Source organism: Anthonomus grandis, chromosome 3 (assembly GCF_022605725.1).
Source record: "Anthonomus grandis grandis chromosome 3, icAntGran1.3, whole genome shotgun sequence".
Taxonomy (NCBI): domain Eukaryota; kingdom Metazoa; phylum Arthropoda; class Insecta; order Coleoptera; family Curculionidae; genus Anthonomus; species Anthonomus grandis.
This window is the reverse complement of record NC_065548.1, coordinates 26071283-26328452: the sequence shown is the minus strand read 5'-3', so window position 1 is coordinate 26328452 and position 257170 is coordinate 26071283. Positions and strand designations below refer to the sequence as shown.

Genomic DNA, 257170 nt, shown 5'->3' with positions numbered 1-257170 from the left:
GAGGTTGGTCGGGGCAGGGGATCAGTCTCGCCGTAGTGTTTCGCCGGGGAGGTGGTACGGAGCGTTGTAGGGGGCTCGGGTGGAGTGAGAGATCCGGATCAGGGAGTTGCGGTGCTCCAGAGCAGTGGTTAGGTACTTGTCCTTCAACTTTGTCAGGTGATCTGCCAAGAGTTGAGCTTGGAGATCTCAGGCAGCAGGATGGTAGTGTTGGGCACGTATCATGGTGCGCCTGATATAATCCGGAAAGCCCTGTTTTCCACTGCTTGGAGCCTCTGCATGTGGCGAGGTTGGATGTCTGCCCAAGTGGGGGAGGCGTAGGAGATAATAGGGCGGATGTACGTTTGGTAGATCCGGATCTTGGTCTTGCGTGATAGTTTGACTCTTGGGGTGGAGCAGGGAGTATAGGGGCGATAGCTGGCCTTTGGCCTTGCCCGCTTGAGCCTTGGCGTGTTTTTCCCAGGTCAGCTTGCGTTAGAAGATAACACCTAAATAACGGGCCTGGACGGACCAGCCGAGATTAGTGGTTCGCCATTTCAGATGGCCAGCAGGTGCTTTTTTCCTGTTTGAAAAGATCACCAGCTGGGTCTTCCAGGGGTTGACCTCCAGTCTCCAGCGATCCATCCAGGAGTAGAGGGAGTTTAGGTGTCTCTGAATCCTGATTTTAATATATTGCTTGTTGGGAGAGGTGGTGAGTATTGCGGTATCGCGTACTGGAGTACTTGCGGTACCGCGTATTGGAGTATAGTATTGTGTGGAGACGGGGGAAGGTCGCGCATAAATACGTTGAATAGGAGAGGGGACAGAGGGGAATCTTGGGGAACACCTGCTCATATTGTGTGGGGAATGGAAGCAAAACCGTCGGCACAAACACGAAAGGATCGATTGGTCAAGTTTTACAAGGCAGTCGGGAAAACGGGCATCGACTAGTTTATGCAATAAACCTTCGTGCCACATTTTGTCGAAGGCCTTGCTTATGTCTAGAAAAACAGCTCCGGTGTGCAATCCACGGTTTGCTCCTGAGAGAATGTGGAAAGCAAGCCGGGTCGTTTGATGAGTGGTGGAGTGTTTAGTTCTAAAACTGAATTGACCATCAGGGATTATTTCGTGTCTGCTGCAGAACGTGGTGAGCTGATTGAGGATAGCTCTTTCGGCGATTTCTCCCATTGCTGAGAGAAGACTTACTGGCCTGTAACTCGAGGGGTTTGTTGCCGATTCTCCCTTTTTTGGGAGAAGGATGATATCAGCGGATTTTCATTGGGTGGGGAAATATGAGAATTGAAATATACCATTGACGATTTTGGTAATATCGTTAACCTGAGTATCGACGAGATGTTTTAGGGCTGGATTGTTGATACGATCTGCGCCGGGTGCTTTTTTGTTTTTAGTGGCTTTGATTATTCCACTGATTTCGGCTTGGGTTACCTGGGAAACCGGGGCTGCGGTGGGAGCTTGATGGGCTGTTTGGACAGCATTTGTGATGCTGAGAGCCATTGCAGGGTTTTTAGGGGGGTTAGGAGAAAATTGCCCTTCAAGTGAATTAGCAACCTTTTGTTGCGGGTTGGAGATTTTGGTGTTGTTGTGGTTAATGAACGTGAGGGGTTTTTTTTCCCCTTTAACCAGATTTTTGGCGAGGCGGAAAAGCTTCGAAGGATATTCAATATTTTTTTCAATATCATCGAGTTTTTGCTCCCACCTCTCGGAGTTAAAGTCTTGACTCCTTTGACGAGAAGTGATTGCACTCGTTGATTCGCACGGTAAAACTGTTGGTTTACGAACGGGTCGCCAGATCTTATAGCGAGTTTTCTTAGACGGTTGAGCCATCTAATTTCCTCTCTGATATCGTCTGGGATATGAGTTTTATTGAAATTCCTTGGGAGCTCTCCCTTAGCTGATGATAAAGCTTCAGAGATATTTTACGTCAACTTGTCTATGGCGTTTTCGAGGGAGAGGAGTCGTTGATAGGGGGGACTGGTGGACAAGATTGGAGGTGATTCCTATAAGAAGCCCAGTTTGTGAAGAATCTGGGGCTAGTAGGGGCGGGGTTGTTTGCGAGATGACCTAATTCCATGTAGATGGGAAGGTGATCGGACGAGAGTGCATGCAATACACGGACTTGTGTGGGCATGGGAATATTTTTGAAGAAGAACATGTCGAGTACTTCTGGGGCACCATTTGTCGAGACGTGAGTGGGTTCTTGGGGGGCCATACATTGAATGAAATGGCTTCCGCCATTTCCAGTATGAGGAGACCCTTTCGATTTTGGCGCCTGCATCCCCAGTCGAGGTGCTTGGCGTTCAAGTCGCCTCCTACCAAGATGGGGGTGTCAGGGGAGAAGAGGTTTGCCATTTGAACCCGGGTTACTTCCCTGGTAGGGCTATCTAGTTAGTCATGAAAAAATACATTTTCTTAAAACTATATTTTCTTGCATTTTTTCGATATAATTAGGGTAATGTTGTATAAGAGTACGCACTTAGCGAAAACTCTAAAATATTTTCTTATTTTTAGGCGAAGTGTAAATTTTTAAAATTTTATAATATAAAGTAATTACAGTCAAACATGTTTTAAATGTGTTATGCTCTACATTGTAAGACAAAAAGGAAATATTCAAATTTTTTGAAGTCTTCAGATGCGTGCTCTTATGCACAAACATTTATAAGAGTACGCATACTAATGTGTACGTACTGTAATGAGTACGCACTATATCTTTCTCTAAAATATGGTTGCACGTCATGTTATATTTGATTGTTTACTAATAAAATGAAAAGATTTCATATAGAAAAGGTAACTTAATTGAAAGTAATACAAAATTTAAAAATATTCTTTAAAGAAATAATAAAAAACGTAGTATCTGCTTAAAGTCGTCAGTCTGAACCATTAAAATAAAGTCTCCCTTTACATATGCGGTGCAAGATTCATGCCAATAACTTTACACCAAGAACACATAATCCAGTCATCATCTTCAAAAGATTCTGGGTACAATTCTTCACATCCTGGGCAACGTTCTTCCTTTTCGACACCTTTATTACTTTTCTTTTTTACCTTTTTTGTTTTCTGAGATTTTGAGCCAGTAACAATTAGTTTTCTCTCTGCTGCTTCATTTTCTTTTCTTCTTTTCCTTTCCTAATTCCAGCAAGTTCTTGAAGTTCATTCTTGAATGGAGTACTAGAGAGTATTTCGGATTTCTGTGATCTTGGTCTAGAGCGATTTGGTTTTTCTTTTATTTGCAAGGTAAAATTTCTTAAGCTGGGATAGACCGATCTAAAGCCTCTTCCTCAAAAGTAGACGAATTCTTTGATGTAAGTACCCCGTCTTCACAGACTATATCAAGGCTGGCAATATCCAACGGTGGACGTGTTGCATGTATCGGAATACTCGTGGCAGGTTCGGGATCATCTATTTCCACCACAACTTCATCATTGAGCTGGCCATTATCTGTATAATTGGATGCGTCTGTCAAGAAGTGAAGGACAAAGTCAACGGAAGCTCTGAATGAGTTTTCTGATTTTCCAATATTGGCTACGCTGGTGTAAGCTTGGTTAAATAGTCCGGAAACTTGCATCTGCGTTATTATCTTTCCACTTACTACTAACTAGGGTTACTAACTATCCACTTATCACACTCTCTACTGTAAGCACATTTTAATGGGCCAAAGAAACCAACATCCAGTGGTTGCATCCTGTGGCATGCATGAGGTGGTAGGTAGAGTAAATCAATATAGTTATTCCTGCAGAAGTTTTTTGCATCTAGATCACGGTGAGAGGAATGGTTGTCGAGGATCAACAGTACTTGATTTTCGGCACTAGATTTGCTGTAGCTCTTGAAATGCCGCAACCACTGACAAAATAATTCTTGGTTTATAAACCCAGAGTCTGATACCATTTTGCAGGTACCAGTAGGTGCATTTAAAAAGAGCTCATCTTTCATCCTTTTTTGGGAAATATAGCCGGAGAAATATATGTCCCCGTAACGCTAAAACAACATACCGCTGTAACGAGCTGTCCCCGATCTGCACTAGCTACTTTTCCGACCAGTTTTTTGCCAAACAAGGGATATCATCCAGATCAGGTATTTAATGCCGATGAGACAGGTTTATTTTGGAAGAGGATGCCTGCTCGATCATTTGTGTCTCAAACTGAAAGATCCGCACCAGGATTTAAAGTTGCTAAGGATAGGCTTACTCTTCTGTTTTGCTCTAATGCTTCAGGTAACCACATGATAAAGCCACTGCTCGTATACAAATCTCTTAACCCACATGCTCTAAAAAAATAAAAACAAAAAAGATCTGCCGGTGTTTTGGAGAGCGAATCAAAAAGGTTGGGTTACTGCATTATTATTTACAGATTGGTTTCTGAACTGCTTCGTACCCAGTGTTAGGCAATATTTAACCTCAAAGTCGTTGCCATTCAAAGCTTTACTTCTTGTTGATAATGCTCCCGGCCATCCTGAATCCTTAAAGTTTACTGATCCAAACATAGAAGTTCGTTTCCTGCCTCCTAACACTACATCATTGATACAACCATTGGATCAGGGAATAATAGCAGCGTTTAAAAGATATTATGTTAAGCGAACTTTCAGTTATGTATTGAATAGCATGGAACAAAATCCTGGTCTCACCGTCACTGAAAGTTGGAAAGCTTTTAATATCGCCCATTGCATAATATTTATCAAAGAAGCAGTGGATGAGTTACGTTCATCAACATTGAATGCCTGTTGGAGAAAGCTGTGGCCAGAGGTTGTGGCAGACACATCAACAATTCCTGACAAAGCAACCGAAATTGAAGAGATTGTAAGAATCTTGCACCAAATTGATGGCGATGGTTTCGACGAGTTGCAATCAAGTGATGTTGAAGAAGTTATAGTTTCTAACGACAGTGAACTATCGGAATCAGAACTGCTTGAAATCCTGGAAAATACATCAGATATCGAAGACAATACAGATGATGACCCCGACGACTACTACAATTACTACTACATCCCTAACGTTAAGTAGTTTACAAAAAATTTTATCAACCGCACAACAGTTGCAAGATTTAGTTTATGATGAAGACCCTTCACTAGAAAGATGCCTAAAGTTTTCAAATAGTTTGAATGGGCATCCGTATAGGGAGATCCAAAAAGAACTCAAAAAAATGAAGCAGCCGACAATTTTACATTATTTTCGAAAATAAGTTGTATACGTTTATAACAAAATCATTATGTATCTACTTTTAATATAGATATGTACGTACGTATGTACAACAAAGTAAATTTGGTGTCTTAATTACGTATTTCCACACTAATATTTTATTGTTTTCTGTTTTTAGAAAATCCCTCGCTAACCGCGGTTTTGCCAACCGCGGCACCCTATCTGGAACGGAAATCCCCGCGGTTGACGAGGGATTATGTACGTATAAGCTGCATGTTCCCAAATTGGAGATAATGAATTAATTTAATTTACTAAGCCCGGAAAGTTGAAATGAAAGTTGGCACCTTTTGTCCAAATTAATCAGAAGCAAAATAGACGATCCCGATTTGTTGGGTATGATAGCTCTTAATGTACCTGTGTGCCAGACAAGTTCATTGCTATTTACTGTGAAGCGTGCCCGGACCAACTATTACCTAAATTCTCCTGTAATATCCATGTGTCACCTCTACAATAATTTGGAAAATAAGTAGAAAATCTGTCTCCTAAATAAAATAAGAAAAGTTTAAAATGTTGATTTTTGAAACAATTTAATAGAAAATTAACTAAAAAGCAAAAAAAGATTATCAAAAAGCAATTCAGAACTAAGAATACGAATGTTTGTGATATTTTAGTAGTAGTTCTTAAGGTTACAATTTTTCTTTTTATATACCTAGGTCTTTACCATAAGACCCAAAATAACAATTGTTAGTATAATTTTTTGGACAAAAATATGCTCCACATCAGTTCATTGGAGATATTCTAGAATAATGCTAATATAACACTAATAGATTTACTTTCACAAGTTTTCCTTTGATACCCTAGAACAGTGTTGACAGCTGTCAATTAAAAAGTATATGGTTTATATTAAATAAAACTCTTGATGAATATATAACATAAGACTCTTCATAAATGAAAAAGAAAAACAATATAATTTGTCCTCTCAAACCCTTTATTTCAATATGTTAAAAATTACCTTAGGTCTAGAACATAAAAAACATAACAATAAAGTGTTTACTTAAGAGGAATAAACCTAGAGCTGTGGGTGGCACCAATACCGGGTCTACCATGCTTAACAGGTTTGTATGTCAAGGAAAATTCACCCAAATAATGGCCAATCATTTCAGGTTTAATTTCAACTTGGGTGAAAGCTTTTCCATTGTAAACTCCTACAATGGATCCTACCATTTCTGGTACAATGATCATGTTACGGAGGTGGGTTTTTACAATTTCTGGTTTTTCTAGTGGAGGAGCCTCTTTTTTGGCTTTCCTTAACTTTTTAACAAGAGCCAGTGGTTTACGCTTCAGTCCTCTGCTGAAACGCCTTCTTGCCCGGCAGTGCATCAGCTCCATCAGTGGCTCACTGTAATAGATGGATTTAATTTATTAAATATATATCCATAAGTATAATAAATTTTAAAACAATATGGGGTATGATCTTGCTCTACCTTCAAAAACAAATAAAAGGGCTGCTTAATTTACCCAAATGCTGAGAAAGGATATTTAACATTTAAACTCTGTAAGACACAATTTTTCATAAAAACCATGTCACTCCTAACATTCCAGGTCAAAGCAATTGATTTTACCAACTTCGTTATATATCTTAAAATATATGCACCTTTTCTAAATTAGAAGAATTTTTACTGAAACTATCTTAATAACCTGAATATGTACATTACAGTAACCCAACACATGAACATAAATTTAAGTGGGGGTCTCAAAAGTGAACAGAGAAAGTCTCATGGATGAGATGGACATTAAGAATTTGATAAAACCTCAACATCTGATAGGACTTAAGGCAATCATTGATATAAGGAGGGTAAAATGAAGTGGAATCAAGAACTACACCTAGATTCAGAAGAATCAGACAGATTCCCAAGTGCAAATCTTTATAGTATAAGTTTGATCTGTGGAGTTTTTGTTACATTGAAAGTTCTATATAAAATAAACCCTTTGACATAATTAAAAAGTAATAAATTTAATTTACTTGAAATTTTTGCTTAAAAAGCTTTGATAAAAGAATAATTATGAAGAAGCTTGGTTGAAGCAGTAGTCCATTTTTTTGAGACTGTTTTAAATTAAATAGTAATAAATTAAACTAAACTTTAAAGTCACAGGTCTCAAATATATTGAATTGCAAAGTCAAGAGATGAGATATGTTTCACCTAAATTAGATATCATCAGATCTTCTGTAAGGAAGAAACAGAAATAATAAGCCTTGGAGCACTTATTAATTTAAATTAAATCTAATTTACACCAATATTTACAAGTCCACAAGTTACAAATACAGGATAAAAATCAAAAGATAACAAAATAGGACGAAGACTAGTTATCACATATTAAAAATATAAACAAAACAAAATGAGGTTAGGTCTAAAACCAAAAAATCAAAAAAAATATGAAAATTGAAAAGTTTTGTCAAACATAGTTATTGAACCATGTACTGTCTGTTATAAGTAGGTAAGCCTTGCATTATATTTGCTTGGTTATATATAATACATAATATATTATATATAACTGAAATTATAGAGCTTATATTATATCAAGGTTATCAAATTATCTATCATGATTTTAGGTAAGTTCATTTTATTCAAAATGTCATCTAATCTAATTAAGACCTTTTTCACATAAAAATGATAAAGGAATTCATTCCTTTGATCAAAAATATAATACAAGGTTGTACAAAAAGTCATGAGCCTTTGTAAGTAATAAAAGACATGTTAAGTGGCTCCCTCTCGAAGTAAGAGCTAATTTAAGGTGAAATTCAAAATTCTCATGTGAAACAACCCCAATTTTTGTTCAGAAATTGCCATTATGGAGGAAATTATGCAAAAAAAGCAAAAATAAAAATAAATATTTGATACCCTGTACATTAAAAATCAAGGAGTTTAGACCACACATGTATAGGAACTTTTTACCTTAAAAATCACCCTGTGAAATATTACACTTATTGAATATACAGTGCTTTTCTTTGAAGTCTCCCCCTCATTTATTTTTTGAACGGGTCAAAAATTTTTTTTGAAACTTGGCATAAGTAAATTGGTCTATAGATACTATTTTTCACTGTAAACTAGGTAGTTGTAAATTCCAAGATGGCGGCTGGGCGACATCTTGAGAAAAAATTTTAAATAGAAAGGGGGGTCGTGTGGTTTAAAGATTAACTTTTTGGTTTCTAAAGACTTACTGAACCGCCCTCGTATGTCACATTTCACGTTAAAGGTTATTGAACATTATTTAGACATTCCAAAAACCAAATAGCTATTAAAAAAACTCGAAAAAAAATTTTAAGATATTTTTCCTTAACCGGTAAATTACTGTGACATACGTGGGCGGTTCAGTAAGTCTTTAGAAACCAAAAAGTTATCTTTAAATCCAAAATTCAAAAATTATAAATTATTTGTATATTATTATTAAAAACGTTAATAAAATCGCAACAGTGTATTTTTTTGGCTGTTACTTTTAGACAGGTCAAAACGGAGTCCACCGAGTCCATGTAATAAATATTAAAAGTACTCAATAAAACCTTTTAAATGAGGTAACACAAGATTTCTATTTAATGCATTTATTCAAGATGGCGCTTATGTGTTATTTTGACATTTAGAACTGTCGTTTTTATGTCAAAATAAAATAGTGACGCATTTATTTTCGTACACTGATTTTTACCTATTCAAAAATCATAAAAATGTAAAACGTTAAAATAAAAAAAAATACTTTTTTATTAGGCCGCCATTTTGAAACGAGTTAAGATATGGGTCTAATATTTCAGGGTTATAAAGTACTCATTGAGACCTTTAAAATGAGGTACCACACGACCCCCCTTTCTATTTAAAATTTTTTCTCAAGATGTCACCCAGCCGCCATCTTGGAATTTACAACTACCTAGTTTACAGTGAAAAATAGTATCTATAGACCAATTTACTTATGCCAAGTTTCAAAATTTTTTTTTGACTCGTTCAAAAAATAAATGGGGGGGGGACTTCAAAGAAAAGCACTGTATTTATTCAATAAGTGTAATATTTTATGTATATATTCCTCAACTGGCATGTTAAATTCCTCTCAACTTTCAAAGAATCTTGAGTTAGTTCTTGTTTCCAAGCCATGATTTGTCTATTTAGTTTATGAAATCTTTTAAATAAATAAATATTAGCAAGATTTAACCATAAACTCTTATTCTTGCAATGTTACTAAATTGTAATAAATCTAGTTTCAAAAAATGATTTGATTTATAATTGTTATGTAGCGATTAACAAATTGGGTAGAAATTGAGAATCAAAGTGCTTTTTATAGTTGCAATGGTACAGTTATAGCCAGAATATGTTGTTTTTTTTGTAAGACTCTTGTATATTGTAAGACCAATGAATCTGAAGCAACCTGAATCCTCTGTCTGTGAGATATGTATGAAATTTCAACATAAAGGTAATGTAAAATACCAGGCACCAATATCATTTGGTCTCACTCAATCTCCAAAATTCCACCATAGACACATATTCCAAACAATAGATCTACCATGTACAAAAAATCTTATAATTTTCCTCAAGACTTTCAGAAAATTCAGATCAAGGAGCACCAATGGTGGTGTCCTAAACCACAATGGTCTCTAAAACTGCATTTTAAGGAAGCCAAATTTGGATTGTGTAAAAACTCTTGAGAGATTTCTATGAAACTTGTTGCTTGTACTGTAAGAAAGAGCTTTAAAAGTGCACAGGAGAACTGCACTGTAGGATTTTATTCAAAAAATACTTGTCAACAAACATTCACGACCAAAATAGTTCTACTGAAATTACTGTCTTTTTAAAATATGTTATAGAAGATACCTTATACTAGAGAATACACACTGTAAAAGTGAACTCCTTAGAAGTATATATCGTTGGCTTGCTGCAAAAACTCATTAAGTCAAAAATGATAGTTTCTGGAAAAATCAATTGTTTACTAATGCCGATGGTTTAGGTGGTTTTGGGAAAAAATCATTTTGTAGTTTTTAGTTTCCGGCAATAAAATATGGTTTTGTGTGTTATTTCAAAACTAACAGTAAAATAATAATGAAAAAGTAGTATTTTGTTAATAAATAATTGGAAAGAAAAATATAAAATGTGACTTAGTGAGTTTTCATTTTATGTGAAATATTGTCAAATTACTGACTTAATGAGTTAATTTTTATAAATAAACTGGATGTTGAAAAACTAGTAAACTTTTTTTGGTAATATACCTTTTTTATTAAAAAAAAATACAAAACCTAATAATAAATTTTGTTAAACATAATGTAACTAAGAACTAAAACGTCTCCCCATCTGAGTCAGAATATACCGGTTCAGGAATCACATCCTTCAATGTTGTGCTTATTGGCAGCGATTTATACCAACCATGGTACTCATTAGGTATCACTCCTTTTTCGCATAACTTTAAAAGGTCTTCTTTTTTTTTAACGGATATTGGCAGCATAGTTTTGTACGGCTTGCTTATTTTCAAGGTACTATAGTCAATTTTTTGAGTGGCTCTCGATTTCCTTTCAATATTAATGCTTTTTTTATTAATTCACCAAAATAATCATAGCGGTATTCAAGAATACCAGGCTGTATTTTCTGAAATCTGAAGCACTTTACTTTCAACCAGTTTACTTTATCATTATTACAATCAGTTGTCTTATTTCTAAATAAAGTCTTGGATAAATCCAGTAAATTAAGAAATTCATTAAACTTAAACTCTTTGATGATGAATGGATCTCCAAATTTATTTCGGTTATGTTTGGATCTAGCTCGTTTAAAAATACTTATCCAGTCATGGACTACATAAACTGGTTGATATTTTTTCTCTTTTTCAATGGCACTGTGCATGGAATCAACCTCCATGTAGCTGTGGCCACTTTCTAAGAATTTATGCTCTATGATATCAACCTCAGTTGTTTGAACAATATAAAGAAATAGAGCAGCAATATTCTGGTTTCGGTTTTGTCCACCGCATGTATCCGAATATAAGGTTACATGTTTTACTTCCGGCTTTAAGCCTATAAACCAATTATTATACAGTGATGTTCTAATTTCACAGCTACCTCGCTTTCCATGAAGTTCAGTCCATGCAAAGCAGTATGCTCTGTGTGGTTCTGGAGCTTCATAAATAGTTAAGTTATACATATTAATTTTTCGGCTGTAATACATCGGTGAAACATCGGAAGATGGAATCTGTAACACAGATTGTAAATCAAACGTAACGAACTTATTTGTGCGGTTTGAGTACATTTTCTAAACAAATAATCACTGAGAAAAGTCAAATTATATTCACACTATGGTACACTTTACCCGCCACAACAAAAATAATAAATTAAACTAAGAATTTGTAGGTTAGAAAACAGAATTTTATTTTGACGTTTAAAACTCACTAAGTCCCAGTGATGGCACCACATTTATTATATAAAACTCATTAAGTCACTTAGTGAGTTTTTGCATGAACTCAAAACTGGCTTAATGACTTAGTGTGATTTTTATGGACTTCTTTTTTGGTACTTAGTGAGTTTTTAAGAGTTTAATATTTGGTACAGTCATAGAACAACATTAGACTTGTGATTATTATCAAAATCTCAAAATCTGAAAATATTGACTTAGTGAGTTTTTGCTGCAAGCCGAGGATATATTTCAAGGTAATGTTATAAAAATTTTTGGAAGTAAATCAAACTAAGAAATTTCACTTTAGAGATGATAAGAGCCATTAAAGACCCACCTTGTAAGCCATGTGTCCTAAAGGAATTACAAAGCTCTATTTCTTATAAAGGAATAAATAAACAGTACTTACGGTGGCATGTCCAGAAGCTGATCCAAGTCAACTCCTCTAAAGGTGAACTTCTTGAAAGTCCTCTTCTTCTTGACTTGTTCTTCAGCCTAAAAAGAATGAACATAGAAACTCTTAAACTCATGAAAGTTTTCGAAAATGTAAACATATCGAAGAAACACCATTTAAACAACAAATTTTCAAAAAAATACCAAAATAAGGATAAAACTATATCACTCACCTTATCCGCCATAGTTTATAGTTTAAGGATTTAACTTTTTCAAAAGAAAAACACAGAAGATGATGTGAATATTCGACGATTTTTAGATCCGACTGCGGATCAAAATCTATCAGCCATTAAATTTGACATGTAAAAGGTATTCTCGCTCCACTCGTCGGTTCATTTGAACTACGGATTTTCGTCGATTAGGATCGTAGGCTTAAAAGCGCATCAGAAATTTGGCAATGCTGGCGTAGGGTACAGTAGATTTGCAAGAGATAGAGCTGATCTTGGCCTAAAAAGAACATATATTTATACGGGCGGGACATAGGAAATCCTATGTAATTTTTGATAAGGTCCAATATTAGCTAATTATTTTAAATAAAAAATGTATTGGAATAATTTAATGAGCACCAAAATATGCAACCAACAAGATAACTTTAATTATTTTAGGTTGGTCCGTTTAGGAGTAACAGCCCAAAATCTTTACGAAAGTTTGTCTTTTTTTATTGTCTTGTATTCACAGATATGACCAAAGGGAGAGAAAGTATACTCAAAATCAGTCTCACAAATCAAGCCTCTATTTAAAAGGTTACGCGTTTCACCGCATTAGGGCATCATCAGATCTAAGTAAAATTATCAAAATTAAATATTAAGGAACAAAACGCTAATTAGCAGAAAAGACATACCGTAAAATGGGGAAACATTGGCCCATTTTTTATTTTTTTTCTATGATTTGGCTGATAATAAAATACTTGTTAAACTCTATGGTAGGTAATTTTTATTTATGCATCATAATGGATGTTCCCATAGATTTTGTACTTCACTCTGCATGTATAATAAATTGTTTATCAAAAAAAATTTTTTTTTTCAAGTGGACCAAAGTTGAAACCTTGAAATGGGGAAACTTTGTCCCGTGCATGTTAATTAGGTCTTGGGTTAATGATACACTAAAACGTAGGGGGTTAAATTGATTTTAGGTAAATAAAAGCTTAAGAAAAAATACTGGCGGTTTTTCAAACAGATAATAAAGAAAAAAAATGCAAAATTTACAACAAAAAATTTATTTTAATGAAATTTATTGCAAATAATCAACACATTTGTTATAATAAGGGACAAAATATCAAAAACACTTTATCCTAATGCTTTGCAAAAATATCCTACATCTATACTAAAAATTACACTTATTTGTCAACAAAATTGTCAATTTCTGAAACTTTGTACTGATTTCTCTTAGATACCATTTTTGGCTCGTTAATTTTCATAATGACGTCTTCCCAACTGTACAAACATTCGTCCTTTTTTCTGGCCACCTCCAAAATTTAGTTCCTTTTTCCATACAATCTACTCTAGGTCATTCTTCTGAAATCTTAATAATTTTTCCAGGATATTGGTTGGCATTAAACGTTACCAACACAAAATCGCCTATGTTTAAATTAGCACTACTTGGTCTCTCAATATCAGAATATTGAACAACCTCATTATTCTCGTCTTCAATCAAATCAGAAAATGAATCGCTTAGATTATCAGGTTCTAAATCATTTTCATTTAAAGAGCTCTGAGAAGATCTTGAAGACAAATTTCGTCTTGGCTTGGCGTATTTTTGTTTTGAAGATTTAGGCTTGGTATCTGGGCTTATTAGGTCACTCGAACTTATGCTTTTCCCAGCAGAAACCTGCAATTTTTTTCTTCTCTGCTTGGTCCTATTTTCAGTTTCCAAATATTCTGCACGTTTTGCCTCTATCTGTTCCAAAAAAGCTGAACCCATCATGTCTTTATTCATTTCAGTCAAGTTTTTTGGTAGGCGATCAAGTAACATTTGCTTATTTGAAGGATAAATCCCACATTTTTTAAAACCAGGAATTAGATTCTGGCTTTTGTCTATTTCTAGATTTTGAATTAGTTCTTTAAGGGTAGAAACAAATCCTTGGGAATACTTGAAAATCTGGAACCAGATTTTGACTCTTTCCACTTGGTTAAAATATTTCGCCAAGCTCTTTTTAGTGGGGCAAAAAATGCCACATCCAATGGTTGGGTGAGGTGAGTTGTGTTTGGCGGCAAACATACGAATCTTATATTATTCTGCTCACATAGTTGAATAACCTTTTCGCTAATATGCGACGAGAGGTTGTCACCTAGTAAAAGAACAGGTCCATATTCGTTTCTCACTTCCGAAGAAAATGATATTCAAACCAATCTTCAAATGTAGGTCCGTCAAACCACCCACTCTTGGAGCGGTTGTAGGGACTTCTTGGGGAGCCATTTTCTATTCAAGTAGTCCAGAGATGCTTGGCCTTGTATACAACATAAGGAGCAATGCATTTTCCTTCTGCATTGCCACAAAACATAACAGAAGTGGCATTTTTGCTAAAATTGCCTATTTTATCAACATACTTAGCCCCTCTTTTACAAAAAAATACTTTTTTGTTCCCTGTGTTGTCACTAAGATTGGTCTCATCGTAATTCCATATTCGAGAGGGTGGAATGTTTTCTAAAGCAACTGCCAAGTTTTCCATATAGTCATTCAATGCCGCTTTAGAAACTTCTCCTCGAACTCTCTTTTTATTGGAACTAATTCTAGCCCAACGAATTAGTTCCTATAAAAAGAGAGTTTTTATGATGCAGCAAGTAAGGTTTTGTCCACTCATATCCAGGCAGGCAGATTATCTTTGAACAATGAAATACGGAATCCTTTTTGTCTAAGTAAGCTTTAACTGCCATCCGAAAGTCCATTGGAACTACAGGAAAATCGAAATCTGCTAACTTGATAAGATGTTGTTCAAAAGCAGCTTCTTCCGCATCTGAAAAGACTCGAGATCGGTCAATAGTTTTGGAGTGTTTGCCCTTTTATTTATTTTTGATTGTAGATCTAGGAAACCCATAAGTTGCGGCAGCAATTCGTTGAGACATTCGACCTGATCTTATTTCTTGTAAGCATTCTTCCAGTTTTTCAGACGTATAATTTGCATAGGATCGTGACCCAAGGCGTTTTTTTGGGTGTCGAGGCATTACTAACCTTCCTGAAAAAAAATATGAATGTAAAATATTTGTTGCTAGTTGTTGAGGTAACATTGGCCCGCAGGTCTCTAAATATGTAATAATTTAATGTTACCTCTAAATATGGGCCAAAGTTACCCTAAATCATATTATCCAGGACAACAACAAAAGGAGAGTTAATAATATAACTAAAAAATATGTTACGCTCTATTTTATAGTCAACTATATCGCCAATATACTTACCGAGATACTAGAACTTTCCTAACAATTGGTGCCGATCAAAGTTTTAATGCGTAAGTTATTCAATAAAAATCGACCTATCGGCTTCACCATTGATCTTCATAAGATCACCTTTCGACTTCGACTGAAAAACACGCGGTCGCCGTCGCGAGGCTGTTAATGAAAGTACAAAAACGCCCTCTATCGACTGGAGTTTACACAATAGAGTTGTTATTTATTTTTTTGGCACTATTTTTAAAATAATCTTTTTTCTTAATGTGGGCCAAAGTTGTCCGCAAAGGGTTAATGATTCCCCATTTGACGGTACCTAATCTAAATACAAATTTTGTATTTTACCCTTATCTAATTTTCTCACCTGTAAATACGGGGTCTACCTATGACATTAAAAGCTATCTTGTTGGTTGCAGATTTTAGTGTTCTTTAAATTACTCTAATACAATTTTCCTCTAAAGTCATTAAGAGAATGAATATTTGAGCCTTTTAAAAATTACACGGGATTTCCGGTGTCCCATCTGGCTATGCAACACCCTGTATATAATATAACATACATTTATAATAATATTTATATTACTTAACACACAATTAAATTTTTATGAAAATGTAAATACGTTAATTATTTTCATAGTTTGTGTACTGTTTTGCTAAGTTGATTAATAATCAACTTAGCAACTTAGCAAAACCCTACATAAACTTAACTATTGTTAAGTTTATGTAGGGTTCTACTTACGTCAGTTTATTATTTTCATCCATGGTGTCTAGTTTTTAGTACTTCATCTTTTATGACGGTCGCATTTGGGCCCCAATTTAGGTTATATTTACTTGCTTGCTTTGACTATCAGTATTCCCATAAAATTATTGGTCTCCTTCAGCAAAAACAATATAGAAAATTCGAAACATTTCTGAATTGTTCTTTGTCATGGTCTCTCAAAAGGGACCGCGTTTTCTGACATTTTAATAAGTTTTATTTTTCATCTAGGAAACAATTAAATGACAGGCAACGCGAGTTAGGTTAAAGTTTTGACGTTGTCAACAAAAAGTGTGTTCCTGACATAAAAGAGTATTTCTGGAATAAGCGTGTTCCAGAAAGTCTTCATTTTTTTTTTTTTTTTTTTATGGTAAACACAAGCACAAGAGGAAAGTCCTATGTCACTCTTGGAGTGGTGCTTGCGCGAAGATATTTGTGGGCATTTATCTTGAATCGCTGCAGGTTGTATGCGTCGGGAAATATGTGAGGTGGAAGCCCGTTCCACAAAGAAGATGTTCTCCAGATGAATGAGTCCCGATACAGCGACGTCCTTGGGGTAGGCAGGTGGACTCGATGTTGATGAGCCGCAACTGCTAGACGCGTCCTTCTTGCCGGAACTGCCCTGGGTGGAATCAGGCCTGCCAGCTCAGAGGAGCACTTACCGTGATAATAACGGTAGAATAAACAGAGATCAGCCACCTTTCTCCTGTGCTCCAGACTATCCAGACTCTTTGTCAGTTCTGGTTTGTCGATAAGACGAATAGCTCTCTTCTGTAAAGAATCTAGCAGCTTTAAACTATGCTTGGATGCAGAGCTCCAGACATGCGAGCAATACTCGAGGGAAGGGCGTATTTAAGCCTTATAAAGAGTCAGTAGCTGTTCTGGTGTATACAGTTTTTTCGTTTTGAAAAGCACTCCGAGTTTCTTGGAAGCTGCCCTGGCGATCTCGGCAACGTGGTCATGCCAGGACACACTGTTGGTGACTCCGACTCCTAGAAGATGTAAAGATGATTTCACTGGCAATGTTTTCCCTGCCATAACCAGCTCCGGGCCACCAAGGTTAGTCTTCATCGTAAGTACTGCAGCCTGCGTTTTTTTAGCGTTAAAATTGACCAGATTGTTACCGCTCACTCTAAGATTGCTCTAATATCGTTGTTGGTTAAAGCTACTTGTTGCTGCCTAAGATTCTGAGAACTTGCGGCTGTCGTTGGTTTGGCGGACTTAAATGTGGAAATAAGTGTGCTATCGTCCGCAAAGCTGTAGATTGGATTGACAGTGGTTCCTAGCAAATCGTTGATATATATCAAGAAAAGGGTGGTGGATAGAATGCATCCTTGAGGGACTTCAGCGTTAATGTTAAATTTGTCGGAGAGGTGTCCATCGACGGCTACTTGGATTGTTCGTTGTTCAAGAAAACTTTTGATCCAATTCAATAATGAGTTTTGTATGCCGATTGAGGAGAGCTTGGTTAGTAGTCCCTCATGCCACACTCTATCAAATGCCTTGGAAATGTTAAGATTACATTATAAGACGGTAATTGGAGGGCATCGTCTTCTTATCCTTTTTGGGTACAGCTTGCACTCGAGCAGTTTTCCAGCTTGTTGGAAATGAGCCCTGCTTATACGATGCCGTGAACAGTCTACATAAGGGAGGAGTCAATTCGTCTGCACAACGTTTTAGTACTAGGGCTGGAATTCCATCGGGTCCAGAAGCTTTGTGGGTGTCTACGCTTTTAAGAATTTTATTTATAATTCGTTGGGGAAACTAAACGTTTTGCCTTGCAAGTGCAGAGTAGAATTGGACTCGAAGAGTTTACCCAGTAAGTTGACTTTTTCCCTTGCTTTTACCGCGATAGAACCATCATCTGCTGTTAGGGGTGACAAGGCCGACTTAGCAAATCCTTGACTAACGACTTTCGATACCGACCAGAAAGATCTTGTTCCATTTGGGCAGTCTAGCAATTTGTTTTTGATTCTGTTGTTGTGACTCTCTTTGCATTCATCAATAATTCGCTTGCAGCTATTTCTGGAGGTTAAAAAGTTCCTCCGATTTTCGGTGAAAGGATGTTGACGCCATTTGCGATATGCTGCGTTTTTAGTGTTTACTGCCTTTTTGCAATTCAGGTTGAACCATTGCTTGTTGTTTGATCCGCATTTAGTAGAAAAAGGGATATAAGCTTCCATTCCTGCCAATATCGTTTCTGTAATTTGGTTTGCATATTCTGAGATGTTATTGGTTCTAAAGCAGACTTCTTTCCAAGATAATGAGCGATAAATTTCCCGAAGATGGTTCCACTCTGCTGATTTATAGTGCCATACCTTCCGCGGCATCGGAGGATCCGTTTTAACATCCAACTGGCAAGAGACTGTTATCAATTTATGGTCCGATGTTCCTAGGGGGGCCTGTACTGATACAGTGTAGGAGTCAAGGTCTGAAGCCAAGACCAGATCTAGGAGACTCGCGAACTCGCCGTCTTAATGGGGGATTCTGGTAAGTTCCTCCACAAGCTGCGTAAGCCCGCATATGGTGTCAAATAGCTTAGCTTCTCGTCCTTCATCGTCGTTTTTGTTGCAGAAGCGCAGCCAGTTGATATTGTGAACGTTAAAATCACCCATGACGATGATTTCTGCGCTTCTTACCTTACAATTGGTGTCAGAAGTAAAGGATATTTTAAAGCCCATTCAAGATGGAGCGAGAAATTAATGGAGCTTAGAACTTTGACAAGCAGAGAGCAGAACAAAAGGAAAGAAGGAAAGAGTCTCACAAAAAAAAACACAAGGAAACCATAAACAAAAAGAACGAGATAAAAAACAAACGGAACAAGAAGAAGACCGTAAACCAAAGGAAGAGCAACAAGAGCGGGACAAGAAATAGGAAGATTTACTAAAGACAATTAAATCAGACCAGAAGAAAGAAATTGAAGATCGAGACAGAAAACAAGAACATTTTGAAATTATGCATATTTGACAAACACCAGTTAAGAAGCTTTCTGATGGATCTTTCTACATATTACAGAAGACTCGCTAAATCTCGACATAAGCTTACGGCGAACAAGATGATATTTAGCTCGTCAGTTACTTTTTGTTTTAGGTAGTAAATAAAAGTCTTTTATACATTTAAAATGTATTTGAGAAAATAAAATGTAAAAATGTAATGAGTTTTTAAGTTGCTGACCTGTTGACAAATCCTTAATGTGACACTAAATGTCACAGTAGTTCAAAATATTTCCTGTCAATGTCATTGTCCACCACAAGAAACATCAAAAATAGCATGCCAACCCAACCGAACACAACCCATTTGTGATTTTACAGTTCTTAAGAAATATTGGGCATAATAGATATTTATATTTTGGCAAATAAATATAATATTGTCAGCTGTCAACCGCTATAACTTTCCTCCTAGCAGGGTTACTGGCGGTTAAGTCGATGACGCCATTTGACGTCTCTCGCATATATTTCGCTCTATATTTGTGTTCTGTGGTCTCTCGGTAAATACCAAATGTCGCTTGTATGAATCTGAATGAATGAATGAATTGAGTCCCTGGTATTATAAATATTTTTCAAAAGTTAACTCTCACTTTAACCATCGAGTTACCCTTAGCAATAAAATGTCCTAATGCGTTTTATAAACGTCTCATTTCTTCTTCTTCGTCTTTGAGACGTTATTAGAGCCATGTGCTACTGTCAAAAGATGAATTTTTCTAGAAAGAAAGCCTCTACTAGCTAAAGAAATTTGAAAAATGGCGGCATTTTATATGACATATCAGATGCTTGACGGTCCGATAGTCTTGAGGAGATAATTTCGTTTTTTTACCGCCATCTATATGTCGAGGAATAGAAGCTTTTCCAGTTTTTGGTTATAATCAAAATAATTGACAGAAAATATGTCAAAAAACAGAATTTTTTTATAAAGTTAACCTTAACTGATATCCCATCCACTCGATAAAGTTAACTTCTACATTTTCAAGTTAACTGTGACATGTGACGTTATTTTACAAGTTAACTTTACGTTATCTGTCAAAATAGTTTTATAATTCCGGCTCTTAGTAATAAAATGTCAGTTTTATAAACGCCCCTTTTCTTCTTCTTCGTCTTTGACGCGTTATTAGGGCAATGTGCTACTGGCAAAAGATACATTTTTCGTGTTTTTGTTTTGGCTTGACTTGGCCGTATATATACCATTAGAAATAAAACCTCTACAAGCTAAAGAACTATAAGAAATAGCGGCATTTTTTACGGCATAGCAGATGCTTGACAGTCCGGTGGTCTCGAGGAGATAATTTCTATCCGCCATGTATATATGGCGGTAAAATGTCAAGGAATAGAAGCTATTTCAGTGTTAGATTATATTCAAAGATATTCACAGAATATACGTCACAAACCAAATTTTTCTTATAAAGTTAACTTTTACTGATACCCCATCCACCCGATAAGGTTAACTTCTACATTTTGAAGTTAATTGTGACATGTGACGTTATTCCACAACTTAACTTTAAGTTATTTGTCAATAAGTATAGTATTATAATACCGGCCCTAAGCGATAGCCTTGATCGTGACGTCATTTGACATTTTTTACAGTAACCGTTGGTTCTTACAAGACTAACGCTTGGACAGGCTGATAACCGTCATAACCTAAAAATAAATTACAAAATAACCTATGCCCTCACTTCCGCATCATCCTTCACCCAGTCAACACGTGGTCGTTCTAGTCCTTTCCTATCCTTCGGATTCCTTTCCTAAACCCTTTCCTACCCCTTGCCGTTGGATATAACGTGCCTTTAAGAAGTAAATTTAGTGATGAAAGTATCAAGCCCACTTCCGCGTCATCCTGCATCGTAGGGGCGGCGTCACCGTGCATCGTAAGGGAGGCGTCACCGTGCATTTCAGTATTAAAAATTGTGAAAATATCGATTCGGGGAACAGGGTACATACCCGACAGTTTTCCCGAATCTCCAAATCGTGCTGGCAGATTGCCTCGTAGCAGAAGCCATTAAAACCACAAACCAAACCAAACCAATAACCTATGCCCTGATCCACATCCTTCACCCAGTCAACACGTGGTTGTTCTCGTCCTTTCCTATCCTACAAATGTTTGCTAGTTTAACTGGTTTAATGTAGGAATTGAATACTCGGGTTTTAAATACGATCCCAGGCTTAGCTAACCCAAATCTTCCCCATAGATTCCCTTATATTCCCTTAGATGTCATTGATCCAATATCAGCTGCTGAACTCGAAACAGCAGTTTTTGAAGGAGAAGCTTGCAAGCTTGTCTGGTATGTGATGTAAAGCAGTTTGAACATCTATGCAGGCATTAAATACCTAATATGTTTGAGTTTGAAATTGGTCCTTTTAAGGACCCTAATTTAAATATAAAAAGAGCTTCATTAATAATTGTCCTAAGAAAATCACCTAAACTTTCTTTGATTCTGTGATACATTGATTTGGTGCGTAAAAAAACTTTGATTCGCTATAACTTTAAAATGAACAAAGATATTGTGACGACAGGCCACCTATTTGAGAGACCACCCTGTACGAGCTAGACATCCGAAGCGCGCGTGGGCTGGGAAAAAACGACTCAGCATAGTGTGTTATTGTAATTGCATAGCTAATAAAATGTACTAATAATTAGTTGTCACGTAATAATAATAATAATAATAATAATAATAATAATAAGACGTTTATTAGCCACCAATACAAAAAAAAGCATAATTACAGAAGGTAATATGATTATATACATGGAATTGAATATTAGAATATTAAACAAAGAGAGCATATTAAAAACAATAGGTTATATAAAGAATTTAGTTAACACAAGTAAGGCAACTAAAAAGCCATGCATTCAGACTTCCAGAAAAGAAGGAAACAACTTCCTGGATTCTGTTAAGGCTTATAATAGAAGAAGTGAGAGAAAAAAAAAAACAATTCTTATAGACAAACAGAATTATAACATCTAGGCAACTCAATATAATATACCATCTGTTCATTAAAGCCGAACACAGTAGTATTAATTAAGCTACAACCCCCAAAGAAAGTACTGGTGTCACAACTGATGGAGGCGCCGCGTAATCCTATCGTACAGAGTAACTTCCGCGAAAACTGATCTACATATACAGTTAAAGTACTAGTTCGCGTGGTTGATCACTTGTAACGTAACGTCGATCGTAGAAAGTGTAGAGTACGTGTTAATGGTTAGAAAGTGTAGTGCGAGTGTAGTGAATGTTCTTGAGAAGTCATGCTAGAGCCAATAGACGCCGCTCATCACTTCTACCAGTTAGAAGTAATCAAATAGTTAACATGCCTAATAACCAAGATAATGACGAAGTAGGAGAAAATCCCAGAGGTCAAGACCGAAACGCAAGGGAAGTTTATACTTCCGTAAATCCAAAAGTATTCGCAGAAAAGAGGGTGAGAACGTGGCATCATTTATAAAAATTTTTAATAGAGCCGCAAGAGCAAACCGTTGGTCTGAGGAGACTAAACTTCTCCAACTACCATGCTATTTGGAAGGTGCAGCTCTAGAATGCTTTGAAACGATAGAGGAAGATATAGAGACGTACGACGAAGCAATAGAGTCTTTAAGAGCCAACTTTACAAAAACAAAAGACCAAGAGCAGGTGAATGTTCAGCTATTAACTAGAAAGCAGCAGGATCTCGATGAACTGTGGTCCTATTATCATGAGATGTTGAAATTGTGCCATTATGTAGATCCAGATATGGAAGAACAAGAGCAAGTTGGTTTCATCATAAGAGGTCTGCAACCGAAAATTCTACAGAAAGTAAATTTAATGGACAACCCGACAGTAGAGGCTCTTCGAAGGAACTTGCAGAAAGTAGAAACTACCGAGTTTTTGGCGGGAGAGTCGTACCCTGATGGAGCCATGCCAAGAACTAGCAGAGGACCTTACCCTGAAACAGCCAGAGGAAACCATCACCAAATGAATGATCTGGTGCAGAGAATCCAGCAACTGGAAAGACAATCAGGTAGGCAACAGTCAAATTTTAATAATCCACGTTATTTTAATCATAATTCGAGAAATAACGGATTTAACAATCCTAGCATTAAAAGAGAGGTACGAACGCCAGAAGGAAAAATAAGGTGTTATAGCTGTGGGAAAATTGGCCACTATGCAAAAAACTGCTATGCAAAAAACGGCAATACCCGTCGATAAGCGACGGTCAATCTACAAAACAAATTCAATCAAATTTAATGCTGAATTGTTATTTCTGTAAATTAGATAACCATAAGAAAAATAATTGTAGGTTTAAGAAAAGGCAGTTAAAATCATGTACTTATACTGTATCTGACATAACGACATTTATAGAGCCAGTAATTATTAACGGACGTATAGGTCAAAATAATGTAAAATTTATTATAGATACTGGGTCAGGAATAAGTTTAATTGATTACTCTTGGGTTAGATACTGTAAAATAGAAAAGGTAGGAAGCGTGATAATTAAATCAGCTAGTGGACATTTATTGTGGGTTTTAGGTAGGATTAAGTTGAATTTTGCTTTAAATGGTGTAGAGTTGTCATTTGACTTCATCGTTGTTAAAAATTTTGGAGAAAAAATTATTTTAGAAAATGATTTTAATGACAAATTTAGAGCTGATATTAATTTTCTTCTAAAATCCATAAAACTGCAAGTAGGAAAAGACTCGCGTATTATTAGATTCGGTAAATTAGATTACGAAACTCCATCGCAAGATAGTGTTGTACGCAGTCTCTGTTTTGTTAAAATACCTCCTAAAAGTTCAGTAAAAGTTTCAGTGCATGTCAATAGACCGTTAGCACAGCATAAAGAAACCAGCAGTCGCACTCCGCTCGAAAATGTAAGCGAACTAATAGCATCCTTAGCCATGCCGCAGCCATGTTCTCCGGATGCCGAGCTCACTGTTTATCGAACTGTGTTCATAGGTGTATCGCCTAGTTCAGCGCCGTACTTAGTGACTGTTTTGATAGCGTTTTTACAAAGCGTAGCGTTTTTTATAAAAACTTTTGTGATTTTGATTAAAATTACTCAAAGAATGGTCTCTTAAATTTATGGTACATACCTAATTAACTTCCTGCACGTATTCTTCTATATCGTCGTTGTTAGATGTAGAAATGCGATGTTTATTTTTGTTTAACTATTTTGTTAATATATGAACTTTATTAATATTAAAAAATAAATATTTGTACTATGTAGGTATTTTTATTTTACAAGATAATAATATCTAAAAAAATGTTTAAGTCCGGCTCTAGCCATGGCAAAAGCCGCGTGGACCGTAGCGAGTGTCAGCGGCATCCCTACTATAAGCAAATATGCCGCGCCTGCCTTAGTACACATGCACCGAACTCGCTTATTCAAACCAATGTATTTTTATTGAAGTGCGACTGCTGGTTTCTTTATGCTGTGCCGTTAGCAAGAAACTATTTTTTTTCACCGTCCACTAACTATTTTTTTAATCGAGCTTGTAAAATTATCAATTTTGACGAAAAGAAGACGATAATTTGCATAACAAACACCTCTAATGTAACTGTAGACATTTATAAAAATACCGTGTTGGGCGAATTAAATAAGGAATTCTCGCGCGTAGGTGCGAATGATTTTAGTGAGTATCATAAGGATACACTTTTCGAGAGTTACCCTGTATTTTTACAGAAAGATAATGTAGTATGTGATGTTAATTTATGTAACATAAAGAATTCTGTTGTTCCATCAGAAAATGAAACTCGATATTTTAATATCGTGTCACGATGATTGTTTGAGCGGTGCACATTTAGGTTTTGCGAAAACATTTGGTAAAATAAAAAGTCGCTATTTTTGGCCTGGAATGTATGAGGAGGTTGAAAAGTATGTAAAATCATGTCTTCAATGTCAACATCGTAAAAGTCCTCCTAAAGCGGCTCAAGGGTTAATGCAACCTATAAAAGTAGGATTACCATTCTCTAAAATAGGTATTGACATCTTGGGACCGTTTCCAAAAAGTAATTTGGGCAATACGGTTATTATAACTGCAATTTGTTACGCAACAAAATGGGCTATAGCAAAACCAATGCAAAATGGTACAGCAAAATTGGTAGCAAATTTTATGTTAGACAACATCATCTGTCAGCATGGATGCCCGGATCAAATTATAACAGATCGAGGAAAATGTTTTACATCCCAATTAGTAACCGAACTGCTACGAGGAATAGGCAGTTATCCCTCTACAACCACGGCCTACCACCCACGTACCAATGGGTTATGCGAACACTACAATGGTACGTTAGCGAACATGCTTGCAATGTATGTGAGTACGAACCAAAAAGACTAAGACACATATGTAAATTTGGTAGCTTTTGCGTATAACACCGCTCCTCAGGAAACAACGAAATGCTCGCCATTTCTTTTAGTTTATGGAAGAGAAGCGAGGTTGCCAATTGACGTTGCATTAGGAGTCGAAAATAGTAGGGACGAGGATGTTCAAGAGTTATTACGAAGAATTCAGAGTACGAGGGAGAAAACCCTTAGGCGAATAGCAACAGAACAACAAAGACAAAAAGAAAGATTTGATAAAGGCAAAAGACAAGTTGTTTATCAAAATGGGGATATGGTTATAGTATATACCCCTATAAGAAAAAAGGGCAAATCTGAAAAATTATTACATCGGTGGTTTGGACCCTACGAAGTGATAAACAAAATTAGTGACGTCAATTATCAGATTGAAATTAAAAAGAATAATAAAAATGTACAAGATACCATACACGTGGAGCGCATGAAGAAATATGTAGATCGATCATAATTAGGTGTAAATATAGTACAGGTCGTTTACGTTAAAAGTAAGCATAAAATTTTATTTTAGTTATGTTGAAATCATAATTATGGCGTGTTATAAGTAGGTTTTATTTATGCTGATTGGTAGCATTGATTGGAATAACAATAAGGTAATTATTAGTGAGTTTTGTAATTTGTATTTAAAATAATACAAATAAATTTATCAAAGCTGCTTAGTAAGACGACTGGAGGAATTTTAAACGTTGTATTTAGTCGTGTAACTTAAGTTTGGCAGTATAGCGAAAACCAAAACGTAATAAAATGGTTTTTTATAGTAAAGTTTTTGTAATATTAGTAATTTGCAACTTTGGTGCAACGGAAATAAGTTTGGTATTGGGAGTTTATTGGTCAGAACTTTCGGACGTGATGGTTTATCAATCTTCGGTGCCTTTAGTTTACGTAACTGAAATGTCGATGCAGCCGAGTTATTACATACAATCTATAAATAAGACAGAACACTGCAAGAACTCTAGTTCACCGCTTTGCCAAAATGGAAATTTTCTGGAACACCTGGATCAAATACTAACGAGGCATCTGCGATTAATTTATGACAGTATTGGACATAGTACAAATGCTGAAACAAAGACGAGTAGACGCACCTCTCGATCTATTGAGTTTTTGGGAGAAGCTTTAAACTGGTGCTGTGGAGTTTTGACGGAAAGATCGATGGAACCGTTATTTGCAGATGAGAAAACCATGGAGAAAACTATAGATAAACTAGGTATAGCAGTAAATCTTAATAATAAAAATTTAGTAAAAGTCATAAATTCAATAAAAAATTTTAGCGCGCAGGTTAACTCAGTTTTTTGGAATACAAAAAAGTTTTCTAAAGAAATAGTTTCGAAACTAAGTCAGTTTGAAAGTAATTTTAATTTGAAGGCAAAAAATGATAGTGAAGAGTTTAATTTGTTGTTTCAGTATGTAACTAAAATTTATTTTCAAAGTCTAAGGTTTTTAGAAGCTTTTAATAAGTACGAGGTGATAAATCAATGTAGGGACAATAAAATTCCAAATGAAATAATAAACATGGAGACTCTTAAAAAGGATCTTATTCAGTTAGAAAACGTATTGTTATCTAGTGACCATGAGCTTGTCATTAAACCTCAAGATGTATCAAAATACTTTCGACTTAACATAGCATCGTGCATCGCGACAGAAAAATCCGTAGTTATAACCTTAAAAATCCCTATAAAACAGCGTGGGTATTCTTGGAAATTATATCGCGTCGTACCTATTCCGTTTGCTTGGCAGAATGAAGTATGCATTTTCTCAGAACACGATACGTTGGTTGCTAAGTATGAAACTGAAATTAGAGTACTAGTGGGCGCTGCGCTAAAAAAATCTAAAGTTGATAACAAACTATGTATGTTACCACGAGCTAGCGTTTCAACAATAATAAATGCAGCATGTTATGCTAAAATGGCGGAAGACATACAAATATCTGACTTAATAAAGTATTGTAAGCCATCGTGTCTAAAAAATAATCAAACATTAGTCACTCAAATCGAACCAGAAAAATTTATCGTTACGTATCCACCTAAAGATTTATTACTTGAATGCGAAAATGATACACAGCAAGTTAAGATAGATCACGAAACTCCGTTAGGGGCATTAGAAATAGAAGTTCCTTGTTTTTGCTCATTAAATACTAATAAAAAACAATTGATACATAAATCGTATCCGTGTGATGCTAGAACAGTCGATAGTTTCAAGTATAGGCATGTTTTACCAGCTATTTGGTCGAAGTTTAAAACTTTTAAAATGAAACCTGTAACAACACATACCAATTTAGTTTTTGAAAATTTTTCTGAATGTTTAAACGATAATTGGAAGCAATCTTTACCAACTTTTGAAAATCCAAATATAAGCAAAATAATGCCAGATATGCTGGAAGCTAAGTATATAGGTAATGATAAAATGTATAGTTTTAGGTATCATTATACTGGGAATTTGCTTACGATTATAAATGTTATAACAACCGCTTTGTTTTTTGTAGTAATTATAAGAAATCCATATTTATTAGGTTTAGGGTATACTCCAGTAGCAACGGCAATGAGTATGCGCGAAGTAAGTGTAATTTTAAATGATGTAAACGCTGCCGTTCAAATTTTATTGGTAATTGTTTTTATTTTTTGGGCTTGCTTTAAATATGTGAAAGATAGACGTTTAAGAGAAACGAAAGGTAACACGGAGGAAATTGATACGATTAATGAAATGACCGGGATTTCATTAAGCGCTTCTCAGTCGTCCGTGGCTACCCAGACGTTAGGGAAAAGTCAAACTAGGTTTAAGTTATGAAATAAGTTTATTGTTTCTTTATTTTATTTTGTGTGTTTTAAAGAAGTATACTGCTGTTTTTTTTTCTTTTTGTTATAGATGCTGATCGTTGCAGTCCAGAACACAAACGCTGACGAGAGGTCGATGCTCATCAAACGTCGAGGTCGACGTTTTTCTTTCAAGAAGGGGGTGTGTGACGACAGGCCACCTATTTGAGAGACCACCCTGTACGAGCTAGACATCCGAAGCGCGCGTGGGCTGGGAAACAACGACTCAGCATAGTGTGTTATTGTAATTGCATAGCTAATAAAATGTACTAATAATTAGTTGTCACGTAGACACCAGAATTATAACATCTAGGCAACTCAATATACCATCTGTTCATTAAAGCCCAACACAGTAGTATTAATTAAGCTACAACCCCCAAAGAAAGTACTGGTGTCACAATATCATCGTCCGGTTTTCACAATCTTTTAACAAATTTCAAATATACTTTTCAAATATGATCTCAGAAATATACCGAAATAAAAAAAACTGGAATTGTTCCAAATTGCTCTCTAGCTCTTTGATCAGGAACTTTAGAGTAGTAGTAATGAGATCGCATATTTAAAACACCTAAATTGGTCTTGCAAACAAATTTTGAGTTTGAAATTGGAAAAAAATCCATTGCCGCCAGATGTACAAGTTCTAAGATACAGCGCTTAGCTCACTTATTTGCCCACTCCGTACAAATAGAAAACTTCTTGTCTTGTCTTGTCTTGTTGACTTGATGGCTCTGCTGCAAGGCAATTGCCAGCCCGATTTGTGTGAGATCCTACTTTATCTGGCTCTGGACCATGTGGGAGTCTCAGGATACTTTGCTGCACTGTCACTCTTTGATAAGGAAATACAACTTATGATTGGGTCTCTAGGCGTATTCTGTTTCTATCTAAGGCTGTAAAACAGGAGGAATATTAGTGATACAACAGAGGGAATATATTACCACACCAATGCACTAAAACAAGCAATTAAGGCAGGATTATAGGACAATTCAAGGTTATTGGAAAGTTGAGCTTTAGATTTTAATCTGGTTAATGTTTATGAATCGCATGATTATCTCTATCGTTTCATCGTCCGGAGCAGATAAGATGTCAGTCATAGATAATGGTGATACTCCTTTCTTTAATACAAAGATCTTATATAGGTCAAAATTAATAACGCGATTAATTGGGCACTCAAAGAAAATATGGTCCAAGTCGTCCCATAAGGTGGGAGTTAGTCAAGCAATGTCCTGTACGCATTCTAATAATTGTTGTGATATGTCTTCTGTCTTTATAGTTCAAGTAAGCAAACCATTTTTTGTTGGTAAATGTGGGTTGTACCCTAGCATATCTGCGATGATGGTTTAACACTAAAATTTTCCACTTGTCCCTAAATGTATTTATTATTTCCTGCTTTAAAATGTTGAATATATCCTGAATATCATAGAGCATTCTTCTAGGGATGTTTAAATCAGTTCCCACTTTGGCCAGAATATCTGCCTCATCATTGCCTGGTATATCTGAATGACCTGGGATCCAAGACAGTCTAATATCATAGCCATTGTTGTTAGTCATGGCAATTAATCTTTTAGTTTTAAGAACCCAATATTCAGAATTTGCTGTAAAAAAAGAGCCACTGAGCTTTGTAATTGCACCTTTTGAGTCTGAAAATATTATTGCTCTCTTGATTTGTTGCTTGATAGCGGTTTCTACAGCATCATGAATAGCAATTATTTCGGCCTTATAAATATTAAGGTTATCCGGCAAACGTGACGAGAATCTATAGTTCAAGGATGGGATAGATATGCCAAATCCCACCCTGTTGCCCTTTTTTGAAGCATCAGAATAAATAAATGTATAGCGGATTTTTAAGTTGTTGGTTTCGTCTATAAATTTATTTCCTGTCATGATATCTCCCTTTTTTAAGTTACATTTTATAATTTTTAGAGACCCACTTAGAATGTTTAAGGGGATTTCGTAACATGGAAATTTTTCTCCTCTATAGAGTAAGGTTATGTATGGTCTGTAGCTTTGAAATGCAGTCACTAGATATGGAGTTTTATTGTTATTCCAAAACTCAGGTCTATGTATTATTTTAGATCTAATATTATTTATGATTTGAATAATAGGGTGATTTGTAATTAATAAAAATTTCGAAATTAGTTTGAAAGCCAGTAGTTTTCTCCTGTATTCTAGGTCTATCATAGATGCTTCCGCTAACAATGCCACTCTAGGCGTAGAGCGCATACATCCCATACATATGCGTAAGCCCTCGTAAAACACCACGTCCAATCCATTCAGAGCCGTTCCTGCACATGGTTTAAAAAATATCGAACCGAAATCTAGATGAGATTGTACCAAAGCAAAAAAGGCAGTCAAGAGGGTGTTTGGGTCTGCACCCCACCATACTCTACACAATGCTCTTAGGACGTTCAGTGACTTTTTTGCTTTATTTTTAATTTTTAAGATGTGAGGTGGCCACTTTAGATTATTACTGTCAAGTCATCGGCATATCCTATTACAAATGCATCCCCCAGGTTTAAGTCAAAAATGTTTTTTATATAAATATTAAATAGGATGGTACTCAAAGGGGAGCCTTGTGGAAGACCCATAGTTGTCAGCACTGGACCCAAGAATGACCCATTATTGCTCCTACAATACAGAAGTCGGTGTGTAAAAAGTTTGTAGATTACATTACACAAATGACTGGGCACTTCCATGTTTTGTAGAGTATTATACATTTTATAGATGTTTACATTATCATATGCTGCTTTTATGTCTAAAAAGACTGCTATAACTGATTCAGAGGAAAGAAATGCATCATTAATATAAGATGTGATAAATGCAATATTGTCATATATGCCCTTTCCCTTACGGAAACCTGTCTGTCTATTTGAAAATTTCAGATCATGTTCCAGTTGCCAATCCAGACGATTCTTGAGCATAATTTCTAAAACTTTAGCACCACATGATGACAATACAATTGGTCTATAATTGTCAGGGTCCATTGGGTTTTTATTTGGTTTCAAAATACTAACAACATTGAATTTTTTCCAGGATATCAGTATTTCCCCTCCCATTAGGATTTTATTGTAGATATTTAAGAGAATTTGTTTAGCTTTAAAGGGCAGACATTTAAACATTTGATAGGATACATCATCCATACCTGGTGCAGATTATTTCTTTTTATTTAAGGCCAGGTTTAACTCATCTAAGGAAAAAAGCAAGAAATTGTCATCTCCATTGGCCGGAACCAGATTGAAACTGGGGTCTATATTTATAACTGACATATTGTCTAAAATGGATTGCTTAAAATTATCTGAAATTACGTGATTAAATCTACTTATTTTAGAGTTGTTATTAAATTTTTTAATTTTGTTCCAAACATATGTGATACTCGAATTCCTATTTAAAGTGCCACAAAAAAGTTTGAATTTTTCTTTTTTTTTATGTTTTAGTTTTTTCCTAGTTATTGCAATTGTCTTTTTAGCCATAATATAGTTTTCTGTAGATGCGGCATTATTAAAATTTGTTATGGCATTTTTTCTTTCCCTAACCCAAGATGTACATTCATCATCCCACCATGGATTACCCCTCTTCATAGGTGTTCCAACCAATTTTATTGGAATTACTTGTTCAGAAACCTCAAAAATTATAGACATCAATTGGTCATACTCCAGATTATAATTAAGATCTGAGAGCTGTATTAAGAGTTTATCATGATAGGCTTCCCAATTTGCCCTTTTGAAGTTTCTGATATTATAAGGACTAGCAATATTATTATGTAAGTTAACATCACCGTTATCGTTAAGAATAACGCATACGGGAAAATGATCACTGTTACCACAGTCTTTAATAACATTCCATGTCGCTTGTGTAGCTAATTTTCCGCTTACCAAAGTTAAATCTACTGCACTTGGTGTTGCAAGGGCTAGTTGGAACAAAGTTGGTGAGCCATCATTAAAAATCACAAGTCCATTATCTTGAATAAAATCACTGATAATTCTACCACCTTTATTAGGTGTGGCTTTATCCCATAAGGGATGATGGGAGTTAAAATCCCCCATGATTATTATATTTTTAGCATTATAAGAAATCAATTTACTTAAAACTTCAATAGATATATTGTTATGTGAATTACAATAGAAGTTGACCACTTGTAAATTACCTATCTCTACTATTATGTATTGTGTGTTGTCTGATGAAAAAGTTTCGATTTCCTTAAAAATAAGATTTTTTTTAATACAGGTGACCACTCCCCCATAACCGTCATGTCTGTCCTGCCTGATTGTAACATATGTATTTAGATTGAAGGTGTCGTTAGTTTTTAGCCATGATTCATTTATTAAAACAATATCGGGACTTTCTTTATGCACAAGGCTATTTAAATTGTCCCTATTGGAATTTAAACTTCTCAGATTCCAGCAGATAATTTTTAGTTTATTTCTATTTAACATAAGGGTGTGAAGCAAGGTAGACTTTTAGGTTGAATCGGATTGAAAACTGGGACCAATATCCATGTCAAGGTTTTGGTTGTACAATATACTTTAGATTAATCTTTTATAATGTTTTGAGGTGTTTAAGACTGCATTAATAATATGCCTGACATCATCAGGGTAAGGAGGTTCTTGTAAATTATAAGTGTGAACTGCACTAGTACTAGGCAATGATGTATTTAAATTATTTTCTGAAATTTGTGGAAAAATGGGTGCTCTAGTTTCTTTTTGAGGTCTTGAATTGGGAAACATTAAATGTTCATTATGTGCTTTTTTGTCATAACCCTTATGGATTATGCGTTTTTTCCTATTGTTTTCAGTGACAACTTGTTGAAAAGATCTTTTTATAGGTGCTGTTTTTGCATGTTGTGTGCGTCTCTGTGATGGTTGGATTGTATTTTCTGAAGGGTCTTGTCTGGTTATATTTTGTAAGCTTGGGAATTCTGTAGGACGATATACAAATTCATCTCTTGAGATGTAGTTTTTTTTAATGATTTCGCTAGCATCATAAAAGGTAATATTTTCGAAAGCCATTAGTTCCTTAATATTTTTCTGTCTGGTGTACTCTGGACAGCTTTTGTCTGTTGACTTGTGTGGGTTTTTCCAATAGAAGCATTTAATTTCACAACAGGAGTGCTCCTCTTCATTATTTTTTTCCTCTGCACATGTAAAACACCTCTCTTTGCCTTTGCAATTTGTACAAGTATGTCCATAGCACAAACATCTAAAACACTGTGTTACTGGAGATATATATATGGATACTGGTCTTTCGAGCCTATATAAATTTATAGATTTAGGAAGACAAACACCCTTAAAAGTAAAGAGGACTGACCTAGTAGGTTCATATATGGTTTCTTTATCTTTAACAATTCTATGATTCAATCTCCTGACTTCAAGAATTTCAACTGCACTATTCGTTTTGCAGCACTCTAAGAGTTCTCCTTCCCCTATTTCTAAATCTATCTGCCTGACTAACCCTTTGCATGTCACAAAATTAAAAGGAATGAAAATTTTATACCCTTTATTGAGTAAAGTTTTATTTTTTACAAAGTTATTTGCTGCTTGATAATTAATGAATTCTACGGAAATTCTATTTAGGCCTTTGTTTTTAATTTTTTTTACATCATTAAGGTTCAGGTTAAAGATATCTCTAGCAGTAGCGGCTCGTCAGGGGACGCGGGTGAAGCGCCGCTTCACCACAAATTTTAAAAAATTTAAGAGTTTTAAAATCGACATCTTTACGTTTACAATTTAGTTTGTTTTATATTTTATAACAAATTAATTCTTTATTTTATCTGATTTATCAAAATAAGTGTAATCCTATAAAGAATATATTTGTAAAAGTATTCAGAAACCCGAGCGCGCTAAACATATTCTCATAAGAGCAGCGGCGACCGCCACCGCATGTGTCAATGCAGCACAATTAGCAGAAACAATAATCCGCTGCAACACCTCTCCCCGCGCTTACGGCGGTTGCTATGGCAACGGACGGACAAACACGCGGGGTAATTTACAGAACGGCGCGGCGTATGCATGTCGCTGCCAGCAAGGTTCTTATTCTATTGACTTAGTTCATGTTTATCGGAAGTAAATTCCATCGCGTTCGGGAATTTTTTTTATAAAATGTTGTCGTTATATGACCCAATTTGCATAATAAAATTTTGTTTTTGCTGCTTATGGTATATTCTGGGTTTTGCGCTTCACCTCTTTCTAAAGTCACCAGCCGCCACTGATCTCTAGCAATTTTTATGTTATAAAACTTGCCTATACTGAAGCCCACTTTTTCAGTGGATTCCAGATAAACTAAAAATGGACCATTATCACTTTGAGAATAAAGAATTGGTTCTTTTTCAAGTTTGGTATTTGTAGAATCTTGAAGAATACCAGCATTACCTACAACACATTCCTCTGAACTTTTTACCTTAGGCAGGGGGGGCCGCCCCCCTCCCTGTATCGCTCATATTACTTTAACTGAAAGCAAGAATTTAAGACAAGCATGCACAAAATGAAAAAATTCTAGCCAAAAAGCAGATGATGTAAGCCAAAACAATGAAAAGCCAATACAACGTATAATAAGCTCAACTTACCGTTAAACAACGTACACACAAACAATAAGAGATTAGAGGGAAAGAGTTAAAAACACTGCCTCCAAAATCAATGTAGCCTCTAACGCGAACGAAGCCCGAATGATAGAAAACTTCAACGTCAAATTAAAAAAGCCTATTTGGTCTATTCGCTGGTTCAATTGAACTACGGCTTTATGTCGATTAGGATCGAAAAGTTAAAAGTGCATTGGTAATTTTCCAAGAGTCCCAAGAGATGGCACTAAACACATTTTTTAAATTTAGTATAAATTTTTATTGCTTTCTTGTTTTAGGAAGTAAATAGAAGACTTTTATATGTTTAAAAGGAGTTTTTAAGTTGCTGACCTGTAGATAGATCCTTCATGTGACGTGTGTAAGTCAAATATTTCCTGTCAATGTCCATCACTAGAAACTAAAAACATAACCTAAAAATAAATCACAAAATAACCTCTAAGTCCCTAAACAACAATTTTTATTTTTTGCTATCCGATTTTTGAATAAGAATGTTTGCTAATAAATTATTCACATTCAAATGTGTAACACCTTCAATAACAGTAAGCAGAAATGTTGGTAAATGCAAATTTAACTGGTTTAATGAAGGAATTCAATACCCTGGTTTCAAATACTATCCCAGGTATGGTCAGCCCAAATCTCCCCAATAGATTTCCTTATATTCATTTTTTCAGAAACCCGAACTTTCAAGATCCACCTTATGAACCTTCAAAGCTGTTCAGAGTCAAAAGAATCAGACCTTTGAAGGGACTTCCACACTGGGAGAAGAAAATCCTTACCGAATTCAAATTGGATGGCAATGTATGGAAGTTTAACATCAAACAGCCAGTGTCTCATAGATTTTGACCTTAATTTTTTTAGGATTATGCAATAATAAAGAACATCCCAGAAAACAACCAAAGGTTATGGAAAGTTAAACATGCAGTTCAAATTGTCCCAATAACCTTTCCAGATGGGTTTCCTAAAGAAACAGACAGAACTGTTCTAACTGAATATGGAGAGCTAAAGATAATAAAGAGTATCGACTCTGTTGAGAAAAGGTTACAGCTTGCTGATGAGTTCCAGAAATTACCTGAAAGGATGGATGGAGACACATTGAGGAGGAATTTAAGAAAAAAGTGGCTTACTGGGTTTGAAAATATTGCTTAGTTTATGTATATGAGTATTTGATAAAGAATAATAAAAAAAGAAATGATTTTTTTGAAGTTTTTACTCAGATTTATATAACATTAATATTCAAAATGTAAAAGGAAACTAGTGCGAAGTATAAGATTAAAAAGCTATGGCAACTTTTTTTTTAGAAATTAACAATACAACCATTCCCATTCTATAGAAACTTTAATATCATTTTTATAAAAAAATTCAATTACTGTTTAACTTTTGGGAGAAATCCTTATACATTTCTGCCTGAAAATTTAAACTTTAGAAAATAGAGCCAAGAGCAGACTGAGTTTTCCAGGATTCAGGACAGAGATTCCAAGGTGTTGTGTTTGATTTTGTTTGCCCTTTTTTTACTTTAATAGTATTAGTAGTTACCAAATTACTTACTGTGTACCATTTTAAGGCCTCACTTGACGATAAAGCTTATTTAGACTTACATTATAAACCAATGAGCACAATTTTTAATTTTGTTAAGAATGACAAATATTTGAAATTTTCTATTATGCCAATTTTGGGCCAAAACATAGTTTTTTTCTAATAACTATGCATTCAATGAAACTGAATTAAATATACTATTTTATATTTAATTTTGGAACTTATCAGAAAAAATCCAAATTGAAAATTTAAAGGCACACAGGGAACACATAATAACTTATTTACTTGTCAAGATAAACAAATGAAAATTGGTATATTGATAGAATAGTTATCTAGTATATATAATCATAGTATATATTAGAAGTATTCTATAAACAGTATAAGAGCATCTTTTGACATATTCTGTTATTTTTCGTCACTTCCTGTTTTACAGAAAGTGACACTAACTTTCTTATTTTAAATGGGACATTTGGTATATTATTACATATTTTGATAGAAACTAAAATTTTTTCAAAAAACTGCGGCAAACTTATTTGAATGACAAATAATAATTGCACTTGACAAGATGTCATGTATTATATCAATTGAAAAATGATTGAAGAACGCGTCAAAAAAGCCTTCTATGCGATTTCTATTAATTAAATGCTTTTATTCATGACTCAATTTTGTTTCTTCTTATGGGCTTATTTATCAACCTATTTAAAAAATAATCATATTAAATTATTGGGAAAAAAAAACATATTTCAAAAGTGGTTGTTCCCAATAACGTGCTATTTAAAAAAATAAAGTAAATGCCAAAATTACTGGTTTGAATATTTTAAATGGGCGTGTAAAAGATTTAAGTCAAAATGCAATAAAAACAATTTTTCCGTGATAACTTGATTAAAAATTAAAACTTTTACCACATTCATGGCACCCTATTTTAAAATTTAAAAAAATGATTTTTTCTATTAGTATAAAACAAAAAATAGCAAATGTAGTATTATTATTCTCAGAATATTATTTTCTATCGAAATACGTAATAATATACCAAGTGTCTCATTTAAAATAAGAATGTTGCTGTCACTTCCGGTTAAACAGGAAGTAACGGAAAACAACTGAATATGTCAAAATATGCTCTTATAACTATTCCATAAATATACCAAATTTCATTAGTTTATCTTGAAAAGTAAAAAAGTTATTAGGTCTTCTTTTTTTCCAGTGTCGCCGGGTATACAGTTTGTTCTGGTAGTCATCTTCTCATATTCAGCTAACCTCATTTTGATATGTCAGATGGCAACTCCTATCATGTAACATTGTCGTAAGCAGCATAAAATTATCTATGTAACGGTACTAATCAAAATAAATTGGCTGATGCACTAGTGAATAGGAAGTAAAAAATTTTGGTAATAATGGATATTTTATCGACCTCAGTCTTTGATATGTCAAATATTGAAAGATTAAATACTGAAATTTCTCACGATCCTTCTTCATTTTGGAAACACATCAATAGATTGCGTAGGTCTGATTCATATCCCAATAGCATGCATATGGAAGCCGAGGTTGCTGGTAATGGTCAAGATATTGTAAATTTATTTGCTAGGTATTTTGAAACTACATACAGGCAACCTATCAGCAAGGCTCCTGACTATAAATTTGATTACATTCTGGATTTAAATCGCATCTCTTTTTCTTTATTGGACATATTTGATGCAATCTTACACCTTCCTAACAAAAATTCTTTTGGCCCTGATGGTATCTCATTTACACAGTTTTTCTTAAAAACTGTGTGTGCACTCTGAGTAAGCCTCTGCATTACCTTTTCAATTTTTGCTTGACATCAGGCAAACTTCCTGATTATTGGAAGGTAAACTTTTTAACACCAATTCATAAAAATGGCGATAGAACTTATATTTGTAACTATAGCGGTGTGTGTATTCAGTCTGTAATGCCTAAGCTGTTTGACAGGTGGTTTTCTGTGCTATTTTCATGGCACTGTAGGCGATTGCTTAGTGATCATCAGCATGGTTTTTGTCGGGGTAGATCTTCGGTAACTAATCTGTTGACTTACCAATATGATTTGATTGGTGCTTTTGAGAGATCTGTACAGGTCGGCAGTTTGCATACAGACTTCTCGAAGGCCTTTGATAGGGTTGGTTATGAACATCAGGTTGGGAAGATTGGGGCTATGGGCCTTGGTAGGACCTTGGTCGAATTTTGTCTCAGTTTTTGGAGTTGTCGCACACAGTTAAGGATAAGTAATTACATTTCTAATGGTATTGAAGTATCTTCAGGCGTGCCTCAAGGTTCGCATATTGGAACGGACTTTTTTAACTTGTTCATAAGAGATTTGAGTGATGTAATTATTCATTCAAAGCATCTTACTTTTGCTGATGATTTTAAACTGTATAAAGCCATTGAGTCATGTCTTGATGCTGAGCTACTTCAATTGGATTTAAATAGTGTTGCTGAGTGGTGTAATAGCAATAGTCTGGAACTGAATGTAAAGAAGTGTATATGTATTTCGTTTGGTCGTTCTAATAAAATTATTAATTATCAATACACAATCAACAATAACGAACTCAAGTCAGTTGATACAGTTAAAGATTTAGGCGTTCTTTTCGATACCAAGCTAACTTTTTTGCCGCACAATTTGGATATTATTAACAGGAGTATGTCAGTCTCAGAGGAGCAGTCCTGGTTTTATCACTAGAAATAGTGTACATGTTTCAAATTACTTTATTACTCTTTGGTACGTTCCTTGCTTGAGTATGCGTCTGTAATTTGGTCCCCTTATTATGATTCTCATATTGAACACCTTGAGGCTGTACAAAGAAGATTCTTAAGATTCCTTGCTTATAGAGCTGAAGTTAATATTTTTCGTAATTATTACATTGACTATAATGCTTTCAGTGTCCAATTTAATATCCTTAATCTTAAAGTCAGACGGCATTGTTCTGATGCTTTAACGTTTTATAAGATCTTAAATGGTTTATATCATTGTCCTACCCTGCAATTCCTTTATCTGTTAAAGAAGGATGAACTCTGCTATGTTTCGTTTACTTTTTCATTCGGCCAACTATGGGTTTTTTCTCCACTGACTAGGACTTTGCATTTCTTTAATGAAAATAGTTTAAATCCATTTTCCAGCGGCTTACGGTCATTCAAGTCAAAAATAAATAATCTTAGACTTTAACTTTAATCTTAACTTTTAGTTCCTTGGATATTGTTAAGTTTTTAGCCTTGATGATTATTTTTTCAGAGGTTTTATCTTGGTATATTTTTTTTTAAATTCTAGTATTATATTTATATCGTTATATTATCTAGTATTTTGTTTTTGTAAACTGGCTCTGCCGTATATTAAAATAAATAAATAAATTACTACCCTATTATGGCGCGTTTATTCAGTTGATATAAATCCTAATTTTATTAATTGCTCAAAATGTAACTGCGCACAATAATAAACCCTATTTTGAAATTCCTCAAGATATTGTTTTTTAGGTGGGGTTTTATAAACTTTGCTTTATAGCTCTCAAAGGAAATGTCCAATGAAGTCAACTCTGGTGACAATGCCAGCTATATAGTCTAGCAAGACGAAAGAAAATATTCTATGAAGAAAGAGAAGAAATATTCTATGTATTCCTTTCTATGTTTATCCTTTGGATACTTTAGTTTTAATACTTGGATTTTTTCTGATAAGTTTCGAAATGATTATTATACTACAATAGGTTCTTATCTACATAATCATGAAAAAATCAAATAATTGCTAACTATTGAGTTAAGCATATCCATAATACAAAAATAAAGTAAGCTTCAGTAATCCGGACAGTCGCAAATCCGGATACTTCTATTATTCGACCAGTTTGTCAATTTTGCCTTTAAATCCGGGCGCAAATATTAACGTGTAAAAAATGGAATTTCCTTGTTTGAACAAGTAGCAAAGAACGTCGTCTCATATTATTTTCTACAGTTCGGCAAGAATAGACGTGTACTATGGCTCCAATAAAACGATCGCATAAGACCCTTACCCTAGCAGAGAAATCTAAAATTTTAGATTGCCTCGACGCAGGAAGAAGTACACGTCAAATTGATGAAAATTTTGCCATTCCAAAATCTACAGTTTTTGATATAAAAAAAATAAGGATAGAATAAGAAGTTTTATATCCAAATCATTTAAAGCAACAGGTAATAAATATCAACATCGCCCATGTACCTATTTCTTTCGAAATTTTACGAAGTAAAACTAAACAGATTTATGAGCAAATAACAAACAAAAACGACTTTGGAAAGTTCTGGATGGCTAAATAAATTTAGTTTGAGACATAGAATTCGTTTCTTGAGGGTCTGTGGGGAAAAACTTTCTAGCGATGTTGCCGCTGTATTACCTTTTCAAGAAAAATTGAGGTCGATTGTTGCAGAGATGGAATTAAACAGTGAACAAGTTTACAATGTGGATGAGTCCGCACTTTTTTGGAGGACCTTATCTGATCCAGGTAGAAAAATAGCAAAAGATTATTAAACGTTTATGCCGTGCTGCAATGCTGTAGGAATCCACAAATTATCATTGCTAGTGTTGGGAAAAGCAATGAATCCAAGAGCATTTCAAATAAAAAGTTACCAGTTGTATACCAGGCATCTATCAAAGGATGGATGTCGAGATTTCTCTAGATGGAATGGTTTAAAACATCTTTTATATCAGAGGTAAAAACTTTTTTAACCAGGACTAAAAAGCCGCATAAAGCCTTGCTATTAGTAGATAATGCACCTTCACATCCCGCCTTTGAAGAAATTAACACAAATCCTAATTTTCGAGTCCTTTTTTTGCCACCAAATTGTACTGGTATTTTTCAACTGGTGGATGGATCAGAATTTAATTCAGAATATAACTCTCATATAGAAAACGCATTCTTAATCATATTATTATGCATAAGGGTGAAGAGATACTATCGCTCTTAAAGCAGTTTAATTTAAAAGATGGTAGAAAGAACCATAGGTTCAAAAAATATTCAGAGAAGTTGGTTATCACTGTGGCTTGAGGTGATAGGGGAAGAAGAATCCGATGATGAGAACTTACCGCTTTCGGAACTTAAGAAAAAACTTGCTCCAATAAGTCTGGAAGATTGGAAAAAATAACAAATTCTTTAAGAGTCATTGATCCAGGAAATAATTTAAACAGCGAAGACATTACTAAATCGGCTGGGGAGGGGAACAAGATGCTATAGTAAACAACATCGAAAATCAAAACGAATCTTCTGAATCAGATGAGGATGTTATTACATAGAAAGTTAAACATACTGATGCGGTCAGCGCTTTCAATAGCGATCAGGTGGAGCGAGGAGGACAATCTGGCTATTGAAGATGTATTGGTGCTGAAAAGGCTTAAGAAAAAGTAACTGATATAGCCCCATCCAAAAAATTTCAAACTAAAATAGTTTCTGAAAAGTAACACTACTGCTTAATTATAAATTTATACATAAAAAGGTATGTACCTACCTGATATGTAATAATAAGCACATGATGTATTATACAGGGTGTTTCAGAACTATGGGATCAAACTTCTGGCGGTTATTTAGTGCAACAGAAGAATCCATTTGAGTATAGGAACCCATGTCCGGAAATGCGTCACTACGCCACTACGGCCCTAAGACGCGTTAAAATTTATAAAAAACATTAATTACCTAAATAGGATCTGCTGCATTTATGTTTACCTTTTGTACATGATACCATAACAACAATTGTTTAAAATCAACGCTTATTAATGTCAATTCTCAATGTCATGTTTAAAAATTTTATAGCTTACAATTTTTAAACATTTATTGCTAATGGAAAACTTTACCAATCAAGAATTGGCGGATATGCATTTGACATACGGAGCAACAAACTGTAATGCAACAGCAGTATCGCGGTTGTATCATGAACGTTATCATGAACGACAGCAGCCTGGATACAAAAAGTTTATTGCGGTACATCGGCGGCTCGCTGAGACAGGCATGTTTAAGACCAAGATGCATGATACTGGTGTTGCTCGAACTCGAAGAGGTGCTTCAGCGAGTTGCCGATGAACCATCAAATAGCACACGTGACGTCGCTAAGAATATGAATACGAGTAACGCTTTTGTCTGGCGGGTACTACACGAGCAACAACTCCATCCTTACCACTTCCAAAAAGTTCAATGTATGACTGCAGCCACTTATCATCCTAGAGTTCAATTTTCTCGATGGCTTCTGGATCACATCATTGCACAACCAAATTTTTTACGATATGTTTTGCGGACCGATGAAGCCTCTTTCACAAGAGACGGTATTTTTAATAGTAGGAATAGCCATGTTTGGGACGAAGAAGATCCTTATGCAATTTTTCCAAGAAAACATCAGAATCGTTGGTCTGTCAACGTATGGGCAGGCATTGTTGATGATTATTTAATTGAGCCATACCTTCTACCGGAACGGTTAACAGAACCTATTTATCTGCGTTTCTTGGAGGAAGTTCTCCCAGAACTCCTTGAAAATGTTCCACTAAACGTTAGACAGCAAATGTGGTTTCAGCATGATGAAGCGCCGGCTCACTTTGCTGTACAAGTACGTGAGTATTTGGCTCAGCGTTGGGCACCGTTGGATTGCCAGAGGTGGAACAGTTTCTTGGCCTCCTAGGTCACCCGATTTAACGTCGCTCGATTTTTTCTTGTGGGGACATGTAAAGTCTTTAGTCTACGAAACTCCAGTAGAATCAGAGCTAGACTTAATTGGACGAATAACAGCAGCATTTGAAATCATTCAAAACGAGGATCAAATTTTTAGTGTAGTTTGCCGAAATCATGTGCGGCGTTTAAATCGGTGTATTGAGGTTAAAGGAAGACATTTTGAACAATTGTTGTGATGATATCATATACAAAAGGTAAAAATAAAAGTCAACGATTTGCTCGACGTAACCACTGTTTCGTAATGGCACGCAATAGAGAAATCGGTTTTTGTCTAACTGTTGCCGCAGCCTGCTCACTACGTGCTATTAGTTCTTCTTGTGTGTCGATAGGCGTCTTGAAAACTAAACTTTTCATATACCCCCACAAAAAAAAGTCACCACATGGATTTAGGTCTGGCGACCTTGGTGGCCATGCAACTGGTCCATTTCGGCCAATCCACCGATTTGGGTAACTTCTATCCAAAAATTCGCTCACTTCTCGTCTAAAATGGGCAGGTGCTCCATCCTGCAAGAACCACATAGCTTGCCTGATATTCAGTGTCTTCACGTCTTCTAACAGAACAGGCAGATTATTTTGCAAAAAGTCCAAATAAACATCGCCCGTCAAACGGTCTGGTAAGATAAATGGTCCAACAAGTATCCCATTCACAATTCCTGCCCGCACATTAGCAGAAAAGCGGTGTTGAAAATTGGTTCTGCGAATTGCATGGGGATTATCAACAGACCAAACATGCGTATTTCGAAAATTGTTAATTCCGTTGCGGGTGAATGTTGCCTCGTCCATGGCTAAAATTTTGTTCGAAAAATGTTGATCATTTTCATGTTGTTGTATGAACCATTCACAAAACTGAATTCTGCGGGGGAAGTCTTCAGGCAGTAGCGCTTGGACACGTTGAACGTGAAAGGGATTAAATTGATTCTCGCGCAATGTTGTTCATACTTTTGTTTGACTTAATCCGACCTGCCCTGCAACAACTCGAGTACTTGTTGTTGGATCTTCTTCGATGAGATTTTAAATTTGTTCTTCCCTATGAACATTTTCAGGTCTCCTTCCTATTCCTGCATGCCCTCCACGATGTTCCCGTAAATCGCCAGTATCCCTAGCCCGTTGAATAAGATTTATGAAACTTCTGGGTGTAGGATGATTCCGCAAAGAAAAGCGGTCTGCGTATAATACCGAAGCAGCAGCAGCACTTTGAAGACACTCCATAAATAAGCAACATATCCACAAGTTCATTGTTTTCATAACGATGTGCCATTTTTAGGATTTGCAAATTTAAAATTAACAACAATAAACCAAAAGTGTCTAAGACTAACTGATCGGTACAATGCGTGATCGATAATACAAAAATCCGAGCAAAAACTAAACATAAACAGACGATGAAAAACAAACCCATATTGACTTTTTTTATTCTGAATGTCCCTTGTTTTTGAGTGTATCGAAAAAAGTTATTTGAAAAAAAATGTATATTTTACCGAGTTCTATACCCAGTTAAAAAAAAGTATCAACTTAAAAATCATCCTGTATATGTTTAAAATTGTTTGTGTACTTACTATTAGTTTTTTATATCTTATAAGTGTTATAAATTATATTTTTTCATTTTTATAAATTTTTTCTGTATAAGCATTTGCATTACTTATCCTATAAAAGAGAATCTATTTTTTTTTAATTTTTATTATTTTGTAAAATTAAATAAGGCAAGATATCCTACAGTAATAATGATGTAAGAGATGTACTGTAAATAAGTTATATTAGTGATAGTTTTACTTTATGCTCACATATTCATATTATGTAGAGAAATGGGAAAGCTGGCAGTGGATGGAAAACGTATTTATTTGTTAACCAACATTTCAATCTTTTATTATTGATTTTCTTCAAGTTTCTAAATGTAAAGTGTTTGTTAAAATGATGAAAACCTACAGATTGAACATAAAAAGAAACATCAATGTTAAAATACACGAATTAGAATAACGTTAACACCAAAGTCTCTATTACTGTTAAAATTTGATATTTTCTTGTGTGTTTCTTATTAATTTTTATTCGTTATAAATTTAATTGTGCATACCTGGTTTGGCTGGTATAGATATTTCTTTAAAAAAACTACCACAAAATAAAACATATATTTGAAGAATAACAGACTTAATAATTTTTCATTGATAATTAATCACCTAGTCGAAGAATAATTCATCAGGCATCAGAGATTCATGTCCATCCAGAAATCTTACACTGCTTAAACACTCCACAGATTCTTTATTCAGGTGTACAAATACAAACTTGTTCATTACTACATTCAAATTTATTTCATTTTACATTTTAAAAAGAGTGCAATAATTATGTATATAAATATAATATGTATGTACAAATAAGCTTTGGTTTCTTAATTAAGTACATTATGTATATGAAAATAGAGACCTGTGAATATCTATATACTGCTTAGTAATACTAAGATATGTTAAGTGTTCTTAAACTAAAATCAGTTAATTACCTAAAAAAAGTAGTGCTTTATCGCTAAAATAGGTATAAAGTCATATCTTATCACAATACTCGTTAAAGGCTTAAAATCATGCAAAGGAAGAAAAATGTTATAAAATATTGGCCTTTAACATCTGATTTTTGGACGGGCTGTTCATAAATGCACTTTTATTGCAAAAACCTTTATTAAAACTAGACTTAAGTACAATTCCTATAAACTACAGGAGAAAAAGAACAATTAAAATATCAGTCAGTAGGATAATTAATAAAATTTTTTTTAGGAAACCATATGGAAATCCTTTAGTATAATTAGTATTACATGGATAACATTGCGTTGTAAAATTTATTATGAATTTTTTATTTTATTTTTATGATAAGGAGTTTAATAAGTAAGCACGGCCCAACTATTTTATTATTACAAAGGATAAAATGTTAAGTGTATAAAAAGTGGAAAATTGCATTTACCATATTCCAAACAGTCAAAACACTTTTCAACTATAATATTAAGAACAAAATAAAACTTCCTAAAACCTACATTTACAATTCACGCTTTACACAATATGAAAATTCCAACTCTCCCGACAAAAGGGATAAAAAACTCCCATCAAAATTGCATTATAAGAGATTCGAGAAGAACACAAGAAACAAAATTCACATGTACAATATATATATCAAAAATGTCACAGTAATCTCTACAAAAGAAGTTAAATCAGCCTTTCTTCAGGAGGTGGTTTCAAAACGTGGTCCAGTTCCACTCTAGGGTTGCAGAATTCCTGAGCAGATGGGCTGTACGTGCCCCTAGTAGCCCTTTTACTCCTGGCCACATTTACTAAAATAATCATTCCAATAAGGAATGCCAGTATTATAATTAAAACTACTGGTATAACGATGTAGAGGATATTAAGGCCGCCTTCTGCCCTGCTTACTGCAGCCTAAAAGAGGATTAAGCATATTTTTAGTGGTCTTCTAATTCCATATAGTATTAAAATAGTTATTTATGCAACAAATGTGTTATATGAAAATTTTTTTACTTAGAATTTTCATTAATAAAAAAATCTTCAAAACAATAATAAACTAGGTAAAAGAATGCAGAAAATTTGCTTATACATCAAACCTGATTCTTATTAGAAAGTTTAATGATATCATCATTATTATTAAAATAGATTTTTAGTGACTTATCTTTTGTATGAATTTTTCAGCTTTACGTTTTATAAACATTTACAACGTAAATTACATTTAGGTAAAATCACTATTGACACTCGTTTACGTACTCTTCACTTGAAGAAAAATTTGGTTCAAGGAAAATGTTTTGATTGATGACGTGCATTGTGCAAGTTTATTTGATATGAATAATAACTATTTTAACATGTACTAAATGAATTAATCAAATTATATTAATAATATAGATCAAATAATTATTTTAATGTAAAAAATATTAATATCATCAAAACAAATCTTATTTATGATCTTACTAATAGGGTGGTTGTCCGCGGACTAGATCCATTCATTATAGAAAAAATAGAAATAGGAAAATATTTAAAATTTGGTAACATGGAAGGGTCATTGAAGGACACGCAGTACCGGAAATTCCAATACTATCAATATGATTTCGTTGTGTATCCCCCAATGACCTTGCTACGTTGCCGAATTATTTCTCTATTAAAATAATTAAAAGAAAATGAAATTTCTTCGAGGGCTAAGGGGACTGTAGTTTAAAAAAAAAGTATTGTAAATACGTTGAGTTTTTACTAATTTTTTAAAATTAATATGAAATTAAAGTGGGTTTGATGTCACTGATGATTTTTCCGAATAATAAAATTTACTTTACCAGGGGTTTACGGGTAAGATGCTTAACAAGTGTATGATAATACGCGAAAGCTGTAAAAACTTTTTTTTTGTAAAATTTGATTATTGAACCCTAGAATGTTTTGTTATCTGTAATGTTCCCCTAAAAGAAAATTTTAAATCCGCCACTGCTTTAATGTCATGTAACCCGTGTGTAAATATGAAATATGTAACTACTACTACTACTATGATAAAGTAACTACTTAACCAATGCATTAAAAGGCAAATAAGCTAAATTTATACCTGTACGAAAATAGTTACCTTTAAAATTGTACAATTCGTCCCCGTCCAACCCTCTTGGCAAAGGCACTTATAGCCGGTTTTGTCAGCAGTACAATGAGATTCACAAGTTCCATGCAAACAAGTCTCTTCATAGATGCAGGGGTCTTCAAGTGCACAATGTTGTCCGCATTTTCCCGTATTGCCACAGGTACACCTAAAAGTGGGTTTTATATTATATAACCCCTACGAATCATCAAAATAATAAGTTTATTTACATACAAATATTTTGTAATACAATTTTAAATATAGCAAAGTCAATGCAAGCGAATAAATAAAAAACTACACACTAAATTAAAACAGGAAGAATATAAGAAGGTATAGAATGCATTAAAAACATAAGGATACATAAAAAATGCAGTAATATGAAAGTATGCATAGGTAGGCATTTATTAGAGGGCTAAACCTTTGCTCAGAATCTAGAGGGTGTTTTAACAAATATAATTCCAAAGCTATATTACATAAGAAATATGAGGACTGTTATAAAAATGAATTCTGAAGGTAAGTTAGACTAATAGTGTTATTAACTTACTATTTTCGACAATAATATAATATAATATAATATAAAATAACATTGTTTAATAAATAAAGTTTTACGTAATAAAACAATTAATTTATTTATATAAAATAAATGAAAACTCTTAAGAAATACTGGAAAGACCTACAAAACAAAGAAGAAAAAATACCTGCGAAAGTATTTTATCCAAATTTTGATTACAAATGTTAAAGAAAATGTGCCAGCATCTTTATCCTGGAAGATTCTAGTAAACAGAATATATTTCGATGTAATAATGATAAATAAATGTCGAGAACTACGAGAAAGCGTCCTAGGAATAATTCAGGAATAGAAGAAAATTCCTTCCACTTTTAAATACTCGATACATAAATTGCAATAAAACTATGCAAAAAGTTCTTTGTCGGTTCTCTGCATATAAGCTCAAGACGGCTTCCGTTTAATTAAAAAAGAGGTTTTTGCGGTCACGGATTTATAGAATACACGTGAAATAATAAACTTCCAACAAATAAAATTGACGATTCTGATGATGTTGCTGCGCACATAATTATTTCCATAATATTAGAGCCACTACAATAGAAAGGATAACCAAAAATGGCGATGCCTTGATACAAATTTAAACATAAAGAAAATGTACGATCCGAAAGTAAGAAGTGTTCTTCAGTCCGATCAACGGAACGCCTCTGACGATATGTAAGTCTGCACATTTAGCCTACAAAAAGCATTTCTATTTCCAAACTTTCCACATCTGTTGTCTAATGTAAAAGAGATTTGTACGTTCATAATTTTGGAATACACTATTTTAATAGCGAAACAGATTTTGTGCCTGTTTAGGGCGAAGGATTGTAGAGATACTCAAGAAGTAGCTTTGTGTATTTGCAAGCATCTTAAAGAAAACGCTTCTAATCATAGTAACATAATTTTTTCTCAGATTGTTTCACTGGTCAAAATTGCAATATTATGTCCGTATCTTATACTTCTTAAACTTTTCCAGGACCCTGCAATGGCTATGTAGACGATTGACCTAAAATGTTTAGTTTCAGGACAGGCAGCAGAGTTTCTTATTATAGAATCATCGAGCAGATTCAGAAAATTGGTTTGACTTTATAAAGACCGTAAACAGAAAGGATCCTCGTTTCAACATAGTCCAGATGCAACGAAAAGAATTTTTGAGTACATCGGCATTAGAGGATGTTATTACAAATCGAAAAAAAGGACACCGATAACTTCTCTTTTAGTTGGTTAAAGATTCGTTGGCTTCGTTTTTAGAGGGGGCACGAGTTTGAAAAAAAAATCAAATGACTTTGAATTATAGACTTCAAAAACTTTCCTTGAATCGCATCGACTAGAACTGTCTTTATATTACACGAGGATGCTGCCTAAGAAAATAATTGCTTAATATTTTGCCTTCTATTCCACCGCTACACCACGGTTATTTTAAAAACTTGCCTTAAGTTTCTTCCACAAAAAGCGCAAAACAAACAGTCGAACTAGCTGAAGACGAAATTACTTCTGATGATGATACTATTTATAATAATAATTCATAATTATAATTTCTAGTTTTTCACTTTAAACACTTCATTTAATGATGATACTATTTCTAATAATAATTTTTAGTCACAATGTCTAGTTTTTTACTTTAAATACTTCATTTAATGATTTTTAGATTTATAACTATTCCCTGAAAAAGTGAACCAAGTCTAGGTAAAAAAATATATCGTTTTGGTCTAAAAAATATTCTTATCAACTAAAAATTAAGATACACAATTAAGCTAATAAAGAGGAGTAGATTTAGTAATAGCACTTACAAAAAATGTTACTGCTGTTTTCTCAAAATCACATTTTATGGATTTGGTCCACTTCAGCTTTGAGACCCTCATATCTCAAATAAAAGTGAATTGAAACTCTAAATAGATAATCTATAATAAAATAAAACTTCGTTTAAAGCTAAAAGGCATAGCACTTTTTTTTTTCTTAACCCCGTAGATTCTGTGGAAAGGTATAGGCTTTATACAATAAAATGCCCATCCTGTACAACAATGTAGTTAAGTAATAAATGAAGCCATAAAGAATAGTGTAAAACTTCCTAATTATTAATTGCTGTAATAATAACAATAAAACAAATGAGTCATTTTACTCAAAAAGATAATTTAACAAAATTAAAAATTGAGACTATTTTAGAAAAAGATTTATTTTGCAATTTCAAAAAATATCCCATACATAAGACAGATTTAAACGAAAAATATCACAAAAATAAAACGTATAAAAAAGAAAAAAACAGAAAAAAGACGTAAGTTATTGCGGACTAATTAAAAAATATAAATATACAAGTTTCATACATGTAAGTAATTTACCTGTAAGTTCCCGGTAAATTCTCACAAATCCCACTACCACAAGGCGGTGGATCATCTTTGCACTCATCGATGTCCATTTCGCAAAGAAGGCCCTTATAGCCGGTGTTGCTGCAGTTGCAATCGTATCTCGCGATGCCATCGATGCATATTCCTTGATTTTGACAGGGGCTACCGCCATTTACTGATTTGCATTCGTCTATGTTAATTTCGCAATGTTTGCCCTCATAGCCTGGATTACAATCACAGAAGGGGACCTGAAATAGTTGGATTTTATCATTCCTTAACTTCCCAAAAATTATATCAACTATTTTTAAACAACTATACAAGATTTCCCAAGGAAATTAGATCAACTCTTAAAGAAATAAATCTTATAGAAGTTTAAGATTTCATTTTACCAATACAAGATCCAGACAAAATTTTTAAAAGTAGAGTCTGAAAGACATGTCGTCAGTTTTAAATTATAAATGTAGAAAATGTCATCTTCATTCAAATTATTACAACAATTAATCCTATTATATCCAGATACAAATTCATTGCATTAAATATACCAATAGATACAATTCAGTAATAAAAAATTTGTATCAAAGCATTGGAAAAACAATATAAATTACATGAAAATACTCTATTATAGTTATTTACCAGAACTTATTGGAAAATCAAAATTATACTAATACCGGGATTTATGTCTACCCATTCTAATTAAACTATCTCAATAGAGCAGGTCGAACAAAACAAAATAAATTAGGTCCTTACTTTCTTCATTTATATAGTTATAACTAGTATAACTAACCGATTCCAATATTTTAAATATTGTAAAATTAATAAAATATCAAAAACAATATACTGGAAACCAACCTAGGTACTTTGAGCCACTCTAAGTCTAGTAACATCCAAATTAATCATAATGGTTCCCTTGACTGCTTCTATTTTATTTTTATTTCCAAAAGTTATTAATTATGTTAAGGGTGGATTTATTTTGAATGCACAATATGTGGAGAGCTGACTTACTTTGAGTTAATCGAAACCACAATTGCTCGTCTAAAGTTTTATATTTTCAAGCAAACTAAAAACAAATATGCGAATTGTTTGTCTGGACCTTGCCAAATCTAAATAATTTTAAAATGTCGGATGTCAAAATGGACCACTGTGTAACCCCAGGGTTCATTTAAATTGCATCAGATTAGTTATGGTATTATATGCAGGGTGTCCTATAAATAACAGTAAATATTTTAACAGCAGATTCCTTTTGAAAAAAAATTATTTTAAGTAAAATTTTCCTAGTCCGACTTTCAATGACAACCAAGAATTTCTGTCATAAATTTTTATTAAAAACGAAGAATAGATAGCAAATCTTAAAATTAACCCTTTTTTAAATTCTGTCATTGAGGGCGCCACCAGCCACATTTTTTTTTTTTTTTCAATTCAATAACGTTTTTAGACTTGGCATAATTTAATTTTTTATTTAAAATATGTATTGTGCAAACAATTTTGCTTAAATAAATAGGTATACATAAATAAATTAGGTATAATTTACCATTTTTACCATTAATTGCTCTGCTGTGGTTATTTTATTTTTGAAAACAATTAATTTTATCTATTCCCATGTGCAAATATCCAATGGTTTTAAGTCTGGACTTCGTGCGGGCCAAGGTCTTTGATTTGTAGGCAATAAGTAACAATAAATAATAACAACTAACAATAACAATGCAATAAAAGGTAATAGATTAATAGGTATTAGATAATTGTATGATTTTGATTTTTCATAACCACTCATCAAAGTAACTAACAAGAACATAAATCCTGATAGTGGCAATGAGATTTATAATAATTCAATCTTGTCAGGCACAGCATACTTAACAAATATTTTAACCTGAAAAAATTAAATTTTATTTCGAGCGCATTGAAAACATTGTCCAAATTTTGTTAAAGATAAAGAATAAGTGCTAAATTTATGGCCAAAATTCAAAAAATTACATTAAGTTTATCACCCCGTATCTTGGTTGTTTTTGACTTGTTTGAATTGTTTCGGACTAAAAAAATTTAACTTAACCTCATTTTTTTTTTCAAAAGACATCTGCTGTTAAAATCTTTACCAGTGTTTATGGGATTCCCTGTATAGATATTGTATTTATAGATGATACACATTTTTTAATTTAATCATAAAAAACTGTCAAAATAATAAAGTAGTTACGAGAAGTTTTCTTAATTCTAAAATCATTTTATGAATATGTGCGATTAAAGCATCGCTAGTCTCGTCCTCATGGCGTTGGCGCATCTTCAGTCAGTTGTGTTAATGGCATCGATAATGTTAGGACAAAAATTAGAATTTTACCTTAATAAAATATTTTTCAAGAATTAAACGATAACGTGATCATGAAATTCAAATTGTAAAGGATAATTCCTTAAGGGTATTATTCACCTACAAATTCCTGTTTTCTGGATAACTTTGTTATTTTATAATATTTTTTAATGTGGTTTTCACTAATAAAATGTGCAAATTCTTTTCAAGAGTTGATAGGTGCTAGTTTTTTTAATTTCTCAAATTTTGATTTTTTATTTAAAAACAAAAAAAGATAAATAAAAAAAGGCTTCCATACGTCTCTAGATACGTCGATTTTAGAAACATTATATCGAAAAACCATTTCATAAAAATTAATAATAAACCTTTGAGAATGAAAATACAAAATTCAGGCATTTTTTTACAATTTCTTGAACCGCTGATAAGTTTAGTATCATTTGGCAACAACGCACGGCCGAGCTAGCATGAATCAAATCAAGAAACGCGCGCGACTCTTGTTCGGCCCGATTTGCGCCCGATCTCGACGGTATTGGCTACTGGTCAACATGAATTCAATATTATGTAAAATTGAAATGTTGAATTTTGATTTTTATATTGAGAGTAATTGATCAGGAGTTCACTTAGAAATATTTTATTGCGAAGGTGTACCAATTTTGTGCGCGTCGTTCTTTATACTATTGAGTTTTTTACGTTTATTTTTAAAAAATGGGAAAAAGAAGAGACGGAGTTTATTATTCTAAACGAAAAAAAGAAAAAAAGGATCGGTTTAGGCCTAGAATGGCTATAAATATGGAGTAAGAATGCCACATTGGTTTTACTATTTATATATAAATAAAAATTAAATGATTTATTTTGAAAAGAAAAAAATGATAAAAAAGTTAAAGATTTTTTATTTTAAATGTCTACTGCCTGAAATCATAGATCCTAGGCATAAAAGAGGTATGGAGATTCGAAACCCATCTAGAACTTAAGCTATAAATGACATTTTTTGCATTACATTTGTTTGGTTTTCACCACTTAATTTTCATTTTTGTATACTTAGTCCATAAACACAAAACAATACTAGTAATCTAATGTAACGAGTGAGACATGTTATTTTGTTTATTTTCTCTTTACACATCAATTTTCAAAAGTTATAGCATGTTGAATTTTAAAGTGAGACACACATTCTTTAAAAATTAATTGAACTTCGGGGTTTAATACACTTCGTTTTGTCCTTTTTATTAGATTTTTATTATTGCGTTACTACTCTTGGCACACACACTGTTTAATTAATCTTTATTAATTCTAATTTTAGATAAATGTTGTGTTGTCTGTGTTTTTTTATCTCATATAGTTTATTTTTGTTATACGTAATTTATTTTATGATTTATTATCTTTATTTTGCATTTTTTTTAGTTAATTGGATTTTGGGGTTTAATATACTTCGTTTTGTCCTTTTTATTAGATTTTTGTTATTGTGTTACTACGCTTGGCACACACACTGTTTGATTAATCTTTATTAATTCCAATTTTAGATAAATGTGGTATTGTCTGTCTTTTTTTCTCATATTGTGACACCAGTACTTTCTTTGGGGGTTGTAGCTTTTATTAATACTACTGTGTTGGGCTTTAATAAACAGATGGTATATTGAGTTGCCTAGATGTTATAATTCTGGTGTCTACGTGACAACTAATTATTAGTACATTTTATTAGCAATGTAATTACAATAACACACTATGCTGAGTCGTTGTTTCCCAGCCCACGCGCGCTTCGGATGTCTAGCTCGTACAGGGTGGTCTCTCAAATAGGTGGCCTGTCGTCACAATATAGTTGATTTTGTTATAATTAATTTATTTTATGATTTATTATCTTTATTTTACAATTTTTATTTAGATTTTTATTAGGCTGTACATTATAAATTAATTTGTAATATTAATGTAGTATTGTTGTAATTAAAGTACATTACTATTATTTTTTTTTTGCATTTTGATTGCTAACTATGTTAGGCATATTTAAAAGTGAGACAAAATTATAAAAAAATGTATATTTCATTCCTTCACTCCCTAAATTTGTGATACTAATACCCTCCTATATAAACGCATTTTTTATAAATAAATTAAATCCGTCAATTTGAATAGTGAATAAACTATAAAGTTGCCATAAGAACATGAGGATATTTTGATTCAGCTAATACAAAAATGTTATAAGTATTTTAAATGCGGGTTTATTTTAAATGGACGAGCTGTAGAGAGCTGACTTACTTTGAGTTAATCTAAATCGTGATTTCACAGGTATTCACCCAAAGCTCTATTTTTACAAGCAAACTGAAAATAAATATGCGTATTGTCTGTCTGGACCTTGCAAAAGATAAATGATTTTAAAATCTCATATGTGAATACAACAGACCAAAAATCGATCCCTGTGGAACTCCAGACTTCATTTCAATTGCATCAGATAAATTATTATCAAGAAAAGGTATTTTAAAATCGATCAAATATTTAATGATTATAACATAAATACAAGTCTACAACTTCAATTACAAATCCAAACAAAATTTGGTTAGGAAATTAGCAAATCGTGCTGCAAGGTAACAAATGCGTTTGATAAATGAACTCTGTTTTCCAAATTTCTTAGAATACCACCTTTCACTTTACAATGTAAAAAAAGAATCAGCAGACGATGGTTGAATTTAAAGATTCCAAAAAAAAAATTTAAAAACTAAATATTTTAATGCTTTTTATCATAGAAGTAATTTTTTATTTTGCTGACATGAGGTCTTCGACCATCTCCTTTGTGATATAATTTTCGCTATTATATTGCTTAATTCTACCTACCTTTGTCGAATTACAAAATCCATATTTACACTTTTCCACGGCACAAAACGGTGTGTCACACAAAGGTCCTTGCATTCCTTCCGTACAGTAACATGTAAAATTGTTTCCAGTCTCTATATCTAAATTAAAATTCAAAATTAAATTCTTGACAGTGAAAAACTAAAACAAGAAATTATAAATTTGCATGTATAGAAATCGGTCTATAAAATTTTGACTTTAACTATATATTTTTTTAAAATTATTTATGAGTTCAAAAAAAAAGGAATATGCTGTTTAAAAGACAATGTAAGATACTTTAATGTGTAAATATACCAACAAAGCTTATCGTTTATATGCGTAGCAACTTTTAAACAAATAAAACGTACTTATGTGATGATTGTAACGAAAATAACAAATTTGTCAAATATTAAAATTATTGCCTTTAGAACAAAAATTACTTATTTTTCATAATCTCAATATTGTTGAAATGTATTAGTTTAATGCATACAGCACAATAACTCGCCCAAGTTATTGCTTTCATTGAAAATTGACTTCAGCGAGCTGTTGTTTGACAAATGGATAACACATGCGCAGTTGTTCGAAAAGTGTGCCAAAATTATGATGAGGAACGTTATGATGAGATCCTTTCATAGGCGATTTTAAACAGGCAGAAGACGATTTACAACCGCTCGTGATAACCGCTTTATGGCGTCAAAAACATTAAAAAAATCGTCACGTGCTGTTTAAATGCAACGACACCTTCATAAGATGCGACGAGCGGTTATTACAGTGTACAGTAAGACGAAGCCTACAGGAAAATACCCTGAACCCTAAAACACCCTTAAACTTTCTCCAGCTAGCCGGCAAACAGGCCTGCGTTTTGCACGGGATCATCTGAATTGGACGTTGGAACAAATATAGGCATATTCTGATCTTGGATGATACCAGAATATGCCTATACAGTGCATTTTTTTTATCTCGGGTCATAGGGTTTCACGTGTAATATTTTCAACCCCATGTTAGAACCTGTTCTATTTAATCGATAGGATTGAAACTTGGAACAAGTGAAGTTTAAGTTAACAGACTTTAAAAAATCCCATTATTTTGCAAAAAAAATTGCGAGAAACTTATTTAAAATACGTTTTTCTGATGAAAAAGTTTTTTTTCTGCACCTCGTAACCTTCATTACCTTTACACTTCAAAGCAGGTAGACAAATATCTGACAGTGACACAAAATAATTTTTAAATTGCTCCATTGAAATTGTTCAAAAACTCTTTAAAATGTCGATTTACACTAGGGAGGAACGTATTGAGATGGTTTCAAACTACATAAGAGGAATGTCGGCGCAAGAAGTGGTAGATAATTTTACCGTGTCTTAGATCCTAACCGTCCCGTCCCGTCTAGATCAACTGTACAACGGTTTCATGAAAAATTTATTACGATTGGATGCATCGCCAGTTCTCACTTAAAACAAAAAAGAATCGAAACTGTAGTAGACGAAGAATTTAAAATGGAGGTATGCTTGGCCGTTGAAGAAAATCCAACAAATAGTCTTACTCAGTTTGCTGAAGTTACCGGAAAAAGTAGGATTAGTTGCTATAAGGCAATCAGAAAAGAAAAATACAAATCTTTTAAAGTTAGAAATGTTCAAGAACTCTTGCCTAATGATTATTTTCTTAGAATGCAGTTTTGTGAACAGTGGATGGAACGAATTAACAACGACCCCACAATTACAAACAAAATACTATTTTCAGACGAAAGTACTTTCTGTACAAATGGTACAGTCAACAAACAAAATACTCGAATATGGGCGCGAGAAAATCCTCACGTCATCCAGGAAACGCATACCCAAACAAGACAGAAACTTAACGTGTGGGCAGGAATTATTGGAGATCGAATAATTGGACCATTTTTCATAGAGGGTAGCCTGAATACTGCAAAATATTTAGAATTACTTCAGGTGCAGGTCATTCCCGCATTACGAAACGCTGTTCAAAATGGCAGGATAATTTTTCAATATGATGGAGCCCCCGCTCATAGTGCAGCGACTGTTACCGAATTTTTGAATGCCACGTTCCCAGGACGCTGGATTGGACGTTTTGGGCCATCTAACTGGCCGGCGCGAAGCCCCGATCTTTCGCCTTTAGATAACTTTTATTGGGGCTATCTATCATCGAAAGTGTTTGATATTGTTAGAGGCAGACCCAACAATATCGAAGAACTTCGTAATAGAATTATCGAGGGTTCGCGTACCATTACTCCCCGGCAGCTCCAAAATGTTAAAAGACATTTGTACAACTATCTGGGCTTTTGTTTGGCTCAATTTGGAGGTCACTTTGAACAATTTATTTGAAGGTTTTATTTGTTTATTGTTGATTTTTGAAAATATATTTTTGAGATTTTGAGAAAATTATTTTGTGTCACTGTCAGATATTTGTCTACCTGCTTTGAAGTGTAAAGGTAATGAAGGTTACGAGGTGCAGAAAAAGCAAACTTTTTCATCAGAAAAACGTATTTTAAATAGGTTTCTTGCAAAATAATGGGATTTTTTAAAGTCTGTTTACTTAAACTTCACTTGTTCCATAGTGACCTAAGAAGGACCGAAGATTAAGAGAATAATTTCCAGATTGTTGTATTAAACAGCCAAGTGCTTATGGAGGTGGTTCCTGCATGATCTGGGGTGCAATTTCTATAGAAGCATGAACCGACCCTGAGTTTCATTCATAGGGGCGACCGTGTTCACGGAAAAAGAGGTTTAACGGCTGCTAGATATATCGAAGAGATTTTAGCAATTTCTGCAGTACATTTGGTCGACTACATTAGAGACGAATTTATCTTAATGCATGACAATGCAAAGCTACATACCACAACAATCGTTCAAGATTACATTACAGAAATCGGTTTTCGGGTCATGGACTGGCGAACATACAGTCCTGACCGAAATCTGATCGACCATTTATGGGATACGCTAAATCGAAGAATTCGAGCTAGACTTCATACCCAAACTCGATCCCAGAGCTTATTGTTGTAGTAGTAGAAGTCGCTGAAGTTGTTATTAGGGCAAGAGCAGGTCATACCCATTATTGAAAAATTAATTGTTATATAGGGGCGTCAGCGAGTATATTATGTCCGTGCTCTCCGACTTAGAAATCGTGCTTTCGGGCAAATAAAAATTCATATCTTTGGCTGTATGCGTAGAGAAACGACGATTTGGCTTGAATTTGGTTTGTCACCTCTTAATATATTGAGGATGATGGATCCGTAAAAATTTTTTTTTCCGGTACCCACAAAGGAACCGATATCGAGTTAAAGTCAAAAATTCGTAAAAAAACTGGTGAAATTCCTTTCTCCGGCGAGAACTGCAATTTAAAGCCGTTAAACGACTTGAAATTTTTAGGACATAAGGTTGGTTATTGGGGGCTTAAGAACTCTCTAAAAATACTTTTTGGGCCAGATCCGTATACCGGGTAAGTAAATATAAGCGAATAAAAAAAGTGTAAAAAAAATCAAACTGCTTCAGAAATATAATTTAAAAAAGTGTTTTGGCGAAAATGCTTAATTTTATCGGGGAAATAGTTTAACCGTAATAAAAATTATTTTTTAATTTTAATATTTTCGAATTTAAACCGTATACTTATTTTGGAAAACAGGTTTTTATGAAAAAAAATCGTCATTCAAATTTTTTGAACCATACAAGGCGAGTAATAATTAACTTTTCCTATGAAGGTCTGACCCAAAAATCATATTTTCTTTAATAACTTTCTAGTGAAGCCACCTGGACAAATTATATTTTCAGTCATAAATTATGAAATACTATATTAAACCTATTGTTTATGTGAAATCAGAACTTTTCCAACATTAATAGATTTTCAGATATTTGCATTTTCACGTTTTATTCATTTGCGGCGTCCCTGTAGATTATTAGAAAATGAAACATCATGAAGTTCCCAATTTCTGCTTCACAACACATACTACAATTTCAGCATTTCAGCATAGCGCAAGTACGGAAAAAATGCGATTTTATCAAACAATGTCAATTTTCTCCGTTTTTTTTTTCTTTAAACGTCACCACAAGGGTGAAATAATCCAATATGGCCGCCAACAGCAGGTATCTCGGCATGTTTTTGGAAGGGTGTCACAGTTTCGTTAAATTTTCAATGAAAATTATCTGGAAGCTGTCAATTAAAGGTACCGTCAAATCAGAAAAAATCTAGGCTTTCCGAATATCTGCATATCAATTGTGGAAAGTATGTATTGCGGCCAGGAAAATTCGGCAAAGTTTTGACGTCTTCGGACAAATGCCGTATTTTCCACATATTTCAAGGTCAAACCGGGTGGCCGGTTTTACAATTATAGATTTTAGAGTCACGTGACCACCATAACTTTTTTGGTATTGGTTCGATTTTGTTGCAATTTGGTATTTGGGCTTTATTTAAGATACAAATAATAAGTTTTGACTGTATTTGACATATAACACACTATATTGATATACAACGCGACTATATAACACATGGTTCTTTGAAGCATGATACCCCAAGAACTGGTCCTCTCTTTCTTTCGCATATAAACGTTAGTCTCGGGCTAACCAGACTTAAGTACACCTGATAATTTGTAGTTTTTTTAAAGAATTCCTTTAAGGCTTTTCACCAACAAGACCCAAAGGTTCCAAACTCGTCCCCACGGACCAAAAGTATAAGAGCGAAGCGACTATACTTGTTTATTAAGTTTAAAATTGTCAATAACCCTATTTATGTTAATAATAAAAAAAGGTTAATTTGCTTTATGCATAAATTTCACTATAAACATAGGAAGTCGTAAGTATACTCTCATTAAAGCATATTAAATCGTCTGATGAATATCTTGTTTAAAAAGATATCGTTAAAGTTAAAAAGTTTACAGAGACGCGATTTCTACGCAAGTGTATTTACAATCACATAAATTATTATTTATAGTGTTGTTAAACTGAATCTTACTAAGATTAGTAAGATGGGTAAGATCGAAAAATACTAAGGACTTTAACAATTTTTTTTAGGTAGAATGACACAATTGCATCTGCTGTTTGTCCAGAAACAAGTTATCCAGTTGTGTATCCAGGTAAATGATACTTTTAAAAATTTACTGATTTAGCCAAGAAATAAAACATCGTAAATCAATTAAATAAGGCATTCGAACAACTTCAGAAACTTCAGCTCTCATCTCAGTTAAATTTCACTAAAATTCAAAACATTGGGTGATATTTTACTTACTTGTTCCCGTTTTACAAGTGGCGCCCTCCCGGCAAGGCCTATTTTCACAAGTAATCAACAAGGGAGCCTCGCATTGTCTTCCAACGAAGTCATCTGGACAATCGCACTGGAATTTCCCAATAAGATCTTTGCAAATACCTCCGTGTTTGCATGGATTACTTTGGCACTCATCTATGTCGATTTCACAACTAAAAATTATGAACAGAAATACATAAATCACATAAATAAAACAGAAGAAAAACCAGTTACTTACTGGTCTCCTTCATATCCCAAAGCGCAACTGCATTGGTATTTGGCAATCAAGTCTATACAAGTGGCTCCGTTTTGACATTGGTTATATTCACACTCGTTTATGTCTATTGAACAATCGTCTGCCGTAAAACCTGCAAATAAAAGTCTAAAATGTTGCGACTCTTAGTCGCTTTAAAATGTGTTTCTTATACCTTCGTTACAGTCGCACTTATACGTTTCAGTACTGTTAATACATATTCCTTGGCCGTTACAGTCTAAATCGTAGCACAAAGTACAACCTAAATTCACTGTCTCAGAGTTCTCTAGTTCAAAAATTTCTTCGCTGTAAACTTCTTTAGGGTACATCGTCTTTGTTGAAAAAAATGGTAACAGTAGACCACCTTAAAAAAACCAAATATGTTTAAAACAATGTAAGTTTGCCGGGGTTATGATTTTATATTTTTACCAATTCTCATTTCGCTCAGACATCCCTTAAACCGATCGGTTTTCTTATTTTGATCTATTTTGTATAAAAAGATATCGTCCATAAAACTTTCACCACTTTCCACAGAATTGGTAATAAGCAGGGGATCCACTGTGGTAGCATCTGTGTTGCCAACATAGTTTGTAATGTTTAAATCAGAATTTTCTATGGCTAAAACAGTTAATAAAGCTTTTTATAATAAACCAATTGTTTTACATATACATGTATATACCTTCTAGAAAATTGAATGTAAAGTTATCACTACCAGCAATATATATTTCCCCTTGCTTAAACAATTCAGACAAAGATACTACGTCAAACTGAGGCACCTCAATGTTAGGAGACAAATCCAGTACGTTCTCCTTAAAGCCGCCTATAAAAATGAATTAATACCAACAAAATCGAAAATAATTTAAGAAAAATATACCTTTAAATATTTGTTCTTTAAAGGAGAATATTAGCGTAAGCCACTGGCCGTCGAATCGGTCCTTTTTAAACCTATGAGTGATTATTCCCGAACCCAAATTCCACTGAATGACCACCTCGTTGTGGTAAATGAATACGGTAAAATAATCGGCGTTGTTTTTGGCGAATAGTAAAGTACCCCAAGACCTGAAATAGGAAAAATTACATTATTGTAGGAATCTTAAAATATTGAAAGGCTGGAATCAGCATTGCTGTGGAACTATGGGCAGTTTGTTTGTTTGCAACATCTCTGATGCAATGATTCCAAATGCTTATGTAGAAATGGCAAAAAAACACACTATATAATATCATAAAAATTTGCTACCTATTTTGATAGGCGCAAAATAATACTATTCAAAATAATACTAATATTAATAAAATTTGAAGATTTTTTTCCATAAAATATAAGATACTCTATAAAGAAGTCAACATTCAAAGTTAAATGAATGTAGGTAACGTCCTTATATTAGAGAAAAAAAACAACATCGCAACGCCGCTCGAACGCATTGTTGATTCCACCGACACAAGTAATCTTTACCAGTGACATTGTCAAAAAATATTTACATGATGAATATTTATTATTAATAGATTATGCTTTAAATTATAAACAATATTACCGTTTATGAACTCTTTATGCATTTTTTAACGTACTTAATTACAGTAAAGGTAGGTACTTATCTAATAAAAAGCATTTTTATGAAAATTATATATTTTATAATTATTTTAGATTTCTTAATAAGTTTTTATTATTCTACGTTTATGACGACGGTTGGCTCTTGATATGATGTTATAACAATATCGGTATTTAGGTGTGAAAAGATCGGCTTAAATCGCCTTTTTTCCCATGGTGCGGCACAAACGGCACACATTTTTTCCTTTTTCAACCAAAAACTAAGAAAGAAAAAACACAGAACTTCACAAATGCCGAATGTAAACATAAAGCCGTTTGTCAAGATGACATTTCGGAAGATGACATCAGCTTTTGCCTGCGGGGTTGTCATTTTAAATTTTTGGGTTGGTATAAATTGGTATTTCTAAAACGCGGTTTTAGAAATACCAATGTTAAATAGTTTTTTTTGCTTTGAATATGTTATTTTTGCGCTTAGAATAACATATATCTATTTCTACTTTTTATTCTTATTCCAAAATCTAACATCAAAAAGTTAAATTAACATTATATGTGTTGAAATATAGCTGAAAATTTGCTCTTCTGAAAATGCGTGTAAACTTGACAACAGAGAATAGATAAACATGTTTCTAAACAAAATACCCCCCTTGCCCCTGTGCACATGTTGAACTCACACAAAGTTGTTGTTTACTATTTCTAGCCTTTCAATGTTCTAAGGTAAGAATTTTTTACAAATACATACATAATAATACAGGGTGGCCCATCGAAAATAGTCCAGCAAAGTTTGGGGCCCTTTTTAAAAAATTTAAAAAAATGCTTGGGCCCGTCGATGTTTGATTTTAAGGAGACAATTTTTTTTATACTTTCAACCCCTTAACATCAACCCCCCGGCGGGGGTTGCAACCACCCTCAAAATCTTAAATAGGAGTGGGTGTCAAGTGATATAGCTTATTTTAAAGGTGTTTTTATTCTAGTTACAACTGCCAATTTTTAAATTGCTAACTTGAGTTTTCGCAGTATTACAGCTTGTCAAAGTTTTTGAAACAATACCATTGTTTAATACTTTTAGAGCTAGTTTTTAAAGGTTCTTGATTTACAAAACAAAAACGCTCGTACTCGTCCATGTTTGGTTTTAGAAAAACGATGTTTTCTTTAAATTTTTAACCCCACAACTTCAACTCCTTAGCGGGGGCGACATTCACCCCTATTTTTTAAACAGGAAGTGGTGTATTAAGATACATCTTTTGAAAGGGCATTCAATTTTCTTTACAATACCACTTTGTTTTTTAAATTTGAGCTGCAAGTTCCAGAGAAATCTAATTTAATTTTATTGATTACTACCTACGCATTATCTTATTAAATGTTGAATATGTCCGCCGTTCACCTCCATATAATAGTACAGCAACTGTTCAAAGTATTCCCGGACATTGCATCGAGTGTTGTTTGTTGGCATTCATGAATGATGCGGTTCCGTAAATCTTCTAACAATTCAGTTTGGGTGATTTTCGATTTCAGGTGTCCCCACAAAAAAGAGAAGATAAATCGGGTGATCTCGCTGGCCATTCAATAGCACCCCTTCTCCCAATCCATCTACCAGGAAACGTTTCATTCAGAAACTGCCGTACTGGTAATGCATAATGGGGAGGAGCCCCGTCTTGCTCAAATATCGCATTTTCTTCAAGGTAGCGTTGGATGATTTTCATAATTTCAATCAATGCTGGGTTAACTGCCTTTTCCAAAAGATCTACGTACGTATCTGCATTTAAATTTGCCGGTAGGAAAAATGGTCCAATTATGTTATGTTATTATGCAATTATGGTCCAATATCACCAAAAAAACCAACCCAAAAATTTAATTTTTGAGGGTGTTGAGTATGAACCTCATGGTAGATCCTTGGATTCGTGTCGAACCAGTACCGACAATTATGACGATTGACTGTGCCATTGAGAAAAAAATTAACATTCGTCTGAGAAGCAAACATTTAAAAGATAGTTAGGAAAGGATAGTTTAGAAGATCTGTAAACAGCGGTTATTAAAATCTTCATTTAATTCTTGAAGAAGTTGAATTTTATATAAGTGCCCTTTATTATGTTTTAGAATTCTCTGTATAGTGGTCCGCGAGACTCCCGTTACATGAGAAAGTTTTCTGGTACTTAATGTAGGGTTCATACTAACTTCACCGAGAACACCGACTTCTACAGCGTCATTTTTACTGGATTTTCAATATTCCATTTTTTATTTGCCACCGAACCAGTTTCCCGAAATTTTACCACTAACTCTAGGATGTAACCATGATGTACGTGTTATCTGCATGTCTCTCATTATACAAAGTTGCCATTAGTCTTGCACATTGATTGTTTATAAAATATAATTCAATAATTTTCACTCTCTCCACAATAAAATAAAAAATTTTTATCAAATCTTAAAAACTTGTTTACTGAAGATAAAGTCGGATTGTTAAATGATTTTTGATAGTTTAAAAACAATTTTTTACTCACATACCTAAAATATCCAGTAAAATGTTTAGAATTCCATTTCTTTTCAAAATTGAATCGCCTTCTCATTTAAAAAATAAGGGTGAATGTAGCCCCCACTAAGGGATTGAAGTTGTGGAGTTAAAAATTTTAACAAAAAATCGTTTTTCTAAAATCAAAAATTGACGGATGCGAGCGTTTTTGTTTTATAAATCAAGAACCTCTAAAAACTAGCGCTAAAAATATTAATAAACAATGGTATTGTTTCAAAATCTTTGACAAGCTGTCATACTGCGAAAACTCAAGTCAGCAATTTCAAACTTGGCAGTTGTAACTAGAATAAAAAGACCTTTAAAATAAGCTATATCACTTGACTCCCACTCCTATTTAAGATTTTGAGGGTGTTTGCAGCCTCGCCAAGGGATTGATGTTAAGGGGTTGAAAGTATTAAAAAAATTGTCCCCTTAACAAGATCGACGGGTCCGAGCATTTTTATTTTTTTTTAAAAAGTGCCCAAACGTTGCTGGACTGTTTGAGATGGGCCACCATGTATGTTTTTATTTATTAATAACTAAAACCATTACAATTCGGGAAAAAGATATCCTTAGCTATATTCGGATTACTCCTTATTAAATGTACTATAAAATAGCCCGATACTTAGAACTAAACATACAAATTTATTTAAAACTGTAGGTGAACTCTCAATAATATTATACTATAATAAAATTGACAAAGCTATTAATGATTAATTTCAAAAAAATGGTTAAAAACAGATTTAAACAGAGCAACTTATTAAAGAAAAAATTAATATATTTAATTTTCATAACACCAATTTAGTTGCGAAACGAGATATCCTGGATAAATATCAATAAACAACATTTTCCAGTTTTTTCTTCAGTAGATGGTCTATATCCCATTGGAGCAACTTTTCGGTAAGCAATTTTGATGTCGTCAACGCTTTACTGATTTTACTTTGATTGTAGTTGAATGTTTCATTTTTTAAAACATCTAGGATTGGCCGATAATAAGCAGGTTTTTTTATGATGAAAACAAACCTTAATTCTAACTTTAGAAATTTTTCCGGCAACACAGCTTTTTTAATTTTTCGGTTTTGTCAGGGGCTAGTCTATAAAAGAGTTCAATCTCGTCGGCATTAAATGAATTCTTACGGTGATCAGGCGGTATAAACCAGTTATTGACAACATTCATATCAACTGATGCAAATTCAATAATTTTCACTTCAGTAATAAATACATTTTTAATAGATAATAATACAATTCTCTACTTAAAAGGTCTTATCTAACTTCTAGAATACGCGAAGGTTTTTACGGATCCATCTAACTTGCTTTTTTCTGAAAAATTGACGCCACTTAATTGAATATTTTTTTTAGAAAAACCACTGTAAAACGAAGTTTTTTTTTGTGTCAATTCTCAGCCTTTTCCACATACTAAGTTTACTAACTATATGAAGACCACAGAGAATCACACAAGTTATATTATGATTAATAATAGCGGATTTAGTGAGCAATCAGCAATACCCTACAGTGTCTCTGCGTTAAAGTGTAACCATCCCCTATAAAAGCTTCATTTTTTAAGAATTCTCATTTTCGTTTTTCTACATAGCTCCTTGGAACATGTTGGTAATAGAAAACTGAATTATTTTTTAACCTTGACAGACTCTGTATGTTAGAATAATGAAAATTTGTATAGGTGGTGACACATACACACATTGGCATAGATCAGGTGCTAAAAAAAATCTATATTGACTCGGATTAAGGTTAGATCAAACGTAAGGTAGCTTCCTTACTGATGCTGTATTTTTCCTCCATAAGTACTAGAGCAGATTATATACCGGGTGGTGCGTCGCCGAGCGGAACATAGGAAAACCCATGTAAATTTTAAGGGGGTCAATTATTGGCTTCCCTGTACATTTTAAAGAAAAAATGTAAGATAACTTTTTGAAGAGACCAACCTGGCAAACCCTTGTGCAAAGTTTCGAAAAATTTTAATAAGCGAATCTTGAATTATTCAATTAAATGTAATTGCAAAATTAGCAAATTTTTGGTTCAGGTAAGCCAAACGGGCACCAGTAAAATGAATATTCTCACTGACGTGAGGAAAAGTGTCAATAAATCAGTGACAGTCGATATTTGAAAACAAGTATGAATTATTCAATTGCCATAATTAAGTGGCATTATGCGGGAAACAGTTTTAGAGCAGTATCTGAAATGTTTTTTTCAGTTTATTTCCCCACCAAGCCCATTCCGTCCATTTCAACTATTAAACGTATTGTCAAAGCTGCAGGAAGGAGATAAAGAGCGAAGAATGGCATTTTGTTTTAAAATGATGGAAAGAGCAAATAATGATAAGAATTTTTTAAGAAATATTTGTTTTACCGATGAATGTACATTTACCCTCAACAATGAACCAAATGTTCAGAATTTCCGGTATTGGAGCCAAGAAAATCATCGCTTTGTTCATGCTCGGACACAATATCCCCAAAAAACAAATCTATTCGTGGGAATTATCGGACACCATATCATTGGACCCTTTTTTATGGACTATAACAGCTGAAACCTATTTGGAATTATTTCAAAATCAAATTGGATCCGCCTTGGAAGAACTTGTTTAGGAAAATCAAATGATCTGGTACCAAATGGATGGTTGCCCAGCCCATAATGCCCCTATGGTTAGAGAATACTTAGAAAATGCTTTTAACGGCAATATTATTGGTCCACGGTACCGGATACTTTGGCCAGCCAGGTCGCCTAATCTTTCACCGAATGACTTCTTTTTGGTGTCATTTATAAAAGTGTAAAATTTGAGAATCTAAACCAGTTACAAAACGCTATTTCGTTAGAATGTAATAAAATTTCCCAATATCAACTTAGTAACGTTAGAAATGAATTTTATGATCGGTTAGGATATTGTTTAGCTGTTAATGGGGGGTTGTTTGAACATTTAATTAATTGATGTTTTTATGTAATTGTCTATTATTTTAAAAAAGTTATTGTATTTTATTTTATTTTTCCACACTTTTTTCGGATCTATTTTCGATCTTCTGAGTTACAACTATTTACAACTATTTATTGCAATGTCTTTGGACTCGAATTTACTAACAATAGGTTTAATGGTTGAAAAGGACCAGATAGGCTTGATGGGAAAATAAATTGAAAATATTTCAGATACTGCTATTGGTTTAATTAAATTCTAAGTATGATAAAATTATTTTTTTAAAAATCGATAATAATAATTGTTATTGGTTTAACTTCACCGTTATATTGAATAAAAGTTTAGATAAAAAAGTAATGTTAACGTGTCTTACTTTGAATGTATGGTTGTGAGATTGATAAAACGAAAAAAAAAATTCTTGTATTCAGCTGTATGTCAGATTTGTCAAAGCCTTATAACAAATTGTTTGCTGATGGCTGTTGTCTGGTTTTACCTGAACCGAAAATTTGGTAATTTTGCAATTACATTTAATTAAATAATTCAAGATTCGCTTGTTAAAATTTTTTTAAACTTTGCACGAGGGTTTGCCAGATTGGTCTCTTCACAAAGTTATCTTAAATTTTTTCCGTAAAATGTACAGGGAAGCCAATAATTGACCCCCTTAAAATTTACATGGGATTTCCTATGTTCCGCTCGGCGACGCACCACCCGGTATATTATATAAATTGATCGCCCCTGTTCGTGATCCTTTATAATATATTTTTTGATATTTTTCTTTAATTTTCTGGTTGCCTTTCCCGGAAGAAGCAGCAACATGTACCGACAAAGATATTCTTTTGTCATTTGACTTTCTTTTTTTAAATTAATAATCCAAACTGTACCAGCAATATCAAAATTACTAAATTCCGTCAACAAATAAAAATATATATAAATTAATTTTTCTTTGCTATGAAAGTGAAAATTAGAGGATTGCATTTCCTAAATGTAAGTTTGAGCCACCGTTTACAGAAGCCTAACAAAAAAAATTAAAATTCCTCAACAAAAGAAAGGAGGTATTAGTTTTTACAGGAGTGTATATGTCGCAAGTTTATTGTAAAAATAATCTTATTATAATATTATATAGATAGATATTCATTTCGATCAGTTTCCACGTTTTGCGACTAGTTGGCAAGTTCACTTGCCGTACATAAATCCAATTCTACTAAGCAGTTTAGGACAAGAACTTAAGATGTAATGTGTTAGAATGTAAAATGATGAAAGTAGTAAGTTTTAGACCAGTGGAATGTTCCTCTTAAAAGCAATTTTCCTTAGGAACTTGTGTTGAACTTGCTCAATTCATTGAATATAGTTATTATACTGATACCACCATGACCATAATATACATGATCTATATTCAAGGTGAAGAAGAACTAAGGTGAGGTAAAGAAGCCTAGTGAAATTCAAAGCATTTTTCAAAATCTTCCGCGAATCATCTTATGAAATGCAGTGTTTGTATTGACTTGTTTGACTTTGGAATCCAACATAATGCTTGGGTGGTGCTTCATACTAGGCACGATCCTAAAAGGACTGTCATTATTAGAATAGCGTTAATTTATACCTTTTGCACCACGACTGACATAATAATAATAATATTAATAATAATAATAATAATAATAATAATAATAATAATAATAATAATAATAATAATGTCTTTTATTTGCCACTATTTACATGATACTATTTAACATCTTAAACTATATATATTTACAAAAATGGCAAAAAGGAGGTTAAAAAACAATTTTAAAAAGATACAGGTTTAACCCCACGTGTAAAGTAAATTACAAAACTCAAAAAGAAAAAAACAAAATAATAAGTATAAATTATCTATCATATTTACAAAATAATACCATATTATCTATATTACTCGTAACACAATCCTATACTATTCCACACACACGCCATACACATATATGTATATTGACATTACTAGTGTAATAATAACTACTATAACAACACAATAACGCTCAGTGCTAAATGAATGCGATAAAAATTTAACAGGGAAACATTCTATTCTTGTAAAAATTTCTTATAAAAAAACTTAAATCCGCCTAAAGATAATTTTTTGAATCTTTCAGGAATTTGGTTATATACGATATATATATTAAATGAAAAAGATCGTTCGTAAAAAGACGTTGTGTGTAGCGGCGGAGAGATTAATCCTCTATGCCTTAAATTTAAGGAATGAACATCCGTTCGGAATCGAATTTTGTTTGTCAAATACGAGGGACAATTAGAATGAATTACCGAATGAAATAAACTTGCATCATGTAACTTCCTTCGACATTCCATAGAGAGCCATTTGGTTTCATGCAGTTTGTAGCTTACCGGTTCGCGGCGACGAATACCGTATATAAATAGTAAACATGATTTTTGAACCTACAACGGGTTCTGTCTTTATCTGTTTGATCCAAGCATGGCCCATACACTACGTCAGCAAAATTAAAATGACTCAGCATTAGTGCATCACATAAGTTTATTTTTTGTGATATTGAAAGTAAATGCCTAGATGGAAACAACCTTTTTAAATTTGCATAGCCTAATTGAATACATTTACTTACATGCTGTTTGTATCGAAGGTTGGTGTCAATATAAAGCCCCAAATTACGAGAACAATCAGAATGCGGAAGTTGTTCCGCCGAAGCCATTAAAATTAGATCTTCTTTAAGTGCTCTCCGATCCTTACCAAAAATTAAAAAGTTTGATTTTGATGCATTTATTACTAAATTGTTTTTAATAGAAATACTCGATTAATCAATCGTTCCAGATCGTTATTAATTTTGCTGGTAGCACTTTGTTTTTGCTTAGGAAAAAATGAAAAATATAGTTGTGTATCATCTGCATACAAATGAGCTTTGCAATGTTTTAGGCAACTAGTAAGGTTACAAGTATAAATGCAAAACAAAATTGGCCCCAGGATAGAGCTTTGTGGTACCCCACACACCAGTGTACCTTCGGATGATACACCTTTGCTGGTTTCAACAAACTGTTTCCGGTTTGTTAAATAATTTTTAATGAGAGAACGTGCATTATAGTCAAACCCCACATAGCTCAAAATCGCATAAAGCAGTTTGTGATTGATTCGATCAAATGCCCTGCTATAGTCTAACAGCACTAGTGCAGTAGATTTTTCACGATCAGTGGCTTCAATTATATTATCTGGAATTTTCAAAAGTGCTGTTGTACAGCCAAACCCCGATCTAAACCCTGATGGATATTCTGGTAAGATTTTGTGGGAATCAAGATACTCCCTTATCTGAGCATTCATTATCTTCTCCATAACCTTGGATAAAACTGGCAATATACTTATGGGCCTAAGATCATTGTAATCATTAATGTTTTGTTTTTTTAAAAGTGGATAAATCTTTGACACCTTCCAAACATCAGGAAAACAATTTTCCAAAATACAAGAATTGACAATATGAACTATATACGGCAAAATCGTATCCACACACAATAGCAACATATCAAGATTTATTTGATCCGCCCCGGTAGCAATCGACTTTATTTCAAACAAATACTTTCGCACAACATCGGTGGATACGACACGAAAATTAAATTTAGTTGTTGGCATCTCAAGTTTTTGATTGTTTCTGTAAAACTCTAAAAGTTCTACATCTATTGGGTTATTTTGTACTGATGTTTGAATAAAATGATTATTTATATTGTTAGGAATATTTAAATGTTCAGGTATTTGACTGGCTATATTATTAGAATAAATGTTAAGTTTTTTAAGCTTTTGCCAAAACAGTTTTTTGTTATTAAAACTAGAGGACACCGCATGACCAAGATACTGTCTCTTCTCTTAAAGAATTGCAACATTAGTTTGATTTTTAATTTGTTTGTAGGAATTCCAGTTTGCATCAGTTTTTGTCTTTTGGTATTTTTTATATGTCTTTATGTCTGTCATATGTCTTTTAAGGTTATAATTTTTTTAATAGTAAAAGTTAACCATGGTGGTTTTTGTTTTTTAAACTTAAATTGAACCACAGGCGCCAAAACATCAAATATATTAATTAAAAAATTATTAAGAACCGCAACCTTTTCATTAACAGTTTATAAATAAATTATATTATGAAAGGGCGTAAGATTTAAAAACTCATTCAATAATTCTTTATTAATGTTCTTAAGATTTCTAGACTGAAAACATACAGTTTTTTTGTTTTCTTTAGTTTTAATATTGCAATATGTCAGAAAATGATCAGAAATGCCAACATCTTTAACACCAGATTCAAAACTCGACTCTCCATCTGGGATCAAAATTAAATCTAAAAGTGCCGATGTCGTGTCCGTAACTCTGGTAGGTTCCATTATAACCTGACGCAAATTTAAAGACTCAACATATTCAAAGAAACTAGAAATGTTCTGATCACCCAAATTCAACAGATTTAAATTAATATCACCCCAACAGATTATATCAACTGGTTGAAAATCAGCCAACCTCTTTTCAAAATTCTCCAAAAACTCCCCCACTCAGCCCTTCGGAGGTCTATAAATAACACCAACCATATTAGTCGTATTCACATATTTCAACTCGATCCATAATTCCTCGCATGTTTCATGTGATGTGATATCGAACTTCAAACTTTGTAAGTTGTTCTTAACATAAAGAGCTAATCCCCCACCCCTGCTTGATCGATCATTCCTAAAGATTTGATAGCCAGGTACATTTATTATTAAGTTTGAGATATTTGGTTTTAACCATGTTTTAGATATTCCGACAACATCATATTCACCCTGAATAATAGCATCCTTAAATTCGCTAAAATGAGGCAAAAGCAACCTTGCATTCAAGAAGCACATTCGAAGATTCTCCATATCTCAAAAACTATACAAGAGTATATACTACAAGCATCATAAATGAATCAAACACACATATGTATATGCATATATAGCCACTAAAATAAACTATTAAGCTAACAGCCAAAATATAAATATACACTCAAAAAAAAAAAATAAAAAAAAAATAAAAGAAGACAAAAATATATGTATATAAATATCACGCACCATGTTACTCATCAATGCCTGCAGCTCGGTTTTTTGCCTCTCAGTGAATACCATATTTTTATGTTTTTAAGATATGTAAACAATAGATTTCAGTACTTCAAATTAGTTTGTTAAAAAAAAAAATGTGGTCTTATAATACACTAACTTTATATCAGTAAAACTTTTAATTTAAGCCAGAACCACAATAAACACGTCTAATCTGTTTGGACGCACATCTCGAACTCTCTAATAATAAAGCTGCATTCTGTCTAGAGAAAAAACCGGAGGCAAACCATCACAGGACCTTTGTTAGTATCGAGTCATAAAACCATTGTTAAATTTGAAATAATTGTTCTTATAAAACTAAAGCATCATGTGCTCTTTGAGATCATATTATATAAACTATATACTTGACAAGAATTCTTTACTGATCACCTCCCTAACATGCAACAAAATATTTTCGAAAATTATTAAGAATACACTTTAGCCACAGATTACATTAAAAAAAGGGAAGTGGCTATGTTGCTCGCAGAATAGTACGGAATAATCAAACAAGATATATTCAGAGCAAATTGTTTATGATTAGCATATAGAAGCGCTTTTGAATGTGATTTTGTACATTTTTAATATAATAAAAATGCAGTTACTTAAAGAGAGAGGGATAACATGTACTCACTTATCAGTTACACAGAGAAGTTTTATGTAGTGGGAAAAACATGGTCATGAATTAAAATTTTAATTGACAAATTTCTTTGTTAATTAAATTATTAATTAAACAAATTAAATTTCTCAAAATAAAACAAAATAACATTAAAAAAAATCAATAAAAGGGATGACCGAATTGGGATTAACTGGAAGGGTAATAACAAAAGGAAAAAAGGGATGGTAAACGTATCGAAAGTAAGGACTATTGATAAAGTGTTGTGGGGTCAATAAGGGTTCAATAAAATATAAGCTCTACCTGTTTTATCCCAGCTGGATAAGAAGATCCCGATGACCAACAAAACAGGAAATTACTAAACGCACTATACCTATAAACCTGAAAGAAAATCTCACAAGAAAGAACAGTCACAGAAATTTATAAATGCAGTCAATTATATTGACCTACAACAATAATATGTAAGTATTATGGTGTAATTAATAATGTACTTAAAAGAATTAAATTAACAATAAAATAAATATTAACCCTTTACAAGCACCTTAAAAATCATGGGCTTGTCTATATGTAGCGGATCATAAAGCAAGATGCCAAATAAAAATCTTAAAACTTACAAGTGGAATTGGCATATTCTCACGAACACAAAACTGGACACTAAACAAAGAACTTTAAAAAAGTTGGGATATACCTACACCACTTATAATCCTGCACTAATGCAGTATGGTATTTAGTATCCACTAACTAAAATACCCAAAAAGGCGAGTTTGCAACTTTTCATTGAAGTAAAACCGGCAAAAGTACTAATAACTCAACCATCTGCAAAGGTTTGCTTTTCAAAAGCTCCTAGAGGTCAAAGATTTTCGCGCCAGAAATGGTTCTAGTGGGAATATTGAAAAATGAGCTGGGATCTTCTTGGCTAGGATATGACTTCCGACATGAGTGAAATCAAAATATATAATTTGAGTTTCATCATCAGAGTTGAAAATCATTGATATCAAAAATAGAATTAATACTGAAATGATAGCTGTTTATTATATTAACTTCAGTACTAGAATAACTTTTTAATTTAACAAATTCATTTGTTAATTAAAATTTTAATTTATGAGAATATTTTTCCCACAACATGGAACTTCTACGCATAACTGACAAGTAAGTACATTTTATCCCTCTATCTTTAAGTTTAACAACATTTTCCTTATATTAAGTATAAAACAATCACATTCAACTCATTTTCAGTTAGCACTGATGGCTCCTACGCTAAAAGCGCTCTGCTATGTTAATAATAAACAATTTACTCTGAATATATCTTGTATGGTTATTCCGTACAGATTCTATTCATAGATTTAATTTTATTTAAAAAAAGCCCTATTAGTACTTTCTTGTGGTATTGATTTCAAGTTTCTCATTTCATAAAGGTAGGTTTTGAGCAGCTATCCAGCAAAACACAATTGTCGAAATTCTTTAGCAAAAATAAAAAGTTTTTCCACTTTAACATAGACACACTGTAAATGCAAGGTTTAATTAAATTTAACCATCATGAAAATGGTTGGAACCACTTTTAACGATTAGCGGCCGGAACAAAAAAATGTGTTTCTATACTTAAGTAAATAAAAGGCCCACTCACCTGGTCCTATAAGTCAAATAGATCTCATCAACATTAAAATCTCTACTGGAATTGGGCAATATCATCAAGGAATATTGCAGGGGTTCTTCCGTGCCATCAAACGTGGCATTGGCAATACATTCATAGCCGTCTTCCAAATTTCTACAAATGGCTCCATCTGGACAACCTTCAAGTTCACAAAACTCCAATTCGTTGCAAGTTTTTCCTTTGAAACCTGTGGAAGAGCGTAGGTAATGACCCAACTGAAGAACATAAATGATAGATAAATCTTACCTCTAGGACACAAACACCTATAGTCATTCCACGTAACTTCGCAGTGGCCATTGTGACTACAAGGGTTATCTTTGCATAAATTATCAGAGACTACTCCTTTTAGGACTTGACTTTTATCAAAAGAAACGTTTCCGAATGGCATTGGAACTATTAAATCCGGAGCAGAGAGTGGGAAAAATTCAACGATCATCACGCTTGAACCGTTACTTATCTGGAAATGATAAAAAATAGGTTTATAAGATCAAGTTTCCTTTTTTTTTGAGGTGTGCTTTTACTTGAACATCTTGGATAATTCCTTTAAAATGTACGCTACTTAAAGTGGAAGTAATAGCAGCAGGAGCGGTAGGAGAAGCCAAATCAGCTTTTACACTGACAGTTTCTGCGGCTTGACGTACAGGTCTTAGTTGAGGCTGACCTCCGAGAAATAACACTTGAGCATTTAGGATTCCTGTAGCTGAAATTGTTTTTCTGAAAAAAAAAATATTACTTAAGTTTATGACTTTAGTAACATTATTTACTTGAATATTAAAGAAATAAACTCTAAGTCACATGTCTCAAATTTATTAAAATAAGTCAAAGGATTACACGTGTTTCGCTTATACTAGGCATGATCAGGTCCACTGTGAAAAGCTTTATAACTTTTTAACTTACCAACTAAACCTAATTTACATTAAAATTACAAGCTAGTAACTTCCTACCTTGTGCATTCACTAATAAAAAGAAGCAGAGAATAACACTACATGATACAAGTCAAGGGTAGAAATTAAGTTAAAATTGGCAAAATCAGACGGAGACTATAAATATATGAAAAATATAAACAAACAAATGAGGTTAGGTTTAAAGCCAAATATCAAAAAATTAAATCCAAAAATCTCATCCATTATTCTCTAAGAGACCAACATACAAAATTGACGAAAAACAAAGAAAAACACAAAGTCACGGTCTCACAACATGTAATTAAAGGGGCTACACGTGTTTCGCTCTAGTTAGAGCATCATCATCATCATTTTAGGCCTGATGTGACTTTGTGTTTTTCTTTGTTTTTCGTCAATCAAAAAATTAAGAACAGGAATCGAACCGAGTATCTCAGTGTTATAAGAACATAGCGTTAATCTTTACGGTAAACCGAGCTGGTGTAATGTAGTTATTTTATTTAAAGAGTATCCGGAAAGGTCAAATTGTTAAAAATCAAGTGGGGTTTAAAATTAAAAATGTCGTTCACGCAGTTAAGCACTGGACTTTTCTTGGCTTTTGTTATTTCTAATTTCTCCAGAAGGTCCAACTTCCTACCCTCACGCAAAACTTTCATACTCTCATTCATGTATAGTAGCAGAATGTCCCACATATATGATTAGCAACAGTTGATTTTGTTTCCGTGAGTTCCTATGTTTGTTATACAGGCTTAAGTGTTCCAATACCCTGTTGTGAATTTGACGACCAGATTGAACCACATAAACTGCATCACAAGCCCCGTAGCTCAACGAATAAACTCCTGATTTAGTTAAATGATCTCTCCTGTCCTTAGTGTTAACTAAATGATTTTAAAGAGTGTTGAAGTTTTAGATGAAATGGAAAAATTAGGGTTTTTTAAAAATTTGGCCACTTGTAGGGAAGCGTTACCAAAATAACTTAGACAATGGAATGTTTATTTGTATATCTGGTTTATTATGTACTATGTTGTAAGACAATTTATATTTATATTAAAATTTTAAAAATAATTTATTTATTAAGTTAATTGGGAAGCCATTAGTATCTGCAATATGTTTTATTGTTCCTAGTTCTTTCTGAAATGCAGTTTTTGAAAGTGGGTTTTTGAAAAGTCTATTATAATAACTACTGAAAGCAGCGAATTTATGTGAATAAAGGAAAATTGATGAGAATTGTATTATGTCAATTGTGCAAGAAGCTTTCCTGTAAATTCGAAAGAAATTTATCCATTTTCCCTTATTAGTAATAAGTCCAAAAAAGGCAGTTTCCTCTGATTTTCTTTTCTAACTTGAACTCTATTTGTGAGTGTAGTTTATTTATGTAAGTCATAAAATTATTCAACTTATCGTCCCCTCCGTCCCACACGATTACGAATGTCGTCCACGTATCTTTTATAGAAAATTATATTGTTGGTAAAGTGGTTAGTCATAATTTTACTTTCCAAGCTGTGCATGAAAACTTCGCTAAGGAAAGGAGAGAGACTACAATCCATAGCAAACCCAGCGATCTGTCTGAAAAAACTTCCGTTAAATTTGAAAAAGTTTTGTTCCAGTACTAGATTCATCAGGATTATCAGATTATCTATCACGATTTTAGGTAAGTTTGTTTTATTCAAAAGGTTACTTTGAATAAAAAAAAGATACTCGGAAAAAGGTTTTTGACATCTACAGAAATTAAGATTGCTCCCTTTGGAATTGGAGTACCCTTTAAACTATTAGTGAGATCAACTGAATTTTTAGTTGAATAAATATTGCTGAACTGAGTAGTCTCTCTTAAAACCCTGTTAAGCCAAGCCGATAATGGATAACATGGCGAATCAATAAAAAAGACTAGAGGACGGATCGGATAACCGAATTTATATATTTTAGGCAGTCCATAGAGCAGCGGAGACCTGGGGTTCATAGTATATTATTATAGGTATGAAGAAACTCTAAGGTAATGATAGTCGGGTCAAGGGTTCGTTTCAACTTAGTAAAAAACGAATTAGTTTGAATCGAACAGTTGGAACTCGTCGCAATTTAAAAACTCCAAGACCTTTTCTATGTAAGTTGGTCTTTTCATAAGAACCAAACAGGAGCCTTTGTCAGCCTTAGTATCAATTAAATCATTTGATTTTATCTTTTAACGACTTAAGATGGAACCTGCTGTGATTACTGTGGTTTGTGTTAAAACTGGAAAAAATTAGGAAGGAAATCTAGTTAGTTCTCAAGATATTCTTATTAGAAATATCAGTACTTTGTATGATGGTTTTCGGCCTCCACTGCTAGAATTTCCTTACATTTTCTGTCAAATCTATGTGAAAAATTGAACTTTAAATTAGTTTTTAAAATGTTCTCCTCATCCGGAGTGAAATTGATATCTGGCAGATTTAGGAAACGATTATTAAAGGAAAAGTGACACTTACTCATTGCAAGTTGATTTGACTGATTATTAAAGTTACGTGGTATTTGATGTTTTAGGTTTACAATTTTCTTATTTAGTTTTAAAAATCTTTCTCGACCAAAATACTCGATCTCATCTCTAAACCTAGAATCTAAACATACAAATTCTATATATGAAATGAGTAAAGTTAATGCAAAAAATAGATATTTTAATTTAGCATTGACGGAATTCAATTTTGTGTAGTGGCATTTAATTTCTTCCTTGATCCAAAGTATACTGCCACTCTTAAGGGCAGTCTCGGATGATCTGTTCTGTGTTCTGCAGCGGATGTTAACAAACTTTGGTGTTAGTTTAAACAAGAGGCACTGTTGAAGGAACCAAATTTTTAACAGCAGATTCTTCTGTGTAAAAAAGTTTCTTCTGTATTATTTACTTGCATTGTTTATTACACTTTGTATACACTATGATTAGGTGATTTTGTTAGGGAGTTTTTAACATTTTTAGGCTTTTTAAACATAAATATATGTAAAATCTGAATTTGGATAAAACTAAAGTTATTTGGATAGATTACGTATTAATCCGAGAGACAGATATCAGAGCTGTGTGATGATTGAAAAAAAGTAGGATGAAATATTATTAACTTTTATACCAATGAACCAAGGAGTTGCCCAGAGATCCATACTGTTCTCAATGTATATAGCAGGTTTGTTTACCCCAATATCTTGCAATGAATTACAAATCTCAACGCACATTGATATAGGTTCTACAAAAGGCTTAAAATACTACAACTAAAATATTTATAGTAAAAAATATTTACTTCGTGATAACCTGGTTCTGTTTCTTCGAATTAGGTTATTTATAGAGACTTGTTAAATTTTCGTTCTAGAAAGTCTATTCAAGGATTTATTGGGTGCTTGTAACAATTTTAATTTTTTGTTGTTAAAATTATGCCAAGGTTCTTTCATCTGTAGCATGTTATTAATCGTACAGGTTAACGGTTTCCTTTATATTCGGGGGACACCCGCTCCTTTTTTGCAGCGCATTTCCATTGTACTTTGATTTTTGTATAGCAAATAAATTGAAAATAATGATGAAAGGATTTAAAATAACTATCTAAATTAATAAACTGATTTTTTTTTTCAATAAAAACTTACCTAAAGTATTCAGTTCCATTCAGTCTAACCTGGACCAAAGTTACATTCCTAATAACTTCTATAAGATGAATATAGCCATTGTCAAGTTTAACACCTGACACCGGATAAGCTTCTCCCGAACCATTAAATTGGATTCTCACAAAAAGTTCGCCTTAAAAACCAAAACCAAGATGTTGAGCAAGCAGAAACAAATTAATGATTTGAAAATCAACTTTCCGAGAAAATATTTACCATTTTCTAACTGGGCAGCAATATAAGTTTCATCGTTTACGCTTAAGTTGGACACGGCAGAGCCGAGATAAAAAATTTGCCCTTTGCTTTGTCTGGTCCTTATGAACATTGATATGTCCACAATAGTGCGGATTGCACGTCGAGCAGAATCAAAAACGTTAACCTAGCAAGAACTTTTTTTAGTAAATATAATTATTTATATATTTTTTTAGTCACATTTTAAATATTAAAATTTCAAGTATTAACTTAATTAGGTAAACCAGTATTTTAGAATATGTTGACCTATTATGTATTAAAATTCTATAGAATCGCCATGACTTATCCTAAAACGTAAAATATTATTTCCTTATTACAAAAACTGAATGTTATCATTAGCAGTTTTATATAATACAATTAGTCCTATTTGCATAAACAATGTAAAACGATTAATTTATTTAAGATAATGGCGATTTTCTCAGAATTCTGCACTTAGCACAAATAGTAAAGCCTAAAATAAAGCATAACAAGACAAAAAAGAGAAAAAGAGAAAGATCGAATACATAACTAAAAAAGTTGGCATTAGAAAAATTTAAAGCTAACCTTATGATTGGCTCAGATTTTGTTATTTGTGCTTCGACATGACAAGAAAAGGCCATAGAGTAAGTTTATTATGAATTTATCTGTAGATAGTAACTGAGAAATCATTCGTTCTTAAAGCAATTGTTAATTACCCATTTTAACCTACCTAATCGGAAATAAAAAATGTAAAGTTCCAGAATGTATTTTAAAATCGTTCTCGTTCGACTTTTTTCTTTATTTGGCTTTGCCAAAGTGTATCAGAATCTTTAGGTCCAACACATACATTTTTTGCTAATATTTTGTTGATTAAAAAAATTACTTAAATTTAAAAATATATTAAACTAATTGTCATTCATCATATGTTCAACATAATATTCACTTGTTTTCACTTTTTGTTTAATAGATATATTCATATATTTCATTCAAAGATTTATATATCCTAGAGATAAATATTTTCTCATTATAAAATTGAGATAAAAAAATAGTAAACAAAAAAAAATCCACAGAATTCGAAATCTTCATCCATCACTCTCGAAGAGACTTAGATGTGTAACAAGGGGAACAATTAAACTCTTAAAATTATGTCAAAGTCTGTCTTAAGTCATAAATGCAGCGTCTATTTCTTGGATTACGCTTTTCTCCTTACGACAGATTTAAATTCAATATTAAAAATATGCAGCTATGATTAAGCATCAACTTACAGGAAAAATATAACTAATTTAAATACAACGATACATTAAGAACCACATATGGTAGTAGTAGTAGTAGTAAGTGTGGGGAAGCTAGAGCTCGGCAAGTAGGCCTGAACAGTCCCTTTTCGCCAACCCCAGAATTACCCATCCCTACGCCTCCACTCCCAATGCGCGGTCTTCACTGAGTCCTTTTAATAAAGGCTTGCACGTTGTCCCAGTCCAGAAATTTTGAGATCTTCTCGTTGGAGTGTCGTTGCTCCGAAAATTTTCCTTCTCAGGCGACTTCACCTATCACAGATACCTAGTATGTGGTATGAAGTTTCCACCCCTTTCGTACCGCAATTCGGACAGAGTGGGCTTTCTATTAAACCAAGAAGGTGTAGATGCCTGTTTAGACTGTTGTGCCCGGTCAGGATTTCCACCAAGTCTTTGATACTTTGTCGGGTCTTTAATAGCAGTCGCCTTGCTTTAGAGCCATCATGGTATAATTTCCTTGGCCTGTCTACAACCTTCTGTCCTTCTCCAATTCTTCCTTGTTTTTTCCCAGGCCCAATTATTAAGTGCCTGGGAGATTTGTTTATTGCTAAAATCGAGACAAGGCTCGGGGCCTACGAAGGGGTTAACGACACCCTGTCTTGCCAGTTCGTCGGCCCGCTCATTGCCCTCGACACCTTGGTGTCCTGGGACCCACCTCAGTCTCACTTACAAATGCAAATCCCCCCGTTTCCTTCCAATGCCTCTCGTTTGTTTGCTACTTCGAGTATAGCAAACACCTCCGCTTGGAAAACTGTGGTGTGATTCTCTAGCGGGAAGGATTCCCGTGTGTTCGTTTCCATCCTGTACACTCCAGCTCCGGCTGAATTGGTGTTTTTCATCCATGATCCATCTGTGTACCAGGCCTGGAAACCACTTGGCTCTCTAATTTGGTTCGCCGACCATTCTTCCCTTGTCGGGATTTCGACTTAAAATCCCTTCTTTAACCTTAGTTTGCCACTTTCTGTAGTGCATCTGGATGTCAGAACTGGTATATTCTTACACATCCTGAGAGCAATCGTCATATGGCCTTGTCCTTAGTGAACATTACGCCACCCTCCGCTATCCTTCATCCTCTTATACGCCGCCATGTGCCTCTCAATCCAGACTGGGAGGTCCGGTAGCCCAAGAAGATTTTTTAGTGGTGCCGCGGGTGTTGTTCTCATAGCTCCAGTAATTCCCAAGCAGACCAGTCTTTGCAGTCTGGTCAGCTTTTGAACCTTGGTGACCTTCAATACGGCTGTCCACCATACTACGGATCCGTACGAGATCCTCGGTCGTATGACTGCGGTATAAAGCCACTGGAGAACGTGTCTTGTACTATTGTACCTATTGTTCGCCGTAACTGCCATATTAGGGCCGTTGCCTTATTTACTGCCTGCTCTACGTGAGTTTTAAACGTCAGCTTGCTGTCTAAAATGACTCCCAAGTATTTGATCTGCTGCCTCAAAGTTAGGCGAGTCTGATACATAATTGGAGGTTTAAAGCCTGTCAAATTCCGCTTCTTAGTAAAGAGAATGAGCTGACAGCCCTGTCTCCCGACATCACTGTTCCACTATCCTGCACGCGACTTGCATTCGCTCACAGACTGTTTTCACGAATTTACCCGTGACCATCACTAGTCCGTCGTCCACATATGCCTTTGCATAGAATCTTTCAAGTTCTAGCTTCCTGAGGAGACTGTCCATCACCAGGCACCAAAGGTGTAGCGAAAGGCAACTACCTGCTTTTCAAAAGCTGCACTGATCTTCCAGCGCCGTTTTGACCCACCTGACAAGATGAGCCAGAGTGCCCCTGGTCAGGAGGGCTTGGCAGATAGTATCTGTTTTTGCCTTATCAAATGCTCCTTCCACGTCAAAGAAAAGAGCAAGTGCTATTTCCTTGTTCTCTATGGCTTTTTTAGCTTTGCTCACTACAGAGTGAAGTGCCGTTTCCGTCGACTTCCCTTTCATGTAGGCATGCTGATTTCTATATAGTGGCGATTCTATTAGAATCTCCTCTGTTATATACCTGTCTATAAGCCTTTCTATAAGCCACTTATGGTAATATAAAGGTAAAAAAGAAAATCTACAATATCGTGTATCGTTAATGACTAAAATCTGAACCTTAAAACACTGAATATCACTTTAACTCAATACATATTTCTCTATGAAAAATAAAAAAAAATACAAACATGGAAAACTTATAAATATTTTTTTTTAATTGAATGGGGTTTAATATTTAGCTTAGGTCTGATGATGCCCTAAGGCGAAACGAGAAACCCAAGAATAGACGCATTTCTAACACTTTGACTTAAAAGTTAAATTTTTCTCTTTGCTACAAAATCTGCAGTAGTACAGGTATTTTTTTTTACGTGTTTCGCCTCATAAAGATATTATTAGAAACGGGTTGTGAGTAAATTGGCCGTTTATATTAAAAAAAACATAACAGCCTGTCCATTAAGCACTCCGTTTTTCATTGTAGTGCCATTTTAAGAAAAAAACAATTATTTTGACTACCATATATCAATTTTTAAATGAGTTTGCCGTCTGCAAGTCCATAAAAGGGGCAACAATAAAATTGTATTTATTATTTGTATTTTTTTCACCCAGCTGTTCTTTTCTTTATCTTTTTTGTGGCTTGATTTATATTCACGAACATTTGGTTTCATCTTTAGAACTATATGTTATTTTATTATGTTATTTCCTTTATCTTAATATTTATTCCATAATTTCTTTCATAACTACCTCCAAAATATTACAGGCTTTCAACATACAGACAATACAGACATTTTTACATTTATTATTCTACTACTGGTCCCTGACAGTTTGTTAATTAACGAATTAAATTATTGTATTATTTAGAAATTTTAAAATGTGTTAAATCATAATTTAATAAAAAGTCACTTACCGTTACCAGCGAATTAGTAATATCCTCATATCCAAAAGTAGCGGCCGTATAATTATACTGGCATGTATGCCCCAGAAAAGGTCTCGTGCAAGAACAACTAAAATCCCTCCATTTATCGGTGCAATGACCACCAGAATGACAAGGGTTCGGGTTACATTGGGGCTCCCTTAAACAACCGATTTCCGTGTTTTGAAATGTGAGTTGGCTGGTGTTCTTGTTTTGGGGAATCACCCATTCCGAGTTTATCTGGATATCTTCGGCACAACCTAAATAATAACAGTGGTTTTTTGGTATAATGCTTTTTCCGCAAAGTAAGCACTTTAAAAGGTTTATAAAGTTTACCTTTTTAATGCAGTCGTAAAGTAAATCTTTAAGACATATGTTAGTGTTCGATATATTAAATTCATGGCAGCGCCACTGTAGCATTTATATTATTATAAGATAAACATATTTAGTATATAACCAAGTGATATTTCGAAAGCGTCAGCGCAATTGGGGGATTGCAGAATTGGGGACGAGGCGACACAATCACCACGATTGCCTTGATAAATGCTATTAATAAGACTTAATATAATTTTTCTGTCAATACAGATTAATAGTGTGTTTTCGTATTATATCTTGCCTTTCACTGAACCTAATTCTAACATCAAAAGTGGGTATTTTCCAGAAACGTGTCCTTTGCTTTTTGCGCCACCTGTGTCGTCTGGAGATGTTATTTCGCCAGTGTTTATACCTCAAAGGGATGACCCTCAACGATGGGTAAACAATGTGTCGGAATTGGCTACTGATTTGGGTGGAACCAATGGTACCTCAATGGCAAGAATTGCAAATTGTTATAAAGGAGAGGCAGTTCTCACAAGAACAAAAAGTAACTTTAATTTGTTTCAGAGTGAAATATGCAACTGTATAAACTCAATTAAATCAAACTGGACGTGCAACTGCTAGTTCTTCTATAGCTCACCTATCGCCTACTCATGTTAAGCCGTTTCTAAAGATGCAATTTGCTTTTTTTACATTTTTTAAATATCCCTGGCATTATATTGACATATGACGATGCTTTTTCCGAAATTAGAATTTAAAAATCCCAACTTAATTAATACCATTATTGTTAGAATAGATGATAAATTAAAATTACTTTTAGATGACTTTTCTGATAAAATATTGGGAATTACTGGGAAATTTATAATAAGACTAACTTCAAATAAAGGGATATTAGATAAAGATTTATCAAGAATATACCAAGAACTTTAAGGTGTGGTAGGGCGCATTAAAATAAATATTTTTTGTCTAGTAAACAAATGTTGGCAAATTAGCCGTTTGGGCTTTAAGGCAAAAAACTGTTTTTGATACTATTTGCATATTATCTGAATCGCTATTTAAAGTGTAGAAAATATTTCTTTATCATCAACATTTCAAATATTCCCAGCGGAGGATCGTCAGAAACTTTATATTTTGGGATTAGTTGACATTTGCCAATTTGCATTAATTTAAAATTTGCAATAAAATGGCAAATAATTTCCCATTTGAAGAACTTGCCGATATGCATCTGGCTTACGGTACAGCTCTGTGGAATGATAGAGAAGCAGCTCGCTTTTATGAAGAGAGATATCCAAATCGTAGGCAACCGCATCATATAACCTTTTCTTCTACCCATCGTCCTCTTAGAAAGGCTGGAACACTAAGATATCCTGGTGGAACTGGTCGCCCAAGAGCAGCTCGTACAGTTCAGTTTGAAGAAGTATTATACCGTGTGAACTACTTGCTAACCCATCACCTGTAGATTCGTGTAATTGCACATCAGATAGGATCATCTAAGAATTTGGTACATCGAGTCCTCCAGGAATAGCTTTTGTACCCTTTTCATTTACAACGCCTACAAACTTTAAATCCTGAGCATTAGCCACACTTGTTCGATTTTTGTCAATGGTTTTTGAATCGTAATGAGCCAGATTTTCAAAAAATATTGTTTTCAGATAAGGCACGTTTCACGCGCGATATTTACTAAATACTAAAAACAGCCATATTCGGCAATATGAAAATCCGCACTCTATGGCCCCTAGAAGACATCGACAATTTTCTGTAAACATCTGGGCTGGTATTTTTGGAAAGGAAATCATTTTTTACTTATTGCCTATCCGTTTAAATGCAGATATTTACCTCCATTTTCTACAAAATACTTTGCCTTGATTATTGCGAAACATTCCTATAAACCTTACAAATAATATAGGGTTTCGACATAACAGGGCACCTACACATTTTGGTGTAAACGTGCGCTGGTATTTAGATGGATTGAAAGAGGAGGTCCCGTTGTCTGGCCCGCGCGTTCTCCTGGTCTCAACCGCCTAGATTTTTTCTTTGGGCTTATATGAAAGGTTTTATCTACGAAACACCCGTTTCTAATGAGGAAGATCTGCTAGCAAGGATCATGGTCAGATGTATCCATCTAGAAGCTATTCCCGGAATGTTCCCAAAGAATTCGCGACTCAATGACTCAACGGTGCGATCTTTGCGATTTTGAGTAACTATTGTAAACAATAATTCATTTGTTAATAAACAAAATAATAACTTTCGAGACCGAGAGTTGTGTGTTTTTTCGCCTATTTAAAAACAAAATAATAGTACTAAAAACAGTTGTTATGCTCTAGAGCCCAAACGGCTCATTTGCGGCCATTTATTTACTGGACAAAAAAATGTTTGTTTTGATGTCCCCTACCACCTCTTGAAGTTTGTCGGAATATTTTTGACATAAATATACAGAGATAAAATAAGAGATACCGGCTGTCATTCTTCATGATTTTAGGGATCTAAATCGAATAACGGTAAAAGACCGTTTCCCTCTCCCTCGAATAGATGACCAAATTGATCGATAAATATTATAGCATGGTTGCTGAGTTCCACTAAATTAAGGTTCACGCAGATTTCATTAAAAAGTTAGCATTTATTACGTCATACGGTCAATATGAGTATTTGCGCATGCCATTTGACTTGGCAAATGCTTCCTCTATTTTTCAACGAGCCAATAATATAGCATTGCAATTCTAAATTCGAGAGGTATATTTCGTCTAGTATATTTGCATGATATTTTAATTCTAAACTATTGAGGAGGGTCTTTATAAAACAATGAAACTCTAAAGTATCAGGGTCTTTCAATAAATTAAAAAAAAATTAATTTTTACAGTAGAGTATTTGAGTCTTTCACTTAGTAATGACTCTTTAAAATCAGAGGCTTTAACCCATTCGGAACGTACGCCAAAATCAATAGTTACTTCCTTCGGCCGGGCGCGGGAACGAATCGGATTTTTGTTAGAAATTTGGAGTTTTATGTGCAAGGAAATGATGTCTTTGCTCTTATAAATGCTTTCATATTTCACATAATTAAAATTTTCACATAAGTTTATTTTCCTTTTATTTGAAAATGTTATTTCTGTCTTTTTTTTCAACTCTATTTATTACAAGAATAAATAAATTAGGATTTTTTACATTTATCAATTTTTGTTTTATTAATAAATAAAACTTATTCTTTTGAAGAAAATTATATATTTTCTTAATTTATATCTAAAAAGAACAAACACCATATGAAAGTACGGCAAAGGGTGTCTGGCTGATATGCAAATAATGATATGAATATTAGCAAAGTGCGTCAAGTTTTGGGCCTTGCTGGCTATTTTCCTTCGTACCACAGTTTTCAGTCAAAACAACAGTAATTATTAATCTTTTATGGAAAGATCAGGCTTAGCGATGAACAGATAAATGCACACAATTCTTTCAATACATTATAAATATACTTTTGAATAAACCAGATTTGGCAATCTTTAATCCGAATCTTCCAATTGCACCACACACTGACGCCAGCAGTCGTGGTTCTGGATCAATTTTTTTTTTAAATCATGACGGCGTTAAGCATGTTATAGCTTACTTTAGTAAGCCTACGCTCGCGGTTGCATTTGTCTTAAAACAATGTAGACATTACTTCATAGATATAAGAATTAAACTTGTGATATGTTGATTTGGTTTCCATCCATTAAAAAGTTCACAGTACAAACGTGATTTGATTCCTCGAATGAGTCGTTTGTAGGTATACCTACAGAATGTCGACTTGGTAACCAAACACAGGTCTGGAAATCAAATGACCTGTGTTGACTATTTAAGTGGTAATTTTCTTGTCATTTCTTTCTCATGTCTTTTGTACACATTGTGTTTTGAAATACAAAATTTTGTACCAAAAAACCCTCGTTGTGTCTTAATTACAGAATATCATGATGGTCAGAGACATATCGGTATAGACAACAGTATCTCAAGGATAAATTCTCACTTCCCAAGAATGCTCAACATAAGAATATCAACATATGATGTACACTCTATAGAAAAAGTACCGATATGTCAGGCATGTATATTCTGCTTGGATCGTTGTGTTATAAAAATATCATATTATTTCCAACAAAAATGCCATCTCTTCCATAGTGGAAGAATTTATAATGCCCTTTTTTATTCATGAAAATTTCCAATCATAAAAAAGGATTTACACACTTGCTGAATACATAATTGCATTTTTTAGCTAAAAATACTTACCAACTAAAAATGGTTGAGCTCTAGTCAACTTTCTTAGGTTCGATGGAATCCCTCCAATATAAGTAACGGGGAAACTAAAATATTAAGATTGAAATGTCAATTTATGGCTATTTTTCCTGTTTTACCTAGTAGATGACCCATTGTAATTTTCATTGAATGTAATAGGATAAATAGTCTGTTCCTCGTTGGCACTCAGTACCAAATGCGTGGCATTAATAGCTACGAAAACTTTCTGCCAATTACTGTCATTTAAATTAGAGCCAATAAAAACTCCCTCCCATTTATTCAGCAAACTAGATTGCAGATTTAGTCGGCCACGTGCTAGTTCTAGTATGTAGTAAGTAAGACCTTTCCCTAAAGCTAGAAGTCCATCGCCTAGAGTAGTCTTAAATCGAAATTGTATGTCGTAACCTTCCTCTCTACTAGTATTAATTGTAACCAAGGAGTTTCCTAGATTAGAAATATATATATTAAACTCTTAGTAGCTATAAATTGTTATCCAATGGAAGACAGCCGTGACGAAAATAAAGCATATATTCTGTGGAATAATTTTAAAACTAAGTAATGTAAATATTTGTAATATTGATATACGCCCTAAAATAAATATAATTACATTGAAATGCATGCTAGATGGTGCTACTTACCGGGGGTTTTGGCCTTTTAATTAGCCATAAGTTCTTTTGGAGAAGCTGTTTGCGATTTTTTAATACGTTTCATAGTAAATTTAGTCCAAAGATTTTTAAGCAAGTACGGTAGATACGTTTGTTAAAAAGAGACCAAATTGTAATTTTATATTAAAATTAAAATACTTTAATAATTTGATCAAAACTAAAATGTTTTGAAATAATATAAAATTAAGAAATATTATAATATCCGATCATGTAAAAATCAAACCAACAAAGTGTCCAAAAAAATACCCAATAAACTTGTAAGTGGTGGAATCTAGGCAAATTAGGCAAATATTAAAAATTGGTAGTCTACGACGTTTCACATTATTTACTTCCATTTTTTTTAAGTATTGCAAAAAAATCATAAAAAAGGAAAACTGTAAATAAATGTTTTATTTTGGTGACAACTGTCCACCCATTAAAATATGCCAAAGATGAATAAAGAGGCATCCCTGTGTAAGATTGGTAATTTTGGCCTATTAACAGCTACTTTACATCCAAGTTTAACTTACCAGCAAATGACATTGTAGTTTTATTTTGACATGTTAATCCGTGAAAACCATTAGAACAAGAACAATTGAACCTGTGTTCAACCTCGTTTACAAGATACGGTTTACAGACACCGCCGTTTTCACATGGTTCATCAACACAACCTAAAAACAAAAAAAATATTATTTAAACTAGTAATACTACAGCTGAAATATTAATAGTACATCTATTGGAACTAAAATAAATTGCCGAATATAATAAAAGATAATCATAAAGTTCTAATAAAGTCTCTTACTTTTCCTGTTTTATTTTTCATTAATTTAGCAAAGGTAAAAGATTTACTGGAAGGGAAAAATTGATGACCGATCTTGAAAGATAAAAAAATGCCTTTATATATTTTAGATAACCTAAAGTAAAAAGAAATTTATTAAAATATAATTTTCTATCATAGTGGAAATAGACCAGCTTTTATTTATATTTTACTTGTCAATATATAAAGTAGTAGCTCAGATCAAATATTTAGAAATTGTAATTGATGAACCTTAGTGGGATCAACAGGTACTTTATGTAAATAAAAAACCTAAGATTTTTAATCCATAAATTTCTATCTTACGTAACATTTTAAATGCTATATTAATTTTGTTTTAATAATTGTATAAGTTCTCATTGCATTGTATATTTATTAACTAACCAAAAGTTCACATTGCAAGAATTGCCCAACCCTCAGATCCACTGTCAAGTTCGATAATCCCGTATATGATTTCATGTACCAATATTGCTAACGTAATTGCGAATTTTTGCTATTACTATGTATATTATAAACCGTGTGTATTAGCCAAATGGAATAAATTTTATAATAAATAACTGGGAGCATTCTCGAAAACTTTGAACAAACACTCAAATACGTCAATAGGTATTTTAGCTTATTGACATTTTTTTAACAAAAAAAAAATATACAGGGTATGTCATGTAGCAGTGATCAATATCAACATTCTTATTTTAAATGCGACACCCTGTATAATACTCAATTTGTGGATTTTTTAGAATATTCTGGACATGTTTCATGTAGAATGTCTTATATCAATTTTCAACTGTTTTGGAGATATTATGTGTTTTCATAACAAAGTTTATATGTGTTTTCATAACAAAGTTCATAACAACATACTCAATATCTATTTGCCATTTCAGTTTTACTGTTTACTGGAAAACTAAACATTAACCATTTCAACATACCTTCTTACTGATATGAGATTAAAAAATTATAAATTTGTGTTCTTTAATTTAATTTAAGATGCTTGGTCTTGAAAATTATTGTCTGTCAGCAATAGTTATCAGTGTCATAGTCGTTTGAATTTTGTTAACTGCTTATCAGAAACTGGTTCATTTAACAGTACAGATGATTGGTTAGGGAGATAACACACAAACACAAGGGCTCGCTTATTCCATGCAAAATTTCCCAATTTTCATCCTACATATATCCCAAAAGACGACTAGTAAAATAGAAAAGCCGTTTCGCGAGCTTGGACATCTGAGGCATATTAAAAAAGCAGTTGCAAATGCAATAAGTGACGATACCAAATTGGATATTTTGCTTAAGTTGGAGGAAATTCCACTGCTTCGGGTCAAAAAGCAGCGCCAAGGTTCGATATCAGCCATTCATCGATTATTCGGACATTAAAAGATAGTAAAATGCATCCCTATAAATTGACAACAACTCAGGAACTCATGAAAGACGATTTTGATAGAACGGATTAACAAATGATGGCAAAGTTGGATCACGGTAAGATCGAAACAGAGCATGTGGTCATACTATCGACAAAATTGGTCTAAAGAAAATCTTCACTGGATGAAAGAAAAATATACCCAACACACTGACAAGGTTAATGTTTGGGCAAGAATTGTTGGAGATCATATCGTAGGTTCCTTGTTCATCGATAGCAATTTGAATGGTAATAATTATTTAACACTGCTTTAACCATTTGTCAACTTTTATAAACTTATATCGTGATCCAGCAAACGCATAAATTGCAACTAATATTATATGGTTTCAGCAAGATGGAGCCCATTATCAAATCAAGATCGTAGTACCTCAATCGAATATTTTCAAATCGGTGGATAGGAAGATGAGGACCGATTGAATGTCCAGCGCGATCCCCTGATCTGACATCATTAGACTTCTTTTTATGAGGATACGTTGAAAATATTATCTATAAAACTAAACCCCTTGACATCTAATGTCCTACATTGACATTAATGTTTTTTTTTCGTTTAATCAAGAGATAAATAGTATTACCTTTTTAGTTTTTGAGGATGTTGTAACCAATTTATGTAACTAAATAATTTTCTTTTTTCTTTATGTTAATTTTTGCTATAAATCGGAAAACAATTAATATCTCTCAAATAGTTGAAAATTAGTATAGGAAATTATACATGAAATATGTCTAGAATATTCTGGAGAACCCAAGAATTAAGCAATATACAGGGTGTTGCATTTAAAATAAAAAAGTTGACTATTAACCACTGTTAGATGACACTCTGTATAATTTTTTTTGTTGAAAAAAAGAATCGACGTAATTCTGAGCGTTTTTTCGAAAATGTCGCTATTTATTTATGATGGATATTATCCCATTTGGCTAATACACACTGTATATCTATGTTTCCTCGGTATACTAATATTACTAATATTATATGGTTTCAGCAAGATGGAGCCCATTATCAAATCAAGATCGTAGTACCTCAATCGAATATTTTCAAATCGGTGGATAGGAAGATGAGGACCGATTGAATGTCCAGCGCGATCCCCTGATCTGACATCATTAGACTTCTTTTTATGAGGATACGTTGAAAATATTATCTATAAAACTAAACCCCTTGACATCTAATGTCCTACATTGACATTAATGTTTTTTTTTTCGTTTAATCAAGAGATAAATAGTATTACCTTATTAGTTTTTGAGGATGTTGTAACCAATTTATGTAACTAAATAATTTTCTTTTTTCTTTATGTTAATTTTTGCTATAAATCGGAAAACAATTAATATCTCTCAAATAGTTGAAAATTAGTATAGGAAATTATACATGAAATATGTCTAGAATATTCTGGAGAACCCAAAAATTAAGCAATATACAGGGTGTTGCATTTAAAATAAAAAAGTTGACTATTGACCACTGTTACATGACACTCTGTATAATTTTTTTTGTTGAAAAAAAGAATCGACGTAAAAATACCAATCGACGTAATTCTGAGCGTTTTTTCGAAAATGTCGCTATTTATTTATAATGGATATTATCCCATTTGGCTAATACACACTGTATTTCTATGTTTCCTCGGTATAGCTGCAGATAGAATTAAAAAACCAACAATACATATAACTGCTAATTTGTTATTATTATTTTTTATCATAAACACATACAGGTTATCTTACAAACTTAAGCAGGGAAAATACTTTAGTTCCATATTACTTAAACGCTACATTATTGTGCTTTTATGTTCTGAGGAAAATCAATAGCATATAAAATAACAGGAAGTTAAATAAATACGATAGAGATCAGGATATACTGAGATACCCTAAAACTTTTCATATTATCAGGATGTATCCTTTGTTGCCTCAGAAAATCGAGTATTAAGAGGTATCATCTTATTACGATAATATTTATTTCATATTTATATAACTTTTTTTAAATTTAATATAATATAAAGATACACGCTTGTGAAATAAGTATATAATACCAACATCATCTATTTATTTATTTCTCTAGTTGATAAAATATAAATTTAATTTGTCTTTAAATAAAAAGAAATTAATTCTTACCTGTAAGTAAAACTGAGCAATTTTTTCCACCATAATCAGGTTCGCAGACACAAAAGTAATTGGCCACCCTATCAATGCAACTGCCTCTCTGACACGGATCATATCTTTCACATTCGTCTATATCCTATACAAATATTATTTATAAGCAAAATTAATCTATATTTTTTTTATATATATATTAAAAAGAAATTATACCTGTTCGCAGTGGATGCCTTCATATCCCATCTCGCACTCACAAACGTAACCTCCGATCTTATCCACGCAAGAACCGAACTGACAGGGGTTCGATTCGCATTCGTTTATGTTTGTTTCGCAGTTTTCTCCTGTTACGCCTGGTACGCAAAGACATTCGTACCTAAAAAAAAGCAATAATTGTTCGATATTAATTGCGATTCTGTTCGTTTTGGTATATATTTTTCTTTTTAGTTATGCTTAATTTAAATGAATGCTTAATGTAGTATATTCCAAGAAAATTAAAATATGGTAAAAAATATCACTTTAATAGTACTTATAATTACTTACTTTAAAATACGATTTACATTTTGTTAAAAAGGGAAAAAGCTTTACAAACCATATCTAATTTTTTTTTTATTTTGAGCCATATCTTTATATAATAAAATTGCTACATAAAATACAAATAATGTGAAACGTCGAAGACTATACATTTTTTTATTTGCCTAGATTGATCCCTTACAAGTTTATTGGGTACTTTTTTGGACACCATCAAAGTATAATTTTAACATGAATTGACATTATTATATTTTTTCATTTAATATTAGTTTAAAGCAATTAACGTTATACCTCTGTAGAATTGAACGAGCGACATTTTAGTTAATAAATTAGTATTTAAATTTTAGTATAAAATTCAATTTCTCTTTTAAAACCAACCATAATATTTATATTTTTCTTTGTATTACTAGTTATATTTTACATTTTACTCTTTGGGCTAAAATTACCATAAAATGAAATTTGGAGACTGTTAATAAAAGTTATGCTAATTCTTCGCTGAACCAAAGCATTAGCTTCATTTTTAGTAACTACTTAATAGTCAATTCTAATGAATTTATAAATTCATTAAGTTATTGTCAATAAGTTTTTCATGCAGAAATATTAGCTAAACACCGCATAAGAAAATTGGACCATATTTTAATTAACCTCTTGGTCTTTAATACTATATTTCATAATCTTATATCCTTTTTGGCATATAATTTGTAGTATTTTATTAACTTTTTTCTGAACCTTATCAATTTTGGAAGTATTTTATTATATTTTAAAATTTAAAAAAACAAAAATACATTTTTTTTTGTCTTTTTTCAGTGTCTTGAACTTGCTATATTTACATTCATAACTTTACCAAATATTTCGCAAATAACTGATCATTTTGGAAAATTGAAATCACGATCGTTTTAGAAGCATTTTATTATATTTTAAAACTTGAAAAAGACAAAACAATTTTTTCAATATTTTGTACTTGATAATTTTGATTGAAATATGAAATTTATATCCTTTTTTATAATCTGGAGTAGTATTATTAATAAAATTTGTCAAGCCTACTAAAGAAAAATTGATTAAATTACTTTAGATTACTTACCCTTCTGCCCTATCGAAAGAAAATGGTCTTTGGAATGCGTCTGGTAGTTCAATGCCCATATTTGCCACAAATTCGGAACTATAAAGAGTCATATTTGATTTTTCTAGGCAAACACCCTCGTTTTTGCAAGGGTTATTTTCGCACTCGTTTATGTCCACTTCACAGTTTTTACCCTCGTAACCCTAAAATAAAATTTAATATTATAAAAAATATTAATTATAAAACAAGTCTATAGTATAGGGTGCTCCACTGGAAATTACTTATTTTGGTTTTCCAGAGACATTTTTAGCACTTAATCTAACCTCTCCCACTTTAAAGTGGGCTCCAAATCCCACATATTAAAAAAAGTCGAGGTCAGTTGGGATTTAGTTGGTCTATTGAACTATAACACGTAAAAAACAGTTATGACCTCTTAAAATGGTAAAAAGCCGTAATGATGCCACCCCATACAAGTCATAGTTAATTATGTATCATGCCAAGAAACAAATTTGCTTTTAAATGTCGAAATTATTCTTAAACTAGTTAGAAAAAAAATAGAAATAAACTTTACAAGCCTGAATCTATAAAATAAGGCTATTTAGGTTAAAATTACAAGAAATAAAGGGAAAAAACAGAAAAAGGTGCATTTAAAAAAATCCTTTATATCTTACAATAATGATATTATCAAGGTAGGGGTGAGAAATTACCATGAATTTGAAAATAAAATAAAAAATAATATAGCTCTACTGTGTTGAAGGAGGCCGAAGCAACTTTTTTTTCTTACGGGCGCCATATTGAATTTTTGCATTTTCAAATTCTCCCTTAGAAATGCTCTTCAACTTAAATTAATTTCAAATCCAATTTTCCCTAATTAAAATTACGATTTCATGATAGTAGGCTTTGATCGTGTGTAATTAATGTTTTATTATCTATCGTTGAAAAGAAGCGGAACCCGAAGAAATGCATTTAAATAAATATCCAGAAAGATGACAACCTGGTAGAGCTATGTTTAGGAATCTGAAAGACAACCTTGTAGCTTATGGGAGCTCTGCTAAGGTAAAGAAAAACAAACTTCCAAACGAAAATAAAGAATATTCCGAAATATAAAGCGTAGTTGAGATACTTCGTACGTATTCACGTCTAATTGACAACAGCGGTGACTTCTTTTATTTTTTATTAAAAATTAAATTCCGAGAAATAATTGAACCTCTTACAACCGTATGTAGCGAAACCACTGGAGGTTCCAGTAGTTAACTAGCAAAACTTATATTATCAATCAAATCAAAGATGTCATGCCACATAATAAACATATTATCACAGAATTTTAAAATAAGGAATTTCCCAACAGGCAACCTGGGACCAATAAGATGGCCTGCCGATTCCTGACATAACACCGCTTGATTTTTTTCCATGGGATTTCCTCAGAAAATCCTGTGAGTGACGCAAAAGCAGTAGTGACACGATGTATATCTCAGAACATTGAAAGGCTAGAATTAGCATTGCCGCGGAACTATGGGCAGTTTATTTGCTTGCAACATCCCTAATGCAATGATGCCAAATGCTTAAGTAGAAACAGCAAAAACACTTAAATAACATCATAAAAATTTGTCACTAATTTTGTCAGGCACAAAACAATACAAAGAAGTCAATATCCAAAATTAAATGAGTGCAGATATCGTATATCAGAGAAAAAGCCAACAACATCGCAACGCGGCTCGATCGAATTGTCAAATCTACCGACACAAGAAATCTTAACCAGCTTTAGATTTTTTGTCCATTAAATTAAGACAACATTTTTTATGAATGAGCTATTTTTTAACAAAAAAAAACGAAAATTTATATTATAATGGACCATGATTTTCCTATGCTTCTATTTACTTATGGACACAAACATTAAAAGTATACTAGAGTATTATAGCGGACTAATGACTTTTATATTGATCTATAATATTTTTACTTTATTCCTATATTAAATAAAGAATATATAACTATTAAAAATAACATTTAAGTTAAATAAAGAATATATAACTATTAACAACAACAAAAACAACAACACTTTTAAAGTTGTTTACCAAATTGCTTCCTTTAATTTAGGAAAGTTGACGTTTATAAATAAATGTCAAATTATTGACATTTGACACACAACTTATTCAGGAGAATCAAACCAATCACTATAGCGTTGCCGGATTGTAAAGCTATTTTCTTAGCTTTCATTCCTTATATATTATTTTATTACATAAAGGTGTCAGGCCAGTTAGTTTACTTTTTTTAAAGTTTTATTTCCATGTCGATTTTTTTATACAAGGACTTTATAGTAACTTGTGTCACCATCTTACATTTTGTTGCATGAGCCGCAGGCGAATGCGACAAATTAATTGACATAATGGGATGGGATGGGTTGAGTTGATATGGGATGGGTTGGGTTTGTTGAGTTGGGTTAATTACATACCAGCCCTTACACTCTTAAATTTTATATATCAAATGAGGGATCCTTACCCCTTAAGTTTAAAAAAAAAATAAAAAAAATAAATAAATAAATAGATATTCCATGCTAAAATACATTAAACAATAGAAAATTCACTTACAGCTTGTAAGTTTTCCAAGTGAAAACCGAAATTTATTCGTTCCATTAACTTTGTTAATAACTGCCGAATTTTACCTAAACTTTATGGATTTTTGTCCAGTATGGCAACACTGTCGCATATCCTCTTATAATAAAATTTACATATAGAATAGCTTTTGCATAGCAATGTTTTAAAAATGACGTAATTTAGTAAGAAGTTTTTTTGATTTTTTTAAGGCAAAATATGGTTCATCGAAAAATTATTTTGTTTTAAAATGTTCAGACCGTACTCCTTTTAAGCAAATTTTTTTTTGCAAAATCGTTGGGTCATTATTTACCATTATTCACCGCATTTTTATGCAAATTAAATATTTTACAATTATTATAGATTTCTTAATAAGTTTTTATTTCTTTGATCCCCTATTTTATGTTTATTATAACGGTTCTCTTTTGATTTAATGTTATGACAGTATCGGTATTTACGGTAAGATAGGCTTGAATCACCTTTTTACCATGGAGCAGCAGAAACGGCACAAGTTTTTAGCGTCCTAACAGTTCACAAAAACACTCAGATGAGAACTTTTTCAACCAAAAACTAAAGAAAAAATACAGAAGTTCACAAATGTCGAATGTAAACACAAAACATTCTGACAAAATGACATTTCGCAAGATGACATCAGCATCAGTTTTGCGGTATTGCCATTCCAAATTTTTTAGAAGGGGTTTTAGGAATACGAATGTTAATAATAGCTGAAAATTTCCTGTTTTGAAAATATGTATAAACTTGACAACAGAGAATCGGTGAACATGTTTGTAAATAAAACACCATCCTGAGCACATGTTGAACTCAAACAAAGTTGTTGTTTACTAATTCTAGTCTTTCATGTTCTAAGATGTATGTTGTGCGTGCCAGAAAACGGTGACTTTTTTGTACATCTACTTTAACCCTATAATGTTCATTGTTCAGTTACAGTGTTCGTTGTATGATTAATAATTATTTAAAGTAATATTTAACTAAAATATCAAAGCCTTCTACCATGAAATCTTAAGTTTGTTAAGTTAATTTTAATTATGTATTTATCTTGACCGCACATAAACATGTTATACATAGCTGATGATGGTACAACCAGATACAATGGTTATCAAAGACAATTTAAAAAACAAAAATTCAATATGACGCCCAGAAGAAAAATAGAAGTTCTTACCGCCACCCTGAAAATTTCGTGGAATATCCGTTGCTATTCCGCTAGAAGTAGAGTTCAAAGAAACAGATGACAAATTATTTCTAGCACTTGATTGCGCAACTTTCTCCTCATTTGGTCCACCATGTGTCTAAGGTTTTCCAATCTCATCATATTAAACTGGACACCCTGTATAATAAAACTGAGTCTTCTCAACATCTATTTGAAAATATCACCACCCTTAATTTGCGATTCATCGACATCAATTCGAGAAATCATTTACATATGGCCTGGGTAATACCCTCTGATATCCAACCTGCTTTATTTTAACTTTTTCTTAATAAATTAAAAATTATGTCTCAGCCTTGCCTTAATCTTATATTAATAGAAAAGTAAATAAATAATGTCTTCATTAAGAATAAAAACATTACTTATTTCAACCAATCCATATTTCATACATATTCTTTAAATATTTGGAATATCCTTCTCAGTTGCACTCTTGCCTTTTCAATGCATCTACTGTATTTAATCTTAAAATCTTAATCAGTCTACTATAAAATTTAGCAGTAATCTTCCTTTTCTTGATATTTTAATAAAAGATTTTTAACAAAATTTTGATTTTAGAATTTGCAGTAAACCAATTTATATTAAAAGATATCTTAATTTTAATTCATCTAATAATGGTAAAGGGAAGAGTGGTAAAAAGTTTATATGATCGTGCAAATAATTTTTGTAATAAACAAAATTAAACTGAAAAAGATTTAATAAAAATATCTTAACTTTTATTAAATTACTTTAAAAAGTATGACAATTCCCGTATAAAATTAAATCAACTACTTTTTGCCACAAATCTTATTTTACCATTTATTCTTGGGGTTTCTGATAAAATTAAAAATTACTAAAAAAATTAAAATAAGATTTACTTAATCGCAAGATATATTACGATATCTAATAACAAAAAAAAACTTTTAATGAAAACTAATTAAATAACAATGTAATATGTTAATTTAATTTATTTACCTTGATAACGGTAGTAGATTTAACGACCGAAACGTTGATTGAAATCAGGTTTTCTTATTCAATAAATAGGTTTTTTGTTCTTTTGATATTTTAATAAAAAAATAAGGTTAGGTAGGATATTGAAAAGAAGAAACCATTTTAAACATCGATAGATAAAACCTCAGCTCCTGCCAGTATAAAAAAATCTGTTATACCTCAAGTAAATTATTATATTAAAGAATTATTGGACTTTAAATTAAATATAACGAAAGTGTATGAGATTTTCTAAAATAATGATATAATACCCAACAAAATAGGTAACTAATTATAAATGTTATTATTATTAACAACCTGTATTCTGTCTTTTTGAATTCTAAGAATTTCGTATAATAAGCAAGGTAGGATAAAAACTTTATTAACCCTTACTGAATAAGCTAACTAGATTATTTTTAAAATTTTTAACTATTGTAAAAAGGCGAATGACTGAAACTACTTACACGATGACATTTACACTCATAATCTTTGACGCTATCCAGGCACTCTGCGCCGTTCAGACACGGGTTACCCTTGCAATCGTCAATATTAATCTCACAATGTTCGCCTTCATAGCCAGTATCCGTACAGTTGCAAGTGTATTCGTTCAGTCCGTCGATACATTGAGCATCATTATGACATGGGTTTGACTAAAAAAATTTAACCAATTTTACAACAATTTATCACAAGTTTTTGCGAATCCTACCTCACAATCATCAATATTTGTACTGCAAGTTTTCCCGGTCAATCCAGGGGGACAAATGCAAGAAAAGTCGTTAATTTGATCTTTACAAGTGGCACCTCCCTCGCAAGGGTTTGAAGCACATTCGTCTATTTCCTGACTGCAGTTCCTACCTTCGTAGCTGTAAAAAGTGTGTTTATATAAGAATATTTATTTTTGTATATTTGTCAAAATAAGGAGAGAAAAATTTAAAACTTAAAAATGTAAGAAAAGTTTTAGAAAGTGCTAATTAAATATATAACCTGCTATTAAAATCAAATAATTTTTTTCTTAAAATTTTAGGACCATAATCAAAAGATATTTACGTAAATCAAAAAATAATAATTATAGTTGTCACTTTTTAAAGACGATAACATAATAAATACTATAACTAATAATATAACCATAATATTAAAAACACATCATATAAACATACTTCTTCTCTAGGAAAAATTACATCGTTCTGTTTAAAACAGTTTTTTTGTAGTTTCACCTATTTAAACTGCTAAAAAGTCGTCTATGCTTTGTTAAAGTCGCTAAACTAAACCTTAGGCGAGATATTTGGATTTATCTGGTTTCAGTTTGATTAATAGGTGAAAGTGAAAAAATTAAAAATATTCGCAGATCTAAACAGCGTAATTCGCAATTTTAACAAATCATTTTTACTATGAAATATTCATTTTAATTTAAAAAAGTTAAATTAAAATGAAAATGTTACAACGGAATGTTAATATAAATAGAAAAGCATTTTATTATATGAAATTTAGGTAATCGTTTCATCCAATGATTCCGCCATTAATGTTAAATAAATAAAAGTGACAATTAAGATTAATTGTTTTAATAGTCCATAATCCAAATACACTTTTCACAGTATAATAAAGTCTGCTTAAGAAGCTTTCGCTTAAAGATAAAAATTATCGGACCTAGAAATGGAAAAAACAAACACTTATTACTAAACCCAAAAAGATAAAATGTTCCCAAGTAATTTTAGGAGTTAGGTAATGCAATTAGTTTTTGTTTTGGTACTGTTATATCTAATGGTACTTGAATTTAAGCGAAAAATAGAACATTTTTAACTATTGTTAGAAACTGTTATTTAGAATAGTTTAAACTGTTGCAATTACAAATATTTTAATTATTTTTCAATGTCCATTCAGGAATTTGGTAATTTCGAGCACATGTTCGAATGAACTTCTTATTTTGAAGGACCGATTGGTTCAAGTTGGAGTATATATACAAGTTAATTAATTGAAATTAAAAAGGGCAAATAATACTCACCCTGGTTGACATATACAACTATAATTATTAACCATATCGATGCATGTAGCGTGATTTTGGCAAGGTCTTGGTAGGCATTCGTCTATATCAACTTCACACCTAAAATGTTTAAGTTATTAGTCATAGAAATGCAAATGTATATGTTTGCAAGTTATATATAAACCAATTAATAAGCAAAATATATAAAATAAAAATAAAAATATAAAAAATTACTTTAAGATATACATATCTAATCAAAGTAATCCAAAACATAAAGAAATACAATATTTTAATATTTGCTCGAAGTAGTCGAAACAAACCAAAAGTGGAAAAATCAATATTGGGTCGTAAATTCATCTAATTTAAGAAGGATTGCGTGTTTCGAGAACTAAAATTAAGAAAACTAGTCTAAATTAATAAAGAAAAAAATATAAACTGATAATAGACTAATTTGTAAGTACTATTTCAATCCTGAAATAAATGTGTAGTTAATTTTTTCTTTCCATGCATTACTATAAAAATGAGAAAAATCTCAAGACAGGCAAGATAAAAACATTTGTAGATAATATTTACCTGCATATTATAGTTTTATGAAGATTTTATTTGTTTTTGAGATATTGGATTTTTTTGAAAAGGAATATATTTATAAACCTCTTACTTGGACTGGTTTAACGCTTGGCCAATGTTTGGAGAAAATATTCTTTTGAATATTTTATTTGTTATTTAACGATGACAATGATGATTTTATATTTAAATAATTTTTTTTTATTTCAGACTACAAACAACATTGGACGGACACCTACTGCTTAAAAAAACAAATTATTCGGAATATTATTATTTATATCTGCTAAGGATATTTCAATTAGTGTTTTAGATTTCACAGTTTAAAGTGTGTGGCGTATATCAATAATTTTTTTGTGAATAAATAAATAAAACTGACTTATTTTGATATAGAATGGGTAGTTTTTCTTCCTACCTCAAGCCAGTAAATCCAGGCTCACAATAACACTTAAAACTGCCTATTGTATTAACACACAACCCTGTGGTGCAAATGTTGGTATTGGGGATGTTGCATTCGTCAATATCCATATCACAGAGGTGACCTTAAAACACAAATGTCAAACGTTACAAGGGCATAAAAATCTCATGGTTTCAAAAAACTTACCGGTGAACCCTGGTTTACATTTGCACGTCCATTCGTTGCTATTTCTGTCAGTAACGCAAGTGCCATTGGTGCAAGGGTCTTTCGAACAAGGATCCAAGTCCACGCTGCAATCGTCTCCATCAAATCCCAGGGGACAGCGACATTCGTAGTCGTTAATTAAATCAACGCAAACCTAGAAAAAAAAATGAAATTTTAAACAAATGATCATTTAGAGGCACATTTTGTTGCTTAATCTAAACCACTTTAAAATGAAAAACATTTTTATTTTTCTAATAAAATAAAACTAGTATAAAAGTATCTATTGTTGGAATATGTATCTTTATCAGAAATAAAAAAAAAACTATTTGTAAGTAGAAGTCCATTCTTGAAGTGGAGTGACTATAATATAGCGGGTTGCGAAGGGCGGAAAGACTTTTCTCCACAAATGAAAATGCCAATCTTTTGTAAAGAGTTATGCATTTCGAGTTCACTCATCATCATCAGAATCGTATCGGAATAAATAAAGTCGATGATGAATGACGACCTGAAGACGAAACACGTAACTTTAAATTATATAACACTATCTTACTAAAAAAGCAAACCTAAAGTATCATAATTAAATAGCGCTTTCTTAAGGCTAAATTATGATTTAATTAAAGATATGTTTAAAATGTATTTTTATCGGACATTCTAAAGGCGCATATATTCTTTTAGGACTTTTAAAAAATGATTTATTTTGTTTAAAATTAACTCTTGGAATAAATTCATCAAGAAAAAAGAAATGCTCTAGTTAAAGGAGATGTATGTCTGGTCTATTTGTGAATAATCCTAGAAGAACCTTTAAAAATAAAAATTTTCATTTAATTTGGTAATAATAGTTCTGTTTGAAAATAAATTCGAATTATTAATATTAGGTATATAATGTTAATAAAATATAAATTAAATTAGGTCAAATTTAGATTAGGTCATGGTTAAATATATGACGTTGATAACTACAATTATATTTCATTTAATATCACATAATTTAAATAATATCTTATTTGAATGTAAAATGTTTCCGTTTTTATAAGAACCGAACAGATGGTTTGACTGTTTGTTATTAAGAGAGGCTAGACTAATAAATTGTTAAAATATTTGTTAATCTAAACCTCCTCATAATTATAGTCTCCCATTGTCAAACAGAATCAAGAGAGTTGTTTTTTGTCGTTGTACCTTGTAACGTGTATTAAAAAAAAACTACTAAAAGTTTGGTCAGAAGTTTTGAACTTATATTTGGATTGAGAATAGTTTACACAAATTTGTATTTATTTCTTGAATTATGTGTATTAATTGAGAATTATTTAAATAGCTAATTTGATAATTCTGTTTTATTTCCACTTTTTTTTTGGTTAAAATATTGGCAGACTTTGCTGGAGTACGTGGAACTACTATGTCATCGAAAATAATGGAAATGTCTACAAAACAAAACATTAATATAATGCTCTTTAGAGACTTATAATCTACCTCTTGCCGGATGGAGAAAAATCAGAAAATCATGCTGAAATGTATTTTTATATCTAGTTTTTGGCCAATATGGAGCATCACGGTGAATTAAAATGTACTAGTTACAGAAACCTTAAAGAAGTTAAATATTTGTATGATTTTTAGGAATGAGGACTTTATGGGTTTCTGTGAGGCTTTGATTGGCAAGAGACGTTGACCCACTTAACTATTAAAGAGGCATCGTCGGTGTGAGATTATGTATCAGGGACTATCATTGTTTACACCCGTAAAATCTCACAGGAGCTCTAATTTTCCAAAATACTGATAATAGAGCTAAAAAAAGTAGCTCACAGATCTTTTGTGCAATCTAGATCTCAGGAAGATTATGATCAATCCTCTAACCTGCGTGCTATTTACAAGGTTCTGACTAATCGGGATTATTGGTTACGTAAGTTACGTTTGAATAAAATAGAACAAAATGTTTTTGAGAACCCTCGTAGTTTCTGCGTAAAACTTCTTTTGATCTCACTGAATGCATCTTTTATGGTGGTAGAATGGCTGATAATGGCCAAGCATTGGTTTATTTGCTGATAGCACAGTCGTGCTGTATGAGAATGGATGCAAAAATTAGATAGAGGATGAACTTTTGACAGTAAAAAAGCAAAAAGTCTAATCTATCATTTCTTCCACAGCAAAGAGGTGATAAATTGCATTTTAAGGGCTGTAAAATTAAGGGGCGCATATTAGAAACCAGTTTTTTCTCGGGTAAGAATTTTTCAACTTTGTCTTCAATAGGAAAATTGTAGAAAGCAAAGAGACGCTTTGATTAATTATGAAATCATCATGAAAAAATTATAGCCTAGACTTCTTGCTTCAATTTGTTGCGTAGAAGCAATATCGTACAGTCGATAGTTTCTCCAAAAAAGGTTTTCAAAATTTTCACCCCCCATAAGGATGATTTACGTACAGAGTTGAGGGTTGCTTTTACTATCAAATTGAAGGTAAAATTTTTCTCCACCTTCTGTACATCTAACACTTTTTTCTTTGATGTATAGTTTTCGAGTTATTTCAAAATGAAAATTTTCTGGATTTTTTGATAATTTTTTGCCTAGTCGATATATATATCAATGTACGCGTCTTTTTGAGAGCTATAACTTTGCTATTTAAACAAAATTCGTGAGATTTTTTACAAGAAAGTTATTAATTTAAAACCAATTTTTCAAAACTTCAACCCTTTTTTACAACCTCTAAATCAACTCGGATGAATTTGGCTCTGTGGAAGAAAAGGTAGCTCTGATTTTTCTGAACAATTTATCTCACGGAGTCAAAGTTGTAAGTGCAAAGGGGTAGCGCCAATCCAAGACCATTCCCAATCATCCCCTAAAAAACCCTCGGAATTTTTGTAATCTCTCTCAACCCATACAACTTATTGTCAACATTTCATCCTCTAACTAATTTTTGCATCCATTCGACCATTTCTAATGACAGCACGACTGTACTATGAGTTTTTTAGCTCCGTTTATGTGCACGATAATAAGGCACATATACCTGATTACGAAATTACCAAAAAATGTGATATTGCAATATGATATATTGAGTTTTTTGGGGTTTTTAAAAAAAATCTTAAATATTTTTAAAGAAACTTGTCAGCTATTGAAAATAAAATAGTTACATTTCACAGCACAACACCATAAAACACTAGATGCTTTGGAAAACTCGCATAAACATTTAGCAGCATATCTTCGAACGCAAATATCCGAGGGTATAAATACTTGGAGTACATATACATCTTTTGAACTTTTATTTGGAAAGTCTTGTATAACTCCGAGTAACATAAGGCTTGGAACGATGCAAGAGACAAAAAGTAAATGTTATTTTAAATATTGAAGGTAAATATGTAGAAGTCCATAAAAATAGAATTAAGAAATATAGTGAGTAAGTATTAATTTTATTGAAATATATGTATACTACGATACTAGTATAATATTAGTGCTGATGAAAAAACAATGCTAACACATAGTTTTTTAATTTTTTTTTGCGGAAAATGTGTGATGTACGAAATAGGTTAATAAATTATAAAATTGCTGCCATTGCTTTCTTGTTGGCAAGGTATTCAATAATTAGTTTTAAGTGAGTTAATAAAGGATGTTGTAGAACCACATATACTTGTTTGATCTAAGTACGTTGCTCTTTCGAACCTTCAGCCCTTAACATCACATAATAAATTCAATAAATACAAATATGACACTCTTCCGTTAGCTCTTAGTTCTAGCCTAGCTGGAATTCCACAACATGCGATAGGTAAACCTATATATTAGACTCGGCCTACTAATCGACTATTTTTTTTTTAAATATATTGAAAATATTATTCAAGGTGATAAAAAAAATATATGGAGGTTTGAGCCCTTAATATTACTTAAGAGGTCTATCATCTTAAATTTCGATTTTTTATTTGTGCTTTTATTTGTGCTTTAATTTTTGCGTCAAAGCTGCCAAGTAATCAATTTAAAAAAAACTATCTGCACATATATTTATAAGAAATTAAATTCCCCACAAAAAGTCTTTCTGAAGAATCAACCTTTAAACATTGATATATTTTTTAGATTTACCTTTTTATTTTAGAATTTTGTAACTAAGAACAAATATAGATCCTTATAGAAAGGGAATTTAATACCCTAAAAGAAATTTTTTAACGTTTTCACAGAAAATTACTCTTCCAAAAGTTATTCAGAATTTAAGATAAATATTTACTATTACTAATCTGGGAATCTTGTTTGACACCCAACTCATTTTTCGGGATTATTATAATGAGATAATATCAAATGCAATGACAACTCTGGGTTTTACTCTGGTAGGTTAACATGATTTTCCATTTTCATCTTTAACAATTCCATACTGCTCTTTGGTAAGATCTCAATTAGAGTACGCATCTGTGGTTTTATCTCCATTCTATGCTGTACCCATTATAATTTCGTAAACTTTTGCAATTTTAAATTTGGTAATCAACATCCCTATCTGAATATGTTACAGTCTTTATCTCATAGAATAAAAGTTAATGATGCCGTTTTGTATATAAGATTATTAATTATTTAATCGACTGCCCAGCTTTGTTGGAGCAGGTGGCTCTTAATGTGCTAATTCGTCTATTGAGAAGAAATGACACAGTTGAAGTTGGGTACCACGGAACAAATTATGCTATGCACCATTCTTTGAATTGACATTTATCTCTTGATGTATTTGGATATTCAGCAAATTTAAAAGCAATTTTATGCGTGTGTTGGAACAGGATGTAGGTTAGATTATTATATTTTTACAATTACTTTCTCTCGAACACAATCGTTTTTCTTTCAAGTGACTGCATCTGTTTATTCAATTTTTTTCAAATTTTTATTCAATTATTTATCAATAATCAAATTTAAAAAAATATTTAAAAACTTGCATAATACAAAACATCTGCCTCTGAAAAATGTGTTGATCCCTGTTTCGTTTTTTACTTCAAGGAATTTAAGAAACTCAACAATTTAATGGGTTCAACATACATACATACAATTCACGAAATAATTCAAGGAAAACCAAATCAAATATTATTATAAATGCTAAAACCTCGAAGTAAACTCTTGCTGTCCTGAAATAAAACTGGCAGTTACATAACGATAGGTTAAAAACAAATTGATATAACGATACAAATTTATCAATAACTTTACCAACTAGTTTAAATGTTAAAATTTATGAGCCTATTTGTAAACAGAATGCTTCCCAGCTGACCTCGCTGGCCTAAAACATATTGTATCCACAACCAAAATAGTATAGAAAAAAAAAGTTTAAATGTAATGTTAACGTACCTTTCCTGCAGAACAAGTGACACCCTTGCAATCGTTTTTATTTACTGCACATTCGGGACCTTCAAAGCCTGGTAAACATCTACACGTAAAGTCGTGATTGTTTGTCGAAATACACGTTCCATTATTCTAAATTAATGTTAAGAAGAAACTGGATTAAAATGGAAATTATAACATAAATTGGATTTTAATAATAAAAGCAAGTTTTTAGATAAATCTGATATTGCAGATTTCATAAGTAAAATATGGATAGAGCTCTAAATATAATTTATGTAATGTAATAATTTTAGCTGCAGTGCGGGCAAATTAATTAATATTAAAGAAAGAAATTTGAATTAGTCTTAAAAATAAGGGTCCATTGTATGTAATATGATGAAGTTAAAAACATAGGATTGTAAAAGTCACCTGACAAGGTTGTAAGTCGCAAACATTATAAGGCTTGTCACAGTGAGCGCCCATCCAGTCTTCAGTGCAATTACAATAAAAGGAGTTAACCCTATCTATGCACGTTCCTCCATTTCTACAAGGGCCTGATTGACAATCGTCAATATTCGTTTGACAGAACGTCCCTGAAATGTTTATCGCTATCAATATTGTTATTAAATAAGTGTTTGAAAGCAAGCTTTAAATAAACATAGGGCACAACCAAAAAAACTATTTCTTCAATACAAAGGCATCTAGCGTTCTATCTACCTTGGAACCCAGTGGTGCATTGACAGAAGAACCCAGTACCATTCTCGACGCAGACCCCGTAATTTTTACAGGGATTGCTAAAACAAGGACTGATTTTAATGTCGCACTTGGTACCGGTCCAGCCTGAGGCGCAGGTGCAGTAATAGCCACCCAGCTGTGAATAAGGTGAATGTTAATTGTGTTAAATGTTAGTTACTACCAAAGCTAAATTTGTTAATGATTAATTCTAAGCAGGCAATCATGCAACCAAGCTAATAGCTCACCAAATTTTGCTGTTGAGTTCAAACAAAACAGGTTTAGAAGAATTTAAGATAAGAGAATTACAAAAAGATATGATTGAGGGGATACTACTTATAACAAAACAATTTTTTAGAGAGATTTAAAAATGTTTTCTTTTTTCTTTGGTGTTCAAGAGCAAGACTCTGCCAATAAGAATCACTCAAAGTTTTGTTACCTTCTAATCGTTTTCTTAGCGACTTCGACATGTTTCCTAAATAGCGAATTGCAAATTACTGACTCTTAAAACATAAATTGATGACGACTAATTTCGACTTAAGAAGAGTACTGACTTCATCATGCTAAAAATATTTAGATTATAAGTAGTTAACCGTATTAGAAAATATTTTATATTAACATAGGCTTAGTAGTTCTTTTCAGGAATAAATTATTATTCTCTTTTGCTGGGAGCCTATGGACACGAATATAATATTAATTTAAATCAACATGAAAACATGAATCAACATGAAAAACACACAAAATTAGGAGAATAAACAAAATATAGATTAGATTTTTTAGTCGCAATCCATAAATTCTGATGATGGGATAACAATACTACCACTAAAACGGAGAGAACATCGGCCGCTATTAAAGTGAGCCGATCTTGATTACAGAGCGGGACTAGAAAACAGAAATTTAATAGAAATTGGAAAGAATCGCTATCCCCACCTAGACAGCATACATCCTCCAATGGATGTCCAGTATTGGTCCAAACTACGTCGAAATGTCCGTGAATTAATAATGAACATTATAACTCGGTCAAGTGGAGTTGTATAATTAGTTTACTTGAGATCAGTAAATAGATTTTCTTGAGTCAGTCATTGGACTCTTATTTTTATAGATACAGAAAATGTCCATCTCGGGTCGAAAAATCTTTTTTAAATATACAGAACGTACGATGGATTTAGGAATTTCTTAATCCATTGGCTTAAAAAAAAGAGCAGCCATTAAAGAAATAAAAATGACAAGCCATTGAAATTAGTTTTAACAATGCCTTACATGTCTGTCTATGGTCGAAAGGCGAAGAACGCTCGAGTTGCTTGTGAAGTGACGCTTACGGCTTCACAGTTGCGCTTAGTGTATTTATAGCTATTTTATATTATAGATGCCGTATATGAATTAATCTCGAACTGTGCCAGTATAACTAAGTATAACCATTGTACTAATAAGTTTGAATATGCATATTCTCTTCAAATATCCGAAGAAAATTGTGGAATAGGATCTTTTTATCAGACTCTCTAGGTAAGTACGACAAAATTGTTTGCACATGTATTTATTTCTGTCTACTTTTGAATTGTCAAAATTTCTTTTATGCCTAAAGATGCCTATAGTAGCAATGCATCCAATAATTTTTTAAAGTCGTACTTGGAAAGCGTTCGTGGACTCTCTACATAATATGCCTAAAGCAAAACACATATACATATGTACATATATTCACAATCGATATTGTAAATGCTTGGAGATGATATAATTCCCTTTGCATTTTTTTGTAAATTTAAATTCCTTATATAATAATATATTAACAATATCGTTTATACATTATAATATTTGGCGACGGAAATGCAAGTCAAACCAGAGTATTGAGGTAAGGACTGTTAGAAACTGATAATACAGTTTACCAAAGTGTTTTACATCAGTGGCAGTTCTCATATCTAAAGATATTATAGGGATTATTCAGTGAATACTTAGAAGATCCAATAAATGTCAATAAAGCACTAAGTATGAGTTGGAATATTGCTGATAAGTTTTTGATCAAAAAGGTACTTATATTCTGATATTTTTTTAGGTATCGGAGCTTAAAACTTTAAAGTTGTGGATAAGAAGGGCTGCTGATAGAAATATAATTACAAATTAATTTTTTTTTAAGACTCACTTATTAAATAACTTATTAGTTCTATCAATTCTAACAATTGAAAACCAGATTACTTTCATAGTATTATCTATAACTTTCTAATATCAAGGCGAGGAGAAAGAAATTAACTTAGTATTTGTGGTTTTCATGTTAATCTTTTTAAATAAACATATATTCATACCTTATTTTTTCTTTGGCGGATTTAATTCAACACACTCTGTAACAACATCATTTCATCCCTGATGCCTGTTAATACACCCTAATACATTGTAACAAATGATAAAAGCATTTTATTTTTTATTGATAAGTTGCGTTACCTCAATTTTTACATAAACAATGCAATTTTAAAAATTTAAAGCTTTTAACAACTATTAATTTGTCTTTGAATAATTAAACCTCAATCATCCTCCCAACGGTCCCCCCAAGTCTTGAGCGAGGTTGACAAAATTGTCTCCAACAAAAAAGTTTTAGAAAAAAAAATCATATATGATTATTTAGTAAGAAATCTTCATTATTTGGGTTTTAAGTTTAATTTAGTAAACATTTTCTTAAAAACAGTAAACATTTGGTAAGAAAATGAGCTAGAAAGCTAACAAGCTACCTAAAGCCTTAACCCAAAATTGCAATTCTCCATCAAATTCATCCTCGCGGATTCAAAAATTTCGAAGTTGCAATAGGCATTTTTGAAAACTTGACAAAATTGCCTTCAAACCAGAAAGACTTTAAGATACTAGACTAGCTCTTATAGGAAATTATTGAGAAAAACATTTATTTCTCTATTTAATACCCTTATTATATTTATATTCTGAATGCGTACATCCCAAGAAAATTCTAATTATTTTCAAGTTGGTTATTATGCAATCCAGAAAAAGTGATAAGAATAATTTTTTTTTCATAATTAACGTCAAAATAGTTATTTATGTAATAAGTGTGTAAAATGATACTTTTTTTATGAATGGGAACTTGCCGATAATTCCGATGAATAAAAAAAGGGGATTTTACACACGTGTAACATACAAAATTTTTTCTACTACAGAAGAAAACATTAAAAAAATATCAAATTAATTTACCGACTTAAACGACTGTACGGTAAAAAAAAACGCCAAAACATTTGTTCACAAACTATAAATTAAATGTCAAATAAACGTCAAATTTCTTTTTACACTAGTGCGCAAAAATGAAACTTTACACACCCTAGGAAGTGTGAAGTGAGCATTTTATGCAATGTACTAGAAGAAAATCATTTTTGATAAAAAATTCAATGTCATTATTAAACTATGTAAGTATTTTATTTTAATATTTACTTTTAGTATGTTCTCTTATAATTTATAATCTTAGAATTTATTTTTATCTAGATTGATAGAAAGTTTAAGATTTTTTTATTCTTTAAAGCCATTAATTACTTGTAAATACTAAAATTATATTGTTAAGCTAGAGAAGTATTCGGTGGAAAAAAGTACGTTGGTGCAGTGGTAAAACCTGTTTTGTTTGGTTTTAATAGGGTGTAAAAAATACGCTTTTGTTCTCCATGTGTCAATCAAAGTAAGTGTCTAAATCAAGTAATAATTATGACTTAGGATGGCTCCTTTATTATCCGGTGCTTATATATTAACTCGCAGAGGTATCTAAGGTGTAGCCAAAAAACTGTTCTTTCTATACTCTAATGCAATTTTTTTTCTGCTGTAATTCTACTGTAACACTTACATAGTCAAAACAAGACAAAACATGCAAACAAGGAAAATGTTGGCATGCGACCCTCTTTTCGCACTTTTTTCCTGTCCAATTGTGATCGCAAGCACAATACGATCCCAGCGACAGATCGATGCAAGTGCCGTTATTTTTGCATATTCCCGGTTTGCATATGGAAGCTTTTTCACATAAAAAGCCTATACACAGCGAGAAGGCATGCAATAAATACATTTAATTTACATGCAAAGTAAATAAGTAGAGTCAATAAATACAACAATGTTAAAGTTTCAGAAATTACTTTCTCTGGAAATTATTAGATTAAATAATTCTTTTCATATTTAAAGTATTATTTGTTATATGCTATAATTTAAAAAAAACCATAAGCATACCTGTGTAACCGGGCTGACATGAACAATTAATGTTCCCATTGACACCCATATTACAAGTTCCTCCATTTTTACACGGATGTTTATCGCAAACTGAAATGGGTGGCCGACAGTTCGGATACTCTCCTGGGGTTTCTGGTTTGCATACACATAACGGGCCGTTAACAGAATCTGAATTATAATTATTACCATAAAAGTACTATAATTAAAAAAAAAACTTTAATTTACCCTGCACACATTCCGCATTTCTGCCACAATTTATCATATCGCAATGCCTTTGTAGTCTGTGTTCGATTGCACAATTTTCACCAAAATAACCGGGTAGGCACTTACATTTATAACCTGATGGTTGGCTGACACAAATTCCGTTGTTGTAGCAAGGATGGGATGCGCATTCGTCTACACTCTACCAATAAATAGACATTAGCATATATATATTTTTTTTAATAGGGTCCGAATAAATTACCAATTGGCAGACTTTTCCGCTATATCCAAACGGACAATGGCATAAAAAGGAACCGTAAGTATCGAAGCAAATACCACCATTTAGACAGGGGTTGTTTAGACACTCGTTGATGTTAACTTCGCATATGCGGCCTATGTAGCCAGTTCTTGAGCAATCGCAGCTAAAGTTGTTCAGTTCGTCTGTACAGACTCCTCCTAAACGATAAAATAATCTTTGTTTTAATTTTTAATCTATAGTTTCATAGTTATAATATATGGGTTTAGAATTAAAAGATAAAAAGGTTTTTTTTTCAGGATTATTTAATTTACAATACATAGTAGAATTAAATTTCAACAACAGTACATTTATAAGATCAGGAAACCAGCTAAGAAAACATATATATACACCAGGAATAAGACAAGGAGAGCCGAACTACAATCCTCTTTATTATGGTGAATAGATAACAAATAGTAGGAAGCTCAAACGAGTTTAATAATTTTTATAGTGACCGTGAGAGTAAATAATAGTGACCTGGGAGAAAATCTTGCAAAAAAAATAAACGAATTGCAGGCTATGAAATTGATATTCCGCGTTTGGAAATTTGAATGATTTTAGATCATATGTCCATATAAGATCTTGATAAAACTATTCAGCAACTTCGAAACAAATAAATCGCCTGGGTGCTTAGAACATTGAAAGGCTAGAATTAGTAAACAACAACTTTGTTTGAGTTCAACATGTCCACAGGGGCAAGGGGGGTGTTTTGTTTACAAACATAATCATTTCTGTCGTCAAGTTTACACGCACTTTCAAAAGAGAAGATTTTCAGCTATAATGTTAATTTAACTTATTGATGTTATATTTTGCATTAAAAATAAAAAGTAGAAATAGATATATGTTATTCTAAGCGCAAAAATAACATTTTCAAAGAAAAAAAGAATTAATACCATTCTCATTCCTAAAACCGCTTCTAAAAAATTTCAAATGGCAACACCGCAGGCAAAAGTTAATGTCATCTTGACAAACGGCTTTGTATGTACATTCGGCATTTGTGAGGTTGTTTTTTCTTTAGTTTTTTGTTGAAAAAAGATGCATTTGAGTGTTTTTCTGAACTGTTACGATAGTAAAAACTTGTGCTATTTGTGCCGCACCATGGGAAAAAGGCGATTTAAGCCGATCTTTTCACAAGTAAATACCGATATTGTCATAACATCATATCAAGAGCCAACCGTCGTCATAAACGTAGAATAATAAAAACTTATTAAGAAATCTATAATAATGATAAAATATTTAATTTTCATAAAAATGCGTTTTATTGGATAAGTACCTTTACTCCTTTACTCTAATGAAGTACGTTAGAAAAACGCATAAAGAGTTCATAAACGGTAATATTGATTATAATTTAAAGCAAAATCTATTAATAATAAAATCATGTAAATATCTTTTGACAACGTCTCTGGTAAAGATTAGTTGTATCCATGGAATCAACAATGCGATCGAGCGGCGTTGCGATGTTGTTGCCTTTTTCTCTAATATAGGGACGTTATCTACATTCATTTAACTTTAAATGTTGACTTCTTTATAGAATATTTTATCATATTTTATAAAAAGAAAATGCTTCATTTTTACTAAAGAGGAATAGTGTTATTTTGCGCCTGTCAAGACAAGTGACAAATTTTTATGATATTATAAAGTGTGTTTTTTGCCATTTCTACATAAGCATTTGACATCATTGCATCAGAGATATTGCAAGCAAGCAAATTGCCCATAGTTCCACGGCAATGCAAATTCTAGCCTTTCAATGTTCTAAGCCTGGGTGGGATAAGAAGCGAATATTTAAAGCAAATATCAAAAGAAATTTATCCCGTCCTTACCATAATAATTAACAAATCGTTTGATACAAGTTGTTTTTGCCAGATTGCCTCAAGGATGTAATTATTAAACCATTATATAAGTATGATAACAAAGAAAATATATTCGAATTATAAACCAGTCTTTCTTTTATCAATTTTATGAGAAATTGTAGAACAACTTATAAAAAAAAAATTGTCAGTTTTTTTTACGCCATATATAATTCTTTCTAATTTTCAATTGGGCTTAGAGAAGGTGGAACCACACGCGATGCAATTAGGCTTATCATATATCTGATGGACAATGGACATATTCAATTTATGAATAGTTATTTATCGAAAAAAAAGCAACGTGTTAACATTGAGGCTAATTTCAAAGCATGAAAAAACTATCAAGATGTACCACAGGGTACCCTTTTTACTATTTAGGTATATGAATCATATGCTTAAGCTTAAATTGAAAAGAACACTTCTTATTATCGCCGATGACAGCAATTTTTTGTAAAGCAAGATCTGCGAGTGATTTCAATATCATAAGTTAACGCTTAATATAGAAAAAACAAAGTAGATGCAATTTGCAACCTATAAGTATTTTCTTCTAAAACTTGAAAATTTAAAAATGGCAAATCATAAAGTTCCAGAAACGACATTTAAAATATCTTGAAATTAAAATTTACAATTAAAAAAGATTTTAGCAACCTACATATTATGAAATAAGTTCAGAAAATCAAGAGACTTCTTCCAAAATTCATTTACCTTAAAACTTAGTAAATTTCCTTAAATAACTGACAATTTTGTATTTGTTCTTAGTTCAGAGTTATTTATCATATCATAAGTATATGATATGATGTGGCACTCTTCCCCAACCTTACTAGGTCTGAAAATCTTTTAAAATAATTGGAGACTATGCAAAAATGGCCCTTAAACATTATTTTTAAGATAAATAAGATAAGACGTATCCAACAAATTAACTTTTTTTCTCAAACCAAAACCTTCAAATACTAAAATGAAATACTAAAAAAGATAAAAAATTGAAAAATTAGTTTTAAAATTGGCCAAAATATCCACCCAAGACAAAATACTAAACTAATAAAATGCTTTTCGAAATACTTTTGATTGTATAATAATACAATCTTCTGCCTTCAAAGTACGATACAAATCAGCTTCCTTTCAAAACTAAAATTAAAAACTGTATATTTTTCAATGGCAAAGACGCTTTTAATAATTTAATTAATTTAAAATAACTGCAATGATTATTGCTTTTTCTTTAATAAAAGTATGTTTTTGGATAGTGCTTACTAATATGGACTTAATTCTATACTAGATATAACTTTTATTTCTGATTTTGTCATTTCACATCATCACATCATCACAAAATAGTTTTACCACTAACCAAAATAGGCTAGATTAAACCTTTAAGAGTTTTAATCTTTTAAGATTCGTGTTTCGCATAAGATGCCAGGGAAAGTTATTAATGACTACAAATAACCATTTATTTCAGACTTCTAGCAAAACTAATAATTATGGTTTAAAGAAATTCATATTCAGATAAGGAGGATTAGCTGTGTGGCTGGTCAAGCTTCAATGAAAGTTCAGTATATTTCAATCAATGATTTTTATTAAAAAGAAGCGAAACGCTTTCGGCTACAAGGCTATCTTCACTGCCACAAGAATTTTACTTACGTTGTCTTCATTTTTAAATAACTACAAACCTGCGTTTTTTATTTGCCCTTTAATCGCTCAGTGATGAATTTTAAGTTTTAAAAAATACAGATTTGTATTTTTGTGTAATATTTAATAAGGAAGATACTTTCTTTAAAGAAAGTCTTTCTCCACAAAATAAAATGCCCAAAAAAGAAAGAAAAGATTTAAAATTAAATTTAAGTATGAGATTGAGGTTCAGAGGACTCAAAGAATTAAAAAAACAAGTTACTTTCGAATGTACTTTGGTCGTTGATACAAACATATTCAGGCCTTAATTTTATTGCCTTATAATAATTTCCAAAAGATCCAACCCCATTTCCTTCCCACAAACATGCAGCAGTCACAAGGTGCTTTGGCAAGGAGTTTAAGGTCCCGAAACGAACATTTAATTTTCGACTACAGTTTCTCTGAATCATTTTAGCCACCTATCATAAAATGTGATTTTCTAGTATAAAATGTGATACTATGGTATTCCTCGTCTTTAGTGTCTTTACAAAACAGTTTCTTATTTAAGAATTTTTTGAATGTTTTAAATATATTTTATTGATTAGTATTGTCAGGACATCCCTTATTTTTAGCTATCTGATGAATTGTGTCAATTGAGTGCTTTCTGAAAGCTGTTTGAAGAAATAGGAATGTGAAAAAGTCTGTGAAACATAAAAAATAAATTAAATGCGGCATATTTTTGGTTAATAGAATGGCTGGAAGAAAAGTAAAGTACACTTCTGTTGCCGTAGGTTTTCTATAAATCTCTAAATCAAGTGAATTGGTCCTTGACCTTTTAATCAATAACGGATAATGAACCTTTTTTTCATATGTAAACTTAATAGAGTGAAACGAGTTGACATTTTTTACAAAATATCTACAGTAAGTAAGATAGTAAAAATATCATCAACATATCTGTATCAACACTTGATAATCTTTTTAAAAGAAAGACATTCTGAGATCTTCAAGTAAATAAAGTGAAGGGGTTTTAAAAATAGTTCATGTTACCCACCAAAGAGTAAAATCAAAAGCAAACTCGGATACCAATTAAACACTTTTATTTCTGTCCACAAAGTAGAATTTTCATATGACATACAGGCTTGTATGAAGGATTTTTTTTCATCAAGAAGTGATAACAAATTTCAAAAAAATTAAGAAAAATCCTATAGACGACTAAATGATGTAAAGATCTAACGACAAATTTCATTTTCATTTGATTACCTTGAATACCAGCTAAGTGTATAAAACATTATTAGCCTTTAAATATTGTAAATAATGAAAATAAACATGTTTGAAGCCCTTTTGTTTCCGATTTATCGTTCTAATACCACTAGATAGTCATGCTTATAATCCAACTCACCATTTAGACAGGGCTTACTGGCACAATCATCTATGTCCAACTCACAGATATTACCAGTAAAACCAGGTTTACAAGTGCACTGTTCGGTATCAGTTTCTACGTCAATATCACAAATACCACCATTCAGACAAGGGTTACTCTAAAATTTAAAAAAAAAACAGATATATTATACATAAGTAATAAAATTCCAGATAATTTTACTTTGCATCTTGAAAGTGTCCTCGTCTCACTCTCACATTGTCTGCCGGCAAAACCCGGTGGGCACACGCAACTATACTCTCCTGATTGCTCATGGTCTGGTATACAAGTGCCGCCATTTTTACATACCCTCCTGTCGCATGGATTACCGAGTTCTACTGACACCTCACAATTTTTACCTGGGAAGCAATCGTTTTAACGTGATGGAATAAAATATATGAATATCTTACCAGTATATCTGGGTAAGCAAGCACAAGTATAGGTATTATGTGTATAGTCGTTTATACAAGTCCCGTGCCTCATACAGGGTTCGTTAAGGCAGAAATCGATGCCTGTCATTTTCTCAGTTGGTATGCCTTGATTTAAATAATTGTTATGTAAAGAAAATAGTGGCAAAATATAAACTTACAGCTGTCTAAAGGAATAGGACACTTTTCAAAAAGGACGTTGTGATTGTAGGTTACTGAAGAAGAATCGAACACGATGCTGGGGCCCTCTAGAAGGCAGCCATTGAAGTTTTTTCCAATTAGCAGCACTGCGGATATGTGGTCATCGTTCAGTTTACTACTTGAAATCAGGGCGTTATTATAGGTGGAATTCGCGACTACCTAAAAAATAATTTAAGTTAATACATATCTACCTAGAAAGGTACATTTTTAAATAAACAGAGTCCTGAAGTCCTAGTGGAAATGAAACTTTCGTGTAAACATTAAATAAAAATGGTTGTAGCACTTCAACAAACCACATTATTTAAACCTTTACGTGTTTCGTCAACACCTCCTTAAGAACTTCGGTCGTTCTAGCCCATCCTCAAGCCTTAAAGAAGTCATTCATATATTTCCTGTGTCTGTGATAAATTTAGAAATGTTATATAACTTTATAAAAATAATAGTAGAAAATGAAGAGATTTGTTACATAGTTTTTTGTGTAATAAGTGATAATATTGCAGTAAACAGTAAAGCTATGACTCATTGTTGACCCCTTAATCAGTTAAGCATAGTTTTCCCACATCCTTATGTCCCATAAGGCATCTTTTTTACCACTGTTTATTTACTTAATTCAAAACCTAAACAAATATTTTCTTATCCCGACTTTGAGACCGGTGAAACAAAATACGCTTGCTTTTCGGTAATTAAAAAACGTCATGAACTGGAAAAAGATAAACTATTAAAAATCTATAGAAAGACAAAATGTTATACTAGCTCGTAAGACCTTTATTATTATTATTGATCTTTAATTATACTTAAACCCTTTGGTATTGAAACACTAAAAAAGGTTTTGTTAACAATTTGCCCTTCTCACAAGTCACTGCTGAATTTATTAATATTATATGGACTTGATCAAAAATTCTTAAGGGCAAGCATTACTAGGTAAATACCAAGAACCTTTTACCAAAGAGGTATTAACATACTTTAATAATGATCCCAAGTTTTATTTCTTACATAAAATGCAAAATTGGTTGAATACTTGGAACTTATCTAGATTTTCTTATACACTGAGTCGACAAACTCACACTGCTTTAAGTCACACTATTTATGGGTTTCGTGAGGTGTAACCGAATACTGCTTAACCGAATTGAGCATGCATTATGTGTTGGCAGGAAAATTTCTTATATTACCATATATCAGTACGCCGGTTCTATGAATCAGAGAAAAGGCTAAAGATTCAATCAATTCTGTCTCTAAGGTCTCGACATTATGGGAAAATTAATATAAATAAATTCGTTAAATTTTATGAACATGAATCACAGTCTGTAAAAACCTCTTTAAGTTTAGAACAAATTGATAATGTATTGAACAAAATATTAATAGAAGAGTTTGATACTAAAGCTATTACATCAGAATCGCCAGTAATAACATATTTGACAGGATATTGTTGCTATGTACTTTTTAAAAAAATTTAACTTTAGATGAGCCTTGTAGTGTAGAAGATTCTTATAATTTAATAGAACCCTTAAATCGTGGTTCTTTAATCGTGGAATGTGAGTAATCTACGTACTAACCTAATTGTTATTGTTATGTATCTAAATGAATGTCGTCTTTTTTATTCCTCATGACAAGATTACCTAAGAATTAAAGTTTGTTCTTGGTTTCGCTTGCACAGCTAAACTGAATAGATACAAAATAATTTTTCAGATGATATACAAAAAAAGCTATTTAGATTACATTTACTATTGTCAAAAAAACATAAACTACATATCGAAATCAAATTCTTAGCAAATATCGTAAAGTATTTTTTGTATTTAATTCAAAATGATTCATAAAAAGTTCTGCCAGAAAAGCGTGAACGCAATTAATTGCCCATATATGTTCATAGAAGAAATTACTATATTGGAAAACGGTTGTCACATGCAAAGTTTTGATAATTTTATTAGTTAATTTATGTTTTTGAATTTACAATCATTACTTTCCAATAATTCCCTAAGTTTAAAAAAAAAATAAAGTCGTTTATTTGCCTCTGTTTACATCATTCTATTTAACAGAATTATTTAACATCTTTATTTATATTTAACTAAATAATTTTAATAATGCCAAAAATGGCAATTTTTCGCCGAAAAAAAGATTTTTGGTAAAGTAAAAATTAATTTTTACTAGGGTCGTAAAAATACACCAACGTCAATCCAGGCGTATAAAAAACTAAACTGTTTGAAGCATACAATAATATGTATAGACAAGATTTTGCTTACCTGAACTTCTCTGTCGACGTTCAAAGTCAAATTGCCAACGCTGTACTGCAAAAATACAGTATGCCACTTGTTGTTTAGGTAATGTCCAAATATAACCTCCTCATATAAAACTCCATCGACTTTTGCTTTAAAAAATACCCCCTTCTTGTTTACCAGAAGTTCTAAAGATTCATCGTTTTGCTGTTGGGATAACAAACTACCACCTATATAAGTAAAAAAAAAATTAATTGGATTTTACTAAAAAACAATAGACGTCTTACCAAAACATGTTCTAAAACTAATCCCTGTAGGTTGTCTGATGGAGAGGGTGTTTTGTAATCTGAGGTAAGAGGATCCATTGAAGTATGCTTCTGGTTGGTTGCTGGGTGCAGCTATATCACTTAGGGAGTAGCAGTCGAATGTGAGAAAAGCTGTAGAAAATAAAAGGAAATTTATTAAAATAGTACTTATTCAAAGAATAATATTAATGATAGTTATGAATTAAATATGTCTTATATTACAAGTGGAAGAAATCGATACATCAATAATACACTCCCCCGACCAAATATCAATTCTATTTGGTCTGTTGGTCCCATTATTTACTTTCAAAAAAAGCCACTTTTTGTTGATGTATTTCTTATTAAGTTCATGTTTTATTTTATTTTTAATATAATATTACATTAAATCTAAAAAATTTACAGTCTCATTTACAAAGCTGAAACAATAATATCAAAAGAACATAAAAGTATAATTTTTCGCGATATTTAGTTTATCAGAGATGCCAATAATTGGCCTATTTTAACTTTAAAATGCAAAATATTTTTCTACACTAACTTATAATTATATCCAGAATAGACTATCGAAAACAATATCAAGTGGATATTGTAGAGAATACTTGATATCTTTTTGTGAAGATACCTGAAAATGTATGCCACCCAGCCACCGCATTACTAATGAATGCCATCAAATAACATCCCATAAGATAAAAAGTAAGTACTACTCCCTCCGATTTGAAAAAACTTATCAATTTGATTTGAATTTTTCACTCTCCTCTCACCAAGAACATCAATAATATAAATATTAACCACAATATTTTCCAGCAATCTAAATTCCTTTAACGCTAAGATAATAGAAAATCAGTAATCTAATTTAATAGTATGTAATGATTTATTTTCATTTCAATATTGCGTTCGTAATACCTATATTTATGTTTTAAGTTTATTTTGTTGTATTTCCTTTTTATTTATGCCTTCTCAGGAATGCTAAATGCGAAGCTAGATACAAAAGGTAAAAGTACTATTTTAAATTTGCAGCTTTAATTAGGTTTGATATAGATATCTGGGTTTATCAGACTAAAATTATACAGTATAGTATAAGGTCGGTTTTCTTTTTAGATCACGAACTAGTTTTGTAACTGTTTTAATAGGTCAAGCTATAAATCAGGCAGTAACTCGATCATTCATAATTTAAAAAAAATAAATGAAGCTTCACTCTATATTAATTTTCAATCCATTCCTTGGAATATTATATTTTTTATAGATAACATCATAAGCTTGAATTTCTTAATCAGAATATATAAGCTTTACTAGATATACATGCACCCTGTCTGTTTACGAAACCTCATAACTCCTCGTTTGTTGAAAATGTTCAGGGATTGGTCACTTTAACTGAGAAAACAAAAAATTAATTTAGAAATTCTAAAAATGAACAGCTCCGCCAGAAATATGTGTAATTAAAAAATTTTAACAATAAAATTCATCTTACGGAAAAAAGAGCATATATACTGCAACAAGAAGTAAATAAATAAATAAACATGCCTTTATTCAAAGAATTACATATTCTTAGTACTTCTACATCTATTGACATTCTATACCTCTCTGACAATATAAAATGCAAACTAAAACTTAGTGCAAAGAACATGTGGAAGGCCTTTAAAAAGGAAACTATTACTACAAATATAAGAAAAGAAAGCGGAATTTCTTATAATCTTTCTGATGTCAATTAATCAGAGCTTTATCTCATCAGTTAATATCTCTATTGATACTCAAAAACTAAAATCACAATATTATAATAGAATTAAATAAAACGACATTTACTTGATTTCCGTAGATTTACTTAATTTCCAACCTGTTACCGAGATGGACACTACAAAATATTTACTTTCAATAAAAACTCAAACAATTAAAGTCGATAGTATAACCATTAATTTTATTTTAATGAGTTTAAAGCCATGCCATTCTGTAGATCTGAGACCTATTAGTATTTTGAGATAATTATGCAACTGTATTACTGAATGTTACAGAGCAAGTGTTCCAATCATTGCTTGATATCGGGCAATCTACAGTTATGCTCGATTACTCAAAAGGTTTCGACACGTTCAAGATCCGGATGTGTGTATGTTCTGTATGTTACTTATGAAACAAAAAACAAACTGTAATATTTAACAATATCATATCAGAATATGTAAATCTAAGTGAGGGTCTTCCACAAGGATCCCTTTGGGGACAGTTTGGTTTACTATATGTACCTCCCTTCTCACCTTCCTTGGTGGTCGAGATTGTCGAGAGGAGACAAGTTCAAGATAAATTAAGGCTCTCCATTGAAGGTGAACCTGTTTCTTTCCAGAATGGAGCAAAAAACCTCGGTGTTTGGCTAGATAGTTGACTAACGTTCCAAAAGCATGTTAACAAAGCATTCTTTATAGTAATATTAATATACACTTGCGTGCATAGAAATCGGGACACTGTAAACTTTTGACTTTAAATATATTCTTTTTAAAAATTATACATCAGTTCAAAAAAAAGAAATATGCTGTTTGAAAGACAATTTAATATCCTTTAATATGAGTATAAATTTATGAAAACTTATTTAAACATCCTATCTCAACATAGTGAAATTAATGCATTAAGAAAATTAGGCTTTTTTATTATTAACATAAACAGGGTTATTGACAATTTAAAACTTAACACTTAATTTTTTAATAATGGGTATGACCTCCTCTTGCTCTAATAACATCTCTCATACGATTAGGCATAGATCTAATCAAGTTTGCTATTGTTTCTTGTGGGATGTTTAGCCACTCTTCTTCTACTGCAACAATAAGCTCAGGGATCGAGTTTGGGGTACGAAGTCTAGCTCGAATTCTTCGTTTTAGCTCATCCCATAAATGTTCGATCGGATTTAGGTCAGGACTGTATGCTGGCCACTCCATAACCCGAAAACCGACTTCTGCAATGTAATCTTGGACGATTCTTGCGGTGTGCGGCCTTTCGTTGTCATGTATAAAGGTAAATTCATCTCCAATGTAGTCGACGTAAGGTACCACATGAATTGCTAAAATCTCCTCGATATACCTAGCAGCCGTTAAACCTCTTCTTCCGCGAACACGGTCGCCCCTACGAATGAACTGAAGGTCGGTTCGTGCTTCTATAAAAATTGCACCCCAGATCATGCAGGAACCACCTCCATAAGCACTTCGCTCTTCAAAGCAGCAATCTGCAAATCGCTCTCTTGGTCTTCGGTACACTTTCCTTCTTCGGTCGCTACCATGGAGGCATATTCTGGACTCATCTGAGAACAGAACAGATCCCCATTGTTCCAACGTCCAATTCAGATGATCCCTTGCAACACGCAGGCGTGCTTGCCGATGAGCTGGAGTAAGTTTTGGACCAATCGCAGGTGTTTTAGGGGTCAGGTTATTTTCCTGCAGTCTTCGTCTCACTGTCCACTGACTAATAGGCACTCCTCGCACCTCACGGAGCTGTCGTTGCACTTGAACGGCATTAAGGTGACGATTTCTTAATATTGTTGACACAATAAAGTGGTCATCACGAGCGGTTGTAAATCGCTTCCTACCTGTTCCAGGTCGCCTATGAAAGGATCCAGTCTCCTCATAACGTTGGCACACTCTTCGAACCGCTGCACGAGTCATATCCAATTGTCTAGCAACAGCTCGCTGACTAAGTCCATTTTCGATTAAAGCAATAACTTGGGCGGCTTTTTGTGGTGTAGTATGCATTAAATTAACACACTTGAACACTATTGAGGTGATGAAAAGCGAATAATATGCAAATTTTAGTTGCAAACGCAATAATTTTATTATTTGACAAATTTGTTATATTCGTTACAATCACCACATAAACACGGTTCATTTGTTTACCGGTTGCTACGCATATACACAATAAGCCTTCTTGATAAATTTCTACTCACATTAAAGGATATTAAATTGTCTTTCAAACAGCATATTTCTTTTTTTGATCTGATGGATAATTTTGAAAAAAAATATATTTAAAGTCAAGAGTTTACAGTGGGCCGATTTCTATGGACGCAAGTTTATATGTCTAAATCTTTATTAAACCTAAATCATAAAAATACACCATGTATCTCTTTTGTTCTTTCAACCTTTAACTATGCGAATGGTGTTTACGGTCCTTGCCTTACAGGAGCTTTAGCGCCACATATCCAGAGAATACAAAATTGTTCTCTTAGGTTTATTTATGAAATAAGAAGATGCAAACCATAAGCCATAAGCTTAATGAGGCTGAATATGTGAGTAAGTTCATTGTGGCATTTAGAGCTGATGTGCGTACACTTAATATTATGTTTGAGGGAAGTCTGACTCCATTACTGTATGAGACTGCACTTTTTGAGAAGTTGATTATCTTACCAGAAAAAATTGTCACAAACCAGTAACTGTGTTTAGTAACAATTTTAAAAACATCTTTCTCAATAATTTAAACAACGTTAAACATTTTTTACATAATTTTTCTCCCTTTTCTACAATATAAATATGTACTCATGAATGGATTTTATTCTAATATTAATATATATAAATAAATAAAATAACTTGGTCTTCGTTTGTCATTTTTTTTTTAATTCGTGGTTGTCATTCCTCCAAGTTTATTTTTAAGTCTTTCTTCCCCGCTAACAAAACATATCTTTTTGCCAATTCCAGTAATACCGTTGATTGAGAATATGGGAAGATGCGCACCTTTACGGGCAAAATCGTACCCCTAAAAGCGGCCGGCGGATAGATGGCGCAACAAGAAGCGCGCCCCGGTCTCGTTTAAAAATCTCGTGTATCATTTCATTGTCTGGAGAGCGGACGAACAGGCTTAGGAGTTTTCGCACACACCTAGATTATTAAATTTGAATTTCCTTTATTACTTTTTAATACTTTTAATTGAGCAGATTTATTTTGCTTGTTTTAAAATAAAACTTGTTAATAGGTCGTCACTTAAAATGAATATTTGCGTTTATCGTGGATGCAGTAACGTGAAGAAAAGGACAAACAATATTATAAGTTTTTTTAAGTTCCCTTTAAAAAAGCCAGAAATACTCGCTAAGTGGATAAATAATTGTGGAAACCAGGAAATATATGTTATGGATGAGGTTTTACTAAAAAATAGACTTATTTGTGAAAAACATTTTAATAAAGACTACATTTATATAAGTGGCGGACGAACGATGCTGCATAAGGCGGCTGTTCCCAAATTTTGGAAAGGTAAGTAATCTTTAATAAGAGGATATTTTAACATTCAGTTATTTTCTGTGTGACACTTTATGGTAGTATGTATTTCAATAGAAAATATCCATTTGCTACTTTTTTGTATTATAATCATAGATTTTTTTTTTTAAATTTTAAATAGGGTGCCATGAATGAGATAAAGTCTTAATTTTTAATTAAGTAATCACGCAAAAATAGTTTTCACTGTATTTTATTACTTAGATCTGGTGTGAGTTACTTATTTTATTGAGTATTACGTCACTTATAGCAAAAATCAATTTAGAACATACTATCTCACACGCTCAAAAATTGAAAAGAAGAAGAAAATAGACTTATTCACGTATTTAAAAGAAATATGAACGTAAATCTTTAATGATATCTTTCATTATACTTAATTTAAGTTCAATAAGTTTTAAATACAATAATTTACTTAAGGTATAATAATTTTTTTTTATACAGATCGTGTTTTCGTTCGTTACTTATAGGAAACCGCATAGAGGCGAAATTTTGCAACGTCGCGCGTGTACGAGTGCCTGCGACAGAGCACCGCCCCGGCCGGCCCGAGGACGGGATTAGTAAAGATCTGACTTTCGTGATATTACGCGATATTCAAAATATTACGAGAAAATCCAGGCATTTTTAAAATATTGATTCTAATGCGGGTTTTACAGACATGACAATGTGTAAAACCCGCATAGAATTGTAATCTTAAAATGTTTAATATGCTGTGTTTTGCATAATGAAAATTAAAGCGTTATTCTAATTAAAAATAAAATATCACGTTAGTAAATAGGGCGTTTAAATTGCCATCAATAAAAAATGGCCCTATAACATTGACGCCCAAAATACCTGCCCAAACACTCAATTTCTGAGGATACTGTGTACGAAACTGAAAACTTCTGTGCTCATTTTCCTGAGACCAATAACGAACAATGGAAGGATTGTGTTTGCCATGTAATGGAAAAGAAGATTCATCAGAAAACAAAATATTTTTTTAAAAATATTCGTTTTCATTTGCCTCTTCCATCATGGTTTCACAAAATTCCATTCTTCGCCACTGGTCTTCAGAAAATATTTGAAGACCTGAGTTTTTGAATACTTGAAACATTTGTACCCATATTTTTTCCAGATAAGAGCAACAGTTTTATTGCTCATTCCCAGTTCCTATCCAACACTTCTAGTGGACCGTGTCGAATTAAGTTCTAGGGTACTGCAAACCATTTCTTCCCGCCGTTCTATATCCTGGAGCTGGACCACTTCAACAGGTGGTTCTTGACGTTTTGTGTGGCATTTTTTACAATCTTGAAGACAAAAAGGTGTCTCAAAATTTGTAACCACATTTAAAACCGTTTTTGCACAAGGAATCGGTCTATTCTCAAATTTCACTGAAAACAAATCTCTACATTGTACTGCCGAATTGCCTCCATAAAACCATTTAATTAGTTGAACTCTTTTGGAAGGGGTATAAACAGCCATAGTGAAAAAAAACACGAAAATAACACAAAAATTATTAACGCAACGTGCAGTAACACAGCAAAGTGAGGTCTGCTGACTCCCGGTTCAAAAAATAAAAACGAAAAATTCCGCCGCCTGCAAGCGGTGTTGTCATTATTTTGGGTAATACGTAGCTCACGATAACACGATCTGTATACCTAGGAGCTGAGGTTTAATCTATTAATCTCTGAGCTCGTTTTTTCTTTTCAATATCCTACCTAACTTTGTTATGAATATTAAAATTAAAAACGATAAAAACAACGAGAAGACCTACTTTTTAAATAAAAATACCTAATTTGAACCAACGTTTCGGTAGTTATATCTACTACCGTTATCAAGGTAAATAAAGTTAAATTAAAGGTATGAACAAAATATACCTATCTTAATTTCTCGTTAATACTTCCTTTACAACTCCTCCCTTTAAATACTTTTAATAATTACTTTAAATACTTTTTTAAATAATTTCACGGTTGATTAATAGCTTGACAAACTGTTTTGAAAGATAACAAAAAATTCAAAGGTTACTTCTTTTAAAATTAAAGGGGAGTGATCTTAATGTAATTTAATGCTAGAAAATATATGAATATCATATATTTTAAATTATTAATTAATTTTGAGAATGCCCTGTTCTACCTCTCTTTTTAACAAAGGAATCCATGTATTATTAAAATCAACCGAACAAGTAGCTAAGCATTTATCTTCATGTAACATTATAAATGCACTTTCCTTTAGTTCACGTAATTTTGAAATTGATTCCTTTGCTAAAATTGAGGAAGCATTCCAGTTTATTCTATGGTTATTGTCGAATGCATGTTGTGTAATTTTGGATTTTTGAAAATAATTATTTTTTAATCGAATAATTTAAATAAAACCGTTTTAAAGTTTGGCAAAGTGTTCTAATGTAATGTTTTTGGATATTTCGCAAAAATTTATTAATTTTATAGTCTTTAAGTAATAAGTAGTCGGAATTCACCAAGAAAATTTTGATAAATGATGACTCAGACTCCTGCTTACATCTATTTTTTATCAACACCAGCACAACAACAAAACAAATAAATTGCTATATATTATTTGTGTCATAGATCACTATCCAATTATGGTCAATATATTGCAACATAATACTCAAAATTCTCAAAATGTCTCCAGCCTTAAGTAGATCACTCATCACTTGACTACCTAAATGACACCACTGTGTTTGTTGTATGTTAAAAAAAAAATAAAAACATAGTTGGCGGCATCATCCCATGTCTTAAAAAAATATCCAACAAGGCCGCGTAACCGGAGATTCCAGCGTCGTTGAAAACCTCACTCAAAGAAGCCAAAAGCAAAGTCCACGCAGCTAAAATAAATCGTTCCTAGATTTGACGCTTCGTGGTAGCACCACACGGTGCACGAAACTGAACGGCAATCCGATAGTCGACCGGGTACACTTTTTAACACAGGATTGCGTATCTACCCAAATATTTAATCATCGGTAATACGTAGTAGTTACCTCTGTTAATTTACGATGTTTTAATTTTATTATAATTAGGCTAGTTATAAGGGTTTAGTGGAAGAACACTTAAGTAAAAACTAATGTGGAATTTGCCCTTTTCTTCTCTGTATTCTTTTGCAGATACTGTAATTATAGCTTTTTGAAGAAATAAAGCGTATTAATATTTTTGTCCAAAACTATCGATACCAACTGAAATAATAAAATTTATTATTTAGATTTTTCGGTGTTTTGCCCTCAAGGCCTCAAAACGAATAAAATAAAAATTAGTCGGTTAATTTAATACATCCTTTTGTGATAACTATACGAGTATTTATATATTAAGCTTTTGTTATTAAGGCAAGTTATAATTTTTGATTCTTAAATAGATATGGCCGTAAATAGATAAACAAATATTTTTTAATAAAATGTTGATGAGTACTATAAAATTAAATATTCGATTAAGAATAATAAAAAATATATTAAGAAGTACACCATTTTATTTAATTACATTTATTTCAACAAATCCAACAATTATAAAAATATAACAATATAATATTAACTTTTCTAAACATTATCAGATAAAGTTTTATCCCTTGGGAATGCTCAATATATACCTAGATATAAAAAGAAAAAATGCAATTTTGAACAGGTTTACAATTTCGATTTTAAGTGTTTCGCCCTCAAAGCCTCAATCTTAGGAGCGGCGGTTCTCTGTAATTCAGTCAGTCTCATCGCCAAACCCATATTTCCAGAAACTTTTACTTTTCCTTGAAAGTACGCCCTCTGCGGCTGGATTTTACCGGTTAGCAAATCAAGTATATCGGCCTCTTTAACTATAAATGTTACTTGAGGTTTATCTTTACCGTTAAATTCGATTTTGCCTTTGCCTTGTGTAGCATTAATTACCCAGAAGCCTTCTTCACCATTATCTTTTTGAACCTAGAAAACAAAGTTTAAGTTTTATTAGTTTTTCTCATAGTTTATTGGGTTTTTTTGGCAAACCTTTAAACCATAAATTCCTCTGTGCTTCTCAATGAGTCCATCCTCATCTTCCAACATTGCTTGTTGTAAAATTTTCAAGTAAGGAGTGGCGATAAAGTCATCTTCGTTTGTGGAACCGGCCAATTTTGATCCGACCACCCTTCTATTGTTATACTCAGGGAATCCCATTTGATATAGGGCTACTACCACAGCACCACCCAGCCCTATGTTGTGTTGGAGGGCCAATTTAGCATTTGGTACCTTCAAAAAAATATTGAAAATGTTTGAGAATCAATGTAAAAGAAGAACATTTTTTATTCACATATTTTTAAGCCTTATTAGTTTAGGAAAAAAAGGAACAAACATGAATAGAGTTCTTAATCCCTTTCAAAATCCATGGCTAATATATTTGAAACAAAAGAAAACGACTGGTCCGAATATAAAAAGGTATTTTTTCAGACTCAAAAGTGGCCAATATATGAAAACTTGATTCAAAACTTAAAATCATTGAAAACTTCACTTGAAATACTGAAGTATTTTATGGAGATAATTGTTTATATCAGGTGTTTCAAGAGTCGTGGCGACAAAAACCTACGTGAAGTTACTCTCCAAAAATTAAAAAAAGTTTCGTTTAAAATTAAAAAAAAAAAAAAAAAAATTTAATTAATAAACATTAAATTTCTTTGGTTTTTTAGCTATTGCCAGTTTCAATGCAACTTTTACGGTTTATTTATATAAATAATAAATAATTACTGGAGCAATTTGATTTGATCCAGAATGTCTAGGGGTGAACCTATTAAGCAAGTCGGCGTATTTTGCAGAAAAAAAAAATACCCTGTCCAACATTTTTGTCTCTTGAGTTTTTTTTTTAATATTTTATTTCGTATAAGAAAAATAGATCGCGTCTGGTCTCTAAAGTCCATAGAGAAAACTACAAGTTCTTAGAAACCAAAAATTTATAGCAATACTATAAATATTTATTAAAAGAGAGCATTTAGAAAAAAATAAATACCAGTAACAAAATTATAAAGAAAGATTTCCTTCAGGATATGATTTAAATTAATTGATTTTAATAAATTGAATTTCGCAAGTTAAATCCTGAGTGAACTGTTTCTGGGGGTCACTGAATCAATATCTTCGGGTTAGAATCAAATAGCTCATCATTCATTTTCTCTAATTTTACATTTTTATATATGTATTTCCTTTATAAAAAGTCAATCGTTTTCAAACTAAACATTTTCTTTAACATATTACATTGTTTGACTATCGTATCCGTGGCTACGAAAGGAATTCGGGACAAACATTTTCAAAAGCACAATTGGAAAAAACAATTCAGCTAGGTGGCAAGTTAACAAGAAATGGCATATTTTTTTATTTTTTCCGTCTTTTTCGAGAAATTCAAGATCAATATAGATAAATTATAGCTCGGCGAATTTAAATACTGTCTGATAAAAAAACAATTGCATAAAAAACAAAAAAGACTTGCGCCATAAAAGCTCAGTTTTCTAAACGGAGTTCCCTATTTATCCGAATAGCAATATTTTGGGATTCTATGGTCAATTTACAAACTTTTTAATAAGGGTACTATAGACTGAAAAGAGACACTTCAACTGTTTTAAAATTATCGACGCTTTCGGCTTATATTATTTAATTAAATATATAGTAGTCACGATAATACGGACCCGCGATGTCACGATAATCCGGATTGCATTGATCATCCTGTCATGTACCTGGTAGTCCGATTTTTTGCACATTCAGTAATCTGAATGTATTCGACAAGATCTTACTTGTTATTGTGCCACGACCAAATGATTGTTTCTGTCGATTAGTCGCCGCTTTTGGACTATGTCGTGTGCAATATAGAAATGTCGCCTTTAAAACGTAGTCACAAAACTTACTATCCAAGAGAAGTCGATTATTATTGACATTAAGAAAATATAAATAAAATTAAAGGGTAACTAAGCAGTTTTTTTTGCGCTAGTAATGAAATTCTTATAGTAATTATTATTCAGATGATTCTTTCTTTTTTAGATTCATTGTTCAATGTGTTACTGGGCCAGGAAAAAGGCAAACTTTAAGAAAAGCAAAGTACTCAAGGATGAAAAAAAAAACTACATTCGCTGTTTATAACTCTTCGAAATCGACATGTTCGAATTTTAAGCAGAAAAAGCTCAAGAATTCTATTTATTGCTATTATATTTATGCTAGATTTTACGGAAATGAAAACTGTCATGCAAGTAGAGGCTAGATTGTCAATTTTCAAAAGAAACATCGGATGAATAATTTTTTTTTTTAGCTTGTGGGGAAGAGTTACCAAATGATTCAGCAGCTGTTATACCATTTATATCTAAATTGGATTACACTATAAAACTACTAGGCTTACAGCCACCAATTTATAGTGCTGATGAATCCATATTGTTTTTAAAAATGCTTTCAGATAGCATCCTGGTGGGTTCCAAAGAAAAAATGCTCCGGGAAGACCAGTAAGGAAAAGATTATTTTTATGGCATCTTGTAATTCTGATATCAGTCACAAACTTAAACTTCTGGTGATTGAAAAACCTAAAAACCCCACAGCATGTAGAAATACAGAGCTCTCCGGGGATTACAAAGCTACAGCAAAAGTTTGGATGACTTCAGCAGTGTTTAAACAGTGATGTGTTGCACCCCCCAAGTAATAATTTTTTTCAGAGAAAGCAAGATTCCTGAAAAGGCGCTACTTCTTATTGATAATGCTTTTAGTCATTGTAGTGAAAAAGAATTAGTAAGCAATAAACGATGCATTATTGCAATGTTTTTACCACCAAATGAAATAGCCTTAATTCAACCAATGGATTGCAATGCCATACCCTGAACCAAGGTTTTCTATTGAAAAAGACTGTTAAGTGTCTTGAACATGAAATTTGCTGTATGACTTCTCCATAATGCTTGGTAAAAAATTCCAAGTTCCTTAAAAAAATTCTGGGATAAGATTTTGCTAACTCAAGTGACGTAGCGGATGAAGATGATCCTGATGATTTAATCCCTTCAAAAGCAGAAGTAGAGATATAGAAGTTGGTGAAGCTGTATTGGATTGATTGTGATGCTCAATTGCTGCAGGCAGACAATTTAATTGAGACAAATGATGAAATAAGACGAAAATGACCTCGTGTTACAAAATCCTAAATCGGGATGCTATTAAACATTTAATTTTTGTTTTTATGGGCCAGAGATACTAATCTTTCTTCAGCTGACATCATGACTCTGCGAAGATTAAAGGAATCCGCATATGTAGGCAAAAGTCAACAGGCTAAAATCAGTCCAAAAAATGATCAAGAACGTGACATTGCAGAAAAAGATGATCTACTAATGTGTTTTTTTTTTGTAACCCTTTGTAAATCTTTTTAGTAAGTTTCAATTTAATAATATAATAACAAATATATTTGGATTTCCTTTATCGTTTGTAAGACTTTTAATATGTCATTTAATTTGTAGATCAAGATATAGAAAAGGAGCTTATTAAAAATTTTAATACATACCAAAATAAATTTCTGTAAAAGTTATCTTGATAAAATCTTGATTTGTTATTTAAAAATACCCCACTACACTTATGAGACATATTGGTTATTTCAGCAAAAATTTATTTCATTTCACATCAAATCTGAAAAAAGCAACATGTTCAAAATAAACATGTTATCTAAAAATGTATTCTTAAGGTTATTTGCAAAAAAATAACCTCAATGTAAAATTATATTTTTTCTTTAATATTAAAGACCTGTGTATTTTTATCAATCAGTTAGTTGTTGTTTAAATATTCCAATTTTAAACAATACAAGACACTGATACATTTTTTGACCTTTATTAAAAATGTACATAGCCATTTCATTTTTCAGACTTTACTAAATGTTCCTGTAGATATAGTTAGTTATTTCACGTTGTTAATTTTTTTTCTCGACAATGAAGTAAATTATCAAAAGAAGAAGTAAACACGTCAAATTTCAGTCATCAATTAAGTCAGTCACAAAAAAACTAAATGGTTTTATTTATTTTTTTCGAAAATCCTGGATGAAATCTAATTTGTCCAGTAGATGTCAATCGAAAATTGTTTAAATAAATCATAAAAGTGTCAATAAAATCGGCAAGGATTGTAAAGTTATTAAGAAAAATTACTGATTTTTCAATTAACCCTTTTCTTATATTTTGGTGAGGAACTTCCCCTAGGCTTTTGTCACCATAGCTCTGCAACACCCTGCATAAAACCGTTTATTTTATTTTTTATTCGTTTTAATTTTCTGTAATTTTGCTATATTTGAATACAAAGGTTTTAATTTTAAAGTCGCAGGAACTTTTATTATGTAGCATAATTTTTAATTTACCTTTTTTTTAAATACTTCACAAGAGTTTAATGCATCACTAACTTAATATATAATATTTTCTAAAGAGATTTATGTGAAGTTAAAAATAACCAATAAATGTACTTATGACATTTAGCAAAAACAAATTTATACCTGCCGTGGACCTGCTTCACCTCTTAACTGCCAAACAAGTTCAGCACACTGTGCTAAGCCTGTCGCTCCCAATGGGTGACCCTTTGATATCAGACCACCGGAAGGATTTATCTAAAATAATATCTCTAATATTAAAAATTTGATCATTCAATATTCAATAATTCAATCAATAAACAAAAAAAGTACTTACCACATATTTGCCCCCATAAGTATTATCTCCCCTGTCAATAAGCGATCCGGCACCCCCTGGGGGGCAAAGTCCAAGAGCTTCATAGGTTATAAGTTCATTAGCCGAGAAACAGTCGTGCAATTCGACAACTTGGACATCAGTGGGACGTTTGCCAGTTTTCCTAAACATTCTCTCTGAAGCAATCTTTACCATGTCATATCCCACAATTTTTATGCAGCTTTTGTCCCTATAAAACAGTTCAATAAGTAACATTAAATAAATCTAGAGTTTGTAATAAGGGCATGTTTTTAAATTGAAATATATCTTACTTAAAGGTAGATTCCAAATCAGTGCACATTTCCATACCAAGGATTTCTACAGCTCTAGCTTCAAGTCCATGCTTTCTAACAAAATCTTCTGATGCTATTATTGCAGCTGCAGCCCCATCACTTGTAGGACAACACTATGATAATATATTCTCTTAATATCCAATTAAATTTTTTTAATAGATTGCAACTTACCTGCAATTTGGTCAAAGGGCCATATACAGTAGGTGATTTCATAATTTGCTCCAAAGAATACTCATCTCTAAACTGTGAGTTAGGGTTATTAACTGAATGTTTGTGGTTCTTCCAGCCAATTTTAGCAAAATGCTCGGGTTTTGTTCCATATTTTTTCATATGTTCAATTGCAGCATTTCCGAACATTTGAGCTGTTATAGGCGAAGCATCTGAAAAAATAAAACAGAAATTAAGCTGTTTTTTACTTTTGCCTGCTATACTTACCCATTTCTACAAGTTCAGACATAACCTCAATGTGTTTCTCCATGGGGTTCGCCCTGTCCATAAAAGTAGCGCCTAAGCTACCTCTTTGCATTTTTTCCCAACCCACTGCCAGGGCACATTGAGCTTTACCACATTCTACCAATTCTTTTGCCAACATTAACGCTGTGGATCCTGTAGAACAGTTGTTGTTGACATTGAAGATTGGTATACCTGTCATGCCCACTTCATAGATGACCTAGAATTGAATAATGAATTTAGTATTTCATGAACAGTTACTATTATAAAGTAAGTTTTTAAATATTTTTTTAAACTTTTACAATCTTAATCAACACAACTCTGTTTATAACAAAATGCAAAGGCAACTAGACCTTGTACTCTCAAATATGAACATTTTAGACATTTAAAACATTGCAATTTTAGAGGAGGATTCATACCATCCCCCCATTAGTATGACTCTGCCTATATCACAACAAAAGAGAATAAGTCTTCCTCACAGTGAGCATATCTATGATTATTCAAGGGGTGATTTCTATAAGTTGTATAATTTATTGAAGGATGTTGACTGGTCAGATCTTGAAGTAACTAAAGATGTAAACATATGTATTGATCTATTTTACAAAAAGGTATATGAATGCTTGGATCAAGCAATACTGAAAAAAACAGTAAAGAGCGACATTTGCAAAAGTAGTAGCCATCCAATTTATTTTTCTACAGAATTAAAAAGAAACATAAAGTTAAAAAGTAAACTCCACTGATAAATAAAAAAAGGGGATACTAGTTTGAAGGTTAAAAAGCAGTTTAAAACCCTGAGGGCCACAATCAAATATCAAACTACACAAGAAATGCAATTGTATCATGAAACAGTTTAAAACGATGTTTTTATTGACCCAAATACCTTCTGGGACCTTATAAGATCTAAACGTTTAAAACCTAATATTCCGACAGAGGTTTCATTTCAGGGTCATTCTGTTAGTGGTGCTCTAGACATTGCTAACACATTTGCTGCATATTTTGAGTCAGTTTTCCGGCAGTCTGAGGAGCTTAAATTTGAAGAATGTTCCGGCAGTTTTATGTTTTCCTTTATATCTGACGACGACATTAAAGCAAGTATCAAAAAATTAAAGCCAAAAAAGGCCACTGGTAACAATCACATACCTTCCTATATTTATAAGGGATGTTCTGATATTTTGTGTGCTCCACTAAAAACAATTTTTAATCTGTGTCTAATGACAAATACATTTCCTGAAATGTTGAAGTATGCAACAGTAACTCCAATATTTAAATCGGGAGATGCATGTTTGGTTAACAATTATCGACCAATTAGTGTTCTCAATTCTCTTGCAAAAATTTTTGAAAACATTCTATACCAAGATATCTTGAACACCTTTATAAATACATTTTCTCTACAGCAGCACGGTTTCTTGCCGGAGTCTCGACTATCACCAATCTTGAACTTCTGCAACAGCTAAGGCTATTGACAATAAGGAGCAGTTAGATGTGATCATGACAGACTGTGAAAAAGCTTTTGATAAGGTTGATCATGGTCTGCTGATCACTAAACTGGGTAAATTCGGTTTCTCTCTGTTCGCATGTAAATTTATAGCTTCCTATCTAAAGAAAAGAATTCAACGGGTTAAGATGGGTAGAGAATTATCTGTGCAGTACATGGCAGTGTCTGGAGTGCCACAGGGCAGTAACCTTGGTCCATTACTGTTTGTGATTTTTATTAATGACTTGCCAGATTCTGTAGAATGTTCTGAGCGTGTCATGTTTGCAGATTACTTTAAGTTATTTAAACATATATCATCTATTAAAGATTGTGATGAGTTGCAGAGTGATTTAGACTCAGTGTCTGAGTGGTTTAAGGTCAATAGAATGTCATTAAATATTGATAAATGTCATGTCTTAACTTTTACAAGAAAACTGGAATGTACCAAGTTTAATTACATGATTGATAATTTGTCACTAAGCAGGAAAAGTGAATGTAGGGACCTTGGTGTGTACAAGCAGTCAAACTTTAAATTTAACCAGCACTATGAAGCTATTATCAATAAAGCATATAAAAATCTTGGATTTGTAATTAGAAACACTAAAAACTTTAAACAAATAAAATCAATCATAATGTTATACAATACATTGGTTAGACCCCATTTAGAATATGCCTCTGTTATTTGGTCACCACAGTCATTGGTGCATATTGATATGATTGAAAAAATGCAAAAGAGGTTTTTAAGGTATCTATACTTAAGAACTCATAATACCTGTCCCTATATGATTTCTTATGAAAGTATGCTGACTGAATTTAGTATGGTTAGATTAAGTATTAGACGAAGTTTAAATGATGTACTATTTATATATAATATTGTCACCAATTTAAAGTATAAGAAATGTTCCTTAATTAACAACATAACTTTTGTGGTTCCTAAAGTAAACTTAAGAATAAGAAATAAAAAGCTGTTCCAATGTTTAACTCCAAGTAGTTTACCTATAAATTGAATGATGTACGAAAGTAATGAATATATACAAAAATGTGATATAGATTTCTTTAATAGTTCTGTAGGACAAATTAGATCTGTGATTTTAGGTAGCTCAAAGTATAAGTAGTACACATATTTCTTTTAGAACCTGCTATATGTGTTTGTATGTTTTTTATATTTTTTTATATTGTTAATTTGTTTAGTTAGTATATTTTAGTTGAGTTGTAGTCTTTCTTTCTCTCGCTTTTACTGGCTTAGTAAGTACTCTTAACATGTAATTACATTTCCAATGTGTTTGTGAGAGTGTAATAAAAAAAAAATTATTAGTAAATGTAATTTTTACAAATTATTGAGTGCTATATTGCAGCAGAATTTTGATGTACAATCCTTAGGAATTAGTTAAACCAGCTTTGGAATTAGTAATATTTTCAAGGAATCAATCTAATTCTTGAATTAACTGTATAATTCTTTTAAATATTTTAAATTAGAAATATTTAAAATCTCTGAAAAAATGTTCATACAATTTAGACAATGTTTTCATTCACTGTCAAAAATGTACATAGCTTAAAACACTCATATAGATTTCATAAAAACTTTTTGATAAACTCACAGTGAGAATGTCTAAAGCTCATCTTTTTTTCAACATATCTCAAATAAGAAGTTTAAGATAATTTTCAATAAGAACTGTTAGGCAAAGATTAAATGAGGCTAACCTTCGAGGATCTATTGCCAAGAGGAAACCATTGGTGTCAAAAAGAAATATTTAGGAAAGGTTAAAATTTGCGCCTGACCACCAATATAAACACAAATTTTTGGATAAACGTACTTTGGAGACAAAACCAAAAATTAATTTGTTTGGGACTGATAGAAAATGATATGTAAGACATGCTCTGCTGTCTTGATCCAGGTTACACTGTAAAAACTGATAAACACGGCAGAGGGTCTTTGATGGTTTGGGGAGCAATGTCATGGCAGGAAGTTGGCCCTATTTATGAAATAGACAGAATAATGGACCAGTTTTTATACAAGGATCCTAGAAAATATAATGGAATCATATGCTGATGAATTTATTCCAGTTAGCTATAAGTCTATGCATGCATGATAATGACCCAAAACATTTATCCAGGCTGGTAAAAAACTGGCTTAAAGATAACATGTGGATGTTTTGAAGTGACCACCCCAAAGTCCCAACCTGAATCCTATTGAGAACCTCTAGGACCGAGTAGTAATATGGGACCTTTAAGGTCAAACCCTCAAATACAAAAGAATTATGAGTGATTGAATGTGAAGTTTGATCCTGTACCCCAAATAGCTATTGCTAAGCCTTAGTGGAACCTATGCCAGGGATGGATGGCATAGATTCCATCCATGGCTAGAAAGCAGAAAGGAAGCAGTGATTAAAAAAAAAGGTAATAAGAATATTGGTTGTAATGTTTATAAATTTTCTATATATCAGTGTTTTTAAGTAGTTTGTAATTACCATTTGATTGATTGATTGATGAATTGAATTATATGTGATTTATAAATTAACTTTGTAATAAATGTATTTTTACTCTTTTAGCATTATATTTTATTTATGTTCATTAAAGGCATTTGATATAAATGGTTAACCTTTAGAAAGAAATATGATATTTTGCCCAAACTAAATTTCTGAAGCAATAGTATAAGTATAAAATTATGAGGCTTCTAAATTAACTGTAATGATCATAAGTAATTCTGAGTGAAAGTTGAGTATATTGAAAATATTGATTTATAAGCATATTAGAAAGTTTAAAAATCAAAAATATTTTATTTTTTGTTAGTGTTTGAGTAAACAGTTCAATTAGCTTCTCTCAGTAAAAAAATATATTTCTTTAAAAATAACTCTCTAATAAAATCATGAAAATAATGATCTGAGCCTGTCTATTGAAAACAGGTATTTTCCAATAATTAGCTTACACTGTCATACTGATTCCATGCTGCTTATACATCTCATACTCTGTCAACTCATTGGATGGTTAAACCTTTATTTCAAACTATCTCTTTTTCATAGAAGTTTTTTTTTTAATTAGAGTGATGTTATTGCATTTAGGGCACTGTAGGGTGTCCACAAAATGAGTGTAGAATGCTTAACCACAAATTTCCTAGCCAAAAATAGAAGGAGTTAGGCCAATTTGTAAGTGTGTAAATACCACTATTGATTTTTATCAAATTTGGGGTAGAGGATAAATACATAAATTGACATATTTGGATGTAAGAACCATCTTGGATTAATGCCCCAAAATTTAAAAAAGATGGGTTGTTCATAAATAAATAGTTGTAATTTGGTTATATACAATTACATACAAAATTACAAATGAATGGCCAAATGAATGATATAGACAACTTGGCCTAATTCGTTCTATCTTTGGGAAAGAACTTTTGCAGTTAAGTTGTTCATTTTATGGACACCCTGTATGACAAAAAATTTGATGATTTGTCTAACACCAATTTTTTTGAGATTGAAAAGTGGTCCCAAAAATCTTTTTTTTGCATTTCTCTCTAATTTAAATGACTTTCCATCTTATGTACCAATACTTCTATACCAATAGTGCTTACTTACCCTCTGACCACTTGTAGAGTCACCATAAACAAAACCAGCAGTAGCTAATTCAACCTGCTCCATTCCCACATTAGCATCTCGAAGAGCACCCAAAATTGCCTCTTTACCCCAATCAGGATAATCTCCAGGTTTGGTGCCTGGTTTATCAAATTTGGTCATAGAGACACCAATTACAAATACACGAACCATGGTTTCTTACTACTGTTATTGAGACCTAAAATTTTAAAATCTTGTTGGTTATGCATCTGGGAGAACATTCTAGTCAGAATTTATTTTTATAATAAGATATATTACTTCAAGGTCTTGTTGATTGCAAAAATATCAGGATAGCATTGAAATGTTTCGAGAAAAAATTTATTATGACCTAGGGCTTGCATATCGTCTGCCCTGTGCTGACAACAATGTGAATTATGAGTGTGCTTAGGAAAACTTAGGTCTTACAGAAGAATAGGATGGTGTGTGCATACAACAGCAATAATTATTTATGTAGTATTATAAATATGGCTATACTAAATACAAACATAAATTAGAAGAAATATTCTTCTCATATTATAATTGAACTGCTGATCAACAGCTTTGGGGTTATTTGAGACCATACATATTGTCAAAATTAAAGTATTATCATTATGTACTAGGTAAAAAACAATTTTAAAGAAAGATAATTTAAGAGAAAGTTATATACATGAAAGCCAGCTAGGGCTGAAGTGCTAAACTCTAAATCCACCTACCTGTTTAAAATTATCCACTAAACACAAAAGAACACTGTAGTAATGCACTTAACAAACCAATTCTGCAAAAAAAAATGGACTTTGCTTATCTTAAATGGCCCGATAAACGAGTTTCAGTATTGTCGCCCTCCTCGAACTCTGTACTTTCTGATTATTTTTATTATTAATTTGTGACGTTGACGTTTGTGTTTGCGCGCGAGGCTGTCGTTGGTTAACGAGGTCGTATGATTGCAACGTTGCGCGCTTGAGCTCGAATTCCTTTTTTTTTTGTAGGAAAAAGAGCATTGACATTTGACGTTTTTTGTTAATTATTAATACATAAATACCTAAAAATTATATAAAATGCTGGAAATGTAAAATGAACGAATAAACAAAGTGTAAAGTAAAAATAATTTTACATATACAGGGAGCGTCAGAATAGGTTACGAAAAAATATGTAGTTTTTTCAAATAAAACACCCTGTATTTAATGGCGTTATGCTTTTGAGGACAACAAGATCTTTACACTGATACCTCATTTTGGGTCCGGTAAAGTTATAGGGACGTCTAAAAACCGATTTTTTTGAAAATTTTTACATAGAATGTTCGAGTTTGACCATTTTATTGATAAAAGAGTGAGGATGAAGTGAAAAAATGCAAAATTTTAAAAATTATAAAGGATTTTCTACTAACGTACAATTCACAATTACACCTGGGTTAACTACACTCTATTTGCGACTAGCCATCACGTTGATTATACACTACCGAACAAAAGTGGAGAAACAAAGTGTCTTATGTATTTATTTTTATATTAGTGTATTTGATCATTAATTTTTTATTTTTTTTTAAATATAATTTTGTTTCTAGTCTTCATTACCTCCATAAAAAATTAAAAAAAAAAAACAAGTGACAACTAATATATTTTATTCTTGTTTTTACAGGGGACAAAAGTGGAGAAACACTATTTTTATTTATTTTTTATACACAATGTATTAGTTAGTTGTACATACAAAGACTAATAATGTGTAGCAAAACCCTTATTTTTATAACTTCAGCACACCGACTTCGCATAGTTCATTAGGCTGTCAATATAATCTGCTGAAATGGAATTCCACTCCTCTTGAAGAGCTGTGAACAAATCATCCTGGTTTCTAAATTTATCTTTATTTTTTGTCTGATTTTCCTATCTAAATGGTCCCATAGGTTTTCTATCGGGTTTAGATCCGGACTTTGTGCGGGCCATTTCATAAGGGGCACATTGTTGTCTTCAAACCATTTCTTTACTACTTTTGCGGTATGCTTCGGATCGTTATCCTGCTGAAACGACCATCGAAGCGGCATATTTGCTTCTGCGTATGGAAGTATATGATCGTGAAGAATTCTTAAAAATTGAAATCTGTCCATTTTTCCTTCAACTTTTCTTAATGGTCCTACTCCTGATCCGGAAAAGCAACCCCAAACCATGATATTGCCTCCTCCATGTTTCACAGTTGCCTTGCTGGTGTACTTTGGATTAAGTCTAGTATTGGCAGGACGACGAACCTATTTCATTCCATCAGATCCGAATAGGCAGAACTTACTTTCATCAGAAAATAGAACCGTTTTCCATTTTTGGGTTGTCCAATCAAGATGTTCCTGTGCAAGTTGGAGTCTAGCCAATCTATTCTTTTTAGAAATGAATGGTTTTTTGGCTGGACAACGGTTATAAAGTCCAAATTCAGTCAAACGACGACGAATAGTACGCACAGATACCGAAACCCCAGGTATTTCATTATAAATTTCTGTGGCGGGCATAAAGAGATGTTCTGTTGCCAACATTTTTATTTTTCTCTCAATAATTTTATTCGTTTTCCTTGGCCGTCCATACCTTGGACGGGTAGTCACACTATTATATTTTTTAAAAGCAGCAATAGTTTTCGAAACTACGGATCTATTACGATTAATTTGCAGTTTAACACTCAACGTTAAGATCAAACTAATGATAAATAATCACTTTAAATACCAAATAAGATTTGTTTGGAATGTTTATTCACTCTTGTCCGCATAAAATAGCATAAATAATTTTTTGATCAACTGATAAGGTAAATACAAACAAGAAGGATGTGTTTTAATGCTGCAATAATAGAGCTAAATATTTTCTACTAAAAATGTAAAATAATATCTTGTATGATAAGATGTTATTGTTAAATTTGTAAATGTTTCTTCACTTTTGGCCGGTAGTGTATATGCTATTAATTCAAATTTAAAGCCTTAAGTTTTAACCAATTCTGTAACAAGGATTCACATAATTTCTTTAAGTCATAAACACAAATTTTCACACGCAAATCAGGAATATCAATATGTAAATACGGATTAATTCATAAATAAAAAAGACTGTCAAATGTCACTTACGTCAACAAATATTATTTTATTATTTATTGGGAGTGGCTACTGTACTAGTACGATTATCGTAATTTTCTGTCGTGTCTCTTATATTAGTTACATAGTATTTATTTATTTATATTAATTATCTATATATCATTATACAGTGTGTGTCAGCCAAATGGAATAAATTGGCTAATAAATAGATGGGAGCATGTTGGAAAAAACGCTCGAACACGTCGATTGGTTTTTATAGTTGCGCATTTTTTTCATAAAAACTTTTTATACAGGGGTATCAGATAACGGTGGTCAATACCAACTTGCTTAGTTTTAAAACAATAAACTACTTTTTAGCACCTGATAAATGTGTATTGTTCACAAAATAAGGTAAAATCCAACTATATTATGCTTTTATTATCTAAAATTGAGTCCACAGCCAACCCATCCAACTAGAAAGATTCCCAGACAAAACCAAAAAATACTACTGGGGACATACTGGAGCCACTCCCATTTTTGTCAATAAAGTTGTTTTATTTTTCGTGTGTGTAAATCACAAAATATGTAATTAGGGGTACAAAGCGATAAAAAAATCCTATACATTTACAATTTTTGCCCCCAAAAACTTCCAAAATTGCCCCAATATATATATTTTTTAATTATAGTAAAATCAACAGCTAAAAGACCGTGTGCAAGCCAGCAACAATTACGTATTTAACGTATGTAGAAAAATCTTCATAATTTCGAAAGTTTTGTATTTTTTCTAATCATCCTCAGACATTCAACATTCTATGTAAAAATTTAAAAATAAAATCGGTTTTTAGACGTCCCTTTAACTTTACCGGACCCCTCATTTTTTAAATTTCATTCATGATATTTTTTTAGTGTTTTAAGGGGTTTATTAAAATTTTTATAGCAACTGTTGTGTTCAATCTAGATAAACGAAATTTTTAATGTAGTTAATTTACGGTATCAGCTTTATCTTTCAGTAAAAGTCTGAAGTTTCTTTTATACAGAGTCTCTTATACAGAGTGTCTAATATAAATTTACCAATTTACTCAACTAAAATATGCAATAACTCGATTTTTTTTAATGGAATACACTGTATTTTTTGAATGAAATTCTCTTTCATGAAGATTGCTTATTTATTATCTACATTTCTTACAAAGTATGTCCTACACCTTACTCGCTTTTATTGAGATATTTTACATTGTTTAAGAAATAATGCCAATAAAATCGTCTGTATTAAATATGTATGTATTTATACTAACAATTATGTATTACAACTAACTAATAAAACTAAATAGTAATGAAATAAACTCTAATGCACAGGTCTCAAATTTATTAAATTAAAGTCAGGATTACACGTGTTGCGCCCATACTAGGCATCATCAGATCCACTTGTGTATTCACTAATAAAAAGAACGAAAAAAGAAGCAGAGAACAACACTACATGATACAAGTCAAGGGTTAAAATTGGTAAAATCGGACGGAGACTACTTAATACATATTAAAATTACATAAACAAGTTAGTAGTAAATAGTAGTAGTTAGTAGAAAATATATATTAACTTAGTACAATATATTTTCTAGCAGCGTCTCTTAGACTGTCAACACTGTTGTACGGCCAAATGACATCTTGTATGATATTCTATTTGAAATAAAAAAAATAACATATTTTTATTTCATTCAAAGATATATAGAACATTCCATTTAAAAATGTTTTTTTTCGATGATTAAATATAGCATAATTCAAAATCCCTTTTGATAGAGCGGGAGCTGACAGCAAATTATGCACCAAAGTAACGGATTGTTGTGTAATACCTTCAAAAATAAATAAAATTAAGGTTAAAAACTGCACCTAGGTCTTTATAGGATCGTACATGGACAATATAGTAAAATGGGTTAAGATTTTTCTCCATGATTTTAAAAATTAATACTTCAAAATATGCTTTCTATTTCTAGACATTAAAGATCAAAATAAATTACCGAGTGCAGCTCAATACAGAGCAGAACTCATCTTATTTCTATATAGACTTTTTGACATCTCAAATCTGAAAGTAGATCAGTTTCAATGAAATAAAGCCTATGAAATTTTCAAACGCAAGTGGAAAAATGGTAACTCTTGTAAATTTTACTTTTAACATATTTATTTATTGTATTTTTCATTGATAATTTCTTGAGAGTTATTTAATTTACAATATTTACAATGGAACAATACTAGTGAATTGAGTGCCGCAATTCATTGGCGATTTTATTAAGTTTTTATTCCCTTTATGCATTTACTATCACACCACACAAAATTTTGCAAAATTTGCACTTTATACCACGAAGTTCCTGAATAAATTAAGTTTAAGTTTATATGTGTTGGAATTTGGAGAATTTTTTATATTTTATTACATGTTTTAACAAGTGCATATAATTTTGATTGTATAAATTATGATTTTTTTTCTATAATCTCTTTTTATAATATTATAATTAATACATTTTGGGAATATTTTATCTTTGTTTTCTGCTGCTATAATTTTTACTTGTGGCCTCTTTCATTGCTAACTTGCTAATAGTTATTTAAGGGGTAATTAAAGTTTAGAAAGGGTATTAAAGTTTTATTTACTATTGTACATTTACTATATCCTTTTGTAATACCGTGCTTACATTTTACTTTAAACATTTTTACTTATTGGCTCTTTCATTGCTAATTTGTTGATACTTATTTAATTTATAATATTTACATTCCTGATAAATTGAGTATGTGATACTTGGTTGTTTTATTAAATTTTTATTGACCTTTATACATTTACCATGACTTTTGTAACACCCTGAATAAACTCTACTTTACAAAGTTTGTTCTTCATACAATCAAGTATCTTAATTAAATTAACTTTATACATTATGAAATTTGGGCGATTTTTTTATTTAATGCTTTAAGAAGTGTGTATAACTGTTAATTTTTATTGTATAACTTGTTAATTTTTTGCTATAATCTCTTTTTATAATATAGTAAAATATTTTATAAATATTTCTTGTTTAATTTATGAAACCCCAGACCTATGTATTTCAGAAATTATAGTACGCAAATAGAAAAAGTGATAAATGGAGAAATTTATTTAATATTGGGAGATAAAAGAGTCCCAAATGAACTCTTTTTCCCGCCTTCTATATTTCCGAAAGACCATTTGAATTGATTTTGACACATTTGAAAAGCACAATATAGTAGAGCGAAATTCAAATTTGGCGCCATAATCAAATTTTAAATTACCCGCCATTATGCCGTTACAAAATCATTTTCACTTTCAGTTAGTACTACTCCACGACATTCAATCGACGTTCATTTTTCGACTATTGACTCTTATGCAAGTTTCCTATCTAAGAAGTATTCAATATCAGACCCTAAATCGACCATCTAAATAAAACTAAATATGATAATAGATACAGGGTGGGGACTGGAATAAGTCCGCTACAGCTCTTGAGAAAAACGCAAAAATACACCTAATAATACTTTTTGTGACCTTTAAAAATGTATTAAAATGTTTTTAACCCGTCCAAAAGGTTGAAACCGAACCCTACTTACTTTTGTTTTTACATTGGACGATGCCACTTGTGGCAATTTGTTGAAAAGCTAATGAAAAGCTATGTGATAGATATTTGCAAAGATTACATGATACGATTTTACCTACGTAACTCTCCATTATTAGTAAGTGGCTTCATCTGAAAATAACACCTAATCTAAAAGTATTTGACCATTATCAATCAAATTAATCATGGTTTCGAAAAAATTTAATCTACGATCAGGATCGTCCTCTAGCAGCTGCTGGACTGGTTTCTTTTTAAGGGCACTTTTTCCCGCTGACTTTAACATGTTTAAAACTATTTTGTGACATACATCCTAATCCCGAGCTATTTGTCTTGCCGGTGCGATAACTGATAGATGATTCTTTATAACTCTGTAGAGGATCCAGTTTGGTATCCTCGTTTAACGATGGTTGTTTTTACCTAGGGATACTTCTTACATGTCCATGAGTTCGGCATTGGTCCTTCATTTTAGTACTTGTACTTTTCATTTACAATGGGGACAAATCAGGATGAGTTTCTCGAAATTGAATTTTGACTTCACATCCGGTTTCCAAATCCAAGAAAACAAGCAACAACCAAAAACAAGAGAAAATACGTACGACTCAAAAAATAGTTTACTAAAAAAGGCAATTCTCGGTTGGAATGCTATGCGTTCACGCCACAAAAATATGAGTTGATTGAACCGGCTTGCAAAGTTGCTGGATTTATTATATAAAAGCATAATTTCATTTAAATAAAAAGTTTATTAATAATTAAAATTCGATTTATAAACTTTCTGTTAAGTACGGCATTTTGCCGTAAAAAAATACTCACGTATAAATACTGGGTACTTACTTTACCAAAGAACGCTTTTCTAATAATATCTACCAATTCTTTAAGTCGATTTAAGTCACAAAAACCTTGCTATTTTTATCTGTGCGTTTTTTTTATTGAACAAAAATTTGAATTATTTCATTCACTTGAAGATAATCATGTACATGTACATAATTATTTTTTTTAAGAGCGCTAGCGAATTTATTTCAATTAAAGTCACCACCTGTATAATAATAAGCATCACATTAAAAAGCAAGTAATGTGATGCTTATTATTATTTTATTATTTACTATTAGTTAACTATCGATTAACAGATCTTGCATACTAAAAAAAACAATTCTTTGGTATTACCATTCTATATGATACCTTTTGCACCGTTTCATATCTAAATTACTGCTTGTATCGTTTGGCATTTGTGTATTTTTGGCGTAGCTTATCCAATTACCAAAAAAAATATAATTTTTGTATTCTTGATAATAAAATAAATACATTTATTTAGCATAATAGCTATACACAAGTTACTATTAAGTAAGAAATTAATAAATGGCAATTTTGATATTCAAAAGAAAATATTTAACAAAAAAAACAAAAACAAAAGAATAATATGTATACCATAAAAAGCAGAAGACTAACATAAATAAATAAAAACAAAAATTATGGCTAAAACTGTATAGAAAACTTAAGTCTAAATAAATAATAAATCTTGTATATAACACGTAAGTATAAAGGATAGTCTAAATTGTAAAGAAGTTATCAAAGAATATATTAAGCAAAATAAAAGATAAATTAAAAAACAGAGACAACTACAAGGGGCCATTTTAATATGTGCACCCAAATTGCTCTGAAAGCAAGTGACATACAGAAAAATGTTAAAGACCAAAGTTGTTCAGGATAGAGAGGGACATGTACCTGTGGAGATCATTGTGACTTTGCGGTCGTTTTTCAAGTTGAATGACAGGTCAGAGTAATTTTTTTAAATGGGAACCCGTTTTTTTTGTAGCGGGTTCGAGAAAAGAGCGGGAAATTTTACGTGTATTGTACGACAATCACGCTTTGTAAATTGGACCAAAAGGATCGGTTAAGTGTCCCTCGAACTCACCTGATATTACTACTCCAGATTGTTATTTGTGAGGTTATTTGAAGAATGTGGTTTTTCAGCGACGACAAATAGAGGCATTTTCGAGCATCGTTTTTTCCAAATTAATGAAATCACTCGAGCCTAAAAATAACCTTGATAATTGACCTTAAGGTCGACATGGTTAAAAATATTATTTTTAAAATGTTTAATTAAAACAGAAACATAAATAAACAGCTTTTTCACATTTGACCTTGAGTGGACCTTTCCAAGGTTACGATGACAAAGTCTGAAGTATCATTCATTTTAATCGTGAAATTTCCCGTTCTTTTCGAATCCGCTACAAAAAAATAGGAGTTCCCATTTAAAGATATTACTCTGACATTAAATTAATCTTGAAAAACGACCTCAAGGTCAAAATGATCTCCACAAATCCATTTCTCCCTCTGTCCTGAACAACTTTGGTCTCAACATTTTTCTGTATCTCGCTTACTTTCGAAGCAACTCACTAGGATCAATTTTCTCAAAAGTTCCCTGACCTGGTTTAAATTATCACAGGTAATTTATTACATTTTATAATGAATTCAATTACATCTTTATATAAAATAAAGTTGAGTATTTGAATAGTGATGCATTTACATAATATTTTATGATAGTGTGCATAGTGTATCATAGTATACTCCAAATGATCTAGCATATTTAACAATGTAGCTCTAACGGCAGTATAGGGATGCCGCGAGATACGAGACACGAGATGTCTCGTCTCGTCTCGTCTCGTCTCGAAGCCATTTTATCTCGTCTCGAAAGTATTTTGTCTCGAATTTCGAGACGAGACGAGACGAGATAAAAATGTTCGAGACAAGGCGAGACGAGACGAGACGAGACGTCTCGATATATGTAAAATGCTTCTAGTAATAATTGGTAAAATTGTCATTAAAATCACGGAATAGGTTTTAATTATTTTTTTTATTTCCCCATTATTATACTAATGGGCTTACGATTTGTGTAACAAATGTTGGTGGTGTGTAGATTGGAAAAAATATCCTTAGAATTTAGGGGTATGTTTATTTAAATCTCTTGGACCAGTCACGTCTGTTTTTATTTTAGCTGCGCATTTTTTTTTCAACCTAACGTTTTTATACAAGGTGTGTCATAAAACGGTGGGCTTTCTTATTTTAAACAAACACCATATTTTATTATATTTTTTGAATTTACCAAAAATTTAAGAATATTACCTGCATTCACCGGACGGAACAGTTGCGTCACTGTTACAAAACTATATCGAAACCCTCCGAAAAATGGTAAAGTCCAGTGCAACGATATATTAGAATGGTCACCCGTCAAAACACCAGCATTCCACCTGCCAAACAATGTCATCCAGCTTCTATTTACATTGTTTGAGAAGTAAAATGCTGGTGTTTTGACGGGTGACTATTCTAATATATCGTTGCACTGGACTTTAACTGCATTCATAACGTATCGATTTGTCCCTAGAGTTTTGGTTTTGCCACATTTTGCAATTTGCTTTATAATTATTATTTAAAGAGGCTCCTATTTAATAATATATTCACATACATGATATGTTTTTTATCTTTCGTCTCGAAGAAACAAAATCGAATGATACTTTGTCATCTGTTAAAAAAGTCTATGAAAAATGTCGACGTCTACAGGTAATATGTTCAATACGATTATTGGCATTTTTGTTCTAAAGTAAGTATTCCTATATAACCTTCTAAGCCATGCTTCAAAGACTGTGTATACCCTTTATAATAAATTACTTACTTAATTATGGAATAAAGTAAATATAATAAATTATAAATTTTAGAATAAAAAAATATAGAGCCAAACAAATACACAAATTTATGTTTAATATTTTAATAGGTACATTATAGTTATTACATTGCACTCTTCATAAAGAAATAATATAAATTCTGAAACTTAAATATTAAAAATACGAGAACAAATTAAGTTTACGTTAAATAAATATATTTTATAAACAGCAACAACAAATAAATACATTTAAAAAACAATATAATATGACAAGTAAGATGTAAGTATAAACTTGAATGGGGTGCTCATATAAATATTTTATTATTAAATCTTAAAAAAATCTTTCCCAACATGCCTACCTACCCAATTAATTTAAAAATCGAATATGATTTTTTTTAACTTTCATACTTAACTACCTATAATATGTTTATTGTTTATAGGGGTCTATTAAATTTTTAAGTTTTATCCTGGACTTTTACATAGGTATCAGAACTTTTCGAGACAAAACGAGACCAGACGAGACGAGACGAGACAAGGTCTTGTCTCGACGAGACATAAGCTTGTCTCGTCTCGTCTCGAAAAATATTTGTCTCGAACTTTCGAGACGAGACGAGACAATTCTTAATCTCGTCTCGTCTCGTCTCGTGGCAACCCTACGGCAGTATAACTATTACATTGCAAAATCAGTCTCAAACTGGTTCATCTTGTATTGTAACAGATTAAATATTAAATTTGGATCATACTGTTAGCGGAGTAGTGGAATCATGTCATAAAGAAGCAATTTTATGTGCATTGTTTCCCACTCTAGAATAAATCCAACTTTTTTCTGCATGGGCATCTAAAGTAGTACCCACATCAGAATAAATATTAGACCTTTTTAGTTTCTTTTCATATCATCATGTAATTTCTAAATTACTGACTATATATTCTAAAAATTGTGTTTTTCTCACATGGTTTACCTAATTATGTAGAAAAAAACATTATTTTATTACCAATCTTTATGATACATCATCAGACAGAGACGGCGATCTAAGAAAAAAATTTTTTTTTTACATAACATTTTCTACCTCTACCATATGATGTCAACCAAACATAATGGCTAAAACGCAGATTGGTCAGGTCGAAAAATACCTTGGTATGCCATTTTACTGACACCTGTCAAGGAAATCATTGCAATATTCATAGACAGGTACCATCAGAAATACGGTTATTTTCACACGCAAAACCAACCATAGATCTATTAACTAGTAATGAATTATAACTATTATTGTAATAAATAACTTTACTAATTAAACATATAATAGCAAATATTTTACACTTTTAACAAGGCTAAAACGCCAATCCTAATCTATTTTGCGACAACTCTTAATCTATAAAGTTAAGCGGTAAATCTTAGAAAGTTAAGGTCAGATGTGGCTTTAACTAGTGACACAGTCTCGGAGCCTCTTATTAGAAATTAATATTAATTAAACTTAATAGTATATATATAGAACCTATCGCCGTTTTTATGAGGACAGCTCGTCCACCAGATTTGAGACCGTTAAGTTTTAATTACATAATCCGCGTACTAAACTAGTTTGGTGGAAATTCTTTGTTTAACGTTTTTAAGAAACGGTAAAATGAATGTTTAACAATTTACTAAATTAGATGAAACATACTTTTTTTTAATGAAGAAGCCCTAAAGTAGTTTTTTTGACCTGGGACAACGTTTGGGGTTAACATTCCCACGATGATATGTAACAAACAAACAATTCGCGTACATCCTTTATAACTCAACCGAATCACTTACTTCCTTGGAAGACCAACAGACTTTCTTTCTTGCCTTTGTGTTTCAGACCGTATCGTGTACGGGTATCATACATATTATGATTCATTCTTTGGGTCGGATAGTTTAAGTAAGCCTATAGCGGTTTTGGTTATTTGTTAGAGCAAGAAATCTGAATAAATACTCAATATAAGAAAATTTACAACTTGTGTCTTAACATACAATAGGTTCTGAGAAGAATAGAGACGGACGTAGAGATCTTATACGAAGTGAAAAAGAGAAAATCTCGGCCTTATGATAAAAATATAATAAAATCTGGCTGCGTTTCATGTTCCACGTGTCTGATATTCTTAAGAAAGCGTATTTTGCTCAAAAATTTGAGGCATTGTCTACAGCTACACCAAAATGTTAAAAGACTATTGTGCGAGACCTTAATGCTTTCACAGTATAATTATTATGATATACAGTTTATGGTTGGTGTTTGGATTGTAATGATAAACAGATTACAAAGAATCCAAAACTCTTGTATAAGTCTTATCTTAGGAATTCGTAGGGTGAAATAAGCTCTCAGCGCTAAGATGGCTTAATATGCAGAATAACATTCCATTTAAATTTGAGGAAAAGCTATGATTATATACCTACACATCGAACTGAAATATTGAAACGGTTTTTTTCACATAATGTTGCTTCTCAAATTAATTCTTGAGGTCCAAGTCTTCTAATGTTATGGAGTGATAGTTTTCGTAAAAGAATGACGCCATTTTTTTTTTAATAGAATATCTACTGCAACTAGAATTCGCCACTGCCTGCACATATGGCAAAGAGATTCTTGTTGTATACAGTAAGTATATGTATAGTTTTATTTTATAAAAATATCTATTTTGTGGTGTTTAATAAAAGACGATTTATTATTATTATTAATTCTAATAAGCCAGCAGTGAAATTAAGATATTTTTTTTGTAAAGAATATTATTATCCATTTTAATAGAATATTTAATTAAGGTGTAGTTATATTTTATGTATCTACTTCTTTTGCTCTTTGTGTGTGGACCTTGCATGTTTTGTTTTAAAATAATTTTTAATAATATATTATGTGTATACATTATGTTTTAAATATTATTCGAAAACATAATCTCAATTATCCTTTAATAGAAATATTTTTTTTGAAGGTGTTGCAGACCATAATCTGAACTGCAAAAAATCAGAATTTGTCGGCCTTATTTGCATGTATCGTTTTCTATTTTACTTTTATTAATTTTATGTATCATATATTTGCAAATAAAAAGCATTTATTACTATTATTATTATATTATAAGAAATCCGAAATCTACAAATTAAAATCCAAACAAAATTTGTGAGCAAAAAACTAATAGGAGAAGAATATTTTGGTTAAAAACTTGAGAGACTATATATACATGGTGATTTATGGTTCATGGTACCTTAGACGTTTACAGAGAACGGAAAATAGATTTTTTTTTGAAAATTTGGCATCACCGGTTTTAGCTAGTGATCTGACGATTAAAAATATTTTTAACGATGCAGCGTTGCCGCTAATACCAAAAAATAGTAACTTTGTTATTTTAAATGGAATACCCTGTATATTATTTTACTTTCTGATCCGCTATCGCTTTATGATTGTGTTTGTATAAGGTGTTCCTATATCTATTTTTAGTGCTTTTCGAGAAATTAATTATTTTTTGACCAAAACATAGCTCCAACTAAATTTTTATTACTACGGCACTGCAACGCGCAGAAAATTTAAATTATGAGCGTAATTTACGGAAGTATTGTACATTAGTCTTCACTATAAATATTTGTTCTACATTATACAGGGTTGGTCAAAATTAAAAACATCAGAAAGCATTTCAGACTTGCTGAAGCATCAGCAACTCTGAAATAAAAGCAAGTTTCTGTAAAAATAGGAATATTTTGACATATTTGCCTTACGCGGCCATGAAAGGTCATGCTTAAGGCAAAATGGTAAGGTAATGCTATGCTATTGACGTTTGACAGTTGACGTTTGACACATTTGGTTGATCAATAATAGGGTATGTACCGTTATCAACTGTCATGAAAGGTCATGCTTAAGGCAAAATGGTAAGGTAATGCTATGCTATTGACGTTTGACAGTTGACGTTTGACACATTTGGTTGATCAATAATAGGGTATGTACCGTTATCAACTGTCAGTACTGAATTTACTGGACGTCGTTCCGATATTTGTTTCAGTTTACTGATTCAGTACTGAATCACGTCATAAATGCGTCAGTGACGTCATTAATCTTTACTGGATTGACTGGGGATAAAAGCTACTGTGGGTACAGTAAAATAGTGGGGGAATGTCAAAACTGTCAGATGTGTTGTTGATGTTGATTTCTTGAATCTTCTTGTTTACGTTGTGGGAATTATTTTCCAAGTTCAAAACATAATTTGTTGAAAATTTACTACTTAAAAAGCTGTCATACAACGCACTAACCTATTTGGGCTCTTTCGTATTCTTCCGGTGTAACTTCAATGTGGTATTCAAAATTATTTTCTGCGTCTATTATTCTTACCATCTTGCTTTTTTCAGTCATATTTATTTTATTAAAAAATGTGGTCTGGTTTTAATCAATCAAAACACCGTACCGGAAAACAAAACCAAAACAGGTAATTTGGTTTTATAGGTTATGTTGTAGTTGTGAAAACAGTGCTGAAAACTGTTTCTTTTTGGGAGCAAAACAGCACGCTGTATAAAATCGGAACGACAAATTACAGTAAAATCAGCACAGTACAATCCTGTACTGACAGTTGAAAACGGTACATACCCATAGTAATACACGTGGGTGTTTCTTTAAAATAGAATTAATTAAAATGGAAAAAGATTTTAATTTTTAAAATGAAGTTTTGATGAATCTATTTATTATTCATGGACAAGGTGACAAAATTGTAGCAAGAACATGCCGAAAGTTCAACGAAATGTACCCTAATTTACAAAAATTTGTGTGAATACAAAATAACTTTATACAATTTGTTTCATAACTTAAGAATGATTTAGTTATCCTAAGATTATAAGTAATTTACAATAAATTTTCAAAATCATTGCCCATGACTTCTAAGCACTTCAAAAGCCTGTGTTGTACAACATATGTTGTTGCTGCTTGTATTTCAGAAGGATCTTGTTGACCAATGCAATTGATAAGTCGTTGACCTAGTTCCTGTTTACTGTTTACCGGTGTCTTGTATACTATTTGCTTCAAATTACCCCAAAGGTAAAAATCATGTGGTGTAAGATCAGGCGATCTTGCATGCCAATCCCCTGGTCCCAAAAGCCTAAACCAGCGGTCATCGAATTTCTCAAATAACTCACGTGTCACCTCCTCAGTGCAATGAGCGGGTGCCCCATCCAATTGGAAACAGCAAATGCGATAATCTTCAACCGTTAAATTTTCCAGAAAATCTTCTACCACTGAGCGCAAAATCTGAAGGTATTTATGAGAGTTTAATGACCCTTCGTAAATGAAAAAAGCTATTTGATTATCTTTTAGTAAACAAAAAACATTAAAACTAATTTTTTCTTGAAATCCCATTTCCCTAACCGCATGTGGATTTTGATTAGCCCAAAAATGTTAATTTCTTCTATTAAAAATACCTTCTCTAGAAAACTTTGCTTCATCTGTCCATATTATTTTTTTTAGAAAGTTTGGATCCTCTTGAGTGCGTGTTAGAAGTGTCTCACAATATCGAACACGACATTGGTAATCATCCAGTTTCGGCTGATGTACTTTTCAAAATTTAAAGGGATGCATTTTGTTGTCGTCTAGAATTTTTTGCACAGAATAATAAGTTAGGCCTAAATCATCTCCTGCACATCGGATGGAAGCTTGTGGATATGCGTGAAAGTACATTAGACGGTACAGGCTAGGGTAAACTTGTATCATTTTTAAGTTGTGAACCAAATTGTATAAAGTTATTTTGTATTCGCACAAATTTTCTTTTAACCGTTTTTTGTAAATTAGGGTACATTTCGTTGAACTTTCTGCATGTTCTTGCTACAGTTTTGTCACATTGCCCATGAATAATAAATAGATTCATCAAAACATCATTTGAATTACTATTTCTTTCCATTTTAATGAATTTTTAGGTCACTATTTAAAAAAAACACCCAAGCATATTTACGATTAATCAACTAAATGTAACTGTCAAACATCAATAGCAGAGCATTGTTGCGTCATGATATTTCATGGCCATACCTAAGGCAAATATGTCAACATATTTTTCTTAGATATAGGAACATGATACCTCGTTAGAAGAAAGAGATTTCAAATTCCTTTTTAAATGTTATAATATACAGTGTGTTCCATTTAAAAAATGCACATATCACAATTTTGGTATCTAGCGGTAAAATCACTAATTTTGAGCAACCCTGTATAACGCAGAACAAATTTTTATAGTGAAAACTAATATACAATATTTCCCTAAATTACGTTTATAATTTCAATTTTCTGCTCGTTTCAGTGCCGTAGTAATAAAAATTTATTCAGAGCTATGTTTTGGTCAAAAAATAAAGAAAATAATTAATTTCTCGAAAACCACTAAAGATAGGTATAGGAACAACTTATATAAAAACAATCATAAAGTGATAGCGGATCGGAAAATAAAATAATATACAGGGTATTCCAATTAAAATAACAAAGTTGCTAGTATTTTTTGGTATAATAGGCAACGCTGTATTGAAACAATAATGAATTTTAAAACTAAAAGCCTAGGGTCATTTCTAATTTGCGTATTATAATTAATATTTATAATTATTTAATTTGATAAAAATTGAATATCAAAGCCAAGGATCAAAATTTTGGAAAAAAATTTAACAATATTATTTGAATTGCTTGTGAAGAGCCTGTTTCAATTTTTTAATAAAAAAATACTTTTTTAGTTTATATTTTGCCTAATGATGTAGCTATAAGATGAGAAATTAATTGAATCATAATAATTATATTTTACCTTTAATTTTCATCCTGAACTCCTCAACTTTGTCTAACTTATTATAAAGCTAATAAAATGATGATTGTTTTTTAATGCTGCAAACCACATCAGAAAAACATAATTTCCAGAAGATAAAACGATATTCAATTTCCAGACGAGATTTAAAAAAAAAAGTTTTTGTTGGTTTCGAAGACAAAATAATAAGCAAAAAAAGCTGAGATGTCACGCCCAAATTTAATAAATAAATGAATAAAAGGCAAACCTAAAATTAATAGGATTTGGCAAGTAATGGTTTATATCAATGCTTCTATGGACAATTGAAATTTTCTCGGCAATTATTCAAAACTTTAATTGGCATTTTTTACTATTTACAGACAATAGGTATTATTTCAATTACAATGTAAAATAAAAGGAAAATTCGCTACCGGGTTTAAATATTATTTTACAAACCTGTTTCTATAATGTTAATTCAAATGCGTGAAATGCGCATGATGTAATATATGTTTTTTGAAGCACGCGAATTGAATTTCTAATCAATGTTTAATAAATTTTGAATTATATTAAAATGATATTCGACGTTTATGTGCAATATCTTTTTTTAAATATTTCTCAAATAACACCCAACTTATAAAAAAAAAACTTTTCAAATAATTATAATCAGGCATCAATTTCAATGTGAATAATAATAAATATAATGTGATTAAAATTTAGAACACAATATTAAATAGAGCGCCTTTATTCTCGGTTTAGCAACCTCTTATTAAGACCTTCAAAATGAGATATAATAAAGCACCAAAAGCTTATGCTCGTAATGCAAGAAGACAAAAGAGGATTGAAGTTATACATACAATGGTTCAATATACATAAAAAAATCATCCTCCTCCGGGGCCATTAAAATTTAACATGAAGACAACCTTAAAAACCTGTGATCAATCCAACTTACATAAACATAAATATATGTGAATTGCAATGAGCCTTTTAACTAAAAATAGCTAGGTCCATATTACTTAATGTACAAAATACTCAAGGTTGTGGTACTAAAACGAAGGAGCTTAATACTGTCCTCTGATAATAGTTCTTATGATGTTAGTTTTATCACAGCATTATGGTTAAATAATAGTATATTGGATCATGAGATTATTGCAATTTGCGTTAAAGGCACTCCATCTTTAGACGTTATAGGATCACTACTTGTTCAAAGAAGGACGGTGGTAATGTCTATGTAGCAGTAAAAAACAAATGTAACCCATTACCACTAGATGACTTCAATAGTGATGTCGAAGATGTTCTGACTGTTGGAAAAATTTATTGATGCTGCATTTATCTTCCCAACAATGAAGATGGTATTTGTACCTGCTGTTTACCATCATTATGTTTAAATCTGGATAAAGTGAAGAACCATCCAGTACTAATTTGTAGGGACTTTATTATTTGTAGGGACGCAAAATTGAATAATTTAGGAATTTTAAACAAGCAAGCTACGAAAACATTAATAATGAATTATTTTTATTTTACTGGCCTTCTATTCTTAACTGCATTAATGTAAATGATAACGTTAATTTATTTCACAATATAATAAATACAGTTATACAAAATAGGGTATACCTCCCAAAAGTGTAAATAACAGCTTTAACGTAAAAAAAATAAGATACATAAAAAATCAAAAATACAAATAACTACAATACTTTTAAAGAATTACGATCACAACCAAAAAGGTGCATTTATAATGACTACCATTTATATTATTTAAACAACAACGAAAATAAAATTTGTTTCAAATAAAAAGTCACGTGAGTATTCCAAGAGAAATGAAATTCGAGCAGGTAGCAGCAGAAGGCGGTGCTGAAATTTAGAATTTATTTTAGTATTTTTTTTAAGGGGTATTTGTCCCAAAAAGATCAGCAAAAAAGAAACCTAATAAAAACATTGCTTAAATGTGAATAAGTCGCCTTCAAAAATAACAGTTGATAATAACTGAGCAAATAACTACCTTTGCAAAAAAATGGTTTAGCTCCCTATGTTTACCTCTTACTTTATTACTCAAGCAGTCTCTGTCATCTAGCTGTAAACTACCTTTCTAGATATCTGGAACGTGTCTGCTATTACTCTAATATATAAAAATACGATGTTAAAAATTATAGGCCGATTAGTAACCTTTGCATCTTTTCTAAACTTTTCGAAAAGCTTGTCTATCCGTACCTTTTTAATGTTGTGATAGGTTATATAATCTTAGAAGAGTATGGTTTTTTACAAAAGAGGAATTTAGAATTGATTATTCTCAATTATTTGCAAATTTTATATACAAATTTCATCAAGGCCTTTGACAAGATTTGTCATAATATTATGATACAGAGGCTCCTTCGAAAATAAGTGGGCTTGAGTTTGTTCCACTTTTGGGTTTTTGTTCTGAGAGGTTCTCCCCAATCGCATCTTGACCGCTTTTGTTAATTATTTACATCAATAATATAAAGTTATGTTTTACATTTTGCCTATTCCTTTGCAACGCTGACGATCTTAAAATTTTTTGTACAAATAAAATCTATTCTGGATTGTGAAATCCTACAAAAAAGCATCAATAAGCTGATACTTATGTTTAGACTTGATGATAATACTTTATTATTGGTGGTTAGTAAGCTTCAATTTTCTGCTATCAGTATTATGGAACCCTGGATACAAAAATTACATCCCAACAGAAAATCCAAAACAAATTTTTTAGGTTTTTATGTTATAAAACTCGTTTTCAAATTGTGGACCACAACTAAACTTTAACCCTTTTAACATCTCATTTTAACATTTGAAAAAAGATGTTCTATGTCTGATTATTTATTTTAGCATTATTTAAGAACATCATCAAGTTGTCAAACTCTCCAAATATTCTTTGTAAAATTACGCTTAATGTACCTGCACATAGACTTCCTATAAATATTCAGTTAGATATTACTTAGAGATTGTTATTGCTTATTGGTTAATTTATAGAAAGGTTATATTATTATCGTAATATGAGGATACAATTTTTGGACTTTATCTGTTTGTTTCCTAAAGACTTACTATATCATGAATAAATTAATAAAAAATTAAAATACTTAATATATAAAAAATCTCTGCCATTAATTTTTGAAAATAGCATCCACACTATATATTTCGATCTACTAAAAAAACTGAAAATTTTTGATTTCCTGAAAACTTGATTTTATTACATCTCTATCCAAAATCCTATTTCGAATCATACGTGTCTTTATTTTTGTATCCAGCAACATATCCAGAGTCATCGGCTATATCCTCCCTACCCTCAATACCCTTACCCTTGCCACTGGCATCAAATCTTTCCTTATGAGCACCAGTATACTTGGATGTATCAGTTAACCTATCTACTGCACCAGTATGTACAGCAGTAGTAGCTTTATTCATACCAGGAGGTCCACAGTCCATAAGTTTCTGCTTGATCTGGTCCGGTTCAATTTTCTTTTGGCCCGCTAAATCTTCAATGAAAGCGATGAAGTTTTGGAAAGTGATGGTTTTTGATTTAAATTTATTGAAAGCGATTCCCGTATCGGTGGTAGTTAGTTTTTTGTCAAACACTTGGGCTTGTTTAAACCATTTATCGATCTGGGTGAGGGTGATCGTTTTTCCGTCCGCTTTTGTGTCGCCGAATTTCGCGAAATTTATGAACTGTTGATCGAGCTTAATTGAGGTAGCCATTTTTTAACGGTAAAAATTTTAGAGTTTGTGATGAAATGGGGGTAAAGAATGAAACGAGAAAATTTCGAAGTGATTAAAAGGAATGAATGAAAAAGAACTGACAGGCGATGACAAAGTCAAATCTTGATGGGTTATGACGATGTGAACTGAATATTTATTCCTACCTAAAGACTTTAATAGAAGACATAATACGACTCCCAAAAGCACTACAAATTGCCAAAGAGATGCATGGAATGCATGGAAGTCGCTAGCCGATACAGCAAGTAACATTATTAATAACCAAATATGTTAGTTAACAAGAGGTTCAGAAACTGCTTTAATTCAATTAAAATTTATCCTGGTGCGCACATTGAATCAGATCATATACCTGTAGTAGGAGTCATAAGAGTGCAACTGAAGAAAATGATTCCTCAATATGCCATGAAGGCTTACAACAATTTCTAATAAAACAAAAAGTAGGCAAATACATTAACGTAAAGGTATAAAAATAAAAAGAGGTGAATGACCACCTGCAGGCGGAGATAACGAATTCACCAAAATAATAGATTCAACAAAAAAAGAATGTTTAAAACCAGAAAAGGAAACCAAAAAGAAATCTTGGATAAGCAGTGATATTTTAAAACTAATGAAACAGAGAAGAACACATAAAAGTAATGAAGAGTACAACAAAATCCAGACACAAATGAAGAAAAAGAAACACCAGAGAGATGCGCTGAAATAGAAATACTATAAACCAGAGACGACAGCTTTGACCTACACAAGAAAATAAAAGAGGAAACCTTCTAAAGGTTATGAAGGTCAGAGACACAAATGCAAAAATTATCATTGACAAACATGATGTGGAAAACAGGTGGAAGCCATACTTAGAAAAGCTTTTCGACTATCAAAGACTGGAGGTCACGTAGTCACTGTCGGAAAAAGCTACAGGCCCAGCTATACTAATCCACGAGGTAGAAATAGCAATAAAACAAATTAAAAACAAAAAAGCAATGGGACCAGACAACATAAAGCCTGAATATCTGAAGTTATTGGATGATGAAGGCATAGCCTGCAAATCTTCAACCGAATCTATCAATTTGGAAATATCCACGACAAAGGGCTTCAATCAGAAGTTAAAGCATTTCCCAAAAACCTGGGTCAAACAAGTGTAAGGAATCTCGGATTATCAATCTGATCATCTACAGAAGAAATTACAACAAATTCAAAGAACTAATAGACGAAAACCAATTTGTTTTTTTAAATGCAGTCAGAACCAGAGAGGCACTCTTTGAAGTTAAGTCCTAATCCAGAGATTCAGAAACGCAACTGTGATGAATACGATTATGAAAAGGCATTTGATTGCGTTCAACATCATAAAATAATCAATATCCTTGAAGAGGCTATATATATTCTGAATAGGCAACTTATATTCCGAAAAAAATTTTAACGAACACTGTAACGGAATATAAGAAGGTATGCTTTTAAACGGAGTCAGACTAAATAATAATATTTGATACGCCGACGATATCAGGGTGATAGCACTTACAATGGGACTATGCACAAGAAACAAAATGTCGCATAGGAAAAGCAAGGACGGTATTTCACAAAATGAGTGTAATCTTTAAAAGTCACAAAATATCTCTAGAAACGAAAGTAAGGCACTTAAGATGCTAGGTCTTTTCTGTTTTATTGTATGGTAAGGTTATAAAAAATGCAAAACAAAATTATTACACCACCAAAATTAATAATGCAACATGTAAATCGAACGTGGTTTGGAATACAGTAAACGATTTGAGAGGGAAACACAGCACAAGGTTAATGATTGCCAGGCTTCTGTGGATTCTGACAGCTTTAATACTTTCTATTGTACAATAGCAGAAAAACTGGGAAAAAATATATGTTCAGATATTGACCCTATGGATTATCTAGCTCATGAAGCTGTGCCTAAATCATTTTGCCTGCACCACACTGATGTAATACATTAATTTCATTTAATTAAACGTATATTGCAAATCATTAAAATAAGAAATCAGCAGGTATTGATGGTATTCCAACAAAAATTATTAATCTTCTTAACTCTACACTTGAAGACCTTGCTGACCTCATAAATACCTCCTTTGACAAGGGAATTTTTCTTAACAGCTCGAGTACAGCTGTGGTGAAACCTCTATTTAAAGGTGGAAATTAATTGAATAAATTATTGAACAAAAACCAGTCTGGTTTTCAGAGCCAGAAGAATACTACAGATGCTGTGTTTAATTTACTAGAGGAGCTTTATTTAGATCTAAATAGAGGTGAGATGGCTGTATGCGGTGGTCTGTGACTTTTCCTGACATTAGATTGGCTGCTGCAAAAGATGTCTTGCTATGAGTTCAGAGATTGTGCTTTGACTTGGCTTGAGTCGTGTCTGACAAATAGGAGACAGGTGGTTAGTATGGATGGTGCTGTGTCATCATCTCAAACCATACAGTGTGGAGTTCCCCAAGGATTGGTGCTTGGCCCACTACTCTTTCTTATCTACATTAATAGTCTTGCTTCCATCGGCATTAATGGATCTTTCACAATATTTGCTGATGACACCATAATATTTTGGCTGAGAATAGGTAACCCAGATCTAGAACAGGCAATAAGTATTCATTAACAGATGTTCAAACAGTAAAAAAATGGTGTGATGCCAGCAAGGTTACTTTGCTGGCAAGGTTACTAGATGTGCATATTTGTATGTTGAGAAGGAGATTGGCCTCCACCTACTATCGACTGATCCACTGTGAACTCGACAAAAGGACAGAATTTTTTTTTTTATTTTGCCTTAATGGAGTTTCGACTACGCTTCGGAATTCAATTTTGGGGTTACGCAAGCCTTCAGCTCCTACAATCCCTTTTTGTACTACAGAAGCGTGAGCGAAGTGGTGAGACATCTGTGTGGCGCAGGCTTTAGGCATCATTGTCGCCCTCTGTTGGGAAGAGACAGGTTCAATAGTGAGAATTTGGGTGTTGCATTCCAAAATCATCTCTTACAAAATACTCTATAATATATAAGAGTAAAAAAATATATAATTGCTTGCTTCTTTAATGCAAAAGTATACATAGGCAATTTACACGTAGTTAAAAAATTGTTATTGACTAAAGCATACTACCGCTTAGATTAATTTTATACCGATAATAATGTTTTGTAGTTAAAACTCGCACTAATTTACGTATTATTTTTAATTTCTGTTAAGTTTAGGGTTAATTTCTGTTAAGTAATGTATGTTGATGAGTAATTTAATATCCACAATGTTGCAAGTTATTAAAAATAATTTACATTTTAGATGTTTGTAACCTACCTCCTTGTAACAATGTATTTGTTTTCTTTATTTACGTATACAGGGTGTCCGGAAATTACTCGTCAGGATTTCTGTGAGCGATTCTACATGAAAAAATAGTGCAACAAACTATTAATTTGACGCTAGTCGTCAATGACAAAAGGATTAAGCTGTCCTTCACCTAAGGAAAATGAAAAAGTGCTCTTGTTGCATCATCGTAGAATTACCGGTCGGAGAAAACCGACTTTAAACACTAACCGTACCTTTAATAATTAAAAATTCCTATTTTCAAAATTAACACAGCAAGCCTTGAAAACATACATTGATAAAGTACTTTTATAAACGTTTTATACTACGGTATACTTTAAAAATTTCGCTACAATTCACCCATTTCGAGATATTTACATTTCAAGTTCTGAATCCTTTAAGAAAATAACATTCATAAACTAATTAAATTGCGCTATTACACTTCGAATAAATGATAAAATACAAAAAACAAATTTAAAATTAAAATTATGAATATTTTACAGTAAATATTCGACGACATGACCTCCATTCATCTAAATACATTTTAAAATTCTTTTACTGTAAAATCGACGAATTTTAAAAAATACGGCTCATATTTAATTATAATTCTTCTAAATAATCAGTCGTTCGGACGTCAAGCTTCGGATATGCAAAATCCCGTCGGGTAAAAGTCGCTTCATCCGTAAACATAATTTCATTAATAAATAAGGGATCTTGATTTTGTCGAGTCTAGATGTAGCGGGTGAAACCTAGTCTTGCTGGATGATCTGCATCCAAAACCTTTTGTATAGTTGAGAATATGGATAAAGATGTTCGCAATGAAAAATTCTCAATACTGATGACCTACTATTTCCAGTTCTTACAGTCATACGCCTTACGCTTATCTCAGGATCTTCATCAACCTAGATTAACAGTTTTTCGTCCAGATCCACCAGCATCCCGCTTTGGCCTGAACGACCCGCTTTCTCAACTCTCTGGTAAATGTTTTTTAAAAGTTTAAAAACTGGCTGCCTCCTATTTGGATACAATTGCGCATAACTTCGACAAACTTTTGAACCGCTGTTTTTTTTTTTAATTTTCTTGATCATATACGGAAACCATATTTCGCATTTCCGAATTAGATAAAAAATAATGCTTCAGCATATTAAAATAAAGTTGGCTGTGTCTGCCCAATCCTTGCAATGCTACTAGCTTACTTAAGCTTTCTTATTATGAGTTTATTGATATTTTAACCAGGTACCCATGCCCAGCGAAGGACCAGTAATTCATCCCTGTAAAAAAAAGAGCAAAATCTTTCTGGAGGTATTTAGTTAATAAATGCAGAGGTGTTACTGCATTTATTAACAAAATAGTTCTTGAAGAATTACACAATCTGAATTACGAAACTTGAAGTAATAATCAAATAATCCCAAAAAGGTGGAAAACAGGAGAACAAATTTACTTAGTTGGGCAATGTTAAAAATGCAATTAATTGCGAGCAAGAAGGGTGGCGCGGACCGAACGTGTTACTGGTGGGATGTGTCGCTCCACTCTTTTCTTCCAAATATTATTTTACCGAATTCGGCCGTAAACGATTATTCAGTTCCTAGAATATATCAGTTGGCCGTTATTTTATACTTAATATTGAAAGTTAAAGAAAAGTTGTTTAAATCCCAACAAAAGTAATAAATACACAATGAACACTGGTACTAACAATAACGCAATAAGTAACAATAAATAACAATAACTAATAGAACAATAAAAATGTAATAAAAGGTAAAAGATAACGTTACTACTAGTAAAGATAACGTTAGTAAATGTGTGAGTTCAAATTTTTATAACCACTCATCAAAGTAACTGAAATGAACATAAACCCTGATCGTGATAGTAACATTTATAATAATTCATCTGGTGAGGCATAGCCTATTTAACAAATATTTTAACCTGAAGTAGGAAAATAAAATTTGATTTTGAGCGCATCAACAACTTTAAATGTAAATATCTCGAAGTGAATCGTAGCGAAATTTTGGAAATCCTAGTTTATAGCCAAAATTCAAAAAAATTACATTAAGCTTATCACATTGGTTCTTGACTTTCGAACTAGGAAAATTCAACTTAACTTATTTTTTTTTAAAGGAAGCTGCTGTTAAATTATTTACCATTATTTATGAGATACCTTATATAATTTTCCAAAAAAACTATTTTTAAATATTCATGGTATTTAGAATGAAAGTAGGTATAAATGAAAACTCCAAACTATTTTCAGAATTTTCTTTTTGGGAAGGGATCATCTAGCCATCATATGATCTACTATCATTTTTTTTTAAATTAAAAAAACTATTTCCTACTTATTTACCTAATTCTTAGGAGACATCAAAAATGAGTCTGACAAGTGTGGAAACAAGAAAAACATGTTAAAATCCCTTAGAGACATACACCGCGAAAACCTGAGAAACATGAAAATTAGGGATGCCGCGAGACACGAGACACGAGATGTCTCGTCTCGTCTCGTCTCGTCTCGAAGCCATTTTATCTCGTCTCGAAAGTATTTTGTCTCGAATTTCGAGACGAGACGAGACGAGATAAAAATGTTCGAGACAAGGCGAGACGAGACGAGACGAGACGTCTCGATATATGTAAAATGCTTCTAGTAATAATTGGTAAAATTGCCATTAAAATCACGGAATAGGTTTTAATTATTTTTTTATTTCCCCATTATTATACTAATGGGCTTACGATTTGTGTAACAAATGTTGGTGGTGTGTAGATTGGAAAAAATATCCTTAGAATTTAGGGGTATGTTTATTTAAATCTCTTGGACCAGTCACGTCTGTTTTTATTTTAGCTGCGCATTTTTTTTTCAACTTAACGTTTTTATACAAGGTGTGTCATAAAACGGTGGGCTTTCTTATTTTAAACAAACACCATATTTTATTATATTTTTTGAATTTACCAAAAATTTAAGAATATTACCTGCATTCACCGGATGGAACAGTTGCGTCACTGTTACAAAACTGAAGAACTATCGAAACCCTCCGAAAAATGGTAAAGTCCAGTGCAACGATATATTAGAATGGTCACCCGTCAAAACACCAGCATTCCACCTGCCAAACAATGTCATCCAGCTTCTATTTACATTGTTTGAGAAGTAAAATGCTGGTGTTTTGACGGGTGACTATTCCAATATATCGTTGCACTGGACTTTAACTGCATTCATAACGTGTCGATTTGTCCCTAGAGTTTTGGTTTTGCCACATTTTGCAATTTGCTTTATAATTATTATTTAAAGAGGCTCCTATTTAATAATATATTCACATACATGTTATGTTTTTTAATACCTATCTTTCGTCTCGAACAAACAAAATCGAATGATACTTTGCCATCTGTTCAAAAAGTCTATGAAAAATGTCGACGTCTATAGGTAATATGTTCAATACGATTATTGGCATGTTTGTCCTAAAATAAGTATTTCTATATAACCTTCTAAGCCATGCTTTAAAGACTGTGTATACCCTTTATAATAAATTACTTACTTAATTATGGAATAAAGTAAATATAATAAATTATAAATTTTAGAATAAAAAAATATAGAGCCAAACAAATACACAAATTTATGTTTAATATTTTAATAGGTACATTATAATTATTACATTGCACTCTTCATAAAGAAATAATATAAATTCTGAAACTTAAATATTAAAAATACGAGAACAAATTAAGTTTACGTTAAATAAATATATTTTATAAACAGCAACAACAAATAAATACATTTAAAAAACAATATAATATGACAAGTAAGATATAAGTATAAACTTGAATGGGGTGCTCATATAAATATTTGATTATTAAATCTTAAAAAAATCTTTTCCAACATGCCTACCTACCCAATTAATTTAAAAATCGAATATGATTTTTTTTAACTTTCATACTTAACTACCTATAATATGTTTATTGTTTATGGGGGTCTATTAAATTTTTAAGTTTTATCCTGGACTTTTACATAGGTATCAGAACTTTTCGAGACAAAACGAGACGAGACGAGACGAGACGAGATAAGGTCTTGTCTCGACGAGACATAAGCTTGTCTCGTCTCGAAAAATATTTGTCTCGAACTTTCGAGACGAGACGAGACAATTCTTAATCTCGTCTCGTCTCGTCTCGTGGCAACCCTAATGAAAATGATATCAACATTTCAAGCCCTCAAACGCACAGTAATAGTAATATAAAATCCTCATCCAATTTTTTCCAAGAGACCACACAAAATATAAACAAACAAACAAAAAACAAAGTCATGGTCTCATAAGCAAATTTTATTGGCTACACGTGTTTCGCCCTGTATAAGCAGGGCATCATCAGGCCTAAAAACAATTAAAAGGGGTGTTTAATATACAATCATTTGCAAAATAAAATAAAAGTAACTTAGGACCTACACTGTAAAACTTACAACAAAAATAAACAAAATAGTGAGGTTAGAAACACAATATATAAGCAAATAAAAAATAAAAAGCTTCTTCTTGTTGGGTTGGGTTTGAACTTTAGACCTCTTGCTTGCTAAGCGAGGCCTTAACTAATGGACATTTAAAATGGTACCTTATAGCTTAAACAGATAACATGTATATACAATTTAAAATTACAGGAAGAAAAATTATCTACGAAATGTTATTAAAAATTAAATTTGGTTCAAATGTTGTATATAAATTTGGTTAAATCGGGGATGTACGCTTTGAAGTGTAACGACTGTAACGCAGTGTATATTGGACAATCAGACTGAAAAATATCCACTAGAATTAAAGAACATACGGCTTTTGTGGATAAATACAGAAACACGGTGTTGATGTTCATGTTACAAAAACTAAATCAGCGTTCGCTAACCATCTGCTAGCTACATCCCACAGTTTCACTGCACTTGACGGAGCTGACATACTCCATGAATGCTCTAAAGGGAAGAAGTTAGACCTGTTAGAAAAACTCGAAATAACTAGTGCGAAGAAAAATCCTGTTTTTGTGTGTTAATGACGTCTTTCCATTTGAACCAAATTTAATTTTTCTTCTGTAATTTTAAATTGTATATACATGTTATCTGTTTAAGCTATAAGTTACCATTTTAAATGTAGATGTCTATCTGGTCCATTAGTTAAGGCCTCGCTTAGCAAGCGAGAGGTCTACGGTTCAAAAATCAACAAAACCAAGAGCTTTTTATTTTCTTATATATTGTGTTTCTAACCTCAGAAAACGGTTACATCGATGATGACATAAGATATTTTTATAGGTCCTAAGGTAGTTTTATTTTATTTTGCAAATAGTTGTATATTAAACACCCCTTTTAATTGTTTTTAGGCCTGATTATCCCTGCTTATACAAGGCGAAACACGTGTAGCTAATAAATTTGCTTAGGAGACCGTTACTTTGTTTTTTGTTTGTCTGTTTATAGTAATAGTAACGTAAATTCCTCTAAGACATAAAAAATACTCAGGATACATTTATGAGAAATATTAAAAATGACTGAAAAAAACTCAAAAAAATTGTGATAGCCTTTAAAATCTCTGAAAAGCTTAATGAATTACATCAAAATCTAGAAAGGCACAACAATATGCCTCCAATAGCCCAAAAGATATTAAAAAAAATACTTCAATAATCCCTGGAAGGTTTTTGTCGTCAAATTGCTGGACAATACAAGAAATTACATAAAAAACAAAAAAACATAAGTCCAATGCCTGAAACACTTAAAAAATTACCACAAATGCCTGTCAAATAAAAAAAAATATTTGCGAATTCTAGAAAATGACCCAAAATAAGACATCAAAAATTATATCAAAACACTGGAAGAAATGCCGACTTGACATGAAACTCGTTTCATAAGACATGAGAATTAATCCCTAAAGCCTGGAAAAGAGACAAAATTATTCCGGATCCTTGGAAGATAAAAAAACAAAAAATTCCCGAAAGAAATTGAAAAATAACTACAAACAATAAGGACAAGACATTAAAACTTTGTTCCAATGCTTGGAAGATATAAAAAATATTGAAAATCCCTCAAATAAATAAGTGTAAATAATAAATCATATATTATAATAAAAATTGAAATACCATGCCCAATGTCTTTTTTGAATATATAAAACAAAAATATTTTTTTGCGATGGCATCCCATATTTCGGTTATCTTATATTGGGCTACTTTTATGAAAAACCTTTTTTACCGAACATTAGAGTATTCTCGATATTAGTGGGCCAACCGGTACAATATTTACTGTTATGAAATATGGCCACAAATAATAAAATTTCGATTTATTATGCTTTTAATCAGATTTCTAGTTTTATAGTGATTCTAAGAGACCCAGTTACGAAACCCGTTTTATGATATTCTAATACTCAAATATTTGTTAGCCTTTTAAATCATCTTAAACATATAACCCGTTTCAAACAATGATACTTAAAACCGTACGCCCAGTTAAGTAAAAGAAGCGGTATATTAAATTTCGTAACAATATTGTGTACAATGGCTTGCAAATTACGCAATGAAAACTACTATAGTTGGTATTATGAATGTTTTACATTGGAACTACCTACACATGAATGAATAAAACCTTCGGAATTACTATTGCAATAGGAATTCTTCATGAAAAACAGTGAATAACTATTTAATTGTTTTGCTTGACCTCTGATATCGAATTGAAAATATTATACAGCCAGTCAGTTGATGTGTAATAAATGTTTGATAATAACAGTAACTTTATCTTGTTTTAAGAATGATAGTTGCAATTGGTTAAACTTTAAGACGTCACACTCTGCATAACATTGTCATCACATCCCCTGTCCTTTCTCTACCATCTCAAATTACAAAATAATAAATTCTAAGAATTTAAGTCAATGGCATATAATAAACACATTAACAAGATCTGGAATCAGACAGGTACGGTACCCACTTAAAAAAATTAATTTCTTAGAAAATTATTAGACAAACCCAGTGGCATATGGTCCATGGTCAATGCACTCAACCAGTGGTGTTCAATTGGTTATGCTAATAACGATAATTGGGCCACTAACTACCAGATAACTAGAAAAGTTCTGTTTATTTTTAATTTCTTGTTTAATTTTTAGGGAGAAATAATAATTTTGTTAAGTTGTTTTAAGATCTATTTATATAAAAATTATAATTAAACTCTATAAAGTATTTCACTAGTTGAGGGCATATCAGTATCCCATTGTTCACTATAAAGTAACAAATGAAGCATCAATTTTCCAAGACACATGTTCACTATCAAACAAATTATTTGGCACAGGTGAGTCAGCATACAATGCTGATTTAGCTGCTGCAAACCCAACTGAAACACACCTAGCTTCATGTAAGTTTTTAAGGTGAGCTGCTACAAAACCACTAGCAAAACAATCGCCTGCCCCACTGACATTGATTATATCACTAAGTATTTTTTGTGGATAATGTCTAACTGATACACTTGTCAAATTGTTACATAGAAGACTATCTGTTGCTTCACCTTTCCTTGCTATTAGTACTCCCTGAGGACCTAAAGTGACAATTACATTATCAATATAAGGTACAAGTACTTTTGCTAATGCCGCAGCCTCCTCAAGTTCATTGTCAAAGTGTTTGTTAACTTGTAATTTAAAATGCCTGGCCACTACTTGTAATTCTTTTAAATTTGGAGTTATAAACTTAATGCTGTTCCAACAGTCTGTAGTAAAAGGTTTTTCTGCAATAGCAACGTCAGTGGGCTCATAAAATACTGGAATATTATACTTCTTGGCTAGATGTAATGCTGCTGCCATAGCTTCCTCTGAAAGGTTACCATCAATAATCACCAATGGAGAGTTTTTGATTAAATCTTCATGATTTTTTAATACATTTGCAGATATTTTGCCATGGATATTCATGTCTCCCACTAAAAATGTACAATCACCCTTTTTATCAATTACAACTATACACTGAGCTGTATGCTCTCCAGATATTTTTAAAATATGCCTTTTATATTGAAGTGGCAGTTGCTTTGTTAGAAATTTCCCTTGATAGTCATCTCCTATAGCAGATATAAAGGTCGAGTCACATCCTAATTTGGACAAAGCCTCACACATATTCCTTGCAACACCTCCTGCTTTATATTCAAATCTTGCCATATGCATCCCTCCATTCAGTTTAATTGAATCCTCATCTAATTGAGCAATACAATCTACATTAGATCCTCCAATAATAACAGGTTGATTCATAGATGTAACTTCAATTTGGCGGGAACTAAATCGAGCTAAATCCATTGCAATTTGGGCAGCAACTTTGGCATTATTTTTAATTAAAGCTATATTGGTCTCTAGGGAATTTCCACCAGTTACTGTAGCAATTTCAGATAATAAAAAGGGAGTAGTGTCTTTACCACTTATACCTTTATCTTGTGCTTTCCCCAGTGCCTCAAGAATTGCCTTATTTATGATTTCTGGATTAAGAGCATACTTTTCAGGCACAGGCACAGCAAATAACATGCCAGATTGTAAACCCATATCTCTATGAGCCTTAATCATTTCAGCTGCTTCACAGCTATCTTTAACACAATATGGAGCTTTGCAACCACTAGATCTGGCATAAAATGCTGGAAAATCGTTGCTAGAGCCTAGTGTAGCAACAAAAACTCCTTGGGTCTCCAAGTATTCCAAAGTTTTTGATATATCGAGTATTGATTTTACACCACTTGATATAACTGATACATTTGAGCGTCCCAGTTCTGTTAAATCTGCTGAAATGTCGAAAGTTTCACTAGCGCCTCTGTGAACGCCTCCAATACCGCCTGTGGCAAAAATTGGGATACCTGCTTGTTGGCAGGCTATTATTGTCCCAGAAACAGTAGTTCCACCATTTAATTTTTTGCTTAAAACATAAGGAAAATCTCGCCTAGAGGTTTTCACTGGCGCACTATTGCTTATATCACCAAGAGATCCAATATCGTCCTTTGAAAGTCCAACTTTTACTACTCCATTTAATATGGCAATTGTTGCAGGTACTGCCCCCTCAGCTCTGACCATTTCTTCCACTTCTAATGCACACTGTACATTTTTTGGAAATGGCATTCCATGTGTAATTATTGTTGATTCCAACGCGACCACCGGTTTACCCTCATTGATGCACGTCCGGATTTCATCGCTAATTTTAAAGATGCCATTATTTATTGAATAACTTCGCGTAATATTATAATACTTTGCCGCAAATATCAATGGTTTTCGATACATTTTAATAAGATTCACGATTTTCACTGAGAATTAAGAAAGTCAGGCATTAACTGCGGTCGATTTAATAACACGCGGGTCAAAAAACCGGTTATCAATGGGAAATCCACTTACTTTACTTTAATTTATCTTTAATATTAATTATATATTTTATTTAACGATAAATAGACTACAAAAATTGAAGCTTATTGCCGTCTCTCTCAGAAGAAACTGTAATCAGTACTGAAGTCAACAAAATTTTAATGGGTTTGACCCTGATCAATATGCCTGATTCAGTGAATTTTTATCAGGTATTAGGTGGACAATATAATCTGGTCTAAGTGCATTATAATATGGCTGCTAACATTATTTTAATGAATACTGGTAAAAACTACCCAGTTTAAGTTACCTGATACAGCTGTACCTATTAACAAAGGGTTGTTTGAAATTCTTTCCAATTTACAGGGTGTCTCACACAGACATCACAGGCTATAACTTTTTTACTTTTAAATAAATTAATAAAGTAAAAAATTATTAGCGACAAAGCGTATTTCTCAATCTGTAAACAAATAATTTAACTTGGTCTTCAGTATAATATATTAAGGTACAGGAATATGTCGATATGTTTCTTATTTACAGGAGTGTAGAAAAAATTGTCGTAAAGCAGAAATGAGAATGTTTTCCTACACCCTCATATAAGTAGTTTTTAAGAGTGGAGGCAGAAATACGCACTGGTTCATTTCCAAATTTAAAATATTCCCATCATCAAATGGCAGCAAGAAATGAGGAAAATATTATATTTGTGTTGACAAATATTGCAGTAAATTCACAGCTTCCATTTGCACTATCGAAAGAGAATGTAATTGTAATTTTGATTTTAAATTAAAAAAAAAAATTTAAATTGAATTTACTTTATAAACTTATAAAGTAAATTAAACATAGAAATTAATTTTAAAATCCACCTAATAGAAGGACTTTGCCTTACAGATTACCAACGAAGGTTAGAGTTTATTGCATCCCTTCAGGTTTTAATTCATGACAATCCCGAAGTTTTGTCACAAATCTGTTGGACTGATGGAAATAGATTCTTTAATAATGAAATAGTTAATAGACATAATTCACATTATTGGTCTGAAAACAATCACCAATGGATAATGGAAAATTGTTTTCAAGCAATAATTGGCATAAACGTGTGGTATATTTAATGGACAATTTATTGGACTGTACTTTTATGAAGGTACATAAACTACAGAGCAGTATTTATTTTGTTAATTTATTTTTATTAATTATTTTTTTTATTAATTATTATTTTATTTTTTTTAATTAATTGCAGATTTTTTAAATGAGTTTAATGAGCAACAGAAAAATTTAATATTTTCTGCATGCTTGTTGATTGTTGCAGAAATTCTCCTTGCTGGATTCTGTAAGCAATATGTTTTTTTTTTTTATAAAAGGTAAAAACACAAAATCTACAGATACTATTTACATTATATAAATCTACAGTTTTTACCTTTTATTAAAGTGTGTGACCAGCATCTTTGGGATAATGGATGAATTTTTTGAGTTAAATATGTTGTTTGGCAGAAAGGGACATGGAAAAGTGAAAGATTTTGGGTTGAGTAAGGTGGAACATGGATTGAGAAAAAAGCAAGGCAGTCGGAACATCTTGTTATTCCATTTAGAACCTTAAAAGCAAAACATACATCATAGTACTCCCTTCTACTTGACAAGGGATTTAGTGATAGATATGACATAGTCTGATCAGTAGAAAGAAGTGTACCTGATCTGGAAAGGATAAATCTCATGAACTTGACAAATTTGTGCTGAACATTTTCAGTCCTATTGATATTTAGACCATATTACATTAGCAAACTCAAGATTAGATCAGACCAGAGATATATACAAAGATTTAAATGCAGGAATAACAGTGTAATCCCTACATGATCTCCTTACAAAGCCCAATATTCTATTTCAAAATCAAAATCAAATGGTTTATTGTGTCACTACAAAAAAATGTTTACACTCGTCAAAAGCTTTTGATTTAAAGTCATTTGATTTAGAAATAAAATAATATTATCAAAGTGGTGAGAAAAACAAGGCTTAGGGTTCAAATAGACACCAAGTTTTTTTTTTTTTTTTTATTTGCTATGTTATGTAGGTAAAACTCTGATAGATTAATGTCTCCCTTTGTGCACTGTATTATTGGCGTTTGACAGTCTATACCTTTTGACGATGCTAAGCTAATGGATGTATTTGAGCAAATAAAGAAGTATTATTATTATTATTATTATTACTAAATTGACATGCTTTAGAGTTGCATTATTAAATAAGTATCCTACAGGATACAGACTCTTTTTTCTACTGAATCACATGAAGCAAAATTTATTATTGTTAAGAGACATTTCATACAATTGGCACCAGTAAAAGATTATATTAACGTCATTTTGCGGGATTTCAATAGCTAGAGGAGAGCAGATTTGTCTATACAGTTTTAAATCGTCAGCAAATAGGAGACATTTTGACTGATTTACGAGAAGAAGAAACGATTAAGATCGTTTATTTAGACAATAGATTTCCGTATAGGTGTATTGGTAATAGGGGTCCTATTAAGTGGCCAGCCCCTCTTCAGATATGACCTCAATTGATTTGGTTTTCTGGGATTATTTAAAGGATAATGTATATCAACGACCATCCAATAATCTTGAAGAGCTTATAAACTGAATTTGTGACACCTGTCGAACAATTACTGCTACCATGATTACTGTAGCTTGCATAAGAGAAACCTTTCTACTATAGGAAATTTGTGTGGAAGCTGATGAAGCTCAATTTGAGCATTTAATTAAATAATAGGTATAAATTTTATAAAAACAGATTAGTATGATGTCAAAATATTGTATAATAAATAAATTGAATTTAAAAAGAAACTTGCTATTTTAATTTTTGCAACAGAAACATTTTAATTTTAAAATTTAAAAATTCTTTACATTGATGTTAACAGATTTAGTTAGTAATTTTACAACTATTTCAAACCTTAGAAGGAATAATGGTGGTTTTTAGGGCATGAATTTGTCAGGGGTAGTTTTTTAAAGTCAGTTTAAACAGTGGTCCTATAACTATTAAACATACACTTGCTTAAAAATCAAAAAGTTACAGCCTGTGACATTGATTGTGGGACACCCTGTACACAAAGCAGAACTGAAAAATCAATAAATCAGAGGTTCCTTCAGATCATATTATTTATTTAAATAAAGATATATGAGTAAAATGCATGTATATATAAAATTAGTTTTAACCCATTTTCTACTACTTATGACTTTGTTTTAGCTAGATTACACCTAATTAGGAAAATCATTACCAGCTTGAGGAAACATTTTTCCATAACGATTTTGGTTTTTCTGTTTCAATAAGGACTATGTTTTCTTATCGGCACAATAAATAAAACAAAAAATACTTCTTCATAAAAATAATGGTAAGTAGAGTAGCATTAAAAAAATCAGTTACAAGTTACAAAAAAAATATTTTGAATTTGGTGCACTTGTACGTGGAACATACTACTTTTTTTTTCTTTATAATAGTACACCTTAGATATTTTTATCTTTAAATTGAGAGTAAAATATACTTGAATTAAGTTATAAAAAAAATTTAAATTCGAAGAAAACAACAAGAATAGGACACTTCAATAATTGCTTAAATGCTTGATAAAATTTATTTTTAAATGCTTAAAACTTTGGATTTAGAATTGAAGAATTTAATTAAAAAGGGAGTAAAAAGGTAAAAAAAACAGTAAGAGACATTGCAAAAAACTAAGAAAGGATGTTAAAAAAAAGTAAATTGTTTGAGGATTCAGTCAAAAATCATATATAAATAATAATACCAAATCTTTACATGATTCTACCTAGACCAATCAGAACCCTCACAATTTCCCTGTCCAACAAAAGCTTTTATATTTCCTTCATATTTACATACAATAAAGTTCTATGTATGAATGATAAAGTTATATAGATCTCATAGCAGATTATGCTTCAATGATTACACCCATATTTACATAACTGTTCTTATTATAATGAACAGTTTGTTAACAAATGAGGAGCTTTTTTTAAATGTAACAAAAGTAACAAATCCTACATCTTATAAGTTATTTAGTATTGAAGTAACTCTTAAGCCTTCTAATATTCTAGTGGAAAACTCTTTGTTTAGATTGCTGACTAAATTAGATATCATAGAAATAAAATTTAAAAAACATTAATTGTAGTTACAAGCAATTGGAGTTTTATTAAAACATATATTTGCTAAGAAAACTTAGATGAAGAAATATACAAAATTGCAATTTAAGAGCTCCTGAAAAAATTTGAATGTTGTTTTCACAAGTGCCTGTTCATCATAGTTTTAAAAAACAACACTAAAAAGCATTCTTGGAGAAGAAAGTTGAGTAGCCAATAAGTTAAATGTAATTATTTATGAAGCAATTGGAAAAATATTAAGTCTAATTTATTTCAGGAGGAGTTGAAGAACAATGTTGTTAAACTCTTGCCTTTTCTGCTGTAAGTTTTAATTTCACAATAAATATTTTTTAAATCTGTAGTATAAAGTATAAAAATGAAGAAACTTAATAAGGACATCACTGATTAAACATATTGCGAAAACCCTTTTAAAGATAATATATAATTTTATAGTTCTTAAAAATATTCATCGCTATAGGCTCTATGGTTGTCTCTTTTGTAGCTTATATAACAAATTAACAAGGTACTGAATATTTGAGCCCTAAAAACAAATCTCATATGTCACCAAAATCATCTATCTATACATTGCAATTTAGGTGCATTTTTAAATTTTATTTCTAGTGGCCTGTCCAAATGAAATGTGGGACTTTTATTTTGTACAATAAATCAATAGTGCCATTTTATTCCATAAAATTATTATTTTTTTCTTCTGTGAACTGTCATATTAACTTCAAAGGTACTTATAATAGTATAAAGGATACAGTGGTGGATCTAAAATGACATCAAGTCAAGTCAATATCAAAATAATTAAATCTTTATGTATAAATATATCTAAACACTTTATCTTACATGGTATTTGAAGCAGGGTTTATGGGTTATAAAAGACGTTACTTACTAAACTTTTTGTCTGGTTGATGTAAAAATATATAAGTTTTTGACAATTTTTGTTTTTGGTAGGATTTCTGTTTTGGAAGAACGGAGTTGGTTCTTTAATCTTTATGTAAGGTTTATAAATGCATAATAACTACTTGAAACTGGGATATTTATTTACACTACAAATGCAGAATTTATGTTGCATTTAAGATCCAAAAAATAACTCAAAGTCATGTCTACATTACAATCTAGGCGTTTTTAAATTCATTCCCTGCAGCTCCGCCTTGAAATGTGAAATGTATATTTCATATAACATAGCAAAAGTGCCATTTTGCCCTATAAGATGGATTTTTTTGTATAAATTTCCCTAGTGTATATAACAAGGCAATATTGCATTACATAAACATTTATTTACAGTCTTTCATTACTTTATGGTAAAAAATTATACCACTTTATCCCTACATAGTCTATAAATTTCATAAAAGTAGAATTTTTAGTTTTTTTTTTAATGTATTTTAAGATGATTTTAGATTTAGTAGGATAATTGTGTTTTATGGGTCCAGTAAAATTCCTTTAATGTATGCATTCTATGGCTTATAGTAAATCAAAATGTGGTAGAAATGTTTTTGATTTTTTGAATATGGGTTTTGAATATAAACAACTCAAGATCATGTAGATTGCAATATAAGCATTTTCAATTCATACAGTACAGCGAAAGGTCTATTTATGTTATATATTGAATAAGTTAAAATAACAATAATTAAATTTTTATTTAAAAATAAGGATATTTTCATTATTTGTATTATTATATAATATTGATAAAAAAAATATATTTTAAGAATTTTATTTTTCTCAATTGCAATGTGTCTCAAAGTGACACATATTCGATGTTACAACCTTTTGATAAAATTTTTGTTTTGTGAAGAACCTTAGTTGATTCTCTTTATTACAGTTTTAAATTTTTAACAATTACTGGATTATTTGTCTACATTCTGACTGCAGATTTTAAGTGTTATACACTATAACACATAATATGTAAGTTTTAAATGGATTATCTGTTAAGGGGTTTTTTTATAAGTTTATTCATTAGTCAGTAAATTTTGTTTACTGACATAGCACCTTGGTAATCACAGTGGAATTGGAATCCCAATGATGATATTATTTGTTTCTTATAATAAGATTTGTTTTGTATATCTATATGAAGAGATATAGACATACAGAACTCTATAAAGATAATACGTCTAGATACTTAATCCAATTTAGTGATTCAATAAAAAATTAAATCAATAATAAACTGTTTTTAATTGAGTAGTTATGGGAACAATAACCAATAAATAAACACTTACCCAATAGGAAGCCAAGAATTTGCAAAGGGGCCTTTTCCATTGTAGTAAAAGGATATCTGGGCGGTCGAAAACCGTAAAAACACTACAATCGCATCATAAATAAAATGTCTTTCGGAAAAATTACTACCGGAAAACCGCGAAAACGAGGAAATTCGGGAAATTCGATTCTATCGCGCACGACCACCTGCCAAAATGTGCCTCACCTGTAAAAAAATGTAAACTAAAAACTGACAGGACAACAAATAAATGACTATTTGACAACAGTGTATATGCTTACCTGGCAACTGTCAGTATCACAGAAAATCAGGAGGACCTGCAAAAAGCATAACGTACCACAGTGTTGCCAACTATCTGACGGAGTTGTTGGATAGTTTTATATTGAGTATTATAAAGCAGCTTTTAATGAAGTTTTCTAGAATAGAGCTATAGTTTGGTGAGGCATTGAATACTCATTTGCTAGAAAATGTTCCTACTATCAAAAACAGATACGAAAATCTGATCTGTATAAAACAAATAATATATAATGGTTAGACTACACTTGTATGCAAATTTTCGGAGCGGTACTACTAACATTTAATTATTAACCCAGTATATCAGTTTTTGTCATAAGAGCTATTTGAGATTAAAATGTTATAACATTACTAAAATTTTATAATAAACAATCCTAAATTAAAAATTGTCTAGATATGGGTTGGCTTGGTTAACGAGATGAATTTATTTTGCTTTACGTCAACCGAACTGCGACGCATAGATAGATAAGACCTCGGCCGAACCAAGAAGACTGCAAGGAGGAGACGTATCTTGCATATGCTGGGTGGGCCTAATCCTATATAGAAGTGTGCTACCCCCACAATGCTAGTCTCGGCTGGGGTTTGAGCATTTGGGATTAGTTCCAATATAACAAACATGATCAGCCACTGTTAATATTAATAATAATAATAAATGTATTATTATTATTATTAATATTTATATGTATAATAATAATATATTTATAAGTATATTAAGCCATCTAAGCACTAAAAGCCTATATGTCACGTAATCTTCCCTATAAATACCAAAGATAAAATGTATACAAGAATTCCGGATTTTTTGTAATCTGTTTTTATCATTGTAATCCAAGCACCAACCATAAACTGTATCATAATAATTACACTGTGAAAGCACTAAGATTTCGCACAATAGTTTTTAAACATCTTGGTGTAGACAGTGCCTGTATAGATATATTAATTTAAGAGCAAAATACGCTTTCTTTAAAATATCAGACACGTAGGACCTGAAACGCAGCTCAGTATCAATCGACAGATTCAAACTTTTGCATTTATCCACAATTTTGCTAACCGCTATTTTAATATTAATATTATATTTTATATTTCTCACATTATTTTTATTTCCGACGTGAAAACATGACACTTGAGTTACATGGATTCAACGGTAAAAGATATTCAGAAGAAATGTTATGCAAAGCCAGCAAATCATTATTTATTTTTGTTACTGCAATTATAAACTACTCAAGTAAGAAAAAAATACAACTGGGTGTGATCTGCATATAGATGATATGAGCAATTCTTTAATTTAATATGAAATCTTCATGTGTACATTATGAAAAATAATGGATCCGGCACCCCAATTTTGGATTATTAAAGGATCAGAAACTCTAGTATCTATTTTAATGCACTCTGTTCGATTAGTTAGGTAGGAGCTAATTAAATCAATGGCATCATAAGAAAACCCGACAAACTAAAAAATTGACTTTAAAATTTTATGACACACAAAATTAAATACAAAATCACATGCTCTCCATAATTCCCGGGTGATGCAGCAGAACAACCTCCTCCACAGATGGTGCGAAACCTGATTGTATTCTGCAAAAAGATTGGTGAGTTTCTTTTGAACTATAACTAAAACTAGAAACTAATAATATAGGCCATGAGTTAATCTTTATCCCTAAAAATAAAAAAAGAGGTACTAGATCTAATTATTAGTTCAAAGTATATCGGCCGCAAGGTCAGGAATTGGATGGTGACATCGGAGCCACCATGCTTAGATCAAGACATATAAAGTTTGACATTGCTACTGGTAACAAACTTAAAAATGAATAAACTATAACTTTAAACTAATAATACATGCCATGAGTCAACCTTTATCCTTAAAAACAAAAAGAAGAGGTACTAGATCTAATTATTAGTTCAAACTATATCGGCCGCAAGGCCACGACCTGGATGGTGTCATCGGAACCATGTCAATAGAAAAATTTATTATCCTGTGACAAAACTATAAAGTCCAATGTCCACCAATACGCCTACCGAGCATCAGTCTTGCTCTGAACTCGATGAAATAAGAGAAAGTGGCAGTGGCGGCCTTCTTAGACAGAAAAAGAAATATGGGCAAAGTCAAACCACTAATCTAAGGCCAATCCTAAGAGGTAAAGCCATCCAATTTACGACGGAAATAGCGTGAAATATCTTGTGGTAACCTTAGATAGAGGATAATTTACTGAAACTCGCATCTTGACAAAACAGTTAAGGAAGCAAAACTGTTTCCATGGAACGGTCGCAGGATATGCGGCAAGACCTAGAAAATAAACTCAAAATAGATGCAGTGATTATACACACAGGTCAGCAGACCTACGACCTCCGACGGCTCTGTGGTGTGGTGGAGCAAAGCAACAAAACAACTGCCCAAAATAAAACTTAACAGCCTTTAAAGGCAGGCCTGTTTGCTCATTACGGGGACGATCAGAACCACATCGATAGCCGCCATGGAAGTAATACTTGGACTGACCCCTCTGTCCATATACCAGTAGAGGGAAGCCATCAAAACCACTTACAGACTGTACCATGTCATTAATAGTATCTCGGCAAACAAAGTCTGGATGGAATTAACTGAACTAGTTGAGAAGGTGTGTAATCATAGCACACTTTGTTGCTGCTCCGCTGCTGGATCACGAAATTGTGTTATGTCTCTGCTGCTGGGAACAGCAAGGGTAATTTGTGGACTGTATTTTCATAGGTGAATTAAACAAACAAGTCCATCGTGAACCACTTCTTTATTTAAGAAATGCACTTAATATGTAAAGAAGGTGGAGGGCTTGTGTGACGGCGTTAGCAGGTGACAACAACGTACGACGTTCACCTTGACTATCCGCCATGAGCGTCTGACTTCGACTCCCGTCTCAAACGTACCGTATTCGTTTCGGTATCCACAGGGATCATTGCGCGGCATTGCCACGTACCGTTAGCATAATAAATATGAATTTGAGGAGTTAAATTAAAGTAAACCTTAACACACTTGGAGTGCCATCAGACCTAATGCCAAGAAAAATATTAAACCCAAGTTCATATTCGATCAACATACTAGACTGAGCGGACTGGAATCAGAAACGAATGAAGATAAAGAAAACACATCCAAGCATAATCAGACGGCTTCAAAACCAATTTTGGAGTAGGAGTTAGAATATACTGCACTAACTCAAGGACAGAAATATCGATCTGTCTTGGAAAACACTTATTAATCTTTCAAGCAGAATAATATGTCATTAAAATCTTTGCAAGAATGCTTAAACAAATGCAACTTGAAGTCATAACCATCAAATTCTACGCGCGGTTTGCGCAGATGGTTCTAAAATCACAAGAATCTTCTACCTGCACATTAAGAGCAATATGGAGCTGCAAAAACGAGCTGCTTTGCAAAAGAATCAAAATGAGCCTTACCTGGATACGGGAACATGCACATTAGAGGAAATGAGGCAGCTGACAATCTTGCCGAAAATGAAGCAGAATCTATATTATAATTAATTTCAGATACTTTCTACTCAACATTCTCTGTGGAACGAAAATGATTATTTAAAGAAATTTATAATATTTTTTATATGATTTTCTCATCAATATTTTATATCTATATATTTATCAAACAGTCTTGATTTTGAAATTCTTTCAAAAAATGAATGTAAAACGTTAATAAAATCCTGAAATAAAGCCGAACCTACAAAATAAATCATTTCATGTAACTTATTTTGTTTTTTTATTAATTTTGGCATGTATGACAGACTTACTTCTTTTATTTATTTATTTAATTATCTATTTAGTTGTTGTTTTGCAGCCTTTATAGTTTTAATTACTAATACTATTTCTATTTATAGGGAATTGATGTACCTCCTTGTCTACTATGCAGTACTCTGGAGCTTCGGTTATATTTCTTGACGACACTCAGGAATAAGAGCATTAATTTTCCATTTTCAAAAGACAATACTTAATTCTTTTTCCTGGTATTTTATATAAAAATATAAAAAAACATATCTTGTGCATTTTGTCCCCGGCCTCACTTTACTTTTTTTAACGTAATAAAAAATCTTTGGAATAAACAACGCATTGCCAAATTTTATATTTACAATTATTTCCAGCTGCCTAAATATTATTATGTGTAACATACATTTATTACCTTTACTGGTGACGAACATCAAATAATTTATCATAATAAGTTCACTGCATTAAAATTCTACATTAAAAAACTCAGCTATAAGTTACACTACCGAAGAAAAACTACTAATGGTTAAATGGTTTTAGCAAGGCAACAGTTACCGAGAAATTTCAGACTTGTTTGCAGCTTTTTCTCTAAATAGGCTGATACCAGAAAAAACAACAGATAATAAAACTGTTACAAAATTTGAGCAAAAGGACACTTTAGTATATAATTGCAAATATGAGGCAAACAATGAACAAAACAATCATCAAAGGCAAGAAAATGTTAAAGATTTGCAGGTTTTTTTACATTTGGAAGAAAATGAAATGAAGAAATATTGGAGATATCATAGGCATTGATCATACAACTGCGCTTCGGGTTTTAAAATCCCATACATTTTTCTCGTACAAATATGGAAGGCATCAGTTTAGAGATGAGGACTAATTACGGCGGCAGGAGTTCTGTTTAGATGTGATGGAAAGGGCAAACATGGATAGGAATTTTATAAGAAATATTTGTGAAGCAAATATTTACAGATGAATGTACTTTTGCTTTAAATAATGAATCTATCATATACAATTATCGGTATTGGGATAAAGAAAATCAGCATAGATATGTAACAACACGAACCCAGAATCCACAGAAAGTTAATGTTTGGACGGAGATTTTCGGACACCACATTTCAAATCAAATCAAATCAGACTTCTTTATTTGCCCAATATATACATATACAAATTATACACAATCAATTTTACAACTATATACTATATAACCCGAGGACAAAAAGGCCTACAGTGCGACCATAGTGGCCGATAACACAAAATACACAAATCATGTGAATTTGTGCGCGATAACTCTGTATCACCTAAACTATACATAAATAAGAAAAAGTCAATAAGATTTTCAATGAAACAGCAAATGGCAGAAAAAAAAGGGCGAAAGGCGTGCGCGAGACAAAACAAGAGAAGCTTTAAAGACCGTTCTTTCTCAATGGAATTTTAAATGCAAATTATTATTTATAACTAATTGAGGAATAAATTTTGCCGAGTTTAAATGATCTTGCCAGGAAAAATCAAGAGGTTTGGTATCAAATAGATGGTTAACCGGCGCATACTACGTTTGCTGTTCGGGAATATGTAAATAATGATTTCAATGGGAATGTTACTGGCCTGCGATACGTAATAAATTGGGCACCAAGGTCTTCTGATCTCTCTTCCAATGATTTTTTTCTGTGGGACCATTTAAAAGATAAAATTTACAAGGAGAAAAATTATCCAAATTTCGAAGTGTTTAAAAAGCGAATTCGATGGAATGTAACAAAATTTTTTGTAATAAAAATTTAATTAAAACCACAATTTTATTAAGACAAGTTTACTTGGCAGTTAACCCTTACCCAACTTTCTCACCTTAAGCGATACCTATGAGTACGGGGCGACAAAAAGGACAACATTTTCACCAAGAGTTTTGCCAATAACTTCTAAACGGGCAAACCCACAAAATTAAAAGTAATCTTGTTGGTTACAGATTTTTAGTGCTCTTTAAATTACTCTAATAAATTTTTTCTCTAAAATAATTAGGCTAATATTTGACCCTATTAAAAATTATATGAGATTATATGTTCTGCCTGGCGGTGCAACACCCTGTATATGAACCATCATCAAAAGGTGCAACACCCTGTATAACAAACATTATCAAAAGGTAGATTCAGTCAATCCAAATGAGATATCCTTCTTATCAACAGCGCCCATGGCCATGTGGCAACTTTCTGAAACTAGTTTTCGTGCATTTTTGGGTACACACGTTTAGCGTACACATCAGTCTTCTTACCTGTAATCTCCTTACAAAAAATATACTAATTTATAGGTTAAAAACATTTATAGGTTAATGTTTGGGCCTGTTCAATTAGGTTGTTCTTTTTTGTGACGATGCTAATATTGTAAAGTTATTTGATTGATATGATTTGATTTGATCATATTTGCGCCCCCTGTTAATGTTATTTTGTTCGAGCGCACAAATTTACTTTAAGCATTGCCGCCTAAAAACATTGGCGCCAATCGGAAAAGGATGTGACGTTCTGACAGCTGTCAGTTGACGAAACAAATGACTAATCGCAAATCAAGAACCGTCATGGCGCCTTCTGTCATTCCTGTCGCCTTTCGTCACAAATTTTTCAAAAAGTCGACGTGAAAACCTTGTGAAATTGAATTTCACAGCCGAAAACCGCATCGCAAACTTTAATACTGTTTGCCATCAGTTATTTATGAAGATTACCCAGACATTTGCCAGGAAAAGCAAGTGGAAATAATGAGTGTTGACGCGTATGGCCCGAGCTCCCAGACGCTCACGTTTTTGGATACTGAGGAAGCTGATCTAATAGGGGCGGACACCCAGGGCTCGGAATGTGATTTTACCGATTTTACTATACCCTCGCAGACCCAGGCATCGCAGCATGATCATGCGGGGCCCAAAGTACAGGGCCTGCAGGTTAGTTATTTTGTATAGGTTAATCATATTCAAGGTCATAAACTTCACATTTTAAGGGGCAAGGTTTTTATAAGGGATTGAATCATGAAGCAATAAGAAATAAAATAGTTCTGGAATGTAGGCTGCTTTCGAGCCACACTATTTTAAGTAATTTCCTACCATGCTATCTGCTATTATACCATACATATCAGGTCCTCTAAAGAACTCAAAAATCCTGACAAAAATTCAACATTTTAAAAATATTTTGCATTCTTCTGTCTATAATGGTGTTGCATGAATCCAATAATTGCAGGTACATAAATTCCAAAGAGAACTTGGGTTAGCTTTTTACATGTGCAACTTTTAACCCTGCCTTCTATTGCATAAATTAGTCCATTATATAAAGGGCATGTTAGCTTAGTTAATCCTAATTATAGCCCCATTTCACCGATGATGCAATTTTTCAGTTTTTGCAAAGTTTTCCGTCAATAGTTGAAGTTATAAGTTATATAAAAAAAACAGAACTTCTGAAAACTTAACAATCAAAGAAAAAAGAAATTTGGCAGTAAAAATAATAATGGATGAAAAGAGACTGTACTATGGAGATAAAATATATGGAAATAAGAGAAATCCAAAACAGAGTAGAAAGAATTTATACCAAAAAATAAGCAAGTGATGAATTTACAGGAAGTAGACATTAATGGTGAAGTTATTGATATGGACAATAATTTACCTAACAAATTGAATCACTATTTTATAGACAGTGAATAAAATTGTATTAGATGTAGACAGAACAAATATTGCAGCAGACATAGTAAACCAGAATCATAATTTAGACTGTAGATTTTCTCATTTTAATGTAGTTAATTATACAGAACTGATGAAATAATTATCAACCTACTTAAAAATACTTTTACAACCAGTTAAACAACTAGTGCTTAATTTAATAAATTGTTCTATTGAAACTGGTGAGATCCCTGAACTACTAAAGTTATCAACAGTTATTCCGATACCATAAGTAAATAAATCTTGTTTAGTTAATGACCTATGACTGATAAATATTCTATGTGGGTTAGACAAAATATTGGAAAAAGTGATGGGGTAAAGTTAAAGGGACGTCTAAAAACCAATTTTTTTTTTTTAAATTTTTACATAGAATGTTGAGTGTGGTCAAAATATTGATAAAAAAGTGAGGATGATTGGAAAAAATACAAAGTTTGGGAAATTATGAAGGTTTTTCTACATACGTTAAATACCTAACTATTGCCGACTTGCACAAGGTTTTTTAGCTCTTGATTTTGCTATAATTGAAAAATATATATATTGGGGGCAATTTTGGAACTTTTTGGGTGCTAAAATTGTAAATTTATAGGATTCTTTGTCACTTTGTACCCCTGTAATTACATATTTTGTAATTTACACACACGAAATATAAAACAATAACCTTATTGATGAAAATGGGAGTGGCTTCACTGCGTCCCCAGTAGTATTTTTTGGTTTTGCCTGGAACACTTTTTAATTGGATGGGTTGGCTGTGGACTCAATTTTAGATAATAAAGGCATAATATACCTAGTTAGATTTTACATTACATGAACAAAATACATTTATCAGGTGTTAAAAAATAGGTATTATTTATTTAAATTATTTGATATTTTATGTAATTTTATATATAAAAATAAACATTTTGAAAAAAAACATAATTTAAGATATTTAATTATTAATAAGACAATAATAACGATGAGGTTTAATGTACATTAACTTATAGTCAAAACAATAAATATCTTTAAATTCATTATAGGCATTAGGAATAGGAATAAGGTATAGGAATTCCCATTTTCTAACTATTATCCCATTTCCTAACTAGGGCTCAAACAACTACCCAACCCACTATTTAGAGCTAGCCCAAGGTTCTAATCTCTTTTTGCAATGCCAACTCCACATGTGTGCCAACCACACAGTCCCTGCCTTGTATGCGCACACAGGGCGCATTTGCATATTTGATATTCCTGATTTCCTGATTTGAAATTTGTGTTTATCACCTAAGGAAGTGATGTAAATCCTTCTAAGTTGCAGAATTTTGTTACTTAAGGCTTTAAATTTAAATTAATAGCATATATAAATGTAATTATAATTAATAGCAAAAACAAAAATGGATCTTGCTTATCAGGAGTATATATCCAGGACTGAGTCAGCTATTTGGAGTGATCCAAAGCAATTCTGGAGGTTCATTCACCTTAAATGAAACAACTCTCGCATTCCAGGTTCTATGAGCTATAAAGATACCACTGTTGTGGGTCCTAAAAGTATTGTAAATGCTTTTTCTGATTTTTTCAGGAGTGTTTATGTTGAGTCCTCTATTGCTCAGCCCAAAGAATCTGATACATATGGTTCAGACAACATTTTGGTCCAATCTTTTGTTGAGGCAGATGTAAGAAAAGCTTTACAGAAGTTAAAAAACAAAGAAACTGCGGGTCCTGACCAAATACCTTCATTTCTTTTGTGTGACTGTGCATCGGCCCTGGATGTACCACTCTTACAAATCGTCAACTTATCACTCAAGACCAATACATTTCCGGAAGAGTGGAAAAAGGCTAAAATATGTCCAGTGTTTAAGAGTGGTGACCATGGCAGAATAGAGAACTACAGACCAGTGTCAATTCTCTCTAATTTTTCGAAGGCCTTTGAGATATGTGTGCACGATAAATTGTCTCCTCAAATTAAGATCATAATTACAGAAAAGCAGCATGGTTTCTTTCAGAAAAGATCTACTGTCACTAATATGGCTTGTTTCTTGGAAACAGCATATCTAGCTATAAATCAGAAAAGCCAGTTGGATGTGCTGTACACAGACTTCTTGAAGGCTTTTGATCGGCTGGATCATGGTTTGCTGGCACGGAAGCTGGCTTTGGCTGGATTTCATCCTTGTCTGGTGGAGTTCTTCATCTCATATCTGATTGGCAGGCTTCAGTATGTTGAATTTAATGGTTTTGGGTCTGAGTATTACGTGGCTTCGAGTGGTGCGCCCCAAGGCAGTAACCTCGCCCCAATGCTGTTCGATCTATTTATTAATGATTTAGTTGATTGTATGGAGAGTTTCTGTCTTTTATTTGCTGATGATCTGATGTTGTTTTGTATCATTTGTACTATGCTGGACTGCCTGAAGCTGCAAGAGGACATGAAAAGGGTCTTTGAATGGTGTGAAAGAAATAAACTACCCCTAAACTGTGACAAATGTAAAAAAATGACAATTTCCATTCTTCATGAAGAGATTTTATACCCATATATATTGAGTGGTTCTCAGTTGCTAGACTGTTCTTCAGTGAAGGATTTGGGCATTGAAGTAGATAAGAGGCTCACATTCAACCAGCATGTAGCACAGGTCACTGGTTCAGCCTTAAAATCCCTTGGGTTTATAGTAAGGTCCACTTCTCAATTTAAGAATATATCCAGCTTGACTGTATTGTACAATTCATTAGTAAAGTCTAAATTAATGTATGGCTCTATGTTGTGGTTCCCCATCTATGATGTTCATGTTAACAGACTGGAGTATGTACAGCGCAGATTCTTAAAGTTACTTTCTTTGGATCTCTGTTGGATGGAGTATATCCAGTAAGAGGTGTGGAACAGGAGTACCTGCTGAATAGATTCAACTATTTGTCACTAAAGCAAAATACTATTCTCTCTAGTCAGATATTTTTATATAAACTTTGCAATAATAAAATTGATTGTTCTGAGCTCTTAGAGAGGCTACCTCTATTTGTTCCTCCTGCCAATACAAGGAGGCACCATATATTTTATCCCTCTCTTAACTTAACAAATCTGTCCAGCAAAGCTCCACTGTGCCGTGCTTGTACATGGTATAATCAGATGAATGCTATAGATGTCGACATCTTTACTTCTTCTACTCCTGATGACGTCATTTGATCCAAGTATTACATATTTGGTACATGTGTTGTAAACATAGCTATAGGTCAGTATTCAATAAATTAAATTTAAATGTCCTTAACTAACTTAAAAATGATGGTAATTATTAATATGTCATATAATAAACATTAAAATACAAGGACATTGCAGTAACAGACATACAAAGACTGATGAGAAAGCAGTTAAAATAATAAATGAGAATTAAATTTGTTAAAAGAAAAGACTAAATAAAAATGAAATACTAATAAATGAAAAAAACAATAAATAAAATAGTTTTTAATTGCAATGGGACACAACAGTTAGAATGTGTTATTAAAAACTCATCTAGGCTGTAGAAACAGCATAATTAGAGGTTTTAGAGGTTAGTACAAAGAGTTTAATAACAAAATTAAAAAGTATAGGCTTAGAGGGGGTTGTTTTGGAGGAGTTTAGTATGTATTTAAATGATAGAAAACACCTGTTTTATTTTTATATTTTAGGAGCAGACCTAAATATAAAAATAATACATTTGATAGAATGTGTAACAAAAATCAAAAACTTAGGTATATAGATTGATCAGGACTTGAGGTCATTAAAAAGATTTCATATAATGTTTATTATTTTTCTAGATGTTCACCTTACTTAAGTTTGTGGACAAAAAAACTATTTACAATATACTTATTCTCACTTTAATTATTGTTCTAGGATTATTTTTATTAAAACAAAATGAGTTGTCCAGATTTCCAGGAGCAAGATTGACCCCAATGAAAGACATGTTACAGGCTTTAGAATGGTTACCATTGAGAGAGCATCTTCTACTCAGTATGCTGAACTTTGTCCATAAGATTAAAATTAGTCACCCTCTACAGTATCTGTTGAGTAAAGTCACATTCTCTGCCAAAATACATAATGATAACACTCAATTGACAAATAATTCTTATATATCAAAGGTTCCCCAAGAACATGCTCAAAAGTCATTATTTTTTAATGGTATAAACAAATCCACAATATTTATGTTGCCCATAGAAATCAAAACAATAGAAAGTATAAAGATTTTTAAAAGGGCTTGTGAAAATCATTTAATTGTTAATTTAGTATAATAAACCACATATTTTGGAAAAGTTCATGTTGGTTTTTCTAATTTGTGTCTTGTTTTTGACAACTGCAGCAGCTTTTGAGATTTATTAAAAGCATTTTATTGTGTGAATCACCACCAAATACATATTAAAATAATTAAAGATTCAAAATAAGTTTCTGAAATATTCTAGTTATATTCTAATCAAATGAGAATCTTACTAAAGAAGATCTTACTAATTAGTTCACAATGTCTTATCTTGGCTTAAATCCATTAATTGACAGAAGGGAATATTGCAGACGAGATTTTAAGAAAATTTTACTTTCCTAGATTTAAATTTATTATTATTGTAACTTACATCTAAACTTAACTCTGTAAAATGTATTTTACATTAATAAATAAATAAATTAATTAAACTGAAGGAACTGTGGCTTTAGAGGACTGACTGTTTTGGAAATCAATTGGGGTGTGCCATAAGGGTTTCTTCTGGTCTTTTGTATCTCATTTTTATAAATGATCTGTCTTTGCTGAAAAGTTTTTTGCTGATGTATCTAGGGCAGGGCAGTGTGATGGTCTTTCAAGTATAGTAACTCATGAAATTTCAATTCAGTGTCAATCTGAAACTTAAGTTTTTAGAATTTAAGAGGAATTTTTAAGAACATCAAGCAGTGAATTGGGGCATGCCTTATCAGTTTATTTTGCCTTGATATATAGGATATAGTACTCCACAAAAATTTGGGAATATTGAACCTAATTAAAAATTATAAACAAAATTTTTATATCTTAGCCACATGAACAAATTCTTTATTAATCAGTAGTTTAATATCAGCTACATTGTGATAAAGTTGTGTTCTGAGAATCTTTTTGAACATTTTGAGAAGATGCCTAAAATAAAATTATTGTCTCATCATGTAAAGTTTAAAATAATTGAAGCATATCACAATGGAACAAAAATTATTGCTATTGCCAAAAAATTTCAATGTGTATTGTGGAACTGTCTCTAAAGTAATAAAAAAAAAAATAAAGACAGAGTCAGAACTGCTTTTAAAAGTGGTAGCCTGCGAAAAGCTTCAATGTGTATTTTTGCAGCCAGATTTCCAAGAAAATCAGCATAAAAAATTCAGAATGAACTTATTTATGATCAACAGTTAACTATTGACATTTTCACTGAGACTATGAGACACAGATTGATAGAGCATGAAGTATTAGGACATCACTCGGTAAAGAAGGCCTTAATTTCTCCAACAAATTGAAAACATCAAATTTGCTAAAAAGCACTTTTCTTGGAAGTTTTTGATAGTGACAGTGTTAAATTTGTGTCTAGTTGAAAAAAGGTTTCATTCAAAGTACCAGTTGCCAACAGTTAAACATGGAGGAGGTAGAATCATGGTATGCAGTTGTTTTTCTTGGTCCAATTGTTTGCATCAATAATCAGATAATGGCTCAATGATGTTAATTTGCATTTCGTAAAAAATCATATGCTGAGGAAACTTTAACTGTAATATAGCAGTTCCAGCAAGAAAATGACCTGAAACATACTGCACAGTTAGTAAAAAAATTGGGTTCTAGAAAATAATATGAATGTTATGGAATAGATATAGATATCAGGTCATATAACATAAAAAATAAAGAAGATTTATTTAATGCGTTAAGATTGGAGTGGAAAAAAGCTTTCTGTAGGATAATGTGCCTAATTAGTGGACTCTGTGCAAAGTAAATGTAGAGCTATATTAAAACAAAAGCTATGAAACACACACATTTCTTATATTTTCAATTTTTTTGCTTTTGTTTCCACATTTATGAGGTATAATTTTTCAGAATTTTTAAATAATATATTTCACCTAATATTCTAATGCTTTTTATGTAAGTCTTTTTTGTTATATTAGTTGTTAACTAATTACCAGCTTCATAAATAGGTTTTTTTCTCATATACTATTGGATTAAAGATTATTTTAGATTTTATTAGTTCTTTTAAATGTTTCCAAACTTTTGTGGAGTACTGTATGTCTTTAGGCATTATGGACCAGTATTTGATGGACTCAATTTTTTTTCTACAAGAATGAGCTATTAGATACATTTGTAGATCATTGCCTACTTCTTTATGTAAAAGAAAACATTCTGACTCTATTTATGTCTTATTCAGTTTAGAAATGTCTGAAATTTATTATTCCCTATATATAAATAACAAATTCGAGGAAGTATAAAGGCTTGCACTTCCCTAAACCTGTTTATAAAAGGGCTTCCAAAGGTTAGTTGGTCCTGATAGCTGAATATAGCATGAATACTAGATTTTATTAGTTTTATTTTATATTTATAAATATTATTTTTAATAAAAATAATTATAGTCATTTTAATATTGAACAATATACATAATACCTATCATAACTAATAAAATACAATATTATTAATTGGATTAATTCAGTTATACAACAGATTTATTATTATCACAAATTTACTTAAAACAGTCAATGAGTATTTTATCAAACATTGTGCTGTGTAGAGAGTTTACGTACTTCAAACAAAATTTTATCTACTGATTATATTTTATAACTTCTGCCTAATGATGCCTAAGATGATAAGTAATTTTTTAATATAATAGAGTTTGAAATACATAAGTTATTTAAGTGATTAGTTATTAGATATAAGTGGCTTCAAATAAGATATAAGTGGAAAATTATCAATAATTTTAATAATTTAAGGATAAACTAGTGTAAATAATTGACACTATATTTATTCTCAAGAAACGTGAATCTAAAGCCATAGATCCTTGTAATAAAAGCTTCTACAAACCCATTTTTACTAGTAAATTAACCTATTAACAATATTATGGTTGGAACCTTTGGTGTGACACTCAAATCACAAAACAGTCTGCACCACAAAACACTACCGCATTTCAAAAAGGATGAAAATAAGCAAACTTTTGTTGCAATACCCTATGACCCTATCTTGACAAAAGGCTTTGATAGAGTTTTTAAAGACAAGGTTAGGAAACCCAAAAGATAAAATGAAGTACCAATGAAAAATCTGGGATCTGTAAGAATAATCGTAACAATTGCGATAAAAAGCACATAGAAGATCAATTAATGTTAGAGTTAAAGAATATGTAGCTCAGGTGAAATATGGAAGAGTTAAACAGTCAAATTTTTTTGGCTGAACATGTTTAAATACTGGTGTCTTTGTAGGAATAGACAACTTAAAATTATTTATACCATCTAATAACAATTGAAAATTAGAGGCATAAAGTAATTAAGCAATATTCAAAAGTGAAAAAACCATCCTTAGGGATGAAGATCCAGTCTCTTATAGTCAATTGTTAGTGCTTAAACTTTTTTCAGCTATACTTATATAAATTTTTCATGGCCTGATGATGCTAACATTGTTAGTGAAAGATGTGTTGAGAACAAAATATAGAGTTTTGGTTAGTGGCAAAACAGTTTTGTAATAAATAATAATCTCTAATAATAATACTATATCTGAATACATAAAGGAAGTTAAGGGAATCCTGAAAAGAATTTCAGTCATTTTTATCAAACATATATGATTGGAGAATTATGATATACATATATGATACATATTTGATTGGAGAATAGATAGTTCTTTTGTTCTCAGTTCTTGTTTACAAAACAATTATTGTATTGTTGTAATAGTGTAATTTTAAAGTTTTTGTAAATCCATGTTTGGTCCCATTCTCATGTATCTTAATTTTTTTTAACCTTTAAATCTTGTCTGAGGCACTAGATCTGTAAGATGTATTGATGAAACCCCATAATTTGTTATCCCTGATGATGGACATGTTATATGTCAGAAACATGTAGGATTAATATTTTTTTAAATAAATTTAGTGGTTGATGACCAAAGTATCTTTAGTTACCCATTGATATATGATTGTTCTCATGTATTTGTCATTGTATTTGTCTATTTACATAAGTTTCATTAATATTCATTCATTCCCTTACAGATTAATAATAATCTGAACACCAAAATTGCCACTACCACTCAGGCTTTAGGAGAACTCCAGTTTGAAGAGGAAGATGAAGAATTCTACAATAGCAAAGAGCTCCCAGATTTTGCATGTAAATACTGTGGTATCCATGAGCCAAACTGTGTTGTTATGTGTAACCTTTGCAAGAAATGGTTCTGTAATGGCAGGGGAAACACTTCTGGAAGCCACATTATCAACCATTTGGTTAGAATTTGTTCGTTATTTAATTCAAGTCAATTTTCACATACAAGATTTTTCTAGGTTAGAGCTAAGCATAAGGAAGTTACACTGCACAGGGATGGTCCTTTAGGAGAAACTATTCTGGAATGCTACAGCTGTGGTGTCAGAAACGTTTTTGTGCTTGGGTTTATTCCTGCTAAAGCTGATTCTGTAGTTGTCTTACTTTGTAGGCAGCCATGTGCTGCACAGAACTCCTTAAAGGTTAATATTTAACATGTTTTCTCAAAGAAAAACAGCAATAATCGTAATGTTTTGTTAGGATATGAATTGGGATCAAGATCAATGGAAGCCTCTTATTGCTGACCGTTGTTTTTTAACATGGCTTGTCAAAATACCATCTGAACAAGAGCAGCTTAGAGCCCGTCAGATTTCAGCTCAGCAGATCAATAAACTGGAGGAATTATGGAAAGAGAATGTCGACGCTACTTTTCAAGATCTAGAAAAGCCTGGTGTAGATGAAGAACCACAGCAAGTTCTTCTCAGATATGAAGATGGCTATCAATATCAGAATATTTTTGGTCCACTTGTCAAACTAGAGGCAGACTATGACAAAAGATTAAAAGAGTCTCAAACCCAAGAAAATATTGAGGTTAGATGGGATGTTGGACTGAATAAAAAGACAATTGCTTACTTTACTTTGGCCAAAACTGATGGAGATATGAAGCTTATGCATGGAGATGAATTAAGGCTTAGGTAAATTATTATTCATTTATTTTAGTAACTTTATTAACTAAACAATTTTTTTGTAGATATGTAGGTGAAATGCATAAAACCTGGGCTGGTGTAGGACATGTTATTAAAGTTCCAGATAATTATGGTGAAGATATTGGGATAGAACTAAAAAATGGCTCAGGAGCCCCTACTGAATGCACTAGTAATTTTGTGGTGGATTTTATATGGAAAAGTACAAGTTTTGATAGGTAAGTTTCTTTAAAAGAGTTTGTTAATTTTAGTTTTTAGGAAATTAAACATTATATATCAAAATACTGATACTGCTTTATTCATGCTAAGAAAATGTACAATTTTTTACACATGTCAAAAATATATATCTAAAGGTTCAAATTAACAGAGGTTTCATATTTCTTAGAAAGATAGTGGAAAAATTTAATTCTTTAGCAGTGTGATCAATTATGTTCATTAAAAATTAAAATGTTGTCTATATGTACCCAAAAAAGGTTCACATATTTTTTATATTGAAAAGTTCATTTGTTAGGCTTTGTATTTTAATTGTTCTTAGACTAAATAGCATTTTTTCAGATTTCTTGTTGTTTAGTGATAACATATTTGTATTGAACCAATTTTGCATTGAGATCAGTGCAAAATTGTTCAAATTAGAATTTGATTAAATTAGAAAGATTATCTTCTTCTAAATCTTATACATTTGATATAGTTGATCTAAGTGAGACTTGGCTATACTCAGACATACCAAGTTTCCCTTATAATATCCCTGGATAATTGTTTGTTCAACAAGAAGGGTTACAAAGAGAGGCAGAGTTGCTTTCTATATTAAGAATAATATTAATTTTTCCAGATTTATTTGAATACATATCAATAAAATTTACTATCAGTAATAAAAAAAACTATATTGTTAATATTTATGAACCACTTTTTGATAATTTTGAAACCTACTTATTCACCTAAATCTTCACTATGAAAATATTATTGTGGCTGGTGACCTTAATATAAATCTCTTAAGTAATACTTTAAATTCGAACAAATTTAAGAATATACTTGAAGTACTTCAAATTTTGTAACTAATTGAAGAACCTACAAGATATCTTGTCACTCACACCAATATAGATTTATTAATTATAAAGCACAATATCCATTGTACAAAATCAGGCTATAGAATTGCTGACGATAACCACTTAATACTTAATATTACAGAAATTAAATGCTATAAAAGAACTATCACTTATAGGGACTAACATGGTCGGTTATGGTCAGCTTTTTGTAAATCATAATATGTAAAATAGAGGTACATATTTTACATTACAACTTGACTAATGTATTAAACAAACAGGGCGCAATAAAGACTAAAAATTAATAAAAAACCATATTTGCCATGCATAACCAGTAATATTAAAAAACTTACAAGATAGCGTTCACCAACAATTTTTGAAAACAAAGTTAGATGCTAAGATATCAAAATAATCAAATCTCGACGATATTCAGATTACCCAAATGCGTATTATACATATATGAAATATAATTTTCTCAATTGGGAGATTAATTTCCTTAATTAGAATTTTATACTTTATTTTTATTATTTGAGAAGCGTTTTCATCTCAACGAATAAATTTATCTTATTTTAATCTAGCTACTTCAATTGAATGGTTACAATCGACTCCATCCTACGACCATAGATATGACGAACTATAACAATACTACTAGAATAATATAAAGAGTTAAGGAATTTTCTAAACATGCAATAATCCAGGAAAGGATAATATACTTTAATACTAATATACTTTAATTTCCAAAAATGCAAAGATTTTTGGAATACTGCATCAAAACATATAATCAGAATCAATTCCAGAATATATAAATATCGCCTTTAAAATGCACAAGTTTCTTTTCAGAAATAGATACTAAACCAGACACTGTATCACAAAATCTTATTAAATTTTATAAAACCAATAGACTAAATAATCGCCTTAATGAATTAAACTTTGAATTAATTGATTAAGAAAAGTTGAATAAAATCATATTTAAAATAAATTGCAATACTGATGAAGATGGATTATCATTAAGGGATGTTAAAATGATATAGCCAACTTATGCTGAATTTTTCTTATCAGTATATAATCCAAGTGATGTATGTTTACAAGAGCAAAGCACTAATATTAATTCTATATCCTCTCCCATTTCTATGCATCTGAAATAAATTTCCCTAATTAATAGCACATTAATATTCAGAATTCCTTAAATGATTTAGATATCACAAAAAGTGCGGATCCAGGTGGGGTTCCTAACAAGCTGCTTAAATGCTGTTCATATTAACTATATCTCTCATTATACCATATTTTTAAAAAATCATGTGTGTGCAATGTTTTAATCTGGTGCAAAGAATTATATAACAAACTACAGACCAATTAATATCTTATCACCTATACCTAAACTGTTTTTTCTGAGGTTTTTGATAAATTTATTACTACTTTATAACATGGACTTATTTCTGGTTTGATCTGTAGATAGTAATTTATGTCTATATTTCAATTTTGTTACTCAATATTGTATGAATGGCACAGAGGTACATGCATTTTACATGAACTTCAGTAAGGCATTTGATAAACTTAGTAATGAAATACTACTGAATTATTTTTCTCACTATAGCATATCTGGTCTTTGCTTTTTTGGTTGAAATCTATCTTATTTATCAAACACAAGTATCAGGTGCAGTTGAATGGTTTTTTTTTTATTGAATGGTTCCTCAGGGATCACATCTGGTTTTGTTTTGTCTATTCACAATCGACCTAAGTGATTAAATATCGCCCTTTATACTGCTGTTGTAATGACATGAAACTTTATTATTAAATATATTCTTACTAGAGACCTAACTATCCTACAAGACCTAATTGTACAGGGTGATTTTTAAGTTGATACTTTTTTTTAACTGTGTATAGAACTCGGTAAAATATACATTTTTTTCAAATAACTTTTTTTGATACACTCAAAAACAAGGGACATACAGAATAAAAAAAGTGAATATGGGTTTGTTTTTCATCGTCTGTTTATGTTTAGTTTTTGCTCGAATTTTTGTATTATCGATCACGCATTGTACCGATAAGTTAGTCTTAGACACTTTTGGTTTATTGTTGTTAATTTTAAATTTGCAATCATCCTACCCCCAGAAGTTTCATAAATCTTATTCAACGGGCTAGGGATACTGGCGATTTACGGGAACATCGTGGAGGGCTTGCAGGAAGAGGAAGGAGACCTGAAAATGTTCATAGGGAAGAACAAATTTTAAATCTCATCGAAGAAGATCCAACAACAAGTACTCGAGTTGTTGCAGGGCAGGCCGGATTAAGTCAAACCAAAGTATGGACAACATTGCGCGAGAATCAATTTAATCCCTTTCACGTTCAACATGTCCAAGCGCTACTGCCTGAAGACTTCCCCCGCAGAGTTCAGTTTTGTGAATGGTTCCTACAACAACATAAAAATGATTCAACAACATTTTTCGAACAAAATTTTAGCCATGGACGAGGCAACATTCACCCGAAACGGAATTAACAATTTTCGAAATACGCATGTTTGGGCTGTTGATAATCCCCATGCAATTCGCAGAACCAATTTTCAACACCGCTTTTCTGCTAATGTGTGGGCAAGAATTGTGAATGGGATACTTGTTGGACCATTTATCTTACCAGACCGAGTGAGCGAATTTTTGGATGGATTTTTGGAAATGGACCAGTTGCATGGCCACCAAGGGCGCCAGACCTGAATCCATGTGACTTTTTTTGTGGGGGTATATGAAAAGTTTAGTTTTCAAGACGCCTATCGACACACAAGAAGAACTAATAGCACGTATTGAGCAGGCTGCGGCAACAGTTAGACAAAAACCGATTTCTCTATTGCGTGCCGTTACGGAACAGTGGTTACGTCGAGTTGTGTTGAAGTTAATGGTGACAACTTTGAACAACTTATTTAAATTAGAGAGGACCGTATTGGACTCATTTTATGACATTTTGGCAATGCAATTTTTTTATTTTTCGGTTTTTTGAATAAAGTTATTTGAATTTTTTTTTTATTTTACCGAGTTCTATACACAGTTAAAAAAAAGTATCAACTTAAAAATCACCCTGTATTGCAGAGATCTAAACACTGTTTAAAACTGGTGTCTTATCTCATCCTCTCTTTTGACATATCTCTTAAGATATCCAAATGCTACTATCCATATGTGCTTTAGCAGATTAATTGAACCAGTACCTTTTCACATTAATAATACTGCTTCTGAAGTACCTGTAACATCATTATTGTGGGTAGAGTAAATAGAATGCTGGGATTCATTAAAAGAGGTAGTACAGATTTTAAAAATATACTTACCCTAAAAGCTGTACACATCTCTGATCTATACTGCAGTTCTCAAACATTATTTTGTCACCATGTTATCAGGCACATGAAAACCTTCTAGAGATGGTGCAACACAAATTTATTAAATGTCAGGCCAATGTATTCCACTTAATGTTCAGCAAACTATATCACATCTTAAAGCGCAGGTATGCTTAGTAAAAGAAGAGAATACGGATATAATATGTCTGCCTTGCTTTTGATGTACTTAATGAGTTTACAAAAAACCGTGAATATTTGTCTTTATTTGGCCTTCATGTTCCAATCCGACAGACATCGTAATCTTTCTATTTTTCATATTCCTAACTGTCGAACCTGGTATGTGTTTTTTAGCTTTGTTAAAGGAATGCCAATGAATTTAAATAAATATTGTGAGCACTTTGATTTATTTAACATTAGTAGATCTAGATTTAAAATGTTTGTGTAATCATTAAATTGTTACAACCATTGAAAAACAGCATAAAATTATGCCTGCCTTTCTGCACAGATGCACTAATGAAACAAAAATATTTTCTATGTAACATACTTGTTTTATCATTCTGTGATTATGGCGATGTTGTTTATAGCGACTGCTCACCTTAGTCAATAAAAAATATGGTTCACCAATCATCTACAAAGTATCCAAACCTTTATCAGTTTTTAAATTTAAGAAATATATTAAGAATATGTTATCTGAAGGGCAAATGCAATTATAATAACACAGAAATGTATTTTGTATAAAAAGAATATATAACCTTAATTGGCAATTCATATATTTTTCTCTATGGCAATTGATTGTTTGCCTAATTGTTGTATTTTGGTTCTGTTTTAAAAAATATATACACTACCGCTCAAAAGTATTTGCTCACATATGACTGTTTTAAAGTTATAACTAAAAATAATAAACCCATCAGTTATTCTTATGAAACGGTTTATTTATAACAAAATGAATATAAACAATACATTTTTCAATTAATTAAATTTAAGAAAATCAAATTTTGGAGTCATCTACATGTCCGCCTCGATTTTTAATAACAGCTTCTCTTCAGAGTTTGGTAGTCTTCTAATTAATTTGTCCAAAGTTTCCTGAGTTATCTTGTGCCACTCTTCTTGGATGATCCTCCACAAGTCTTCTTTTGATGTGGGGCATGATTTTCGCACTTTTCTATCCAGTTCATCCCACAGTAATTCGATAGGATTGAGGTCCGGTGATTGTGGGGGCCATACCATAACTTTCAGAAGATGTTGCCTTTGTAATTGACCTAAATATTGTTTGCACAATTTCGACGTGTGCTTGGGGTCATTGTCATGTTGAAAGATGAAGTTTTCCCCAATTATTCGAGTACCAGAAGGAAGAACATTGTCACTTGAAATTGTTTTGTAACCCTTTTTCCGAAGAATTCCCTCTATTCTAATTAGATCGCCCACTGCAGATCCTCCGAAACAACCCCACACCAACCGAACACCACCGTGTTTAACTGAGGCCACCGTACAGTTCTCAGCGACCCTTTCATTGGCATAACGGCGAACAAAAACTCGCCTCTTCGTTCCAAAAACCTCGAATTTCGACTCGTCACTCCAGAGAACTTTCTTCCAGTCATCAATGGTCCATTCTTTGTGTGATTGGGCCCATTCAAGTCTTTTCTTCTTATTAACATCCTTCAGTAGCGGTTTTGATACAGCTAAACGTCCTTTAAGACCAGCATTATAAAGTCGCCGTTTTACTGTCGAAACACTGACCGCTTTTTTATGCTCCTTGTTGATTTTTGCTGTGATTTCAGGGGCGGTAAGGCGTCTATTGCGTTTGCTTGTAATTATAATATTTAAATCCTCCTTTGAACTTGTTGCCTTTGGCCTTCCCGATCGAGGTTTGTTGCTAATAGTCCCTTCTCTGGTGAATTTCCTAACATTATAATCGACCGTCCGCCTTGGAATTCCCAAATCCGTCGAAATTTGACGGTTAGTCTTTCCAGCCTTATGAAGTCCAATGATAATACCTTTTGTTTCTACCGATAACTCTTTTGTTTTAGCCATTTTAAAGAATGTTGAAAAACCAGCAAAGAAACGGTGACAATCGTCAATAAGCAAACGAAATTATTTACCAATGTTACACAAAATCAATTCTTGAAGACTAAACACCTTTAAATGTTTCAAATTTCATCGGAAATGAGCTGTAAACAGATTAGTTTTTTAGAAGAAGTTCATATTTTCACTACATTGTTTGTTATTTGCAAGACTATTTTTAAATTCTCAGTGTTTTTCAACGAACCATAGTTGATAGGTATGCTGTTTAAGCATATATGCAATTTACAAAAGAGATACAATCTAAATATAGGTATAAAGATAAGATTTTTGTATCTAATTTAAAATATTAAAAAAAATACATGGTGGGCAAATACTTTTGAGCGGTAATGTAGGTATAATAAATTATTTCTTTATTTACTATAGTGCAGAAAAAAAAAGATTTTCTGTATTTATTGGCTGTTGCGTTTTTTTTCGTTTTTCTGTTTTTTATTTAGCTTTTGTATCTGATTGATCTTTTCTATCTTGTTTATAGTTTTTAGGTAAAATGTCCAACCAGTGATAGTGTAAATATAAATTAGTATTACATATTTTGATTTATCTGGGGCTATTTCACAATAGGCTTGCTTTTAAGTAAGTCTATTACGTTTTTTATCGCGAAAGGATCCTATTTTGTCATTATTTAGCAACCATCTTTCTTTAATACTTTATTTTTCTATATTGTATTCTTTTGTTGACAATTAAATTATTTGAATTTGGATTTGAAAAGAAGTTCCATATTATAACATAAACATTAATATAAGTTCCGAATTAAACTAAAAAGATGAAAAAGGAATAAAGCATAGCATACAGGATATTGGAAACTACATTTAAGAAAAGACAAAAAAGCATACATCCAACTATGAATAAGAAAACTCGATCAATGGCCACCTCCACCTCGTGTATATATATATATATATATATATATATTATATATATATATATATATATATATATATATATATATTTCTGAAATCATCGGTTCTGAAGTTTTTTTGTAAGATTTTTTATTTTAAAAGCAACACAAACAAAACACATCTCGTGAGAGTAATTCCACTAATTTAAAATGTTTCTGAAAATACCCCCACCAACTTCAAGGCAAGCTGCAGCACGTTTGTTAAGCGCTCGTGTTGCACGTTTAATTGCTTGGGTTTGGAATTGATTGTTTTCAATAATATTTGAAGCATTCAAAATTTGATTGTGGAGTCCTTCTACGGTTTCTACTGGTATTTCGTACACTAGACAAAACAACTAACAACCATGCTTGTCAAAACTATCAGTCAATTAAAATAGGTATTAACAAACAATTATGAAATACCTGCAACGTGAGTGAGAAATACAGAGAACGTAGTTATTCCAAAAATTTATAAAAAAAATTTAGAGCAGATTATTTCCGAAATGGTTAAGAATCAGATTAAACATATGGGTTAATTTATCTGATTTTGACCTTCTGAATATTTTCCCAAAATATTCTCCTTTCCTCCCGAAACACCCTGTATAACTCGAAAAATTCATCCATTATCCCAAAGATGCTGGTCATACACTTTTATAAAAGGTAAAAAACACGAAATCTACATTTAAATGTATTTGTGATGCTGTAGATTTCGTGTTTTTTACCTTTTATTAAAAAAAAAAACACCCTGTATAGTATATTTACAATTTTTTTATAATTCTCTGAACATAACAGTCATTGATGATAAATACAAATAAGCATTATGAATCTTTTTAACTAAAAATGCTTTCTATGATCTCTCTATTCTAAAACCCATTGTAAATTATCAATTTAACATAAATATCATTTATATCAAAATTTTAAACGAAAGTTTTGGGGGGAATATCCTTGTTGTCCAAAAGGGTTTGAATTACTTATCCAGTACAATATTTTTTAAACTAAAAGTAGGGAATTTCTTTTATTCATTGGACAAAAACTTCCAGAATGCAGCTGGCCCTTCGTAAATTCGCAGTGGACGACGCATCAGTGTCTGCCTATATTTACCACAGGTTATTGGGCCATGAAGTTGAGGAAGTTTTATTCAGATGTCACCTACCCAAGCATTTTTCTGCTCCAAACTTGCCAGATTTGAACAGGTCTCAAGTTTATGCTGTTAAGCATGCTTTACAAAGGCCACTATCTCTTATACAAGGTAATACCTAGGACTTTTAATCATTTATCTTGTTTTTAATGCTTTATCTTATAGGTCCTCCTGGTACAGGGAAAACTGTGACGTCTGCCACTATAGTCTATCAATTAGTGAAGCAAAATGGTGGTCCAGTGTTAGTTTGTGCTCCTAGTAACACTGCTGTAGACCAACTAACTGAAAAAATCCATAAAACCGATTTAAAAGTTGTGAGGTAAGTACACATTTTTTTATTTAATAAATAAATATGCGGGATTATAACTTGTCAGAGGCTACTTGTTATAATGATGATTTTGAAGCATGTATGGGTTGTCCAAATAACTCAAATGATTCGCCTGCGAGGACTTTTCATTCTGGATCTAAGATTCGCATATCCACTGATCCACAAACATTTCTGTCATTTTGGTGCCTGCCATTGACCGATTAATGCCTGTTCACGATTATCATATTGCATATACAGTATCGGACAAAATTAGAGAGACTTCTCTATTTGCCAACTCCAATTTTTTGTACTTGAAATAATATTAATATTTGTTAAGCAGTGTATACCGGAGTTGACAACAATTCTATTATCAACAATTCATTTTTGTAGCTCATGTTTACATTTATTTAAAGAATGTTTTTAACATTGATAAAAAATTACTGCGACAGAATTAAAGAGACTCATTTTGTATTTAGTTTCGCTGAAGTCGCGATTAGTTTAATTTCTGTTTATTAGTTTGAGAATATCATTAGCAATGCCTCGTGGTAAACATTATTCCATAGACCTAAAAGAAAAAATTATAGAAGCCTATAACTCAGGTCGCTCACATAAATTAATAAAAGAGCAATTCAACGTCAGTAAAAAAATGGTTTCCAGAACAATAAAAAATTATCAGCTCCGTGGAAGAGTGACAAACCTTAAAAGAGGTGGCCGCAAGAGAAAAACCTCAGTACTGCTGGACAGGAGAATTAAACGACTAAGTCAGAATAATCCGCGTCTATCTTCAACACAGATTTTGGCTGAATTGGAGGCGCCTGGGGTTTCATCCAGGACTGTGCAGCGGCGATTAGTGGAGGCGGGGCTTCCTGGAAGGAGACCAGCAAAAAAACCCCATCTATCAAAAAAAAATGTAGCTGCTAGAATGTTATTTGCAACACGTCACCGTTACTGGACAGCTAAGGACTGGAATAAGGTTTTGTTTAGTGACGAGTCTAAATATAATATTTTTGGAAGTGATGGAGCGCAGTTCGTACATCGCCAAGCAAACAAAAGGCTTGATCCAAAATATGTTTCTGGTACTGTGAAGCACGGAGGTGGCAATTTAATGGTTTGGGGTTGTTTTTCGGGTTATGGAATGGGCCCTATCCACAAAATTGAGGGCACTATGGATAGATTTATGTATCGGACTATACTGGAAGATGTAATGTTGCCTTACGCCGAATGGGAAATGCCGCTAAGATTCACGTTCCAACACGATAACGATCCAAACATACGGCCAAACTTGAGAAGGAATGGTTTTTGGCTAACAAAATTCAAGTTTTAAAATGGCCACCGCAATCGCCGGACTTGAACCCAATTGAAAATCTTTGGGAGATTATAGAGAAAAAGATTCGCACTAAAAACATCGGGAATCGTGCTCAATTATTTGAAGAAATCGAGAATGCCTGGAAATCAATGAATCCGGCTGTAATTTCGAATCTCATTGGATCGATGCCGAATAGATGTGAAAAAGTTATCCAGAATAAAGGGTACTGGAGAAAGTATTAGGTTAGTTTCATTAGTATAGGGTACAAATGTACTTTATAGTACTAAGTTAAGTTTAAGTCTCTCTAATTTTGTCGCACAGAATTTTTTGGATTTTTTTATTTTTCCTAATAAATCTTGAGAAATGTTTTTTTTGTTTTAATTTATTTTAGTCCCTTTTTAAACTACTTCAAAACATAACATCCTTCAGCACAAAAAGAGGAATTTAATCATTTTTCTCTTACATAAAAGACGGAAGTAGTCGAGTCTCTCTAATTTTGTCCGATACTGTACATACATGTAATAATATTCCAGTTAAGATGATCACTTATACTTTCATCATAAAGAGTACTGCTATGATTTAGGACTACTTCGCAATTAATAATTTTTAACATGTGTTGATTAGGATGATTTCTTTAGAAATTTAAAATTTGATCTTGCTATTCAAAAATGGATCTTTTTATCTTTTTGTTCTTAAAAAACTATTTAAACATTTCTAAAATGGTTCTCTCCTCAATTGAAGGATTTGATTGTGAGGAAAAAACCTATTCATAAAAAATATCTTCAAATAACAAATTAATGATGATTATTCATTGTTTTCTCAACATAGGGCCGAGGTAAAAGAGAAACACAATTATGTTTTACAAATTATATAACTGATGTGGGTGTTAATATAAGAAGCAATCCTTTGAAGAGATATTGTAAGAGAAAATGTAGCTCGGTATTAAACCGCATCTAGGTGATCATTTTGCAGATGACGCCCATATCATTACTGACCAATTCTCTGTCATTTTACTGCTGTTTATGATACCAGAGATTGTATTTTACCTGAAACTCCAACACTCGAAACCTATCATTTCTGTTTATAGGGAAATACCTGTGAAACCTATAAAGGCATTTGCGCTCTATAAAAATTGTTAGTTCCGGATAATTTGCCTTACTATTTGTATCCTGCTTGCTATTAGGAACTATTGTCGTCAACAAACAGTCAGCTCTTCCGATGCCTGCGATGCGATGTTTAGCTCATATACAATAAATTGAATTGATAGTGTGAAGTGTTAATGTCTGCGGAGGAACATGAATTCACAACTCATAGTTCCACAGTTACTAATTTGTTGTAGCATAAAATAGTACTGCTAGAGACTTTGAAGAGAAAAGTACAAGTAGATTCCATCTATACTGATTTCACCAGAGCCTTTGACGTCGTTAGTTTCGATTTACTGCTTTTTAAGTACTCTGGGGAGTTTAGGATTTACCAAACAGGCCTTGCGGCGGATGTCGAGCTTTTTGAGGGTGAGGGTCGTGCGCAGAAAGTAAATCTTTATAATCATATATCGAATGTTATTGATTTCTCTATAGCGGTGCCTCAGGGTGGCCTTATTGTTAAACCTTATTATTCAATATTTTTATTAACAATATTCATGATCAACTTTTATTTGAGGTTTTGTAGAGAAGTGTGCAGAGCTTTAATTACGTTCTTTTTCTGCAGAATGCCATTTATACTTAAACGTTGATAAGTATTTTGATTTTAGCTTTTTCACATGATATAAATAGCTTAAATTGTTCTGAAATTGAATTATACTATGAATAATACTAAGTTACTATACAGGGTGTTTCAGAACTATGGGATCAAACTTCTAGGGGTTGTTCAGTGCAACAGTAGAATCCATTTGAGTATAGGAACCCATGTCCGGAAATGTGTCACTACGCCACTACGGCCCTAAGACCCGTTTAAATTTAGAAAAAATATTAATTACCTAAATAGGATCTGATGCATTTATTTTTACCTTTTGTATATGATACCATCACAACAATTGTTCAAAATGTCTTCGTCCAACCTCAATACACCGATTTAAACGCCGCACATGATTTCGGCGGACTACACTAAAAATTTGATCCTCGTTTTGAATGATTTCAAATGCTGCTGTTATTCGTCCAATTAAGTCTAGCTCTGATTCTACTGGAGTTTCGTAGACTAAAGACTTTACATGTCCCCACAAGAAAAAATCGAGCGACGTTAAATCGGGTGACCTAGGAAGCCAAGAAACTGCTCCACCTCTGGTAATCCAACGGTGTCCAAGCCGCTGAGCCAAATACTCGCGTACTTGTACAGCAAAGTGAGCCGGCGCTCCATTATGCTGAAACCATATTTGCTGTCTAACGTTTATTGGAACATTTTCAAGGAGTTCTGGGAGAACTTCCTCCAAGAAACGCAGATAAATAGGTCCTGTTAACCGTTTCGGTAGAAGGTATGGCCCAATTAAATATCATCAACAATGCCTGCCTGTACGTTGACAGACCAACGATTCTGATGTTTTCTTGGGAAAATTGCATAAGGATTTTCTTCGTCCCAAACATGGCTATTCCTACTATTAAAAATACCGTCTCTTGTGAAAGAGGCTTCATCGGTCCACAAAACATATCGTACAAAATTTGGTTGTGCAATGATGTGATCCAAAAGCCATCGACAAAATTGAACTCTAGGATGATAATCGGCTGCAGTCATACCTTGAACTTTCTGGAAGTGGTAAGGATGGAGTTGTTGCTCGTATAGTACCCGCCAGACAGAAGCGTTACTCGTATTCATATTCTTAGCGACGTCACGTGTGCTATTTGATGGTTCATCGGAAACTCGCTGAAGCACCTCTTCTTCAAATTCGACCGTTCTTACGGTTCGAGCAACACCAGTATCATGCATCTTAGTCTTAAACATGCCTAGAGAGCCGCCGATGAACCGCAATAAACTTTTTGTATCCAGGATGCTGTCGTTCGGGATAACGTTCATGATACAACCGCGATGCTGCTCGTGCATTGCAGTTTGTTGCTCCTTATGCCAAATGCATATCCGCCAATTCTTGATTGGTAAAGTTTTCCATTAGCAATAAATGTTTAAAAATTGTAAGCTATAAAATTTTTAAACATGACATTGAGAATTGACATTGATAAGCGTTGATTTTAAACAATTGTTGTTATGGTATCATGTACAAAAGGCAAAAATAAATGCAGCAGATCCTATTTAGGTAATGGATTCTTCTGTTGCACTGAACAACCCCCAGACGTTTGATCCCATAGTTCTGAAACACCCTGTATAAAAACCAAGTTAATGATCTTGGCATTGGTTTCAGTGAGTATTTTAGGTTTCATCTGAGGGGTCTCTGGATGCTGGGGTTTAACTTGAAAAATTACAGTTACTTTTCAGTTGATGTAGTGAGGACTATATAATGTTCTCTTGTTTCACCACTTAAATGTGCTACAATTGTATGGTCTTCTTTCTATGATCAATATATTGTTTCACTGAAAAGGTTTTAAAAAGGTTATTAAAGTTCTGTGCTTATGAATTGGGTATTCCAATGCATAATTTTGATATGCAAGTAGTACTTGATCGATTAAACTTGAATCATGTTAAATTTAATGTTCCACAATGGACACCAAGACGTTTTAACCTTTATTCATGTAAGTTTTCGTGATACAAACTATGAATATAATAGTGCCTTTGATTGAGCATTTAGATTTCTGAACAATCATAATGATATTGATATTTTCAATTTATCTTTCAACCAGTTTAAGAATTTCATTAGTCGTAGATTGGGAACTATTATAATATCATAGTTTTGTTTTGTTCTAGGTGTTTACAGTTTAATAATATATCTTTATAGTTGGTAATTTTTTATTTATGTCTCTATGAGATAATGGGGAGTGCCTGTCAATTTAATAAATAAATAAATATTTATTAATGGACCAGCCCTTTCCAGAAGAAGAAAAGTAATTCAGGGAATAAAAAAATAAAAATAAAAAGCATTCACAAAAAAATATTGATTGCCAAGATAAGATAGAAAAGTGACAATAATTTCAAATAATTAAATAATTTATTCATTGATAGTGCACCAATCTATAGACTACAGAATCTGTATTTTGGGTATAATGATCTAGAACCTGTAAACAGAAGACACTCTGAAATATTTTTTCAGCGTTTAAAAGAGCGATCAGTTGAAGTAAAAGAGCTGAAGATCTAGGAACGAAGTTGCGTACATAACAAAACCTTCAGTTAGTAGAAGCAGAATTAATTTTTTTAAAGAAAGATAACTAACTAGCTTATTAAGGAAAACTAACTAACAGTTAAAATTATTGGATTCCACGCATCAAACTTTATCGGTGGATATGAATAAAATTGTGTAAACGACCGAACTAATTGCAAGAAACTTAAATGACGAAGTGGAGATGACTAATAAGTTATTTTATAAGTTTACTAAGTCAATTTCAATGTGGCAAGCTCTGTAAAGAAAGAATAATTCTGCTTTTGTGTGGCAAATTTAGCAGAAAAAAAAGTTATGGCTAAGTGGACAATCTAGTAATGCTGAATATTTTAAAAATGTGGTACAGATTCCAGAAAATTAGAAATCCAATAAAAAAAAACATAATCTCATAGACCTCTTCAAATTAATTATAGAAATGGAATGATTTTTTTCTATTGATGAAACAAAAACTAGTATTAAGCCCTATTATTTTCTAACCAAATATAATGGAAACAAATAATTATAATTAATAAAATTTCGTAAAAATAAATACTTAAATATTTTATTTGTAAATCGAAAGTTGTGTCAATGTTCCGAATTAATACAGCGTTACTACCTGTAGATTTTTTTCTTTATTTTTATGCTTTTTTGACGCCTCATATAACAAAATAAAGTTTATGATGGTTTTTCCGAAACGAAACGTTGTACGAAAAATCTCTCAACGCTGTTTTGTAGAGCTTAACAAGTGGAACACTAATAACACTAACGACTAAATGCAAATAATATACCAAAGTTACTTTTAAAGAAAATAATATAAAGAAGAAAAAACACCTAGAACAAAATCCAGATCTGGTCGCCCCACTATAATTCAAGAAGGGGAGCGTCGAGGAAATGCATGTGGATCGGCGACATTTAATTTGAACGATATTCGAATTAAATCAATCATTGCAGTAAGGGCTTAGTAATTCCATAATTTCATCGTCTAAATTTCATAAAAAAGGTTTGGTACCAATGTAAAGAGAAAATATGCTAACATCGTTAGCAAAACACTTATCAAAAGTGAAATAAAGAGTTTTGGTTAATGGTAAAACTGCCTTGTGATTTTAGTTTTTTCATAATGAGTTCATCAATATTCAAAACCACTTATTTATATAGTGTATACAGGGTGTTTATTTGAAAACTTTCCACCACGGATTTATCGAAAACCACTGTTTAAAAAAAAAACGCCGAAATACGTCAAAAGGTTTGTCAAGGGGGACAACTTTCTAACCTAAAATTACTTCACTCCCTTTCACCCTCTGCCCCCCAGGGTCATCCCCTTAAAAATTTTAAATGGCAAGGGATATCGAGTAATAGCTTGTTTAAAAGGTCTTTCGAAGTCTTTTAATTTGACGTTTGATTTTTTTAAATCGGCTAATTCGTTTTCGAGAAAATTAGAAAAATCTTTGTTTATCTTAATTTGTTCAGATAGAAAACAAAAACATGAAAATATCAGTTTTTATTTCATTAAGTGTTCAAAATGTTGCCCGTTTTTGGCCAATGATATAGGCGAGGTTCAAATTCCTGACGGACATTTTCAAAAACATGTTGTGGGATATCATGGCAGCTGTCGATGATGCGTTGACGAAGTTCATCCAAACTTTCAGGCTGCGGAGTAAACACAATAGATTTCAAATGACCCCATAGAACAAAGTCTAACGGCGTTATATCAGAAGATCTAGCAGGCCATTCTATAGGCTCCCTTCGCCCTATCCATTTGTCTGGAAACTCGTCGTTTGAAATATATTTCCAGCAAGACGGCTCTCCTCCTCACTATGTTCTTCCCGTTCGGCAATGGCTAGACTATATCTGAAATTATTACAAAAAGATTTATCAGAGAACTTTAAAAGCCGCCAAGGATATTTACTATAATAGGAGACTGGCTAAATCTAAAAATGTGGCTAAGGAAACATGGTCGATTGTTAATGCTTTAAGAAATAAGCCTTCTTTGTCGGATACTATCTCCACTTCATCTGAAAACCTTAATTATTATTTTGTAAATGTGGCAAATAATTTAATGAGTACCATAACTCCTTCCCATGATCCACTTTCATATCTTCCCATTGCAAATGAGAATTTCCACAGCTTCTTCTTTACGCCCGTAGTGTTACCAGAGGGAAATCAAATCAATCAATCAACCTAGAGGGAAATCAAAAACAAAGGCTCTTCTGGAATTGATGGAATTACTCTCCAAATGTTTTCAAATCTGCCCGAATGTACATTATGTCATCTTATTACTCTAATTAATCAGTCTTTTGAAAAAGGTGTTTTTCCTAACTGCCTTAAGTTGGCGATAATAATTCCACTACATAAAGGAGGAGACAAAGATCAGTCTTCCAACTATCGCCCTATTGCTCTTCTTCCCACACTTTCAAAAATTATTGAAAGATTGGTTAAAAAAAGACTTCAATCATTTTTGCTAAAATATAAAATACTTACTTCCCATCAATTTGGATTTTTAAATAACAAATGCACAAATGATGCTATGTTTTCTCTTTTTAATAATGTATACTCTAGCTTAAACAACCAACACCCCACAGCAACAATTTTCTGTGATTTTTCTAAAGCCTTTGATTGTGTTAATCATGACATCTTATTAAAAAAGTTGCAATATTACGGGTTCAGAGGAGCGCCTTTTGAATGGTTTAAGTCGTATCTTAGTAACAGAAGTCAAGCTGTGAGAATTGATTCGACTATGTCTTCTTGCAAGCCAATACAAAGTGGAGTGCCTCAAGGTTCCGTACTTGGCCCTATTTTGTTTCTTATCTTCATCAATGAAATTGCTAATCTAAATATTAACGGTAAAGTCTGTCTATTTGCTGATGATACTAGTTTTACCTGGAGTGATCCGGATATTTCTAAACTTCATAGAACCGTATCAAGTGACTTAACTACTATCAAATCATGGTGCGACTCTAATCTCCTTTGTCTCAACATTTCCAAAACTAAAATGTTGTCCTATAAAAATACCTTGCAATCTTTTGTACTTGGTAATACAACAATTGACGAAGTTGATTCTGTAAAGTTTTTAGGGCTAACTGTTGACAACTCGTTAAAATGGGACACACATATTGACTTTTTATCAAGAAAATTAAGTTCCGCTTGTTTTGCGTTAAGATCAATTTCTAAGGAGCTTAGCCTGTCTACTTCTAGAACAGTTTATTTTGCCCTTTTTGAATCGCACCTTCGATACGCCCTTCCATTCTGGGGTACATGTAGTGCAACTCAATTTGACCGTATTTTTAGACTACAAAAGAGAGCTTTACGTTATACACTGAGACTTAAATACAGAAGTCATTGCCAGCATTTCTTCAAAAAATTTCAAATATTAACTTTTCCATCTTTATTCATATTTGAGTCCCCTTGTCTAATACGCAAACACGGTTCAGCATCTGATAGGCCTTCCCATAGTTATCTACTTAGATACACGGAACATGATCTATACCTGCCTACCCCACATTCAGAGTTGGTCAAAAGTTCCATATTATATAATGCAAAAAAACTGCACAATCATCTGCCATTGGAAATTAAATCCATCACATCTTTTTTTGCATTTCGTAAAGCATTAAAAGCATTCTTACTGGAGAGAGCTTTTTACACAGTTAACGATTTTTTTTTGTAATCATTGATTTGAAATTTCGCACTAGCAGATTATGTATTTTTACTATCTGTACATGTTTAGGTATACTGCTTTTTGTAGCTATTTTAGGATTTTTTATAATTTTTTACTTTTTAAAATTTTTTTTCAACATAGAGAGATTTTTTAATGATCTTTTTTTTTGACATTGTATACATTAAATTGTATATTTTATAATAATATTTTTGACTACTTACAATTTCTAAATTGTATTAATCTGTATATATTGTAGATAATCTATTCTATTTATTTATTTATATTTTTTTAAAATTTTGTTTTGTTTTTCTTTTTTTTAATTGTGTTTTGTTTGCATTTTTGTGTCTTTTTTGTTTTACAGCTTTGTCTACAAATTGTAACAATTTCTTGACAATAAAGCATTGATTGATTGATTGATTGAAATAAATAAATTTGATTTGATAAGCTATTTAGCATTTTTGTATTTTATTTTTAAGAAATAATAAAAAAATTAAAATATAAATTGGTATCTTATTATGTGAAATACCCTAATTATATTTCACATTATAAGATACTTTAAATGAGGTGGATATTATGTATCTATGGAAAATCTAAGAACGGCCTGTTTAAATTAGGTATTAGTAAAAATAATCCCATACCCTTTATAATAAACATCGCTTAACGCACTTTAATATCGATTTATTCAGGCTTGTTATAAGTGGACGTTACTGAATAGTATCATATCTTTGTAGATTATGTGCTAAATCTCGCGAAGCCATAGACTCCCCAGTAAGTTTTCTCGCGCTTCACAATCAAATAAGGAAAATGGAAGGCAATACTGAACTACAAAAGTTACAACAGCTAAAAGATGAGACCGGAGAACTGTCCAGTGTCGACGAAAAACGTTACAGAATGTTAAAAAAACTTGCCGAAAAAGAACTGTTAGAGGCCGCAGACGTTATATGTTGCACTTGCGTAGGCGCCGGCGACCCCCGATTAGTTCGCTTGAAGTTCCATTCAATTTTGATTGATGAAAGTATGCAGGTAAGATAAGTGAATCTTAAGTTCTTGGTTTTTTTTATCGAATTAGGTGTACAGAATTATTATTAATAATAAGACGTTAATTAACCATCAAACAAAAATAAACATTGTCAAAGTTATCTGCCCAAGTAACAATTTTAATTACTATAAGTTCGCACTATTTATGTAAAAGGCTTATAATAGCAATAAAAATCAGCCGATGTAATATAGATTTTAAAGTAGTCATATCTATCATTTAATGCTAAAAGTTTTATAACATGGTCGCGTAATATGGTTCATTACGTTTTTCACAAAACCTTTAGCTTTTAGCATCTCAAGTCGGCACTGTTGGTACCTTAATATTTAAAATACGGGGTCGTGTAAATTAGTAAACTAGTGGGATTTTTTCTGCTGATTAAAATGGTGGGAACAGAAAAAAAATTGAACATCGCGTTTTTGAGAAAATGTGAAAAATGTACTTTTGTTAAATGGAATCTCGTGTATATTTTTCCATAAATCAAAAGAAAATAATTTTCTTAATAAAATAGTTTATTTACACTAATAGCATAAACCTAAAAATAACAAAGTTATAGCAATATTAATCCGGATATTATAACGGAGTGCACTGGTTAATTTACTTTTATGCAATGAACTTCTCGTTATACCATAATCTGCTACTGTGAAATGCTGGTATGAGTCCCATCGTATGCATTATTCGTTCAGCTGCGAAAGAGAAGGTCATCCAAAGTCAGTTGTTCTAGAAAATATTGATGCTGCATAGTAAATAAAAATGTTCAGGTTTGATTAGTATGACGACAGGGAAAAAATTGCTTTAGATCCAGCGTAAAAAACTCAAAAAGATGCTCGTGTGAATCGGTACTAACAAATACTCAAGAAATATAATCGCGGAGCATCAAAAGCTGCTGCAAAGCTGTATTTAAATTCTAAACAAGTGTCGATTTTTGGATCTAGGAATATGAGACCGAAACAACATAACAATCGACTTTAAGGGCCGTCAGGACGATACAATTTATTATAAAATTGATTAATACACGACGCACATAGCAAATGATTGCTTGATTCTTCAGGATGAAAGAAAGAATATGTGCTATATTGCGTAAGACAAAATCTTGTGTTTTGAGTTTGTCTAGCTAAGGAAAGGTACACCATCTGTTTCAAAGCTGCGCCAAGTTTTGTCCCCTAATAACGCAGCGATTAGCGACAGTAGCGCGCCTTTTTGTAATTTAATTTAAAGGCACAGAACACAAATATAAGAATTAACGCAACCGAGCCGAACAACACGTGCTGTACCTTTCCTTAGCTAGACAAAGTCTACAAGCATCCTAAAAACTAAAAAAATACAAATTTATAGAAGAACCAATACAAATGTCTATACTATAACATTTTTAAAAACACATTTTCAAAGAATAACAAAACACGCTTAAAAATAAGTAAAACTGCTGCCAAAAACAGAAGCTAGAGGAAGTAAAGTAAACAATAATAGTACAAAACAAAAGGTATCGTTAAAATATTCCCCAAGGCTATAATATGCATGTTCGTCTAATACGTAGAGGAACGATTGTATTTTTTTTATTACGGTATATGAGTGAGTTTCTGGTAAGGGAGGATGTAGGGGAAAATCATCTACTTGATGAGTCATATGGCCAGTGTTAGAGGAAGGTTTAGGACATTTATCAATAAGACTAGCTGCTTCCAAGATAAAAAGAGAAAATAGAGTTAAGTTTTTTTGATATACGAAGACCACAAGAATCTTCTAACCCAGCAGAACATCTAGGTACCTAGCTGCTTTTTTTTAATCACAAAAATAAATATTCACTACCCCCTTGTTGCTTAAGCCCCAAAAAGGCATAACTAACATTGGAGCAACGTAGAATGGTTTCTGAATTCGGAAGTGCTTGCTGAAATACTGAAAAATACGGCAACAAAGGATCATTCTTTATTGTGGCAATGCAAGCTCTCTCGCATCATCTGAAACAAGTACTTACTTAACTTGCCAAAATCTTGATCTTGATCATCCTTCGTAGAACAAAATGCGTGGCCAGTCAGCGTTCCTTTACTTATAAAAAATTAAGGTATTAGGTAAATAGATTAGGTTTAAGGTATAGGTAATTAGGTAAAGACAATTAAGTGACATAATTATGCTTGAATCCTAAAAACACTGTGCAAGGTGACTAATAGGTTTTTAATGAGGAGTTTTTGAAAATATAAAGAGGAATTAATAGGAAGAGGACGAAAAAGAACTTATGAAATATTTTCTTCTTGATGTAATAGCGCATATATATTTTTTCGTGCACAATCTCGCCAAAAAAAAGGATCCTATCCCGCATTAATTTATTACGATTTTATATAATAAGGTTCATTTTTACCCTACAATAATAAACCCGAAACTCCTTCCTTTAACGTTATCGGCAAAAACTATAGCACAATTTGACATTTTTTACATTTCTCTTTTAAACGGTCAAAATTGAATACATTTAATTTTGTTCAAAGGCGGATTTTTATGTAACATGTGTAACATAAATATAAATAGTAATTGTTCGAATTTTTCAATAAAAATTGATATACATATGATATATTTTAATATTATGTTATATGCTAAATAACCTAAAAAATATGAATTAGACAGCTCTTATATCAATAGTATAGCACACAAAAGTGTGCAGGTAAGTGAAAAAGTTCAATTTTTTGTGAAACAAAAGTTTAGTTATACAAATTCTGTTATACTAAATCAGTTTTTTTTTGCAAAAAAATCAATGCACGAAAGGAATATGTGATCTTATGGGGGACACAGTACGTCGGCAGCAGCACTTCCTGACATCATTTAACTTGGAAACAATATCGTCCCTTCAAAATAAGAGACGAATCATCAAAAGGGTGTTTAAATTTTAATTAAATATACGTTATGCACATGTAAAATACACACGAAATATGTTAAATAAACGTAATATAATATGTGGTTTTAAAATTCAAAGAAAATGCAACTTGAAGTGGCTCTTTTACACAAGATTATAACACTTCTTTTTTTTAATTGGAGTTTCAGATAACCAGGGGAGTAATTTTTAGGTAATTTCATCAGCTTTAATGTTACTGATTGGTTTACTTATTAGTTTTTGTTTTAAAAAAGTAAAAAAAAAAACAGGTTTAAGGATAGATAATGCAAATTTAAAGGATGAAGTACTGCCCGGAAGGAAAGAGGCTTTTTTAAAGGATGGAGTTTTTTTAAAAGTTTGATAAAGACGGACCAAATTAAATGCGTGACGAACTTGTGCGACCTAAAAATATAAAGATCAATAAAAATACTCAGCTTTTTGGGCCGCTGAGAGTGTTTCTTAATATTCGTGAAAGAGAGCTCATAATACATACATACAAAATATATGTTAACTAGAGTATATTAGAATTTTTTTGAAGCAGTATTAGTTTATGTTATGTTATTGTTTTTTATTTTAAATGCTCAGGATCTACGGACAATACCTTTATAACGTCATCTTGTACAAAGTTTTGATGATGTATCAGTTATTTTTTCAAATATTTTGAATGCCTTATAGGATCTTTTGTATAATTTTACTAATTTTGTAGGCAACAGAACCTGAATGTATGGTACCGGTGGTCCTCGGTGTTAAACAGCTAATTTTGGTAGGCGATCACTGTCAACTTGGTCCAGTAGTAATGTGTAAAAAAGCAGCCAGAGCCGGCCTTTCTCAATCGCTGTTCGAGAGACTCGTCGTCTTGGGAATTAGACCTTTTAGGCTTGAGGTGCAGTACCGTATGCACCCTGAACTCTCCCGGTTTCCTTCAGATTTCTTTTATGAAGGAAGGTAAATAATTTTGTTAATATCGAAAAAAGAGCAGCTATTAATATTTGTTTTTTTTTTAAATTAGTTTGCAAAACGGTGTTAGTGCCGAAGAGAGAAAATTGGTCAACATTGATTTTCCGTGGCCAATACAAGACAGACCGATGTTCTTTTTGGTCACTCAAGGCCAGGAGGAGATCGCTGGCAGCGGCACCAGCTATCTAAACAGAACCGAAGCGTCTAATGTAGAGAAAATAGCGACAAGGTAATTTTTATGACTCCTAATTAGTAATATAAGAGAAAAGAATAACAGTTTCCCAATTTTAAACCTAAAAGTAACAAACAAGAGGAAAGTTCTTAGTCCTGATAAACAAGTTTTATATCTATAAGTGAGGCTTACTAGAGGTTATTGTCGAAAATCGATTATGAAATATTAATCTTTGGAGTGTTTTCATTTATTGTGTGTGTCTCACATAAGATTGATTTCTATAATTATAATAATAAGGGACCTAATTCTACCAATTTGCATAAAATATAATTATTTAAACGATTAGAACACTTCGGGGTCTGTTCAGAGAATATTAATGAAACTTTCCAAGAATAATCCCAGGGTTAAATATTTTAAAAGTTTAAAAATCATTATTCCTAATACTCTGATTGAAATTAAAAAAAAGCTGTAATTAACTTTAAGTGCTAATGTTTTAATCGCAGTCAAATCGCAGATGGCCAATAAAAGTGTAATAAGTCTAAATTGGTAAATTTCACATGACAAGTCAAAAAAAAATTCTTTAATCTGAATATTAAATGAAACTAGAATAAGTTTTATTTAGAAAGAATATCAATGAGTATTTGACAAAAAAATGTTTTTAGTGTATAAAGTAGCCCAGATAGAAGAAGCCCAGAAGTTTTTTAGAAATACAATACATAGTACAGTTAGTTTTCTTTTTAAAAGAAATATTATTTTCGTGATTATAATAGGTATTAAACCAGCTTACTTTTATAAAAATTCCTTTAGTAATCAGTCACACAAACAAATAAGCCATTTTACAAAATAATTTGATACGACGGGATTCCATTTAACAAAAGTACATTTATCACATTTTCTCGAAAATGCAATGTTGGATGTTTTTTTTTTCACCATCAGCAGGAAAAATCCTACTAGTTTATTAATTTACCCGCACCTGTATCTCAAATATTTACAAAGATACCAATAGTGCAGACTTGATCGGCGGCACCCTGTATAAGTTAAATTCTGTTGCGATATCGGGGACTAATTTTTATAAAAAAAATATAATAGCAACTTCTAGGTAAAACATAATGCCTCGCACGAGCATATGGGTGTTTTACACTTATTCACTCTTAAAACAAAAATATTTAAAAAATGGATATTGCTTATATACTACAACAAACTAAAAACAGAGAAAAAAACAGTAGAATCCATGTTTTTCTTTATACAAATAATATGCATAGTATATTATACACAATTTATTATTTCAAAGCATATAAATGTATATTAGTTAACCTTCTAAAAACCAGCTTATTTTCTTACATATTTTTGATTTCAATTTCATATTTATTTATTTATTTTATTAGATAAAAGCCAAGAATTTACATTCTGTATAGCTCTATGAACTAAGTAGGCATTACAATATATTTCAATAAATCTTCAAATGTCAGCTTTCAAATTTAAACACTAAACATGTCCAATTTATCCAGACGATTCTTAAAACAGTTTATAGTAGGAGCAGTTATGACATCTACGGGTAACGAATTCCAAACATCAAACACTCTATTAGGCAAAAACATTTGACGTGTTTTTGTTTTATATATTTGTTTTTTTAATTTTAAAGTGTGACCGCGAAGTCTAATATCCCGATTTCTTTCAAATAGTTCGTTTAGATCACAGCCCAAATAATTATACAGGATTCTGAATGTAAAAATTAAATCACCACGAAGCTTTCGTTTATCAAAAGTTAGCAAGTTTGCACTTGAAAGTCTCTCGCTGTAGGTAGGTCTCGGCATACGCAAACCATACGTAGATCGTGTAGCGCATCGCTGCAACAATTCAAGTAAATTTTTGTTCGACTTTTTTAAGTTCAATGTTATTTATTTGGTAGGGTAGCTGGGGATTATTTTTTCCTAAATGTAACACCACACACTTGTCTGCGTTAAGAGGAAGTAACCATTCACTGCACCACTTCCAAATAGTGTCCAGATCGCCCAACTAGCAAAATGGAATTCTAAAAGAACCGAATTATTGTATAACAATCGCATAGCGTTGTTTTAGGGACTGTTTGTTTTTATTAAGCCTTTTGTTGCGATAATTTTGTTTTATAAATAAAATTCTTGTATTAAATGGTTTTATAGTGGCTTTTACGATATATCCTATAACGCAATATACGATAATTTCTTTTAAAATGATATAATACGTTATAAGCAAGTTTTATACAATATCAAAAATATAATTTTATAAGACCTGTATAACTATTGTATAAGAGTTCTGTAATATACTATATTAGAGCACAATGAAATAGTTACTTAAGCTTGTCTTATAAAAGCTGTATAGTGTTGCATAATAAATATTTTATAGCATTGAATTGCACTGCATAATGAAACACTTTTATACGTTAACTTTAGATACTATACGACATTCTCCTTTAAAAATGCCTTATAGGATAAAGCAGTGTCTGACAGAATAAATTTGTTCTAAGATCTGCGTTATAAGAGTGAAGTGAATGCCGTAACCTCACTTTTGCACTAAAATATTTTATTTTGATGGGTGACAAATTTAATTAAAATAATAATACTTAATAATGAATTCTCAGTGGAAAAAAATTAACAAACGCAGTGGCAATATTAAAAGACCTTGTAAGAAAAAATATCAACAAATTCTTGCAAGTAATCCAGAGATTGTTTGTTCTCATTTTAATGGAAGTAGGCCTGATACCACAGAGCTTGAGAACATAATTCCTCCGATCCCACAAGACAAACCAGACAATAATAGTAATAGTATGGATATTCCAAATCTGGAATCTGAGGATACTTCTTTTGATAATGTAAATGTTGGTCCGATTTCTACTGATGACGAAGAAAATACAAAATTGCTTTCTAAAACTGAGAAAAAAATTGAAATTAGAAAGCGGCTTATTACTTGGGCAACCTCTTATAATATTACACATTCAGCATTAATGGAGCTTTTTACCATATGTAATGAAGCTACTCCAAATTTCCTACCAAAAGATCCCCGAACAATATTGAGAACTCCCAACCCTTGTCTTTTTGTCTTGCATGGTATGGACATCCAGTTAGGGTCAGGAGCGGATTCTGGATCCTGTTGATACTTATATGCAAATTTTTTGGGCCAAAACAGGGTTCCACATTGTTCCCAACGCATGGAAACAACAGTGAGTTCTTTGTTTCCTTTTTCAATAGTCTCGACTATTTTAAACATAACTTATATTGTATAAAAAATAATTATTATACACAAAGGCAAAATTAAAATCTCAGGCGACAACACAATAACAATAATAAATACATTCACTTTTGAGGTTAGGATGTAAGAGATTCTATAAAGGTTGTATAGTGCCGCCAGTCCCACACAACCACCTTAAACAACCGTATAATGCCATGATCATGATATCGCTTTGTCCTTCTTGAACTTTTTGGAGCATGGTTGTCACGTTGACCTAAAAATTTTATAGTTGGAAGAAAATTTTACCTGCATTGTATTTAAAAAAAATATATGACGTCAACGATATTCTTTTAGAATAATGTAAACCCCCATTCTCTTTTGCGTTTTAAAAAATTATAAAACTCTTTTCTTAAAATAGGTAGGTATAGTGAGTAGTTAGCACGGATTATACCGAAAACGAATCAGTTATTTAACTTTCCTACTCTCCACATATTTTGAAGCTATAAAATCCAACCAATAGGAATACTTCTCTCATATTCTATAGGCCCGCGCGACAAGCTGATTGATATGAGGATGTCTTTTTTTTTTTGCTTTAAATTTTAACGTTTTCAACCTATGAAGCGCATGCGCGAAATAAGGTAGAGGTGAATACCAAGGACATTATACTAAAACTAAGAGGATGGCCTATTTTCATAAAAGCAATGTTGTACGATTTGTAACGTCACAAACTACAATATGCTAGATTTACATGACGTAATAGTGAGTGATAATTGGATATTTTTGACAAGTGACAGATAATTGTATATTCCCATTTATTAGAACTGTAGTTTTTTACGTCACGAGGGTTACCGGCATTGTTATCTCCGAGCGATTCACGGCGGCGGCGTTCAAATTAGATGAGCTATCTATTTGCCTTTAGCTATAATAATATTTGATATTACTATGGAGCGCTCTACTATTACTAGGCGTTTTCGGAAACACTGATGCGATTAACCCAATCATCAGCTGATTATCTTGCATCTTTCTTTAATGAACACTATTGAAAAAAGATATGTGATATCAGCCGATGATTGGGTCAACCGGATCAGTGTTTCCGAGAACGTCTACTATTAAATATTTATCAGCTGTTTTAAAAGTTAAAATTTTTATTAGGTACCATATAAGATCTGGCAAACTCTAGTTTTCGTGAATCTCAATATTATGATTACTTGTCAAAAACAGTTGTATAGTGCCTATATATTCTTCGTTATAAAACAGTTTTATCGTATACCGTTTTGTTTTCAAATGAAACATTCTTTAAGGCAGTTATTCGGGATAAAATTGTTGTATTATAAATCGCCATGTTTAAATAAGGAATTCTTGTATCGTCTATCTCCGCCATTATGAACAATTAAGTTGGAAACATGAAACTAAATTGAAAAAAGTGACTTTATTATTATTTAGAATTATATTGTGAAAGGATCGTCACATGCTGTAATAAACCATTAAAATCATTAAAAAAAAAAGAATTTTAAGAAAAAAAATATTATATTTTTTTAAATGTTTACGTGAAACTTAACCAAAATTAAAGCGCTTAATTTTTTTGCCAAACACATGCCTACAATCTATCAATAAAATTTGCGCCGCATTAAAATTTGTGCAATTCAAACCTTCCAAATGATTTAATAAAATATGCTATATTATAACTGCCCCGCCATATTTTTACGACCGATATCCGCCCAAGTCTCCATTTTTACAACAATGCAATGCACAACCTCTAGATTTATTCACAATAACACGCTTAAAATATAATTTGGTTCTAATTTTCTGCACTAAAAAATAAAATGCTTTTTTAAGCTGCTAAATGATAAAATGTTTTCATTGTGTTCGAAAAAACAGCATTATAAAAAAATATAATGCATTATACAACCATTTTATAAGACTTTTATAGTGCCGCTTTAATCCCATTTTATAGATGTGACAACGTGACACACTATAAAACCATTTTATAGTAGCTGTATAAACGTACATAAAACAGTCGTATAAGAGTTATATACACTTTTAATAGAACTGTTATACTACCAAACTGTTCTATAAAAATGGGCCCTTTTTGGTTGTATAAGGATCATATAATTGTTGTGTAGCACGTTATAGGAATTTTAGTATCCTAAAAGATATATATTATAGTTGTTTATACAGACCTTATACAACTTAATTTGCTAGTTGGGCGGTTTGCACTTGTTGATGAGAAGTTAGGGAAACTACATATATTTTTATGTCGTCAGCAAACATTGATACCCAACATTTTAGTTCTGAAGGTAAATCACACGTGTAAGCCAGAATCAGGAGAGGGCCGAGGACGGAGCCCTGAGGGACTCCGCTGGATACTGGATAGAATTTTGACATTGTGCCCCCCACCCTCACACTAAACTTTCTATTTTTTAAAAAGTCTTCAATCCAATTTAACAATTCTCCTCTAATGCCAAGATGTTCTAGCTTATGTAACAATCGTTTCGTGGGAACTCAAATATCAAATGCCTTAGCAAAGTCGAGGTAGATGACATCTATTGGTTGATTTTTGTCTAAGGCTGTTATCCACATGCTGTTGGTTAAGGCATTGAAGCAGGTTAGTAATCGTAGAGCGACCCCTTACAAATCCGTGTTGGATATTGGGTATTACATAATTTTCAGTAAAGAATGTTTGCACTTCATCTCGAACAATGGACTCCATAATTTTGCAAACAATGGATACTAGGCTTATCGGCCTATAGTTGCCTGCTGATAAGTTGTCGCTTTTTTTAAAAATTGATGTGACCGATGCGACTTTCCACTGTTCGGGTACAGAGTTTTTAATCATTGAGTATTTCATAACTTTTGCAAGAGCCGCAGCTATCACTTCATTGCATTTTTTTAGAATAGTTGCCGTTAATTTGTCCAAACCTGCAGACGAATCGTTTTTTAATTTTTGAATTTTTTGTTTAATTTTTTCCTCATTTATATTTATTGTTGTTATTGAGTTTAAGATACGAGGACAGTGTGAGGTAGGTAATACATCTTGTTCAGGCTCTTTAGTGAATGCCTGTTCGAATGTTCTCGCCAACTCTTCCGCGACTTGCATTTCATTCTCACACATGCTGTTGTTGCCCTTTTTTAGTAACGGTATTGAAACCCTTGATTTAATTGAGGAGCGAATGTATTTAAATAATTTTTTGGGGTTTCTGTCGTTTGCTAAATTAATTTCAAAATTTTGGCGGGAATTTTTTATTAAGTTTGTTGTTTCTTCCGTTTAACCATGTTAAAAAGATTTTTATTTATCCAAGGTTTCTTTGCTTTCTGTCGCATTGGTTTTTCTTGAGAATTCAAAGTAATAGAGTCGCAAAGAGTATTATGAAAAACTGTCCACATTTCAGATGAGGATTCACAGGATATAAATCCATTCATTTATAAAAACGTGTGTTTCCTATTTAAAAAGATTTTTATTTTCACACATAGAACATTTAATAATTTACATCCGGCATACAAAATATCCCGTTGTGTACCAGCAAAATGTACAAGAAGAACAATGTATTTTTGAAAAGCCTTATTTCTTTTTACGATGGAAAATGAAATCTCTAACGAATTTTTTTAACTTTTATGAAGGATATTACCTAGGAGCAGTGTAATGCAGCCCTTTTCGTTAGTAACTTTGACTCCTGATATAGTGAATCAGATGGAAATATTTTGGGTTTAAAAAGCATCACTATAACAATATACTTTTGAACCTTTTCCAAAGGTTCTATTGTCTTTTATATTGAATACCATAATTTATTATTGATTCAATTAATGAATAGTAAATACATTAAATTAAAATTTTATTCATTTAGTCCTTTCAGTCGGAATAACGCATACTCAGCTTTTTTTTTAAAGCTGCTTGTCAAGTAGAGCTCCTTACTAATGATACTGTGTCATGATTATTTTTGCTATGTTACTTAATTTAAAAATACTGTTCACATACATTAAAAATAAAACTGGACTCTAGACGGAACTTGAATTAATAAGGGGAAATTCTGAATTAGTGACAAATATTTCGCACCTGTTTTTCAATAAAATTCAATTGGGATCTTTCATTTAAATTTTCTTCGAATTTGAATTTTGAATCCAAATTTGCTTTACGAATGAAAGTAATGTGTGAGGTTATGCAATGGAAGGAATTAACAATACAAAAAAATGGTGAAAGAACATTAATTAATCAGTGACAATGAATCCGGATATTTTAAATGTAAACTGTAGGCACATAACAAAAATATCAAGAGGAAGCGTTTTTTGTTCGCTTCCTCTAAGCTACTGTACCTTAAAAAGAAGTGTAATACGTTGTTTTTGTTAAATATCTTCACTAAGAAAGAATTTAAAAGAATGCTTTAGGTCAGACAATTGATTTTATTAAAATGACATCTATTGATAGTTTTCGTAACTTTGCAATGAGATCAAAAATATAATATTATGATGCCTGCTTATAATATTGTGCCTGATATTTTTGTTATGTGCCTACAGTTTACGTTTAAAATATCCGGATTCATTGTCACTGATTAATTAATGTTCTTTCACCATTTTTTTGTATTGTTAATTCCTTCCATTGCATAACCTCACACATTACTTTCATTCATAAAGCAAATTTGGATTCATTCAACTTTTTTATTCTTATTTATATACACTAAATGTGCAATTATACAAAGGTTGCAATTTAAATTTTGAGCTTAACAAAAAAATGACTACTGTTTTTCGAAGTATTTTTTATTATTATGATGAGTTACTTTTCGTCTGCTAGAACCAATTTTCCAGTTTCACAATGGCAAAGGATATAGTAGAAATAAGTTGATCGATAAAAGGGCCAAACTTTTAGATAAAAACGTGAAATAGCGTTTAAGACACTCGGTGTTTTTAAGCGTCAATTTATATTGACTACTCTCGTACTGTTAATTAGGCATGACTCACTTTGTATGTTTATCTTTAATATTTAAATAATTTAGGTTCCTTCGTGCTGGTATAAAACCTGAACAAATCGGAATAATTACACCTTATGAAGGGCAAAGGGCTTATCTGGTGCAGTATATGCAATACCAGGGTTCCCTTCATAGCAAGTTGTATCAGGAAATCGAGATCGCTAGTGTGGATGCTTTCCAAGGAAGAGAGAAGGATATTATTATCATGTCTTGTGTCAGGTAAACCGAGTTTGAAACTTTAACCGGTTTCTCTTAATATTATTTGAAAAATTTGTTTAATATTTGTTCTCATTAGGAGCAATGAACATCAAGGAATTGGTTTTCTAAATGATCCAAGACGTCTTAACGTCGCACTGACCAGAGCAAAGTATGGAATTATAATTGTGGGCAATCCGAAAGTGTTGTCCAAACAACCCCTGTGGAATCATCTCTTATCTTTTTACAAGGAACAAAAGGTAGGAAATTTGTTATACAGAGCGTTTTTTAATATTGCGACAAAATGCAGAGGCGTGTTCCTTAGATGAAGTCAAGCAAAACAGTATCTATGAACATAATATGTCCTAAACGTCTTAGATTTTACAATACATGGTGATAAAGTGGAAAGAAAAAAACTTAAATTTTCTGAGAAATTTGGTATTCATGTAGATATTTTTCTGAAATTTGGTACGCAGTTTCTAAGCATATATACACAATTAAAAAATTTATATATTTGCCATTGGCGTTCATATGGGTTTTAAACTGGTGAATTATTATTTAAAAGCAAAGGGAACGCCACTGGTTTTTTTTTTAAATAAAAAATATTTTGGAATTCTTTATATTACTTGAGTATACTTAAGTATTACTTTTATAACTCTATTTTCAGCTTTTTTTTTTGCAGTTTTTCCCATAAAACATTCGAATACATCCGTCAAATACATAAATACATGTATCAAATTTATCGAAAAAAGTAAGATTATAACAACGTAAGTTCAACTTACCACCCTGTAGTCTGAAATCTAAAACGTTTAAGACACCGTTTAAGCATTTAGTGCATTTTGCAACCAAAATTTGTATATAAATTTACTGCATAAACCAGATAAGTGTTGGACAATGGAAAGTGCCCATTTAACGCAAAATGTTACTTATCTGGTTTTGGCAGTAAGCCGACGATATGTTCCTATGAACATATGTCCTAAACGTCTAAGTATTTTGCTTGATTTCGTCGAAGGAACATTTTTTCAAAATGAATTTTGTTGAAATACTAAAAAAACACCATGTATAATAATATAATATTTCTAATAATATAATTTTCTTAAATTAGGGCTAATATTTTGTTTAGGCGATTTTTTCTTTATTTTATCCTTCTTTAGTTTATGTAAATTTTTTTCACAATTTTAAAATAAAAAATTTAAATTGCCACGATTTTCAAAAATCTTAGTGCAAAATTTTGACAGAAAAACAGGAGAAAAATACCTTATGATTTTCCCACAGAAGTTGCTCATAAAAACTCCTGCTTGTGCTCAAACGATCTAAAAACTTCTTAATTTGTGGAATTTATATATGTACTATTTCCTATACTAGTGAAAATCCAAGAACTAGGAACAAACCTGCTGTTAACTGCAGTTTGTCAGTGTAAAAAAGGTTTTGTTAATAAACCTTTTCTTTCAAAGGGATACAATTTATGGATGCAACTAAAACTAAATATACTCATTTATTATACAGTGCTTTCATTTCAAAACGATTCACCCTTAATAACTTTATTTCTTCTAAAAAAAAAAAAAAAAAAAAAAAAAAAAAAAAAAAAAAAATCAAATTAGATATACAGGGGGACGTTTAATTATGCATTTACTGAAGTTCTGTCAATCACCACCTCACCTCCAGCTAACCTCACTTTAATATGTCAAATGGGAACCCCCATCGTGTGATACATCATAGTAAGGAGCGTAAAATTTTCTATTCAACGGTAAAAAAAATGAAATCGGTAAATGTGTAAGCAATAGTTAGCGGAAATGTCTAGAAATAATGAATATTTTATTTACGCCAAACTTTGGTATGTCAAATGGCTACCCCATGGTGTGATACATTATTTTAAAGGGCACATTATGCTATCAATGGTTGTAAAAAAAATAAAATTGATTGACCAAGAAGCAATTAAAGTGTAAATCGGTAGGGTAGAAAAACAAATTTAATTAGTTTAACAAATTTATTTTATTAAATGTTCAAAATGCGCGCCGTTATTAGCAAGACAATAAAAAGGCCTATTTTCAAACTCCTTACGAACATTAGCAAGGGTCTGCTCGCTAATTTCTCTGCATTCTTGAAATATTCTATTTTTTAAATTCTCAATACTCTCAGGTGGGGTTTTATAAACTTTGCTTTTTAAGTAGCCCCAAAGAAAAAAGTCTAGTGGGATTAGGTTCGGAGACCGCGCAGGCCATTCGATTGCACCACGTCTGCCAATCCACTTTTCTCGAAAATTTTCATCAAGCCACTCTCGAACTACCAAAGTGTTGTGCGCGGGAGCTCCATCCTGCTGAAAATGTATATTATTTTCATTCAATAATATAGCACCATGTTGATCTACTTGATTTTCCATAGATTCGATGATGGGAGGGTATATTGCATTTTCTAAAAGGTTTAAATAAATTTCGCCAGTCAAATTTTCTTCCAAAAAAAATGGCCCGATTATTTCATTCCCATAAATTCCTGCCCAAACATTAATTTTTTGGGGATATTGGGTATGACCTTGCCGAAAAACATGCGGATTTTCATTATCCCAGTATCTACAGTTATGTTTGTTCACCAGGCCATTTAAAAAAAAGGTCTATTCGTCACTGAAGCAAATGTTCTTCAATAAATGGGTATCGTCGTCAATTCGCTGGCACATCACTTCACAAAATTGAATTCTCCTATCAAAATCATCTTCTCCGAGTTCATGAAGAATATGAATTTCATAAGGAAAGAACTTATTTTTTTTTAAAGCTTTATGTACGGAACCAGTGGAAATATTTGTTAGTTTTGCGGCCTTTGGTATACACAAAGTTGGATCCATAGCAAATTGTCCTAGTACTTCAACTTGGCATGCTTCATCGACAACTCTATATTCATATTTTTTCTTATTGCAAATCGATCCCGTCTCTTCAAATTTTCGTATCAATTCTAATACGTATTTATGGCTCACGTTTTTATCTTGATACCTTTCATTAAATGCTCTCGCGGTTCTGCGAGCACACCGATCTTGAGCTCCATAAAGGAAAATTATTTCTATTCTTTCGGGTAGCGTATACACCATTTGATTAACTCACTGTTTTAACTAAAATTGAAAAATTGCACGCGCCAAACTGACAGTTTTAACAATAATAAATCGCCTGCTTTTTAAACGCCTTAAAAATGTAAGGTATTGCAGTGTTTTTTTACCTATTAGGTAGGTTTCGCAAAAAATATAGGTGAAATAAATACACATACAAAGTTATAAGACTGCAAAGATTTTTGCGAAAAATTTGAAGACACTCTTTTTTCTCGCAAATAACGGTACACATTCTTTACTTAAAAAAATTAATAATTTGCTTGAACTAAATGTACTGTTTGTTACCACACATTTTAACTTCTAAATTGCTTGTTTTTTTTTTTTTTGATGATCTATTATAAAAAATGTAAGAATTTTAAAATGATGTAGGTACCACACTAAAAGTATTCATTTAAAATACCAAAGTTTGGCGTAAATAAAATATTCATTATTTCTAGACATTTTCGCTAACTATTTGCTTACACATTTACCGATTTAATTTTTTTTGGTACCGTCGAATAGAGAATTTTACGCAGCTTACTATGATGTATCACACGATGGGGGTTTCCATTTGACTTATTAAAGTGAGGTTAGCTGGAGGTGAGGAGGTGATTGACAGAACTTCAGTAAATGCATAATTAAGCGTCCCGCTGTATATCTAATTTGACGTGTATTTTTTTTTTTTAATTTTTTTTTAAGAAAGTTATTAAGGATGGATCGTTTTGAAATGAAAGCACTGTATATAGAATATTATTACTCAGATATATAACTCAAAAGTATTTTTTGACGAAGCTTAATAATAAATACATTAAAATTACAAAAATAAGGCCTAAGTAAAAATAAAAACTTTCTACTAAAACAATAGGTATTTATGTAAGAAGTGTGTAAAATTACCTTTTTTTATGAATGGGAAATTCCTATGAATAAAAAAAAGGATATTTTACAAACGTGTAACAAAACTATTACCGAAGAAAACATAAGAAAAATCAAAAATACCAAATTACTTTACGCACTAGTGCGTAAGTAATTTCCCATTCATAAAAAAAGGATCATTTTACACACTTGTTACATAAATAACTATTTTATCTACAGGTCACAGTATGCAACAATCAAAATAGATAAAAACCAATTGTTGAAACGCAGAATTGAGATTACATAAAATTCTACGGTTAACACAGTCAAATGCTTTTTATAAATTAAAGAAAATTGGTGCGATGGATAGCTTACTTCGCGTTGAGTTGTGCCTGCAAATGTTCCAAAAAACTAAACATCGCGTCACTTATATTTTTTCTTACCTGGAAACCATATTCAACTTTGTCTTGAATGTCATGTCGATTTAAGATAGTGAGCATTCTTACCCTTACTAACTTTTCAATTATTTTTTATTTATTTTTAGGGTAAATTTTTATATTTTTACCAACATCTAAAACGAAACATTTTTTTGTTCAATTTTATGTCATATTTATATATTTTTTTTTAACAAGTGTACCTATATTTCTGAAAAACAAATTCACAACCCGATTTTACATAAGAACTCAAAATAGTGCAGAGAGCTATAGTTTTGAGAATTGTAAAATATTCAACATTTAATGTTATCACTCGAAAATGTTTAATATGAATAATATGTTATTAATTCTATTTCTAAACATAACTAAAAAAATATTTTCACTTTCGACATTTCAACATTTGGGTTGTTTATTTCTATGTTAGTTTTACTATACAGGGTGTTACAAAATTCGGTGCAAATATTTTAAGAGAGTATTGTTGGAGTCAAAATAAGCCTTTTTTCCTATGAACATGTGTCCTAAAATGCACTCCCTCAGAGCTACATCCCTCGCAAATGAAGAAAATGGATTATTTTAAACAGTGACTACAGTTAAGCGTCAAATGTCCTGCAAAATTGCAAATTCCCATTTTTTGAGTGCTCTTATCTTATGATTGCAGTAAGAAATTTTAAAAATTTAGCAACACCATCTCGTTAGCCATGAAAAAGTCTTAAATTTCTGATCTTTGCATTTTTTCAATACAATTAACCGTTTGCAAGAAAATCACTGGTATACGAAAGAGAGCATTATTAAACCCGATTAAACCATCAAATTGCAAAAAAATAAAGTAGACCGAGACTGCTTTAATTTTTGTTGTCAAATCAAATTAAGTGCATTCAAAAAATGCAAGAAACGATAATTTAAGATTTTTTCATGACTAACAAGATGGTGTTTGTTCTAGATTTTCAAAGTGGTTGAAAATAATCGGAAACATCAGATATAGGCCATCATAAGGTGTTTTAAATCTTCAAGCAATTTGCGAGGGCTGCAGCTCTAAGGGAGTGCATTTTTGGAGAAATGTTTATAAAAAAAAAAGTCTTATTTTAACTCCAACGCTCTTAAATTGTTTTCTTAAATATGCATCGAATTTTCTAACACCGTAGAGTTTGTCTAGCTAAGGAAAGGTACACCATCTGTTTCAAAGTTTTGTCCCCTAATAACGCGCGATTAGCGACAGTAGCACGCCTTTTTTTAATTTAATTTAATTTAAAGGCACATAACACAAATATAAGAATTAACGCAACGGCACTGTTTATATTCAAATCGGGGCGATCGATACCGTTGCTTTGGCAGCGGCGTAAACAAATTTACTGCGCAACCGAGCCGAACAACACGTGCTGTACCTTTCCTTAGCTAGACAAAGTCTACATAATACCTACAAATTAAATTAAGCAGAAATCACTATACGATGTCTCTGTATGAGTAGTTCTATCGTAGTTTCGTATTTAAAAATTATTGCCAGCATCTTATTTTGTATTACTTGAACCTTACTGAATTTTATTTTACAACAATTAAAACATTTACGTTCCCATAAACGATTAAAAGGTTTTTTTTTCTTTTTTTTTGTAGGTTTTGGTAGAAGGTCCCTTAACAAACATGAAAGAATCCCTAATACAATTTGCCAAACCAAAAAAACTGACTAATTCTGAAAACCCCGGCAGCCACTTTATGTCCACCTCCATGTTTGACGCGCGAGAAGCGATGGTTCCGGGCTAGTATACGATAGGTACAATTTAACGTAGATTCCTAACCGCAATTTTTTAAATTTTCGATTTTTTTTAGAACTAGCTCTACAATGAACGGCTCTGCAGGTCCCTTTGGCAACTTGGGTACAACATTCCAGCCAAACAGACCCATGCAAATGGACATGTTCGGACGAACTCACGATCCCATCAGCTATATCGCCCCTGAAAGGTAAGTTTGAAACTTGTACATAGTAGGTGATATTTTCATCATTCATGAGGTAGGTATTATTTTTAATGGTTTATCGTTTTGGGCAGTCGGAAACAAAAGTATGAAAACGTTTCTTTTTTACTATTTTTTACAATTTCCTCTTCTACGGCCCAAAAGTGTATGTTTTGAATGTTTGTTAAACCTCAGCAATTGTGATAAAGCGTAAAAATCGCAGTTTTTGCGGATCGTAAAAGTGTTTTGTTTTTTTGTTGCTCTCAAAAGTATGGAAACATTTTACATATTCTTTTATAAAATTTTCTGTAGTTATTGCTCGGCCTTAATAACTTATGGTTTATTCAGGTACTACCAATAACAATTCCAAAGAGCAAGTATTACAATGCTTACTTTAAATAGAAAATAGTTGCATTATATCAAAAGATATCAAGCAAAATAACATTTTTAAATGTCTTGACAGAACAAGGGGTACAATAAATAAAGTTATTAAGCATTATTTACAACAGAGAACTGTAAAACCTACACTTAACACGTTTATTGCCACGTGAATCAAGTGTGTCTCACAGGTAGCATACACGTGAATCAGCCGTGATTCACAGGAAAACTATTGTAATTATGCCTGTAGCTCGCCGGTGATTCTCAGTAGCCATATAAATCAATGGTAATTTAAAAAACGTGGCCTGGCGTATAAAATGTAATGATTAGCACACGAAATTTTTGTATAAATGGCGTTAAACGCAAGGTTTTTTAATTTTTGTCGTTCAAAATAATCATCCATTATTCTCAAAGAGACTTAAGTATTTTAGTAAGTGTTTTTGTCGAACAAAAACAAAATATTATTTTGGAAGTGAAACAAATAAAAAATAGCTTTTGACTCGTGGGGTAAAAAAAATTGTATTGTGGCAGTTAACGTGTTAAAAGTGGAAGTTTGTGCTAAACATTGTCAAAAATAGACCGAGCAATTTTAATAAAATCTAGAAGTGACCCAAAAAAACTGTCGTTGATAATGATAAAGAACTCAAGAAGGAATATCCAAACGTAAAGTTTTCTGACATGGCTCTTTCCCAAAGAATATCGGTAATAACCAACCAATTTAATACCAATTTTTTAGAACATAAACGCAATTATGGAAAAAGGTCTGGAAATTAATGTGCCTTGAACACCTACTTTTCCAAGGCTTTTGATAAGGTTCATCATCCCACACTTTTCCTAAAATTGGAGAATTTCGGGGTGCACGGTGCCCTACTCACTGAAAATCATTTAACGAATCGCTCTCAGTATGTCATCATATATAGAGTAAAGTTTTCTTTTACTATCGTACTTCAGGAGTATAGCAAGGTTCTCATTTGGGACCGATATTGTTTTCATCTTTTGAAATAACATTGGTCAATTTTTGTTTATTTGTAAATATCTTGCATATGCATATGATCTCAAAATCGAGAGCTTTCTATTTTTTAAAGTACTGTACCTTAAATAAATTATTTTTTAAATCAGAAAAATTTTATTCTATACTCTTAAGTAGAAAAACAGTTCAAACTCTAAATAAATGTAATGTCTATCTCGAAGGCACTCCCCGGACATATGTAGAGTGTATTAACGATTTGGGTATGTCATTATATTCCAAACTGCTCTTCGATGTCCATTTAAAAAACAATGTTCAACAAGTTTTAGAAATCTAGGTTTTATTTCTCGAAATACAAAGGGTTTCCGTAATCAAAAATCATAAATATTATATAATACAATTAAGGTAAAATAAAAATTTCACAGTCTCCCTCCACTTATTTATTAAACATCATTCAGTTTTTATATTTCTAGATTTGTTTCGGATACAACAATCATGAGAGGATACTAACAGGAAATAGTTTTGAACAATGAAACAAAAAGATAAACAGACACAGAAAAAACATAAAATTAATATAAGGCACACATACAAAACTTTAAAATTAGTATCAGTTATACATACCAGGGTTTGAGTCCATGAAATTTTTTAAAATTTATATTCTATTGTTGGCAAGCATAAATAGAGACGTCAATAATTGAATCGAATAGTATGCTAAAAGCACCTGATGGTGTGTTACTAAAATTGTTATACCAACTATAGAATACGCGGCAGTAGTTTGAAATCCGAGGTATCCCAAATAAATTTGTATAGGTTGCCTGGAAAATTTACATTTAACCGTAATTGTTATCCTTATAATTTGCGTAATAGTAAACCTTTAGCAACTCAATATATTCTTCAAACTATTTGTCTCTCTCTTCAAACTATCTGTCTGTCTCTGTTTAGATGCGCTCGTAGTTTTAATAGTTTTCAATAAATATATTTTTTTTTCATCAGTCTGGCATCATTTAGGCGTTACTTAAGAGGATTCTGCCTAATTTTGCAAGGAAATGTATGATATTGTCATTTAGTCTTATATATCTTTTTCATTTTACAGATATTGATAAAAGTTAGTTAGGCTTATTTCTCGGTGTATATGTTAGGTTTATTGAAATTGTAATAATTGGCAAAACGCCTACTTGGATTTAAAACACTAAGATATTTTGTGTTTTCCTGTTATGAGATTGCGTTGTCTATCTTCAGGATGGCCTTGTACTTCATTACTTCACAGGTTCAAATTATTTGGGAGTGATTCCACAGATAACAAGGCCTCCTGGTCAAAGATTCGATCCAAAGTATTTGATTCCAACTATCATGCAACTAAACATGTTGGAGGAAAGCTGATGGTGTGGGGGTGGTTTGAGCAATCTGGGACTGGTCCACTAGTGAAAATTGATGGATGTAGGGATAGTCTAAAGTATGTTACCAGATGAAGAGATCCTAAACACGCCTCCCAAGTAGTTACGAACTGCAGAACTTAGAAAATTGAATTAGAAAAAAAAAAGCGTCAAAAACCTAGAAAATCTGTCTAATTTTGCCGAAAGGATGATATATAATTTTCACATTTTAGAGATTGTGAGAACCTAGTAGACTCAATGAGAAGGCGATGCCAAGCAATCGCCAAAGGGTGGCCAACTGAATATTCAAAAAAAAAATCGTTGAATGAATTGCAGTTTTTTGGTTTATACTTTACTTTAAAAGTTTTTCCATAATTCTGTTAAAATTTCTGTAAATTTTAACAGAATTATGGGAAATTAATATGAAGGGGCTGATTGAGCAACTCATAAGCACCCAGAAAAACATAAAATGACCTTAGTAAAAAATCGATGGTTTTCGAGATATTGGCACTTTAGTGGAAGTCACCAAAATCCTACTCTTGGATCAGATTTTCGATTGTCACGCCTTAAAAATAGATATTTTTTAGAATCTCTTTTTAGCTATGCAACACTGACTAGCCTTTTTACTGATCAAAGACAAACATTAAACTAAACGGCCAAAAAATTTAATAAGGAATCTATTCTAAAATAAAGTATTACTTATTTTTATTTTTTAAACTTTGAATTTGACCGCTCATACTGGACCGAAAAATTGTACGGCAACCCGGCTAATACCTTAAAAAGTTTGCTCATTTAATTTAATTTTAAAATTACCCAATATGTTTTAAAAAAAGCTTTACTGTTATTGTGATAGAGTGAAAGATAAACCTAATCTACCTTATGAAAAAAATAAAACAAATTTATAATTATGTTATGTTCAAAAAATATTTTTATTTAACTTAATTAAAAAAAAAATAAAAATCAAATAATATGTTCGAACTGTCTGCCACCAACGCGAATGCAGGCGTGGCATCTTTTAATAAATGACCTATTGATCCATCTTGCATTCCTGGCAGCGTTAAGATCTTGGGCTGCATCATTTATTCGCTGCCGTAATTCAGCAATATTATTTATTGGTCTTGCATAAACCTTTTCTTTTATGCAACCCCAGTAAAAAAAATCGAGACGGGTGCATTCGACACAATCGTCATTCGACATAATGGACATTCGACACAATACCCGCGAAATATTTTAAACGTTCGAGTATGATCGGTTGGGTCTTTTACACGTCAGCTTTATAAGTAGGAAAGTTAATATATATAAAAAATTAATATTTATAAGTAGCAAAAGAAACAGGTTCTTAGAGAATATCATATATTACAGCCTTATTTAGATTGAGCCAAGTTTTCATTCATATTGTTGAGTTTTATCAGGGCTGGAATGTATACAAATTACGGTAACAGTTACTATCTTATCGACTACCCATTTTCAAGATTAAAAAAAAAAGACAGGTACATAGGATAGTGAATGTCGTATTCATCATAATTTCATTGTCGGAGACCATAAATTTCAATTTTTTCATTTTTATTTTTTTTTTAAATCGTTTAAAAAAAAGTGACTATATTAAATAATTACCCCTGGCGTAACAGTTTACTATCCTATCGAACGCTGTTTTTTTGTACGAATTTAAAAAATTAAACAGTTACAAAAGTTAATGTATGTCGTATTTATTATAAATTCGTTGTCGGAGACTCAATCATTTGATTTTGATCAGTTTTTCTTATGAAAAATGATTATTCACCCAACAGGTCCTTTTTGCACCCAGCGCCTTTTTATATAAAAAAAATCACTACCAACCCAGCTCAGCCCCAACCCAACCCCGATAATTCAGTGTCGCGAAAGGTTTTCTCGGTACGTATTCTGGTAAGTGATTTCCGATTTGTTGTCTCTCTCGTCTCAACATAATCGAGTATTTCCGAGCGGTGTGTTATGTGTCGAGGTCACCCTGTTCGGGCGCTCGCGGAGTCGCTTCGGGGGAAGCTTCGGAAGTGTGTCGAATGTCCATTGTGTGATTTGCCTGTTTTCCAAAAAATCGAGGGGGTTTAGGTCTGGAGACCTGGGAGGCCATAAAATTGGACCAAGTCGGCCGATCGGCCGAGACAAACTTCATGGGCATAATGTGCAGGGCAACCATAATTTTGGAACCACATTATTCGGCGACTGGCCAAAGGAACATCTTCTAAAAGAATTGGTAGATTGTTTCGACAAAAATCTAAATAAGCCTGCCAGTTCAAATTTTCTGGTAATTCGAATGGGCCAATTACACGTCCGTTCAAGATACCGGTCCACAAGTCTACTTTAAATCGGTACTGTGACCTCTCTTCTCGAATAGAGTGGGGATTTTCCAACGCATAAGTGTGCAAATTGTGCATGTTCATAAAGCCATCCTTTTTGAATGTACTCTTATCCGACCACAGTATATTATTTAAAAAATTCGGATCCTCTTGATTTTTTGCAACATGCTGCGGCAGAATTGTAGGCGTGGTTCGTAGTCTCGAGGCAGTAGGCTTTGCACTCGTTGACCATGATAAGGGTGATATTGAAATCGCCTAGTGATGTCGTTTACTACCAATTTCGGTATCCCTGTTCTTCTTTCGATTGCTCGTGCCGAAGTAGTCGGATCATTTTCAATTTCTTCTAAAACTTGATGAACATAATCAATACGAGGTCTTCCCTCTCGAACAGGAGCATGAGGCATTCTGCCTTCGGAATATGAGCGGTGAACATTAATAAATACACGAAAGTCAGGATATTGGGCCAAATTCGGATATCTTTCTTGATAAAGATTAGATGCTGCTAGAGGATTTCCTCTGCATTCATCATAAATGAGATGCATGTTTGCATATTCTTGGGCGGTATTCGGCAAGGGCATAATAAATAATTAACCAATAAAACAAACAGCTCAAAGAACACAGTCCGCAGGAAAATGAACTCAAAAACAAATCCAAAGCAAAAGGTAACAGAAACGTTAGGATACAAGCAAAAAAGTAGTTAGTTCACGGAATACTGTAAACAAACTAAATTCCAAAAATGTTTGTTGTTTATTACTATGGTGATAAGAATTACCTTCGCTCTTGATTTTTTTAAGTTAAATAAAAACATTTTAAACATAACTTAAAAATTTGTTTAATTTTTTTACAATGATATCATAAGGTGAATTAGGGTTATTTTTTTACTATAACACAATAATAGTAAACTGTTAGGTAAAAAACATTTAGGTAATTATAAAAAGTAGATTAAATAAGCAAAGTTTTTAAGGTATTAGCCAGGTTGCCGTACAATTTTTTTGGTCCAGTATGAGCGGTCAAATTCAAAGTTAAAAAAATAAAAATAAGTCATTTACTTTATTTTAGAATAGATTTCTTATAAAAATTTTTGGCCGTTTAGTTTAATGTTTGTCTTTGAGGAGTAAAATGGCTATTCAGTGTTGCATAGCCAAAAAGAGATGTTAAAAAATATCTATTTTTAAGGCGTGACAATCGAAAATCTGATTCAAGAGTAGGATTTTGGCGACTTCCACTAAAGTGCCAATATCTCAAAAACCATCGATTTTTTATTAATGTCATTTTATGTTTTTCTGGGTGCTTATGAGTTGCTCCATCAGCCCCTTCAGTATTATCGTTGACGTTTCGGACACCCTGTATACATTTCAAAAAATCGGTTAATGATCAAAAAAATACAATGCATTAAAACTTCAATGGAGAATACGGGAAAACAGCAAGTAATAAGACAGAGAAGCACTAAAAATTAGCACTATCGCAATCTCATGAACAAAATTTAAAAAAAAGAAGAATCAATAATTTGTTTAATCAAGTAACGGAATTTTCAGGGTGGGGGTAAGAATTTAAATTAATTTGAAAATGAAGTAAAAAACAATTTAAGTTCACTGTGTTGAATGGTTAAAGTTTTCTGTTTTTCTTATAGACGCCATATTGAATGTTTGCAGTTTCAAATTTCTCTTCAGAATGGTTCAACGATAAATAATTAAAATTAACAAAGTTATGTAGTAGGCTTTGATATTTCTGTTTAATTTAGCCATAGTGATGTTTGCTCTCTATTTCAATTACCTAGGTAACTGTTAAAGTCGAATATATTGTCAGTGTCAAGTGTGTGTAATTAATTGTGAGTTTCAAAATTAATAACTTTTCAAATTATGAAAAATGCGATTTGTTGGGGCGTTTTATTCTGAGTTGAAATAATGAGGAAGCTGATAAAATGTATTTAAATAAATATCCAGGAAGACAAGTTCGTAGAACTATGTTTAGCTGCCTGAACCTTGTAGCTTACCGTAGTCTGCATATTTTATTTTGACATGACAAGAAAAACGTAAAATATCAATTTTCTTTTTGTCGTTTGTTGATGTAAAATTACGGCATCGGCAAAGTTAAATCTGTTCAACTAATACCGTCGGCTTTGTTCTTAATCACAAGTTTTTCTCATAATTTCTATGTTTCCTAATACTTTCTATAAGATATCTGACTTCATCTAACACTCTTAAAAGTGACAGATGAGATTTTGGCGGCTGCTGATTGTAGAAAATTGACAGCACTAGTCGTTCTGGACTATTCAAAAGCCTCTGCCTATTTCTTGGTTTTATGTGAATCTTAATATTGGTAATGATTCCCTCAAATGCTCTCCCCCTGCATTCTGGGATTGTTGCTACTTGTAGATTTTTAGATAACCTTAATTACTGCATTAGGAAGGCATTTACAAATCTACAGAGATGTGATTCAAAATGGCTATGTGCGATTAATAGGCGGTATTAGGCGACACGAAAGAGAGGTCAGTTCCAAGCTTCAGGAAATTGGCTGGTTTAATAAAAGAAAAAGGTGAATTCTCCTTGGTTTAGTTATGTTAATAAAATAATCTCTAGAAAATTTTCCAACTATTTGTACCAAAAAATTAAATTTAGAAGCACCTGATTTGGACATAAATTCATAATAATTCTACCACTTCACCAACAAAATTCCCTCATTCAAAACTCGAGAATACGGTTATAAAGGTTTTGCGACATATATCGATATAATACTCTTAATAATTATTAATCTAATGTATGCTGCCTTATTATTCAGTTGATCTCTATTGTTAACTTCTTTCTTGTTTGGTACTTCTTACTATTATAGTTGTCTGAAATTATTACAGATACTCTGTAAATGACCTATAGTTAATGTGTTATCCATATGCAAGATTATGTATGTAGCAAATTGAATGCTAAATTATATTTTGTAGTCTATATTATATGTAGGTTAAGCCTAGCTTCATCTTTGCGTTTTTGAAAAATTTTAATGTTTTTAATAAAGATATGCCTTTGTTGTAATTGGGTCGCGATGTCGTTTTGCTCTCTGGCAAGTGCTTTTATTACATGTTATACCGTCTTATAAGGCTAGTAAAAAATTGCAATTTTTGGTGAAAAAGGAAAAAAACTATCTGATGTGGGTCATATTAGTTGACCGAAAAATTGTAATCAAATTAACATAGAATTTGGACATCATACCAAAAAAACAATAAATTCATTGAAAAAATATAATAATATACAGTGTGTGATGTGGATACCTTTGGGCATACTGTCGTCTGGCTTAATAACAATTGTCTTTGGCACGGTCATAAATTAAATCTATTTCTGCATATTCTTGATTTATGAATTCAACCATCATTAACCAATTCAAATAAATAATAAAATTAAAAATTTACTGTTCCTACTATTTTATTTCACATACTTATTATTTCGCTATTTTGCCTATATTTAATTTCGATCGATGGCTATTTTTGCTAATAAAATGAAAACGGTGACAGATCCGAGAATAGTAGGAAAGTTCAAACTGTACATACAGGGCATGTGTTCATACAGATTGCTCCAAAATAATGTTCTAAAAGCTAAAAGATTTAGTCGACTCAATAAAATGTACTCTATATACTGCGACCAACAATTTTGATACTTTATCGTATACATTAGGTTTGTTCTCACTGCAAATTTCTTACAAGTTTGAAACTGTTTCCAAACCATTCTTGATGTGCATGCGTAAAATATCACAACTTCTGATCGATTTGAAATCGTCTGTGCGAATATCAAATACGGGTTGAGTGGAGAAGAAAAATAACCTCACTTTTTTATGCCAGTGGGAAATGGGAAAATAAATCAAAAATAAACAAAAAAAAATTATACTACAACCTTGAAATAGCTGTATATTATTAATAAAGTTTAAGATTGTGTGATTTGCTACTTCAAGACTTGCCCTAAAATGGTCGAGAAATTCTATTCTATTAAATTGGGACACAGTTTCATCAAAATAGTTTTGGGCTTTATCCGTTCTTCAATTAAATCTTCTTTAAAAGTCTGTGTCGGAATCAACAAAGTTCTGATCAGATTCTTCCAACGATTCAAAATCACTTATTTCCTTAATGTTTATTTTTAGACTAATCCAACAATTTAAAATACAATTTTCAAAACGAATATCAAGGACTATACAAAACGAACTACAAACAACAATTTAGAGGTTATGTTCCGAAGATCGGCGTTGACTGGCTACACGAATTCTCTGACACTTTGCTTGAAATAAATTCGAAAACAAGTCTGACTATCAGATGACGATCAGAAATTTGTGTAAGAACATCAAACTTTTGATTTGAAACCGATCAGAAGTTCCTGTGCGAACGCATTTTACTCTATTGCGCATGTTTATTTGTCGAAAACTTGTTTCTTACTGCTGTGAGAACAAACCAAATATAAAAAACAAATAGTTACGACAGAACATAAAAGAGAAAAAACAAAATATGAGAAATTAAGCCCGTAATAACAAAACGCCGACGCCCTTTAGATCAGGCATATATTAGCCTTTTTTTATTATTTTGTCTATTACCTCTAAAATGATAATATTAACATCCTAAATCATAACATAACATTAAATAAATATAAAGGGTGGTCCAGTTTAATTAATTTTAATACGTGATAGAGAATTTAAAAAGAAATAGACTTTCATTATAAAATTTTTCTCAGAAATGTTAAATAACAAAGATACAGGGCGTTAAAGTTATTTGACTAAGAATAATTATTTGTTTATTTATCATAACTTTTAAACTACCAGCTCAATTTCAATTAAAGTTCGCATGCAGGTTATTGTAGTGAATAGTCAATTACTGAGGAAGTCAATTTTTAATAAAATTGCCAGTGGCGTAACATACGGAGGGACTTGGTCTTTTTTGCCTCAAATCTGCGAGGTGATAAAATATTTTTTTATAAGAAGTCAATTGTTAGATTTTCCATTTAATTTGGAAAATACGTTACTCTTGCAAAATTATGATTTAGGGCACTGTTTTTAAAATATCTTAATTTAATTGTTCAGAAATACCTGCTAAAAAATTAATAAAAAAAAGGAAATTGGGCTTGGATGTGTAAAAAAGTTGAATATAAAAGATAATCAAAAGTTATCTTAAGTCATTACTTCATTTGACAGGTTTAATTTAAGATTTAAACCTAATTTTCTTTTTTTTTTCAGTATTTTAACTTGCGTTTCTGTACAATTAAACTAAGACATTTTAAAAACAGTAGTAAACAACGCAGATTTAAGGCAAAAAAGGACCACGTCCTTCCGTACGTTACGCCACTCGGACATTTTTTTTAATTGGCTTCATCAGTAATTGATTATTCACTAGAATAACCTGCATACAAAATATAAATTAAAATTGACCTGGTAGTTTAAAAGTTATGATAAATAAACAAATAATTATTCTTAACTTCAACACCCCGTGTTGTATGTATCTTTGTTAAATGTATCTTTATTAAACATTTCTGAGAAAAATTTTGTAATGAAAGTGTATTTCTTTTTAAATTCTCTATCACGTATTAAAATTAAAGACGTTTAAACTGGACCATAAAGAACCAGTAGCGGTACTCTCCAACTCGATAGATATAGAAAGAAAATATCTTTCTATGCGCGATTAGCACTCGCTAACCTTTTCTCTGTCACTCGGCATCATGCGGCTTTAGACATTCTTGTACTACCCAATCAACAAGCGTTAGCCTATTTTTATGGCTAATGGGATTTTTCACAGCCAACAATGTCAATTACCGAAATGTCATTCGACATTATCGATCTTTTAGTTATAAGTTATAAGTATGCTTTGTTATTGTTTCTGTTTTCATCCTATATCCATAAGGGATACCGATAAAGGAAAGGTTTTCTTATAGTTTTATTATTGGTTTTTGAAGTAATTTTAGGTATCAATAAGACGGAGATTTTTATGATGGATTCTCCTAATTTTATCTTATCCCTTTCCCAGTGTGTATTTATAATAGCTTTACTTTTTTTTTTTTAAATTTAAATATAAAACCGTTTTTATTCCCTTCTGTGGAATAACTTTGGGAATTTCCCAATTTCGGGGCGCACACAAGCGTGGATAAACTATATGACGTTATAAACTTAATGATCGTTTTAAACCTGAAAAAAGTAGTTAACAAGTTATAGTTTACTCAAAGATATACCGTTGATCTTTTGACCGCAATAAAACCCTAATTATCTGTTGTAACCAAGTGATTTAAGTAAGATATTTTTTTGTGGACTTTTATGGTTTAACATTTTCTAATAAAATCCTATTCTTTATTTAATTAGTAAGTTTCATTTAGAATCACTTTCAAGCCGACCCAATTCCCTTTATCACCTCTTAAAAACGCTGGTCCTTGCACAATGGGGCTTAATGGTCTAATTAGTTTATGGTAGTAGGAGTCAATGGTATATCTCTGAGTGAACTACACAAGAATTCGTTGATTTTCAAATCTGCTATAAAAACATCCCCACAACAAAGATAAATACATCTTTTTTTCAATGTACTAAAAAGATACGAAAGTAATAGCAAGACCATACAACCTCTTTCTATATTTCTATTTCGAAGATTGCCGACGGCAGCCCGAACTCTACCCGATCGGAACCAGTTGAGATTGAGAGTAGGGTTTAGACTTTTTTCTATAATAGAAAGAAATTTTCTTTCTATCGAGTTAGAAAGTTCGCTCGCAAAAGAACACGTCAGTAATGAATTTATCTTTAGGGCTCAAGCCGGCTTAAATCTACCAGTTCCCATGGGGATGTTTATGAATATGGCCCATATTCCACCCAGATTCTACAATCAACATCAACAAGCCATGCAGGCTAGACAACAGCAGCAGAATCCGAGGATTAATAGTAGAAGACCTCCGCAAAGACAAAAAGGTACTTGGTTATACATTTGAAGTATAAATCGTAAACAACGACAATTGTTTGTTAGGAAAACTTCTTAGCCAAGATCAAACGCAACCGTTTAGTCAGAGTCTACAATTGACACAAGGAGGAATGTCTCAGCCCGGATTGTCGCAACCAGGCTTCAGTCTTTCCCAACCCGGATTAAGTCAAGCGGAACTCAGCCAGGATCTGTACATGGCAGAGTACCAGAGTCAGATGGACGGGCTCTTGTCCCAGGACTCTACTTATCAAGGAGACAGGTAAGCAAGAAATTGTGAAAATCGTTAAATTATTATAGGTTGATTAATAAAGTGGCCGTTTTTATGACATAGTAGCCTAAACCGGCGGCTACGATCGCGTGGAAGTAGAATGAATTATCGGCTTTGTGTAAGTAGTACCGAATGAAGCCGCAAAGAGAAAAGAAAAAAATATATGTGCACTATATGAAATTTTAACTGGTATAGTAATAAGCGTTCTTAAATGAAACATATATTAAATTAAATTACAAAAAAAAATTACATTAAATTACAAAATACCAATTTAAGAACGTGAAGACAAATAAACAAACAATTAAAAAGGACAAATTATGATAATTAAGAAAGGAGTAATAACGCCTGTCTAGTAACAAATTGATCACTGCTATTTCAAACAGATTAAAATTTTGAATACATTGTATACACCGCCCTGTAATGTGCCCTCTTTCATAAAAGGTAGAAGTCTATTGTACTCTATTGTTCAACATTCACGTAATATTATCGCAAAATACGACGAATCCGCGATTGAAATCGATGCCTATAACCTTCCTCGAGCAGAAACACCTAAGTGTGCTCATTTTCGTATTATTCCGTAGCGCAGTTAGGCATGATGCTGATACTCCGGGCAGACATTCACATTTATATATGTACATAAATAAAATTATATATATGGCATGTTATAAACTCTGATGAATTTGCAAATTTGACATCATGGAACTTTGAATACCTAAAACACACTTGTTAGTTTTAACATTTTAGAGATTTTTGTAGTTAAAAAAATAAAAGGTATATTTATATATTGATTAAAATTTATATATTGGTAAAACATGACATATGGGGTTGGTTTTTCCCGTTGGTATAACAGAGGGATGATAAAAATGTGAAGTATATTGTAAAGTGGATTTAGACAATAAAAATAATAAATTTAAAATGGAAAACCCGAGGGACAAATAATAACATAATATTAGAAAACTCTTTAAGAATCATCGCCAGAAAAAAAGAAACAGCATTAATACAAAATTCCACACGGTTTCTGACCACTTATCGATATATGTACGCCATAGTTCCTTATCGTTCTTTGTTCGATTTTACCAAAATTCAACAGATGATTGCTATTACAATAGCGAAATGCATAATACAACTGTTTAAAGATGGTTTGGATTTTATAGTGGGGTGAAGGCAACCTTAACATAAATAATTCTTTCTCAATTTACAATTCACAATATTTAAAAAGTTACAATACGGTTTTCAGGATACATTCATAAATATTTGTCTGGGTTAAAGTTCCTTTTACTCAATTTTGTGGTAATATCATTATTGAATGCTTAGAAATATTGTTGTTCCTTACTGGAATTATCCATATTTCTAAGGTATTTTTTAATTAGTAGAGCTATTTACACCTACCTATGCACACGGACCTTCTCTTAAATGTGACTGAACTAGTTTTTAATAAAGAGTTGTTGGTTTTTCAAGATCTATAGTTAGTAAATACCTTATATTACTCACTTAACACAAACTTGCTTTGCAATATCTTCCTTTCCAGGCAAAACATAAATGCCTAACCATAAAGAGCAAAATAGGAATATTTTACACTTTATATTTAAATAAAAAATATCAGGAAAACAGGTCGGTATGCCAAATTTTAGAACTTTTGGAGTGCTTATTGCCTTACATATTTTAAAAAACTTTGTAATGTAGAACCCTGGAGGGAAATGAAAAGAAAAGTCAGCATCAAGATTCTTTAAGCCACAAAGCACTGTCTACACCAATTCTCTTTAAGGCATGTTTACAATAAATTTGTAATCCTTTTTCTATAAAAATAATGTTTAAAGGCTTTGATTTGCCGACTTTTCGAAAACCGATTGCTCGACTATTTTACTAATCAAGACAATTTTAGTAGTTTGAAAAAGAAACAAAATTAATAAAAAAGACGAGAAAAACCATCAAAATAAAATAAATTAACGAGCCGCCATGTGAGTGACTAAAAAGTCAGTGTGGAATGAAAGGTAGAACCCAATATTTTAGCTTTACTGACTACCAATTGGAAAATGTTTTGAAGTCTCGAAATCCATCCAAGGAAGAAACTTATATTTTGTTGATACATTAGTGAACTTTTAAAGGGTGGAATTCTATTTAATTTTAATAATTAAACAGTTATTTTATTTCATTAAATACCTGTGCTACAATTTAGCACATCTATTATTTTCATAATACGGTTCGATAAGCAATAGTCTTTTTGTAGCAGAATAAACTAAAATAAAAAAGTTTAAATTAAAATAAAATTTAGTCGCTGGCAAAACCCTGGGTGATGTTAAATTGAACTAAATTTATACAAGAGTCATAGATAAAATTCGAAAATATTTGCTTATACAGGTTGGGGAATCGGTTATTACCAATAGACAGATGCTTAAAGGCGAACTATAGCAACGCGCATGCATGCATTTTGTGTGTTGTTGTTTTGCAGTACGACGTTAGTAGGCGTCTTAATTTAGGCCGGGATACCTGCAAAAAAATTTTGCAAAATATATGAAAGTTCACGCATTTTAGAAATATTTTTTCTGACGCAGGCTTTACATACATCACTGGATAAGCCACAGCAAATCATAATTGCAAAGACGTTATTAAAATAAAAATAAAATATCAACTCTGATAAAAGTAGAAAAATTTAAACAATACAAAAATAAACTTTATTGATTGAACCTTTTCTTTAGAGAACTAATTTTTGATTAATTCTTTAAATAAAACGCTCAAACAGACCTCCTTCTTTCGCTAAACAACAAGTTAACCTCTCAAACCTATTTTGTAATTCCAAAAGAGTTTCTGATAAAATGGAATTAGCACATACAACAACTTTCTCTTACAACTGCTCTAAATTTGTTGGCATACTAAATTCGAGTAAATAGTCTCCTATTAACAGGAATAATAAACAAATAACCTAAATAACTCCTAGTCATTTGGGGACAAATCTGGCGATCTACGAGTCCTAACGGCTATGTGTTAGAACAAGCAGTTATTTTGCAAATAAAATGCGAATTTAATGAAATTCTTCTATTCGATTTTTTTTTAATTATAAATATGAAATTAACAACATTTTGTATGATGTATGGAATTATTTTTACGGTTTAATTATTTATTTTATGTTAATTACTATTTTATTAATAGTTTGATATTTGGAAAATGCTGACAACTAAATATTGCAACATGTTTTGCTTTTCCTCACGTTTCTTAAGTTTTATTAGCCTGACACGAAAAAGGCTTTGAAATAAAACATATGAATATGTAATGCATTGTCACCAATAATTGTCACACGTCATTTAAGTATAATTAACAACCGTCAGCTTTATTACGAGTAAAATACCATAATGGCACCCTACCCTAGAAACCCTACTTATCCAAAAGTGGGAGAAATTATTATTCCTCATTATCATAAAGTGAAAACAATGCGTGAAATTTCCATTGAATTAACTGAAGCAACAACTATGATGCTTAATATAATTAAGAAATATGGTGAAACTGCCAGTATTGATGTCCGCGGCAAAAGCTCAGGCCATTAATTCGGATATTATTTAACTGTCAGAAAGAAGAAATACACTATAACTTCAAGGTGGAATAGAGAAACTGGGATGAATGTTTTTATAGAATTCTGTCGCAAATATAGCCACAAGAGCGTTCCACAGAGCCGTCTGTATAAGGTAAGTTTAACGTTAAGTAACGTTTAAATAAGCGTCCTTTTTGCGATATACACTTTTAATTTTTTGGATTTATTCGAGTAGGCTAAATCAAAACTTTCGTGTAACTACCAAACATAACTGGAACAAAGCTATAGCGAGATTACCGAAAGCGTGTGATTCGGGAAAAAACAGAAGCATTCCATAAGGATTGTCTCAAAAGAACTGTAAAGATTCCACATGGCATCATGGTATAGGTTTGCATATTGGCCAACGGATTGGAAACTTCACACTTTATTGAAGGCATAGTAAATGCAGCAAAGTATTAAGATATCCTTGAACATTCGCTTTCACCAAGCGCAGCAAATTTATATCCATCCCGAGATTTTATGTTTCAAAAGGACGGAGATTTATGCCATACGGCTAAATCTACCAAAAAATGTATGGGAGAACATAACATTAAGGTTTTGTCATCCCTCTAGCAGCCCGAATTTTAATCCAATAAGACCACTTTGGCACAAAATGGAACAACAGCTAAGAAATAATCCTCAGCGTACTTTGCCACAACTACGTACAAAATTATAAGAAATATGGGATAGTTTTTTTTACCCCTGAATTTTGTGAAGGAATTTTGTATTATCACAATGCCCCAGGAAATTCAAGCTGTTATTCAAACTAAGGGCGACTATTTATTAATTTTAATTTTTGCCTGTTGTTTAAACCACTTGTTCCAATATTTAAGTAACATAAAATATATAATTAAGTCGTAAAAAGGTTCCATACATCATAAAAATGTTACTAATTATTTTATTAATTTCAAAAAATTAGAATTAAAGAATTTTGGTAAATTGGCACTTTATTCGCAAAATAACTGCTTGTTCCAACATATAGTTGTTAGGTCTCATAGAACAGAACTTAATATCGCCAGTCCCGAAAGCCTCCAGGGAGCCGTCTTCTTTTGAGGATACTGAGTACAGAATTGAAAACTTTTTTCCCGATATCAATATCAAACAACAGAAGGAATATGTTGGATGTAAGGGAAAAGAAGATTCATCTGAAAATAGATATTTTGTGAACATTAATTTCATTTGGACGGCCTGAGCTTTTGCCGCCAACATCAATACTGGCAGTTTCACCATATTTTTTAATTATATTAAAGATAGTTTTTATATTAAACATAGTTGCTACAGTTAATTCAATGGAAATTTCACGCATTGTTACCCCTTTATGGTAACATACTGAGGAATAATAATTTTTCGCACTTTTGCATGAGTAGGTTTTCCGCCATTATTGTATTTTACTCGTTGTTAATTATACTTAAATGACGTGTGACAATTATTGTTGACAATGCGTAACAGAAGGATTGTATTTCCCAGGTAATGGAAATGAAGATTTATCTAAAAATAGATATTGATATGACTTATATGATGACAGGCAAGTAGAAAATGACGATTGTCCTCTTCCATAAAAATCAAATATGTAGACACTTTTGTATCCGAACATTTGATCAAACCAAATCATATAGTTTGATAATTAAGTATTAAAATGTCTCATAAACATAAGGCATTTTTTTAACAAAAAAATCTGTTGATCTCTAAACGTAATATAACGAGGTGTTTTCAAAAAACGCCATATGCCCAATTATCGAGGGACCTTATACAAAAGGCAACGAAGAAAAGACCGACATAGGCATCTCATTAGGACTTCTAGATACAACCATAACTCGACCCTGATGTCAAATGTGGCGCTCGCAAGAATGTTACAACATTTATGGCCTATCAAATATATGCTGGAATCGCTCTCCCCTAAGCTAGAATTATTCAATATTTTTAAAAGATTTGTGGCATAATTGGTCATTTTCAACCGAGATACAGGAGGGTTATAAAAGTAGATAGGCGATATAAAAGTAGATTAGTATCCTATTGGAAAAACCAAAATATCGCTGAAAACTGTAGGCGCGTTAATTGCATTTATCTAGGATGGCATCTAGTGCATGCAACTTCAAGTGCTAGGTATCATGTCTTCTGTAGGCCCACATATCACCCCAGGTGATGACACCCAATGTAGTCTTTGCTTCTTTTCTTGCCTTATAGTGGTGGTGGTGCTGCTGCTCTACTTCCCGAAATTTTAAAATAATTTAATTCCCATATTTTTATTTCTTTTGTTAATTTTTAATTATAAATATAAATTAAATTTTAAAACCTTTACTATATTCTATAATATCTCGCTATAAGAGAAAAAATCTGTATCTTTGATATCTCATCACATTATGCGAAACGATGTTCAAATGAATTGAATATTATATTTTAAGACAGCGAAATCGATTTTTTCGAAAAAGTACATGATGAGTATCATATGGTGATCGAACAAATCAATATTTTGCTGATTAGCGAATAATATGTTTTAAAACTAATTCTCCATAGAAAATTAAAACAGATTCTCTTAGTATCCAGTGGTTCACTGAATATGGCCTCCCGGGGGGAAGCTTGCATGCTCCTCCGTAGTAACAGAATCATTATCGCGCCCGGGTCCCTTTGCCAAGACACGATTATATAAGTATGGTTTCAAGACTATTGTTGGTCGTCTTAAATAGAACACTTATCGTTTGCTTTTTCCATCATGGTTTTACAAAATTCCATTCTTCGCCACTGATCTTCGGGAAATATCTCCCGAGTTTTCATATCCAGTTACTCTCCAACACTTTTACTGGATCGTGTTGAATCCACTTCTAGTGTACTACAAACCCCCAATGTTTCCATAAAACCATTTAATAATTTGAATTTTTTCAGGAGTATAAAGAGCCATAATAAGTTGAGAGCAAAATAATAATAGCGTTTTAAAACAACATTGCAATGTGCAGTCACACAGCAAAATGAGGCATGTCGATATTATTATTGTTATTCTGTAAAAAATAAAAACATCAAATACCATAGATCCGGTCATCATACGAGTATAACCGGAGGCTACCGCTCATTGATAAAAGGAAGCAGTGTTGCCATTATTTTGGACAATGCGTAATCTTCAATTTCCCAACCTGTATAACAAATTGCTCTCCCGTTTCATTCTATTTTGCGATTTCTTAGGTTGTAAATTAAGTGCTCTTAATAATTTTTAATGGATTTTAACAATCAATCTGGAATTAACTAGTATTTTTAATAAATGAATTTTTGTTTTAGGTCCGCATTTTACCAACCGAGCGCCCAATTCTCACAGCCCTATTGACGCATCTCAGTACAAGACGATCAATAAGATACGCGGAAGCGACTACATGATGAACAGAATCAAATTGGAAAGTGAGAAATCGAATCATAAATTCAAGTTAAACACCATGATAAAAGGAGAAAATAAAATAACACGCATGCGTAACAAGAGTAACAAGAACTTTATACGCGAGAACGACAAACATGCCCGAGAAGGGAAAACATCGAATGGAAACATAATCAAGAATTGTTTTCTTTTCGGCAACTTCACAGCAACAACGTATAAAGAAACATATTTTATATTCTTAAGATTACGCAACAATAAAAAAATACTTCGGAGGTTCATTATGTAACCGGAAATAGCAAAAAAAAAATATAAAAAATATGTTTACATGTGACTAACGGTCGTTCAGTTACTATGTTAGTTTTTATTTGAATAATTATTATTTTTATTATTTTGTTTAGTATGTTTTACTTATTTTGTTACAACTAAAAAAAAAAGATATTCAGAGAGGCAAGTTTAGGATGTCATTTTGGTTTTTGGAACGCTTTAATGAGTAAAACGAGTAGTTTTTTGGGAAGGATATGTCTGGTAGTTTGAAAATGAAATGCAGGGAAAAAATAAAAAAAAAACTTTAGTGCCTCTAAGTTTTTCGGTTAATTTTATTACGCGAGTCTTAAACTGTAATAATTAAATTTTCCAGTTGTTGATTCAAACTTTTACTACGTCTTGACAGTTCGTTAAAAATCTTCGCGTATTATTTGCGTAATATACAGGCCGATTCATTAATATGGCACAACAATTTTTATTTATTGTGAATTCGAAGAGAGGTACTTGCTATTAACTCTTAATTGAGGAAGTGTCTTGCAGCTGGCAAACTATTTTACGTTAAAAAAACTAATATCAAAGAATGTAATACTTCTTAAAGCGTAAACATTTAAGTAGCATAATATTTGTCAATTACTTTGCTGGGTTCTAAGCCTCAAGTTTAGACTTTTCTTCTTGTTAAGAAACTTCAGAGGGAGGGCTAAGGTATTAAATGGTCCTATTTTTTTACCAATTAGTTTATTACTATTTTAGCACAAAATTGTTAAATGTGGTATTTTTCACAATATAACTTATGTAGTGTTAGTTAAAACAGATTGGTTTACAGAAAAATTTACTTTGAAAGTTAAATTTCAATCTAAGAAACTATTTTAGTGAATATGTGCGAAATGAACATGCGAAATTGAAATTCTCTAGATTATCAGTCAATTTTCTCGTGCTTGCTATCAATTTAAGACGATGGCTATCCTAGCCAATTCTGCGACATACAAACTAGGGAATCATATGTATCACAACATTATTTTATGTGGATCCTAATCCTTTGACAGTCTAAGTAAACTTAAAAGTAAACTTCGGAAATATTCCAAACATTTTTGTGGAGAATTGGAACATTGTTTAAAAAATACAAATATCAATTTTGCATTCTGGCCTCCACCCAATTTTTTTTTTATTTATTGTATTGGTTTTAATAACAATTTTTTATTTTCCTAACTTTTTGGTAAATAGTGGACTATTGATAGGAAACTAGGTGCCAATTCATCCCCAATATCCTATCAAATTTGAAAGTAAATACAGAGCGAAAAAAAGATGACAGTAAAAAAATGGTTAACAGTCTCAAAATTAATAAAAGAATGGTTATAGAGATTGCAGAAAACAATAATTATAGAGATTTAATAGACAATACCTCGACTAATACTAAACGCAAAATAAACGCAATTAATAAATAAACGCATTTAAAACGACAATAATTATCCATTTTAATAAATACATTAAATCGTATCTGAAATGTTCCTGTATTAGTGTAATAGCCGGGTACTTAGGGCAAGTAAAACAAAGATTTCCCATCTAAAACTGTTTATTGAATGAATTGAGTAATATTTTCATACAAAAGCAATTGAACAGCGTCACAGTTACCTAATTAGACACGAGCCGCGATATAGCTTATTTTGCAAATAGCTGCTATACTAGGTCGACTAATTATTGCAACCAACTATTAATGTTTATATTAATGTTTATAATAAATAAAATGTAACCTACTTTGCTTTTAAATAATTTGCCTAATATTATTAATAATTCCTTTACATTAGTTTTAAATAAGTTGCAAGATTGAGAAAAATCCACATCATTTATTCATATATCAATTTATTCATTACGAAGTTTCAAAAATGAAAATAGTATGGGTCAATTTTAAGCCCTATCCGAGGGATACAATATTTTTAAACTCATTTAATTCAAGTACATATACTATAACAATATTTCCAATTCAAA

At 32.0% G+C, this 257170-nt stretch overlaps 7 protein-coding genes across 9 annotated transcripts; 2 read left to right on the top strand and 5 right to left on the bottom strand.

Annotated features, from left to right (window-relative positions):
* Positions 1-6095: 6095 nt before the first annotated feature.
* Positions 6096-12329, bottom strand: LOC126733947 (40S ribosomal protein S15). The gene is made up of 3 exons (XM_050437437.1): positions 12162-12329; positions 11945-12030; positions 6096-6524 (listed from the first exon to the last, which is right to left on the bottom strand). Exons 1-3 carry the CDS (start codon positions 12171-12173, stop codon positions 6176-6178), a joined length of 447 nt encoding a protein of 148 aa, XP_050293394.1. The 5' UTR covers positions 12174-12329; the 3' UTR covers positions 6096-6175.
* Positions 12330-35127: 22798 nt separating this feature from the next.
* Positions 35128-36005, top strand: LOC126733946 (39S ribosomal protein L30, mitochondrial). The gene is made up of 3 exons (XM_050437436.1): positions 35128-35430; positions 35483-35609; positions 35670-36005. Exons 1-3 carry the CDS (start codon positions 35300-35302, stop codon positions 35955-35957), a joined length of 546 nt encoding a protein of 181 aa, XP_050293393.1. The 5' UTR covers positions 35128-35299; the 3' UTR covers positions 35958-36005.
* Positions 36006-45298: 9293 nt separating this feature from the next.
* LOC126734678 (protein crumbs) lies at positions 45299-181528 on the bottom strand. 3 transcript variants are annotated; one of them, XM_050438386.1, is made up of 39 exons: positions 181326-181528; positions 122000-122149; positions 121740-121942; positions 119463-119661; positions 119284-119409; positions 119057-119232; positions 118856-118994; positions 113978-114171; positions 113740-113917; positions 113515-113682; positions 109021-109184; positions 108619-108744; positions 103316-103487; positions 103127-103253; positions 102172-102270; positions 100879-101035; positions 100637-100822; positions 95418-95599; positions 94022-94181; positions 93827-93950; positions 90038-90178; positions 88983-89307; positions 88858-88931; positions 84289-84554; positions 80117-80279; positions 79886-80036; positions 75917-76109; positions 75642-75852; positions 75369-75582; positions 61973-62157; positions 61778-61918; positions 61528-61716; positions 61274-61462; positions 61084-61213; positions 60831-61018; positions 55605-55723; positions 50489-50742; positions 47603-47777; positions 45299-46428 (listed from the first exon to the last, which is right to left on the bottom strand). In XM_050438386.1, exons 1-39 carry the CDS (start codon positions 181363-181365, stop codon positions 46201-46203), a joined length of 6606 nt encoding a protein of 2201 aa, XP_050294343.1. In that variant the 5' UTR covers positions 181366-181528; the 3' UTR covers positions 45299-46200. The 3 variants fall into 3 exon arrangements, with proteins under 3 accessions (XP_050294343.1, XP_050294345.1, XP_050294344.1); XM_050438388.1 differs by lacking the exons at positions 113978-114171; positions 118856-118994; positions 119057-119232; ... (3 more) ...; positions 122000-122149; positions 181326-181528 and adding an exon at positions 109309-109462 and having other exon boundaries at positions 113740-113908; XM_050438387.1 differs by lacking the exons at positions 113515-113682; positions 113740-113917; positions 113978-114171; ... (5 more) ...; positions 122000-122149; positions 181326-181528 and adding exons at positions 109309-109462; positions 113141-113371.
* On the bottom strand, positions 130680-142566 carry LOC126734681 (sterol carrier protein 2-like). Its single transcript, XM_050438390.1, has 9 exons — positions 142400-142566; positions 141672-141885; positions 136614-136848; positions 136350-136558; positions 136158-136291; positions 135850-136075; positions 135660-135770; positions 131195-131434; positions 130680-131131 (listed from the first exon to the last, which is right to left on the bottom strand). Exons 2-9 carry the CDS (start codon positions 141858-141860, stop codon positions 130844-130846), a joined length of 1632 nt encoding a protein of 543 aa, XP_050294347.1. The 5' UTR covers positions 141861-141885; positions 142400-142566; the 3' UTR covers positions 130680-130843.
* Positions 161802-162519, bottom strand: LOC126734682 (tubulin polymerization-promoting protein homolog). Its single transcript, XM_050438392.1, has one exon. The coding sequence runs from the start codon at positions 162391-162393 to the stop codon at positions 161908-161910; it is 486 nt and encodes a 161-aa protein (XP_050294349.1). The 5' UTR covers positions 162394-162519; the 3' UTR covers positions 161802-161907.
* LOC126734680 (uncharacterized) lies at positions 172804-175118 on the bottom strand. The gene has a single exon (XM_050438389.1). The coding sequence runs from the start codon at positions 174908-174910 to the stop codon at positions 172892-172894; it is 2019 nt and encodes a 672-aa protein (XP_050294346.1). The 5' UTR covers positions 174911-175118; the 3' UTR covers positions 172804-172891.
* Positions 181529-187897: 6369 nt separating the features above from the next.
* Positions 187898-255311, top strand: LOC126734344 (regulator of nonsense transcripts 1). The gene is made up of 17 exons (XM_050437925.1): positions 187898-188267; positions 197184-197411; positions 197469-197648; positions 197707-198140; positions 198197-198367; positions 206499-206707; positions 206762-206915; positions 216824-217115; positions 220689-220927; positions 220992-221168; positions 229301-229492; positions 229569-229728; positions 235433-235575; positions 235631-235777; positions 247565-247725; positions 247781-247994; positions 254833-255311. The coding sequence occupies exons 1-17, from the start codon at positions 188088-188090 to the stop codon at positions 254876-254878; spliced, it is 3327 nt and encodes a 1108-aa protein (XP_050293882.1). The 5' UTR covers positions 187898-188087; the 3' UTR covers positions 254879-255311.
* The last annotated feature ends 1859 nt before the right edge of the window (positions 255312-257170 follow it).

Bases quoted from the DNA above. Each gene is read 5' to 3' on its own strand.
- LOC126733947 (XM_050437437.1), bottom strand. The intron at 6,525-11,944 runs GTAAGTACTGTT...CATCTATTACAG, and splicing joins CAGCTTCTGGACATGCCACC to TGAGCCACTGATGGAGCTGA.
- LOC126733946 (XM_050437436.1), top strand. From the start codon at position 35,300: ATGTTTGCTAATAAATTATTCACATTCAAATGTGTAACACCTTCAATA. The intron at 35,431-35,482 runs GTATGGTCAGCC...TCATTTTTTCAG, and splicing joins GGTTTCAAATACTATCCCAG to AAACCCGAACTTTCAAGATC. The intron at 35,610-35,669 runs GTATGGAAGTTT...TAATTTTTTTAG, and splicing joins AATTCAAATTGGATGGCAAT to GATTATGCAATAATAAAGAA.
- LOC126734681 (XM_050438390.1), bottom strand. From the start codon at position 141,860: ATGGTTCGTGTATTTGTAATTGGTGTCTCTATGACCAAATTTGATAAA. The intron at 136,849-141,671 runs GTAAGTAAGCAC...ATTCAATTCTAG, and splicing joins ACTCTACAAGTGGTCAGAGG to GTCATCTATGAAGTGGGCAT. The intron at 136,076-136,157 runs GTAAGATATATT...ACTGTTTTATAG, and splicing joins GATTTGGAATCTACCTTTAA to GGACAAAAGCTGCATAAAAA.
- LOC126734682 (XM_050438392.1), bottom strand. From the start codon at position 162,393: ATGGCTACCTCAATTAAGCTCGATCAACAGTTCATAAATTTCGCGAAA.
- LOC126734680 (XM_050438389.1), bottom strand. From the start codon at position 174,910: ATGTATCGAAAACCATTGATATTTGCGGCAAAGTATTATAATATTACG.
- LOC126734678 (XM_050438386.1), bottom strand. From the start codon at position 181,365: ATGGAAAAGGCCCCTTTGCAAATTCTTGGCTTCCTATTGG. The intron at 100,823-100,878 runs GTAGGATTCGCA...AAATTTTTTTAG, and splicing joins CAAATATTGATGATTGTGAG to TCAAACCCATGTCATAATGA. The intron at 80,037-80,116 runs GTAAATATTTTC...TTGGTTTTTAAG, and splicing joins TGCTGCCCAGTTAGAAAATG to GCGAACTTTTTGTGAGAATC.
- LOC126734344 (XM_050437925.1), top strand. From the start codon at position 188,088: ATGAGTGTTGACGCGTATGGCCCGAGCTCCCAGACGCTCACGTTTTTG. The intron at 198,141-198,196 runs GTAAATTATTAT...ATTTTTTTGTAG, and splicing joins GGAGATGAATTAAGGCTTAG to ATATGTAGGTGAAATGCATA. The intron at 235,778-247,564 runs GTAAGTTTGAAA...ATTTATCTTTAG, and splicing joins AGCTATATCGCCCCTGAAAG to GGCTCAAGCCGGCTTAAATC.